At 45.0% G+C, this 288,358-nt stretch overlaps 4 protein-coding genes and 1 long non-coding RNA gene across 14 annotated transcripts in view; all 5 read left to right on the forward strand.

Moving 5' to 3' along the window:
* The first annotated feature begins 8,338 nt into the window (after positions 1-8,338).
* On the forward strand, positions 8,339-121,721 carry PRKCH (protein kinase C eta). Of its 4 annotated transcripts, XR_013978031.1 has the most exons (16): positions 8,339-9,796; positions 37,851-37,914; positions 57,046-57,196; positions 65,320-65,354; positions 66,323-66,411; positions 67,439-67,568; positions 68,334-68,461; positions 71,169-71,312; positions 71,799-71,972; positions 81,944-82,098; positions 108,078-108,216; positions 110,529-110,717; positions 116,607-116,750; positions 120,179-120,873; positions 121,047-121,076; positions 121,113-121,721. XR_013978031.1 is itself a non-coding variant. In XM_080974713.1 (14 exons), the coding sequence occupies exons 1-14, from the start codon at positions 9,449-9,451 to the stop codon at positions 120,359-120,361; spliced, it is 2,073 nt and encodes a 690-aa protein (XP_080830839.1). In that variant the 5' UTR covers positions 8,339-9,448; the 3' UTR covers positions 120,362-121,721. The 4 variants fall into 4 exon arrangements, 1 of the variants encoding a protein (XP_080830839.1); XR_013978029.1 differs by having other exon boundaries at positions 120,179-121,076; XR_013978030.1 differs by having other exon boundaries at positions 121,047-121,721.
* A 51,935-nt stretch (positions 121,722-173,656) lies between these two features.
* HIF1A (hypoxia inducible factor 1 subunit alpha) lies at positions 173,657-213,547 on the forward strand. 2 transcript variants are annotated; one of them, XM_081021319.1, is made up of 15 exons: positions 173,657-173,995; positions 197,125-197,315; positions 199,059-199,204; positions 199,361-199,445; positions 200,786-200,898; positions 201,535-201,737; positions 203,452-203,558; positions 203,744-203,891; positions 205,621-205,841; positions 206,031-206,311; positions 207,077-207,202; positions 207,548-207,921; positions 208,971-209,082; positions 210,110-210,236; positions 211,694-213,547. In XM_081021319.1, the coding sequence occupies exons 1-15, from the start codon at positions 173,952-173,954 to the stop codon at positions 211,843-211,845; spliced, it is 2,430 nt and encodes an 809-aa protein (XP_080877445.1). In that variant the 5' UTR covers positions 173,657-173,951; the 3' UTR covers positions 211,846-213,547. The 2 variants fall into 2 exon arrangements, with proteins under 2 accessions (XP_080877445.1, XP_080877444.1); XM_081021318.1 differs by having other exon boundaries at positions 173,658-173,995; positions 208,968-209,082.
* Positions 213,548-219,955: 6,408 nt separating this feature from the next.
* Positions 219,956-236,502, forward strand: SNAPC1 (small nuclear RNA activating complex polypeptide 1). The gene is made up of 10 exons (XM_080991934.1): positions 219,956-220,131; positions 223,505-223,664; positions 223,767-223,907; positions 226,094-226,201; positions 228,690-228,848; positions 230,754-230,822; positions 231,613-231,675; positions 232,686-232,827; positions 234,999-235,100; positions 235,811-236,502. The coding sequence occupies exons 1-10, from the start codon at positions 220,001-220,003 to the stop codon at positions 235,843-235,845; spliced, it is 1,110 nt and encodes a 369-aa protein (XP_080848060.1). The 5' UTR covers positions 219,956-220,000; the 3' UTR covers positions 235,846-236,502.
* LOC308470659 lies at positions 231,683-232,654 on the forward strand. The gene is made up of 2 exons (XR_013982512.1): positions 231,683-232,383; positions 232,568-232,654. It is a non-coding gene; the product is annotated as an uncharacterized lncRNA (long non-coding RNA).
* A 3,069-nt stretch (positions 236,503-239,571) lies between the features above and the next one.
* SYT16 (synaptotagmin 16) overlaps positions 239,572-288,358 on the forward strand; it is a 103,763-nt gene continuing 54,976 nt past the window's right edge. Inside the window, exons 1-2 of one of the 6 annotated variants that reach the window (XM_080978243.1) lie at positions 239,572-239,790; positions 280,071-280,097. In XM_080978243.1, coding sequence (XP_080834369.1) covers positions 239,628-239,790; positions 280,071-280,097 — 190 coding nt within the window. In that variant the 5' untranslated portion in view covers positions 239,572-239,627. Of the gene's footprint in view, positions 239,791-271,520; positions 271,970-274,050; positions 274,413-278,839; positions 278,961-280,070; positions 280,098-288,358 lie in introns of those variants that run through there. The other 5 variants (XM_080978246.1, XM_080978247.1, XM_080978244.1 and 2 more) reach the window with 5 other exon arrangements.

Consider the following 288,358-nt stretch of genomic DNA (forward strand, 5'->3'; position numbering starts at 1 on the left):
CATTCTTAGCAAAGAATTTGTATTTCTCAGGCAGAGATTTTCCTTAAATGAAAATCACTCTATAATCCTTATTGAACTCATGCTTGGTATTTCAGATTTTGCTGCTTCAGCATGCTGCCTGAAGAAGGTGCTGCAGTATAATACCAAATTGCAGATTTTTTAAAATAAAAAAATATCAGAATGAACAAAGCTTCACACAAAAAGAGAAGGATGAGCTTCCCTGACCTTTGCTTGGAATTGGCCAGTGCCTCAGTTTTGCTTCATATCATGTCTGGCATCTCCATCTAGTGGTATGTATCTAAACCACAGGCTAGAACCACGCGGTGTTGGGAAACCCTTGCAGGGAATAATGGCCCGACTCCAAATGCCACCTTCACAGCAACACACCTACACTGGCACCTTCAGATCCACGTGTACAATCACCGCAGTCCAGATTTTCCTGTTCTTATTTAGGGCAGAGTATTATTATTCTTATTCTTTTCGGCTACATAATTAGTCTGGAATGACTGGTTTCAAAGTGGCTCATAAAAGCTGAGAGTGGGCGGGAGTTGAAAGATTTCATGCCAACGCATCAACCTCCGTTCAGCATCATGTTTTACAGAGCTGCTCAACAATGTTTTACTTTGTCAAATGCAGGAATGGGCAGATTGGTGGATTTTGGTCTATCTCAGCTTCCCATGATTCCAAATTTAAGTTCAGTTCTCTGCATTTACACATCAGCTTTCAGATTTCTTTTTTTTTTAAAAAAAAATGTCCTCGTGAAAATTCACCAGCGTTTTAGTGTGATTTTCTCCTACTTAACACACATTAGTGTGCAATTTTGCCTAACGTTTGCATTTTGGAAAGCCGATTTCCCCAATAGAATGCACCTTTGCATGTTATTTGCAGCAATATATGCAAATTTAAAATGTGCACATTACCCTAGATTATGCATTTTTATGCATGGCTGGAAGACTGCATTGAAAAATTCAGAGAATTTCAAAATTTGAAGAATTTCGAGACCCCTGTTCTCCCAGATCCACAGTTCACTCTGAGAATCAATTGCTTTTCACAGGGAACTCTGGGAATTGTAGCTCTGGGAGGAGAAAATGACTGCTGTCCTTCTCAGAGTAGATCTATTGAAATCAGTGAACCTGAGGGAGCCCATGGGTTGACTCTGAATTTAGGCAATGTTGGATACAACCCATAATTTCTAAATTTGCATGTAAATTAGCATATGTAAATATTATGCCAGCAAACCTTTTGATCTCTTTTTGGTGCTATGTTTTCTCCTTTTCGGTGATGTGTCTGTGGCCGCACCATGCTGAGTACCTTTTAACAGTGCACTCATGCATCCAGCAAAGAGGTTCAAATGAGGTCAGCACATCTCATATCCTGTGCTGCCGTGTGATATCAGTCACATTTCTGGAACACACAGGAGTCTAAATGAGATTGAGAAATAAGCAAGAGAAAAAGGTCCTTTCAGACCAGCAAGGTAGATAGTACTAGATTTGTTTCTTGAGAAAGCTTTAATAAATTCAGCCAGCTCCACTGATATCAGCATTTAATGACCGCCATGTTTATTAATGGCTGTGAACAAACGAGAGCCCTTGCAATGTAATTTACTCTCCCGTTAGCTGCATTAATCATTAGCCAGTAAGAGGGCGGTATTGCTTATTTTAATAAACAATGGCCTGTGATTTATAAAACCACATGATATCTATGTTATAAATACAGTCATACCTTGGGTTACATACGCTTCAGGTTGCGTGTTTTTGGGTTGCACACCGCGCTGAACCCAGAAGTACCGAAACGGGCTACTTCCGCGTTTCGGCGCTCGCGCATGCACAAAAGCACTAAATCGCGCTTTGCGCATGCGCAGAAGCACTGAATCGCAACCTGTGTGTGCGCAGATGCGGCGCTGTGGGTTGCAAATACTGCAGGTTGCGAACGTGCCTCCCGCACGGATCACGTTCGCAACCCGAGCATCCACTGTAGTTTGTGATTTATAAAACCACTTCAGAATCTGAAGTGGCACAACCAGATTTGCAGATGACACTCAACCTTGAAAGATTTCATCAACAGTGTTGCTGCGGGACGTGTCCTGAAAGAACGTAACATGACGCAAACGTAACATGACGTATGACAGTATTATTATTTTGTGCTCCCTCGGCTTGGTGCCCAGTGGGGGGCAACCGCCCGTACTGCCTTAAATCCGGCGCTGAAGGGAAGAGTTTAGAGATGATTGAGGGGCTCATCCAGATTTCCTTTTGTACCACATTTCTAGGCACAGGTCTGTGTTTAAAAGCGCTTTGTCTGCTTGCTTTGCCCTGCCGTGTCCCCTCCAAAATCCCGCTTTTCAATGCTGAGTTGGCACCCATTGCAATTCAGGTTTTCAGGAAGTCCCTGTTCTGTTCACAGAGCAATAATTTCAGAGTAGTTCAACCGCCGATCCCTCTTCCTGGAGAAGTCTGGGAATTGTAGTTCTGTGAGGGGAACAGGGGTCTCCTGACAAGTCTCAGCTCCCTTAACAAACTTGCATGATTCTTTGGGGAGACTGCTGCTTAAAGTGCTTTAAATGTTTAGTGCAGACAGGGTCTCGGTGAGGTAGCTTGATGTACAGAGCTACCGCGTTAGAAAAAAATACTGCTTCTTACAAACGAAATACTTCTTACGAGTAACACCTCCCCCCTCTCCCCTGCAAGCCGCAGTTCTGCAAAGAAGGAACTATTCTTTACCAAGTTTCACTATGTGGGCCTATTTATATCTCTCCTCCTACACATGTGTCTATAATGGTTCTTAAGAACTCCCCGTTTCCTGGGACCACTGCACTTTTTGGATTTTTGATTATTTACACCATAAAATCTGCCAGGGGGAAAGTTGGCAACCTTACATTGCCAACCTTGTCACCAACGTTTTAGAAAACTGGACTTACTCCTGTGCCTTTAACAGGAGTCTGATGTCTTAGCCTTATCTTTTAGCAGTGTTTCCTAAGTCCACCCTCCCCCTTTTTTCCCCTCCGGTGTTGTATCAGAGCAAACAGCAATCCATGGGAAACCCAAATTGCTGCTTGTTCCTGTTATGTACTGAGTTGAATAGAATCCAAAATGCAGTAGTCTGATTGGTCCTAGAACAATAGGCTCCAGAATGCAGCAGTCTGATTGGTCCACAGGAGCCACCAATCCAGCTCCAGGTGGAAGTGAATCCGCGACCTGATTGGCTACAGGAGAATCCCGGAATTAGCCAATCACGTGGGGCCCATTGTGTAAATAATGTATATAAAGCAGGCATTCTGGGGGAACTTCCATTCCTCACAACTATGAGCTGAACAACGAGCATGAAATCCACACTCGACTCCAAGTATATTTCAGTTCCAATTCAGTTTTAAAGAGCTGGTGCAATCACAGACCACACATTCTTTTTGTTCTTGGTAGTTTTGTCTTGTTGTACTTTCTCCCTTCATTCCTCTCATTTAATATTTTCTCATAATGTTAAGACTATTTAAACTCTGCCCCCCCCTCAATTCATTGGAGAATCCTGATTTGGTCGAGGAATAGGAGAGATTAAGGGAAATGTTTATACCTGATTGCTTTCCCCCCTGTTTTTCACCCAAAAGATACTTAGAGGAGCTTACAGGATTTTAAAGACATGAACGCAATACAGTATCTATGTTTTTGGTAAGCTGTCTACTTGTCTTTTCTCTATGCATTCAGACACCTCTTAAAGTATTGCAACCCAATTTGACACAATGGTTCCTGAGACTGAGAAGCGGGTTTTCATCCAAGTTTGGATACTATTGGACATGATTCTGAATCAAGACGGCATGATGAACGGTTGAAAACTGCACACATCTCAACAACACCCTGTTCTCACAATGGCCAACCAGATGTTGACAGACCACACCTGGAATACTGTGTCCAGTTCTGGTCATCACAATTTATGAAGGATATTGACAAGTTGGAACAAGGAAAGGAGGGCAACCAAGTTGATACAGGATCGGGAAACCAAGCCTTATGAGGAACGGTTGAGGGAACTGGCTATGTTTAGCCTAGTAAGGTAAAGGGTAAAGGGACCCCTGACCATTAGGTCCAGTCGTGGCTGACTCTGGGGTTGTGGTGCTCATCTCACTTTATTGGCTGAGGGAGCCAGCGTACAGCTTCTGGGTCATGTGGCCAGCATGACTAAGCCGCTTCTGGCAAACCAGAGCAGCACACGGAAACGCTGTTTACCTTCCCGCCGGAGTGGTACCTATTTATCTACCGTATTTTTCGCTCTATAACACGCACCCGACCATAACACGCACCTAGCTTTTAGAGGAGGAAAATCCGTAGGCATGCCACCCGTAGGCATTCCCTCCATAACACGCACAGACATTTCCCCTTACTTTCTAGGAGGGAAAAAGTGAGTGTTATGGTGCAAAAAATACGGTACTTGCACTCTGACGTGCTTTCGAACTGCTAGATGGGCAGGAGCAGGGACCGAGCAACGGGAGCTCACACCGTCACAGGGATTCGAACCGCCGACCTTCTGATCGGCAAGCCCTAGGCTCTGTGGTTTAACCCACAGCACCACCCACATCCCTTTTAGCCTAGTAAAGAGGAGACTAAAAGGAGATATGAAAGCCATCTTCAGATATCTAACAGACTCTCCCATGGCAGATGTAGCAAGCTTGTTTTCTCCTTCTCCAGAGGGTAAGACTCGAACCATGGATTCAAGTTACAAGAAAGGAGATTCTGACTAAACATCAGGAAGAACTTTCTGACCGTAAGGGCTGTTCAGCAGTGGAATGGTCTCCCTCGGGAGGTGGTGGACTCTCCTTCCTTGGAGGTTTTTAAGCAGAGCTTGGGTGGCCATCTGCCATGGATGTTTTAGCTGAGATTCCTGCATCGCAGAGGGTTGGACTAGATGACCCTCAGGTCCCTTCCAACTCTGAGCCCACGTGCAGGACCTGAGCACAAGAGCACTCCCCACTTGAGATATTGTGTCTGGCAGTGGAGATACAACCTAGACATCTGTTGCGGTGTGTTCTGGCCAGCAATACCTCTCCAGGGAGTTTTCCCAGTCTCAGTGCTCACAGCCATTCAATGGGAGGTTTCTGGGGTTGATTAATCCTGGGGCTCACCTGCTCAGCGCCTGAGAGCCCCAATCCTGCCACTCACCACCTGGCCCAGAGCGGGGCCTGATGGGCTCTATAAAGGACTGCTGCCTCCGCTGGGCAGAGAGGGCTCCATTTTGTTTTGTTTTCATTTTTTGTTTAAATTGCTGTTATTTTTTACCTATGTCATTTTAAAGTGTGATATTAATGCTGTATTCTTAGTTTCAGATTTTGATTTATGTGGAAATTGTTTCCCATTTGGTTGTGTATTTTTTTTTTTTTTTTTTTTTTTTGGATGTGGTTTATTTATTGTTTAGGGACACGGGTGGCGCTGTGAGTTAAACCACAGAGCCTAGGACTTGCCGATCAGAAGGTTGGCAGTTCGAATCCCCGCAACGGGGTGAGCTCCCGTTGCTCAGTCCCTGCTCCTGCCAACCTAGCAGTTCGAAAGCACGTCAAAGTGCAAGTAGATAAATGGGTACCGCTCCGGCGGGAAGGTAAACGGCGTTTTCGTGCGCTGCTCTGGTTCACCAGAAGCGGCTTAGTCATGCTGGCCACATGACCCGGAAGCTGTATGCCGGCTCCCTTGGTCAGTAAAGCGAGATGAGCGCCGCAACCCCAGAGTCGGTCACGACTGGACCTAGTGGTCAGGGGTCCCTTTACCTTTACCTTTATTTATTGTTTATGACTTTTGTAATTATGTCAATCTTGTTATGCTGTAAGCCGCCTTGAGCATTGTTTTTTTTAACTGTGGAAAGGCGGCATACAAATAAAAAATGATGATGATGAATGCAAAATGTCGTGACACCTTTCTGACCCCTTGTTTATCAATCTGCTGTTAAAACTCTGAACAGCTGGCAAACAAAACCCTGTCCCATTCTTACGAAATACACTAAACACAGCCCAAACGATCTGCCAGCCGAACCAAGTCTTATGACATGACATGATGGGTGTGTGACTACAATCATAGACCACACGTCCTTTTAAAACTTGGTATGTTTTGCTGTTGACTCAGTAGACCGCATAGCTGTATCCTGTGGGCGATTGTGTGACAACTTATTGTTATCTTTAAGATGATCTTTATTTTATTTCTACCCCCTTCCCCCTTACCTGTCTGCTATTAAAACTTAAAATAAAATTATTGGGAGGGGGGAATGGTGGACATTGCTATTGTTCATTACATTTCTTACCCAACTTTCTTTTTTTAAAATAATAATAATAATAATTTGATTTTTCAGATCAGAATTTTACAATCACATATCCAACATACAACATAAAAATAAGATTCCCAGGAATCTCTTGGCCTCCCCTCCTCCCCTTTGTGGGTCCTATTAGTAATCATTTCCTCCTGCATCTTTTATGATGATCTAGATCTTTTACATCTCCATTGTGTCCAAAAGTCACCATTAAACTACAAGTCATATTCCAATGCTACTAAAGATTTTAGCTGTTTACGATGGTTTTGAAGATAAATTATAAATTTCCCCCATTCCTTATTAAAATTTTGGTCTTCCTGATTTCCGATTCTTCCGGTCATTTTTGCCATTTCGGCATAATCCATCAACTTAATCTGCCATTATTTTCTGGTAGGGACTTTATCTTCTTTCCAAATCACCCAACCTTCACCATGAAGTCCCAGGAATCCTAGAATCATATAACTGTAGAGTTGGAAGGGATTCCAAGCACTATCTAGTTCAACCCTCTGCAATGCCAGAAGGGTTGCAAAAAGCATTACAATTTAAGCCAGGCTAACTTCCTGTTGAAGCGATAGCCTGGGTGATGGGCCATTAAGGAGAACAAAGGAAAGGGGCTCTGTGTGAGGCTTTCAACTCTATAAAGTGGCAGTGATGTGGCCTAGAATCATAATAGCAAGCAGAGTTGGGGCCAGGCATGCTAGATCTCTGCTTGAACCTAAGGCTGCAGCTCTGGGAGAAACAAGACCCTCATGGGTGAACCTCTCCATCGCCGGCTCAGGTTGTATATCTATATAAATAAACCATATATCACAAAGACACCACAGCCTCCACTATGCCTCATTCCCAAAAGAATACTCGAACCTTGGGTAAGCGCCTCAAACCGCTGGAATTTTGCGCCGTTTGGAGATTAGGCTGGTGTGCAGCAATCTAATATGAAGATGCATTTATTTATTAAATTTTATTTATTAAATTTAAATACTGTCCTTCATCCAATGATCACCTGAATTTGGAATATAAACACACACACACACACACACACACACACAAATCATACCATAGTAACAAGCAGTAGCAATGACCTGAAGGAGCGTCTCCACCCCCATTGTTCAGCCCGGACACTGAGGTCCAGCGCCAAGGGCCTTCTGGCAGTTCCCTTGCTGTGAGAAGCAAAGTTACAGGGAAGCAGGCAGAGGGCCTTCTCTGTAGTGGCGCCCGTCCTGTGGAACGCCCTCCCATCAGATGTCAAGGAAATAAACAACTCTCTGACTTTTAGAAGACATCTAAAGGCAGCCCTGTTTAGGGAAGCTTTTAATGTTTGGTGTTTTATTGTGTTTTTAATATTTTGTTGGGAGCCACCCATAGTGGCTGGGGAAACCCAGCCAGATGGACAGGCTATAAAAAATAAATTGTTGTTGTTGTTGTTGTTGTTGTAGTAGTAACCCTGCCCCCAGTTAACACAGTTAAAACAAATGAATTTTGCAAACGGAATCTAAAAAGGAAGAGGGGGCAAAGCAAAGAGAAACTAGATATTTATTTACCATTTGGTGACCCTTTATTTCATCTGTTAATGACAACCACGGGACAGACCAGTTATCATCCATTCGACAACAGATATGGCTATCATAACATCGACATACAAACATCAAATTAGCATCGCTGCGACAGGTTGATGGTGTGTTCCACTACGATGGACAAACCAAACTCCACCCTCCTGATAACTCCAAGCTGCATAATGAAACAAAATTTAATTTTTAACTGACTTGAATAGGAATGAATATGGGATGTTTCTTATTTGTTATGATGCCTTACTTATTGTTTTCATGTTCAGCTTTGTAAATTTATAAAACCCAATAAAAATATGCTTTTAAAAAGGTGGGGAGGGGAATAAAGAAAGCAATTTTATTTTATTTTTTAAAAATGCAAAGCAAGATGCGCCTCCATGTGGGTTGAGATGCAAAGAAGTTGAGAGGAGGCGAAATTTCACCCTTCTTTTCTGGCTGCTCCTGTCCTCTGAGACAAGATGTTAATTTTGCTGGGGGATGTGAAGAAGAAGAAGAAGAAGAAGTGGATATTCCAGCTGTGGCTCCTCCTCCGAGAAAGAGGGAGAGAGCGAAGTTGCCGACAGAGATTCAAATAAGTGCTTTGGAGACACGCCTTCCTGGAGGAATCTGAAGGTGCAGGAATTGGCCAAAGACCTTTCCCAGCAAAAGAGCCAGGAGGGGGCGAGAAAGAGAGCTCTTTGCACTACGGGGTTTGGAGAGTGTGTGCTTGTGATAAAATGACAGCTGTAGTTCTGAAGAACAGGTTAGAGCTACACACAGCAGCCGCCACCGCCGGGACAAGTCCTTGCAAGGCTAGCTGGAAGCCCCACCCCTTGGCCTTCCCTTCTCGTGGGCTAGTCACATCTCTCAGGTGTTTCCCTTGCTCAACAACCACTTGTGTTGGGTTGTTCTCTCTCTGTGTCTCTCTGGAGAAGGAGGAGGAGGAGACGCTCTTCTCAAACCACCCGGGCAGGAGAAGGAAGGAAGCAAATCCTGAGCAGAGAGAGAGGAAGATTCTGCCGAACTGAAAGCCTGCTCTTTCTTATCTGTGGATTTGTGGCTTGTGGTTTGGGTGAGCGGCTCAGGAAAAGGGGGGAAAGAGAGGTCCCCCCCCCTTCTCACTCTGCTGCAGTTTCTTCCTGAACTAAAGGGAGGGGGGAGAAACTGAAGCGGTTTGTCTGTGAGAACCAAGAACAGCTAAGGGTGTTCGGTGGCTGATGTGCACGCAGCCGGGAGCGCCGGGGTGTTTGACACCAGACAGCAGAGCTCTGGAAAGCTGCTTTGCTTCTCTCTCTCTCTCTCTCTCTCTCTCTCTCTCTCTCTCTGTGTGTGTTTCCATGCTCTGTTATCTCCCAAAGGAGGTGAAGGAATTAGCTCCTCTCCGCTGTGAAGAAGAGAAGTGATTCAGCAACTTGGTTCGTCTCCTTCCTTCCTGGAAAGGGAAGGCAGGGGGGCAAAGGGCTGGGTTTTGGTCGGTGCCCTCGACAGCATGGTCCAGAGACCAGGAGCTGCCACCACAGGCTGCCCTGTCCCCTGAGGACTGCCAAGCTACTCTCCTGGCTACCACAGACTCAGTAGGACAGCACCTTACTTCTCCGAAGAGGACGCATCCCTCTGTTTCTCCCCCATCCGGAGCCATGAAGTTCAACGGCTACATGAAGGTGCGCATCGGGGAGGCCGTGGGGCTACAGCCCACCCGCTGGTCCCTCAGGCACACGCTCTTCAAGAAGGGGCAGCAGCTCCTGGACCCCTACATCACCCTGAGCGTGGACCAGGTGAGGGTGGGTCAGACCAGCACCAAGCAGAAGACCAACACGCCGACCTACAATGAGGAGTTCTGCGCCCCGGTCAACGACGGGCGGCAGCTGGAACTGGCCGTCTTCCACGGCACCCCCATTGGCTACGATGACTTTGTGGCCAATTGCACCGTGTACTTCCACGACCTCCTGCATGGCACCGGGTCCTCAGACAGCTTCGAAGGCTGGGTGAGTCACTGAGCTTCTCCTGGGGCTGTTTGGCTTCTAAGGGAGCTTGGCACCTGTGCCCATTTTTGATGTGATGTGTGATGTTGTCTACCAGGGCTGGGGCAACCTGTGGCCCTCCAGATGTGGCAGGACTACTAAATCTCCCCTTCTCCCTGGCCATTGGCCGTGCTGGCTAGGGATAATGGAAACTGGAGCTAGAAACATCTGGAGAGCCATTCGTTCCCCTATGCACATGTGTATGCTCAAGGACTCTCTTCCCTGCTTTGGGGTACTTGATAGTTTGGGGGGTGGAATCAAGGCTTTTTCAGGTGTGTATGCGCGCAAAAAAACTGGTTACCAGGGTAGTTAGAAGCCTGACACATAGGAATTTAAAAGAACAAATGAATTATCTTGCTGGGCCTGACCAAAGATCTCCCTCGGCCATCATACGATGATGGACATTGCTATTGATTATTACATTTCTTACCCAACCTTCACCATGAGGTTCCAGGAATCATAGAATTGGAAGGGACCCTGAGGGCCAGCTAGTCCAACCCTCTGCAATGCAGGAATCTCAGCTGAAGCATCCATGACAGATGGCCACCCAACTTCTCCTCGAAAACCCCCAAGGAAGGAGAGTCGCCCACCTCCCTAGGGAGTTCGTTCCACTGCTGAACAGCTCTTACAGCCATAAAGTTTTTTCTGATGTTCAGTTGGAATCTCCTTCCTTGTAACTTGAAGCCATTGGCTGAAGTCCTACCCTCCAGAGCTTGAGAAAACAAGCTTGGTATTCAGACGATGGGCATCTACCAGGGAATGTCCGTATCTCAGTGGTAGATTGTTTGTTGTGCATGCAAAAATCCCCAAGTTCAATTCCAGCATCTCCACGTCAGGCTGGGAAAGGTTCCTGCTTGAAGCCCTGGAGATTGAGATGGACTATTGGCCTGAGATGGCCTGAGGCAACTTCCTGTGTTATTCTGTCCTCCGATCATGTGGCATTTGGAGGCTCATCCTCTTTGAACATGCAAGTACCATCCATACTGACTTACAAAAGCCCATACAGTGTGAGTTTTGAACCAGTGGAGGTCCCTATGAGTCCCAATGGGCAGCAGCCCCCACTGGTTAGTGTACTGGGCTATGCCAGTGAGTTTTTCCTTTGGATTACACCATCTTTGGCTGTGGTCTGCTAAATGGCAACATGAGAGGCGGCCTTCTCAGTGGTGGCACCCCAGCTTTAGAACTCCCTACCCTCTGTGACCTAGCAGAGCAGACCCTGTGGCACCTGCTCTTTTAAGTCTTGGGCACCTGTCTTTCAGTAACATCTGATGCCAGTATCGTTGTTGTTAGATGAGCTGCTGCTGATTTTAGCACCTGCGTTGCGAATTTGAGAGTGTTTGAGTTGTAACCTGCTCTGAAATTGCTGTGCAACGAAGAGCACGTAGGAAATGTTTCAAATACACGAATCAATAGCACCTTTCGCCATCCTCACCAAAAAGAAGGCAGAACCCTGTTGCCCCAGGACTTTTGTCTGTTTTTTCCAAAGCCATCTCACCTAATGGCTATCGCTGCACCTTGTGACAAGGCGTTCCATCAGTTAATTATGTGTTTTCGGAAATCCTTCCTTTGCTCCTTAACCAATCCCAGCGTCTGGTGTTTTTCGGGTGCACCTGGTATCTGACATTTCACCCAGCCCTATTTTGGGGCTGGTGCTCAAAATACCCAAAGGTGGTGCCTACCATTCTTGTAATATATATATTTTTTTCTGGGTAAGCCAATGTTTATTTCTCCAGGAAAGAGATGCGTCTGATTGCTTCTCAACAGGATCCGCAGCCTTCTTTTTGAATAAAGGTGCATCCAAGTCTATGAGCTACATATTAATGAAAAGAAATTGGAAGAGAAATGAATCAGATGAATGGGTTTTTCAATCAGAATTCCATTTTCATTGAAATCCCTGCATTTTAATGGCTAAAACAAATGGGGCTCATTTGAGGGGGGGTGGGAAGGGAGGGAGAAGAGAAAACAGTAAGTTTGAGAGTCACCGAAAGCACAATTCAACACGGGTTTATTCAGCAATAAATCTCCTTGTTTCTATGGGATCTTGCTGCTAGGTAGGTAAGTGTGTGTGGAATCGCAGCCTTAAAACTTTTCAGAATGATTAGCTGGGTCCTGTGAGTGGCCAGGCATGATCTATTTTATCTTTTATCCTGTGCAGTTCAAAATCTTGCACATTTGCAAAAGGTGGAAGATTTGCTGCGCGAAGGCGACTTTTTTTTTTGCCAACTATCTTGCACATCTAATGAGAAGGCTAGAGAGAGTGTTTGCACCTCGCGGTCATTCAGGCATCGACAAGAAATGTGTGCCTATTGATTTCCCGCATCAGAAGACATGGGGGTATTTGGAAATTTCTCAGGAAAGATGCCAGCTATTGAAAACCTTACACTTCAAATGTATTGGCCGGGGGGGGGGGGGGACGACCTCTAAGCTGGCAATCCCCGTTGCCACATGGGGTGAAGGCACGTTGAACAAGCAGACAGCCCTTCTCCTACAGAATTATTAAAGGTACAAGTTCCTTGTACCCCCTTTCATCCGGTTGCTGTAGTGCTGAATGTGTCAGGAAAACACACACTCAAAGAAGCAGGCCTCAGCTACCTTGTCAGAGCTTCCTTGTCGGAGATTTGCTGCTGCCTTTAAATCAGACTTGCTTAGTGGTGGATAAGCCTATTAATTCCATTTCATCATTTCCCACAAATCTTATGTTCAGTTTGCATCAGCTTGTGATTTGAAAACCCTCGCAGAAATTCACTAGTGTGAATTTGTGTGCATTCCTCCTAAGGAAGACATTTTGTGTGTGCATTTTGCCTGATGTAAATATTTTTTTTGCCAGCAATTTCCCTTAACAATGCACTTTTGCATGTTGCTTTCCATGAACATATGCATTTTATTTTTTTTAAAATCTACCCTTTCCCCACATATATATGGTTTTTGAAGGCTTGGTTTTTTTGGAAAACCACATTGCAAAATTCAGAGGAAGTTTGAAATGTACCTGCGTTTCGGTTTGTCTTGGGAAGCGTTAATTCAGAACTAGGTTTGCACTGAAATGAGAGCTGGGCAGACTTGTCCCTTATCTCAAGGGGGAATCTGGGGGGACCCCCCCCCCAAATCTCATTGGACCCTCTACACCCATCAGCTCCTGCCAATGTAGCTGGCAGTCAGAGATGATGGGAGTTGTGCTCCAACAATAGCTGGAGGTCCACAGGTTCCCCATTCCATAGATAGAGTTGGAAGGGACCGCGAGGGTCATCTAGTCCAACCCTCTGCAGTGCAGGAATCTCAGCGAGAGAATTCCTTGCCCTGGTTTTCTTATAATCTCCCAAGTCTTCTGCCAGGGCTGACTCCTTCATCCTCTTCCTCCATCATTTCCACTGGCACTTAAACATCCCTTGCTTGCAGGCAGCTCCACTGCTGACGGAAGACAAACGAATACCTCATCCTTTGCGATGTTAGTTATTTTCTACATTTCATAGCTTATTTCACAGGCCTGTGGACTGTGCCCGTGCAACAGAAACTAACAAGGCTATGTGTTCCCTGCTGAATTCTTCAAATGACCACTGAGCCTACAGGGAAGGCGGCTGAGATATTCCTGAGGGGGCTGGACCACACAGCAGTCCTCCCCGCATCCAATAATATACAATACACCATAATGCCATTGACCCAATTCAGAGATAACGGATAAACTATGGCTTCACCACTGTTCCTGAGGCTTTCAGGCGGCTGCTGAGCCTCTTCACTGTGTCCAAACAGTCCTCTCCTAGCAAACAAGCAGCAACGGGAGTGAGAAGGAGTCAGCTTTGAACGTTCCTTCATTTCAGGGGGTTGGACTTAGAAGGCGATTGGGCCGGATCCGGCCCCTGGGCCTTAGTTTGCCTACCCATGGATTAGACATTCTCCTGGAAGACAGATTTACTGAAGGCTCAATTGCCTTCTAAATTGCCTTCTAAATCCGGCCTGCGGAGGGTTCGGGAATCAGCATGTTTTTACATGAGTAGAATGTGTCCTTTTATTTAAAACGCATCTCTGGGTTATTTGTGGGGCATAGGAATTCGTTCATATTTCCCCCCCAAACTATAGTCCGGCCCCCACAGGGTCTGAGGGACAGTGGACCGGCCCCCTGCTGAAAAAGTTTGCAGATCCCTGCTCTTCACCATGAAACTAAATTGGATCTTCACGTTCAAAGGTGAAGTATCAAGTACTTGTGGATGACAACAGGGTGGCTGTAACCGTCCTTCCTGCCCTGTGAGCTGCCAAAGCATTCTGGCTGTCCATCACTGGAAACAGTACACTGGGCTTAGTGGAATTTGTGTGATCTAGCCAGGCAGTGCATTGTGCTCGTACTTATAGATTCTTTCTGAGCCTTTGTCCTTAAAGGAAATGTCGCTATGGGTCCTGCACAGAAAGGAAAGAGTGAACCATTAAACAATAGATTTCGAACACAGACGGATGCCAATAACTTTCACACACAGACAGGTTGCTTTAAGAGCTGCCTTATGAAATTTAGAACAGTGTGAAATTCTGAAGGATGACTGTCCTTCAGTTCACATCTTGATTTGGGGAAGTGTGAGTTTGTTAGGTTCACCTTTAAATGCGAACTTAATCAAATTTCTCCTGTACTCAGATGAATATTGCGAGGATAGAACGCTATGCCTTGATCAAGCCTTTGAAAAGGAGGCTAATGTTCAGCGGCTTCCTCTTTTCATGGCAATCCTGCAGGCCAGGGAGATAGGAACACATTTATTGAGTTGTTTCAGGGTGGGTAGTCCTGGGGTTTTGCCTCCCGTGAATCTGCCTTAGCTGCTTCAGAGAAGGAGAGCCTGTGGTTTTTGTTAGGCCACCTGAAGTTCCACTTGTGATCTTGCTTCTTGTGGCAGGTATTAGACAAAGGTAAACAAAACTCTTGGCCTCCCTCTGAGCCTCTGTGTCCATTAGGCAATGTGGGTGGAGTTTGTTTGAACGTATTCATTTCAGCTTAACAAATGAGGTTTTGCCCACACATGACCCATAGAGAGAGCCACGCTCCATGGGGAGATGTCGATTGGCTGGTTCTGTAGCAAGAGTGGGATCTTAAGAGGAACGGCTTTCGTTCTTAATGTTGCATCACGGACCGAGTTCGGTGGTTTCATTTCTGATCTTTTTTTGTGTGGGTGGGATTCAATCACATGCAGGCAAATTCGGGTCGCCCAATTAAAGCAAATTTGGTACTGAGGCAGGACAAACCCGTTCTCTTCCCCACCCACCCGCTGAACTTTTTTGCAGTAAGGTTCATGACGGGGGAACACACTGGAAAGTGTGGGGTGGAAATTTATCTAGGCGACATTGTATATAACCTCTCTGCAACTAAATCAAGGTCAACGCACAATAATCAGGTTGCCTGGAAGCGATCCAAGCCTCACTGCTATTCTTATTCTGGCAGTGTTGCAGCACTGCAGCTTCTGGATTGGCCCTTGCATGGCGGAGCTCAGTGTGCATATGTTGGCACATGCATGACATCGCTTCACATGGCAGTTGGATATGTGCCTGGCATGGGGCATAGCAAGTGCGTGTGCGTCACTAGGGTCAGGGACAGGTTTGTTGTTGTTTAGTCATTTAGTCGTGTCCGACTCTTTGTGACCCCATGGACCAGGGCACACCAGGCACTCCTGTCTTCCACTGCCTCCCGCAGTTTGGTCAAACTCATGCTGGTAGCTTCAAGAACACTGTCCCACCATCTCATCCTCTGTCGTCCCCTTCTTCTTGTGCCCTCCATCTTTCCCAATATCAGGGTCTTTTCCAGGGAGTCTTCTCTTCTCATGAGGTGGCCAAAGTATTGGAGCCTCAGCTTCAGGATCTGTCCTTCCAGTGAGCACTCAGGGCTGATTTCCTTCAGAATGGATAGGTTTGATCTTCTTGAAGTCCATGGGACTCTCAAGAGTCTCCTCCAGCACCATAACTCAAAAGCATCAATTCTTCGGCGATCAGCCTTCTTTATGGTCCAGCTCTCACTTCCATACATCACTACTGGGAAAACCATAGCTTTTATTATACGGACCTTTGTTGGCAAGGTGATGTCTCTGCTTTTTAAGATGCTGTTTAGGTTTGTCATTGCTTTTCTCCCAAGAAGCAGGCGTCTTTGAATTTCGTGGCTGCTGTCACCATCTGCAGTGATCATGGAGCCCAAGAAAGTAAAATCTCTCCCTGCCTCCATTTCTTCCCCCTCTATTTGCCAGGAGGTGAGCTCCTCATATTCCCATTCTTGACTTCAGCTCTTCTCATTTCCCCATTTGCAAATATGCGCATGTGTATGTCCTCACGAAAATTCGCCAACATTTTAGTGTGAATTTGCCTTATCCAGGGACGCATACCCCTGCTTGTTTTGCTCGCCAATCCCTGCCTAATCCCCACCAAACCCCACTCCCCAAAGCCCCTTGGCACGGCCATAGCTCAGCAGAAGGACATGTGTTGGGGACGCAGAAGGTGCCATGTTCAGGCCCTGGCATCTTCAGGTGGGGCCTGAAATGTCTCCTGTTTGAAATCTTGCAGAGCCACTACCCATCATTGCAAACAAGGCTGAGTCAGGTAGACATTACAGTACAGTACCAATATTTCTGAGTCACTTCCCAAAACTATTTGCAATAGAATAACATATACAAAACAGTTACATATACAAAACCTTGAAAACAGCTGCTTTATCTAGCTGGCTAGTTATTTATCTGTCATCTGTCTTTCTATGTATATGGAGACTGAAGTTATAACTGGCTGGACTTTATCCATGTAATAGTAAAATCCTCTAATTTTACTATTTGGATATGTTAAAGAATCTGTACCAATAGAAGACATTAACGCAACATCTCTTAACTGCTGACATAATTATTATTTGTCAAAATTGTAGGCAGGGGGATGGGAAAATCATCCACAAGAGAATGGATGTTTTAAATCTGGGGCATAGTATGCATGGTTGAGCTTACGTATATAATAAGAACCAGAGAGGGTAGACAAGATGATGTTTTAATGGAGAGATTAACTATAATTAATTCAGAATGCGGCAGCTAGACGGGTGACTGGGAGTAGCTGCTTAGACCATATAACATTGGTCCTGAAAGACCTATATTGGCTCCCAGTACATTTCCAAGCAGAATTCAAAGTGTTGGTGCTGACCTTTAAAGCCCTAAATGGCCTCGGCCCAGTATATCTGAAGGAACATATCCACCCCCATCATTTAGCCTGGACACTGAGGTCCACCTCCGAGGGCCTTCCGGCGGTTCCCTCCCTGCGAGAAGTGAGGTTGCAGGGAACCAGGCAAAGGGCCTTCTCGGTAGTGGTGCCCACCCTGTGGAACGCCCTCCCACCAGATGTCAAGGAAATAAACAACTACAGTATCTGACTTTTAGAAGACATCTGAAGACAGCCCTGTTTAGGGAAGTTTTTAATGTTTGATGTTTTTAATATCCTTTTGGAAGCTGCCCAGAGTGGCTGGGGAGGCCTGGCCAGAGGGGCATGATATAAGTAATAAATTGTTGTTGTTGTTGTTGTTGTTGTTGTTTACCAGATTAATAAGATACAGAGTAATGTAAACCCATTTGCCTTTCTTGGAACCTTATGATATGATTTTATTGTGTTTGCTTTTGGTGTGGAAATCTGCCCTTACATGTTTAGCGCCAGATATCCCTTTCTACTTTTATTCCATTTGCCCTATGCTGCTATACTCCGTTATGTTATAAATAAATATATGCCAAAAAAAAGTTAAGAAACTGTTGCATATATAAAAACAATTGCATATATAAAAAAACAAATTTGAGAACAGTTATAAATATAAAAAGTAGTTTTAAGCATGTGCCTAAAACCAATTCAAATCCAGTATAGACTCCAGCTGAGATAATGATTTTCAAAGGCTCCTTAGAAGACGAACGCCTTTAAGCGGCACCGAAAAGAGCAGGTGCCTGGCTGATTTGCAGTGGCAGGGAGTTCCAAAGGGTGCCACATTAAAGCTCCAGTTCTGACAGCATTAGGAAGATAGCTCTGGATAAGCTGGTATGCGGATCGATGCAGCGATCGATTAGGAATGTAGGGGATGTGGTGATCTCTTAGATATCTTTGTCTCAAGCTGTCTTCATACACCAATACCAGTACTTTAAACCTAGCCTGGTAGCTAATTGACAGCCAATGGCCTGGCTGTATAAAGCAAGCTCCTTCTACTTTAGCCTTGCTCCCTTCCAGAACTGAGGCCTTGCCAGGTCCGTGACTCATGCAAAAATGCAGGGAGTGGGCTTTTCTGAGGAACAGGTAGTTCTGATGTTGCACATGCCTTTCATTTGATAGCCACCCCCCCCCCCCAAAGAAGCAGGAGGAGATGTTGCATCAAGCCTGGCTCTCCTTGGGAAGGGCTCCATCGTCTCCAGTCACCTGTCCTCTCCCAGACACAACCCACTGGAAATTCCACGAGGCACAACCACAAGGACTTAATCAGTCTCTCAAGCCTTCGACCCAGATCCTCTGCTTTCTTTCCAAAACAAAACCAAAGCAGCAGTAGGGAAGCAGACATCTGTAATAAGGGCTCCACGGCTGCTGTAATTACATCGCAACCTCTTGCCTTGGTGCCAGAGGGGCATGTCAGATGAGCACAGCTGTTTTGACATATTTTGGCAGAGGTTTTCGTGTGCGGCAGGTGCAGAGCAAAGTGCGCTTGGGCTGCGTTGCACGCTTAAAAAAATATTATTTGGTTTTTCAGATTAAAATTTGACAGTCACATATCCAACATGCAACATTAAAACAAGATTCCAAGGAATCTCTTGGCCTTCCCTCTTCCCCTTTGTGGGTCCTGTCGTTAATCATTTCCTCCTGCAACTTTTATGAAGATCCAATTTTTTTTACCTCTCCATTGTGTCCAAAATTCACCATTAAACTACAAGTGATATTCCAACCCTACTAACGATTTTAACTGTTTACAATGGTTTTTAAGATAAATTATAAATTTTCCCCATTCCTTATTGAAATTTCGGTCTTCCTGATTTCTGATTCTTCCGGTCATTTTAGCCATTTGGGCATCATCTGTCAACTCGATCAGCCATTCTTCTCTGGTAGGGACTTTATCTTCTTGCACACTTTAAATTTTGACGCGAGTTTCTGAGTTCGGGATTTGAGTAGCAGTGGTCAGAAAACTCTCTCCTTGCAGCAGATCTCCTATGCTTCACCTGGTCTTTCATGCTGGTCAGCCACCCAGGCTCAAGATGCTGCGAAACAGAAAATGGTGCCCCGCCTCTTCTTTGTCGGACGTCCTCCTGTCACACCCCACAGACACTGCCTGAAGTTACTGGAGGTGGCCTGGGTGCAATGAAGGTTGAAGAAGGAGGAGGAGGAGGAGGAGGAGGAGGTTGGACTTGATATCCCACCTTTCACTCCCCTTTAAAGGGTAAAGGGACCCCTGACCATTAGGTTCAGTCGCGGACAACTCTGGGATTGCGGCGCTCATCTTGCTTTATTGGCCGAGGGAGCCAGTGTACAGCTTCTGGGTCATGTGGCCACTTCTGGAGAACCAGAGCAGCGCACAGAAATGCCGTTTACCTTCCTGCCGGAGCGGTATCTATTTATCTATTTGCACTTTGACATGCTTTTGAACTGCTAGGTTGGCAGGAGCAGGGACCGAGCAACGGGAGCTCACCTTGTTGTGGGGATTCAAACCGCCGACCTTCTGATCGGCAAGTCCTAGGCTCTGTGGTTTAACCCACAGCGCCACCCGCGTTCCTTTTCACTCCCCTTAAGGAGTCTCAAAACGGCTAACAATCTCCTTTCCCTTCCTCCTCCACAACAAACACTCTGTGAGGTGAGTAAGGCTGAGAGACGTCAGAGAAGTGTGACTGGCCCAAGGTCACCCAGCAGCTGCATGTGGAGGAGCGGGGAATCGAACCCGGTTCACTAGATTACGAGTCCACTTCTCTTAACCACTACACAACTGCTGGCTCTGGACATGCCATCCCTTCTGCCTGTCTCCAGCCTGCCACCTGAGGCGGCCTCCTAACTAAGCCTCACGGGCCTGGCAGTCACCTGAGCTGTCCTTAGGAGCCATCGCTCTCTCTCATGCACCTAATCTTTCCCAGCAGTTGGGAGAGGGCAGAATTCGAACGATTAGCCACGTGGAACAGTCTGCACACAGACCAGAGCAGGGTCCAATGTTTGTCCAGGACAAAGCATGGGACCTTATTGGAATGCAATATTCCGTGCCTTTGGGCTCAGCGATATATTGATAATATCGTCCAAAACCGGTTCAAAGTCCATAATTTTTGACCTGGCCACATGATGCATGTGTGTCTGTGTGCTATGCAGAAATCACAATGTGGGGGAAACCGCGAAGCCAGCCGATGCCTCCACAGAGCTCCGTCCTTATTTCAGACATTGTGATATACCGGTATATCGCAATGCTTAACTGGTGATATATCACGAAGTTGAAAACCAGGTATTGCATAGCCCTGCTGTTCTAAGCAATGAGGCCAAACAGATAGCAGTTAATGACTAAATCCTCGCTTGGTCCCCAAAGGCTTCCCTCTCCTCTGGCCTCTGGCCTATCCCTCACCACTGGATCACATCCTTTATACATCTCCTGTGATAGCTCAGTCAGGAGAGCATGGGAATCTCAGTTTCAGGGTTCTGGATTCGAGTCCCACATTGGACAAAAAGATTCCTGCATTGTAGTGGGTTGGACTAGGTCATCCTCGTGGTCAACTCTACAATTCTGTCATTCTTCTGCTTCCCCTCTGCGAGTCACGATGCAGCTGCCAAGGCCTCTTCGGCCTGATTTTTCTGAGTGGGAAGAGCAACAGAGTCCTTGGAAGAGGAATTCTTTATGAATTTCGCTTGCTCTCACCTTCTCCTGCCAGTGTGGTGTAGTGGTTAAGAGCGGTGGACTCGTAATCTGGTGAACCAGGTTTGCTTCCCCGCTCTTCCACAGGCAGCTGCTGGGTGACCTTGGGCCAGTCACACTTCTCTGAAGTCTCTCAGCCCCACTCACCTCACAGAGTGTTTGTTGTGGGGGAGGAAGGGAAAGGAGAATGTTAGCCGCTTTGAGACTCCTTCGGGTAGTGATAAAGCAGGATATCAAATCCAAACTCTTCTTCTCTTCTTCTTCTTGATATGCTAGTCTTCTTCGTGCAGGGAATTCTCCCAGCCCACTGGTGCAGAGCAGCATTCAGACATGTGAGCAGCCCTCAGTCTGAGGTGTTGTAGTCCAGACACCATTTCATGTTGTTGTTGTTGTTGTTCCCCACCCATCTGACTGTAAACCAGGTGTCAAAAAATAAAAAAGGATAGTCAGGTGTCCTCCTTGACAGAGGCCACTCCTCTGTTTGAAGCACATGCCTGCAGAATGCAGGATTGAAATCTCCCCTCGTGAGTTCAATCCTGCTGGGTGCTTCTTCGCCAGTGTGCTCTCTGCCCTCACCACAGAAGGTACAGGCTGCGGGGGCAACCCAACCTATCAGGCACGTGACACCATTATTTGTTTCTTTATTTATATTTATATACCACCTTTATCTTCCAAGGAGCTCAAGGTGGTGTACATGGTTTTCTCCTCCTCCCCATTTCACCCTCACAACAACCCTGCGAGGTAGATTAGGCTAATAGACGGTGACTGACTCCAAGCTCACCCAGTGAGCTTCATGGTCGGGATTCGAACCCTGGTCTCCTGGGTCCTAGGCCAACACTCTAACCAGTTGACCACACTGTTGCTAGATGGTGTTTTCATGGTGTTTTCATGGTGTTTTGTTTTTTTAAGAAACCGGTGTTGAAAAGTGGGGCATTTAGAAGTCAGTAGATGATGAAGGAGCCATTTGGGGTTGTTTCACTGACTTTGTGCTTCTGAATCTGGCACCTCAGGGTGCTCAGCAACTGTTTTCCACAGGAACTGAGCTCCGCCCAGCAAAGCGCCCCTGTGGCCCGTTGAGAAACCCACACTGCAGACGCGTGTGGGTGTTTCTCGCGCCTCACAGGGTTCTGAGATCTTTCCATTTCTCGGCTCTTAATTTTTCCGGTCGGTCATTAGCTTCTTGCACTATTTACCACACAGCTATTTATAGCGGAGGCAGCTTTGTGCGGTGCTTCAGTCGGCTGCGCTCGAGAGCAATCTCCGGCAGAAAGAAAGTGCGTGGTGAGGGGGGAGGAAGTCACTTGGAACGGATGAGGCCTAAACCTGGACAGCGCCTTCTCCAAAGGCAGGATTCTTCCCACTCTGGCCCCTATGTGTGGAGGTGGGCATGTGTATTTATTTTTATTATGATTAAATTTATTAAATTTATATAACCGCCCTTCATCAAGAGATGAAGCAGGGTGTTTCACAGAACAAAATACAAGATAAAGCACAAGTAAATGATTGAACCAAAACAATAACCCCACCTCTGACATTGACAGACATTTGTGTGGGGGCACAAAGTTGGAGCACAGCACACAGTGGAACTGTGGAACTCCCTGCCACAGGAGTCAGTGATGGGCCCCCAACTTCGTTGTTGTTGTTTAGTCGTTTAGTCGTGTCCGACTCTTCATGACCCCATGGACCAGAGCACGCCAGGCACTCCTGTCTTCCACGGCCTCCCGCAGTTTGGTCAGACTCATGTTAGTAGCTTCAAGAACACTGTCCAACCATCTCATCCTCTGCTGTCCCCTTCTCCTTGTGCCCTCCACCTTTCCCAACATCAGGGTCTTTTCCAGGGAGTCTTCTCTTCTCATGAGGTGGCCAAAGTATTGGAGCCTCAGCTTCAGGACCTGTCCTTCCAGTGAGCACTCAGGGCTGATTTCCATCAGAATGGATAGGTTTGATCTTCCTGCAGTCCATTGGACTCTCAAGAGTCTCCTCCAGCACCATAATTCAAAAGCATCAATTCTTCAGCGATCAGCCTTCTTTATGGTCCAGCTCTCAATTCCATACATCACTACTGGGAAAACCATAGCTTTAACTATACGGACCTTTGTTGGCAAGGTGATGTCTCTGCTTTTTAAGATGCTGTCTAGGTTTGTCATTGCCCCCAACTTAGATGGCTTCAGAGGAGAATTGGGTCAAATCATGGAGGAGAATGCTATCGACAGCTGCTATTATTTATTGCATTTCTATTCCATCTACCCCTCAATGAGCTCAAAGTGGTGTACGTGGTTCTCCCCTTCCTCATTTAATCCTGACAAAAGCCCTATGAGGAAGGTTAGACTCAGTAGAAGTGACTGGCCCAGGGTACCCAGCGAGCTCCATGGAAGAGTGGAGAATTTAATCCTGATCTACTCTGCATCCATGGTCAAAGGCAAATAATGTATGTGCCTTGAGATGTCTTAATATTGTGGTGTCCGCCCAGGCCTGGCTCAAGAAATATTACCGCACGAGGCAAAGGAAATAACTCTTCTATGTATAAAAGCTCAGCTGGTCTGACAACTGGAACTTCAAGACTGGTGACAGGATGGGATATTTCCACCTCAGGTGGAAGACATCGCTCAGTATCTTTAAGGCTGCCCCTTATATAGACACCCAAGAGATCGCTCTCTGAAACCTTTGTTCACACAAGCAAGCAGATATACCTGGGCAGAAATGGTTCGGTTTCCTTGGAGTGACAACAATAGCTTTGCAAGACAGAAAGTGGTCCTCTATGTACAGTCATAACTCGGGTTACAGACACTTCAGGTTGCGCATTTTCGTGTTAAGGACACGCCAAAACCTGGAAGTACTGGAACGGGTTACTTCCGGGTTTTGGCGGTCACGCATGCACGGAAGCGCTAAATCGTGCTTTGCGCATGTGCAGAAGTGCCGAATTGCAACCCACGCATGCACAAACGCAGCGCTGCGGGCTGCGAACGTGCCTCCCCCACGGATCATGTTCGCAACGCGAGCGTCCACTGTATTGACCACCGAAATAATAAAAATAAGAATAAAAATCAGGAAAAAAGGAGTTAGACAAAATCACTATAAATTGTTGTGGTGATTCAGAGGTTTAATGTGAAATCAAGCTGGATTCGAGTTTGTTGGTGTCTCTGGTAACTTCTCTCTCTTACATCATGGGTGTTGGGCTTATATTATGGATGGATGTTCCATATTCTTTTTTTAAAATCAGTACTATGGCTTGTCATGGCCTTTGCTAGGACAATAAGTTTAAAGGGAAGAATTCAGCTACAGAGTGGCTTCATCAAGGAATTACCCTGATGAAACGTCAGCCTTTAACTGCAGCGCTAGGAGAAACCACAAGTGTCCCGGGTTGGATGCTATTTCCTTGTTTCTTTATCAGGAATGTCCTAATAATAACACAACAAGTTTACTAAGTGCTTTATATTATAATGGCTCTGTATGGTAGACCAAACATTACCTTCCCATTAAAGGTGGAACGCTCTGTGTGCTGTCTGAAGTTGTGTGATTTGGTGAGGGCTACCTTACAAGCTCCCAGCTGAACTGAAATTTAAACCAGGAATCTCTTGCACAACCATTTGCCTGTTCTAGCTGCTACACCTGCTCTGCATATTTCAAATACTTATTTTCTTTCCGTAATGCTTATACAAAGACATTTGTGCACCCCTTTCTACAATACCTTATGACGGAAGGGAAACACCCAGGATTACTTTGCCTTGTGATTGTCCATGGTTTCTGTAGGGGAACTTATATAACATACTTCCTGCATTCCACTTTTGTGTATTCACTTTAAAGGGAAGTTAGAAAGATGAACTAGCAACTGCCTGTGTCTTCCGCCGAAGGAGACCTGTGCCAAATAGAGCAGTGATTTCGGAAGAAGGGCCATCTCTGCGACAAATGGGAATATTTGGATAAGCTGGGGAATTTCCAGAGTCGACAAAATCTAGGCCAGATACAATATGAGCTGGAAACGTTTTTCTTTGGTATTGTTCTCACAATGGGTGTTGTTGACAAAGAATGCTAAAAACAGATTTTATCGCTTCTATAAATTGAAACAGCCAATTTGATGTGAAGTCCCCCCCCCCCTTTTTTTTGCATAATACACACAAAGAAATGTTTTCTAGATCCATCCTTTGGGGCGGGGGAATAGAACGCCTTGCATCTCTGCATCAAGGCCTCTCTTCCTGGCATTCCCAACTGCAAAGGATGAAACACCATCTGTGCCGCCATGGCAGAACAAGGTGGTTTGTAAATCTCCTTTTTTAAGAACCTTCCATGTGCTGAGCTTTTAGGTGGGGCTGGCCCACCCATGAGGCAAGGTGAGGTGGCCGCCTCAGGCGGCAGGATCCACAGGAAGAGCAGGCCTGGGCTCGAAGGAATGCATCGCCCACTTCTTCTTCTGCTGCTGTTGCTGCAGCTGCAGTGACAGTTGTGACACACTGCCTGTCTCCTTGACAGCCCCTGCCATGCTGCGTCTACAGTGGTCTTACGGCGAATAGGAGGTGCTGCTGGTCTCCTACCACCAGCGATTGGGCGCCTGGGGTGGTGCGCGTGCCCTGCACCCAGGGGCGGGGCAAGCCAGGGCACAACGCTCCGCGAGGACCTCCAAGTCTGCCTGCCTTCTCCCACTCAGCCGCCTTACAGCTGAGGGGGAGGTGGCGGGCAGACGGTTTGGGGCAGCGCGGAGCCTGCGGGCACCCAAGCCACCGCGTCACTCCCAGGAGAGACAAATGGCTCGAGTGTGCTGCAGGCCCTGCAGTGAGTGCTGCCTGGTATTTTGTCACCCCCCTTAGTTGTGACACTCGGGGCAGCCCGCCCCCACCGCACCCCCTTCCTCCGCCCCTACCTCCCACCCCTAGGGGCTGCTCCCTGGGGGTCTCCTGGGCTCTGCGCCCACCTGGCATGATTCTGAGCAGGCCACTTCCCCCCTTGTTACGGCCTCTGATTCCCACTTCAACTATTGTGTAAGGTTGATTGGATTCCTTCTCCTTGTTCCTGATCTTCACTCACTCCCTTGTTCTCAATGTTAACCTTTATCAGGCTGCCAATGGCAACTAACTATGATGCCTATCTTCTACGTCCACTGTGGCAGGAGTGTCACAATTGACCATTTTTGCTTGTTACAGGATCCCTAGCCTGGGTCTTTGGCATGTGTGAGTGAGAGTCTACCCCATCCCCTGCCTGTATGAATTAAGGTTTATTTCCCTCCAGTTTCCATTCCTCATTCCCAGAGTTTCTGTTTATCAGGGAAAGAAGACCCTTGCTCTCACAAGTTGCTAGCAAATAAAGTACGGCTGCCATATGTCTGCAATTTCCTGGACATCACCAGGATTCGTCCTTCAAAAGTGGCGTCTGGGAGGAATTTTCTAATATCGCTTGAAATGTCCAGGAAAACCCAGGCATATGGCAGCCCATATCCTATGTGTTGGTTGTCGGGGTTTTTTTGCCAATTTCCAGAAAAATAGCTCAAAAACTTTGGGCAAACCATCAACAACTTTTGTTTCTGGATTTTCACTTTTTGAAATATGGCAGCCCTAAAACAGCTTTGTAGCTTTGTTTCTGTTCTGGTTGTTTATCCTGGTATCCTTGCGTTCCCTTTTGGCAGAAAAACATCCTTGAGTCATGTATCTGGATCAACTTGGCGTACACAGCAGGGTTTTGTTTAAAGCTCACAATCCGGTCCCACCCTGAACGGGGCTCATAAGAGGAGGCAGGATGAATCTGAATACCAGCGGCAGGGAATTGCAGGAAGGGAAAGCACTTTTGTGCTCTAGCTCTGCTGGCGGCCGTCCTGCGGGCACTTGGTTGGCCACTATGAAAACAGCTGGACTGTTGGTAGTTCATTTGGCCTGATCCTGCTGGGCTACTCTTCTATATTCAGAGGGAGACAGCTGCCCTGGGCAGCAGATGATAAGGGGTAAGGCTGGGAGATACATCCATATATCGCCCAAATCTTTGAAGTCCATATCGTAATATCAGTTTCGTAATTTTAAATCTGGCATTGCATCGCAAATCGTGATGTGTGTGTGTGTTATGCAAACAACACAATGCGGGGGGGGGGCGTGAAGCCAGTCATTGCTCCTCTTGATTCCTGCAGCCTCTGTTAACTGAATCACAAGTACAGGTGCCGGCAAAAATCACGAGGTCCATCCTTATTTCCGACATTGTGATATATCAGTGTATCGTGATATATCACAATGTTGAAAAGACAGATATCGCCCAGGGGTGTGGAGAGATCACAGCTATATGTAACATGGAGCCTGGCCTGTCCTCCTGCCCTCAGGTGTGCTGTGCTGTTCGTTTCCTCGTTTCGAAGCGAATTTCAACTGCTTTTGTATGTGGAATTGGGGAACCTGCCATCTTGTCCTTTGCCTCGGGCAGCAAAATGCCTTGGTCCTGGCCTTGTGCAAACACCTTGTGATTGGAATAGTTCTACATCATGCAACCCTCACCCTTTGCTAAGAATCTGGCACCTGTGCAGGCAGAGTCACTTTTCGCACCCTGCAATGCACTCCATGAGTCCTGCCTGGGACATCATGATGGTGATGATGATGATGATGATGATTTATACCCCGCCCATCTGATTGGGTTTCCCCAGCCACTCTGGGCGGCTCCCAACAGACTATTAATAACACAATAAAACATCAAACATTAAAAACTTCACTAAACAGGGCTGCCTTCAGATGTCTTCTAAAAGTCAGATGGTTGTTTACTTCCTTGACATCTGGTGGGAGGGCATTCCACAGGGCGGGCGCCACCACCGAGAAGGCCCTCTGCCTGGTTCCCTGTAACCTCACATCTCGCAATGAGGGAACCATCAGAAGGCCCTCAGAGGAGGACCTCAGTGTCTGGGCTGAATGATGGGGGTGGAAACGCTCCCTCAGGTATACTGGGCCAAAGCTGTTTAGGGCTTTCAAGGTCAGCAACAACACATGAGCAGCTTGCTTGCAGAAACTGCTTGATGATGGATGAAAGATGCAACTTAATGACACCATGTCATGTGCTTCAGAAACTTGAGCTCTAAACAGGGTCAAGTTCAATGTGTTATCATTCATCTATAAAGTCCTGGGCAACTTGGGGTGGTTCTGTCTGTAATATTGCCTTAACCCAATATTGCCTTGTGTTAAACTGCTTTTACCAATAATTTTATTGCTTTAATTTTTTTTTGTAAACAGACATGAAGATTTTTCCTATGATCAGGCAGTGTATCAAATCAACACATTTAAAGCACATGGCGAGGAACAGTAGCTTACTTCCCAGCACCCTTAACAAACTACAGTTGTTCCCAGAATTCTTGGGAAACGACACGTGCTTTAAATGCATGGACAAAGTCTATAGGGGCTATGGGTAGAGTAGTAGAGCTTAGATATAGGGTTCACCCCCCTTTTTTTGCATTTCTCAGTGACCCACCCCATTCTGCATAAGATTTGCTCATTTAAAAGTTGGCCCTCTGCTGTGTCCATCCAAGTTACAGTGGTACCTCGGGTTACGTACGCCTCACGTTACAGACTCCAGAAATAGTGCTTCAGGTTAAGAACTTTGCTTCAGGATAAGAACAGAAATCGTGCTCCGGTGGCGCGGCAGCAGCATTTAGCCCCATTAGCTAAAGTGGTGCTTCAGGTTAAGTACGGACCTCTGGAATGAATTAAGTACTTAACCCGAGGTACCACTGTACACTGAATATCTGAACAAGCACAAATCTCCCCCTTTGTGAGTTGTGAGTAAGAAGTGTCAGCTAACTGGCCCGGTCAGGCAGGATGTAGCACTCGGAGACGTGGTTAACACCCATGTGATTACACAGAGATGTCGCACAGTAACATGAAATGCACCTGGTCCCAGCCAAGACTACGCAACGTCCACATTCATTGTGGTTGACTGCAAAGGAGGGAGATTTCTCTTGATGCATTGCAGAGAGAGATACATTTTCTTCTTCTTTTTCTACGCAGCTGGAGAAGTGTCATCTATGAAAGACAAAGGGGCCCAGCACTTGCAGAATTTTTGTTTTATTCATTTCTTAAAACCTTTGCACCGCTTGATTGTAAAATAAAATTTTTAAACCCCTCAAAGAGGATAAAACAATAACATCAAGGAAAAACAGCAGCTGTGCTTTAAAGCGTACCAAAGTTAAAATACGGAAACACAGATTAAAATTACGCCAACTTCCTAAGCATCTGGGTGGGCTTGTCTGAGCAGGAATGTTTTCAGCAGGTGCCACAAAGAGTACAGTGAAGGCACCTCTTGATCATGAGGCAGGGAGTTCCAAAGTCTAGGCAGTGCTGCACTCAACAACCGAGTAACTGTGGAATGGGTATTATGTGGCACCTCTCGTAGTGCCAATTCCACCGGTTGAAACAGACGAGGGGGAACGTGTCTTAAGGCTACCTCTTAGAGAAACTAGTCCCAAGTTGTAAAGACCTTTTACATTCTGGGAATCATGGAATTGTAGAGTTGGAAGGGACCCATGGTCATCTAGTCCAACCCCCTGCAATGCAGGAATCTCAGCTAAAGCATCCATGACAGATGGTCACCCAACCTCTGCTTAAAAACCTCCAAGGAAGGAGAGTCCACCACCTCCCAAGGGAGACCATTCCACTGTTGAACAGCTCTTACCGTCAGAAAGTTTTTCTTGATCTTTAGCTGGAATCTCCTTTCTCATAACTTGAAGCCATGGGTTCGAGTTCTACCCTCTGGAGCAAGAGAAAACAAGCTTGCTCTATCTTCCATGTGACAGCCCTTGAGATATTTGAAGATGGCTATCACATCTCCTCTCAGTCTCCTCTTTTCCGGGCTAAACATACTCAGCTCCTTCAACCGTTCCTCATAAGGCTTGGTTTCCAGACCCTTGATTATCTTGGTCGCCCTCCTCTGCACACCTTCCAGCTTCTCAATCCCTATATACAGAAGACACTTCCATTGTGTTCCATGCTGTTCTTTTTCTTAAAATAAAAAATAAATTAAAATCCCAGCAGCATGCTTGATATTTCATGTCACAAATTTCCACAGCACTAGTAACGTATGTGTCATTTTTACAGAATAAAGGGAATAATAGAAGCTCCGTCCTCTAAGGAACTTCCAGTCTGAGGTGTCCTGCTCACTGAGTAGCTTTATTTATTCAAGAATTTGCTCGATTTGTATGGTGGACTATCGACACATGTTCTTTGAGCAGCTCATAGAATATAAATGACCAAATGCAATATTAAAATGTGGAACGCAGAGAGGAATTCAACATCATGCTTTTCTGACTGTCCCTCTGGAATAAGCATTTTGACTTGCCTGGTGAGATTATTCCCCCTTCTCTTCCTCCTGCGTGCTGCTTTGGGGGTTCCCAGAGCCAATTTTGGGGGTGCAAAGGGATGAGGCTGCTGGTTGTGGTGGAACCCAGGAAGGCAGAATCGCCTACCACCTCAAGTGTGTGGTCACCAGTGCTGATGCCCAAATGCTGGTGACGTCCTGACTCGGGCTGTTGGTCTTCATCAGGCTGCTGAAATTTTTCCACATCACTTGGGAAGACAGGCAAAGTAATGCCAGTGTACTGGAAGAAGCAAATATCACCCATGTCGAAGCAACAATCCTTCAACGTCAACTTCGTTGGACTGGTCATGTCTTGCGGATGCCTGATTAGCGTCTTCCAAAGCAACTGCTCTATTCCCAATTTAAAAATGGAAAGCGTAATGCTGGTGGTCCACAAAAGAGGTTTAAAGACTCTCTCAAGGCAAATCTAACAAAATGTAGTATAAACACCCACAACTGGGAAACACTGGCCTGCGAGCGCTCCAGTTGGAGAACAGCCTTTGCCAAAGATGGGCTTTGAAGACGCTCAAACTCAGGACAAAGGGGAGAAACATGCTAAGAGGAAGGCACACTTGACAAACCCTCACCGTGAACAACTCCCACCTGGGAACCAATATCCCCACTGTGGAAGGACATGTGGATCCAGAATTGGCCTCCACAGTCACTTATGGACTCACTGTTAAAACTGTTTATGGAAGACAATCTTACTCGGCTACGAGTGATCGCCAAAGAAGAAGGAAAGGCCAGACTCCCTGCAAACTTGGGCAAATTGGTTGTTGACTCTCTATACAACATTTGGAAAAATAGGGAGCTTCCTTGTACCGAGTCAGACCGTTGGACCTGCTAGGCCCACATTGTCTGCAGACTGAGGTCTTCAGGCAGAGGACATTCTCAGCCCTACCTGGGAATACCTGCCACTGAGCTACAGCCTTCTGGAAGACTGCAAGTTCTCTGTCCCTGACTCACATGATCTGATACTTCGCTGTACAATTTCCCCCCTGCTCATTGAAAACCAGTACCTCAGGAAGGACTCTAGCTTCAGCACCCCCTGGCACACTAGCTTTCTATGTGTGAGGAATTTAAATTATGTATGGAAGAGCAGGTTAGTGGAGAGCTTTTGTCCCTGACAGGCTAATTTTCTACATGCAGGGATATCGCTTCGTAGGAAGGTGTATTCAGTCATGGGCTTACTCTGAGCAAATGGAGTGCAGTTTGTTTCAGTCAGAGGTGAGGAATATGGCACCTCTTTTTAGAGAGAGGAGGATTGCGAGAATCAGTTCCTCACACACAGGGCCTCTGTGTGTGTTTGAAGAGGCTCTCAGTATAATCTCTGTTTCTGGTATTATTGCTAAAGGCAAGAGCTGCTGAATGAGACCCCATAATAAAAGCCTTTGGGGGGGGGGAATCTTGCCTTCCGTTCCTTTTGAATAGGTTTCAGGGGCTGATCAAACAGGTTTGTCAGGAGACACAAGTATTTTATATGAATGCTCTAGCTGTCTTTGTAGGGCGAAACTCACCGTGGAAGCTGAGGGCAGACTTTTCTGAGTTACAACTTGAGTCAAAGCAAAATAGGGCGGAGGGGGGAAAGTTCACAGCCTCTTTTTGTCCAGGGCTGGAAGCATGTTGCAAATTCCTAATTAAACAGTTCAGGAGAAGCAGCAAAACTTAAGCAACTAGACAATCGGGTGCCTCCATTTTTCCAGACTTAAAGCTGGGGACAGGGGGGAATTGGATTTAGTTCTCACTGAAAGGCAAACCTCCTTGAGTGCAGCAGTTTTCACTGACATTGGGCCCCCAGCCCCCCAGTTTGAATCAAGATGGCGGACCGAAATCTCACTTTGGCATGACTCGAACTCGTTGCTTCTCGAGATATTGTCACCAAACTTGGCATGAGTGACCCAGAGGTGGATGTTTGGGCGCCAGGTTCCATTTCAAATCAAGATAGCTGACCAAAACATGATTTTGCTGTGACTTCGCTTGATATTTTTGGCACGGAACTCTGAAATTACACCCTCCTCTTAAAAATCACAATATATTTTGGGTTTCCAAAATTCCTCACCGTCGGCAGGCACTCCCCACTTAGTGTATTATATCAGGGGGAACTGCATTACAGAAGTTGTTTATTAGGAAGAATTGCATATAAACTTGCTTATACTGGGAGAAACCCAGCGATGAATTTTCATTAGGACTTTGAACAAATAAAATTTGCAAACTAACCTGGAACATCGATAAACTGAGGAAAGCAAAAATGGACACATTTAACCAGCCCTGCTTCTAGCTCAAAGGTCCAAAGGTCCGTATAGTTAAAGCTATGGTTTTCCCAGTAATGATGTATGGAAGTGAGAGCTGGACCATAAAGAGGGCTGATCGCCGAAGAATTGATGTTTTTGAATTATGGTGCTGGAGGAGACTCTTGAGAGTCCCATGGACTGCAAGAAGATCAAACGCATCCATTCTTAAGGAAATCAGCCCTGAGTGCTCACTGGAAGGACAGATCCTGAAGCTGAGGCTCCAATACTTTGGCCACCTCATGAGAAGAGAAGACTCCCTGGAAAAGACCCTGATGTTGGGAAAGATGGAGGGCACAAGGAGAAGGGGACGACAGAGGACGAGATGGTTGGATAGTGTTCTCAAAGCTACCAGCATGAGTTTGACCAAACTGCGGGGGGCAGTGGAAGACAGGAGTGCCTGGCGTGCTCTGGTCCAGGGGGTCACGAAGAGTCGGACACAACTAAACGACTAAACAACAACACTTCTAGCTCTGAAACCTGACAGTTTGCTGCTTTAGCAAGACTCCTTGCAGTCTAGTGCGACCTTTAGCAAGTTTCCTCTGGTGCAAGCAAGGCTCCTTGCAGTCTGGTGAGACCACTTATGCTTCGCCAAAAAAAAAAGGTAATGCATCTTTGAAAAAAACGCTTGTTCATATTTCACCTATCTTTGTATTCTAGAAAACTTTCTCACTCTCTCTCGCAAGGTCACCGCACATCTCCAAGAATCCTGGAGACAGTTGTTTGTTAAAAGGATGCTAGAAGTTGTAGCTCTGTTGGAGGGAAACTACACTTCCCAGGAGTTTTTTTTTTTTGGGTGGAGACATGCGCTTTAATTGTACGTTGTGGATGTGAGCGCAGTGCAAATGAAAGCTTAGTTTGCCGTCTTTCTCCTCCCCTTCTCATCACAGCAGTGAAGTTTCTTTTGTCAGAAAAAGAAGAAGCCAAGCTTCATTTTCTCACGTCAACCGGTCGTACCTGCTCTACCACTTCACTGAGTGCCTTGTTTGGTTGTCAGTGTGTTGCCCTGTTTTCTCAGTGTAAGAGGTGTGTGTGTGTGTGTGTGTGTGTGTGTGTGTGTGTGTGATGCTTTGAAACCCTCTACTGGTGATGACTAATCTGCAGCCAGTTTCTGTTACGTATGGGAGATGGGCCAATTTAAAAGATCCCTCTGCGTTTCGGTCTTGCAACTCGTTTCTCCTTTGGGTTTTGAAGGGGCATCCTTGGGAGATGGAGGACGCAGAATACATAAAATCATAGAATTGTCAAGTTGGAAGGGACCCTGAGGGTCATCCAGCCCAACCCCCTGCAATGCAGGACTATGCAGCTGTCCCATACAGGGTTCGAACCTGCAACCTTGGCATTATCAGTACCACGCTCTAACCAGCTGAGCTATCCAGGCATGCAGGTTCGATCCCTGGCTTTTCTGATTAAAAGGATCAGGGAGCAGGTGGTGTGAACGCAGGAAAAGGACTTGTGTCAGCCTGACAACCTCGTGACCATCCAGATACAACAACAACAACAACAACAACAACAACAGGCACCCTGGGGTGCCTTGAATGCGGCCAACACTGGCCTCTGTCCCTCTTTTCTTCTCTGATGTCCTCTTGCTTCTCTGACTCCCAAAGGCTTGCACAGCTGTTTTTTTATTAAATAAATTTTATTAGTATTTTCCACACAACAACAACATGAAAAATATCGAAAAATAACAATACACAACACACAAAAACCAACATTAGAAAAACTAAAAAAGCAACAACAACTAAAAACCCCCAAAACAAATCCATATCTTACAAGTTAATAATATAAACACTAAAACAACAACAACAACAACAAAACATTGACTTCCACCACTCCCACAGCACCTCCTTTATCTCTCATTGTGTCTTCCTGTTTTCCTGTTTTCCTTATCATCTCTATCCTAACATCTAGATATAAATCCCTCTTTCTTATCCTTTCACTTCACAAGGTTATTCCAGGCTCAGCCAGATTTCTGTCCTCGAACCTTGACTTTTGAGGTATTCCTTTAGGCACTCCCATTCTTTTTTTTACTTCACTTTTTTGTTTTTGTCTTATTATGTCTGTCAATTTGGCTAATTCTAAGTATTCTTGCACAGCCGTTTGTTGCAGCAGCCCTGGCTACAAGCTCTCCAGGTGAATGGTGCCTCTGGGGCTGGCCAGGGGGTGTTGGTTGCCAGGAGCTGAGGCGGCCGTGGAGTAAGCAAGCAAGCAAGGGAGCCCAGCCAGCCATTCTGCCAGCCCTTGCTGTTGGGAATGGACAGACAAGTCCCAGGCCCCTGTGGGGCAGTGCGAGGAGGCACCTCTCTCTGGGGCAGCTCAGAGACCAGGGGCAGCAGCAGCAGCGGCTGCCCAGAGGACTCCCAAGGAGAGGGGAGAGGAGAAGAGGCTGAGGGAACACTCCACAAGGGAGGGTGTTCGAAAAGGGGTGAGGGGCTGCCAGCTCTACAGGCAAGCGGTGGCATCACTGGGCTCCTGAGCCCCACAGGGGGGCTGCAGAAAGAGTGTACTTGGTCAAGGGACTCAGAAAGGTTGAAAACCTCTGGTTTATTCAATGCTGGACTGACCCAGAGTAGATGCATTGAAATTAATGGGCTGAAGTTAGGACAAATGAAATATACTTGGAGTCGAGAGTGGATTTCATGCTCTTTATTCAGCTCACAGTGGTGAGGAGGAATGGAAGTTCCCCCAGAATGTCTGCTTTATATACATTATTTACACAGTGGGCCCCACGTGATTGGCTAATTCCGGGATTCTCCTGTAGGCCAATCAGGTTGCGGATTCACTTCCACCTGGAGCTGGATTGGGTGGCTGCTGTGGACGAATCAGACTGCTGCATTCTGAATCCTATTGTTCTAGGACGAATCAGACTGCTGAATTCTGAATCCTATTGTTCTAGGACCAATCAGACTGCTGCATTCTGAATCCCATTGTTCTAGGACCAATCAGACTGCTGCATTCTGAATCCTATTGTTCTAGGACCAATCAGACTGCTGCATTTTGGTTCCTATTCAACTCAGTACATTACAACAAAGGAGCTTCCTCTGTGCAGCTTAGTAGTACAGAGGACATGACTTGTTGTAAGGCGTTGAACTGGGCATTCTGGCAGCAAGGGGCTGGTGTCTTGTTATTTACTACATTTGCTAAGCATGCTGAGATTCTTGCATTGAAGGGGGTTGGACTATTTGATCCTCAGGGTCCCTTCCAACTCTGTAATTCTGCGATTCTATGAGTGAGAGAGAATTCTGGCCACTTTTGCTCTCACCCTACATGCCACTAGTGTCAGCCCCTGTCCATCACTGATATGCATCCCCCAACAGATCACCCTTGTGGGAGTGTAGTCATCGTCAGAAAAAAAATATGTCCCCAACCCCTGTCTTATAAGTTTGACCTTAAACCATCTCCTGAGACAGCTGAACTTCTGTACAGGAGCTTCAGAAAAATGGCATATTTCCCTCCATGCTAAACTTCAGAGCGAATGGGCAGAGTTGTTTGGGCTGGGTGCTTTTCCTCGTTATTTTTTTTTTTTTAATTGTGGCTTGTTAAAACGAAACACTTATTTTGGGTCTGTTTGCAAGTCAGGGCATGAGGAAAGGCTGTGGGAAGAAGCTGAGTCATCCCTCCAGAGAACTTTATTTTCAGAATCTTTCAACTGTTGCGAATATTGCATGCAGCGTGAGGCTTATGTTTACATTTATCAGCTGTGATTAAAAAAACAAATTAACCGGGAGCTTTTTATAGATAGCACGCGATGGGGTGACTTGAACTCTGCAGATCTCAGCAGAATCGCACTAAAAAGAAAGCTAAAGAAAAATTTCCACAGATTATTGACCTGTATTTTGCTTAAATAACAGCTAAAAACAAATGGAGTCTCTGTAAAGACCTGTGGGAAATAAGCTAATGGTTTTATTTAAAACAGGGGTGAGCAGAAATTGGATTTACAGGATCTGTTTTTTAAAAAAACCTAGAACCTCAAGTTCCATCAACAGAATCCTGATGTAAGATTTTGGCTGGGAAACAGAACTAATTGCCTATTACTAGTGCTTGGAATGCCCATTTTAAAAAGGAACTAGGTGTAGTTCAAGTTCGTCCTGTTCAAAAATGAATTCGTTCTGGTTCCAGTTAGTTTCTAAAAGTTCAGTCTTGGCACTCTCAACCCCCTCCCAGCATTCAGATTGTTACAAACTGCTGTGCCAGTTTCAGAAAGTAAATCAGGGACCGCATACAAGTGATACAGTGTATGACAGGCATAATAGCAACAGGTGAAGCTTTCACCATAATCCTATTTCCATGCTAAAAAAGGGTTAACCTGTTTAATTTGGGCCATCCACACAAGGTGTCATTTGCTTTATTCCTGTGCTTCTTGCGGCTACTCTCTTCCTCAGGGAAGATACAGGAAATGCCTCACATTCCTGCCTTCTGTTGCTTAGCAACAGTGATTTAGTGACTAAGCATCCTTAGCAAAAGTAGCACCTCCCTAGCTGCCTAATAGGTCCTGGAAGGTTGCCTCCACGCTTTACTTTCTAACTTCCTTTATAGATGACTTATTTATTTATTTGCTTGTTTGTTTTGTTTCTTTGTTTGTTTAAAGTGAAAGCTGTGAGTCTGGGGGCCCTGCTGGGGTGCAAGTAAGGAGGAAATGATTGTGAAAAAATGACCAGAAATTGTTCAAAGGTGAACCTGATTCTCCTTTAGTTCACCCAGCCAAATTCAGAAATTTTCGAGCTTCAAAGCAGTGCCTATTGGACACCTGCTGTACAGCTATTGCCTATCATTATTCCCTCTGTTTCTAGTGTTCAGGCTGTGAGGAACTGGCTTATGTAGCAAAATAGCACCATCCATGCCCAGGCAGATGGCCATCCAACCTGTACTTATAAACCTCCAAGGAAGGAGAGTCCATCGCCTCCCGAGGGAGACCATTCCGCTGTTGAACAGCTCTTACTGTCAGAAGGTTCTCCCTGATATTTAGTTGTAATGTATGTTGTGCATGCAGCCTTAGTTACAGACTCTGTTAAGCTAGGTCACTTCCTGAAACATATACATGAACAGAAATACTGCTCTCTGGGGTTTTTAATTTTTTGCTCTTCTCTGAATTTTGTGCTGCGTCTCTCTATGCCAAAATATGTTCAAAAAGACCTGTGTCTTTGTAAAAGCGTGCAAAATTCGTTGCAAAAAAAAAGTGTACAGGATGCAAAATTGCGTAGAAAAATCTACTTGTTGGGAGAAACACAGATGATTTCCTCTGGGTCAACTGGGAAACCAGGGAAACTGAAATGGATTGATTTGTCCCACCCTCCAATTAGCACTAAATTTGGTCTGGAAAAACAAAAGCCCTGATCTTAACTGGTGGCAGGGAGCAGAAAGCGACGAGGGGGGGGGGAGCAGTCTTCAAATATTGGAAATAAACCAATAAATTGGGAGTGAGGAGAACCATATGCACCACTCCGAGTGCACCTGGGAAAAAGTAGGGTATGCAATAAATAGATATGTTTCAGCATTATAGTAGGGGACCTTTCCTGCCTTTGGGCAGCTTGCATTCAATAAATTAATTTTAAAATGATAACAACAACAACAACAACAATAATAATTTCTCCTTCTTTTACAGGTGGACCTGGAACCAGAAGGGAAAGTGTTTGTAGCAATAACTCTCTCAGGAAGTTTTACTGAAGGTAAGAGGAATGCCATTCCCCCTTTACCTGCCAGTTATATTTTTAGAGCTTACACATAACACACCATTAGCCTCTAGTTGCTGCAGTCGAGAGTCTCCTGTGGCCACTGAGCAGAACATAAGGATGTCATAATTGCCAGGGGTTCACATAGCTTAAGCATCCTTGTCGGAATAACAGCAGGAGATACCTGGATGGGAGCAAAGATCTCCTTTAACAAGCTCAAGCTACAGAGTGAGTTTGAAGGGCACATCTGATTCCTGGCGCTGTTTTTTTTTATTTTAAAGAGGAGATTCAGAAGGGGGGAACTGAAGATGGAAGGTAGATGCGCTAGGAAAGGAGAGCGTGCGCAATCCTTTCAATCCTGCCGTCTCTCGTGCCTTGGGGTGGATATGGGGCCTGGAACAAGTACTCTGCGAGGAAAATTAAGAACAGTTTGGTCTCTTTTTTTTCTTTTATCATTTTTGTCAAGTTTTTTTCCAATATTACATCATAACAAACAACACGATTCACAATTCCAAAATTTCCCCATTCCCTTCAGACTTCCCTCAACCGTCTTCTCTGGTTTATTTCAAAATGATATCATTTCCTGCATATTTCCTTTTTCGCTCCTTTTTAAAAAATATATTTTAACTTATAAATTGTATAATTTTTTGCTAATTGTAAATGATTATTCAAAACCTGCTAATGAGTCCAATTCTTTGCATTGATTCTTTACGTAGACCGAAAATGGTTCCGAGTCTTTCTTAAAGGATTTTTTTGTCCTTATTTCGAAGTCTTTCGGTTTTGCCATTTCAGCGTATTCCCTAAGTTTTTCTTGCCATTCTTCTTTGGTTGCTATTTTGTCGCATTTCCACCTTTGTGCCAGTAGCCCATTGGCAGTTTGCAGTGCCTGGCTGATGAACCCTAAGGGGGGATGCCTCTCTTGACAAAATTAAGGTTGCCTGCTCCTGCTGGAAGCATGCATATTGGCGATGGCGATGGTGTGTTTGAACTGTGCTTTGAATGCTCTGAAGTTCAAAACGTGGACGGGAGCTGAAGTTCAAAACGTCTGGGGGATGCCAAGTTGCTCTAAAGCACTGAGGTTCCTTGGTGAATTTATAGCGAAGGTGAGATTTGAATGAGGATCTTCCCAGAAGACACTCCTTTCGCTGCCATTCTAGCCTTTCTCTGTGGTTTAACAGAGCAAATAATATTATGAGTGCAGTGGAATATTGACTCAGAGTCTCATCCCCAGTTCTAAGACAAAAACAAATGGAAGCTGTAGGCAGCACAAGCAGATCAAAGGGAGTAAATTCAGAATTTACTAATGCAATTTTTATGGGGCTGGTTCCTGAATATTTCATGCTCGGCTATATTTGCAGAAGGTGTACCTACCTCTGAAGTGCAGAAGGATCTGTCTGACACGTTGCTTCCAGTCTGAGCAAGTGAGATGTGCTGGGAAATGCTGACAAAGCCCCGAGAAGGGAGATGGGTTGGTGATAAATCATATGTTTTGAGAAGGAGACAGACAATTTTCAGCTTGCCTTCGGTCCTGGAGTGTATCGTTCTTCTCTTCTGCAAATGCAGAGCATGTTTTTTCACCTGTGGCTTTGGGCTGTGGGAATTTTCGGCCACTCATTTGTTTCCGTTCGCAAAGCTTTCTGCCACTGCTAAAGATATGTAGGTCACATCCGCAGCGTACATTTAAAGCACTCGCGTCCCCCCAAAGAATCCTGGGAACTATAGTTTAACCCTCACAGAGCTACAATTCCCAGTAAAATAATCCATGACTGTTACAGTGGCATAAGAGTGCCCTAAATATGTGTTGTAAGTAATCCAGTGCCGAGGGCCTTCTGGCAGTTCCCTCACTGCGAGAAGCCAAGTTACAGGGAACCAGGCAGAGGGCCTTCTCGGTAGTGGCGCCCTCCCTGTGGAACACCCTCCCACCAGATGTCAAAGAGGAAAACAACTACCAGACTTTTAAAAGACATCTGAAGGCAGCCCTGTTTAGGGAAGCTTTTAATGTTTAATAGATTGTTGTATTTTAATATTCTGTTGGAAGCCGCCCAGAGTGGCTGGGGAAACCCAGCCAGATGGCCGGGCTATAAATATATTATTATTATTATTATTATTATTATTATTATTATCTGCTCAAAGGCAGAACATGCTTAGCAACATGGGGAAACCTGAAGCACAGAGCCAAACACTTCCTCTCCTTAATTTGGTCCAACCTCATCCTTGCAAAAGAGAGAGAGAGAGAGAGAGAGAGAGAGAGAGAGAGAGGAAAAACTGGTGTCATATGCAATGCCTTTCCCAGGGATGCTAAATGACTTCTCTGCCTCCGTAATGACATTTTTGGGTACCCTAAGATGGCAAGCTTTCACAAGCTCAGCTAAAAGTTCCTCTCAAAGAGTCGGTAACCTATATGACCCTCTTTAGTAAGCGCAGACTTTCCCCATTCATTGTCCAAGTGTTACAGCAAGTTATTTAGTTTCTTGTTTTATTTATATCCTGCCTTGCTCCCAGGACAGGACCCAAGGTGGCTCCGGACATAAATTAAAACAGGTGTAAAACACGCAATTACAGATATGGAAAATAAAACACCAGTTAAAGAAGAGAATCTATTTTTAAAAACGACACTGGAAACATTCTCTTTTAAAAAATGCAAAAGCACACTCACAAAAATCCCATTGGCTTGATCCAACAGGCTCTTCTTATATTTTCATGATATTTGAAATTTGCACCTTAGCTCAGCTTGCCATTCCAATTTGGAGTTTTCACACATGCAAACAGGGCGGCTGGATTTGCCTGCTCGTGCCGCAATAGATCTCAACTTTTTGTCGAGAGAACCTTTTGCTTAATCCTTTTCCTGGGGGAATGAGGCAGTTGTCCGGGCAAACCCAAGTGTTTTTACTCTTCTCCATGTTTTCTGATTATATGTCTCCTGCCCATGTCAGTGTAGCATTTCCAAAAAAGAGGCAGGCAGGTTGCTGTGCCGGCAGACATCTGAGGCATCATTGTGTTATGTATTCAGTGGTCGGTGTTGCCTGAGCTTGGGTCTGGACTAAGGATTCTGAGCTCCTGTGTTCTGATTTGTTCCATGATGTCCAATCACAGAACATTTCAGGATTTGGGCCTCTTCCATTGGCCCTGAAACTCTGAGTCATGATTCGCAGCTTGGAAGTTTAGACAGCCAATCACGCTGGGAGTGGGAGTGGTCCAAGCCCTCAGAAATGTATATAAGCAGTTGCTTTGTCCCTGTTGTTCAGTTTTGTACTTCAATCAAGGTTCTTGTTGTTATCACTGTGTCTTGCCTTGTGGGAACCCACCTACACTTCAGTTGTTAGAGATGTTCAGGTATCTCGTGAGAAATAAGGGACTATTACTCCAATAAGCGACTGTTACTCTGAAGGGTTGATGCTTTTGAATTGTGATGCTGGAGGAGACTCTTGGGAGACCCATGGACTGCAAGAAGATTGGGCCTAAACATTCTTAGGGAAGTCAGCCCTGAGTGCTCACTGGAAGGACAGATCGTGAAGCTGAGGCTCCAATACTTTGGCCACCTCATGAGAAGAGAAGACTCCCTGGAAAAGACCCTGATGTTGGGAAAGATGGAGGGCACAAGGAGAAGGGGACGGCAGAGGACGAGATGGTTGGGCAGTGTTCTCGAAGCTACCAACATGAGTTTGACCAAACTGCGGGAGGCAGTGGAAGACAGGAGTGCCTGGCGTGCTCTGGTCCATGGGGTCACGAAGAGTCGGACATGACTAAATGACAAAACCACAACAACACTCCGATAATCATTGGCCTGGTAGGCTTTGCCAAATGTACTTGTTCTGAATATGAAATGGACTGGGGAGGGAATATTCCTGCTTCCCTTCCTCTGTGTAGGAGTCAAGGTGGGAGAGGGAAGTGATAGAAGCACCTGAGAACCAGAGGAACCTGTGTTGCATCCTAGTTGCCCAAGGGGCGTGTGGAAATCACAGATAATCCATCTAAGGTATCCTGCTGGACCACCTTGGCCTACACCTGCTTAGGAATTTGGCTCCTTTGGGAAAACCCGGATGCTGCAGGAAGGAAGAGGAGGGCTGGTGTGAGTCAGGAGGAAACCTCAGCCATTTTCCGATGAAGCATAAAGCCTACTTTGTCGTCGCTGAGGAAAATGGTCAAGCTCTTTGGCTGAAAACCAATGGGTGTGTGTGTGTGTGTGTGTGTGTGTGTGTGCCCTTCAGTTCTGAGACACAGGGAGGCATGTAGGCAGCACTGACATGACAATTTGCTCCATTTTCACGACACGTTGCGGTTTCCACACTATATTTGAGCTTGCACACAATGTCAAAGCCTCTTCTACAACTATCGTGTAATACAGGGGTCAGAAAACTTTTTCAGCAGGGGGCCGGTCCACTGTCCCTCAGACCTTGTGGGGGGCTGGACTATATTTTGAAAAAAATAAATGAACGAATTCCTATGCCCCATAAATAACCCAGAGATGCATTTTAAATAAAAGGACACGTTCTACTCATGTAAAAACACGCTGATTCCCGGACCATCCACGGGCCAGATTTAGAAGACGATTGGGCTGGATCCAGTCCCCGGGCCTTAGTTTGCCTACCCATGGTGTAATATGATGGAACCGTTGTAGAATATAAGCACAATTTTATTACTCATTTCCATATTATATTTTTCATATTACATTTTTGGCAGTGGCTCCCTGTTTGTGGAATGCTCTCCCTGGGGAGACTCGCCTGGTGCCTTTAGATGCCAGGCGAAAATGTTCCTCTTCAGCTGATTGACATCCAATGGCCTTTTAAAATATGTTGTAGAAGGGAGCGAATATTGGTTAGCTTTTGTTCCTATATTTATTATGCATTTTGTGTTTTTCATATTACGTCATTTTACGTCGTGATCCACCCTGAGATCTATGGGCATAGGGCAGTATTTAAATAAATAAATAAATAAATAAATAAATAAATAAATAAATAAATTTCGAAACAGATTCCCCCCCCCCCCGAAGGAAATAACATGAAAATGAGCGTTAAACTTGCACCAATATTCCACTAGAATTCCAAAAGAAACTTTTACGTTTTGTGAAAGCTCAAATATAATGTGGAACTTAACAGGCAGAGATATTGGGAGTGGAATGTTGAACAATCTCAGGACTGGGCAAGGCATATGGGTCCCAAGACTTTGCGGAAGTCGGCTGTTAGCCCCAGTGGACCAAAAGCAGGGGTGCAGCTGGAACCAGGCAGGGATCAAGAACTATAGCAGCAATTCAAATTCAGCATCCTTGGCAGAGTTCTCACGTGCAAAAAGACAAGACCTAATAACACAGTTTTGTTTTGTTAAAACACACACACCTTACAATATATTTCCATGTATGTACTGTCAGTCTTCTTATTTTTTGGCAATCACACGTAGCCAAGTAAGATTGTCTTCCAAGATTGTCTCCCTGTCTTCCACAGGGAGTCCGTAAATGACCAATTCTGGATCCACACATCCTTCCACAGTGGGGACACAGGTTTCCAGGTGGGAGTTGATCACGGTGTGGATTTGCCAAGTGTGCCTTCCTCCTAGCACGTTTCTCCCTTGTGTTCTGAGTTTGAGTGTCTTCAAAGCCCATGACACCTTTGGTAAAGGCTGTTCTCCAATTGGAGTGCTCGCAGGCCAGTGTTTCCCAGTTGTGGGTGTTTATACTACATTTTTTTTAGATTTTCCTTGAGAGAGTCTTTAAACCTCTTTTGTGGACCACCAGCATTAAGCTTTCCATTTTTAAGTTGGGAATAGAGCAGTTGCTTTGGAAAATGATAATCAGGCATCCGCACAACATGACCAGTCCAACGAAGTTGAGGTTGAAGAATCATTGCTTTGATACTGGTGATCTTTGCTTCTTCCTGTACACTGGCATGAGTTAGCCTGTCTTCCCAAGTGACGTGTAAAAATTTTTGAAGACATCGTTCATGGAATCTTTTAAGGAGTTGGAGATGGCGTTTATAAATGGTCCACATTTCACAAGCATACAGTAAGGGTACTGTCAGTAATTCACCCTAGGCAACTCCTAGGTGAGATGCAGTGAGATGCAAGTAAATACTCTCATTGCACAAGCAGAGTCACACAGGTTGACCTGGAAATCCTGTATAGTTCTTCTGGGTCAGGAGAATTCAATGGCTGGCCCGAGTGGGTGGAGGTGTTACGGAGCTTTGGAACAAACAGTTGATGCTCCAACCAGTAGGACTGGTGGCTCACCACTCAGGTGAGTGGCACACAGGTGTGCAGGCTCCTGGTCCTGTGGGTTTTCAGCTATTCTAGATACATCTGCAGTTAAGATTGTGAGCGATCAGTTTGACCTTGAGCTTTCAGTTGTTTATTTGAAGGGCTGTCATGGGACAGTCCTCTGTTAAGTTCACCGTCTCTCCCACCATGGCGAGAGGCCTTATTTCTATCAGAATTGTGCCCATTGTTTCCAGATTTGCATATCAATTAGCACAAGCAAATGCTATGCAAAACTATTCTCTTTTAGCTTTCTTGGGTAATACACAAGTGTCAACTCTACTTAATCTTAGGCCTTCTGGCAGAAGGGGTAAAATCTCAAGACGAAGGCTCAGAAGCAAGGGGGTGAGGCCTGGATATATTTTGCCATTCAATCACTCCATCCATCCCATGATATTCACTGGGCTTCAGTCCTGGAGCACTAGGCATTAGCATGAACTTCCTCTGATCTGTCTCCTATCCCACCAGGCTCCACCCTATGAATTGCCAGGTACCACCTCTTAGCTCTCAAGCTCCACCTGCTGTGTCTAAAGGTGTGAGTCTTAGAAGACCTGGCAACTCTAAAGCATGTGTCTCCCTCACCTGCTTATAAGATCTTGCTCTGCCTAAGGCTACAGAGAATGAGTGTTATGGAAATGCAAGGGGAATGAAGAGGGCATCTGTAAGTGCAGCCAATTTTAATTCCAAACTTATTTCCAAATTTCCCAAATAATGAACCTTCTTCCTTTAGGGCAGCCTTTCTCAACCTGTGGGTCCCCAGATGTTGTTGAACTACAACTCCCATCACCCCTAGCTAGCAAGGCCAGAGCTCAGGGATGATGGGAGTTGTAGTCCAAATCTGGGGACCCACAGATTGAGAACCACTGCTTTAGGGGAAACGTCTCAATATGTAAATCAGGAGGTCATTAGTAGTCTAGACAAATGGAGAGAGAGAGAGATAGTAGCTTTTCCATGAACATCAATCAGAATGGACGTTACAATAAAAATAACTGTGTGGGGGTATTTTTGTTTGTTATTATGGTATATAGTTTTAGGTTGTAAAACACCCTGTGATCTTCTGATGGGTGGTAAAGATTTTACACACACACACACACAGAGAGAGAGAGAGAGAGAGAGAGCTTTTTTTCTTTAAAAAATGTTTAGGGGTACTCTCATTCTGTCTGAGACTCAAGAAACAACGTGACAGAAAATGAGGCCGCCATCGGGGGTAGCAACAGAACTGACGATTTTGAATTGTTAGTTTCTTCTCCCGTTAACTTTACAAAATGTTTAGGGATATGCGGAGCCCTGCATCCCCCCAGGAAAAGCTGTGTGTGTGTGTGTGTGTGTGTGTGTGTGTATTATACATTGAATAGTTTCCCCCTCTGGAAGAACCCACAAGTCAGGAACATGTGGACTAGCTTGTATATAAGCTTGATTTGTACCTGCCAGTTTCCATAGAATCAGAATTGTAGAGTTGGAAGGGACCCCAAGGGTCATCTAGTCCAGCCACCTGCAATGAAGGTTTTGCTTCCCCCTGCCCTCATTCTTTCTAGGCTGGAAGCCCCAGTGATTGGAAGAGGAGTGATTCCTTCTTGCACTTTGGATATGATCTAACATGGTAGTCAAATTACCATGAGCACCCTCAGGGGACAGGGACCCAGTCAGGGTTGCAGGAGGAGCACAGATCGAACAATCCAAGGTCAAGCAACTGAGAAGCAGTCTAGTTGCATATATGAAGTTGCCCATTGACAGTTAGATGCAGCTGGAAAACTGACTTAGGCACACAAGTCGCCTGCTCACAGTCTTTCTTACAATCATGTGTATTCCTGTTTAAATTATAGTCATATAAGCCAGTGTGGTGCAGTGGTTAAGAGCGGTAGATTCGTAATCTGGGGAACCGGGTTCGTGTCTCCGCTCCTCCACATGCAGCTGCTGGGTGACCTTGGGCCAGTCACACTTCTCTGAAGTCTCTCAGCCTCATTCACCTCACAGAGTGTTTGTTGTGGGGGAGGAAGGGAAAGGAGAATGTTAGCCGCTTTGAGACTCTTTAAAGGGAGTGAAAGGCGGGATATCAAATCCAAACTCTTCTTCTTCTTCTTCTTCACGGGCTGCATCTACACTGCTATAGAAAAACGCTCTGAAAAATCCGTTTTAAAGCTCACAATGGAAAATTTTGTAGAGTTCCGGTTTCAACTCTAGAGCGCCATCTGGTGTGACAGTCTTATAACGCATTTGTAACGTTTTATTTTTACTAATGTAGCTGAGTCCCTGGTATGTTGTCTAAGTCATGGAATGGATCACTGACATCCACGTGTAACAGTGGAAAATGTTGATCACTATCTTTCCACAAGGGCTGACATTGATGCCGAAATCAAGCATCGCCTGAGCTCTGCGAGTGCAGCTTTCTCCCAATTGAAGTGCAGAGTGTTTGAGGACTGGGACATTCGCAGGGAAACCAAAATACTTCTTTACAAAGCTTTTGTACTACTAACCTTACTGTATGCTTGTGAAACATGGACCACTTATAAATGCCATCTCCAGCTCCTTGAAAGATTCCATCAATGGTGCCTCCGAAAAATTTTACACATCACTTGGGAAGACAGGTGAATTAATGCCAGTGTACTGGAAGAAGCAAAGATCACCAGTGTTGAAGCAATGATTCTTCAACATCAACTTTGTGGGACTGGTCATGTTGCCTGATTATCATCTTCCAAAGCAACTACTTTATTCCGAACTTAAAAATGGAAAGCATTAATGCTGGTGGTCCACAAAAGAGGTTTAAAGACTCTCTCAAGGCAAATCTAAAATAAATGTTGTATAAACACCGACAGCTAGGAAACACTGGCCTGTGAGCACTCCAATTGGAGAACAGCCTTTACCAAAGGTGTCATGGGCTTTGAAGACGCTCAAACTCAGGACGAAAGGGAGAAACGTGCTAAGAGGAAGGCATACTTGGCAAACCCTCACCGTGATCAACTCCTGCCCAGAATCCAATGTCCCCACTGTGGAAGGACATGTGGATCCAGGATTGGCCTCCACAGTCATGTATGGACACACCATTAAGTCTGTGTTCATGAAAGACAATCTTCCTGTATGACCCAACAGCAGGAAGACTACTTCTCACACAGAGATGGAAACAACAGGACATTCCGACAATTGAAGAATGGCAACAGAAAGTATTGGAGTATGCGGAAATAGCAAGGCTAACTAGAAAAATCCGACAGCAGGACGATGAGAAATTCCAAAAAGAATAGTCCAAATCTATGGTATACTGTACATAACTGTACATAAATAAAGACACAGGACTGAAATAAAACTCATGACGTTTATTGTAAACATTTGGTTAGACCATAAGATGTAATGCTGTTATATAATAAGGATTGTATGTTTAAAGTATAATACAAAAACTTATTAAGGAATTATAGACATTTATAGAATGTATATATAGTAAACACGCTTAAGTAAGAGCAATATAGAGAAGCCAGAAGAGGGGTGGAGGGAAGTTAATTCAGATAAGATATAGATTTTAAGGAGAATAATATTGTTAAGCTGTATTGTGTTTAAGATATTGGGAGGGAGGAAAATCAATAAAAATCAAGAAAAAAGATGTTATGGAATGGATCATTGACATCAATGGACTTGAGTAATTTGATTTCAGTAGGTCTACTCTGAGTAGGACTTAGCTGGATACAACCCATGATTGCTAAATTTGCATCTATGCGTATAAATCAGCATATGCAACTGAGTCCTTTCCTTGCTTTCTTTGGCAATACATAAGTGGCCACCTTAGACAAACAGATGTCTGTCCAAATTCTTCAGTGTGCAAGAATCCCAAGCCCTTTCCTAATGTGTGATGTCCGAGTATCATTTGGAAATAGCTACCTGGCTTTTTCCTTGGCCAGTCATGGAGCAGAACGACAGGCAAGTGCGTGTAAAGGCATTTATAAGAGCCGTGTGTCAGTGTGGAAACAGGAAGTTTGCTATGTGCAGCTTTAAAAATAGCCATTCTGAAGAACTGGAAGAAATTAATAGCAGGTTTTGGAACCCATCATTCAATGCCTTAACACTCCTCTTGGTGTTTCTGAGAACACTGGGGGTTTTTTTTCTACTCATATGCAAATTTAATCAGTTAATCATCTTGAAACTCAGCTAATCTGGTGTTAGCCTTAATAAAATAATAATAATAATAATTTTTGTTTATACACCGCCCTCTCCAGCCAAGGCCGGGCTCAGGGCGGCTAACAAGCAATAATAAAAACAAGTTGAATGAATACAACTTAAAAACAAGATTAAAATACAACAATTAAAATATTGAAACATTAAAATATTAAAATGCAGCCTCATCACAGGAAAAGAAAAAAGAAAGAGGGGGAGGGAATCAAATTGTCTCCAAGCCAAAGGAACAACTCTGTCTTACAGGCCCTGCAGAAAGAAATCAGATCCCGCAGGGCCCTGGTCTCATGAGGCAGAGCGTTCCATCAGGCTGGAGCCAGTGTTGAAAAGGCCCTGGCTCTGGTTGAAGCTAATCTAACTTCCTTAGGGCCCAGGACCTCTAGGGTGTTGCTATTTATGGACCTTGGGGCTCTCCGTGGGGCATACCGGGAGAGGCAGTCTCGTAGGTACGAGGATCCTAGGCCGTGAAGGGCTTTAAAGGTCAAAAGCAGCACCTTAAATCTGACCCTGTACTCCACCGGGAGCCAGTGCAGCTGGAAAAGCACTGGGTGAATATGCTCCCATGGCAGAGACCCCGTGAGGAGCCTCGCTGCAGCATTCTGCACCCTCTGGAGTTTCTGGGACAGCTTCAAGGGCAGCCTTGCGTAGAGTGAATTACAGTAGTCAAGCCTGGAGGTGACCGCCGCATGGATCACTGTGGCCAGGTTGGGGCGGGAAAGGTAAGGGACCAACAGCTTGATGTGGCGAAGGTGGAAAAATGTCACCTTGGCTGTTGCTGTAACCTGCGCCTCCACGGAAAGGGAGGCATCAAGGATTACACCCAAACTCTTAACGGAAAGCAATGGCACTAATTGGGCCCCCGCAAAAGAAAGAAGTTGGTCCCTCATCCCCATGCCACCCCAACCCAGCCATAGGACCTCTGTCTTTGAAGGATTTAGTTTCAATTGGCTCCCACGAAACCATCCAGCCACAGCTTCCAAGCATCTGGTCAGTGTGTTTGGGGCCAAGTCGGTGTGGCCATCCATTAGCAGATAGAGCTGTGTGTCATCAGCATATTGGTGACAGCCCAGCCCAAAGCTCCGGACAATCTGGGCAAGGGGGCGCATAAAGATGTTAAAAAGCATCGGGGAGAGGATTGCGCCCTGTGGCACTCCACACACCAAGGAGTGGCGTGACGACATCTCCCTCCCTAGTGCCACCCTCTGTCCCTGACCAGAGATAAAAGACCACAGCCTTTTACGGGCTATGCCCTGTATCCCCACATCGGCGAGGCGGTGGTCCAGAAGATCATGATCGACCATGTCAAAGGCTGCTGACAAATCTAAAAGGATCAGCAGTCCTGACCCGCCTCGATCCAGTTGTCTACAGAGATCATCTGTTAGGGCAACCAGAGCTGTCTCGGTCCCGAAACCAGGACGGAACCCGGACTAAAATGGATCTAAAGCCGATGTTTCCTCATAAACATATAGTGTTATGTGCACCTCACTTCGCTAAGATTTCAGGGGTGCAGTCCTTCCAAAGGTTTGATTTCCTTTGGAAGGAGGTCACCGGAGGCTTCCTGGTGTTTGGCAATGTTTGCATGTATTTACAAATATACAGGTTGAATATAGGTGGAGGCACACAGCTTAAAGGCTGCAATACATCTTCCCCAATCCAACGTGTTGCCCAGATGTTGCTTTCTGGCCCAACTGGTGGAGGTTAATGGGAGGTGGCCTCTGCCAACAACATCTGGAAGGCCACAGTTTCTGTATAGTACGATTGTATCTTGGGGGGGGTATATTCCAGGGATGGTGCGTATACGGGAAAAGTGTATACTCGAATCTGAAACTGCCCTTGCGCGAGCATCCTTACCTTCTGGTACGATGCTCTCGCAAGCTCTTGCAGGGATGTCTGAGTTCACGCATGGTCTCCTGAGAGTATCCCAGAGCCTGCTAAGCAAGGTGGTCAACAGGGAGAGCTTAAAAGCTCTTTCCGCAACTGGCTAGGTGGTAACAGTGTCCACCTAGTGGGACTCCCTGCAATTACAGGAAAGGAAAGGAATTTTCCACTTGTAAACAGGAACACCAAACGTGGGAAAGGAATTTGACCTTCACTTTGTTATGGCTGATGGTCAAAAAGACCAGTCAACTCTGAGATCAGGGAAACCTTGGACACATAGAAGGCAATCATCTGCTGGTTTGCCCGCATCGGCAATACAATCTAAGTCTGGTGGAATGTCTGAGGAATTTTTAGCCAGTGCTCTGGCTAAGATTAATGAATCAATACAACAATTAAGTACAAAGGTGGGGGAGACGAATAGGAAGGTGGAAGAAACGAACCAGAAAGTGGACATTGCAAACAGGAAAATTGATTTAAATACAGAAACATTAGGCAATTTGGAGAAAAAAGTAAACAGCAATACGGAATCTATTCAGAGACTACTGCAAGACTCAAAGTCTATACAGGAAAAGACTGCTGCTGTAGAATTTAAATTGGGGCAATTGGAAACTGAAAAGGTACCAGACTTGCAGAAAGAGATTGCAGAACATAAGTTAACGTTGTCTATGATTGACCTTAAAGACAAACAAACGAATCTTAGAATTAGAGCTGTTCCTGAGTTGGATAAAGGTACCCTGATAGACTTTTTGAAACAAGAATTTTTGGACTTTTGGAAATCGGAATTGAAACAAGAGGATTTTAAGATTGTGAGGGCTTTTCGACTGGGGAAAGGAGGAAGAAAGATTAAAATAAGGGACTGTTTGATTACCCTCCGATCCAAAGAAGAAAGGGACAAAATTTTGGGCTTGCATTACGAAAAACCTTTGACAATCATACAATCAAAAGTGGAAATCTTCAAAGATATACCAAAACATCTTCTTGATTTAAGAAAGGACTTTGGAGATCTGGTGGACTTGTTGAGAAAAAATAAAATTCTTTTCAGGTGGGAATTTCCGCAAGGTCTATCTTTTAGCTTCAAAGGAAGAAAGACCAAGATTAGATCAGTGGAGGAAAAGAACAAGTTTCTGAGTGCATACGAAGAAGATCTACAGAAAGGATTGGGAAAAGACATTGCGATATCGGATAAGAGTCTGCAAAAAAAAGTGAAACCAACGCCACCGACAGACATAGACAATCTTCTTGGGGCTGTTGGAGGAGAAGGAGAGTAACTACAAAATGACACTACAAATTTTAAGCTGGAATACTAACGGTCTAAATTCGTCGGCAAAAAGGGGGAGAGTATTTCATACATTGAAAAAAGAACATTTGGACTTGATTTGCCTACAAGAGACTCATGTGACAAGGCTACATCGGAAAATTTTGATAAATAAAAGATTGGGAGAAGAATTTATTTCATCGGATAATGTAAAAAAAAGAGGGGTAGTACTTTATGCGAAGGAAAGCCTGTCACCAAAATTTATATTTAAAGATGATCAAGGAAGATATATAGCAATTGAAATTCAATTCCAAGGACAGAATTTTTGATAATAGGCGTATATGCACCAAATGAGGGAAAATCAGAATTCTTTAAGAAACTGCATGAAACTCTCCTGGATTATTTGGATTACAACATTATTTTGATGGGAGATATGAATGGAGTAGTGTCTACAAATATGGATAAAGCCCAAAGACAAACAGTGACAAAAGATGGAAGACTGCCAAGGACATTTTTTGAAATGACTGACAATATGGATCTTGTGGATATTTGGCGAATAAAGAACCCCTTGGAAAGAGAAGGAACCTTCTTCTCTGAAGCAAATATGACATGGACAAGAATAGACCAAATCTGGATAACTAGAGGACTGGCCCCTAAAATTTAAAAAGCGGTGATTTGCCCGAAAATTTGCTCTGATCACAATCCAGTAAAGATTGAAATGATATCAACGCCAATTGGAGCCTTTAGATGGAGGATGAATGACTCCTTATTTAGGAATGAGGAAATTATTAAAAAGGCTCAGAAGAATTTGAGAGACTATTTTGAGATAAATTTGAATACTACGACAGAAAAAAGAGTGATTTGGGATGCCAGCAAAGCGGTGATGAGAGGATTTTTGATACAACAAAATGCAATTAGGAAAAGATATCAAAATGAGAAGAGAGAAAAAATTTTGGAGAAAATTAAGGATGGAGAAAAAAGACTGAGGGTGAAACCGAACTCACAGGAGATTTTAAAAGAGATAAAGCTATACCAAGTACAATATATGAAATTGATGAACCAAGAGATAGAATGGAAGATCAAACAGATGAAACAAAAGACTTTCGAATCGGCAAATAAATGTGGGAAATTACTGGCCTGGCAAATGAAAAAAAGACAAAAGCTGAATACGATTACGAACTTGGTAGTAGAAGGGAAGAACATACAGAATCCTGGAGAGATTCGGAAGTGCTTTCAGAATTATTTTAAACAGTTATATACGCAGGAGACTCAGAAAGAATTAGACATTGACCGATTTTTGAAAAATAATGGATTACAAAAAGTATCTCAAGAGAGTAAATCAATACTAAACTCTACAATATCTGATCAAGAGGTGGAAGGAGCCATTCAGAATATGAAATTGGGCAAATCTCCAGGGCCAGATGGACTAACTGCAAAGTACTACAAGACTTTGAAAGAATGGTTATTGCAACCGTTGAAAGAACTTTGTAATGAAATACTACGGGGAGGAAAAGCACCCGAGTCGTGGAAAGAAGCATACATTACACTTATACCAAAAACCGAAGTCGAGAAGACACAGTTGAAGAACTACCGTCCCATATCCCTATTAAATGTGGATTACAAAATTTTTGCGGAAATTATGGCTAAAAGATTAAAAAATGTATTGGTAAAAGAGATTCATAAAGACCAGGCGGGCTTTCTCCCTGGGAGACATTTGTCAGATAATACTAGGAACATTTTTAATATTTTGGAAAAATTGCAAGTTAATATCAACACTAAAGCTGTTTTAATATTTGTAGATGCAGAGAAAGCGTTTGACAATATTTCTTGGAGTTTTATGAAGAAAAATTTGCAGGGGATGGGGGTAGGCCAAAGTTTTGAAAATGGTATAGGTGCAATTTATTCGGAACAAAAAGCTAAGCTTATTGTGAACAATGTAGTTACAGAAGAATTTAAGATAGAGAAAGGAACAAGACAGGGTTGCCCAATCTCCCCATTGCTTTTTATATCGGTCCTGGAGGTTTTGCTCAATATGATTAGAAAAGACCAATTGGTTAAAGGTATACAACTCGGAGCTAAACAGTACAAACTGAAAGCTTTTGCTGATGACTTAGTTTTGACATTACAGGAGCCAGAAGCTAGCACAAAAAGAGTATTACAATTAATCCAAGAATTTGGTCAAGTAGCAGGCTTTAAATTAAACAAGACGAAAACTAAGGTATTAGAGAAAAACCTTACAGAGATTGAGAAGGAGAGGTTTCAGAAAGAGACAGGATTAACAATTGTTAATAAAGTGAAATATCTAGGGGTGAATATGACTGCCAAAAATGTGAATCTGTTTAAAGATAATTATGAAAAATGTTGGTCAGAGGTGAAGAAGGATTTAGAAATATGGTCAAAATTGAAGTTATCATTGTTGGGCCGAATTGCAGCGATAAAGATGAATGTATTGCCTAGAACGTTGTTTTTGTTTCAAACATTACAAATTGTGGATAAAATGGACTGTTTCAAGAGGTGGCAAAGAGATATTTCCAAATTTATCTGGCAGGGCAAAAAGCCTAGAATAAAATTTAAGATACTAACAGACGCGAAGGAAAGAGGGGGATTTGCCCTGCCAGATCTTAAACTTTACTATGAATCAGCCGCTTTTTGTTGGCTGAAAGATTGGCTACTTCTTGAAAATGTGGACATTTTAGATTTAGAAGGTTTTGATAATGTGTTTGGGTGGCATGCATATTTATGGTATGACAAAGTCAAAGCGCATAAGGCCTTCGAGAATCATATTGTCAGGAAAGCATTATTTAATGTTTGGGTGAGATATAAGGATTTGTTGGAAAGTAAAACACCAAGGTGGCTGTCACCAATGGAGGCAAAGGCATTGAAAAAAACAAATATGGAGACAAACTGGCCAAAATATTGTGAAATTTTAGAACAAGTTGGAGATAAATTAAAATTGCAGAGCTTTGATAAATTAAAAACTAAAGTTCGAGATTGGCTTCACTACTATCAAATAAGGGAGGTTTTTAACCTAGATAAAAAGATTGGTTTCCAGGAGGAAAAATCTAAACTGGAAACGGAGTTGTTAGAACCTAAAACTAAAAATCTGTCAAGAATGTATAATCTGCTGTTGAAATGGAATACACAGGATGAAATGGTTAAATCTGCTATGATTAAATGGGCGCAAGATGTTGGGCATAATATCATGTTTGCTGACTGGGAACGGTTATGGACCACAGGTATGAAATTTACGGCTTGTAACGCCTTAAGAGAAAACATAATGAAAATGATTTATAGGTGGTACTTAACCCCAGTCAAGCTAGCAAAAATCTATCATCTGCCTGATAATAAATGTTGGAAATGTAAAGAAAATGAAGGTACTTTTTTTCACCTTTGGTGGACGTGCCCAAAGATCAAGGCCTTCTGGGAAATGATATATAATGAATTAAAAAAGGTATTGAAATATACTTTCTTGAAGAAACCAGAGGCCTTCCTCTTGGGCATGGTCGGCCAATTGGTGCGAAGGGAAGACAGGAATTTTTTTATGTATGCGACAGCAGCGGCAAGAATACTTATTGGGAAATACTGGAAGACACAAGAATTGCCTACCCGAGAAGAATGGCAGAGGAAAGTGATGGACTATATGGAACTGGCTGAGATGACCGGCAGAATTCGAGATCAGGAAGAAGGGTCGATGGAAGAAGACTGGAAAAAATTTAAAATATATCTTCAGAAACACTGTAATATAAAAGAATGTTAGAAAAGGTTGGAGAAGAATACTAGATCGTATTGGCAGACAGAGTATAATGGAATAAGTAAATATGAAGTGTAAAATAAAGATAGAGGAGAATTAAATACTTTTGAACGTTAAAATAAGTAAATGAAAAGAAGGTTAGAAGGATTTGCTGGAGATACGATTTAAATTAGAATACAAAGCAGGGAGGTGAGAGGAAGTCATGGAAACAAGTAAATGGGAAGACGGTTGTAATGGTTTAATTTGATTTTTGTTATTTTTTATTGTGATTTTTTGTCTTTTGTCTTTTTCTTTTTACTGTCTGTCTTTTGTAAGATGTATGTGATTTGTTTTTTTTTCTTTTTCTTTTTCTTTACTTTTCTTTTTTTTTTCTTTTTCTGTAATTTCAAAATTGGAATAAATATTTATTAAAAAATAAAAAATAAAATAAAAGCTCTTTCCGCTTGGGGGAAAACCTGGCTAAAAAAGAGCTTTTAGGTTCTCTGCAGTTAATTTGCACAATTTCAGCCGGCTGGCATCCAACTGCACAAAGTTGAAAGTTGGGTGTTCATACAATTTGATCACACTGCAGCAATTCAGACAGAGCTTTGAGACACAGGAAAAGGATCTGCAAGCAGAAAAGAAAGGGTAGGGACCATATGATCCCAGAAGTGGAGATCCTGGGTTTCAGAAGGCGATTTGCTGGCTGATGGAGCAGAGAGAATGATGGGGGGGAGAGGAGATAAGGAGGAGCAAGGAATGAAGGTGCTTAAAGATACAGTGGTACCTCAGGTTAAGAACTTAATTCGTTCTGGAGGTCCATTCTTAACCTGAAACTGTTCTTAATCTGAGGTACCACTTTAGCTAGTGGGGCCTCCCGCTGCCACTGCTGCACGATTTCTGTTCTCATCCTGAAGCAAAGTTCTTAAACCGAGGTACTATTTTTGGGTTAGCGGAGTCTGTAACCTGAAGCGTCTGTAACCTGAAGCGTCTGTAACTTGAAGAGTCTGTAACCTGAAGCGTCTGTAACCCGATTGAAATATACTTGGAGTCGAGAGTGGATTTCATGCTCTTTATTCAGCTCATAGTGGTGAGGAGGAATGGAAGTTCCCCCACAATATCTGCTTTATATACATTATTTACACAATGGGCTGCATGTGATTGGCTAATTCCGGGATTCTCCTGTAGGCCAATCAGGTTGTGGATTCACTTCCACCTGGAGCTGGATTGGGTGGCTCCTGCAGACCAATCATACTGCTGCATTGTTCTAGGACCAATCAGACTGCTGCATTCTGAATCCTATTGTTCTAGGACCAATCAGACTGCTGCATTTTGTTATGTACTGAAGTTCTCACCCTGGGCCAGCAGGGGGATACTGTAGATAGTTCAGGTCCACATATGCAAATAAGGGATGGAAAGTGACGTTCAGTGATTGGATAGTTACAGAAAATGGTTACTGTTGCATTCTAGTGGAGCTCTATATAAGCAGATTGGCGGAACCCTTCAGTTCAGTTCTGTTCTGGCCTGTGAATAAACAAGAGCTGTTTGAAGAATCACTGTGTCGTCTGATATGTTCACCCACAACTTAACACTATTGTTCTAGGACCAATCAGACTGCTGCATTCTGAATCCTATTGTTCTAGGACCAATCAGACTGCTGCATTTTGGATCCTATTGTTCTAGGACCAATCAGACTGCTGCATTTTGGATCCTATTCAACTCAGTACATAACACCGAGGTACCACGGTATCATGTTTTGAGATAACTTGTGGTTGAAAATTAAAGGAAAAGAGAGGCAAATAAGCAATAACTAGTACTGATAAGCATTTGCTTCCCTGTTTTGTCTCCTTTATATTTGTACACGCAGGAACTCTCCAGAGGGACAGAATATTTAAGAACTTCACCCGGAAGCGCCAACGGGCTATGCGGCGGCGAGTCCACCAAGTCAACGGGCACAAGTTTATGGCTACCTATTTGCGGCAACCCACGTACTGCTCACACTGCCGGGAGTTTATCTGGTGAGAGAGAGGCTTCGAAATGGAGAGTCTTCCCATTGTCTCCTGCTAATCCCTTCACTAGGAACAGCCCTACCTGCAATAATTTCTCTCTGCAGATCAAAGAGAAGGGACCACAACAGAGGCACAAAGTGCAGCTCTCTGACCTAAGATAGGGGTGGAAAAAATAGTCAGAGCCATCATGTCTGCTTATGAAGATTTGCAGGCAGCCGTAGAATATCCAAAGGAAAGCGGAGAAATTTGATTCGCCCTAAATTTAAAGGTGGATTGGCCTGATTTGCACTGTCCGAAACAACATCTGTGCCAAAATGCAGCCATCGTTGGAAATTTGTGCTTCTCCAAATTTGGTTCTTCAGTCAAGTAACGTGTGCAAAACTGCATATAGAAGGGTAAAGAGTTGTATCCAACTGATAGGCCCATTGAAATGAACCGACCTAACTCAGCTGTGTCCATTAATGTCCAGTGGTCCTCTATGAGTAGGATGAACTTTGGATTCAACCTGAAGCATGCATAGGAATGCATATATTATTAGTGAAAACAACATACCGAAATGTTCGAGAGAATTTTTTTTTTTTTAAAGCAATTTATTAAGTTTTACAATAAAAATAAACATAATAAACAATGTAACATTGATCTTGACATATTTTCACATTTTCTTTAGACTTCCTCACATCTCCCGCTCCCATTTTCATCGTTATAACGTTTTGTCAGCAATTTATCATCTTATTTAAAATTCTTATATCCCTTATATTTCATAATCTTATAATTCTCAAAAGGAGCTAAGTTTCACAATCTTACTTATTTTCTTAAAAACTTCTAAATTTAGTGGTGCTCAGTTATTTTGATCTAGCGTCTTGTTTAGCATTCACTCAAATTACAGTACTTTTGTAAATAGTTCTTAAATTTCTTCCAGTCCTCCTCAATCCTCTCTTCTCCCAGGTCACGGATTCTGCCGGTCATTTCAGCCAGTTCCATGTAGTCTATCAGTTGTATCTGCCATTCTTCCAGTGTGGGTAGATCTTGAGTTTTCCAATGTTTTGCGAGAAGTATCCTTGCTGCTGTTGTTGCATACATAAAAAATGTCTGGTCCTTCTTTGCCACCCCTTGGCCGACAATACCCAAAAGGAAGGCCTCTGGTTTCTTAGTGAAGGTATATTTAAATACCTTTTTCAGTTCATTATAAATCATTTCCCAGAACGCCTTCACTTTAGGGCAAGTCCACCAGAGGTGGAAGAACGTTCCCTCACACTCTTTGCATTTCCAACACTTATTATCAGACAGGTGGTAAATTTTGGCAAGTTTGACTGGGGTCATGTACCATCTATAAATCATTTTCATTACATTTTCTTTCAGAGCGTTACATGCAGTAAATTTCAATCCATTGCTCCACAACCTCTCCCAGTCCTCAAACATGATATTATGCCCAATGTCCTGTGCCCACCTTATCATAGCCGATTTAACCGTTTCATCTTGTGTATTCCATTTCAACAGCAAGTTATACATCCTTGAAAGTACCTTAATCTTTGGTTCTAACAATTCTGTTTCTAATTTCGATTTCTCCACCTGGAACCCTAGTTTTTTATCATTTTTAAAAACTTCTTTAATCTGAGCGTAATGTAACCAATCTCGCACTTTGTCTTTCATTTTCTCCAAACTCTGCAATTTCCAATTGTCTCCATCCTTTTCTAGTATTTCCCAATATTTTGGCCATTTAGCCTCCATATTGGGTCTTTTTCGGGCCTTGGCTTCCAAAGGTGAAAGCCACCTTGGTGTTTTATTTTCCAGCAAGTCTTTATATTTTGTCCAGACATTAAACAATGATTTTCTGACAATATGGTTCTTAAAGGCCTTATTTGCTTTAACCTTGTCATACCATAAATATGCATGCCATCCAAAAGCATTGTTAAACCCTTCCAAATCTAGCACATCAGTGTCCTCAAGAAGTAGCCAGTCTTTTAGCCAGCAGAACGCTGCGGCTTCATAATACAACTTTAAGTCTGGCAGGGCAAAGCCCCCTCTTTGTTTTGCATCAGTTAATATCTTAAACTTAATTCTGGGCTTTTTGCCCTGCCAGACAAACTTAGAAATGTCTCTCTGCCACTTCTGAAAGCACCCCGTTTTGTCCAAGACCTGAAGTGTTTGAAATAAAAACAACATCCTTGGCAATACATTCATCTTGATAGCAGCAATTCGGCCTAACAAAGAAAGTTTCAATTTTGACCAACTATCTAAGTCTCTCTTAATTTCTGTCCAGCATTTTTCATAATTGTCCTTAAATAGACTTAGATTTTTTGCTGTTATGTTTACCCCTAGGTATTTTACTTTTTTAACCACATTAAGTTCCGTCTCATTCTGAAACCGTTCTGACTCTGTATCAGTCAAATTTTTCCCCAAAACCTTAGTTTTCTGTTTATTTAGTTTAAATCCAGCCACCCGACCAAAGTCATTAATCAGTTGTAATACTCTTTTCGTACTGGGCTCTGGCTTCTGCAAGGTCAAAACCAGGTCATCTGCAAAAGCTTTTAATTTATATTGTTTCTGACCGACCTGAATTCCTTCCACCAACCGATCCTCTCTAATCATGTTCAATAGCACTTCCAGAACCGAAATAAATAACAAAGGGGAAATAGGGCAACCTTGTCGTGTCCCTTTTTCAATTTTAAACTCTTCTGTAACCACATTATTAACTATCAGTTTAGCTTTCTGTTCTGAGTATATCGCCCCGATCCCATTCTCAAAACCCCGTCCCACTCCCATCTCTTTTAAATTTCCCATCATAAATTTCCAGGAGATATTGTCAAAGGCCTTCTCCGCGTCTATAAAAATTAAAACTGCTTTTGTATTTATGTCTGTTTGCAAAAGTTCCAAAATGTCAATAATGTTCCTTGTATTAGCAAACAGATGTCTTCCTGGGAGAAAGCCGGCCTGGTCCTTATGAATTACTTCATTTAAAACTTTTTTAAATCTATTTGCCAAAATGTCTGCAAATATTTTGTAATCCACATTTAAAAGAGAGATGGGACGGTAGTTCTTAAGTTGTGTCTTTTCAGCTTCCGACTTTGGTATTAATGTGATAAACGCTTCCTTCCACGACTCCGGTGCCCTCCTCCCCTCCATAATTTCATTGCTGACCTCCATCAAAGGTTGTATCAAATAGTCTTTTAATGTCTTATAGTACTTGGAGGTCAGCCCATCTGGTCCTGGAGATTTGCCAAGTTGCATGTTCTGGATGGCTTGTTCGATCTCCTGTCGTGTTATTTTAGAATTCAGGATTGTCCTATTTTCTTGTGACAATTTAGATAGTCCGTTCTTTACCAAAAATTGTTTAATCTCAGCATCATCTTGCGGCCCTTGGGTGTATAATTTTTTGAAGTATCTCTGGAAACACTTTCTGATGTCCACTGGATTCTGAATGTTTTTTCCATCAACCTCTAAGTTTGTAACAGTATTTAATCTTTGTCTTCTCTTCAGCTGCCAAGCTAGCAGTTTTCCACATTTATTCGCCGACTCAAACGTTTTTTGTTTCATTAATTTAACCTTCCATTCAATTTCCTGATTTATCAATTTAGAATATTGTGTTTGATAAAGTTTAATTTCTCTCAGAGTTGGCTGTGACTTCGGATTCACTCTTAACTTTTTCTCTAATTCTTTTATTTTATCCAAGATCTTATCTTTTTTCTCATTTTGTGTTCTTTTCTTTACTGCATTCTGTTGTATCAAGAATCCCCTCATTACAGCTTTGCTTGCGTCCCAGATTATTCTTTTTTCCACCATATTATTCATATTTATCTCAAAATAGTCCTTCAAAACTTTTTGGGCCTTCTTGGTAATTTCCTGATCTCTAAACAAATTGTCATTCATCTTCCATCTAAAGGATCCAGTTGGTAATAGTGTCATATCCATCTTTACTGCATTATGGTCGGAGCAGGTCTTTGGGCAGATTTCCACTTTTCTGACCTTAGGTGCCAGGCCTCTAGAAATCCATATTTGGTCGATTCTTGTCCAGGTCAGTTGGGCTTCAGAAAAGAATGTTCCCTCTCTTCCTAGTGGGTTCTTTGTCCTCCAAATGTCAATCAAATCCATATTGTCAGTCATTTCAAAAAAGGTTTTAGGTAGTCTGCCGTCTTTTGTAACATTTTGACTTTGTGACTTGTCCATGTTAGTTGATACGACCCCATTCATATCTCCCATCATTATGATGTTGTTGTAGTCTAGATAGTCCAGCATTGTCTCCTGCAACTTCTTGTAAAATTCCGATTTCCCTTCATTAGGTGCATAGATTCCTAATATCAGCAGTTTCTCTCCTTGATATTGTATCTCAATAGCCAAAATTCTTCCATGTTCATCTTTAAATAGGAATTTAGGTGACAGGCTCTCTTTTGCATATATCACCACACCTCTCTTCTTAACTTTGTCGGACGATACAAATTCCTGGCCCAATCTTTTATTTATTAACACTTTTCTGTGGAGCCTCGTCACATGTGTTTCTTGTAAACAAATAATGTCCAATTGTTCTTTTTTTAATATATGAAATATTTTCTTCCTTTTTTCCGGAATGTTACAACCATTAATATTCCAGCTCAACAGTTGCAGAGACATCCTGAACTATCTGGTTATTTTTCAAGGGGTGGTATCTTCTCAGGATCTTCAGGTTCCACAGATGCTGATGTTGGTACTGGCGTTGCCTCAGGCCCAGAAGGTAGTTCAATTCCTTTTTGAAGATCCTCTCCGTATGTAGACAGGAATTTGTCTCTCTCTTCCGGTGTTCTTACTTTAACCTTTCTCCCTCTAAAGGTAAAAGATATTCCTTGGGGAAATTCCCACCTGAATGGGATTGCGTTGCTCCTTAGTAGTTTAACAAGTTCAGAATAGGCGGCTCTAAGATCAAGCAGTAGTCTTGGGATATCTTTATAAATTTCAATTCTTCTATCCAAAACCTCCAGTGATTTTACAAAATGTAGTCCCAAAATCTTATCCCTTTCCTCCTTTGATCTCAATGTTATCAAACAGTCTCTGGGCCTCTCCTTCTTTATGAATCTTCCAAGTCTGAAAGCTGACACGATTTTAAAGTCCTTTTCTTCCAAGTTCCAGAACTTGGAGAATTCTTTGGTCAAAAACTCAGTTAGATGTCCTTCTTCTGCCTCTTGTAGTGATCTAATCCTTAAGTTGCTCTCACGGTTTCGCAGTTCTATCATAGAGAGATAAATCTGATGTTCCCCAACTTGTTTAGTGAGTGGTCTTACCTCTTGCTCTAAATTTTCTAATTTTTGTCTGGTGTCCTCAGTCAATTTCCGATTTTCTACTGAGGCCTCCGTTAACTGTCCAATTGCTTGTGCATTCTGTGCCACTTGTGTGGTTAATTTATTTAGACATTCTGTGTTTTTGTCAATCTTTGCTGATTGCGCATCTACTTTCTTGTCCAAAGCTTCCAATTTTTCAAAAATTTTGTCTAGAACAGAAACAGATGCTCCTGAGGCCATATCTTCCAATTGTAACTGCTCTGCTTCGCCCTCTCCCTCCACTTCTGAGGGCAAAGTAGGCACAGATGATCTACGTGTCTGTGAGGCTGAGGTTAGAGTTGTTAAAGTTGTTTGTTTAGCTCTCCCTCTTTTTCTTGTGCCACTCATTCCAACGTTATCTGTCAGTCAAGGTCACACTGAGTTATTCCCATGGGAATGGAAAGGTCCAGAGCAAGCAAACAGCAAGGGAATCGAAAGTAAAAAGTGCATGTAAAGTCACTGTTTTAATCCAATCCTCTAGAGGGAGCTTAATCTGTCTTTCAGAGTCTAATTTAATGTCCAAGAACCTTCAAGTACAAATGTTTAGCAGAGTTTATAAATGATCACTTTGTTGCAGACAGTGCTTATTTATCTCCAAAAAGAATGTTTCAAATTTAAAAGGTCTCAATACCCTCAGATTGTTTCAAGTTCCAATATACAGTATCCAAATCTGCAGTGCTGACAGCTCCCTTAGTGCTCAGGCAGCTCCTGACTCTGGGTTTCACCTTCTAATTTGTAATCCTATAAAAGGAGGAAAGTCAAGTGCAAGTAAAAATCCCAAATCTTTAGCTTAAGGTCTTTACTTTAAAATGCAAGTTCAATAGATGCTTAGATCTGCAAAACTTAGAATCTCTTTCTTTCAGCCTCCACTCCTCCAGCTGATTGCTTTTTTCAAGTTCAATGGCTGCGGAAGACGGACTTCCTGCTTCCACGTCTCTCCGCTTTCAGCCAAATTCAAGCCAATTTAAATTTTCCCTTTAAAGTCTCAAATTCAAGTGACTCAGTCTTTTACTCACAAGTTAGTTGCTTTTTCGTCCGAATCCGTAATTTAGCAGGAAAAGGGATCAGCGCTCACCGACAGTAGCAGCGCGGCTTCGCTCCTCAGGCTGTGAAACAGCTCTCAGCGCCGCAACCCCCCTCCGCGCTCCGGAGCCCCTTACGGGGTTCCTTCTGCGCTTGGAGGGTCGCTCAAGGCGCCCACCGAGCCTCAAGACCCCAGGCTCTTGCCGCCTGGAGTTTTCCAAAGTGGGTCTCCGCTTCGCCGTAGCGGACGACCCGTTGCCTGCGGAGCCTCCTCTCCCGTTCAGAAGAGGACCGCCATTGCCGTTCGCGCCGCCCCCGGAAGTCCCGAAATGTTCGAGAGAATTGCCTTGCAAAAATATTACTGTTAGGCCAGATTTGTATACAAAAATGTGTGCAGCATGATAAATTCACATGGAAATGCTGATGAGTTTTCGTGAGGACTTTAGAAAATTACCGTATTTTTCGCTCTATAAGATGCACCAGACCACAAGATGCACCTAGTTTTTGGAGGAGGAAAACAAGAAAAAAATATTCTGAATCTCAGAAGCCAGAACAGCAAGAGGGGTCGCTGCCCAGTGAAAGAAGCAATCCCTCTTGCTGTTCTGGCTTCTGGGATAGCTGTGTAGCCTGCATTCGCTCCATAAGACGCACACACATTTCCCCTTACTTTTTAGGAGGGAAAAAGTGAGTCTTATAGAGCAAAAAATACGGTACTTTGCAAACTGATGTGGAAAGGTGGAGAACTGAGAGAAACCGAGATTGACATAGAGATTGACCCATCCCTAAATATTCCACACTGCAAGGCTCAACTTCCTGAGAATCACAACTTTTATTTCAAAAGGCAAGATTTTATCATCATCATCATCATCATTTATTTCAGGGCCAAATGCAGCCATTGAGATACCCCTCTCAGGCCACTGGGACAATTGCCTAGGCAATACCTGTTTTTAATATAGTGTTTTAATTTAATTTTAAAACGGAGTTTTAAACGGAGTTTATCTTGTATTTAAAAACGCAAAATAAAAACACAAAATGCATATTATTATTTTTTAAAAGCACAAACAAGTGACCCCTCTTCCCCTGCCTTTACCTCTAGGTAAAACCATTGCCCCTTTCAACTCTAAACTCAGGCTTTGTCCTTATAACTCGATAAATTGAGGGAGGGGCCCCATCGCACCCATTTGGTCAGTTTTGGGAGTCAAAATGGTTTCAGGACTGTCTTCCTGTGCTGCTCCAGACATGTGGCTTATATATTTATGTACGTGTTTGCTTGTTACATTTATGAACATTTATTATATATATGAGACCTTAATTTTTTTTATTACAAAGTTAACCTACATCTAACCCAATGCAGTGTTTATAAAAACAGATTTTTGATCTGTGATCATTCCTCTTGCTTGCCTGTATCGGAGTGAAGAAGAGCAAGACAGATGAATCCATTGGTCTTTAAATTGCTAAGAGGTGCCTCTGCCTGATGCATTGACTCCCATGGGGGAGTCAACTTTGAGCCAAGAGAGTATAAAAATAGTGAGCCTTCTTGCTATGGGTTTGGTTTTTTTACATACGTGAGAGAAGCCTATGAACCTGCTATGTCTGTCCAGGGGGCGGGGAAGCAAAAAGGATCAGCCGTGATTGCGTCAGTCTGCTCTGACTCTGCTCAAGGAGAGGTGAAAAAATCTCCAAAAGAGCTGTTTTTACATTTGCATTGTAAACTGTGTCACTGCTGCTTTCCCAGCCACTGTGTTGTTGTGTACAAACCTGACCTGATTTTGGCTCTTTTATCTGATCCTGAGTCATGCGCTTTCTCTGTTTTGTCTCCAACAGGGGAGTATTTGGGAAGCAAGGATACCAGTGCCAAGGTAGCGTGCCTCGTTTCTCTCTCGCCGAAATGCACATGCCACAAATTGGCCTTTTTCTATTGCCGCACAGACCCCGTTAAAATGCATGGGAGATATACTCAAGGCTGGTTCTCGGTGAATCAGGCCCATGCTGAAGTTCGGGTTATGCATATCTCTGGGTGTGCTGGTAGCCAACATTAGTCATACCAGCTAAGGCCATGTTAATCTGAAAGGGTCCATTTGGAGTCCATATGACGCAGAGGGATATCGCCAGATAATTTCTCTGCCTCTCTGTTGATAGTGATATTGGTTGCGATTGATGGTCAGTCTATTCTAGAGTAGTCCCGTCTGTCACTTCTTGTCACCCCTATGTGGCGGATGATGAACCTATGGAACTCCTTGCCACAAGATGTAGTTAGTGGCAACTTAGAGGGCCTTTGTGGGGGGTGGAACAGGGGAAGGATTGGACAAATTGATGGAACATAGACCTGTCATCAGCTATGAATGTTGCAATTGCCTTGATGTTTGTAGTTTGTGGTTTGCCCCTGTAGTTAACAGCAGTTTGGGGGATTTCATAGAATCTTAGAATTGGAAGTGACCAAGAGGGTCATCTAGTTCAATCTCCTGCAACACAGGAATATTTTGCCCAACTTGGGGCTCAAACCCACAACCCTGAGATCAGCAGTCTGATGCTCTACCGACTGAGCTAGGGTGCTGTTAGGGGGATCAGCACAGGGGCAAATGGTTAGGACCACCCCTTCCTCCTGTGCTTTGACTCTAGTCCAACACCTACCCACCACCTCCGCAGCTCCTTTGAGAACAAGATAAAAATGTTGGTGCTTCCATTTTCCAGGGCAACTAATAGATGTCGACCTTGATATATCTAGTACAGAGCATTACCTGTATTGGGCTTCCCAGTGATTCTTGTCGATCTCACCTTCCTGTTCTGTTTCAACCCTTTCCCCCCCACGCCTGCCTCTGTTTTCCAGTTTGCACGTGTGTCGTGCACAAGCGCTGCCACCATCTCATTGTCACGGCTTGCACCTGCCAGAACAATAGTCACAAGGTGAACACAAAGGTAAAGCCACAGTTACACAGTTGGGGTTCTGTAGCTTATTGCAATGTAGTTTATTCACCTCTCTGTCGATCCGCCTGTTTCTACAGAGCAACACACTTTGTTTAATGCATTTCCGGGCTGTGGGTTTGCATGTGTACTTGGTGCCAGGATCTGTTGGTTTTGTGTGATAACAGATGAATGGGTGTACCCTGCTGAGATGGAGTAACTTCATCCTATGTTCCTATGCCACTTCCACCTTTGTCCTGGAGCCGAACACAGTCTCCTTAGGTCCGTTCACTTCAATGGGCTTAATCCCCTGACTTATGCCATGTCCGACCTTTGGCCCATCTAGCAGAAATCTCCTTCGTACCAGCTCATGACGGATGCCGCATCTTGTTTGTCCCCCAGTTCCTTTCCCTACCTGTGAAATGGGCATAATAGTTGTCCACATCACAAGGTTGGAGTTAAGACTTTAAAGGCAGCCAATCAATAAAAAACAAAGGCTTGCTAGGCGGGTGGCGCTGTGGGTTAAACCACAGAGCCTAGGACTTGCTGATCAGAAGGCCGGCGGTTCGAATCCCCACGACGGGGTGAGCTCCCGTTGCTCGGTCCCTGCTCCTGCCAACCTAGCAGTTTGAAAGCCCGTCAAAGTGCAAGTAGATAAATAGGTACCACTCCGGCGGGAAGGCAAACGGCGTTTCCGTGCGCTGCTCTAGTTCGCCAGAAGCAGCTTAGCCATGCTGGCCACATGACCCGGAAGCTGTCTGCAGACAAACGCCGGCTCCCTCGGCCAATAAAGCAAGATGAGCGCCGCAACCCCAGAGTCAGTCATAACTGGACCTAATGGTCAGGGGTCCCTTTACCTTTTCCTTAGGCAATGAAGTTAGAAAAGTATTGCATTGTTTCTGAAAGGCAATGGAAGTTGTAGTCCTCCACTGGTATTAATGGTATTTTTTGCTGGGAGGGAGAGGAGGATATTCTTGTGTGTGTTTTTACTTGATTTCCTGCCTCCCCAACTAATCAGCCTCTATTGTTGCTACGTCCTCAGATTTCTGAGCAGAGATTTGGAATCAACATCCCCCACAAATTCCGAATCCACAATTACAAAGTGCCCACCTTCTGCGACCACTGTGGGTCTTTGCTTTGGGGCATCATGAGGCAAGGTCTACAGTGCAAAAGTAAGCCAGAATTCATATTACTTTCTCACTTGTTGTTTTATTATAGAGTTGTTTTATTATTTATAGAGCCAGTGTGGTGTAGTGGTTAAGAGCGGTGGACTCGTAATCTGGTGAACCGCCTTCGCTTCCCCGCTCCTCCACATGCAGCTGCTGGGTGACCTTGGGCCAGTCACACTTCTTTGAAGTCTCTTAGCCCCACTCACCTCATAGAGTGTTTGTTGTGGGGGAGGAAGGGAAAGGAGAATGTTAGCCACTTTGAGACTCCTTTGGGTAGTGATAAAGCGGGATATCAAATCCAAACTCTTCTACTTCTTCTTCTTTTGCAAAAGGCCAACCGCCCCTTCCTCATATGATGGTTTGGGTTTCTTATTTGCGAGGGAAAGCTGTTGAACATTCATTCAAGTTTGTACTCCCCCCCCCACAAGCAATGAAAAGTCCCTAGTCAGAGCTCCCTAGGGTTTGGTTTCTTTTGGATGAGAGAACACCAGAGACCTACGGTGTCATTGTAATAATTTTTTTATTTGCAATTATACAAGCTGAGGATAAGTGAGCAGGGCTGTGGCTCAGTAGTATAGAGCAGGTTCAATCCTGGGCATTTCCAGGTGGATTGGGAATATCTCCAGGCAGAGGTGTCCCAGGCAGATGCCATTGCCCTTCTGCCATTCTAATTCAGGTTTATGGAAATATTACCTTGTGCATTGCTCAGTGCATTGATTCTGCTCCCTCTCACTCTTTGTCCCATTTCTTTCTTTGTCCCTCTTTCAGTATGCAAAATAAATGTACATATTCGTTGCGAAGCCAACGTAGCACCGAACTGCGGCGTGAACGCTGCAGAGCTGGCCAAGACGCTGGCGTGTATGGGCTTGCAACCAGGAAACATATCTCCAAACGGGGTAAGGCTTTGTTTATCCTTTCTCTCTGGCCCTCCCCTCTTCTCCACGTCAGGAGCTCAAATCAAATCCCGCAGCACAGAGGAGCGCACAGGCCAGATGAACAGTCACTCATTGGGTTACTTTTTCTAAATAATAATAATAATAATAATAATAATATAATTATAATAATAATAATTTTTTATTTATATCCTGCCCTCCCCAGCCGAAGCTGGGCTCAGAGCGGCTAACAACAATAAAAGTAACACAGTTTACATAAAATCACAATCAATTAATTGACATGCATTCTAAAATCAATTCATTCTAAAATCAATTCAAAATCAGATTAATAGCAACCATTGGGCTAGAGTTCTGTGAGGATTACTGAAGGAGGGGGTCAGGCTGTGCCTTGGCCAAAGGCCTGGTGGAACAGCTCTGTCTTGCAGGCCCTGCGGAAAGATGTCAAGTCCTACAGGGCCCTAGTCTCTTGTGACAGAGCGTTCCACCAGATCGGGGCCATGGCCGAAAAAGCCCTGGCTCTGGTTGAGGCCAGCCTAACCTCCCTGTGGCCCTGGATCTCCAATATGTTTTTGTTTGAAGATTGTAAGGTCCTCCATGGGACATACTAGGAGAGGCGTTCCCATAGGTACGAGGGTCCTAGGCTGTATAGGGCTTTAAAGGTTAAAACCAGCACCTTGAACCTATTCCTGTACTCCACCGGGAGCCATTGCAGCTGGTATAGCACCGGATGAATGTGATCCCGCAGTGAGGACCCCGTAAGGAGTCTCGCCGCTGCATTCTGCACCCGCTGGAGTTTCTGGGTCAGTCTCAAGGGCAGCCCCACGTAGAGCAAGTTACAATAATCCAGTCTGGAGGTGACCGTCGTGTGGATCACAGTGGCTAGGTCAGGGCGAGAGAGGTAAGGAGCCAACTGCTTAGCTTGGCGGAGATGGAAAAATGCCGTCTTTGTTATAGCTGCAATCTGCGCCTCCATGGAAAGGGAGGTGTCGAAGATTACACCCAAACTCTTAACGGATGGTGCTGGCACTAATTGCGCCCCCGCAAGAGATGGGAGTTGCCCCCCCAATCCCATATCGTCCCTTCCCAGCCAAAGGACCTCTGTCTTCGAAGGATTTAACTTCAACCGGCTCCCACGTAACCAACCAGCCACAGCTTCCAAACATCTGATCAGTGTGTCTGGGGCCGAGTCAGGATGGCCATCCATCAACAGATAGAGTTGGGTGTCATCAGCATATTGATGGCAGCCCAACCCAAAACTCGGGACAAGCTGGGTGAGGGGGCGCATAAAGATATTGAAAAGCATCAGGGAGAGTATCGCACCCTGCTGCACTCCACACACCAAGGAGTGGCGCGCCGACAGTTCCCCCCCCCCCCAGCACCACCCTCTGTCCCCGACCAGAGAGAAACGAGCGCAGCCATTGAAGGGCTGTAAAGAGCTGCCCCATCCTCTAGCACAAGGTGTGGGGGACCTGTGGCTCCGAAGGTGTTCTTGGGATACAGTTCCAAATAGCCTAAGCCAGCATGTCAAGATGATGGGAGCCAGAGTGCAAAACTCCTTCAAGGCACCAGGTTAGAAGAGGCTGATGGCAACACCCAGGCGGTGTTCGAAACTGCTAGTGAAACACAATTAGAATCATTCAACACAATAATTCCCAAGGGAGCAGAAAAGACTATTTATGTATGTGACCACGGCTGCATGGATGTTATTGGCCCAGAGATGGAAAGAAAATAAAGTCCCTACCAGAGAAGAAGGGCTAAAATGTCCGGAAGAATCAGAAATCAGGAAGACCAAAATTTTAATAAGGAATGGGGACAGTTTATAACTTATCTTAAAGACCATTGTAAACAGCTAAAATTGTTAGTAGGATTGGAATAATACATATCGTTTAATGGTGAATTTTGGACACAATGGAGATATAAATCATCATAAAAGATAGATGCAGGAGGAAATGATTAATAATAGGACCCACAAAGGGGAGGAGTTAAATCCAAGAGATTCCTTGAAATCATCTTTTTATGTTGTATGATGGATACGTGACTGTAAAATTTTAATCTGAAAAACCAAATAAATATATTTATTTTTAAAAGGAATCATACAACACAACAACACTTTAAAACAATGCCACACTAAAATATATAATAGCAGGCTTGATAATCCCACCGCAGAGCCTTGTTTTTAGAAGTATTTTTTTGTGGCGGGGGGAGAGATATGGGTGCCCCCTTTGCCTGAAGTGGCAGCAAGGTTTTCTTTTGAAGGAGTTAAAGAGCAAACGAAGAGGGAAATTTTTGGCCACCTTTCGTATTAATTTCGCTCCTGGAAATTCTAAGAATGTACCTCCCCCAAATGTCACCAAATACAGTATCTTTGTGAGGGACAAGTGTTTCCACAAAAGTTGAGGGTGCGTATTCAGCCCGCCTCAACCGCAAAGCCTCAAAACAGTCCCCACAGTTGCTCATAGCTGTCATAGCTTCCCTTTTCTTGCAAGGAATCCTATTCAGAACAAGGGAATTTCCCTTAAAAAAAGGGAAACGTTGATAGCTATGCAGTTGCTATTAGCTTACTTATTCAGACGGAGCAAGTTTCTGTCCCTCATTGTTTAGGAGAAAAAAATATAAACGTCATGTGGGTGTGAATACATCAGCTATGGCGCTTCCTTGCAAATAAAATAAAATAAGCGGTGACTTGCAGCCTTCTCTCTCTTCCTCCCAGAAACTGGTCTCTAGGTCAACGCTGAGGCGACAGAAAAAAGAGAGTGGAAAGGATGGCAACGAGGTGGCTGAAGTCTCAGCGAGCAAGCTCAAAATTGAGGATTTGCTGTTCATTAGAGTTCTGGGAAAGGGCAGTTTTGGAAAGGTAAGAGTTCCTCCTCGACACCTGGAGTATGGGCAGAACTTGCTCCTCAGTTTCTTCCGCGCAACTTCCATTTCATTTCCACAGGGTTTGCGTGGGGGGTGGGGGAAGGAGAACTGGGTGCACCCAATTTCCCGGCCATTTGGTTCCGCCTTTGCGTACTTACCGTACTTATTTAAGGATATTTGCAACCCAGTTAACTTTGAATAAATATATCTAAGCAGTGTACGAAACTCAATATATAAAAAACAACAATTTAAAACCATTCTTCTTTGCATCAATACTTATTTAATTAACCTATTTCTATTTGCGCCCATAGATTTTTATTTTTTTTTAAGGTGGGAGAAAAGCAAAAGAAATCAGAAGCTCCTGCCCAGCACCAAATGAGCTCAAATTCTAGCATAAAAAGTCCCTCTACCCAGTTCCCCCACAACATCCGTAGTATCTCCTTTTCCTGCAAACTAAAAACATTTATTTCTGCCTGGTTAGGTGATGCTGGCTAAAACAAAACAGACGGGATTCCTTTATGCCATAAAAGTGCTGAAGAAGGATGTGATTCTGCAAGACGACGATGTGGAATGCACTCTGACGGAAAAGCGGATTTTGACCCTGGCCAGGAATCATCCATTCCTAACCCAGCTCTACTGCTGCTTTCAGACACCTGTAAGTATTCTTCTCAACCTCCACGGCAAAATCAGCATTAGGAACACAGAGATCTTCGCTTCCTAAATGAGCTCTAAATCTTCCTTACAAAACAGGCCTGTGGACCATAGAGTTTTCTGGGTTTGTTGGAGTTATTCTCAAATAAGTATAAAGAGGATCCTGCTGGGATAGCTCAGTTGGTGGAACATGAGTGTTATGTACTGAGTTGAACAGGATCCAAAATGCAGCAGTCTGATTGGTCCTAGAACAGTAGGATTCAGAATGCAGCAGTCTGGTTGGTCCTAGAACAATAGGATCCAGAATGCAGCAGTCTGATTGGTCTGCAGGAGCCACCCAATCCAGCTCCAGGTGGAAATGAATCCGCAACCTGATTGGCCTACAGGAGAATCCCGGAATTAGCCAATCACATGGGGCCCATTGTGTAAATAATGTATATAAAGCAGACATTCTCGGGGAACTTCCATTCCTCCTCACCACTGTGAGCTGAATAAAGAGCATGAAATCCACTCTCGACTCCCAAGTATATTTCAATGAGACTCTTAATCTCAGCGTTGTGAGTTTGAGTCCCATGTTGGGTCAAAGATGATTCCTGCCTCGCAGCTCTACAGTTCTGTGATTCTCACAATTCTGGAGATCTACTTGTCTTGACTGCAATACAGTTTCTGACTTTGCAAGGAACGGGCTGTGTTTTCCTGAGAGTGAGCACTAGGTGGCAGGCGTCGCAAATGAAAAATGCAACCAGTCACATGGCCCTTAAAAAAAAAATTCCCAGGAAAGGTTAGCTGAGGAAACGAGGCAGCAGCTGCCTCGTTGGGACCTCACAACCACAGTCCATATTCTTGCCAAAGGACAGGCTTCTGAGTCCCTCGGCATTAACTTTCCTCACAAGCATTTCAATAAAACGGGATTATTAGTTTTCCCTGGGAGCGACTCCATTTTTGAGAGGCTGATCTTCCTCTTTTCATACGTTCCCCACAATGCCTGCCAAGGAAACCGGCTGCCTCCATGCCATACCTTTAAAGCACACAGCTTCCCCCACCCCAGGGCCGGCCCACCCATGAGGCAAGGTGAGGCGACCGCCTCTGGCGGCAGGATGCACAGGGGCAGCAGATCCAAGGAATCCATCACTCGCTGTTGCTGCCACTGTTCCCGATCACACAGCCACCACCCCAAGCACTCTTAACAAACTACAGTTCCCAGGATTCTTGGGGGGGGGAGCCATGTGATTTAAATGTGTGGTGTGTACGCAGCCGCGGTTGTTGCTCACGGTGAGCAAGGCTGTTTTCAAAACTTCCAGTGTTGATTCCTGGGGGGTCTTTGGGCAAGACAACCCATCTGGGCCCCCACCCAAATGAGTCCACCTCCTTCCTGCAGCAAGTACTGGGGGATCTTATCAGTGACCCCCTCCTAAAGCATAGGCCCTCATTACATCTCCAGTTGTACCAACTCTTGATGTCAGGTCTGAAAACATCCCCCTTGCCTCTTTTTCCTTTCCTGTTTCAGGAAGCTTTTAATGTTTCCTTTCCTTTTCCCCCCTGTTTAGGGAAGTTTTTAATGTTTGATGTCTTATCATGTTTTTAATATTCTATTGTGAGCTGCCCAGAGTGACTGGGGAAACCCAGACAAATAAATTATTATTATTATTATTATTATTATTATTATTATTATTATTTCCTCTCCTCTCCATCATTTGAGTCACACAAATGCTTTCCTGCTTGACATAGAACCAGCTGCCACATCACCAGCAGCAGACTAGAAAAATAACCCAAACTGAATTGCCAGGAAAGATAGGGTCACAGAAACAGTTTCCCGACTGTCGTTGTTGATACAATAATAATATTCATTATGATTCATTATGGAACCATTCCCAGTCCCCCCCCCCCTCTCTCTCTCTCTCTCTCACACACACACACACAAACACACTTACACAGGTCTCTGCTTGCAACAATTTCTTTTTCCATTTTATCTTTTAAAAAGATTATGTGCTGTTGCAGAGCGACTAAAAGGCCCTTTGCACCAGGCTGGGGTGGGTTGGATTGGGCAGAGGGGTTTCTGCGCCAGTCTCCCGCTGGTTGGTTGCCAGTTGTGGCGAGATGCTAGAGTCACAATTCTGGCTCGGAGCTCCTCCTTCCTCCTGCCAAACGGGCAGGTGAAAGTGATGTGGGTGGCATCCTCGCCAGCGGTGGCCAATGAAAAGCCTTTTTTTTTTTTTGTGGGAGGCTCCTGGGACTGAACCCAAGAATTTGTGCATGACAGCATCAACTGAGCTACCAACCTCACCTTTGAGAATTCAGCTAGATCAATTTCTGAGTACATGAACATGAAATTTATTTACAGTCAGAGACCAGCTTGTGAAACACAAATGGAACTACAATCCCAATAGCAAAACAAACATTTAAAACAATATACAACAATGGATTTTAAGTTTAAAAATGCGATAGGCATATAAACACATAAAAACTTTAAAATAGACTACCGTAGAGAAATGAACCAGAGTCGTCCGTGGATCTGAGTTTGGGAATTTTCTTAAGAAACTAGATTGAATCAGGGGATGGTCTGTGCCTACATATCTGTGCGCAGAATCTGGGGACAATCCGGGTTGGCTTGTGGTCTTTGCGTAACAGGAGATGATCAAATTTTTGCTTTACCGGGAGGTCAGCAAGCCTCACCTTCAGGGGGTCAATGGTTTCTCCATGTGCCTCATTGTAAAAGGGACATCTAAAAAATATGTGTTCAGGGCTTCCTATACCCCCCAATGGACAGGCGCAAATTCTGTGGTCATATGGGACTTTTTTAAAGGACCCTTCCAAGACCGGCGAGGTCAGAGCCGAGCTTCTGGCAAGCGTTAAAGCCCTTCTTGCATTTTTGGATACAAGAAAAAAGAGATATGCTGCTGGTTAATTTCTGAGTACATAGGATCCTCCTAAATGTTTCTCCTTTTTTATTGCAAGCCCTTCGCTCATTTACAGTAATTTTTTTTCTCTGCAGCTTTTTTGTTCGGCTTGATTCCAGCCTAGAGCATTGTGCAATGGGGTCTCTCTCTCTCTCTCTCCCTCCCTCCCTCCCTCCCTCTCTCTCTCTCCCTCTCTTTCTCCTGGTCCCCATGCCCAATTGCAGGGCCTTTTGATGCCACACGGCTTCCTGCCGACGCCAGCTTTTCTCCGCCACTTCTTAGTACTGCCAGCTTCTGCCCCGGATAATACTGTTACAAAAGTTGGGCGCCGACCCCTCACTCTCTGCTGAGTGGTAGCAAGATCCCAGGGGGTTCCAGGCACTCACCCAGGGTCTGTGTTCCTCTGGAGAACTGAGACGTGGCGGAGACTGTCGTTCCTTTAAGAAATGTGGTTTATTCACCTATTTCCACCTTCAGTCTGCATGGAGAGAGTCCAGGGATTCAGCTGCACAGCCTCAATTATAACGTTATAAGTGCGTTATAAAAATGTGACAACAGATGGCACTGTAGAGCTCAATGACAAATTGCGCATATATATGAAGTTTTTTTTCAGAGCGTTTTTTTGTATCTGTGTAGATCCAGCCCAGATCTTACAGCATGGTCATATCAAGAGGGGCTTTCCACCCATAGTAGTGCAGCCCTGAAGCCAACACATTTCTCCCAGCCTCCCTTCAGCCAGCCTGGGAGAGACTCCTGGGGTGGATCTAAACACGGGGGAGGGGGTGGAAATATGTAAGAAATTAGATCATTTTAACAAAAGAAAAAAATCTCTATGAAAAATCGAGTTTTAAAATTTTCTGCCCTCTGGCGCCATCTGGGTTGCATGTTTATAGCTCATTCAAACTGCCATTTCTTTACTAATGTAGCTGAGTCCCTGCCTGAAACCTGGAGAGTCACTGCCAGTCAGTGTAGACAATACTAAGGAAGATGGACCATGTTCCTCTGTTCTTCCTGTCCCTCCTGCAAAATACTGGCAGCCTGGAGGGAACCTTAGAGTGTCGTGTGAACATCCATTCATTTGTGACTTTCTCCCTCATTGTTTTTTTAATGGAAATTTTTCATAAATTCTAAATTGTTCCAGAGACTGGGGTGGGGATAAGGTTTCTTGGGCTGTGCACACACCATGCATTTAAAGTACAAGACGCTTGGGAACTGTAGTTTGTTAAGGATGCTGGAAATGGTAGCTCTGGGAAGGGTAAACTACAGCTTGGTTTAAGTGTATGGTTGTATACACAGCCTTGGTTACATCACAGGAGCTAGCCAATCCATGCTGTGCACAGCCACTGCTTTGTGCAAATGTGCAGAAGCTCCACTTTGGAAAAGAAAGGTGTGGTTGGGTTGAATGGGGTGAAAGTGCTTCCACAGCTGCTCCCACCTTCCTACAAATGTTGCATCCTTCTTCATGCACAAGTTTAAAACGATTGCACAAGTTGCAGTGTAGCTGTGACCTTCTTAGGAAGCCCATTGTGGGTAGAAAGGACTGTAATCGGACAGCTGCTATGTGCACATACTTGAGATAAAACTTAGCCACGTGGTGATTTCAAATATCTGCGGTGAATTTTTAGGTGGCTGTGTTGGCTTTTTGCAGTATGGTAGCGCTGCAGAGAGCTTGCTGGGGAGACCATGCATTAAAAAGGGACTCAAAAATAACTTAAGCAAGGTTTTAATAAGAAAAACAAAAACTCCTTTTACACTAAATACATTAACAAACAAACATGACCCAATCACCAACCCATCCCCCAGGGTAATGGGAGAGCTAGGTGCTGCTCCTTATATACTACACCCAATTGCCAACACAGCTTAATCAGTACAACTCGGCAGCACCTGCTATGTTTCACAGCTGTAAAGCTGGGTCTCGTTATCTTGCTCTGGCCCTTGCTCTGGCCCCTTAAAGACATACACATCGGGTGGAACAGTGATGAACCTTTACATTTAAAGAAACCATTCAACATTTCCCCTGAGGTTCATCATTGTGGAACAAAAACATAAAGCATACTTTGTACATGTTTTTCATGTATACCTTTTGGAAGTGCTTTAGTAAAAATGTCTGCAATTTGATTGTCACCTGGAACATATTTAAATACAACCATTTCATCAGCAATTAGTTTCTTTACAAACTGTAAACGTAATCTTAAGACTTTAGTGCGCTGCGTATTGGTTTCTGAACATAGGATAGCGAGTCCACTCTGGGAATCAAGGTAAACTTTTACTGGTAGTGTTACTTGCATCTGTAGGTCTGCGAATACTTGCAGATACCATTCTACATCACGAGTGGCCTGAACGCATGCACATAATTCACTCTCTGTTGTGGAGAGACAAATAATGTTTTGTGTCTGGGACTTCCATTCAAATGGACAACCGTTATAACAAAACACCATACCAGACACACCCCTGCAATTATTTTGTTCCACTGCATGAGATGCATCACAGAAAATTTCAAAACCTTTGTCAATACATGTTGTAAACTGCAACCTATAATGTTTGGTATGTTTAAGGTACATTACCACTCTCTTAAGAGCAGAGAAACATTGTGTAGTGGGCTTTTCCACAAATTTTGCCAGAAAGTGAAAGGCATAAGTTATATCTGGTCTTGAGATTCTTTGAATGAAATTTAGCTTGCCTATAGCAGAACGATACAAAGTTTTGTTAGGAAATGGCTTATCTTCACCTGTAAAAGTGAAACCACACACCATAGGCGTTTGCTTCCCATTTGCATTTTCTAAACATAGCATTTCAACAAGATCATCAATTTTTGCAGTTTGAGGAACCAGAAAAGATCCATTTTTGCCTTTCTCAATTTGCATGGATAAGTAATTTTTAGCTATGCCTAATTCCACCACATCAAATTTCTTCTGTAACTGTGTTACTACCTGTTCATATTCCTGTTTAGTTTTTGTAGAAATTAACACGTCATCTACATACACACATATTTTTGCTACAGAGTTTGCCCTTTCCTTTATAAACACACAATTGTCTGCCTTTCCCTGTGAAAAACCAATATCCAGCAATTCTTTTGCTAAAGTTTGGTGCCAGTTCCTTCCACTTTGGTGCAGACCATAAGGGGATTTATTTAATTTGCATACCAAACCTTCAGCGGCGTCTATGCCTTCAGGGACACGCATAAAAATTTGTTCTTTTAAATCTGCAAACAAATATGCAGTTTTTATATCTAGGTGATAAACAGAATGTCCACGTTGTGATGCATCTTTTAACAAAAGCTTAACTGTTTCATATTTTACACTTGGTGAATAACACAAATCATAATCTTCGCCTGGAATTTGTTGAAAACCCTTAGCAACTAATCTAGCCTTGTACCTTACAACTTCATTTTTGTCATTCATTTTAACTCTATAAACCCATTTTGAATCAATAAGTCTCATATCTGGGGTTTGTGGTACAAGAGACCAAGTGTTATGCTCTTTTAAAGAAGCTATTTCAGAGTTCATAGCTTTATACCAATTTACAGCTTGGTGCTTAGGTAAATTCTGAACATCATTGTAGCTTTTTGGCTCAAAAACTGCCTTATTGGCATACACAGTATTAAAATGTTCATCTGCAAAACGTTGTGGCTTCTGTCTCTTTCTATCTGAACGTCTTAGTCCGGAAGGAGAGTCAGACTCCTCAGACTTAATGGGACTATGTAAACTACTAGTTTCAGGTTGTAAATCATCATTGTCAGACTGAAGAGATGCCTGTTGGCTAAGCTCACGGTCAGAAAACTCAAGAGAATCTAACCTCCCCTCGGGTGCCTGTGACTTTAAATCATCAAACAAATTATCAGATTCAACAGGCTTTTCGTCTTTTCCCATTAATTCAGAAGCACCATTTCCTGCTGCTGCTTCTTCTTCTTCTACCTCTTCTTCCTCAGTATTATCTATACCGTTAGTATCTTGGAAAATAGCAACTCCATTCCAATTTACAGTTTGTATCATGCTTCTGGTAATATGAAATTTGCCAGTTGCTGGTATGTAAATTCTGTACGCCCCCTACTGGTAGCCCATTAATTTTCCCTGAACACTACGTTCACCCAATTTCTGCTTAGCGGGATAATGCATTATTACATCTGAACCCCAAATGCGTAGGTATTTCAGATTAGGGTGTTTTTTAAACAGCTTCTCATAGGGGGTGACATCTAAACCAGAATGATAACTGCGATTTCTAACATAGCAAAAGGCATTGAGCGCTTCAGCCCAAAAGTCTTTGGGCAGATTAGCATCATGCAGATAAGTTTTAACCCCTGCCTGCAGGTCACACTGCACAACTTCAACAAGCCCATTTTGCCAGGGACTTCGGGGGCAAGATAACTCATGAGTAGTCCCCTGCGCTTCCAGGAATTTCTCAAAATCCTCAGAAACAAATTCCCCGCCCCGGTCAGAAAACAGGCTCTTAATAGGTTTGTTAAAGTGCATTTTTACCCAGTTGCAAAAAACTTTGTACTTCTCAAATGCTTGGGACTTCTCAGCTATTGCATAAGTCCAACAATATCTACTATACTGGTCTATCAGGGTAAGCCAGTACTTAGAACCTCCTAAGGATGGTGGGAGTGGCCCAACTAAATCACAATGTACACGCTCAAATGGCTCAGTTACTTTCCTATCTGAGCACCTACCCTTGCGTGCAACCTTAATCTTATTCTTGCAACAGAATAGGCATTGCATAAAGAATTTACATGGTTTTAAGTTGAGGCCATTAACAATATTCTTGGTCTTAATTACATCAGCAAAATTCAGATGTCCCAGAATTCTGTGCACCTCATGGACACACCCAGAATGTGGCCTTACATTCCTCAACCCCTGGCTTGACTGTGCTGCTCTGCAATTTATAGGCGATTGGGAGTAGGTGCGAAAATACAGTCTATATAAACCATCAGATTCCCGGGCATACAATAGACGTTTGTTCCCCTCGAAAAACTCACACATTGACTTTAAGAAACGCACAGTTATGCCTTGACGAGCAAAACACCTTACTGACAATAAATAGTCCACTGATGGGCAGTAAATGCAGTTCGCTATAGTAATGTTTAAAGAGTCAAGTTTAACAGTACCCCTGCCAAGCGACTGCAAGACTTGTGAATTGGCTAAATGTACATTACCAATTTCCTCTTCGAAAGAAATAAACAAGCTTCGATCGTTGCAAACGTGCTGAGATGCTCCTGAGTCCATAATAAAAGAATTCCACTTGGCACCTTTAATTCTTTTACGATCTCTTGTGCTAGCGTGAAAAGCTCGCGGCTCGTTTCTGTCTTTACGGTACGATGCCGGCTGCTGAGCTGACGACCGTGACTGACTAACAGAAACAGACTTGGGAGTACTTTGCTTTCTTTTGGATCTGCAGTCCTTTGCAAAATGTCCTTGCTTATTGCAGAACCAACAACGCTTTGCAGCTTTAAATGCAGTTGTATCACCACAAGTTTGCATATGGCGTTCCTCATTCTTTCTGGAAATAGGAGTGCTTATGGCACAAGCCTCCCTTCTGTCCAACTCGCCCATTAATCTTGCCGTTACCCCTTCCACAGTTAATTGTGCTGGTGGAATGGCAGATATCTGGCTAGCTATACCATCAAAGTCCTCATTAAGGGAACAAAGGATGATGAAAACATACTGAATATCAGGTATCTCCATGTCCCTTCGAATTAATTCGCCGCGTATTGCCTCCAGACGTCTCAAGTGTGCTGCCAAATCACCACCAGGCTGCAACTTCGTCTGGTACAACTGCTTGAAAAACGTCAATGCAGACGCTGACTCTTTTCTAACATGCACTGCTGCAAGACTGTCCCACATTTCTTTGGCAGTTTTCTTATTTCTTATATAGACTACTTGCTGGTCGCTGACTGCCAAATTAATTATCGCCCTGGCTTTCGCATCTCCTTTCGACCAAGCATTAGTCACAGGGTCAGGAGGGTCATCAGTTACATAGGTCCATACTTCTCTAGAGGTCAAAAGCGCCTCCACCCGAAAAGACCATAAACTATAGTTCTCATCTGTCAGCTGTGGGAAGACCAGAGCCTTCTCAGCTTCAGGAACCCGGTCAACCATTCTGGAACTCTTCCAGACCCACAGAACTACGCTAACAGGAGAAGGAGTTTTCAAACCTTTCTCAGAGTCCAAAAATATGCAGTCATCCACTCAGCAGCTGGGCCCATAACCAAAGATGTTGGCTTTTTAATGCATGGTCTCCCCAGCAAGCTCTCTGCAGCGCTACCATACTGCAAAAAGCCAACAGGCTGGTCTTGAGGCCTAACTTTGGCTCTTTGTGTTTGAACTAGCAAAGGACATCACTCTCAGGGTGTGGGAACGCTCATCACATTTGAATTCCCTTCTGGTGCGCTCAGGCGCCTGCCATGAGATAAAAGATCCTTGCCTGGCTGGCTTTCGTTTTCCTCTGCAAGATAATAAACAAGAGTAGCTCTTTCTAGACTGAGGCAGTGCCGGATTTACGTATAAGCTAAACAAGCTATAGCTTAGGGCCCCATTCTCTTGGGGGCCCCTAAAAACAATTAATGGAAAAAACCACTGGATGTTCATTTCTAAAATATAAGATAAAAAACAAATAAATTAAAACCTACATACAGCAACAGTGTTTTGTGTTGTGTAGGCTCCAATGAGGTAAGTAATGGGCCCCGCCTGCTAGCCTGCTCCCTAAAATATCACTGGTTTTAGATACCTATTAGGTTCATAAATTACCATATAGCATATATTCAACAACAAAAAAACTGCGACAATTTGTTGTTGACAAAGGACAGCTGGACATATCAAGGGCCCCATTACCTTCATTAGCTTAGGGCCTCATCAAACCTAAATCTGGCCCTGGACTGGGGGAGCGTCTGAAAGCAGCCCATAGGGGCTTTGCCGATGCTCCTCAAGCATTCGGCACTTCCAACACTTAATGATTATTTAAAATGAATTTAATCAAAGCAGCATGTGAAATTTCAGGCTGCGTGTGACATGGTGCCTCAGTGCATTGCCAGAGTTACCAAATGGGCTCCCATTGAGCATGGTGTCTCGCTGTCTTCTGTTAGGACCGCCTCTTCTTCGTCATGGAATTTGTGAATGGAGGGGACCTGATGTTTCACATCCAGAAATCCCGTCGCTTTGATGAAGCCCGAGCCCGGTTTTACGCCGCAGAAATAATTTCAGCCCTCATGTTCCTCCACGAAGGAGGCATCATTTACAGGTGAGCAAGAACACCATGCAATAATTTGTTGTTGTTGTTGTTGTTGTTGTTGTTGTTGTTGTTGTTGTTGTTGCTGCTGCTAATTAAATTAAATGAATAAATTCCATTTATACCCTGCCCTTCAACCAATGATCACAGGTCTGTTCACAGCATTAAAAAACCCCCCCCAAAAGAATAGACCTGGGATAGCACAATCAGTAAAGCACGAGACTCTTAATCTCAGGGCCGTGGGTCTGAGCCCCACACTGGGCAAAAGATTCCTGCATTGCAGGGGTTTGGACAAGATGACCCTCGAGGCCCCTTCCAAATCTATGATTCTATGCCTCCTTCTCTTTTTAGAACAATAAAATCAATAAAAGCAGCCTCACAGGGAAATGTCAGTAGGTGCCACTTTTTCAGCCATATAGCAGTATGTGGGGAAAACAAACACCCTCCCCAATTCACCTTTTTACTGGCTCACGGCCCAACACCTGCTGCCAGCTTTTTTCTTGAAGCTATCGTCCTACCAACCTTACTGTACTCTTGTGAAACATGGACCACTTATAAACACCATCTCCAACTCCTCAAAAGATTCAATCAACGGTGAGATGGGAGAATCGGTGGCAGAGAGAAGTCCAAAATCAGAGGCAGAAGCAGGAGAGGAGGGAGGCCAAGAGGCAGAGACGAGTCCTGCTGGTGTCATGGTGTCTTGCCTTCCTGCTGCAACAAGGTCCACTCCCCCCGGTCTTGCAGAATCAAAAGAGGCATGAAAAGGACGGAGGAGAGGTTGGCTTCCTGCAGGCACGGTCTCCACTTGTTTGGGGCAAACCCTGGAGAGGAAGAGACTTTGACAGCTTTTTAAGGCTGGCATATTCCTCGGCCTGCATGGGCATCATAAACATTGTCAGAATTCAAGGGCACAGCGAGTTTGCAAAAATAAACAGGGTCAAGCAGGGTCTCAAATCGGATGGGAGACCAGAGGTTTGATTCCTGCATTGCAGGGGGTCGGACTAGATCAGGGGTCGGCAACCTAAGGCCCATGGGCCACAAGCAGCCCACAGGGGTCATTTTACCGGCCCACGAGCCACCTCCGAACTGAGCCACCTGCTCAGCGAGTCCCTGCGCGCTGTGCTAAACCGACGCAGCACGGCGCGGGGACTCACTTTGGCGGCGCCAAAAATTGCATCTGTGCAGAAGCCGAAAATTGCGTCTGCGCAGACACAGACACCAGAAATTGTGGGCGCGCGCTTACGCATGCCCACAATCTGGCCCACAGAGGGGGCTCCACGGCAGTGAACTGGCCCAGGCAAGGTAAGCCTTGCCAACCCCTGGACTAGATGATTCTGTGATCCTAGACAGGCACAAATATTCAGTGAGGGTGTGAATCAGGGGTGGTAAGAGGCGTGACTCAGAAGGCTGTGTGGCCTGCGGAAAGTCCCCAGGGTCAGGCAGAGAGGTCTGGAGGGTCATATTTAGTCCCTGGACCAAAGGTTGCCCATCTTTGTTCAAGGACAGTGATGTTTTTAGAATTTATTATTATTATTATTATTATTATTATTATTATTATTATTATTTATACCCTGTCCTCCCCAGCCAAGACCGGCCTCAGGGCGGCTAACAACAGATATAAAAACAAATTGATTGAAATACAACTTAAAAAACAAGATTAAAATACATTAAAACATTAAAATGCAGCCTCATTTCAATGGAAACTCAAATCAAAAACTTTTGGGGGGATGAAAACATCAAGTCTACCAAGGCTAAATATCCAGACTGGTCCTACGTGGGCCAGAAAAAAGCCAGGGAAGTCCCCAAATAGGAGTTCCAACACAGAAGGAGAAAGGAAAAAAAGAAAGAGGGGGAGGGGATCAAGTTGATTCCAAGCCAAAGGCCAGGCGGAACAATTCTGTCTTACAGGCCCTGCGGAAAGAAATCAGATCCTGCAGGGCCCTGGTCTCATGAGACAGAGCGTCCCACCAGGCCGGAGCCAGTGTTGAGAAGGCCCTGGCTCTAGTTGAGACTAGTATATTTGAGTGAAAAAACATGAGAGATGTTTGCAGACTGGATGAATGCAACACAGAGAGCCTTAGAGAAAAGACCACGAGGAGCCGCAAGGGGCAAGAGATCAGGTGCGAGAGTCGGGGCCTTTCAGGAATGCAAGCATGTCCACATTTTCACTGGAAAAGTGTTGTTGGCCATACAAATCTTCCTCCCTTCTGCGTCTCAGGCAGGCGCCGCAACACTCTCATAGCAGCCAAACTCTGAGACTGTTTTTACCAGGGAAATTGCATAAATAACTCTCCCACTCCAGCATAACATTTTGCCTGTAAATATGGAAGCAAAAGCTGATTGCTGCGGGCACAGGCCCCCTCTGGCAAGGCGAAAGGAAGGAAGAAATGTCCTGTTAATACAGCACTCGCCTCTCGTTCTCACTTCCCCTCTCGCGCTTGATGCCAAAGCCCGAAGGAGAGGAGACGCCAAATGGTTACGCAACCGAGACCCTGTTTTAAACAGCGACGAGCGACAGCCATTGACATTCAATCAGTCCTCCGAAGAGATCTGTTTACACCGATCGGAGCACCCCCAGGCTTCTGCCTGCTCGTGAATGTATTCTCCCAGAGACTGTGGAATAAATTATCTTATGTCTAGGAGCCCTTCAGCGCATGCAGACAACAAACACACACACTGGCGCCAAGTGTCACAATAAATATTCGAAGGGAAACTGATGGCAGCAGGCTGATCTTGCGGAGAAACGGGCCCTCATATTACAGTTTAATGCACACCCAGAAACAAACACACATCCAGATATTAAGCCATTCTGAAGGCAGGAGAGATAGGTAGCTGGTTGTCTTGGTTTGGAAAACAGCTGTGGAATTGCCTGAGAGTGAATGAGGCAGGTGGGGAGGTTGTAGGGTCAGGTGTCAGGGGTAGGACCCCTCCAGACTTCCTTTTCTTGTGCATCCATGATTTGCACTCATGGTGGTCTTGGCCTGCTTTGGGGCAGACTTCGTGCTTCTAGAATCATAGAATTGTAGAGTTGGAAGGGACCCTGAGGGTCATCTAGTCCAACCACCTGCAATGCAGGAATCGTTTCCAATCCCAAATGTCCGAAATCCTGTAACTTTTTGTAGTAGTAGCAGTAGTAAGAAGAAGAAGAAGAAGAAGAAGAAGAAGAAGAAGAAGAAGAAGAAGAAGAAGAAGAAGAAGGTGCTGACCTTTAAAGCCCTAAACGGCCTCGGCCCAGTATACCTGAAGGAGCATCTCCACCCACATCGTTCTGCCTGGACACTGAGGTCCAGCGCCGAGGACCTTCTGGCGGTTCCCTCACTGTGAGAAGCGAAGCTACAGGGAACCAGGCAGAGGGCCTTCTCGGTAGTGGCACCCGCCCCATGGAACGCCCTCTCACCAGATGTCAAAGAGAAAAACAACTACAGTCATACCTCGGGATAAATGTGCTTCAAGTTAAGTATTTTTGGGTTGCGCTCCGCGGTGACCCGGAAGTAACGGAGCGTTTCGCCGCTTGCGCATGCACCGACGGTCAAAATGACGTCGAGCGCATGCGCGGAAGCGGCAAAATGCAACCCGCCCCCGCACAGATGCGCGGACGCGGGTTGCGTTCGCTTCAGAATGCGAATGGGGCTCCAGAATGGATCCCGTTCACATCCCAAGGTACCACTGTACCAGACTTTTAGAAGACATCTGAAGACAGCCCTGTTTAGGGAAGCTTTTAATGTTTAGTAGACTATTGTATTTTAATATTCTGTTGGAAGCCACCCAGAGTGGCTGGGGAAACCCAGCAAGAAGGGCAGGGTATAAATAAATTAATAATAATAATAATAATAATAATAATAATAATAATAATAATAATATTACCTTGCCAAGGAGTGTGGTGGAGTCTCCTTCTTTGGAGGTCTTTAAGCAGAGGCTTGACAACCATATGTCAGAAGTGCTCTGATGGTATTTCCTGCTTGTCAGGGGGTTGGACTCGATGGCCCTTGTGGTCTCTTCCAACTCTATGATTCTATGATTCTATCTGGCTGGGTTGATTTAGTGAAGCAAGCTTGTTTTCTGCTGCTGAAGAAGGATAAGACCGAAGCCAATGGCTTCAAATGTCAAAGAAAGAGATTCTGACTACTGTAAATGTTAGGAAGAACTTTCTGATGGCAAGAGCTGTTTGACAGTGGAACGGTCTCCCTCGAGAGGTGGAGGACTCTCCTCCCTTGGAAGTTTTAAAGCAGAGGTTGGATGGCCTGTTGGCTATTTGCAGTTTAGTAACGCTGCAGAGAGCTTGCTGGGGAGACCATGCATTAAAAAGGGACTCAAAAAGTACTTAAAGAAGGTTTTAATAAGAAAAACAAAAACTCCATTTACACTAAATACATCAACAAACCAGATCCAACCACCAACCCATCCCCCAGGGTAAGGGGAGAGCTAGGTGCTGCTCCTTATATACTACACCCAATTACCAACACAGCTTAATCAATACAACTCAGCAGCACCTGCTATGTTTCACAGCTGTAAAGCTGGGTCTCATTATCTTGCTCTGGCCCCTTAAAGACATATACATTGGGTGGAACAGTGATGAACCTTTACATTTAAAGAAACCATTCAACATGGCCATCTGTCCTGGATGATCTAGTTGAGATTCCACCATTGCAGGGGGTTAGACTAGATGGCTTTCGGGGTCCCTTCCAACTCTACAATACTAGATTCTAAAATGGGCTCCCACCCACTCAACTTTTAGCAGATTAATCTACCAGCGAAATGGTGGTTATAGTTATGACCTTGATTTGCACGCTTTAAAAAAGATTCAAAAAGTTTCCTCATGTTTTGTTCCTGCATTTTGTGAGTTGGCAGGGCTCACATCTCGCCTTAACCTCTTGCCTTGAATGGTTATCTCCTCCCGACTGAGGTTTACAAGCTAGCTTGCCTTCCTCGCAAAGTTTATTATACGACCTGGCATGATCCCGCTCATTGATCTCAGGGCTTCGGGGTTTATTCTCTTCTCCTTCTTCTTTTATAGCTTTTTTTAATACAGGACATTATACAGGACTTTTTATCAACAAGTTCATAAACTTGATGGCTAAGCTGCAGCTGCTGACATTTAGAAGGTGCCTTATATAATAATCCTGGCGGTTGTTGTTGTGTGTGGGTTCTTTTTTAAGGCAGAAGATTTGTAATAAAGGGCAGATAGGACACAGTTGTGGGTTTCTTTCTGCTCGGGGAAAGGCAGTTCGTAAGAAAAAGATATTAAATGAGAGGCAGGAAGTGTGTTTGCGAAATCTTTTCCCTGAATTTATTCAGTCATTTTTTCTGTTTAAAATGACAACAGTAATCTTGCTTCCAATCCCCTTTGGTTGCAAATGAGGGAGCTGACTTAGCAGTCCGATCTGATACATGTTTACTCAGAAGTAAATAACCCTGATTTCAAGAAATTCCATACCAGGCCCTATCACTATCTTTAGCATACGTGCCACCAGGGTACAAAGATCCGCCCAGAACCCCCAAATTTAGTTTAGCCCCCAAATTAACTTTTATTATGCTTACGCCTTATCTCTTGTTTACGAAAGAAGGGATGGAAACTAAACAAACTTTTTTATTTGCTCATTTATTTACAATACACTTATACTTAAGTGTACAACACCACTTAAACTTATAAGTATTATTTAGGCACCTAAGTAGGAGATACATCAGTCATGTCAAAGGTGCCGCTGACCCTGCTGCCACATAGCAGCTCAATACAATACGAGACATATTATTTTGATGGAAGAGTTAATTTCGCGTGCACTGCACCGTTGTGAATGACAAGCGCCGCCATTCTGAGTGACAAGTGCTGCCGCTGGCGTGGCACGTGTTTGGTAAATGAGCGCACAAAGTCAAAAGTCCTGTAGTGAAACAGTAGGTATACATTTCGGTAATACCTAGGTATACAGTGGTACCTTGGGTTAAGAGCTTAATTTGTTCTGGAGGTCCGTTCTTAACCTGAAACTGTTCTTAACCTGAGGTACCACTTTAGCTAATGGGGCCTCCCGCTGCGCCACCGCTGCACGATTTCTGTTCTCATCCTGAAGCAAAGTTCTTAACCCGAGGTAATATTTCTGGGTTAGCGGAGTCTGTAACCTGAAGCGTCTGTAACCTGAGGTACCACTGTATATGTATTTTGTTTTTCTAGCTTGATCAAAATTATTTATTATTTCATAACAGGTAAATAGTTAAGAGCTTAGGCGGCTTCACCAGCTGGCGCCTGGCACCCCCCAGAATTCAGCGCCCGGGTGCCCCACACCCCTTGCACCCCTGGGTAAAGATGGCCCTGCCAGGCCCGGAGATACGGATCTGCTACGGATCGTAGGCTGTCTCAGCCCAGGAGGGGAAATATTGCTTGGGCTAAACCAAACCAAATTACACTAGTTTGAAGAGGGTGTGATTTTGGCAGGGAGGAGATGGGTTGGATGAGGAAGCCTGGATACCCCAAGAAGCTGTCTCCCCCATGAATTTGTCCAATCCTCTTTTATAGCCAGCTGAGTTGGCGGCCATCACTGTGAGTTCCAGAGTTTAACTATGTACTGTGTAAAAAAAATACTTTATTTTATCTGTTCTGAGTGACTCCACTCAGGACCTAGGGTGGAGAGCACCCCACCCCAGTTTGTCCTGTGGAACAAACTGGTGAGAGTGGAATGTAATATATAATTTGAACAGTGAAAAAACCAGAGAGGTACATTTTGGCCTCCTAACATTTTTTTATTCTTATTCATACTTACCAAAAGATATACATACCCAGTACAAAGTATCTTTTTATAATACACCAGAATAAAAGAAATGTTTAAAAAATCTAATCAAAAAAGAAACAGGAGCAAAGATAAAGGAGAAAGGGAAAAGAAAAGAAAAGAAAAGAAAAGAAAAGAAAAGAAAAGAAAAGAAAAGACAAGAAAAGACAAGACAAGACAAGACGAGGGGGGAAAGAGAGAGAAAAGAGAAAAAGATGAAAAGACTTCTGGTTTTCTATCTATAGCAACTTGCTCAAAGTATTCACTCAAACTGATATCCAACTATTCTATTTTCCACAAGCCAGTATTTTTTCAATCTTCAAATCCAGATATTATATTTTCTCTTTCATGCAAATAGTCCACAAGAAGCTTCCAGTCCTTAATAAATGTCAATAATGACTACAGAGGGACATTTTGGGTCGTTTGAAGAGTGATGAGTTTTTTCCCCTTCGTGTCTCAAGATTCCTACGACGTTTCCAGCCCTTGTTAGTCCGGAGGCTGATAGCTGCAAATGTTTCCAGGTTATAGTTTTCCACACAGGCTTCAACATGTGTGAATCGGTGGCTGAGTTGAAAGCTGGCATGTAATACAGTGGCTTTGGGGAGGAGGAGGAGGAGGAGGAGGCGTGAGGTTGGCACCGCACTCATTCTGGCTCCCATGAGCACCTCTTCTTTTGCCGCTTTAGAAAAACCAGCACCAAAGAGGCTCTTTGGGCTTGTCTTGCAATCTGAATTTGTCTCCTTCTATTGCTCTGAAAAATGTTTACGCCACTCCTAATATTCTTCTGCCCGCCTGGCCGCCTTCCTCTGCTCCAGCTCAGCCCTCTCACCTGCCCTGGCAGGCTCCTCTTAAGCACTTGGCACCACCTGAGCCTTCCCTTATTCCGCTTAGTCTTTTAATGCTCACCCTCCCTTGTTTGGGCATGTTCTGTTTTAATAGCCCTTCTGGGTCATAAGCGCCTTGGACGTGGCTGGCAGAGCACAGCAAGTCTCGCAGAGCTTACTGTGGAAGAGGAAGCTTAGGAGAAGCAGGGTTCACACCCTTGGTGGGTCGTGCTGGCTCAGAGGCTGAAGGCTCTTACCTGGTCAGCTGCTGGTTGCCTTTTCCTAAGCACAGGAAGGGTCCCCAGCCAGCTCAGCTCTTGGGCATATGCATCCATCTGTCTTGGGAGACAATGGAGGTGTTGGAAGGTTGCAGTGCCTGCAGTGGCTGTAGAGACCGATATGGGAGAGACATGTTCTGTTGCAGCTGAGGCAGATGAAGGCGTCCGGTTGTGCTGCTGCAGATGCACCATGGCATTTCTTAGAATCATAGAATCATAGAGTTGGAAGAGACCACAAGGGCCATCGAGTCCAACCCCCTGCCAAGCAGGAAACACCATCAGAGCACTCCTGACATATGGTTGTCAAGCCTCTGCTTAAAGACCTCCAAAGAAGGAGACTCCACCACACTCCTTGGCAGCAAATTCCATTGTGGTTCGAGGACCCGACCCCCGCGATGTGAAATAAATACACAAGGACAAGAAGAATGAGGCCGAGGAGAGGCTGGCACCGCCGCAAAAGGCTGCTGAACACGCCCCCTCGAAGGCACCTGGTTGGATGCCTGCCAAGGGGGCGTGGGCGCCAGCCAGGTGAGAGGAGGAGGCAGGGGGCTAATGCCCCCTGCTAGGGGCGGTGCTTGGGCTCCCGCCCACAACCACTCCCCTCTCTTCAAGGGAGGAGAGTCTCTGTCGAACAGCTCTTACTGTCAGGAAGTTCTCCCTAATGTTTAGGTGGAATCTTCTTTCTTGTAGTTTGGATCCATTGCTCCGTGTCCGCTTCTCTGGAGCAGCAGAAAACAACCTTTCTCCCTCCTCTATGTGACATCCTTTTATATATTTGAACATGGCTATCATATCACCCGTTAACCTCCTCTTCTCCAGGCTAAACATGCCCAGCTCCCTTAGCCCAGCTCCCTCATAAGGCATCGTTTCCAGGCCTTTGACCATTTTGGTTGCCCTCCTCTGGACGCGTTCCAGTTTGTCAGTGTCCTTCTTGAACTGTGGTGCCCAGAACTGGACACAGTACTCCAGGTGAGGTCTGACCAGAGCAGAATACAGTGGCACTATTACTTCCCTTGATCTAGATGCTATACTCCTATTGATGCAGCCCAGAATTGCATTGGCTTTTTTAGCTGCCGCGTCACACTGTTGGCTCATGTCAAGTTTGTGGTCAACCAAGACTCCTAGATCCTTTTCACATGTACTGCTCTCAAGCCAGGTGTCACCCATCTTGTATTTGTGCCTCTCATTTTTTTTGCCCAAGTGCAATACTTTACATTTCTCCCTGTTAAAATTCATCTTGTTTGTTTTGGCCCAGTTCTCTAATCTGTCAAGGTCGTTTTGAAGTGTGATCCTGTCCTCTGGGGTGTTAGCCACCCCTCCCAGTTTGGTGTCATCTGCAAATTTGATCAGGATGCCCTTGAGTCCATCATCCAAGTCGTTGATAAAGATGTTGAATAAGACCGGGCCCAAGACAGAACCCTGTGGCACCCCGCTAGTCACTCTTCTCCAGGATGAAGAGGAACCATTGATGAGCACCCTTTGGGTTCGGTCAGTCAGCCAGTTACAAATCCACTGAGTGGTAGCATAGTCAAGACCGCATTTTACCAGCTTCTTTACAAGAATATCATGGGGCACCTTGTCAAATGCCTTGCTGAAATCAAGGTAGGCTGCATCCACTGTGTTCCCTTCATCTACCAGGCTTGTAATTCTGTCAAAAAATGAGATCAGGTTAGTCTGACATGACTTATTTTTCAGAAATCCATGCTGACTATTGGTGATCACAGCATTCCTTTCTAGGTGCTCACAGACTGTTTGCTTAATGATCTGCTCCAGAATCTTCCCTGGTATTGATGTCAGACTGACTGGGCGGTAATTATTTGGGTCCTCTCTTTTCCCCTTTTTGAAAATAGGGACAACATTTGCCCTCCTCCAGTCTGCCGGGACTTCGCCTGTTCTCCAGGAATTCTCAAAGATGGCTGCCAGTGGTTCTGAGATCACATCTGCCAGTTCTTTTAATACTCTTGGATGCAGTTCATCTGGCCCTGGAGACTTGAATACATCTAAACTAGCCAAGTAGTCTTGTACTATCTCCTTAGTTATTCTGGGCTGTGTTTCCTTTGCTGAATCATTTGCTTTAAATTCTTCAGGTCGGGCATTGTTTTCTTTATCGGAGAAGACTGAGGCAAAGAAGGCATTGAGGAGTTCAGCCCTTTCTGTGTCCCCTGTTTGCATTTCACCATCTTCTCCTCTGAGTGACCCCACTGTTTCTTTGTTCTTCCTTTTGCTACGAACATACCCATAAAAGCCTTTTTGGTTGCTTTTAACCTCTCTAGCAAGCCTGAGTTCATTCTGTGCTTTAGCTTTTCTGACTTTGTGTCTACACGTGCTGGCTAGTTGTTTGAATTCCTCTTTGGTGGTTTCCCCCTTTTCCATTTTTTGTACACATCCTTTTTTAATCTTAACTCAGTTAAAAGTTCTTTAGATAGCCACCCTGGCTTCTTTAGGCACCTTCCATGTTTCCGTCTCATTGGTATTGCCTGACGTTGTGCTTTTACTATCTCCCTCTTAACAAACTCCCAGCCATCATGAACTTTTAGTATTACTGTCCATGGGATTTCACCCAGCACTTCCCTAAGTTTTATGAAGTCGGCTTTCTTAAAGTCAAGAAATTGAGTCCTAGTATGCTTGGCTGCTCCTTTCCGCTGTATAGTAAACTTCAGAAGAGCATGATCACTCGTGCCTAATGATCCTTCCACTTCTACCCCACTAACCAGGTCATCAACATTGGTTAGGACCAGATCTAAAATGGCTGTTCCTCTTGTTGCTTCTCCCACTTTCTGGACAATGAAGTTGTCTGCAAGGCCAGTGAGGAATCTGTTTGACCTTATGCTCTTGGCTGAGTTTGACATCCAAAAAATATCCGGGTAATTGAGTTTGAGTTTGACATCCAACAAATATCCGGGTAATTCTTCTCTCTGCGCTCCTCCCCAAGGTCACTGCGGTGGATGCAGAACCTGACCATCTGTCTCCAGGCACTGCGGTCATCTGCAAGGGATTCCCCACACGGCAGGGTTGATGTTGTCAGCCTTCATGTCATGTTTGCCGACATCTTTGTAACACAGTTGGTTTGCCAACAGGCCTGGTGCCTGGAGCCAGCTCCCCGTAGAGCACGTCCTTGAGGCTCCTGCCATCTTCCATTCTGTGGACGTGACCAAAATGTTAGAATTCCTGCCATATTCACAACTTTAGCAGAGAGTTGTAGCCCCAAAACATCTGCCTGATCTAGAGGGTGAGCGTGAGAAAAACACGTCATGGGTGAGGAGCTGGAAGGGGAAGACAAACTGTGAGAGAAAATGGGCTGGAAGGAGAGATGAAGAGGCCCTGAAGGGTGGAAGGCTGAGGTTCATATAATAGTTTGGAAGAACCGTCTTGTCAGGAGTGTGTGCAGGAGCCAGGCCCTGTGACCAGTAGGGCTTCGCAGGACTGGGGCCTTCCTAAGTTTGTTCTGGAGAGGCAAGACGTGGCCTCACAGGTGAGGCTGCTTGGTAACTCACTGCACCTGGTGGCAAGAGCTGGGAAGGGATATAAGGTCAGCATTTCCCTTCAGCTCTTTACCACAGCAACACGTTTGCTGCCTTGCTGCGTTTGACTCATTGATACTTGATCCTTGGACCCCTGACTTCATGACTCCTTCCTTCTTGATCCTTCTTGATCCTCGGACCCCTGACTTTGTGACTCCTTCCTTCTTGATCCTTGGACCCCTGACTTCATGACTCCTTGCTTCTCGACCCTCAGACCCTTGACTTCGTGACTCCCTGCTTCCTGACCCTCAGACCCCTGGCTTCTGGACTCTCATTCCTGCTCCCACCCCGCCATCTTGCCCCCGGTCCCGACATCCTCTGCCAGGACTTTGATCACCCGTAGACTGGACCTTGACTAAGCCTTTCACCACATACCTGTAATTCTCCCAGATCTCAAGTGGTAGATTGGAATAAGAACATTCAAGTGGCTGGAGTAGGTGATACTGAACTTGCTGGAGCAAATGGTTCGACCTGGTTTGTGGCAGCTCCTTATAGCCTCGTGCACATATAAGCCAGCCACTGTTTTGTTTTGCTTAGCCACCCACTGTTTTGTTTAAGCCAAGGTGCCTTGGCTTAAAAATTAGGGCTATTTAAATCATTGAAGATTCTTGGGTTTTCCCCGACCACGTATGAGGCCGCTGAGTGGGGCATAATGAGCCACCCAGCTGCATTTCAGTTTTTTGTTAAGGCAGGAGATGCAATCCCAAATCTCAAAGCATGCCATATAGTTTGGTTCTTAATATTCAGAGAACAGCCATCTAGGGTTGCTTCCAGCGGCCATGTTTACGGAGCATCCGTCCTGGTTTGTCTGCAGGGAGATTAGGCAAGCTGGCTGTTTTTAATGAGGCTTCTTCGCTCCAATTTGTGCGCAGAGAGACTAGACGAGGTTGCTTCAAAGCAAGAATTGCCCCACACTTTCCCAGTGCATCCCCCCCATTGCTTTCCCTCTTGGGGGGAAAAAAAGTCTGGTCTTTTGGGGAAGTGGGTTTGTTGCTCAAGAGCTCTCAGTCTGCTTTAATCCACAGACTTGATTTGCCGGTATGTGACCGAATCCCACTCAAAAATTGCGACAGTCCACAAGTGCCCTGGATGGTGTCAGAAGCAGAGCTAGCTGTTCCAGCACCTGGAGCGTGCACCCGGGGGTGGGGCCACGGGGGCAGGGCCAGCACCCCCAGGGGTGCCGCGGAGAGCGTCCCAGGGGCTGAGACGCCCATGGGCAAGGAGCGAGCCGCCCATGGCAGGCTGCTTCCTGGGCGGGTTAGGGTTGGAGCCACACCGCTTTGCCAGCAGCCTTCCTCCCTTCCCTCTTCCATTTGACAGCTCGGAGGAGGCTCCCCCCCCCAGGAAACAGCCCAGGAGTGGGGGGCCATGGCGCACTGCCGGCCTGCAACTCCCAAGCCTCCCCCGAGCTGTCAAAATGAAGGGGGAAGGGGGGAAGGCTGCCGGCAAGCCTTCCCCCCGACGGCTTGGGAGTCGTGGGCAGGCAGTGCACTGAACCCCCCTCAGTGATGACACCCGGGGTGGGCTGCCCCCACTGCACCCCCCTTCCTCCGCCCCTGGATGATGTTGATTTTAGCATTTCAGCTGGAAGAGCATCACTAAGAGCAGATCCACTGCATGCATTTAAAGCGCATCCAACACACATTTGAAGCATGTGATTCCCCCTGAAGAATCCTGGGAACTGTAGTTTCCCTCCTTTCAGAGCTACAAGCCCCAGCACCCTTTGGAAAACTACACTTCCCAGAATTCCTTGGGGAAGTCGCGTGCTTCAAATGTGTGTCGGGCGTCCTGGTGGAAACCTTTCGGTGTGCCCACTGATGAGTGCTTTGGAAACCATGATTGTGGGGGAAGAAGCTGGTAAAGAGAAGTGGAGGATTTGAAGCCTCCTTTGGCATTGCAAGAATAGTTGTATCACAGAGCCGGTGTCTGAGTCACAAGTGGAAAGGGTTCCTGGTCCATCTCCCTTCCCCCCGGACCTTGTGATCTGCTGACGATCCACAGTTACTGTAAATACAGCTGAGTAATCTGTTTCCTGGGAAATGTGCGTGTGCGTCTGTGAACATCTTGGAAAGGTGGCTTTTCCAATGCCGCTGACCTTTCCCCTGCCAGCTGGCAAACTGCAGAACGCTTGGCTTGGGGCAGGGTTAAAAAGAGGCCAAAGCTCAGCCTGACTGAGAGAACAGGCTTTGCCCATGCGAGGTCCTGGGTTCAATTGTCAATTTCCCATCAGAGGTTCTGCAGCATCTGTACCTTAGGTAGCTCCTGCTAGTCAGCCGAGAACCAGGATTGGTCAATGTGGTGTGTTCCCTCCCCAGATATTCTACAGCTCCCATCATTCTTGACCGTTGGTCATGCTGACTAGGGATGCTGGGAGTTGTAGTCTGCCAGTGTGGAGGTCATCACATTGGCTGCCCCCGGGGCAGACAGCGCTGGCTGGCTGAACCAATGGGCTGACATCATAAGGCAGTTTTGTGTGCTCCTAGGTACCTATCAGGTATGCAGGTGACACAACCTTGATGGCAGAAAGTGAGGAGGAATTAAAGCACCTTTTAATGAGGGTGAAAGAGGAGAGCGCAAAATATGGTCTGAAGCTCAACATCAAAAAAACGAAGTTCATGGCCACTGGTCCCATCATCTCCTGGCAAATAGAAGGTGAAGAAATGGAGGCAGTGAGAGATTCTACTTTCTTGAGCTCCATGATCACTGCAGATGGTGACAGAAGTCACGAAATTAAAAGACGCCTGCTTCTTCAGAGAAAAGCGATGACAAACCTAGACAGCATCTTAAAAAGCAGAGACATCACCTTGCCAACAAAGGTCTGTATAGTTAAAGCTATGGTTTTCCCAGTAGTGATGTATGAAAGTGAGAGCTGGACCATAAAGAAGAAAGAATGGATGCTTTTGAATTATGGCGCTGGAGGAGACTCTTGAGAGTCCCATGGACTGCAAGAAGAGGGAGGAGCAGAGACAGGCAGGTTGGCATGGTCTCAGATTGCTTGAAAGGTCAACACAGCTGCAGTGTCATCCAGAAATTGTTGGACTCCAACTCCCATCATCTCTAGCCAGCTTGTCCGGAGAGCCGGGGTGATGGTAGTCAGAGTTCTACACTCTCTGGAGCCCCATTGAAGCCCATAGGGATTACTTCTGAGTAGGCCTGCCTAGGATCGCACTGTAACTCCCTGGCATGATTCTCTCTTCTGAGCTGCCTCTCGCAACTCAGTAATAGGAGTGAGTCACTTTTTTGGCACCTCTGAAGGGTGGCATCTCACAGCGCACATTTCCAAAAGCGTTTCCACATCAAGGAGCGATGGTTTGACATGCGGAGGAGGCAAGAAGCAACAAGCAGCAAAGAACAGTCTGGCACAATCTGACATATGGCGCTCTATGCTCAGATCTCCACACTTGCCATTGTTACACACTTCAGACTTGCCTGATGGCTCAGAGACAGGGCATCTGCAATGCAGGCAGGAGGTGCCGGGTTCAAGTCCTGGCATCTCCAGGGAGGGCTGTGATGGGAGCTGCCCAGAGTGGCTCTGGCAACCCAGTCAGGGGGACGATATATAAATGTTGTTGCTGTTGTTGTTGCTGTTGCTGTTGTTGTTACTTAATGCAAGGCAGATGCGCCTCCACTGAGCTATGACCCATTCCCATATATATTTTAATCTGACCAAAAAAAGAGAGAGAAAATGCAGGGGTGAGATGGCTGTTTTAGTCCAATGCAGAGTTCAGCAAACCCTAATTCTGCATGAGACAGAGGTGATGGTTTGTTTCCATTGGGGTGTAAATTCCTGACTCCATTGAGTCAGCGCTTGTGAACTGAAATTAAAGAGGCATAAAAATGTAGACATCTGAAAGCAGCCCTGTTCAGGGAAGTTTTTAATGTGTGACATTTTAATGTATTTTTAATCTTCATTGGAAGCCGCCCAGAGTGGCTGGGGAAGCCCAGCCAGATTGGCGGGGTACAAATAATAAATTATTATTATTATTATTATTATTATTATTATTAATTATTAGAGCTGGAAGGTACCCCAGGGATCATCTAGTCCAACCCCCTGCAATGCAGGGAACATAGCTAAAGTGATGAGCTGCCCTCTTACTCAGAGTGTCGTTGGCAGGGGTGACCATTGTTCTTGGATTCCCAGCTCCTGTCATCCCAGGCAGGAAGCATGGCCAATAGTCAGTGAAGAAGGGATATGGAGGCCCATGTCATTCTTGTCCCCCTGCCACACCGGGAAACATACATGGGATTATTCCATCCCTGACTAGGAGGATTCCTGCCCATGTTCCTGGAGTCATGAGATTCTTAATCTCAGTGGTTGTGGGTTCAAGTCCCACGCTGGGCAACAGATTCCTGCACTGCAGGGGGGTTGAGCTAGATCAGGCATCCCCAGCCTTCGGCCCTCCAGATGTTTGGGACTACAATTCCCATCATCCCTGACCACTGGTCCTGTTAGCTAGGGATCATGGGAGTTGTAGGCCAAAACATCTGGAGGGCCGCAGGTTGGGGATGCCTGAGCTAGATGATCCTCATGGTCCCTTCCAACTCTAGAATTCTACGATTCTATGAGCCATTTGCATGCCTTTTCGAGTTGTATGTGAATGAAGAGCTGCCGCGTGGAATTTTAGCTCAGGAAACGTGCCCAAAAGCCTTTATCTGGGATACACCAGATCTGCTTTGTTCGTCCTGTCATCAATGTCCTTTCCATGGAGGGCTCCAGGTTGCAGATTTGCTTGCCCCCCCCCATTCCCCCCCCCCGGCTTGGCATGCATAAAATAGGAGCACTGTTAAGAGCAAACTGGCTCCGTCGTCAGATAGGCTGGAAAAAATTCCAGCAGCTCCGTCCAGTGAGATGAAAGAATCTGCTACATTTCTAGGTTGCTGGTTATTTGTTCAGAAGGAGGTTTGCCCAGTCCGCCTGCCACAGACTTCCAGGAAGGATTTTCCCCGTCCCGGTTTGTGTCTGTCATACATTCAGTGAAATCGCATCCCCCACCCCCTGGCATTTCTGAGAAATGACTGCGTGTCTCAGTCTGTATGAAAGAGCAATGATTTTACGTATATTTAAACAGCAACCTTTAGCAGAATGCGGGATGTGAGTTGCCCCTGGGTTGTTTAAGAAGCCATGGGATGGTTCAAGGCAGGGGTCAGCAAGGTTTACTTTGCCTGGGCCGGTTCACTCCAGCGGATAGCCCTCTGTGGGCCGGATCACACGCGCGCAGCCGCAATTTCTGGCGTCTGTGCAGGCACGATTTCCGGTGTCTGAGCATGTGCAGACATGATTTCTGGCACCGTGGAAGCGAGTCCCCGCGCCGCGCTGCACCAGTTTAGCACAGTGCGTGGGGACTCACTGGGTGGGTGGCTTGCTTTGGGGGTGGCTCATGGACCAGTTAAACAACCCCTGTGGGCTGCTTGGGGCTCATGGGCCTTAGGTTGCCTACCCCTGGTTCAAGGCATCAGAATTCAAAATGGCCTCACTGCGAAGATCTGTCGCTGGCAGACAAGCGTGCTTTTGAGGAGACTGGGCTAGACCGACAAATGGTTTGTGTAGATGTGATGCAGCTTTGTATATTCATAAGTGGAGAGGTGGGTGTTGTTTGTTTGTTTGTTTGTTTGTTATTCAAAATTAAAACAAAACATATTATCCAGAAACGTATCATCCTTATTCCCCCCCATTTTTCCTCCCTCCCCCCACCCACCCACACAAAACCGACCCACCCCCACCCCCGACTTCCCTCAGTTCCATTCTTTGATTTCTCTGATTTCTGCATGTTACAAAGTTGCATAGATCCTCATACTATTTAGCTAATTATTATCAATAAAAGGTTTGTGAATGTTTATTCAAAGCCAGCCAAGGAGTCCAGTTCGCTTTGTTGCGTCTTCAAATACTTTGTAAAGGGTTCCCATTCGTCTTTAAAGTCATAGTTATCCTTGTCCCATAGCTTATACGTCAATTTTGCCAGTTCTGCATAGTCCATCAATTTTTCTTGCCATGATTCTTTAGTTGGGGTTTTAGGTGGGTGTTTTTTTAAGAGTCCTTTGAGTGGGACTCTGAGAAGCATATCGCCAGAGATTGTTCAAAGCTAATTTTACTGCTCCCACAAGCCATTGGACAGAGGGCTTAATGGCCGCATTTATTTCATCACAGGTAGGCACCATCCCTAACTAGCAGGACCAGTGGTCAGGGATGATGGGAGTTGTAGTCCAACAAAGCTGGAGACCTCAGTTCGAGAAACACTAAAGATGGACTTGTCTTCCTATTTCCTCCTTATTTTCCCTAAACTTTGAAGTGTTTTCTCTCTCCCCGCCCCCCCCAGCCCCAATCTTTTGGTGTAGTTTCAGAATACTTGGAAGAGACGATATGTTGTCTGATAAAAATAGCTTGATGGGTCTGGGTTTGATTACGTTTTCCAGGTTGTATGGCTGAACTAAAAACAAGTTGTTCCGCTGCCAGCTGTCTGAGAACAAACTGGCAAGCTTCTGTCATACCCATGCAAACGTTTGTGACTTTCCTTTGCTTTCTAGAACAGTAGCTGTAATGGCCATAGCTTTCAACCATCCCTTATTTGGTGGGAAACTCCCTTATCCCAGCGCCATGTCCCGCTGCTGTCCCTTATTGATGATGTCCCTTAAATTTCCCGGGTTTCAAAGGAAGCAGCTCCTCTCCCTCCCTCCCTGCCAGCCAGGGAGGAGGGAGGCTCCAACTGTGTTGCTTGGCTGCGTTGCTCACCCAATAAGGAGTCTAAGAACAACTGGGGGTGGAGCTTGCATGCCTTGTGCCGATCAAATTGGCCGCGTTGCCTGGGGACTTGCCTTTGCTCAGCACTTCCCAGAAGAGAGGTGACGGTGGTTTTCCTTGCTGCATCCCCTTTGCCGGGTTTCTGTGCTGTGGGAACCACCGTTTGAGGCTTCGTTTGGCTGCTGGGTGGGCTTTGTGCCTTTGGCTCAGAGGGGCTCAGAAGTTGAAGATACCTGTGCCCGAAAAATCCCTTATTTTGGCTGCTGATTCCTTATTTTCGAGGCTGCTGGTCCCTTATTTTCAAATCTGTAAGTTGACAGCCACAGAGGGCCTTTATTCCAGATTTGTTAAACATTTATGCTTCTGGATCCACCCACGATCAGTTCTGGCCCTCCCCTCTGTCAGAATGTGAATCCCCTGACAGACTACCCTCAAGGGATCTCATCCCCTGGCAGAAATAAGGTTCCCCCCATCCATCCTCCCATGTAACATCTTGTTAGAACAGGTTGTACACTGTAATCACTTTTTTTTTTTGCAATATTTTTGACAGTAGTCCTTGCGTTTGTTTTGCACACTTGCCGATTCTCCCCCAAACTATCTAACCACATCAACGAAACAAATGGATTCTGCTGCAGTTTCATGCTCCCGTGTTTCGTTCTGGATGCTGTAGTTTGAGCAGTTTGTAATAAATGCGTCGGAAGAAGGGCAAGAACCCTTGCAATTGCTTCAGCGTGTAGGAATGTTCATTGCATTCCCTCCCCGGCAGCTGCCTTTTCTATGGAGCTCTGTTAAATGGAAAAGGTTTGGGCAGTTGCAACGCTAATATTCCACTTGCTAATGCTAAACAGATATTCCTTTCTTCTCCTCCGTCAGAGGACTCGGGCTGGGCAGTCTTCTCATGACAGCTTAGCAATTTCCTCCTGCGGTGTGGAACTTACCACGTTTGCCTTCTCCAAAGTTAGCAACCCAATTATCCAGCGAGCGAGGTTCTTCCAACTGATGAGAATAGAACACAAAAGCCAGCAGGGGCGGTCCTGCTTAATGTGGCTCCCTGGATTCACAGCTTCAGGGTCTGTGGTTTGCAAAGGAACATGTGACACCAATCTCTCCCTTCTTCCCATAGTCCCTCCTTCCTACCATCACTGCTAAAGAATGCCCAAAGCATGCATGCTCCAAACTGCAGAGAGAAATTAAGCCTTGCAGAGCAGATGGCTCCAGCCCACTACCCGCTGGAACCCAGGACCCTGGACAGCATACTGACCATTAGAACATAAGAAGGGGCATTCAAACATTAGGGAAGGGGGAAGGGCTGTGGCTCAGACTCAGGTGGAATCTACACATATATAAAAAATGCTGTGAAAATGCTTTTTTTATTATTAACAAAAAGTTTTAAAAAAATATATTGAATCTGTCATTAGCTCACCATCGCCATCTTGTGTCACATTCGTATAATGCACAGCGGGTGGCACTGTAGCCTAAACCACAGAGCCCAGGGTTTGCCGATCAGAAGGTCGGTGGTTTGAATCCCCACAATGGGGTGAGCTCCTGTTGCTCGGTCCCTGCTCCTGCCCACCTAGCAGTTTGAAAGCATGTCAAAGTGCAAGTAGATAAATAGGTACTGCTCTGGCGGGGAGGTAAACAGCGTTTCTGTGCGCTGCTCTAGTTCGCCAGAAGCGGCTTACTCATGCTGGCCACATGACCCGGAAGCTGTACGCCGGCTCCCTCGGCCAGTAAAGCGAGATGAGCGCCGCAACCCCAGAGTCAGTCACGACTGGACCTAATGGTCAGGGGTCCCTTTACCTTTACTAGCTGAGTGCTCAGTGTGACCTTCCAGTTTGAGTGGGTCTCGCAATTAGGAGGCAGCTGTGCTGCTACTTAATATATATGTGTATTTATTTATTTGCAAAATCTATACACTGATTGGTTTAGTAAAAACAAACAAACAAACAAACCTCAAAGCGGTTTACAAAGAGAACAGAACAATAGAATTATATGCAAAAAAACCATAACAGTTAATCTTTTGATCATTCAAAACATAAAATCAACAATAAACTAACAACAGGATCAAAACATACACCCACATTCTACACGTGGATAATAGTAATAGTAATAATAATAATAATAATAATAATAATAATAATAATAATAAATTTTATTTATACCCCGCCCTTCCCAGCCAAGACTGGGCTCAGGGCGGCTAACACCTGATATAAAAGCAAATTGATTGATAGGCTTGTCTAAACAAAAATGTTTTTAGCAAGTGCCAAAAAGAGTACAGTGAAGGCCCCTGTTTGACTTCAATAGGCAGGGAGTTCCAGAGGAACTAAAATATTGGTTTCTTGAATTGAATGGGTGTTACATGGCACCTTTAACAGTGCCAGTTCTGTGATCAAAGAGATCAAGTGGGCATATATGGGGTATGGCGAACTTGCAGGCAAACTGAACCCATTTTTTTTTAATAGGGTTGAGGGTGATTCCATCTCACTGCTGAAGCAATATAGGAGTTTTATATCCATGGAGCTTTATGCTATCCTAGGGTTGCCATATTTTGAAGAGCAAAAGAAGAAGACACGTTTGCCCTCCTCTGCTTTTAACTACAGATCGTTATGACAACTATCATTTAAAATACCCCTACTATATGTAGGCTATAGAACAGGGGTCAACAAACTTTTTCAGTAGGGGACTGGTCCACTGTCCCTCAGACCTTGTGGGGGGCCGGACTATATTTTGAAAAATAAAATAAAATGAAAAAATTCCTATGCCCCACAAATAACCCAGAGATGCATTTTAAATAAAAGCACACATTTTACTCATATAAAAACACACTGATTCCCGGACCGTCCGCGGGCTGGATTTAGAAGGCGATTGGGCCAGATCCGGCCCCCCGGGCCTTAGTTTGCCTACCCATGCTATAGAAGCTGTGATATATTGCTAGTAGGAATGTCCTTAACTTTCAGCATAAAAATAATAATAATTTCTCCCTCACTTGCCACATGAAAGCGTGGGCTCATGTTCACATCTTTTGTGAATGTAAGTGTGCACAGAACAATTTATTAAACCGTTTTACATGTACATATGGACTCTCCTTAAGGGTAGGAGGATGTTAACTCTTGCCATCCCAGACTCCTTCTCCAAAATCTTGGAGCCAGCATCCTTTTAGTTCAGGCTCAAGAGAAGGGATTTATACAGTATGCTGCTTGTTTAAGATGCTGATTCTCTGCTGCAGACAAGTTTAGCCGGGTGCCTTAGATCGAAGTCTAATGCAGTAGAAAAAGTTTCTTGGGTTACTGCAAACAAAAAAACCAAGCTAAAAAATCCAGTTTTTGCCAAATTTTGTGCCAAATTTGCACCCAGACCTGGAAAAGAGGATGTGTCCTGGAAAAGGAGGACATATTTCTGCCCAGCACTGAGCCTCTCTGCAGAACAAGAGCACAGAGGCCATTTCATACAGCAAAGAAATAAGAAAGAGCAGTCCAGGAAAAGGAACGAATTCTAGTTCCTCCAGAAGCACAGGGGAGGTAGCTGAAGATGAATGGGAGCCAGTGTTTCCGTTGTCATGGCGACAGGCAAGAAGCACAGACCGGCCTTAGGCTGCTTGTGCTTTGCCCTTTCCAAGAGAAGGCGAGTGATGCCAAGCTGGACTAGAGGTCTCAGGTGCATCACCTAAGCCAGCCTGAAGTCTCCCAGAGGCTGATGTGTCAGGAAGGAGATGGTGAAAGTTAAGAGAATGACAAAGCCAAGTGGATAGGTACCCAAAAGAGCTGGAGGGGATAGGGGAGAGAAAACAAAGCAATCAAAAGAGGAAGGAAATTTTGGGAGCTTAGTTTGTTGAGGAGGAATAATAGTTAGGAGACCCTGTATTCTCCCTCACGGAGCTCCTGGGGAAGAGGGACTGATTGTTAAACCACTCTGGAAGTTATAGCTCTGTGAGCGGGGCTTGGGGTCTCTTAACATCCAACGACACTTCCCAGAATCTTATCGACGCCTCCAGCCTTCACCCGACCACATCCAAGATCCACGCTATCCAGCAGGCCTTCATCCCATCCTCGTCACCAGTGTTAAGCTGTGGGTTGACATAGCAGATGACACAGTGATTTCTCCAAAGCAGCTCTTTATTTTGTAAGCTGGAACAGAACTAAGCTGAGGAGCTCAGTCAGCCTGCTTATATAGAGCTCCAGAACAATGTAACTGTTGCCATTTTCCAAAACTATCCAATCACTGAACGTCACTTTTCGATCCTTCATTTGCATACAAAACTATCCAATCACTGAACGTCACTTTTCGATCCTTCTTTTGCATAACTATCTACAGTATCCCCCTGCTGGCCTAGGGTGAGAACTTCAGTACATAACACCATGCTTGTTTAAAGTTACATGAGTAACTTTAACATGAGGAAGCTTAACGTGAGTCCACAGTGTGATGCAGCAGCAAAAAAGCTAACGCTATTTTAGGCTGCATCAGCCAAAGTATAGTGTCCAGATTATGGGAAATAATAGTACAACTCTATTCTGCCTTGGTCAAACCAGAGTTCCCAGGATAATTTAAGGTAAGCCATTTACTGTTTAAAGTGGTATGATATTGCTTTAAACAGTATACAGTAAAAAGGTAAAGGACCCCTGGACAGTTAAGTTCAGTCAAAGGTGACTATGGGGTTGCGGCGCTCATCTTGCTTTCAGGCCGAGGGAGCTGGCGTTTGTCCACAGACAGCTTTCCGGCTCATGTGGCCAGCATGACTAAACCACTTCTGGTGCAACAGAAGACCGTGATGGAAACCAGAGCGCATGGAAATATCGTTTACCTTCCCGCCGCAGTGGTACCTATTTATCTATTTGCACTGGTTATCCAGTGATGGCCAAACTTGGCCCTCCAGCTGTTTTGGGCCTACAACTCCCATCATCCCTAGCTAACAGAACCAGTGGTCAGGGATGATGGGAATTGTAGTCCCAAAACAGCTGGAGGGCCAAGTTTGGTTATGCTTTCGAACTGCTAGGGTTGCCATATTTCAACAAGTAAAAATCCGAACACAAAAGCTGTCGAGTTTTTTTTTTTGGGGGGGGGGGGGACACTGCTTCTGACTGCGGTATTCTGTATATGTCCAGACGTATGGCATATGCAAATTCCAGACGTATGGCAGGTTGGTAGAATAGAAGCTGGAACAGAGCAACGGGAGCTTACTACCATTGAGTGGATTCGAACTGCCAACCTTCCGATCAAGAATGTGGCCCTCAAGTAAAGAATTCTTCTCCTCACCCTATGACTATGTGGAGCAGGGAGCAAGCGAGATCACTCCAGTCAGGAATGGGTGATGATTAACCCCTTGAAATTTCAGGTGCAGAGAAGCTATTTTCCTGTTCCCAGTTCTATAGGGTTGTAGTCGTAGTTTTAAAATTTGCCTCTCGGAACACGCTGTCACAACAAATAAGCTAAAAAAGGAACAACAAACTAAAAATGACTGCAGTGCAGCTTTAGAAAAAAAGCCTCCCCAAACGTTTTGCTATTGGAAACTTTATCTGTGAGCAAGGCTTGAACCGGATGACTTACTGGGGAAAATTTCTTTCCCCCTTCCCTCCCCAGACGTAATGTATTGACTGGGGTGCTAATGTTGGTCTTCTTTTGCTTGTCATTAAGATCTGTTTCTCTTTTTCCTTGTTCCTTGTTCCTTCTCTTTTGAATTATTGGCTCTGCTTGGCTCTTCTCCCCTTTTACATCTTCTGCTAGTAGTTATTTGTCTCCTGCCTGGGCCCGTTTTCCAACCTCACTGCCTGAAGTCGGATCCCGTTGCTCTTTTCCTCTTCCTGAGGTTGCAGCGGAGGTCGCATTCACACATAGCACAAGGAGGCCACCTTAAACAACCACGGCTATAGTTTACCTCCACAGTGCTACAATTCCCAACAGAGGAGCCATTAATGGATGATGGGTTTTTGCTGACGTTTTTATGTAACGTATAAAGTGCTTCCCATCACATTTGCTTTTGGCAGATGACACAACCTTGATGGCAGAAAGTGAGGAGGAATTAAAGAACCTTTTAATGAGGCTGAAAAGGGAGAGCGCAAAATATGATCTGAAGCTCAACATCAAAAAAACGAAGATGATGGTCACTGGGCCCATCACCTCCTGGCAAATAGAAGGGGAAGAAATGGAGGCAGTGAGAGGTTTTACTTTCTTGGGCTCCATGATCACTGCAGATGGTGACAGCAGCCACGAAATTAAAAGAACGCCTGCTTCTTGGGAGAAAAGCGATGACAAACCTAGACAGCATCTTAAAAAGCAGAGACATCACCTTGATGACAAAGGTCCATATAGTTAAAGCTATGGTTTTCTCAGTAATGATGTATGGAAGTGAGAGCTGGACCATAAAGAAGGCTGATTGCCGAAGAATTGATGCTTTTGAATTATGGTGCTGGAGGAGACTCTTGAGAGTCCCATGGACTGCAAGAAGATCAAACCTCTCCATTCTTAAGGAAATCAGCCCTGAGTGCTCACTGGAAGGACAGATCCTGAAGCTGAGGCTCCAATACTTTGGCCACCTCATGAGAAGAGAAGACTCCCTGGAAAAGAACCTGATGTTGGGGAAGATTGAGGCCACAAGAAGAAGGGGATGACAGAGGACGAGATGGTTGGACAGTGTTCTTGAAGCTACCAGCATGAGTTTGACCAAACTGCGGGAGGCAGTGGAAGACAGGAGTGCCTGGCGTGCTCTGGTCCATGGGGTCACGAAGAGTCGGACACGGCTAAACAACAACATCATAGGGATCGATGGTTCTTCCCAAATGACAGTGACTCAAAGAACACAATAGGTGCTATTCAACTGAAGTTTACTTACTGAAATGCATGGCCCTAACTTACTCACCTCTGTTGATTTCAGAGGGTCTACTCTGAGTAAGATTGAGTACCACCTGCATGATATTCATGTGACTCATGACAGGATCAGTGGTTCCCATTGTGGGCAGTGTCCCCCTCTGTGGGGGGGGGATTACCTGGGGAGGGTATTAACAGGCAAGGGGGCACCAGGGGGAGCTGTAAATAACTATGACTCTGAAAAGTGAATATTGCTGGATCAAGTCCATCATTTTTGTTGAATTAAACTACCGGTAAATAGTTTTAACTGAATTTTGAATAAATGTGTAATCAGTGGTCACTGTTTTGAATTTTATTGTGTTTTTTATCTTCCTTGGTGGGTCATGCAAACTGCTATTTTGAATGGTGCTTTTTAGGGGGGGGGTAGGCGGCACTGGGCAGATCTGAAAAGATTTGGGAACCACTGATGATTCAAGCATCACTTGGGGAGGCAGGGGGAACCACTGAAAGCAGAATTTGTGGTAGCATCTATGCTGGGGGGGTGTGTGTGTGTGTGTGTGTGTAATTAAATTTTTGGTTTTACAATTTAAAATACTCATTTAAACATCCTTAAAATATCAATGATTTCCCTCCTTCTCTTTCCATGGTTCATTTTACATATGATAAAAATGCCTGCATATTTTACAAAAACTAAACCATGCAGTATTCCATTATTACATCCATCAAAACTTATTTGCCCTGTTGAATTTATCTTAATGCTGCCCGCGTTTTCAAGTGTACACAATTTCCCCCATGTATTCAATAAACGTTTCCCAGTCTTCTCTAAACGTATGATCTTCTTGTTCTCTTATTCTGTATGTTAAATCTGCAAGCTGCGCATATTTCGTCAGCTTAAGTTGCCATTCTTCTTTGGTTGGGACCTCGCTCGTTTTCCATTTTGGGGCTAACAAAACATGGGCTGAAGTAGCGGCATACATAAATAACCTTTTTTTGTTGGTGTTGATCTTCAACTTGTTGTCACACTTCCTTTTTGTCTCAATTTACCACCTGCAAACTGACGTGTGTCTCCACTGTTGCAGGGATCTGAAGCTGGATAACGTGCTTCTTGATCACGAGGGCCATTGCAAGCTGGCTGACTTTGGGATGTGTAAAGAAGGAATCCGTGATGGGGTCACCACAGCAACCTTCTGTGGAACACCTGACTACATCGCCCCAGAGGTACAGGAAAGATGTTGCCAGGGCAAGAGCTTTGCTTTCTCAAACCCTGCACTTCCCCACCAGGCTCGGCTCGGCAGTGCAGAAACCGAGCTAGGCCAGGTTATGTGGCAGAATAAATGATTCCAAATTAGAAATATTTGCACAGTATTTGCGAGGCGTTTGGATATATGCTTGCACAGGGTTTGCATATGTAGTTGCCTCAAAGCCATGAGACTCTTCTGCAGGCAGCATGGATGTTGTTCTGCCAACAGGACAACGGTTCTGTGCATGCACCCAGAAGCCTACTGCGTGCAGATAAAGCAGTGTGCAAGAATAATGAACATCTGCAAATGGGAGTGCATGAGCTGATGTGGGGAAAAAACCCTGCACAAAGGTTGTGCCTTAGCGAGGGCCAATACAGTGGTACCTCAGTTACATACGCTTCAGGTTACATACGCTTCAGACTCTGCTAACCCAGGAATACGCTTCAGACTCCGCTAACCCAGAAATAGTGCTTCAGGTTAAGAACTTTGCTTCAGGAAGAGAACAGAAATCGTGCTCCGGTGGCGTAGCAGCAGCAGGAGGCCCCATTAGCTAAAGTGGTCTTCAGGTTAAGAACAGTTTCAGGTTAAGTACGGACCTCTGGAATGAATTAAGTACTTAACCTGAGGTACCACTGTATGTTCCCCATCAGTACAGTTGTACCTTGGATCTCAAATGCCTTGGCTCCCGAACAAATCAGCTCCTGAACGATGGAAACCCAGAAGTGAGTGTTCTGGTTTTCGAACAATTTTCAGAAGCCAAACGTCTGGCACGGCTTCCGATTGGCTGCAAGATGCTCCTGCAGCCAATCAGAAGCTGCGCCTTGGTTTTTGAATGGTTTTGGGAGTCGAACGGACTCCTGGAACGGATTCTGTTTGAGAACCAGGGTACGACTGTATCTGTGTGAATTTGTATCAAATGCATCCTGTGTCCCATTTTGCGCAGGTACCTCTGGATCAACTCTAGGGTATTCTCATTGAACATTTCAGGGTTTTCTTTATGTCCCATCCATGGGCCAGTTCACATGTTAAACTTGCTCTTTCATAGTACACACATGCATCTGTAGGGCTCCTCTTGGTTTCTGAGCACTTGGTGATTCGCAGCCAATTGTGAGGCGTGATAGGAAAGTTCTTTCTGTGAGATTAGCCCTGCAATGGCTCACTCACAGGTCCAAGTAGTTTCTGAACAGCTTTATTTCTGAACAGGTAACTTCACTGTGAAGAACCCACACTCTGAAGAAGTGTGCATGCACAACAAAGCTCATACAAATAACAAACTTAGTTGGTCTCTAAGGAGCTACTGGAAGGAATTTTTTGTTGTTGTTGTTTCACAGTATACAAAACTGACTTATGTCCAACAACCAAATTTTACAGCTTTCAGCTTTTCAGCTAGCATTCCTTGAATGTGTTTAGAATTCTTACATGTGTCTATTGACTAACTCCCAACAATACCATACCAGACGTTTTCCTTAAATTCAAGGAACCATACTTCAGTCAATCAAAATTACTCTATGGCACGTTGGGGGAACCAAACTAGGCAAGTCCTTCAGGGAGCCTAGTTTACTTCCATCACTTCTTGTCATAAGTCGTTGCTTGATGCTGCAATCATCCCATGGTGACCAGGCAAATGTGAACTAGGACTTGATTGCTTGACATTTGTGTGGGTTGGAGAATGCTGTACTTGAATTTCCATCACACTGCAAAGGATTTTGATCATGTGACATGTGTTAATTAGCTGGCCTGTATACCTGAAGGAGCGTCTCCACCCCCATCGTTCAGCTAGGACACTGAGATCCAACTCTGAGGGCCTTCTGGCAGTTCCCTCACTGCGAGAAGTGAGGTTACAGGGAACCAGACAGAGGGCCTTCTTGGTAGTGGCGCCCGCCCTGTGGAACGCCCTCCCATCAGATGTCAAGGAAATAAGCAGCTGTCTTATTTTTAAAAGACATCTGAAGGCAGCCCTGTTTAGGGAAGTTTTTAATATAATGCTGTAATGTTTTTAACACTCGATTGGGAGCCACCCAGAGTGGTTGGGGAAACTCAACCAGATGGGCGGGGTATAAATAAATTATTATTATTATTATTATTATTATTATTATTATTATTATTATTTGATGCAAGAGCCTAACACGGCTGCTCTTCTGGAAACAATTACGAAATCTCACTGGGCTTTGATCTGTGATCATCTTTCACATATGCATTCCATCACTCGGCGTTGCAGTCCTCAACAGGCAGGGAATAAGAATGACTGGGTAGCCTTGTTGATTTTGACTCTTGCTCATCTCACGGCAGATTTTACAAGAGATGCTCTATGGTCCCGACGTCGACTGGTGGGCAATGGGAGTGCTGCTCTACGAGATGCTCTGTGGCCACGCTCCCTTCGAAGCTGAAAACGAAGATGACCTCTTTGAGGCCATCCTTAAGGATGAAATCTCCTACCCATCTTGGCTCCCAGAAGATGCTGTTTCAATTCTGAAGGCCGTATGTATACACTTGTCTTGTTTGCACAACTTCCCTCTGACTTACATCTTTTGCTAAACAGTAAGAGTCGGTAGGAATTTTAAAATATCCCCGTTCACCCAGGCATTTGCAGAGGAGGGCAGCCAAGACGATAAAGGGGCTGGAAACCAAGCCTGATGAGGAACGGTTGAGGGAGCTGGGGAGGTTTCGCTTGAAGAGAAGACTGAGAGGTGATGGAACAGCCGTCTTCAAATATCTTAAAGGCTGTCACATGGAAGATGGAGCAAGCTGGTTTTCTGCTGCTCCAGAGGGTAGGATCCGAACCAATGGGTTCAAATGACAGGAAATCAGATTCCAACTAAACATTAGGGAGAACTTTCCAATGGTAAGAGCTGTTCAGCAGCAGAACAGACTCCCTCAGAAGGTGGTGGGCTCTTCTTCCTTGGAGGTTTTTAAGCAGAGGTTGGATGGGCATCTGCCAGAGATGCTTTAGCTGAGATTCCTGTCTTGCAGGGGGTTGGACCAGATGACTCTCAGGGTCCCTTCCATCCCTACAATTTTCTATGATTCTGTGATTCTGTTAAAGATACTGTTCCTGGCAACCTTGGAAATATCAGCTGTGGTGATATATGGCTGTTTTATAATGTTCTCAGGTGTTGTCATTGTTTTGATTCTTTAAAATTGCATTGTTTTGCTCCTTTGGTAGTTCATCTGGGGGAATGGGCCATGGTTCCACCAGTCTCAGTCTGTCCCCAGCCAACCCCACCTTCCTTGTTTACAACTGGTCAGGATGTGGCTCTCTGCCTGTCACTACCTGTGTCTCCACCTAATGCAAATCTTCCCTGCCTTTTGCCCTATCAGTCCCAGTGGGAACAACCCACTACTGGGCAATAACTGTTTTCATGAAATGTTGAGTTCACAAGTATTGTCTCTCATAGCTACCCAAAAGGGGAGTGGGGCCAGGGAGGCAGGAGCAAAAGCATAGAATTGGAAGGGACCAAGAGGATCACCTAGTCTAAGGTTAACAGATATTTTTTTTCAAAGAATCCGGGGACATTTATTAATTTTTTTTAAAAGAGAAAAAAATTGGAATTTTTTTTTTTAAAAAAAAATTAAGAAGTAATATCTTCTCTTCTGTGGTCTCCTCTGTCACACGGCCCTCCTCTGGGCCCTGGCCTGCTCTCTTGGAATGCTACCCTGCCATGGAGTAGGCTCAGGTCGGGCCTGGGCTCGGCCACATGTCCTTGCCCTCCCGGTGCTCTCCTACCTCTCTTCCTCAGCAGTGGTGATGGCAACAGCGTGGCAAGGTTGGAGCTCGCCTTTTTTTTCTCCTTCCTCTTTCTCTCTCTTCCTTCTCCTCTCCTCCTTCTCCCTGCGTTGGCTCCAGGGTTTTTACTGGCCCCGGAGCGCTGCTGGCCAGTTGGCCAGGTGGCCGGGCGCTCTCACTCCCGGCTCAATTTGGGTCATGGGGGGTCAGCAGTTCCCCCAGTTGATGTAACGGTGTCCCCGGTTCCCCCTTGGCAGCGGCAGTGGGAGTCTCAGCAGCCCGGAGCCAGCCTGGTAGCGCAGTTCGCTCTGGCTGGCTTCAGGAGCTGCTCGCTGCTGTGGCGCCCGCCATTTTGCCTCGCTGGAAGTCCCCATATGATGCGTCTTGTGCCGTTGAACCAATCACGCAACATTCATTCCCTACTAATAAATCTACAATACTTAAAATATAAATCCAGGGGCATTAAATGAAATCTGGGGACATTACGGGGACGGATTTTGTCCAGGGACAGATTTGTAAATCCAGGGACTGTCCCCGGGAAACAGGGACGTCTGGTAACCATAACCTAGTCCAACCCCCAGGAATGCAGGAATCTTTTGCCCAACATGGGACTCGCAACCCTGAGATTAAGAGTCTTATGCTCCACCGACTGAGATATTCCAAAAGACAAGTCTGCAGTTCCAAGTTTGCTGTTCCTTGGAAGGCAACCTCCTTCCCTTGGGCAGCAGAGCTGTTTCCTCTTAGGAACCATCTGACTTTCTCCAGATTCCTCTTTGTGTCTTACAAGGTCACTTCTCTTCCTGGAATGTTCCTGAGAACATTCTTTAGCAAGAAAGCGGCAGTGACCTATAATGCACAAGAGGTAAAACTGAGCAAGGTTCCCTCCCTCCCTCGCTCCAGCTTCAGTTATTTGTTTCTGACGAACAATTTATTGTCGGCTTTCCAAGGCAAATAACATTTCCAAACAATAAAATAATCACTGGCCACTGTAAAAACAGGATGCTGGACTAGAATGGTGATAGGCCTGAGCCAACAGGTTTCTTCTTATGTTCTTATAAAAGAATCTGAACACCGATAGCCTACAAATCAATATGGCTAACTTGGGGTTGCCATATTTCAAAATGTAAAAACCAGGACACCCTGAAAGTTCTTAAGCTTTTTTTAATGAAGGCCCCAAAATTGTTTTGGAGCTTTTTAAGGCATTTTTGGCACAATTTAACCCCCACTGCCAATTTTCTGGAACATTTGCCCGATTTCCGAAACATAATCCAGGACACCATGTTTGGAGGCAAATTCCAGTACATGTCCTCTAAAATCTGGGCATATGGCAGCTCTAGGCTAACTTAACCCAACAATACTCTTCCTCCCATCACACACAAATAAATCTTACTAAAGACAACCAACCATGATCCGGGCTCCCCAACCTCTCTCATTACCAAGGAAATGAGATATACAAGCAAATAGAAAGAGAACCCACCTGACATAACCCTCCCAGGTAAAAGGTAAAGGTACCCCTGCCCGTACAGGCCAGTCTTGACAGACTCTAGGGTTGTGCGTTCATCTCACTCTATAGGCCGGGAGCCAGCGCTGTCCGCAGACACTTCCGGGTCACGTGGCCAGCGTGACGAAGCTGCTCTGGCGAGCCAGTACCAGCGCAGCACACGGAACGCTGTTTACCTTCCCGCTGGTAAGCGGTCCCTATTTATCTACTTGCACCCGGGGGTGCTTTCGAACTGCTAGGTTGGCAGGCGCTGGGACCGAACGACGGGAGCGCACCCCGCCGCGGGGATTCGAACTGCCGACCATGCGATCGGCAAATCCTAGGCGCTGAGGTTTTACCCACAGCGCCACCCGTGTCCCAACCCTCCCAACACACACACTAAGTAAAGAATGTAAGCTTTACCACTCCACCCCCTACCATGAGAGCCAGAGTGGTGTAGTGGTTAAGAGCGGTAGTCTCGTAATCTGGTGAACCGGGTTCGCTTCCCTGCTCCTCCACATGCAGCTGCTGGGTGACCTTGGGTCAGTCACACTTCTTTGAAGTCTCTCAGCCCCACTCACCTCACAGAGTGTTTGTTGTGGGGGAGGAAGGGAAAGGAGAATGTTAGCCGCTTTGAGACTCCTGAAGGGGAGTGAAAGGCGGGATATCAAATCCAAACTCTTCTTCTTCTACCCCTTCTCTCCCCTTTTTCCTCCTTCTTCCCCAACGATATTCTGTTCACAACACTAATGTTTCATATAAAATGTAACTGATCTGTAGAAAGGACTCTACAACCTGAAAAAGAGGCAATGCATGTATGGTGGTACCTCGGGATGCGAATAGGATCCGTTCCAGACGGAACGTAAGATGCGATGGCACGTCTGTGCGTGCGCAGGTCGCGTTTTGCCGCTTCCGCGCATGCATGTGACGTCATTTTGAGCATCTGCGCATGTACGAGCAGCGAAACCCAGAAGTAATGCGCCCCGTTACTTCTGGGTTGCTGCGGAGCGCAACCCGAAAGCGCTCAACCTGAAGCACATTCAACCCAAGGTATGACTGTACAGTACTCTTGTAAACAAAGAAAAGCTTTAATATATTTTTTCTTTTTAAAAGAATCTGAAGCAGCATATGTCCAAATTTTAAATGTCTTTATTTTTTAAAACAGAGGCACTGGAGGATACTTTCAGGCAAATCCAAAGGATCTTTCCTGATTAATCAATTAACTGATTAAACTTCGGAATTGGTTCCCATGAAGCATCACTATAGTTTTTAAAAAATGCAAAGCTGTGCTTAAAAAGCTGCATGTATGAAAGCCAATTGTAATGCAGCCAGATGGGCGGTGGCGGGGTCCCTTTACCTTTACTTAAGTCGAGTGGTAAAACAGCAACCTTTCAAAACTAGTAAGGGATTGGCAGAACAGAGTTCTCCATGCAGAGCAGATTTCACTAAGGGGAGTGTGATTAGGTATTTCTCAACAGGAAAAGCTACCAGGAAGGAGATCAAAACAGTCTGTGGTTTACAGTGACAAAAAGAGTTCTCACTGACTCACAAGGGGCAAAGTTTACGCTCTGGGCTGCAGATGGGAATTTCTGGTGTGAGCTGTTGCTGCTGCAAAGTTCACGTCCTGAATTTTGGGGAGCTCCTTTGGATTTTAGAGAGCAAGGTGGTCTAGGCTGAGAGATGGCAACTTGTCTTCGGGCACCTGGTACATTTCCCAGCAGAAATGGAACCCCAGGTCTGACTCCAGTCTGCTCCAGTTTATCTGTCTTATTTTCCAACCACAAGCAAAGCACATAATGAGCAGCAATTTTCCCTGCTTCTCCCCACCCACTTTCCTTACATAATAATCAGATGAAATTGCTTACAGGACTTTCAGCCTCCAGTCCTGGGGCAACATGGAAGGAAGTCTTAATTAGAGTAATTGCTCTGTTTAAATAACTATTCTCTCTTTGTTTAAAGGCCAATGGATGTTGGAGTGAACCTCTCTCCCCGTCTCCTGCCTTTCTCTTCCCTTCTGATCTAATTCATCCCTCATTCTTTCCGGCCATTCATTTAATGACTCTCTCTCCCAGATATTTCTCCTTCTTCTTTATTTTACAAGGGCAATTAGATGGCAGATTCTGGCTCATCTCTCCTTCTTTCTCCTTCTCCTGCTTTTGTAACAAGGAATTTACAGCGCTTTGCTGAGGGCAGCAAGGGAAGCTAGCTTCCCACAAACATACTTTTGCGAATTTTTTATAAGGCACCATGAAACTTTTCACCAACGTCATTAAACCAGCATCAGACCCAACATGCAAACCTACAATATCCAGAATTTTTATGGCAGTTTTGCAGAAGCTCAGGCTCAGCGGCGAAATGTGGCCCTCCACACCTCCCTATCTGGCCCTCGGAATCCTTCTCAGGCCACACCCCCTTCTCCCCAGGCCATACCACCTCAGCAGCCCTGGTTTGCATCCTCCTTCGCTGTTTTTGCCTGGCTGGAATGTGTCCTTGAACTCTGGTCAGGTCTCTTGTTTGCCTGGGTGGAGGGCAGAGAGGAGCCTGTGTGGAAACTAGCTTTCCATACAAGGGCAAAATTAACATTCATTGCTCTGCCAACTTTTCCATCTTGCCCTGCCCACAACTTGCATGGGAGTGGCCATTGAGCCTACAAGGAAAAGCAGGTCTCCAGCTGAAAAAGGCTCCCCACCCACTGGCTTAAAGTGATTACGAGCAGAGGGTTGGACTAGATGACCCTTGGTGTCCCTTCCCACTCTACACTCCTATGATTCTAATAACAGAAGTATTTAATTTGGTTCAGAAATGGTATCTATTGGTCATCAAATGTCTTGGCAATGGTTTTTAATTCCTCCTGAACTCTAAATGTGAGGGGGGAGAGCAGGTGCACTTCATCAGGCAGGGCATTCCACAAACGGGGAGCCACCACCAAGAAGGCCCTGCCACTCGTTGATGTCAATAGGGCTTCCCCCAGCATCTCCAGATAAGCAAGGGAAAGACCCCTGTCAGAATTTCTGGAGGCTCACTGCCAGTCAGAGCAGACAGTTCTGAGTTACATGGGCCAAGGATACGGCAGCTTCCCATGTCTCTAATTAACAGGACCTGATAGCGGATGGCTAAGAGCATCACTTTCTTCCCAGCTAAACCTTTCTTCTTCTTTTTGCAGTTCATGACCAAGAACCCCAAAATGCGCCTTGGCAGCATTGCCTTGGGTGGAGAGAATGCTATCCTACTGCACCCATATTTTAAGGAATTGGATTGGGATCTGCTGAACCAGCGTCAGATAGAGCCGCCTTACCGTCCTCGAATTGTGAGTGTTTAGAATTTTCTCAAGTGTGCATGTACTCAGAAGTAGATACCATGCATTACATGAAAAAATTCCCCGGATTCAACCCCTGGCAGCTATGAATTGAACCTGGTAGCTTCTGCATGCAAAGCGTAACCGCATTTACATCAATGACCTGGTTTGCTCATAACACCAAACCACAGTTTACTATAATAATAACTATAATAATAATAATAATAATAATAATAATAATAATAATAATAATATCATAATACATTTTTATTTATACCCCACCCTTCCCGGTTCAAAAACTGGGCTCAGGGCGGCTAACAACAAATTCAAAACACTTAATTGTAAAAGCAGCATAAAGTACAGTATAAAAACATGAATAACAATAAAATTCAAAATTCAGAAATCAATTCAGGGGAAATAAGCATTAGGTAATCCCCAGGGCTAGCTGGCTGAATTGGTCCTACTTGGGCCAGCGAGGAGGCCAGGGGAGAATTAGCTGTGGGGTCTCAGAGCGGGTGATCTTCATAAAAGGGGAGGGGGAGGGAAGGGAAGGGAAGGGAAATAAAAGATCAGGCTGAATTCAAATTAAAGGCCAGGCGGAATAGTTCTGTCTTACAGGCCCGATGGAAGGAGGTTAAATCCTGAGGGGCCCTAGTCTCATGGGACAGAGTATTCCACCAGGTCGGAGCCATCACTGAAAAGGCCCTGGCCCTGGTGGAGGATAGTCTGACTTCCTTAGGGCCCAGGACCTATAAACTATGGTTATTCATGGACCTTAAGGTCCTCTGCGGGGCATACCAGGAGAGGCGGTCCCATAAATACGAGGGCCCTAAGTTTAATAACTGTGGGTTATTAAACGGTGGCTCAAAGTTATTGGTGAACCCTGCTCGGTAATTTAACAATGCTTTATTTGCTGCCAGCAAACTACAATCTGAAACTAGCGTTTGTTTTTTTTTTTTTTTTTTTAAATAATGTTTATTAAAATTTTCAAAAATACAGAAAGTAAAAAGTTAAAATACATTCAGAACCTTATTTTCATATATCCACTTTCTGGGACTCCCCCCTTCCCCCACCCCTATCATATTCCTGTTTCATATTGTTGGCTCCACAAGCTCTCAATTCTGATTAAAAACTTAATTTGTTTAGACCATTGTTCGAATTTAAAATTTCTACACTCCTCAACAATACCCTTAATAAAAAGCCAAAAATTTCTTTCCCAGGGCCCACCCCATTTTTATTCCACAATTTCCCTTTTTTTTTAATAATAAAGACACCCCACATAATAGAAATATCAGAAATAAGAAATAAAAGATATAATAGATGAAACAAAAGCAGTTCAAAAAAAAGAAATTGACAAGCCTTTGGATTTTAGTTCTCCCCCTCTGTCCCCGGTTTAATTTCCCCCTGACCACCAAACCATGTTATCCGCCTGGAATTCTTACAATCCATAAATCGCCTATTTTCCCCCAACTCCTTGCTGGTTTTTTTTTTTTTTGTTTTTTTCCTTTCATAATTATTTTTTTAAAACACTTAGCTTCAGATCTTTAATAAAGCTCCCCCCATTGTTCTTTCCAAATTGTAATCCAGTTTCCTCTTGTTCCGCTGCTGAAACGTTCTAATTCAGAAGCTTAGTAAGTCTGCAGGGATTATTGTTATTCAGGAACAAAAACTTGCGTTCAGTCCCTTCCTTTCTTCAATAGAAAATTCTATTGTCTCCTTTAGCTGTACACCCTGTAGACAAAATATTATTTCCGTTTTGCAGCTTTCCCAGAAGATAACCAGTTCTATAAAATTCCAATGGTATTTTTCCACTTACGACCATCTTTGTAATGTCCCGAAACTCCTCTAGGGGGATTGTTGTAACTTTGTTTTCTCTAGTCCAAAAGTCCGATTGTTTTCCATGTTTTCGCCATTTTGTATCCAAGTTTTAAAAAGTTATAGCAAATTGTAACAAATTTAGCCAGCAAAGTTCTCACAATAAAATCCTCTCTGCTTTCCGACTTTGACAGCTACTTTGACAGCTGTCAAAATCTCCGACTCTTTTCACCAGGCTCTCTCTTCAATCACCCCGGTTCCCAGGGGGGGGGGTTACGTTTCTTCTCCCTCAATTCGTCCTCCAGCACAGTTCTTATAATTTCCCATCGTGGAATTCTTAGTTTTTATCAGCAATACAAATCTTTTTGGACCTTGGTTTCCCCGTCCTTGTCTTAGAAGGTTTACAATAGGGGGGGGGACTGACTTCCTTTTTGGATCCCCCCCCGCTCGTGTCCAAATCGAAAGGAAATTCTTTTTTTTTTCCTCCTTTTAAACCCAGTTTCCAAATTACTCACGGGTTGTTGTTAAAAAGTCCGAATTTTCAATGGAAGAAGTCAGCGCTCTCCGCCGGATGGCATGCGGCTGCGCTCGGCAGGGATAGCAGAGGACTCAAAGCACCACGCTTCTCCCCGGCACCCGATCCGTAGCCTTTAAAAAGGCTCCTTCACGAGTCGGGAGGGCGCTGACGGTGCCAGCCGAGTCTCCATGTCCACGGCCCTCGTGGCCGTGGTTTTTAAGGGTCCCCGCATCGCCGGTGCGGTAGGACCCAGCCCCTGCCGAGCAGGCTCCCTCCGGAGCTCGGAGGGAGTCCGCCATTCGGCGATGGCGCCAACCCGGAAGTCCTACAATCTGAAACTAGCGTTTGTTTACAAAACTTGGGTGTTACGTGTGAATCCAGCACTCTCAGTTAACCATGGTTTGCTTGGTCATCCCATCCCATCACCAAGGGACAAAACAAACATTGGAGAAACAAGAATTGTTTGATAGTCTGTGGGACAACTTGTTACGAAAACTATGGTTCAGCATTATGTGCAAACCAGGCTAGTATGTTGTTTTCCTGGGATAAGCCTTTAATGTAATATTTTGGACTAGATGGTTGTTGGTATTTTGGGTTGGGTACACACTATACATTTAAAACATACGCCAAAAATTTAGGAACTGTTGTTTACCTATCATAGAGCTAGTATTCTCAACACTTTAAAAAAACTACAGTTCCCATGATCCTTTGGGAGAGATGTGTTTCAAATGTGCTTTATATGTCTGGTGTGTATGCAGCCATTTCTGTAATCCACTTTTGGGGTGCTTTTAACAGAAAAGCTGAGTACAGCTAATTTCTGATATATAAGCCTAACAGATTGGACCCAAGCTTAAATTACTCACGCTTAGGTCCTATAGAAATCACTGTGTTAACTACCTTTTCACACTGATTTCTGTGTGGTGCAAGTACTTAGTGTGATGTAACAAACTTAGTTAGGATCCTGCCCAATTTTTAGAAAATGACAATGCCAATTTTTCAAAATCCTCAAAATACTGAGAAACCAATGTGAACGTCACCCTTGTTAATAGGTGGGGGGGAGGGAGAGAACGAAAACCTAATATATTTGTTTTATATTTGCATATGACAGAAATCGAAAGAAGATGTGAGCAACTTCGATCCCGAATTTTTAAAAGAGGAGCCAATATTAACTCCCATTGAAGAAGGAATTCTTTCTATGATTAACCAAGACGAATTTAAAAACTTTTCTTACACAGACCCAGAACTAGAGTCTTCACCACATTTGCGGGCATCTACTAGCCTCTCCCCCTGACAATGAGGAACAGTGGCAATTTAGGCTTTCCTGAAAATTTGTCCAGCTGGGAGATCGAAACCCGACAGCCTAATATTCATGCCTCGCAGACAAGAGAAGCACTGTTAGTTTAATATCGGAGCAGAGGTTCTGTCCTGGAATTTTTGAAGCAGCAAGAACAAATATTTATAGCAGGGCAACGAATCCCCTTCGGTAAATGGATGGTGTGGATGTGGGAAGAAGAAATAATTTGACCTTGTTGACTCGGGACAGCTGGCTGGGAAATTCGACTTTGCAGTGTGTCTGGGGAGTCACCAGAAGGGTGAAATGAACTCTGAGGCAGGCCAAGTTTTTATACCCCACTGATGTCCTGCAATTGCACCTTCCACAAAACAGGGGTAACAAAAAGAGGGGAGCCAATGACTGGGTCAAACTGCATCAAGAAAAATGTTATGCATGGCATTACCTTGGTTAAAGAATTTATATAGTATACTGTTCTTCCTCCGAGGAAGAACGTTGTAGATCCCTCCTGGGCAAAAATGGGTCTCTGAAATGTTTCAGACTTCCAACTGAAGAGATATTTCATTGCACAGATTGTCAAAAACATTTTTTTAAAAAATATCCTCAAGGCAAGGAAGTCTTCCATGGTATATAGGGCCAGATCCAGGCCCGGTTCTGATTTGTTGTATGCTAGTGGTAGCTCCAGATGGGATTGTACTGTCCTCATTTCCATCACGTACGCGTCCTGTCAACTGAAAGGAGGATAAAACAGGTTTTCATATCTGCTCTGAGGAAAAGAGAGAGGAGGAGGAGGTGAAGAATGAATCTTCCTTGCTGAGTTGGGGTGAAAGTTTGTGACTGTTGTTAACAGAGTGAGACCACCTGCTACCTCTTTGTGTTAGAGACTTCCAGTTGTGCCACAATTTGTAGGTGCAGGTCCATGCTTTTTTGCCATGTGTCAAGAGCAGGGGTTTTTTCCTCCCACTGCTTTCCTCGGGAAACCTGGCTGTTTACTGCTGCGTCTGAGAAAACGCCAATCCACAGCAAACCCAGTTGACTTTTATGGTGATTCACAATGGGACAAAAACAAAACAAAACCCTGCTTGGACCCATGCCTACAAAGTCTGGATGAGTCCTTCCTAACCGTAAGATGAGAGGGAATTTATTTCCTGTCTTTGTCAAATAACCGAGATGACCTGGGGCTTCCTAAGCATTTTCTTCTCCCATCCTCAGTGCTTCCTCTCCTGTTTAAAACAGACTGTGTAAAGTACTCTCTGCCTTTTACCTCAAAGAGGATTTTTACCCTGATTCCTGTGAAAAAAATATGGATATTTTCTTCAGGGCTCATTAAAAACAGAAGAAGAAAAAACTGAAACCAAAATGGTGGTCCCTCAAATTATTTCGCCACTGGTGGCATGACTTTTCTGCCAGGCACTCAGCTTACAACTTAGGACCTCATTTTGGGACAAAGCAGGGAAATTTCACACAAGCGGAAGATGAGGTTCTTATGCCACAACTGCTTGGTTCTCAATGCGCTTCTGCATACCCAGTGGCGGGGAATCAGAAGTGGGGTGTGGTTTCAGGGGCCTCTTGCAGGCTTCCAGTGGGCACCTGGTTGGCTAGTTTGAAAACAGGACGCTGGACTACAGGTAGATGGGCCATTGGCTTGCAGGGTTCCTCTTGGTTTCTTACGTTCTTAAGTTGATTAAAAGTATATTTATTTGAATGAGTAACATTAGTTTATATGAGTTAAGTGGGGTACTGATTTCGGCTAGCAGACTGTGTTCAGTACAGGTGTCTTCCCCAAAACTTACGCGGGGGCCCCAACATGCAGAAGTGAAATTGTGTATAGTGGGGAGCACCCCACTTTAATAGGGAGGGGGCGCGGGGAGGAGAGAGAGCGGGAGGTAAGAGAGGCAACTTGGAAATTGTCCATGGCCCGCTTCCCCTATCCCGAGCCTGCCTGCCTGAGGGGAGCCGGAGCGCATGGTGGTGGCAGCTGGACACAGAGCGCGAGGGCCAAGAAGGGCACCCAGCAGAATGGGTGTCAGGAGGGGGCGCAGATGCGTGGCACAGCCAGGGAGAAGGTGCCTCCTGCCCCGTGCCGCTGGTCGATCGACAGCCACCTTCCCTGGTTTGGGCAGCAGCCCTGAGCAAGGGAAGTCCTATTTATTTATTTGCGCATCATGACTTTAGCCAGCTTGTGCCATAAAAATCATGCTCCTTGCCATCAGACTCCCAGCATTTGGCTTCTGCTGCATCACTGCGAACCACCCTGGGTGTGGCATTTACCAAGAGGTAACCCATCGCGAGGGACGCGGGTGGCGCTGTGGATTAAACCACAGAGCCTAGGACTTGCCGATCAGAAGGTCGGCGGTTCGAATCCCCGCGACGGGGTGAGCTCCCGTTGCTCGGTCCCTGCTCCTGCCAACCTAGCAGTTCGAAAGCATGTCAAGTGCAAGTAGATAAATAGTTACCTCTCCGGCGGGAAGGTAAACGGCGTTTCCTTGCACTGCTCTGGTTCGCCAGAAGTGGCTTAGTCATGCTGGCCACATGACCCAGAAGCTGTACGCCAGCTCCCTTGGCCAGTAAAGCGAGATGAGCGCCACAACCCCAGAGTCGGCCATGTCTGGACCTAGTGGTCAGGGGTCCCCTTTACCCTTTACCTAACCCATCGCGATAGGCCTGGTTTCCTTGATCCATCTTCAGGTTGGTTCACCTTACATGAGCCCAGCAAGTGATGAGAAGAATGATACCTACTAGCCTTCATTCCCGGAATTCTGGTTCAGCGAGGGTAGCCAACATGGCACCATCTGGATGTCATGGACTACAACTCCCATCATCCCTCGCTATTGGCCATGCTGTCTGAGGCTGATGGGAGCTGAAGTCCAACAACATCTAGAGGGCAAGAGGTTCACTATTCCTGTCCTGTATACAGAACCTCCAAGTGTCCCTATTTTCCAGGGATGTCCCCGATTCAGAGAAGCCGTCCCGGTTTCTGATTTGATCCCAGAATGTCCCACTTTTCTGTTCCTATTTTCACTGGAGAAATGTTGGAGGGTATGGAGTTATGTGACCCCGCCCCCAAGCCATCTGAAGGCAATCCTGTAGGGATGGTAAAAAAAGTAAAATAAAATAAAATAGCTGCCCTGAGTGGCTGGGGCAACCCAGTAAGATGTGTGGGGTATTAATCGTAAAATTATCATTATGGAATGGGTGTCAGCATCGCCCTTGAGCCAGTGCCACCAACTGGATTCATCCACTTCAGCCCCGACTGGGCTAGGTGAGCTGGGTAGCACTTCCAGAGACCACCTTCTACACAGGAACAGGTCAAAGTGCTGTGGACTCACAGCTTAGATTTGTGAGCACCGGATTCACTCCAACAAGAAGACAGTCGTCGTACAGCAGAGTACAGCAGAGTCTAGCAGAGTATATAAACAACCCGGAGAGCAGCTCTGTAGAATATCTTCTTTATTCTATCTACAACTATACAAAGTATATACAGAGCTTAATAGGTCTAAGCATAAATGAATGCTGCACTGCACTGAGTGTCTGCAGCTGCTCTTAGCAGCAACCTTATCGCTACACACGATCTCTAACACTCAGTGTCTCTCTCTCTCTCTCTCCGACACTGACTGACTGACTGACTCGGTGCTGGAGCAGAATAAGTAGAGAGCAGAACACGCCTCCTCCTCTCTGGAGAATCAGCAGACTCCTCAGGAGATTCTTGGATATGGGAGGGGTGAAATCTCCTCAATGGGATGTCTCTATTTTCATCAGAGGAATGTTGGAGGGGATGCGTATGCATGCACCTATGGTAAGTGAATGGCTCAGCCGGTGGAAATCTGTATTCAAGCAACAATGCTGCTGAATTATTTCACCACTGGCACTAAATGCTGCTGAATGTGGGTTTGTGAGGTGGCAGCGTCATGTTCTTGCGTTTTTTAAGAGAGCACTGACTTCTCTCCCCCTGCTGCCCTGCTGCCACTGCGCAAACTTAAGCATGTGCCATCCTACCGCAAAAACATGTTCTCGTGTGCCACACTAGGTACTTTCAGGTGTCCAAGGAGCCTAGTTAGAACCAACCGCTTCCTTGCAAACGTCCAGCGCTAGGGCAAGCCGAAAACTGCCCTTTCTCCATCTTTGCAGGCCCAGAAAAGTCTCATCTGGAAATTTCCTTTGTGAGTTTGCAACCAAGCCAGAAAGTGTGGGGTGGGGAAGGGGGAGGAGGAACTGGAACAAGCAGCAACATTGCCCTTACTGGATTTTGCCATAAACGTTGCGACATAACTTCTCGCCAGAGGATTCACTTGCTGTCGCACACACCCTGCAGTTTGCGGGAAGGAACGAGCTGTAAAAGTTGAGTAAGCATTGCAGCTAAACCTGACTCAGCGTTTTATCGCCACTAATAGGCTGGCGGCTTATCTGCTGCTGTCTGAATTTGATCTTTCAGTCTCTCCTCTTAAGCCTGCTGGAGGTTTTTCCTTTCTTTCTTCCTGTTCCGCTTCCACTTAATCTCAAGATTCTTTGTCCCTGCCCTGTTCTTTACCCCAGACAAGTTTGCACAAATCACAATCCTGTCTCTCACTGTGCCGAAAAGGTCACCAGGTACCATGTGAAGCAAGGGGTTCCTCTCAGGCCCCTGATCCATCCAGCCCATCAGGAAGTAGCCAATGCGGTGTCCTTCGGAAATTGTCGGACTACAACTCCCATCATCCTTGGGCCTTTGGCCCTGCTAGCTGAGGCTGATGGGGGCTGGAGTCTGACAGCAACTTGCAGGTATTGTGTTGGCTACCCCTGGTCTATATGGGCAGACAGGAGCCCTCCAGAACCTCAGGCACACTTCTCTCATAGAATCATAAGACTTGGGAGGTACTGCAAGGGTCATCTAGTCCAACCCCCTGCCCAATGCGGGATTCGAACTCACAAGCCTGAGATTAAGAGTCTCATGCTTTAACAGCTGAGCTAGCTGACTGATGGTATGGGACCCACTACATTGTTTTTTAGCTAACATGAGATGCCCTGGGGCCACACAGGAATAGGTCACAATGCAACTCCTATCCATTCCAGTGCTTCCCCTCCCAGGGACAGTGTTGTCATGGAGAACAGCCACAGAACAGGGTCCTTTGCCCAGAGACTCGGGGCAATTCATTTTATCTGGGAATAAACTCCATTGCTATGTGGTCACTTATGCACCAGCACAGATTTGCATGAAAATTGCACGTGCTACTTTGTTGTTGTTGTTGTTGTTTAGTTGTGTCCGGCTCTTCGTGACCCCATGGACCAGAGCACGCCAGGCACTTCTGTCTTCCACTGCCTCCCGCAGTTTAGTCAAACTCATGCTGGTAGCTTCGAGAACACTGTCCAACCATCTCGTCCTCTGTCATCCCCTTCTCCTTGTGCCCTCCATCTTTCCCAACATCAGGTTCTTTTCCAGGAAGTCTTCTCTTCTCATGAGGTGGCCAAAGTATTGGAGCCTCAGCTTCAGGATCTGTCCTTCCAGTGAGCACTCAGGGCTGATTTCCTTCAGAATGGATAGGTTGGATCTTCTTGCAGTTCATGGGACTCTCAAGAGTCTCCTCCAGCACCATAATTCAAAAGCATCAATTCTTTGGCGATCAGCCTTCTTTATGGTCCAGCTCTCACTTCCATACATCACTACTGGGAAAACCATAGCTTTAACTATGTGCTACTTTACATGTATGCAAATTCAGAGGTAATTGCTGTCATTTAAATAGACATACATAGGGGGGAAGAAGACTTTGGCCAAGTGATCAGTGTGCCTGTTGAGTCTGCAGTGTTGCCGCTGACTTTTGATGGCTAACTCCCTTCTTACAGTTCTTTCTCTTTAAAGCAGACTTAGACGGGAGAGCCCTTAAGAAGATCCTTTTTTCACATAGAGGTCTTTAAAGTAGGTCACATGCTGCCAATGGCATGGGAGGAAGAGGGTTCGCTGAGCCCCCATCTCCCACCCTGAGGGCAGATGTGACCAAGACTTGCCAGGACCCAGCATGCATGTGTGTGAGGCCTTTCTGGTGACCGTGCACAGCTCAAAGCTGTTCCCACCCATTATGCACTGGGAGAAAAGGGATCCAGTTGATTCCAGAGCCAGCTGCCCTGCCTCTCCAAAGGGACTCATGGATGAGTTGTACTTGAGCCTTTGTCCTGATAAATGTACAATTTAGAGTTGCTCTAAGTTTCCTATCAGAAAGTACACGGAACTCCAATTGCTCATTGCCCTGAGACTTCAGAGCTGAAGGGAAAAACACTCTGGCCTCTGACATCTGCCAGGGGACTCTGGGAGGCTGCTCCGTCAGGAGACAACATCAAGGCAAGGGGAGAGATCACCCTAGCCCTATTGCTTTACCCCTCTCTCCCTGTTGAAAGAAAAAAACACACAATAATTTAAAGAACTTTGTCATGGAAAGATCGCCCACATTCCTGCTGGTCCCACTGCTTTCTCCTGGGGAAACCAGTTGTATCCCACTGAATCAAATCAAACGTCAATTGCGTATTCTGCAGATGGACATTTGTTTCAATTCAAAGGTAAACAGCAGGTTTTCCCAGGGAAAGTACTAGGGCAAACGAAAAACCTATTAGATGAGCCTTAAGACCTAGTATCTGAATCTTCATTTTTCCTCCTCCCTCCCAATTGCTTTTTCCTTTTGTGTTGTGGCTATAGACTGCAAGTCCAGGGGCAGATACTGCCTTATTACTGATCATGGTAAATTGCCCTGGTAGCTTTGTTTTTTAGCCAAAAAGAAGGGTAAGGATACTTTAAATAAATAAAGAAATGTGTATGCCCCAGTCAGGAGGCTCTTGATGCTGCAGGGACAACCTGTTCCTTGCTGCCTCCACCCATTTCACACACCCTCCCCTTGGACATAATGAACAAATTGTGTGTGCAGAGTATCTACCTTGCATACCAGACAGAAATAATGACTGATTGATGTGCATGAAGGGAACAGAATGATATTGATGTGTGCTAATTTGATGGAGCACATGAGGACTTGGAGTGGCTGTTGTTGATACTAATACAGAAGTGTGGCCTTGAACTTCTCCAGACCCATGTTTAAACCCAGTTAGGGTCCTGCCCTCCAGAGCAGGAGAAAACAAGCTTGTTCCATCTTACATGTGACAGCCCTCTAGATATCTGTCTCCTCTTTTCCAGGCTAAACATACCCAGCTCCTTCAACCATTCCTCATAAGGCTTGGTTTCCAGACCGTTGATCATCTTGGTCACCCTCCTCTGCACACCTTCCAGCTTGTCAACATCCTTCCTAAATCGTGGTTCCCTGAATTGGACACGGTATTCTAGGTGTGGTCTGACCAAGGCAGAATAGAGTGGTACTATTACTTCCCTTGATCTGGACACTAGACTTCTGTTGATGCAGCTTAGAATAGCATTAGCCTTTTTTGCTGCTGCATCACACCAGTGACTCCCACTAAGACCCCCAGATCCTTTCCCCATGTGCTATTAACAAGTCAGGTGTGCCCCATCTTAGATTTGTGCTGCTGGTTCTTTCCTGCTAAGTGCAGGACCTAACTTTTGTCCCTACTGAAATTCAGTTGGGCTTGGGCCCAGTTCTCCAACCAGTTGAATCCTGATTCTGCCTTCTGTGACGCTAACTACCCCTCCCGGTTTGGTGTCACCTGCAGATTTGATGACAGTCCCCTCAATTCTTTACAAAGACAAGAAAACAATGCCAGGCACATCCGCTCACTTTTGCAGCCTCTATTAGATAAGTATAATGAGATCGAAAGTTAATCCCCTCTCTTTCAAATCCAACAATTAGCAAGAGCGTTAGAGGGCTATGTATCGTAGATACAGTTCAGCGCTCGCATTAGAGGGATATTTAAACCGTCACGTTCTGACCTCAGTGATTATTGTGTTAAGTGATGCTTCTGGAGGTCATACTATAAATGGGGCCAAAATAAGCAGCTCACTCCATAGCTTTGCATCTTAACCATTAATCCATTTCATCTTTGGGATCACTTCTAGCCCAGTGACAAAGCCAGATAGGCAGAAGATTTCGAGCAAGAGGCGCAGTTGCCTTGAATCCCTCCAGAGAGCCACCAGGGTAACATGAGGCCACGACAGTGAATGTTTTGCACCTGGTGTTTGACCTGCGATGCCTCATTCACTCCCCTGCAAATCTCCACTCAAGTCACGGGCCTTGCATGTGCAAAAAGATTTTTTATTTTTATTTTTAATGGAGATTTCACACCCATTCAAAATTGGGTGTGAAATCTGGATGTGATGTTCTCAAAGAGGTCTAACACTTTCAGGTTTCGCTTTTGGCGTTTGAATCTCTGGGAGCCTTTGAAAAATTCACGATGCTCATAACGCCAAAGATTTCTGCATACATTGGGGAGATATGTTTGAGGAACACCCAACTCAGCAGTGGCTTCTGAGAGCAGTTCCTGATATTGATGTTGTATGCCTCATGTCTGCTGTTCAGGGAGGAAGAGCTTAAATACTTTGCTCAGCCCAGAGACACTTGAGAGGTGAAGTGTAAGGCTGCAGTCCACAAACCACAGGAAGCCTCTGGGGTAGTCCTGTAGACATCAGTGGGGTTTCAGAAAGGCAGGTTTCGAATCAGTGGTTGGTTGGATGGAGCCAGGGAGGTGAGGCATCATTGCTTGGCTCTGTCTTGGTAATGTTTTTTGTTTTTTGCAAATGTTTTTTCCCTCCTGCACTGTGTGCCTAATGGAGACTGACTCATAGCAGAGTACATGGTGCAGCCACAGTGTTCGCAAATGGGAGTGCAGAAACACTCCAGGATGCAAAATCAAAGGAAATTTGTGATTCAGTGGGGTGGGAGATAGTGACTCAGAAAATCTTAGAAAGAAGTGATTGAAGACGACCTCAGCCATCATGCTCAGTGAAGGGCCGAATCCTGGTTTGAGGACTTACCTGGCTGTGGAGGCAGAACTACCACTGCAAGAAATCTAGCCACCTTCGTTGGTTTCTCACAATGCCCCTAAAATGGACTGATCTTTCAATATTGGTTCCTGTCAAAGTTTCTCGTTTTAAAAAGTACTGTGTTAAATGGGAACATGCAATTAAACAATCACCATCCTGCTTAAATATATATTGTGGGAGAAGTGATTAAACCTTGAAGCCAAATGCTTCGCTGAAGATCGAAGTGTCAGATCCCGTCCGTGTATGAACCAAAGAAGCTTTAAATTTTTTAATTTTTTTACAGCTGACAGTAAAACGGGAAATGAAAACCTGCATCTTCCACACACAAAAAGAAAAGAATGAGGAAGGCAGGATGAAAAGAAGGCATTTGAAAACTGGAAGCAGATTAAGCCTGCCTGTCTGATTTGTGCTCTTTCCCCTCCTCTGCTAAGGGCCATAAACAGAAATTACACCCAAGTGACCTCAGAGCCTCTCTCGGCCGGACATCCTCAGGTGTTTTTCTCCTTACATCCCCTCTGTTGTGTTATAGATGAGAGACTTACACTCTCACGCTGGGATATTGACACTCAAGATGGATCTGGGTGGCGTCCAACACATTTAAAAACATAATAAAACATTTAATTTTGTTTTTTTAAATCTTCCCTGTACAGGGCTGCCTTCAGATATCTTCTAAAGGTTGTATAGTTACTTATCTCCTTGGCTCGGGGGTTGCATAACTCCATACCCTCCAGCATTTCTCCCATGGAAATAGGGACCTCCTACCATACCCTCCAACACTTCTCCAATGAAAATAGGGACGTCCTAAGGAAAAGCGGGACATTCCAGGATCAAATCAGAAACCGTGGTGGCTTGCGTAAATCCAGAACTGTCCTTGGAAAATAGGGGTCTGCCCTTGTGGTCCCTCGCAACTCTACGATTCTATGATTCTACACTAGTCATGCGTCATCCCCAAGATCGTTTGCTCAGCTGGAATGTATCCCTAAATTCTGATAATTAAGTGAAAGCTCAGAAGCAATAACAAAGGTGCTCAGACACGGAACGTTAAAGTGCGGACTGTTATGTACTGAAGTTCTCACCCTGGGCCAGCAGGGGGATACTGTAGATAGTTTTCACTCAGGTCCACATATGCAAATAAGGGATTGAAAGTGACATTCAGTGATTGGATAGTTATAGAAAATGGTTACTGTTGCGTTGTAGTGGAGCTCTATATAAGCAGGCTGGCTGAACCCTTCAGTTCAGTTCTGTTCTGGGTCTGTGAATAAACAAGAGCTGTTTGAAGAATCGCTGTGTTGTCTGATATGTTCACCCACAACTTAACACGGACCATGCCTGGAATGCATGGATAAACCCCCTGCCCACTCCTTTCGTCACAGGTTCATCCAATTTGGTAGATTCCATCCCCAATTTCTTGGGGTTTTTAAAGCCTTTGAACTTTGACAATTTGGACTTCCTGCTTACTCAGAGATGAATATGTATATGTGAGTGCTTCTTGTATCTGCTCTCTTCTTCCCCCACCCGCAGACACTGACCTCAGTTTGGCCACTCCTGCCAAAGCAATTTCTGCCTTGCGTCATTTTCACAGGCCACAGTCTGTCACAAAGTTCTGCAATGCAATACACGCTGGTGAAATTAATTTGAACTGCACAGGAGCTTCCACCTGCAGTTGCCGAATTACAGAAACACAGTGGCTCTCCAGCGTTTAAGGCAGAGAGAAGCTGGGGATGGAACCTGTGACCTTCTGCAGCAAAGCAGGTGCTCTGCTACATATGGGACACCTGCATGTTCATGCATTCCTGTATTATTATTATTATTATTATTATTATTATTATTATTATTATCACCTTCTGGCAAATAGAAGGGGAAGAAATGGAGACAGTGAGAGATTTTACTTTCTTGGGCTCCATGATCCTTGCAGATGGTGACAGCAGTCACGAAATTAAAAGACGCCTGCTTCTTGGGAGAAAAGCAATGATAAACCTAGACAGCATCTTTAAAAAGCAGAGATATCACCTTGCTAACAAAGGTCCGTATAGTTAAAGCCATGTTTTCCCAGTAGTGATATATGGAAGTGAGAGATGGACCATAAAGAAGGCTGATTGCCGAAGAATTGATGCTTTTGAATTCTGGTGCTGGAGGAGACTCTGGAGAGTCCCATGGACTACAAGAAGATCAAACCTATCCGTTCTTGGGGAAGTCGGCCCTGAGTGCTCACTGGAAGGACAGATCCTGAAGCTGAGGCTCCAATACTTTGGCCACCTCATGAGAAGAGAAGACTCCCCGGAAAAGGCCCTGATGCTGGGAAAGATGGGGGGCACAAGGAAAAGGGGACGACAGAGGACGAGATGGTTGGACAGTGTTCTTGAAGCTACCAGCATGAGTTTGACCAAACTGCGGGAGGCAGTGGAAGACAGGAGTGCCTGGCGTGCTCTGGTCCATGGGGTCACGAAGAGTCAGACACGACTAAACAACAACAACAAAATACCTGGAAGTCTCAGGGCAGTTCACAGAACAAAATCAAAATATAAAACCACAAAATATATAATCAAAATAAAAACAACCCACTAACCCCCAGGGGATTGGACTAGAGGACTCTCAGAATTCCTTCCAACTCTACAATTCTATGGTTCTATACTGAGCTACGACCACACTATGCATAATTTTATACACTATGTATAATTCCATTCCCCTCTATCATGTCCCACTCCTTGTCTTTTTTGCTAAAGTGACCCCCCCACACACACACCTTTTAACCTTTCCTCTTAAGTCAACCTGGTAAAAGAACTCATTGAATAACTGGTGCTGCCTCAGGAGCCGCCATTTTCTACCAGGAACCACCTAAGGGACGTCTAGCAAAAAAACAAAATAGATCCTGTACGCCTGAAGTGTCTAGCTGTGGCTGGTGTAGAAACTGGAAATATATGCTGCTTGCTGGTGAAGGGAGAAGAATAAGAAGGTGTGTATGTTTGTGGATGTTTTATTACGTTGCTAATGACACCTGGATCATTATCTTAAAACAAACATCACTTTGAGGCCCTCATGAACCAATCACGCAGGGAGCTGCAGTTGCTTTTCTGGGGCTGTTGGGTATCCATAGGGCTTGTTGAGCAACCGGCATGTTGAAAACCTTACAAACCACAACATGTTGAGAAAGATTTGGGAAATGCCTTGTGGTCTGCATCCATAACACGAGAAAGCAACAACGCATTATTGAGGCTTGACACGAACATGCGCTGCTGTTGTGGCTACAGCTCTCCTCTGACAGCAAAGAGGAGAATAGTAGGATAACAGAGTCCAGAACTAGCCTCAAGTCAAGAAATCCAGCAGTAGGGCAGCCTTTTCTCAAAGACGGAAGGAGAGTCCCCTCTTCCAGGTCATTGTTAAATTGCTTGGATCATCATGAAGCATCCTCTCACATGCAACCCAAATCTACATCTTGTAGCTTAAAGCACACGTTAGATCTAGTTTTACATAATGGTGGTCACATTTAAAGCATATTTCATATGACTTTAACGCTCCCCCCCCCCCATAATTACAAGAAACCACTAAAATCGAAACAGCCATGATTGTCAGCAAAAATGCAATACGCAAAGGGCCACAGGCTAGGTAAAATTATTGTTACGAAGGTTTGCGCGCCACCCGCAATCTCTGCCGAGCAGCAACAAGATTCCAGGGGTTCGAGGAGCTCACCCAGGGTTTACGTTGGGGAAACTGAGGCACAGCAGAAGCTGGTATCTTGAAGAAATCTGGTTTATTTTGCACCTATTTACACCTGAGGTTTTCAATGGAGGGGATGCAGATGGTGTAATGCCTGTATCCTTTTGTGGTCCTGTCTTTTTTAAGATGTGGCAGCCATTTTGTATTATGCCACACACGCCACCGCAGCCATTTTGTGTTATGCCATGCTCCCGTGGCAGCCATTTTGTGACTGGCACCCATGGCACTTACTCCACATTGCAAACGGGCGTAATGTGCAAAAAATGGTTGGTGACCCCTGTTGAAAGGTAAGGTATTTCCTGCCTGCAGGTTCACAGTCTAACAGATGTGATCTAAAAGGAAAAGGGAATGAGGAGGGAAGAATAAAGCAAGCATTGGAGGAGCTGCTTCTTTACTGCCCAATGGATGTGGCCAGTTGGTCTCCCCCAGGCCATAATATTCTTTCAGGAGGGAAGCAGGTACAGCTTCCCATTGTGCCTGGTTCAGCTGGCTGATAGCAGAAGCCAGAGTGAGCCTCCGTTCAGCTCTCCTGTCTGAGGGAGAGAGATGTATAAATGACCTTTTCAGCAACAGAAGACAAATCCGTCCATTTCAGTTTCACTCAAGTTTCTATTCCCCCTGCCCCCAATCCTGAGTTCGGCTCACTGTATATTTCTGTATCACCTTGCAATTATTTTAGCTCATTTTTAAAGAAAAGCTGGAAATTTCTGCATTACTTCCTACATGCAGTTTTGCGAGCAGTGTTTCCCGGTGTAGCGCATCTTTGTACGTTATTTTTAGTCATTTGCATTTTAATGCATGCTTCCACCTAATATATTCATTCCTGCATGCGTTTTTGGGTTGCATCACAACTGCATCACAAAACTGCTTCACAAAATCCAGCGAAGCGTGGCTTTTGAAGGACACCCGCAATCCATTGCACGTGTTGCTCCAGGAACCGCGAATTAGGTAGCTTGGCATTGATAGCCAAACCAAATCCCACCCCCATCCCTAATGAGTAGCGAAGGTGTCCTGAACTGACATTTGCTCCACATTTCGGCGGACTGGGTGACGTGGAAGTCACATGCTTCCTTAGATATCGATTCTTTCTCTCACCCGTCCATTTCGAGAGAAAGATGTGCAAATGTCCAATTGTGGCATCCCCCTAGTAATGCTACGAGAGCACCCTCACAATCCCAGCGCCCCACAAATGGACAAAGCCGTCTTTATCTATAAACCGACCCCTTTTCTGCTGGTTCGCCTGCATTTAACTGCACTCTTGCATCGTTACATGAATGAGTGTGTTTAATTAATCCCTGCCAGAGGGAGGGCAGCGACTTAGGCAGCCCAAGAGCAAACAAGGTCAGCTTTCCCATTGGCAGCCACTGAAGAGCTGCGCATCAGCGGTGTTTGGGGCGTGGGGGGCGGGGGATAATATCATATGCTCTTTATTTTGAGCGCGGTTTTCGCTGCTTGCCTGCAAGCGATGACCTCTCCATGAGGACAATGCAAAGCTGAGCGGCAGAGGAGTGCAGCTTCTCTGCACACAAGATAGGTCAGTGGGACCAAGGATGCCATAGGCAGCAGACCCTGGGTATTGCTGGAGGAATAATGGCCGCAGCAGAGCTAAGTTGTTGACTTTGCAAATGTATATGCCAAGCTTCAGTCTTTGTGACATGCCCTTTGGCTCAGAAGCAAGCTTCCAAGAAGCAAGCTTCTTACAGGGTTTCCAGTGTCGTCGGTTTGCGCCAACGGTTGCTTCGAAAGCATTTCAGATGCAGATGAAAAAACAGAAGTAAAATGGAAAGCCCAAAGGCAAAACACAATCTAGAATGGGGCACATGGAGATTAGGCTTCAGAACTGATATGATTTGCGGGTGGGGGTTCCATCACGTAACAGAAAACTGTGCAGTTGAGTAGGTGCACAGAACGTAATTGCTTCCCTTCAAAATCAGATAAGGAAAATACAGCAGCAGCAGTAACAAATAAGAACAAATGAAGCAGGCCCTAAAGAATACCCCAGGCTCTGAGCCAGATCAGGGATTCTATGCCACTTCTGCCCTCTCCCTGGCTGTAGTTTGCCTCTGAAGGTGCTATCTGCAGTAAATAGCAGTTTTCGGGCCAAACAGCTTTGTGGTGGGGGGATGACTTTCAGCGGTAAACTGGCAAGGGACTACAATCCAAAACATGAGCCAGTGCTGGTCCTGCTATTAAGCAGAGAGTAGAATAAAGTTATTTAACTTATATGCAGAATTCATCATGCGAAAGGCTGGGCTGGATGAATCCCAAACGGGAATTAAGATTGCTGGAAGAAATATCAACAACCTCAGATATGCAGATGACACAACCTTGATGGCAGAAAGTGAGGAGGAATTAAAGAACCCTTTAATGAGGGTGAAAGAGGAGAGTGCAAAATATGGTCTGAAGCTCAACATCAAAAAAACCAAGATCATGGCCACTGGTCCCATCACCTCCTGGCAAATAGAAGGGGAAGAAATGGAGGCAGTGAGAGATTTTACTTTCCTGAGCTCCATGATCACTGCAGATGGTGACAGAAGTCACGAAATTAAAAGACGCCTGCTTCTTGGGAGAAAAGCAATGACAAATCCTAGACAGCATCTTAAAAAGCACAGACATCATCTTGCCAACAAAGGTCCGTATAGTTAAAGCTATGATTTTCCCAGTAGTGGAAGTGAGAGCTGGACCATAAAGAAGGCTGATTGCCAAAGAATTGATGCTTTTGAGTTATGGTGCTAGAGGAGACTCTTGAGAGTCCCATGGACTTTAAGAAGATCAAACCTATCCATTCTTAAGGAAATCAGCCCTGAGTGCTCACTGGAAGGACAGATCCTGAAGCTGAGGCTCCAATACTTTGGCCACCTCATGAGAAGAGAAGACTCCCTGGAAAAGACCCTGATGTTGGGAAAGATTGAGGGCACAAGGAGAAGGGGACGACAGAGGACGAGATGGTTGGACAGTGTTCTCGAAGCTACCAGCATGAGTTTGACCAAACTGCGGGAGGCAGTGGAAGACAGGAGAGCCTGGCGTGCTCTGGTCCATGGGGTCACGAAGAGTCGGACATGACTAAACGACTAAACAACAACAACAACAACAATATGTACATGTGAATGCTGAGAAAGCTGTAAATCCGGGTACTGTCCCCAGAAAACAGGGACATCTGGTAACCTTAGAGTAGCAACCGCTTCAGACGGAAGATGCCAGAGGTGAAATGATGGCATTGTTTCTAAGCTAATCTGTTGCCCTCAGGTGTAGTGAAGAACACTGTCAGACCCTCCCAAAACATCTGGAGGGCCGAGTTTGCCTATGCCTGAGTTAACAGCTTCCTTGTACAGAGCTACCTTCAGATGTCTTCTAAAGGTTGCATAGTTACTTATCTCCTTGGCTCTGGGGTCGCAAAACTCCCATTTTCCAGGAACAGTCCTAGATTTACAGAAGCCATCCCAGTTTCTGATTTGATCCTGGAATGTCCCACTTTTCCTTAGGATCTCCCTATTTTCATCAGAGAAATGTTGGAGGGTATGGAGTTTTGCGGCCCCCCCTCCCCCGGAGCCAAGGAGACTCCAGATGTTTTGGGACTACAACTCCCATCATCCCTAGCTAACAGGACCAGTGATCAGGGATGATGGGAAGTATAGTCTCAAAACATCTGGAGGGCCAAATTTACCTATGCCTGTGTTAATTGTTTAATGCTTTATTGTGGTTGTTATATATGTCAGAAGCTGCCCAGAGTGACTGGAGCAACCCGGTCAAATGGGTGGGATATAAATGAAAAAACCACCAGCATTATTATTGTGGAATAGGACATCCCTATTTTCATTGGAGAAATGTTGAAGAGTATGGAGTTTTGCGACCCCCAGAGCCAAGGAGATAAGTAACTATGCAACCTTTAGAAGATAGCTGAAGGCAGCACTGTATAAGGAAGTTGTTAACTGTTTCATGTTTTATTGTGGTTTTTATATATGTCAGAAGCTGCCCAGAGTGACTGGAACAACCCAGTCAAAGTGGTGGGATATAAATGATAAAAGCACCATCGTTATTATTATGGAATAGGACATCCCTATTTTCATTGGAGAAATGTTGGAGGGTATACACAGTCCTGACACCAGGAAGATTCAACTGCTGGTCTGGTTGTACTCTGTGTACATAGAATGGGTAGAGCACCATATTGACCTCGGGCAGCAAAATGCCTTGGGCCCAGGTGTGGCGCCAGCAGTTGGCCCAGGGTCCCAGGGCTTTGAAGGATCTGTCACCTGCCAAACTGTGCCAAGAGCCACACACACCCCCCGGCTAGGTGTATATTCCACATCAGGGCCCCACAATTACTTTTCTCTTCAGAATAAAATTACCCAGCTTAAGTGTGGATAGCATACTGTGTCATTCGGCCCTTAAGTGACTACTCCTCTACCGCAGAAAAAGTCCAGTTAAGGGACGCTTACAAAAACTGCTAAGAAAAATAATAAATCTGCACACTCCCAAAGCAGAGGTTCCCACTTTTTTCCAGAAAACATTTCCCAAAAGCAGATGAGCGCTTGCTTCATTCTGTTGCCGCTGGGCCAGTTCATGTGAGAAGTAAATGCATCGATGTTGCCTGAGCAGAAACCGCAATTTCTCACAACCTCCGGTTATCGTAATGTGTTTGCTTTGCCGCCAACATTAATGTCAGAAGCACTTGGAGCCTGTGAGATTTAGCAGGAGCAGAATGATTGGCCTTCTTTTAACAAGTATAAACGGTTGTCGGTAGAATTTTAAATATCGTATATACTAATAAGGAAACTCCAAGTGCTGGCCATTAAACAGGCAAAATGGCATCATCTAGGTGAAAGAGGATAGTGCTGGCTGACTTGGGAGAAGACCAAGTTTTGCAGAAGTACAAGAAAATATTTGCAATTTAAGTATCTTCTTCTTTTTAATGGGCCCAAAGATCATGTACTGAATAGTTGTGGGAGAGAAAAAAATCTGAAAGCCACGAAGGGTGTGTGTGTGTGTGGAGAATATTTGAACAGAAGCACTACACATTGTATATATCAAATTCTACTTGTGTATGCTGAATGGGGTGTGTGTGTGTGTGTGTGTGGTTGTTTGGTAGTGTTCCTGCCCGCTTTGCTTGCCAACCCCACCTAACCCCATGTCCCCACCAGCCCCTTCTGCAAAGCCAGCCACCCTCTCCAACTGACATATCAATATCTAAGGAGACAGGACTAGTCCTATCACTACTCTGTACTATGGAACTTGCTCCATAGCAGTGATGGCCACCAACCTAGATGGCTTTAAAAGAGGACCAGACAAATTAATGGAGCTCTATGGATGTTGATGTCTCCTAGCCATGATGGCTATACTCTTGCCTCCTTAGCTGGAGGCAGCAATATGAAATGGGAAAAGAATTAGAACACCATTTCTGAACAAACGCATATACCAAGGAAGGGCGACGAAGAGCATCAAGGGTCTGGAAACCAAGCCTGATGAGGAACAGTTGAGGGAGTTGGGTATTATTTAGCCTGGAGAAGAGGACTAAGAGGAGATATGATGTTGTTGTTGTTTAGTCGTGTCCGACTCTTCGTGACCCCATGGACCAGAGCAAGCCAGGCACTCCTGTTTTCCACTGCCTCCTGCAGTTTCGTCAAATTCATGTTGGTAGTTTTGAGAACACTGTCCAACCATCTCGTCCTCTGTCGTCCCCTTCTCCTTGTGCCCTCCATCTTTCCCAACCCATCTTCAGATATCTCAAGGGCTGCCACATGGAAGATGCTTGTTTTCCCCTGCTCTGGAGGGTAGGGTTGAATGGATTGAAGTTACAAGATAGGAGATTCCAACTAAACATCTGGAAGGGCTTTCTGAGAGTAAGAGCTGTTCGAGTGTGGACAGACTCCCTTGGGAGGTGGTGGACTCTCCTTCCTTGGAGGTTTTTAAGCAGAGGTTGCATGGCCATCTGTCATGGATGATCTAGTAGAGATTCCTGCATTGCAGAGTGTTGGACTAGATGTCCCTCAGGGTCCCTTCCAATTCTACAGTTCTGTAGTTCTATGCATATTCCCTGGATATTGGCCACGTTGGTTGGGACTGTGTTATGTACTGAGTTGAATAGGATCCAAAATGCAGCAGTCTGATTGGTCCTAGAACAATAGGATCCAAAATGCAGCAGTCTGATTGGTCCTGGAACAATGCAGCAGTATGATTGGTCCGCAGGAGCCACCCAATCCAGCTCCAGGTAGAAGCGAATCCACAACCTGATTGGCCTACAGGAGAATCCCGGTATTAGCCAATCATGTGCGGCCCATTGTGTAAATAATGTATATAAAGCAGATGTTGTGGGGGAACTTCCATTCCTCCTCACAACTATGAGCTGAATAAAGAGCGTGAAATCCACTCTCGACTCCGAGTATATTTCAGGCTGATAGAAGTTGGAGACCAAATTCATCCCCACCTTGGATTGTTTATAATTACTGTATCCAGGTTTTGCAGTTCCTGGTTACAATGGGGATTCAGTGCTTAACAATGAGAGGGCTGGTTGGCTGATGCCATGCTTCTTATAACTCTGCAAATAGTAAATAAAATTGGAACTGAAGATAGGGGGAAAGAATTCTCATGGGCTAGAAACTTGGGTTTTAAAATGAGATTCTCAAGATGCTGGATATCAGATTTAGTCAGTGCTTTTTTTTTCTAAAAAAATGTTTGGGGGTACTCTCATTTTTTGACTCAGTAAAATCACCATTTTATAGTTCAAATCAGGAAAAAATAAATACAGCAAATCGACAAAAGTACAAAGATTCACAAAATGTTTTGGCATACCCCTGCATACCCCCAGAAAAAAGCACAGGATTCAATGTTTGCATGGCACCTACCTCACAGGGTTGGTGTGAGGTTAAACTGGGGAGTGAGGAAGAACCATGTATCCCACTTTGAGCTTCTTGGAAGAAAGGAGGGATAGAAATGTAATACAAAAACAAACAAAAAGTGGCAAAAACAGAAAGGCTCTTATCCCAATTATGGAATGCTTTCCTCACAATGGAGCTGCCTTTCTGGTGTACAACCTGAAAAGTAACAGACATCTTTTTATTTTTTTATTCACTCACACATTTTACTGGTTTGGGTTGAATAAACAAAAATGTCCTATTTTGGTGCCTTTCTGATGTTTGCTTTTTATTCTGCTTTGTTTTTTTCAAAGCTGTCTTGAGAATTTTGATTTAAAAGCTTATTGAAGCAAAGAAGCAAACTAACAAACAGTGCCATTTATGCCCAGTTTTGGTTTTTTGTAAGTCAGAGGCTTTTAGAAAGCGTTTTGGGTCGTAACCGGTGGAAGCAGCATTTTTTTCTGTGAATAAACCTATAATTTTTTTTTCCTTTGCTGGAAGCAGAAAATGACTAGGCTGTCTTGACAAGACAAACTGGTGAGGGTGGGAACAAAGAAAATATCTGGAGCCGTTTTCGGTGCTTGTTGCTCTGTTTTGTCTTGAGAAAGAAAAAGGAAACCTCAGTCTTAAAAGAAAGAGGATAAACTGAGGAGTCATTTTGTGGCTCGATTCTGGATGGTGCAAATGCTAAATTGCTAACAGCAAGCAAGGGATGGAGGAGAGGACAGAAGCAGGTTTGTTCACTTCGTTTTGGATGATGGCCTAAACAATCCTTTGGGCCAGTGGGCACACTTGAAATTTTTGGAAGGTGATGTAGGTTCCAGTCACAAAATGGCTGCTGGGTGTGTGTGTGGCAAAACACAAAACGGCTGCTACACCTGAAAGAGCAGAAAACACAAAATGGCGGTGATCTGCCCTTCCCATCAATGGAAAAATGGCACCCACATCAGCTGCTGCCGCACTTGCTCACAGAGAAAAAAGCTCTTTGCACCTCTCCTCTGTTCAGAATGAGTGTCCAACCCTGAGATGGGGCATGTTTAAATGCACATGTTCAATTTATTTATTATATTTATATAATGTAGGGTCTATGAAACGCAGGGCTGCCGTATTTCAAAAAGTGAAAATCCAGACAGGTAAAGGGTTGTTTTTTTTAGTTTTGCCCAAAGCTGTTGAGCTTTTATTTATTTTTTGCAAAATCAATTATTATTATTATTATTATTATTATTATTAATTATTATTATTATTATTTTATACTCCACCCATCTGGCTGGGTTTCCCCAGCCGCTCTGGGTAGCTTCCAACAAAATATTAAAATACAATAACAAAATATTAAAATACAATAACAAAATATTAAAATACAATACAAAAAAGAAATGAAGTTCAGCTATTTTTAAGGAAATTCGCCAAAACCTACACTTCCAACATGGGTTGGCATACGTCTGTATTTTCCTGGACATTTCAGCGATTTCCACCCGGACACTGTTTCCAATGGCCAAATCCTGGCTATGTCTGGGAAATTCTGGACGTATATGGCAACCCTATAGACTGCTACCTTTTCCTCCAAAGAATTCCAGGCGGCGTCCGTGGTCTTCCCCTCCCATTTTTATCCTCACAACAACGCTGAGGCATGGGCATAACCGGGGGGGGGGGGGGCAGGAAGGGGCAGCTGCCCCCCCAATCAATAAAAATCAACACAAATGCTCCCCACTAACAAAAATCCTGGCTATGCCCATGCTGAGTGGTGTGCAATGCTTAGCCAGTGCAAAGAGCAACTGAGCAGGAAGAACAAACGTTTTCTCATGCCTTGTGGATTTCTGACATGATATCTACTGAAGATTTTTGCAGGGTGTCCTGCTGGCAATGCCCGGTTTAGAATCTAGAGATCTTTCGCAGGCAGAAACACAACAGACCTGGCATTTCCCAGCATGGAGATGTGACAGAAATTTCTTTCATGCCCGCACATTGTGCAAAGGCATCAGTACTGTCTGAGATCAGTGCTGTTGTGGAGTCGGGAGACGGCTATTGAACGCCAGCCCTTATATCTTTTATACTTCGCTTGGTCAAGAGCAATTTAAAAGTGGTGTGCAAGCTTTTTGGTTAGACAGGCCTCAACAGCAGGCTAAATGTGTATCCAGAGGACGGATCTGCAACATGCGCTTACAGGTCGACTTTGGCCAGATTCTTACAGCCAAATCTATAGACAAAAGGCAGGAGGCATTGAAACCTTAATCAGATTTTTCTCATGGCCAGCATTAGCTGGCTTTTCCTGGCGCTCAGTGTACAGAATTGAGACGTGTCCAAGCGAAACAATGAGCTTCATTAATCTTCCAGCGCTTCCTCGTCTTCAGGTCGACTTGCCCCAAGCTCACTTGCACAGCCAACACCTAACGCCATGTGACACATAGGCTCAGCTGGCATGCTAGTCGCTGGCAAGTCCCCAGTTGAAACCTCAAAGCAAACTGGCAACCAATCTGTGCGGTCCTGTTAAGCCATAGTTTTGGCTTATTTTGTCATATAAACCAGGCAGCAGAGATGCAGAAAGCTGCATCCGTTGGATTACAGCCTGCTGGCTTACCACCTGTTCCGTATGCAGTTCCTTTTCAAGTTAATAAAGAACACAACTTGTTTCTCTCTTTTATATGTTTGTTTGCCTAGCCCACAGACTGCAATAAGGAAAGTGACAAAAGGTCGTTTTCTTACCATCTCACACAATGCCTTCCTTATCCCGAACCTCTTCAGGTGGCAAGCGTAATAACCTGCCATGCAATTACAGTGGTGCCCCGCAAGACGAATGCCTCGCAAGACGAAAAACTCGCTAGACGAAAGGGTTTTTCGGTTTTGCGTTGCTTCGCTAGATGAATTTCCCTATGGGCTTGCTTCGCAAGACGAAAACGTCTTGCGCTTTTTTTTTAAAGCCGCTTGAAGAGGCGCAGTTGCGACGGACCGTGCTTCGCAAGACGAAAAACATCGCAAGACGAAAAGACTCGCGGAATGAATTATTTTCGTCTTGCGAGGCACCACTGTATGAAAACAAACAGGAATCCTGTTTTGGGGGACCAATAACACCGAATGTTTTTAGTCTTCCCTAGAAAAAAGCAATTGGGGCTTTTACAGTGGTACTATCAGGGTAGGACTTGCAGAACCAGATTGCCACATTTTGCAGTAAAACAGAGCCCCTGCTCCTTGCTGGAAGATCATAAAGTCTCGATTCTAAAATTATCTAAATGCACCAGCGGGCCTTTTAGTTTCTGAACAAACCACAAGGAGAGAGGGGGAAAGACTGTGGTTTCTCCACAGTTTGGAGAAGCAGGTAGAGCTAGAGATGTTTTTTCTCCTTCCTGTGATAGTAGTACTCAGCCCATCACAGATAGTACTTATTTGGGATAAAGAGAAACAAATGCACATACTTTTCCAGATCTTAAAGTCCCTGGGAAACCTGCAAGCAGGATCTCAGTGAAACATCACATTTCCCCACTTGTATTTCACAGTTACTGGCATTTTGAAACATACTGCTTCTGACAGAGAAGGTTGAACATATTCAGTGTGGCTAGCATCCATTGACAGCCCTTATCCTCCATGAATTTGTCTCACCCTCTTTCTAAAACCATCCAAGTTGGTGCTTATCACTAACTTCACTAGATAATTCCCTGCCACAGGATATGCTGACGGTAACCAAATTAGATGGTTCTAAAGGGAGATTGGAGAAATTCATGGGAAAGAGCCTTGAGGTGTTTAGCAGAACGAGTGTGGGACTTGGGCTGTGAGGTTCCAATCCTGGCTCAGCTTAGTTGGTGGAGCTAGTTGGCAAGCTATGCTCGGCCTGACCAACCTCACAGGGTTGTTGGGAGGTGAAAATTGATAAACTCTTGTGTGCTATTTTTGATCTCCTTTAGACCAGCCTTGGGCCATCCTGATGTTTTGGACTTCAGTTCCCATCATGCAATGGTCAGGGGTGATGGGAGTTTTAGTCCAGTAATATCTGGAATGTACCAGGTTGAGGAAGGTTGGCACAGACTAAAGGGCAGAGTAGATATGCAATGATAAAAGGGCAGGGCAAACAGATAACAAGGGGGGGGCATTTAGTTGCCTTCCCCATCCCTTCCCAAGGCCAAGTGCAGTTAACCACGAGAGTGATGTCATCAGTTTACAGAAGTTGAGAAAATTTGCAATAGAGCTTTGGTTGCATCTATAAGTGTTTTTCTTTTTTCTTTCAAGGCTGGCAAGGTAGTGCAAAGGTTTATTTTTGTGCTTTTGGTTTATTAATCGATGCAGCCTTCCTGGAACAGCCTGCCTGGAGGGTTGAGACCAAAGTCTACATCTATCAATCAATAATAATAAAAAATTAAGAACAAGAACTAAGATTTGGGGGCCTGAGAGAGGTGGTCCCTTTGGTTTTAGTTGCATAGAGTGCTCTGGAGCCTTTCAGCTGCTCCACTGAAAGGTTAAGTGTCTTATGAGAATAGCAACAGGATTTCCATGCATGTCCTTGAACACCCTTCTATGGAACCAGCTCCCTGGCAAATGTGGAAACAGCAGTTCAAGTTGCTCACATTAGTGCTTAAAGCCCGAAACGACTTAGGCCACAAATACCTGAAAGACACCTCTCTCCTTCCCTGCAGACTCTCCAGGGTTTTAGGAAAGTGGTGAGGGGGGGTGCTCTTGGTAGTTCCCTCAGAAGTTTGGGGTGATAGTGGCAGTCCAGGAAAGGGCATTTTCTGAGGCAGCCCCTATGTTGCGGAATTCCCTCTCCACAGAGGTGTGTCTGGAAACCAAGCCTTATTAGGAACGGTTGAAGGAGCTGGGAATGTTTAGCCTGGAAAAGAGACTGAAAAGAGACAGGATAGCCCTCTTCAAATATCTCAAGGGCTGTCATATGAAAGAGAGAACAAACTAGGACTTGAACTCATGGCTTCAAGTTACAAGAAAGGAGATTCTGACTAAACATCAGGAAGAACTTTCTGACGGTGAGAGCTGTTTGATGGTGGAACAGTCCCGCTCAGGAGGTGGTGGATTCTCCTTCCTTGGAGGTTTGTAAGCAGATGTTGGATGGTCATCTGTCAGGGATGGGTTAGCTGAGATTCCTGCATTGCAGGGGGTTGGACTAGATGACCCTCGGGGTCCCTTCCAACTCTACAATTCTATGATTCTGTGACTACACAACTTTTGGTGAATGCTGAAGATGCACCTCTTTATCCTGGCGTTTGACACCTAGGACGTGCGTTTTCAGGGCACGACGTGTGTTTTCAGGGCACGGCCTATTCCTGCGGATGTACTCTTGTTTTAACTTACTTTTAATGTTGTATTTTAAAATTGTAGCCCACCCTGGGGCCTGCTGGTGAAGTGCGAGTCTAACAGCAGCAACTACAACTGTTTGTCATCTTCTTCCTCCAATACCTGCCATACCTGGTTTGAATCAGAGTAGTCTCTGGAAATCATGGCAGGTTTAAGTGGGTTCCTTTGCCTGTTTTCAGGGCCCACCCTATTATTGCGAATGTAATATTTTAAATGCTTTGGGTTTTGAATTTTAACATGGCTGCAACTCTCTCCAGGGCATGCTGTTGAGGGGCGGGTGACAACAACAACAACAACAACAACAACAACAACAACAACAACAACAGAACAAGGCAGCATTCCCCGAATTCAACAAACTAGATAAAAACATGCCAATTCCACTTGGCACATGCTTAAAAGCGATGTTTGTCACACACACACACACCCTTCGAAAACCAATTCAGCCTCTGCCTCGCTTATGTAACGATGGCTCAGGAGGCATTAAAAGCAGGCGCGATGTGTTAGTGGAAAGAGTTAAAAGCCCCAGCAAAGGGCTTGTCCTCAAATCCCCCCAAGAGGACTGTAATGAAAATTCCCATTCGTACTGTAGCTGGGCAGAGAGGGAGTGGCCAGGGCTTCCACCGGAAATGAAGTTGGTTCAATACTGATTAGGATCCCAGCTGGGCTCACCTCAGATGACCCACCATAGCAGGCAGGGGCTCTGATTGGGCAAGCGAGCTGCTGTGCTGACCCTGCTTGAACTCCCCTCAGCTGGCCTTTAACAGCAGCGCAGGAAACGGCCAAACCAATGGGAAATAATATTTTGCTCGTGAATGACGTTGTCAGATTGGCTGTGCATTGAGGATAAGGTGGGCATGTGCCCGTTCTTTACAGAGGGCAGTCTTCTGCTTCGAGGTGCCCTCTGTTTGAAGGACTGCCTGGTCCAGTTTAAAGACAAAGGAAATTAAGAAGTGAGAGGAGGGCCACATTCTCACCCGACGTTTAAAGAAGCATGATACCAGTTGTAATAATAATATTATAATAATTTATTACTTATACCCTGCCCATCTGACTGGGTCGCCCCAGCCACTCTGGGCAGCTTCCAGCAGAATGTAAAAAACACAGCGAAACATTGGATGTTAAAAACTTCCTGATACAGGGCTGCCTTAAGATGTCCATGGAAGGTTGTATAATTTTTTATCTCCTTGACATTGGATAGGAGGGCATTTCAAAGGGCAGGCGCCACTACCGAAAAGGCCTTCTGCTTGTTTCCCTGTAGATTCATTTCTTTCTTTTTCCCCAAATTTTTTAATTCATTTTATAACACAAATAAAAAACACAAACAGAAAAGACAAACAATATGAACAAATTCTTGTCATATCCTTCCCCAAGTCCCACCTATCTGATTTTCATTTTACTTCCTCTTTAGCAGTTTACATATATCATAATTTCTAACCATCTTTTTTTAAAATCACACTTAAAATAACTTCACATTTTACCACTTACAAATAATACTATTTTAAAATACCCTATCTTCTACTTCTAACCCTACGGCGTATATCCACTTCCAAAGCTGTTCTAAGGTCCCTATTTTACTGACAGAGCTACAATTCCTAAACAGTGGTACCTCGGGTTACATACGCTTCAGGTTACATACGCTTCAGGTTACAGACTCCGCTAACCCAGAAATAGTACCTTGGGTTAAGAACTTTGCTTCAGGATGAGAACAGAAAAAGCACAGCGGCGGCAGGAGTCCCCATTAGCTAAAGTGGTCTTCAAGTTAAGAACAGTTTCAGGTTAAGAACAGACCTCGGGAACGAATTAAGTACTTAACCTGAGGTACCACTGTAGTTCCCTGGGAACAGAAAGTAACTGCTGAACCACTGTGGGAATGGAGGGCAGACTAGCATGATCAACCAAAACCCCACATATTTCTTATTATGTTTCTTGCTAATATTATATTTCTTCTTCAGTACAGTGGTACCTCGGGTACCTGTAATTCGTTCTGGAGGTCCGTTCTTAACCTGAAACTGTTCTTAACCTGAGGTACCACTTTAGCTAATGGGGCCTCCTGCTGCCACCGTGCCGCCACCATGCAATTTCTGTTCTCATCCTGAAGCAAAGTTCTTAACCCAAGGTACTATTTCTGGGTTAGCAGAGTCTGTAACCTGAAGCGTCTGTAACCCGAGGTACCACTGTATTCAGACGCCTGTATTCAGTCTGTAACCTGAAGTGTGTGTAACCTGAACCGTCTCTAACCCGAGGTACCACTGTATAAGGTCTCAGGGTGGGTTATTACAATGTAAAAATACAATATCAATATCAGTTAAAACAATTTATGTCAGAAGAATAGGGCAGATCCTATGAACACGCATTTAAAATGTTTCTCAAAAAATCACTATATCAGTAGTTTTGAAACTGTGTTCTGGGAAACTCCGCTGGTGGAGTATAAACTTACTAGGGACTTTCCACTGAGGTCAGCAATGAGCGTATAAGCTTTCCTGAACATGTCACAAAATAAGCAAAATGCATAGAAAATACGCTGGTTATCTGCAGAAGTCCAAATGTGATAAGTGCTTTGTGGGATGAGACCAAAGAGGCATTTGCATCCAGAAATTCGCTTCTTACAGCGTGGCTGTTCACATGCCTCCCCCTGGAAGCTTGGAAGGGGGGCATGGAGGCAAGCAAGAGCTTGCCTCTGTTAACAGCAACTGGTATCTGGTGGAATGATGCCAATCAGCACTGAGGTTGTCTTTATCTCATAAGAGCGAATAATATCTTGATTAATCATCTACAGAAGAAACGCTTCATTTACAGTCATACCTTGTGTTACATTTGCTTCACATTGCAGCTTTTCTTTTTTTCTTCCCCAAATTTTTTTATTGGTTTTCACAACATTCTAAACAAACAAACAGATAAGACAAACAAACATAAATCGTAGCCTTATTAAAAATTACACTTATTAACATTGTTAAGTGACTTCCTCGCATCCCCTTGGTTGAATTTCATTGCATATCCTTTTAACGTTGCAGCTTTCCAGGTTACGAATGTGGCAAACCCAGAAGTGTTTACTTCTGGGTTCGCCGCGCACGCACGCACAGAAGCAATCTGCGTGCTTTGCGCATGCACAGAAGCACTCTATCATGCTTTGCGCACGCGTGGTAGCGGCACTCTACTTACGGACATTTCGGGGTGCAAATGGCACCCTGAAACGGATCATGTTCGTAAGTAGAGGTACCACTGTACTTTACAACCCTCAGGGGTGGGCCATGGACAGCAGTCTAGAGTGAGCAAGCCAGGAGCTGGGAGTCAGGACCCAAGGGCAAACTAAAGAAGTGTCAAGGTGGGAGTCACAACTGAAGAGCTGCCAGAACCAAAGAATAAGCTAGGAATCGGGTACAAGACCAGCAATGTCTAAGTCAGCAAAGCTCAGGAAGACTTGCTTAAGTAAGGCTCACTTGGAAAAGGATGCTCTTATGTACTTCCTCCGGTCCAGGAGGAGCCAATGGCCAGTCAGTGGGTGGAGCCAGGCCCAATCAGGAAAGAATCTTCTCCAAGAAGCTGCAGTAATGATCCTCCACCACATGGGGCAGTGGTCAGCAGATTGTGACAATGGCAAGCCTTTATTGGTGGTAAGTTGCTTTGAACCTCTTTGAGAAAAGAAAGGTAAAATCGAATCCAAATCAACCAATCATGGGACTGGAACATGGCATCTGAAACAAGCTTTTTAAAAGGAGTAATAACATTATGGTTGGACAGTGTTCTCGAAGCTACAAACATGAGTCTGACCAAACTGCGGGAGGCAGTGGAAGACAGGAGTGCCTGGCGTGCTCTGGTCCATGGGGTCACGAAGAGTCGGACATGACTAAACAACTAAACAACAACAATAACATTATAGCCTAGAGGTGGCAGTGCCAGGGTCTCTCCTATGCAAAGCCCATAAGGAGGAGAAGGAAAAGCTGTTTGCATTTGCTGAGATCTTGGCCTTCCAGTTCACTACAGTGGTACCTCGGGTTAAGTACTTAATTCGTTCCAGAGGTCTGTTCTTAACCTGAAACTGTTCTTAACCTGAAGCACCACTTTAGCTAATGGGGCCTCCTGCTGCCGCGCCGCTGGAGCACGATTTCTGTTCTCATCCTGAAGCAAAGTTCTTAACCTGAAGCACTATTTCTGGGTTAGGTCTGTAACCTGAAGCATATGTAACCTGAAGCGTATGTAACCTGAGGTACCACTTTAATTATATTGCTTAGACATAAGAGGCAAGCAGGAACATTGATATTTCTGTGGTTTTTCAGGCTCTTGGCATCACCTGCAGAACCCCATTTAGGAATCTGAGGAATGTAGCCAATTTCCCCAGTTAATGCAACATTTCATCAAGTGTTGCTAATCGAGAAATCTTTCATATGCTGGAAGGCACAGAGCTACTACGAAGAGACGCAACAGGTGCGTTTTCAGCCACGCCAGCAGCTGAACCTTGGGTGGGGCACAGTAAGTGTCGCAGGACTGGGAAGTGTTGGGACCTATCCATGGGCCCCTCCAGGCTGGGGTGTTTTTGTGGTTGCACTCTGCAACATGACCTTGACACAATAAAAGTGCGTGGATTTTCTTCTGCTAAAGTCTGCCCTGCTATGTTGCCTCAATGCTGCCACATTATTGCTGTCCAGAGAGGCTATAGTGCAAACCCTGCCCCCCCCCCCCAAAAGGGACAAAATTTACAGGATTTCACCAGGACGTTACTGGACACTGGACACTGATGGGAAATGAAGCAGTGTGATTGCCGCAATTGTTTGGCAGGAGCAAATAGCATTGAGAGTGAGATTGCCTCAATTGCATCATGGACACAGATCATCATGAATGTGAAATAAAAACGATGTCTGGAGGAGCACCGTAACAGACCCTCAAGCATGAAGAGTGTTTACCTAGGAAGAAATGAGCATTTGTAACTAAATTATTTGGTGGTTCATACATAGCCTATAATAGCCATTTGGGAGTATGGTGGTGGAGGAGAAAACAACATTCTCTTCTATTATTATTATTATTATTATTATTATTATTATTATTACCACCACTATGCCTTGCCTGGAAGACATTCTTCTTGCCCCAAGTAACCAAGCAATGTGGCTATTTCTAAGCGATCTTCAGCTCTGTGCAAGTGGAGCCAGGTGGGGTGGGTAAATGATCTACTCCAAATCCAGTTATTGGCTCTTTGTCTTCAGGAAATATTTGCACACAAAGCAGAAAGGATGGGACCCGCTTGATCAAAGGAAAGCGCTACAATGGGTGCTAAGTGGGTTGAAACTGCATTTCAAGCTAGCTGTCAGGGCTTCTTAGGCTAACACAGGCTGAGCAAACAATATAGACACCCTTGGCAGCCAGAGATGGCCCGCTGGGTTAATGCGTTGAAAGGAAGTCAAGAACATTTTACAAACATTTCCATATCTAATGCAAACATACGTCTGTCTCTCCATCCCAACAAGCTTAAATGCACCAATACGATGAGGAGCCTTTCTTGGATCAGGTCCAAAGGTCCACCTAGGCATCAGCTTTCCTTCCCACAGTGCCCAGCCAGATGTGTCCAGGAAGCTCAGACGCTGGTCTGTTGAAGGCAAGAGACCTATTCTATTTGCTCCAACGCTACTGGTACTCAGAGGCAAAAGTAGGGCATGTCGACGTGCCATCTTCCTGCGGTCCAGCCCACATCATTGGGACTGGGATAGGTGTGTCCAGGAATCTATCATCACAGAGTAGCCCTGTGTTGAGGGTAGAAAGTCAGCCACACAGATGGAGAGCTCATGATGTCATCAGTGCCCTTCACTCTGGGGGACCATCATCGCTGTGTAGTCAGGTTGCGGGGACTGGCGGCACACCTGGCTCGGGTCCCCAGAGAACAAAATAATCTGTTTCTTTCTGCAACTATTATGAGAAAAAAACTGCTCCTTTTCCCTTATGGGGTACCCAAGAGCCCATATATAGTGGTACCTCTGGATGCGAACGGGATCCGTTCCAGAGCCCCGATCGCATCCTGAAGTGAATGCAACCCACGTCTGCGGGTTGCGATCGTCGCTTCCACGCATGCGCGTGACATCATTTTGAGTGTCTGCGCATGCGCGAGCGGCGAAACCCAGAAGTAACACGTTTCGTTACTTCCGGGTCGCCTCAGAGGGCAACCCGAAAATGCTCAACCCGAAGTATGACTGTAGATACAGATAGGTAGCCGTGTTGGTCTGCCATAGTCAAAATAAAAAAATCCTTCCAGTAGGTAAGGATTTTTTTATTTTGACTATGACTGTAGAGTCCTTTTGTAGGTTCTCTATCGGTAGGAGAAAATAACAGAGACCAACCAGAGAATATTGAGAAGCAAAGCAGCTAGTAAGCCTGATCTTTATTAAAGCTGTTGTAACAGGGTGCTCCCTCACACACACAGGAAGGGGGGGGGAGGGACCCAGAACAAAGGTGTGCCTGTCCTTATATAGACTTTTTTAATTGCCTACCCTCAAACTCCAGACCACCCCCAGAAACATCATACATACATCACAGAAGGGGTGTATCTCAGGACCACCTCCCCCAATGCATCATACGTAAATCACAGGAGGGGTGGACTACAACAGAAATCTGAGTGTGTTGTTTTTTCTCCTGTCTGCTAGGTTGCTTGATTGGATGACCTGGGCATCCTGGCCACTCTTTTGTTATTCAGTTCCTGAATCCAGGTCACAGGCTCACACCCTATTCATATCTTAAATGTGCCCTTAAGACAGGATTTGTGAAAGAGACAATGGGGAGATTTCCCATTTCCTTTGACCTTGCAGAGAAATATTTGAGGTCATTTTGGGAGAGAGAAAATGGTTTCAGGACTTTTCTGTGGGTTTCAGACATGTGGGTTTACATATTTGTATGTGTTTGCTTGGTACATTTATGAACATCTATTTTATATATATATAAGACCTTGAAATTCTTATAACACAACCAAGGCAGCTGGAATGGTATTTGCGCCGAAATGCAGGGAGGGTTCAGTACCTGCGAAGGAGAAACAGCAAATGAAACTGAAGGAATATAGAATAAGAGACCAGGAACAAAGAGTATTTAAAGAAGAGTGGGAAATGTTTGCAGAATATTTAAAGAATCATTGTACACAAATTAAAACATTAGCAGGACATGAAAAAGAATTAATATGGAGTAATTAGAATATGCAGCAGCAGAGGATAATTAGAAGGAAACCTAGAAGGGGCAGGGAAGGGAAGCCGGTGAATAAATGTATTGTTTTTTGTTGGCAAATGTGAATGTGGAAACTTGTAAAAGTGGGGGGGGGGGGGTTTAAAAAAGATGGCACACCTGGCTCAGAAGGAGGCTATTCAAAGGGCATCTCCCATACAGAAGCTACATGCAAAACTGCTTCCATCATGGCTAGTCCCTGGACAAATGGGAAGTGTGCTGGGCCCTACAATTGGCAGAAGAGGCGCTGTTGCCAACACCACCTCCAGCTGCTGCCAGATTTGCACTGGCAGGGTCTTCTCAGTGGTGGCTCCCCCTCTGTGGAATGCCCTCCCTGGGGAGGAGTGTCTGTCTCCCTCACCGCTGAATTTCAGGAGAAATTTGGAGACATTTCTCTCTACCCAGGTATTTGATGACTGTCAGGATATGTGATTCGTTTTGTAAAAAGGAATGTTTCAAGATGGCTTTAAACTGTCCTCAAATGTTTTCTGATGGTTTGTCAATGTTCCATTTGGTTTAAATTCTTTTAAATATGTTTCGCTTTGTTTTAGGTTGCAAGGTGGTGGGTGGTGGGTGGGGGAATTACTAAACATCAGTTGCTATTATGAAACTTGTCAATTAAGCCTTGCTGTCTATTTGATTTCTGAACATGAGGATATGTGATGGATCCGATTAGAAAAGAAAGAGCTGGATGGCACTCCCATGATTGGGTTTTTTCCTTTTTAAAAATGTATGTTTCATTCTTTGCAATGGATAGAGATTTTGTTTTGATGCTTCCTGCTCTGGGCTCCTTCGGGAGCAGGGGTGGGATCCAAGTATAATAACTAACAAATAAGTTTGTATCACCAATGGAAAGGAACCTTGAATCTTCTTAACTACTGCAAGCAAAGAACTGTCCTGTACAAATGGATGCATATGAATGATGCTCTTGGCCAGGCTTCCTCAACCTCAGCTCTCCAGATGTTTTGAGACTACAATTCCCATCATCCCTGACCACTGGTCCTGTTAGCTAGGGATCATGGGAGTTGTAGGCCAAAAACAGCTGGAGGGCCGAGGGTGAGGAAGCCTGCTCTTGGCAGACCCTCCAAGTGTCCCTATTTTTCAGGAACAATCCCAGGTTTACAGAAGCCACCCCAGTTTCTGATTTAATCCTGGAATGTCCCACTTTTCCATAGGACATCCCTATTTTCATCAGATAAATATTGGAGGGTATGGTAGGATGCCCCTATTTTCATCGGAGAAATGTAGGAGAGTATGGAGTTATGCAACCCTCAAGTCAAGGAGTTAAGTACAGTGGTACCTCAGGTTAAGTACTTAATTCGTTCCGGAGGTCCATACTTAACCTGAAACTGTTCTTAACCTGAAGCACCACTTTAGCTAATGGGGCCTCCTGCTGCCGCCGCGCCGCCGGAGCCCAATTTCTGTTCTTATCCTGAAGCAAAGTTCTTAACCTAAAGCACTATTTCTGGCTTAGTGGAGTGTGTAACCTGAAGCGTATGTAACCTGAAGCGTATGTAACCCGAGGTACCACTGTAGCTATATAACCTTTGGAAGACACCTGACAGCAACCCTGTATAGTTTTCTGTGTTTCTGTATGTTGGAAGTCTCCGAGAGTGGCTGGGTCAACCCAGTCAGATGGGTGGGCTATAAATAATAAAATTATTAATACGGAATAGGATGTCCCTATTTTCATCGGAGAAATGTTGGAGGGTATGGAGTTGTCTATTAATCTACCTAATACAATGTTAACTTTCCTGATCTTGGGCAGGCTGTCTTCCTTGGAAACAACACAATGTTCTGTATAGGCAAGTCACATTGCAGAGGTGAAGAATCCCGCCAGCTCCCTTTATTTCCCTTGCATAAGAGCCCAACACAGTATCTGGCTTAATTCAATCACAAGAGTCCTCAAGGAGCTTTGTGGAAACCCATTTACAAACAAACAAACCGACTCACCGTCCTCATCTGACCTGCCATCATCTTGGCCCTAATCGAGGTGTTCCCTCTTGCATCCCAAAAATAACAGCCCTTCTTGAATTGTGCTCTGCCAACTGCTGGGCAAAAATTGGGCCCTTGCCAAATCGGTGTTTCACAGGATTAGCCTGCTTAGATCAACTAACCCAGTTGTGCAATGCTTAGGAATACAGAGTCAAGTCAATTACATCACTCATGGGAGAAGAAAGCTATTCTAAAGCAAGCAGGATTTTTGAGTCCCTGCCAAAAATGTAACATGGGTGTATTCGCGTGCATTCAAAAGGGAATCATGCTACACAAACAGAAAAAAGATTGATTCTGCCACTTTCCCACCTCCACTTTTTTCTTTTTCTTTTAAGGCAACAAGGGCAGATAGATATCTTGAGTATTTTAAAGGAAATTAAAGTCCCAAGATGCAGCTGCTTTTCCCCAAACCATTATATAAGCTTCAGCTTGCTTTCCCTGTAGCTCTTGGCAATATGTGGAACATAGGAGGCTGCCTTGTGCCAAGTGAGAACCCTTGGTCCATTTAGCTCAGTTGGTTTAGAGAGTAGTGATGACAACACAAAGGTCACAGGCTCCATCCCCGGACGGGATAACTGCATATTCCTGCATTTCAGGGGGTGGGACTAGATGATCCTCAGGGTCCCTTCCAACTCTACATTTCTATTAATCTATTTCTAGGACTGGCTCTCCAGGGTTTCAGGCAGACACCTTTCCCATCTCTGACTGGAGATTGAATATGGGACCATGCAAGCCAGATGTCTTACTACTGTGCCACAGCTTTTCCCATCTGTCTGTTCTCTCCCATAGTATTTTGTGTGTTTGTGTTGAGGAGGAATCATTGATGCCTACTTCTTCTTTGGCGATCACTCGTAGCCGACTAAGATTGTCTTCCATAAACACGGTTTTAACAATGAGTCCGTAAGTGACTGTGGAGGCCAATTCTGAAACCACACGTCCTTTCACAATGGGGACATTGATTTCCGGGCAGGAGTTGATCATGGTGTGGTCTTTTACAACTGCTAGGTGGTGACCCCACTGGGCGCGGTAATCCAGTCAGGGGAAAAGGGAGCCAGACTATGTTAAGGGCACCTTTTCTAGCCCCTCCCCCTTTTGGGGGTGAGCAGAGTGGATCCTAAAAAGGGCTGCTCAGTCATGGATACAGCTGCCAAGCTGCTCAACTGCCTTGTTCCTTGAGTCAGAAGGACTGAATCTGTATCCACCGCCCATGCGCCGGTTCATGACTAGGGGCTACCAGATTTCACGATCCTGTCCCCGTTACCATTTGCCGATCGCCATGGGACTTTTGGGGTTTGGGTTTGGGATGGGTTTTTGGAAGATGCCTGTGTGTGAATTTGTTTTATGTGTGTAGATCAGTGCACGCTGACCAACACACAGTCTTTGCAGTAGGGCTCTGTTCTGATGCCATAAGTAGTCATGATGAACCAGTAGATTACTATCTGCTGCAGCCTTCATCCGCCTTCACAGCCGTTGTAACATACCACTTGTTATCATCCGCCTGTTCTGCCGTTGAGGACTTCTTGGATCATTCTTTGTCTAGCTCCTTCCCTTTGACCTTACCGCCTTGAGTGACCCTGCTGGGAGTACGAGATTCCCGACGGCTTTGCTCACTAGGGTCATAGGAACGTGCAAGCCCACTCACCACGACAAGGTGATGATCCCTCCTCTGCTGGGGAAGAACGGTGGGAAAGAGCGATCGTCTCTTGCACTGTTTGTGAGCATCCCAGAGGCATCCGTTTGGTCACTGCAGGCCTTTGATCTGACTCAGCAAGGCTCTCCTTATGTTCTTACCGTAGCTCAGTGCTGGAGCAGGTGCGCTGCAAGAAGACTGCCCCAGGTTTTAATGCCATGCGTCTCCTCTTAAAAAGGGATCAGGCAGCAGCTGATGTTGTGGCAGGTCAGAGTTGGCAAAGCATTGCTGCAGGTTCCTGAGCTCAGTGCAGGGTGCATGCAGTGGCACAAGCACTGGATTGGCAGTTCCACTGTGCTGAGCACCCCATGCCAAGCTCCTCCCCAAGTCCTCCAAACTTAAGGTTTGGAAGGGTGGAGAGCAACACCACCCCACCTCCACTGCCCCGCTGACTGCTACTGGCATCTGTTGGCAGCCTGGCAAAGGAGCCAGCAAAATTCACTTTGACAAAAATGAACGGGGGAGGTGGAGATAACTGAGCAGATACCTACTAGATTAATTGACTGAAAAGCTCATGAAACTAGAGAAGGTTGCTGTTGATTAAGTTCATTTGTTTCTGTTGGGGTAGAAGGGAAGGATCCAACTGGCTAACTTGGGAAATGTCACAAAAAGCTGACAAACGTACAAACTGTGGATGAAGAGATTAGTTCTGTGCTGCTGAAAGTCAGTACAGCTGCCTTGAGGGAAGAGAGAAGGTCAGTTTGGCTGGGGGAAAGAAAACTTTGGTAGGGCTTTTGGGAGTGGATATGACTATTGGGGTACGGGGCATGGAAAGGTAGGGCAAGCTTTGCATTTTGATTCCAAATATCGTGCCGAATAATAAAGTAATTTATTCATGTTGATGTGGTGCCATGCAGGGAGAAATGTGAGGCGCACCCGCTTACAGGCCTGGAGTCTGTTTTGGTTCCACACCACAAATGAGCTGATAAATGATTGCAGCCTGTTTAGATTGTAATATGAATTGACATACATATATAAAAATTGCTCAGAGCCCATCTGCTGAGGTTACATAACGCTGAGATCGCAAGCAGTTTTAGGAGCTGGATTTACTGCACAAACAGAAACATTTTTGGTAAGACGATTAAGGGGGAGGGGAAAGGGGGGGAAGTGAGGCTGCCATCACTGTACACACAAGTGTGTAATGTTCCAAAAGGCGCAAGAAGTCAAATATGCAAGTCAATCTGTGTTTGCTTTTGAACAGATTCTTGCATAAATATGATGAAAAACTTGTATAAATAGCTTTTTGTTTTTTGCAGGGAGGTAGGTATCTTAATTTTGATGGGCGCAGTATAACACCTGATAATATTTCCATATCACACTTTTGGCACGTCAATTGTTCCTTCAAAAATGAGAGGTACTATTAATACTGTGCCTTTGGAATTGAAACCCACTCTGCGTCTCCATCCCCATCCTCCAATTCTCTTTCCATTCAGCGTTACATAACTGCCAGCATTCAGGAAATCCAGGCCGTGAGTATCCTAAAATAACCTCTCCTACTGAGCGCTCATTAAAATGACTATAAATAAAGAGTAGCCACAACTGGGTTTGTTTTTTAATGAGATCATGTGGCTGCCTTGTAGTAAATTGAATTGTGTGTTACTAAGGGAACTGTTAGTCCATTGCAGTGCTGTGTCTAAAAAACCTCTAGTGAATACACCTGTAGGGTTTTAAATGCTTCTTTTTATAGACATCTTGGGGTTCTTTTGTTGTGTTTGTTCTATAAAAGAAAAATCATTTACTTTGAGCAGGTTACATAAGGGCACCGTGAATGCTCAGGGTTAGGTTTTAAATATCAGCACCCCAAGGGATGAAAATTGCCCATTACACTGTTTATTCTCAGGGGTAGCAGAGTTCTGACACTCACACTGGATACCTACAGGTGTTTCTTCCCACTAAGGCTGCCTGCTTGTTTACCTGCCCCAGCTGCTATACATTTAGCAGAGTCTGGGGCATCTGCCCAAATTGGCAGGTGGTGACATTTCATCCCCAAGCCTGGAGAAGCTGGTCCCAAATCACTTGATGCCAGTCAACCTGCAGTTCAATAACGGCACAGCAGCAGAGGCAAGTTGAGAAGCTGGCAACCCTAGAAGACTGTGCCTCTGCCAAGCAGGGTTTGTGCAGGGAGGTCATTTGAGTACATTATCATTATATTTATTTATCTCCCTCCTTTTCCCTGGACCAGGACTCAAGGCAGCTTACACAAATTAAAACAGCACAAATTTTTAAAAAGCTTTGTTGTTTAGTCATTTAGTCGTGTCTGACTCTTCGTACATGATCATTAAAGGTAAAGGGACCCCTGACCGTTAGGTGCAGTCGCAGATGACTCTGGGGTTGCGGCGCTCATCTCACTTTACTGGCCGAGGGAGCCGGTGTACAGCTTCAGGGTCATGTGGCCAGCATGACTAAGCCACTTCTGGCGAACCAGAGCAGTGCATGGAAACGCCGTTTACCTTCCTGCCGGAGCGGTACCTATTTATCTACTTGCACTGGTGTGCTTTCGAACTGCTAGGTGGGCAGGAGCAGGGACCAAGCAATGGGAGCTCACCCCGTCGCGGGGATTCAAACCACCGACCTTCTGATCGGCAAGCCCTAGGCTCTGGGGTTTAGACCACAGCGCCACCAGCATCCCTAAATGATCATTAGAAAGTAATTAAAATCGAATAGAATTAAAACAATATAATAGCCATCTTCAAATATCTCAAGGGCTGTCATGTGGAAGATAGAGCAAGCTTGTTTTCTCCTGCTCTGGACCAATGGATCAAAGTTACAAGAAAGGAGATGCCAACTAAACATCTGGAAGGACTTTCTAACAGTAAGAGCTGTTCGGCAGTGGAATGGACTCCCTTGGAAGGTTGTGGACTCTCTTTCCTTGGAGGTTTTAAAGCAGAGATTGGATGGCCATCTGTCATGGATGCTTTAGCTTAGATTCCTGCATGCAGGGGGTTGGACTGGATGAACCTTTGGGTCTATGAAATATATTAAAAGGCAGACGATGGAAACGGCACAACACTATTACAGCCCTTTCCTTAAAAAACAATTAGTTCCCAGTTGGAATAAAACAGGACAGCAAGGAGGGAGCCAGTCTGGCTTCTCTAGGAAGGGAGTTCCAAAGTCTGGGAGCAGCCACCACAGAGAAGGCCCTCTCCCACATAACCACCAAGCGTGCCTTTGGGGGTGGCGGGGACCGAGAGGCCACCGCTTTGTGCCAGAGGGTGCTGCTTGAATGATAAAATATTTAGTTGTTGCTTCTGTGGATCATATGTGAGAGCTGGGCTAGAAGCAGGAAATGCCAGAGAGTGAGTGCCATGACTGAATTCTGCTTGAATCCAAGGCTGTGACTATGGGATAATAATAATAATAATAATAATAATAATAATAATAATAAATTATTTATATCCCGCCCTTCCCAGCCAAAGCCGGGCTCAGAACGGCTAACAACAGTAATAGCAATACCTTTTGGAGTGTTAATGCTGTGAGCCCCTCCATCGTAGGCTCAGGCTGTATAAATGTGTAAATAAACCATACATTATAAAGACACTGCAGTCTCCGCTGTGCCTCATTCCAAGGAAACTGAACTCTGGGTATGTTTCTGGAACCCCTGGAATCTTGCACTGCTCAGAGATTGCGGTGGCTTGCAACAGTACTGAGCTCAGTGGACCACTGGCCTGGCACCTATGATGGCAGTTGCAATCCAACAACATGCGAGGTCCTCACATTCTCCATACCCAAGTAACAAAGTTAGAACTACAGACTTCTGGTTCACAGGAAATTTCACTGGTTTGCTAAGAGCTATTGTGAAATGGGCCCCTCTGTCTGTCTCACTTAGCTTGCAAGATGGCATTTAGATGGAGGCCGTGATACAAAAGGGAAGTGAGTTGTCTTAGACTGAGTGGTTTGATGCCAAAGCAGAACAATAGGGCACAACCAGAGAAAATATATGAATCATGAATGGGGGGAAACTTGTGTCAATGAAGCTAACTGCATCTCTCTTAAGATTCAAACTGCAGCCTGATAGCCCGAATGGACCTGTTTCACGAGTCACACTTTTGCCTAGATTAACCATTATGCTAATCGTGCTAGAGATGATGCCCACGCCCACAATGCAATTACTAGCTGCATGTAGATTCCTTCTGGGAGTACATTAAACCGATGATCTAGCACCCATAGTTTGCAAGCACACAGTCTGGACATGCAGCACACTCTTCTCTACAGGATTTTGCATTGCTTTAATAGCTGGAGGGCTCTTATTGGCTAGTGGCTACTACAAGCTTGTAATATCATATATTACACCTGCCTGGGTGGGGGCTGAAGGAAGCAGCTCCCCCACCTCACCCTGTTTTGCGTCTGGCTAGGCTACTAAATGAGAGTTTGCATTTATGGAGGTTAGCAGCTGCAGGTTTGTTTGTATGGAAATATGATGCTCTAAAGTTTAACACACAGAAACACACACCTCAGATTCAAGATATATTGATCGACATGCTATAAGAGGAAGAAGAAGAAGAGTTTGGATTTGATATCCCGCCTTTCACTCCCTTTAAGGAGTCTCAAAGCGGCTAACATTCTCCTTTCCCTTCCTCCCCCACAACAAACACTCTGTGAAGTGAGTGGGGCTGAGAGACTTCAGAGAAGTGTGACTGGCCCAAGGTCACCCAGCAGCTGCATGTGGAGGAGCGGAGACACGAACCCGGTTCCCCAGATTACGAGACTACCGCTCTTAACCACTACACCACACTGGCTCAATGTTGAGAACACAAGAAAAGCCTACTTGATCAAGCCGGCTGCTTATCTAACTGGCATCCTGTTCTCACAATGATGCTTGGGAAACCCACGAGCATAAGAACACACTCACTTCTCGCAGTTCCCAGGACCATTTCTCTCCAAAATAGGCTTTGAAGTGGTTCACAAGTATGAAAACCAGTGGTACAAGCACTGAAATATGAACATCCACCATTAAAATGCACCGTGAGCAATCCCATTAAACCATTAACACCTGTAATTAAAACGCCCGTAAGGATGCACACTCATACAATGTTCTATTGGGAAGGATATAGGATAGAAGTCAAAGCCTGGTCCGGACTCTGGTGCTGACAAAGCAACTATTGTGAAACTTTGCATTTCCTCCAGCCGGTCATCCAGTTGGAGGAAACTCTTATTTGCTTACTTTATTGCCGCCTCGAGTCCTGATAAACACCAGATTACGTCAGGAGTTTGTTCCTGCTGGCTTGCAGTCTATCATACAGTTCAGCTTTCTGATCACAGTGTTGGTTAAGCTGCAGGCCTTGTTTACTTAGTTCTGCTGACTTTAATTTATTGCATTTTGCTGCTACCTGGGTTTCATCACAAGTAAGTTGTAGGCAGGCAATGCTCATGAGGACACCAAAGGAGATGCAATGCAGCAGAGGTTGCTTAATGTTTTGGACCGTGGTGGAGCAGGTGAGGCAGCCAAAGGGGTCCTTGGAGGTTGGGACAACTAGTTTTGGTTTTCTCCACCATCCTCCTCCCTTGCAAAGATACCCTGCAGACACTTAAGCAATTGATCTGTAAGGATGTTAACAGGGCTCTGCCTCACCTTGCCCTAAATGACGAGCCTCCCAGGCCCATGAGCGCATTTGCAAACAAAATAAACATGCATTGCTTTCTATTCTGTTGGCTGCTAGGCATTGGAAGGCAACAGCTTCTCAGCAGATGGTATTCAGAGGTAAAACTGTTCCAATCACCACCTCCAGACTGGAGTTCAGGAATGGAGCCAATATTGAATTCAAGCCGGTCTTGATAAACAAACACTTTACCTGATTATTTTTTTTAAAAAACCAAGTTGAATTTATTCGGACATGTTACAGGACTACGGGAAATCAAGATTCAAGGAATCTGAGGGCTCTGATTCTGAAGCCTCCTTCCACCGCCATGTATTCAAGGACCCTCAGGCCCAGCCAGTTAGGGAAGGAGATATCGTGGTCATCATCCAGGAGACCTTGATCTCAGAAGTAATGAATGTGAAGGAAAGGTGAACTCTGCCGCCTTGCTCGAAAGAGAACTTGGAGATGCTCTCCTCCTCTTCCCCCCACAGCCCATTTTCCTTGGAGCTGCACACAATGATGTTCCGACACTTCTGGGGGTCAAAGTGCAGGTTGAAGTGAAGAACGAGGTTCTCAGGGTCTTGGCCCAGTTTCACAACAAATTCTTTGGCATCTGGCAGGATCCTCCCTTTTGACTGGACCATGTCTCCATGCAGGACTTGAAACTCAGTGGCAACTACTCCAATCTTTGTCCTGGAAATAAGGTGAGCCCAGGGGCCACCGAGCAGACTTGGTGGTTGGGGCTGCATGGGAATCTCTTCCAAGGGTCCAGCAAGTAATCAAAACTTTATTCCTTCCAACCTCTCACGCTTTACCTGATGTTAAGAGCCCATGTGGAGTAATGGTTTGATTGCTGGGAGATCAGAGTGCGAATCCCCATCCAGCCATGAAGCTCATTGGGTGAACTTGGGCCAGTCACCATCTCTTAGCCTGACCTACCTCACAAAGTTGTTGTGAGGATCAAATGGGGAGGAGAACCATGTACCCCACCCTAAGCCTCTTGGAGGAGAAAGGTGGCATATAAGTACAATAAATCATAAAATAAATGGTTGACAGCGGGTGATTGATGGGTGAGTAGACCTGCTCACCTGCCAAAGTGCCCCATATAGGGTGGGGGACATCTGATCCAGCCCCCAGCCCAGCCTAAAGCCTTCCTTTGCATTTGGCCACACATGTTCGCGAGGGCAAGACTTTTTCCAATCTCTTCCTCCTGTTGCTTCAGTTCAATTCAACACAGAGAAGCAAGAACCCCCATTACTGCTTACCTTGGGCAGGGCGAGTCAGTAGCAAGCTCATTCCTGCAACGTGCTCTATGCAGGGTTTCCTTCGCGCTTGACCTGGAAGCTGTAGTTAGTTCAAAATGCTGCAGCGCGATTGCTGGCAGGAGTGGGGCCTTGTCGGCATACGACACCTGCGCTCAGAGATCTGCACTGATTGCTGATTTGCTACTGGACCAGGTTCAATAGAGCTTCCTGGTTCTGTTTGCAAAACCCAGACGTATTGCTGATTTTTTGAAATTTCCCCCAATGGTAATTTCGCCATTGGAATTGGAAATACGGCAACCCTAGGTTCAAGGTGCTACGATTAGTTTATAAAGCCCTTAGCAACTTGTAACCAGTGTACCTACGAGATCGCCTTACCTCACATGTGCCCAAATGACCTATTCGATCAGCAGACCTGGCCCTACTACAGGTGCCCCATAATACCTGCATTTTTAAGAACCCCATCATTTAGTGTAGCAGCGCCTGCACTTTAGAACCCCCTGCCTCTTGCGATCAAGCAGGCACCTTCACTGTAATCTTTTTGGTGTCTGTAAGAACCTTTTTGTTCCGACAAGTCTACCCAGATGCTTAGGAAGTCAAGGTACCGTATTTTTTGCTCTATAAGACTCACTTTTCCCCTCCTAAAAAGTAAGGGGAAATGTGTGTGCGTCTTATGGAGCGAATGCAGGCTGCACAGCTATCCCAGAAGCCAGAACAGCAAGAGGGATTGCTGCTTTCACTGCGCAGCGATCCCTCTTGCTGTTCTGGCTTCTGAGATTCAGAATATTTTTTTTCTTGTTTTCCTCCTCCAAAAACTAGGTGCATCTTGTGGTCTGGTGCGTCTTATAGAGCGAAAAATACGTGTAATTTGAATCTGTTTCAGTATTTTAACTTTTGTGTGTTTTTATGCAGGGTTGTAATTTTTCTTCTTCTTGGTTTTATTGTTTTATCCCTTTGCAAACCACTTTGAGGTTTTATACAACCAAGCAATACCGGTATATAAATTTTATGAAACAAAGAAAATAAGGGTGGGGGCGGATGCACACACAAATGTGTGTGTTTGTGCTTTTTGTGGACTTTGCAGGGGAGAGGTTGAACTTCCATTCCAAGGGGCAGAAGGATCAGATTTTAAAGGCCTGTGAGAATAATTAAAAAAGAGTTGTTGCCTAGTACTGAAATGACGTTTTAAAAGTTCCAAGTCAAACAAAGTCACACGCAGCTGGGACAATAATAAACAGCTCAACGTTTAGAAATGCAGAACTTGGCCAGCTGTATCAGAAAGCTCTTCATTTCACAAGGCACCACTCGTTTCTAAAAGTTGTCGGATGTGGCTATGGCCACGGGGCAGGCACCTTTAAATGAGGATTAAGACAAATTAGTGAATGACAGGTCTATCTGGGGTACAGTGGTACCACGGGTTAAATACTTAATTTGTTCCGGAGGTCCGTTCTTAACCTGAAACTGTTCTTAACCTGAAGCACCACTTTAGTTAATGGGGCGTCCCGCTGCCGCTGCGCCACCGGTGCATGATTTATGCTCTTATCCTGAAGCAAAGTTCTTAACCCGAGGTACTATTTCTAGGTTAGCGGAGTCTGTAACCTGAAGCTTATGTAACCTGAAGCATATGTAACCCGAGGTACCACTGTATTTATTTCACTTCACTTTCATATATAGTCATACCTTGGTTTTTGAACGGAATTCATTCCAGAAGTCCGTTTGACTTCCAAAAATGTTTAAAAACCAAGGGGCGGCTTCTGATTGGCTGCAGGAGCTTCCTGCACTCAATCGGAAGCTGCGGAAGCCGCATCAGACATTCAACTTCCCAAAAAAGTTTGCAAACTGGAACATTCACTTCCGGGTTTGCGGCATTCGGGAGCCAAAACATTTGAGTCACAAGGTGTTCGAGAACCAAGGTACACTGTATTAGATTTAATAGTTGCTTGTCGCTCAAAGGTCTCCAAGCAACTTACAGCAAAAAGAAAAAAGAAAAGAGAAATACAATATATAAATATTTGTCCCTATTGAACCCCAAACTAACCAAAAGAGTTTCAGTGGGGACAAATGTAAGGTTCTGCACTTAGATAGGAAGAACCAGATGCACAAATATAAGATGGGGCACACCAGGTTTTTTGTTGGGGACGCGACAGTCTGTTAATGAATTCCAAGAATGTTATACTAGGAGATTCCAGCAAGTATTCAAGACAGGCTGGCATTTAGGAACATACCAAGCCAGGTCACGGATCCTCAAGCTCAATAATGACAGAGAGGAGTTCTCCAGAGTTTTAGACAGGTATCTTTCTACCTGAAGATGCTGGGGGAATGAACCTGCGAGACCTTCTGTGTGAGGAGCAGATGTTCTGTCTCTGAACTACGAACTCTCCCCTTGGAACAACAGCCAGTTGTGTTGTTGTGTTGCTTGTGCACAGTGCCCTTCCTTTAAAAATTAACTGCAGCGAGGCAAAGGTTAGGTTGCATGCCGTGACTTGTCAGCTGTCTCCGTTAAGTGATGTGAGTGCTTCTGGTGACCTATTGCCAGCATCATGTGAGCAGATTGCATAAACTGCTTTCAACTTGTTGTTTCCTGTGTCTGGGGGGCTTTGAACAGTGTGTGATAGTCAACAGCAGGACTCTCCTTTTTTGCATGCTTGTTCCATCCCTGCCACTGTTTTTTCCTGTTAGTGACCGCCTGTCACTATGAAATGAGTAAATTAGCGTTTCTGAAGTTGGGGTACATTTTTCTCGTGCTAAGCTGGCAGAATTTGTAGCCTGTGTGGACAGTTGCTGTCCATCTAGAGGCGTTGTTTAGATTTGGGGGCAAGAGAGGAGCGGGGAAAATTCCCAGCCAGGTTTTAATTGGATATATTTAATATTCATATTTACTATACCATTTATATGCAACATACCTTAGGTTCAACACCCAGAGTCTCCAGGTAGGACTGGGAAGGACTCTCTGTCTGAAGGTGTGGATAGCCTGATGGATTGTTGATCTGACTCTGGCCACCATAGGAGCTGTGATACCACTTTAAACACTCAAGGCTCCCCCCACAAAGGATTCTGGGAGCTGTAGTTTGCTAAGGGGGTGGAGAGTTCTTAAAGGTAAAGGGACCCCTGACCATTAGGTCCAGTCGTGACCGGCTCTGGGGTTGCGGCGCTCATCTCGCTTTACTGGCCGATGGAGCCGGCGTACAGGTTCCGGGTCATGTGGCCAGCATGACTAAGCCGCTTCTGGTGAATCAGAGCAGTGCACAGAAACGCCGTTTACCTTCCCGCCGGAGCGGTACCTATTTATCCACTTGCACTTTGATGTGCTTTTGAACTGCTAGGTCGGCAGGAGCAGGGACCGAGCAACGGGAGCTCACCCCGTCGCGGGGATTCGAACCACCAACCTTCTGACCGGCAAGTCCTAGGCTCTGTGGTTTTAACCCACAGCGCCACCTGCGTCCCTTGGAGAGTTCTTAGGAAACCTGTATTTCCCTCTGAATGACCTGAATGAACCTCACACATATTCATTTGCACGGTTCTCAGTTATGAAAAAGTCTATCTGAGTTCCACTTATATACACAGAGCTAAGGCCCATGGCCAGTGGCAGAGCATCTGCGTTGCAAAAAGAACGTCCCAAATTCAATCTCCAGGTAGGTCTAAGAGAGACTTGAAACCCTGGAGAGCTGCTACCAGCCGCTGTAGCTGATACTAAGCTGGTCGGACCAGTGGTCTTGACATGCTGTAAGGGACTATAGAGAAAGGAAGCGATTGACAGCCTGAAGCAGCGGTTGTTGGGGAGAAATATCGAGCCGTAAGAGCCAAGCCCAGTTGTCTTCCATTTGAGGCTGATTTGGATAGGTGCATGAATGCAGTCACTTTGGGCTTCAAGTTGACTGTGAAATTTGAATGCCTGGGCAAAATTCGCACCAGGCACTTTCCCCTTAACTTCTGCCCCGCCCCCACTGACTGCATTTCCTGCCCGGGGTTCTCCTGACCTTTTGCCCTCCCCGGATGAGTAATTATCTTGCATAAGCAATGCCTTTTCGTCAAGAAGTTCTACTAACCTGAAAGATGAATTAAAGAAGTGTGAACTTTGCACACAGATAAGAGCCAGGAAAAGTGAGTGAGTCACTGACTGCCATTAGCCTGCATTGTCAACCCCACTTCCAGACATCCCCTTAAAAAGGGCAGGGCCTGCGAAACAAGCCAGCAACCTACGATTTGGAGTTTTCTAAGGTAAACAGGAGAGGTAGCCTAAAGAACTTTCAGAATGGACCCCGGGAGGGTCTGGCACTTTCATTGCATTGGAGAGTGCTATTGTTCCCCACCTCTCCTCCCCCTGCACACCCCCTAAACCTGTTCCGGGTTTGCGCCAACTTCTTTGGAGCAGATTTGGCAAGGTGGGTGCATGAAAGGGCGAGGAGGGATCCTGCTGTGCTATCAGTAACCCTTGGGCTAACACGACTATTTATCAGTAACATTTACACACCGCAGGAGTGTGAAAAAACCTCCTCAAAGCGGTTTACAAAAAAGATAAAGCAATAAAATTGTCAATATAAAATGAACCGCAATAATTTAAAACTTTCAAAGAGTCAAACAACTGGAGAATCGCAGCACCTGTTGTGGCTGCAGAGACCAGTAATGCTTTCTGCAATCCTTTCCTTGCATTAGCAGCAATGAAGTGACCTCTCTGGGATGCAAGCCTGGGCAGTGTGTTTGGAGGTCCTGGGCTGCCCAAACGACAAGACCCCTCTCTCGGCCTCACTGATGTGGGCCAAAGGACAGCAGAGCGATATGTTTGGCCACAGCTTGGCTGCAGGAGTTGCCAAAAGGAGGCGTACAAGGCGCCACCCAACCGCCTTAGGGACTCTACTCCAAATTTGTGTAGGGTTTACTCCTTAGCCTTTTCTTTCCTGAAGATGTCCTGCAAGGCAGTGGGTGTGAATTCTTCCTCAGCATTTACTCCCGAAGTATATGAGTATAAGCACAAGGCAGGTTTAGGATCAGAGTTTTCCTTCTCCTAGATGGGCTCCTTTCCCAGTTGGACGAGCCCCATCAGACCCTCACTTCCCTCTATGGCATTTGCGGAAACCGCCCTCTTGACTTTTGCACCCAGTATTGGTCTTGTCCGCTCAATCCGCTGGAGCCTGTTTTCACATGTAGGGGAAGCCCTTAATTCACTCAGGGGTTGAGATCTATCAGCCACTCTCACCTCTGGTTTAGCCGGCCAGTCGAATCCATTCCCAGGATGTGGCCACTTTCACGTGGTGACAGCTTCTAGAAGCCATAGGTGAGAGCTGAGGGCAGGGTAGGAACCAAAGATGGATACACTACCCCAGAAGGAGCATGATGTGTCCCTCACCAGAGGTACCAACCCCCCCATATATACACGCACATTTCATATACTGTCGTACCTCTGGATGTGAACGGGATCTGTTCCGGAGCCCCGTTCGCATCCTGAAGCGAACGCAACCAGCGTCTGCGTGTGTGCGGGTCGTGATCGCCGCTTCTGCGCATGCGCGTGACGTCATTTTGAGCGCATGTGTGAGCAGCAAAACCCAGAAGTAACGCATTCCGTTACTTCCGGGTCGCCATGGAGCGCAACCCGAAAATGCTCAACCCAAAGCTACTTCAACCCGAGGTATGACTGTAAATAAATTCTGCTTCAAAAGATGTGTAGGTCTTTATGTCACTGCTACAGATGTCTAAGGAGAATGAAGCTTAGACTAACTCCATTTTTAAAGAGAGGTTGCTTTTCATTCTTAATGCCAGTGGCTTTGATGATGGATATGTGGTGCTTGCTGTGATTATGTTTTCTTGGACCTTAGGGCTGTGATACCGTGAGCTGAACACAGTATCTGTTGTCCAAAGTTTCTGGTGCATATGAGGTTTTGTTGTTATGGCTGCAACAGCTGATGAATAAATCCGCATCTAACCCGAAGCCACAATGCCACTGGCTGTGATTCAGCCAAATCATATGAATTCAAAGAAAAATGGGCTCTGCTAGTAGCTGGACTTTGGATTAGAAGCCTCAAATGTGCTCCAAATAAGACAGGAGCAGGTCGTATATTGTTGTTGTTGTTGTTTAGTCGTTTAGTCATGTCCGACTCTTCGTGACCCCATGGACCAGAGCACGCCAGGCACTCCTGTCTTCCACTGCCTCCCGCAGTTTGGTCAGACTCATGTTTATGGCTTCGAGAACACTGTCCAACCATCTCGTCCTCTGTCATCCCCTTCTCCTTGTGCCCTCAATCTTTCCCAACATCAGGGTCTTTTCCAGGGAGTCTTCTCTTCTCATGAGGTGGCCAAAGTATTGGAGCCTCAGCTTCAGGATCTGTCCTTCCAGTGAGCACTCAGGGCTGATTTCCTTAAGAATGGATGCGTTTGATCTTCTTGCAGTCCATGGGACTCTCAAGAGTCTCCTCCAGCACCATAATTCAAAAGCATCAATTCTTCGGCGATCAGCCTTCTTTATGGTCCAGTTCTCACTTCCATACATCACTACTGGGAAAACCATAGCTTTAACTATACGGACCTTTGTTGGCAAGGTGATGTCTCTGCTTTTTAAAGGTCGTATATTACCAACAAGCTTTTAGAATGCAGTGATTGAGAGGCTTTTAAATACTTCCTGGGCTGACAGTCAGTTAGTCCAGCCTATGCTGATTTACTTGGCAGCAAGCCCCTTTGAAATTGGTGGGACTTACTTTTGAGTGGACATGTCTAGGAATGCACGGTAAAGTCTGAGCTACAGTTCCTGCCATGAGCACACTAGGTAACTTTAGGCAAGCTGCAGTCTCCTTGCTTCAGCTTCCCTCTTCCTATATAGGGATAATTACTGACTTAGCTTGCAAGGCTGTTGTAAGGTTTACTGCGAGAGAATGTCCGTAAAGTCCTTTAGATGTGGGCATTTTACAAATAAGGATGATCTTATTGCAAAAGGTAAGTGGTAATAGCCATTCCAACGAGAGCAACTGTGTGTTCATGAAACTGTTGTTTCTCTAAACACACTCCCGTTTTGTAGCATGAACTAAAGTTGTTTCCATTTTCTTCCCATTGATTGGCTCTGCTGGGCTAAAAGTGTGCACAAGTAAATGGTTTTGTCTGTGGAAGGCAGTGATTCCCCAAATTAGAAGCATCTGCCCTGTGGGTGCTCTTGGAGGCCCCATGCACTATGATGGCTCTATGCTCTGCTTCCACATTTGGATGCAGCAATGCTTCTGACTACCAGCTGCTGGAAACCACAGGAGGCGAAAGGGATCTTGTGCCTGATTCCCAATTTGCTGGTATCCCACAGGCCACTGTGAGAATAGGATGCTGGACTAGATGAGTCACTGGCAAGATCCAGCAGGCTCTTTTTATGTTTCTATATCCCTCTCCATATATGGGCATTGATGTCATCTCAAGGGAGGATCCTGGATCCCAGAAGCATCAATATTGGCCAGAAAGCACAGTATATTTATATCTATAATCATTAATTTAAACTCCACCTTTTTCCCTGACAGGGGAAAGAGAAGGGAGGGGGAGAATCTGAGCACACAAGTGAAGCCTACCCCACCCCCACCCCCGTTTTAATCCAGGAAAAAACAACTTTGTGTGTCTTTTGAGTTTCCAAAGTTTGGAAAACACTGGTGTAAGGTGTCCCATTAGCAGTACAAGAAGAGCACTTTGGGTAAAAAAAAGAAAAGAAAAAAGAAGAAGAGCACTTTGTGTTATGGTAAATGAAAGATTAAGATCTGAACAAAGAAGCATTTCGGATTCATGGTGTGAAATAGGGAACGGCTGTGCTTTCCAGTAAAGTTCAAAGGGTGGGGGCTTCCTTCTATTTAGGCCAGGGGTAGGCAGCCTAAGGCCCGGGGGCCGGATGTGGCTCAATTGCCTTCTCAATCCGGCCCGCAGACAGTCTGGGAATCGGTGTGTTTTTCCATGAGTAGAATGTGTGCTTTTATTTAAAATGCACCTCTGCGTTATTTGTGGGGCATAGGAATTTGTTCCTATTTTTTTCCAAAATATAGTCCAGCCCACCACATGGTCTGATGGACGGTGGACCGGTCCACAGCTGAAAAAGATTGCTGACCCCTGATTTAGGCCCTGTTCATCTCTTTATACCCTTTTTGTGACATGCTGAGGCTTTCCAAGCCTGTGGCAAGCAAGTTCATCTGCACATGAATAGCTAAGGATTTGAATTTGGTTGCCTTTGAGCAGCTGTGTTCATGCTAGCTCAGATGGCAGAGATTTGAGCCACATTTTCTCCTTCCCCCAACTGAGAAAATGCAGCATAGCTAAGTTCCCTTTGGCATCACTCCCCAACACTGAAGCCACATTATGCTACCCACCCATCCTGCCTTTCAAGAATCCAAAGAACTGTAATTTACCCATCCCAAGGCTAAAATTCAGGTCCTGTATACCTGAAGGAGCGCCTCCACCCCCATCGTTCAGCCTGGACACTGAGGTCCAGCGCCAAGGGCCTTCTGGCGGTTCCCTCATTGTGAGAAGTGAGGTTACAGGGAACCAGACAGAGGGCCTTCTCGGTAGTGGCGCCCTCCCTTCAGATGTGAAGGAAATAAGCAGCTATCTTATCTTTAAAAGACATCTGAAGGCAGCCCTGTTTAGGGAAGTTTTTAATATTTAATGCTGTATTGTTTTTAACACTTGATTGGAAGCCGCCCAGAGTGGCTGGGGAAACACAGCCAGATGGGCGGGGTATAAATAATTATTAAAAATCCCAGCACCCTTCCCTGAATTCTTTGGGCAAAATAATGTGTTTTTGAGGTGTGCACGCAGCAATATTTCAGGAAGGGTTACAATACGATACAATAATCTTTACTGTCATTGTCCCATACAGAACAAGGAAAATGAAAATCTACATCAGACATTCAGAAAGTAACCAAGAGGTTGTGGGTCTTTTGATCTCCTTCAAGTCTCTGTAAGGGAGCTGTAGTTTATGCTCGGAGGGGATGGAGATTTGAGAGATGGAGGATATTTATGGGTGTTTGATCGCAGCAGGGCAAGGGAAAGAGGACAATCGTGTAAGGTCAGGTTTTATTGAGTAGGTAGCTTTTTCTGCATTGAGAAGGAGGTTCTGGGGAGCCAACCCTGTTGGTGCTGAGAGGAAGAAGGGGTGTGTATCTTGCTTGTCAGTGCTTGGAAAGTTTTTTCAGTGGGTGGAGTGCTCTTTGCCCTCTGTGTCCACAAACGAAGCGCCTCTCAAGTGTAGACATGCTTTCAAGTTCTGTTCCAGAAAACCGCAGGCTGCTTTGGCATCTTATCAGCGTTTCCTCAGTGAAATGTAAAGCAGACAAGCTTCCTTCAAAGACAGCTTGCCCACAAACAGTCAACTTTCCTCTGTAATGTGCTGATGCAGAAAGAGTATTTAGCATGTCCCCAGGCGGACTCTTATGTTCATGTAGGGGAATTGTGAGGCCCTTGAGGTCTGTCCAGTGCCTCACACAGACTGAATGTGCAATACCTAACACATGTTCCAGCATCCTCTGAGCAGGGACACTGTGGCAGGTGGGCAGAGACTATTTATTTCCACATCTTGGGGTGAGAATGATTGCTTAGCTAAACTGGGGTTAAGCAAAACTGGAAGACAAAGCTTCCCAACTTTTTGCAGAGAACTTCTTATTTCCCAGCTTCTTTGGAGAAGAGGTAAGTATGTGTGAGCCCAGGGAAGCTAGTCTCACCCGTTACAACAAACCAATCTTCTCCAACCTGCTCTCTGGATCTTGATCAGAGCTGTACTCAAAAACATCTGAAGGGCAACAAGATGGGGGAAATTACCTGAAAAATGGTGCCTGGTTTTTTTCTCTCAGGATGTTTTGGACATGTTGGTTCTATGCACATTTTGCCCTGTTACAGTGGCAAAAGAAATTCTTACACTACACTTTGTGTGTAACTCAGTGCTTGCTTTCTCCAGCAGAGAGGTTATTTGCAAGTAGGCAGCATGGGCATAGGCTGGATTTACGTGGCGGGGGGGCAGGACAGTGGGGTTGCCAGTTGTGTTGCTAGAATGTGCCACAAGTGACTTCATTGAGCATTTCAATTTAAATATTCTGATTATTTCTACTATTAGTTAAGTATTTTTTATATATTGCCCTCCCCTGGCTACACTCATGGTAAACAGTATAACATGATCATGTGTACAGCAGACTAATGGGTTGAGAACGACCATCAATCAGTGGAAAAGCCTATGCTTTGAATTTAAAGGCTTTCCCCACATTGCCCACGACCTTCCAAACTAGGATTTCCCAAAGCTGGGTCTCCAGCTGTTTTGGGACTACAACACCTATCATCCCTGGTCCTGCTAGCTAGGGAGGATGGGAGTTGTAGTCCAACAGCAGCTGGAGATCCAAGTTTGGGAAACCCTGTATGAACTTAATATACCTCTTCCTCCCTGAACTTAAAAGCCCAAACGCTACACAGGACAGCTGCCAACACTGCCCTGCGCTTTCTGAGTCGGCAAGGCGACCCTGTGAGGCAGCCTCTCTCCCTCTCTCTCTCTCTCTCTCTCTCTCAAATTTGGTTCCCCAGATCCTGGTGGACTACAACTCCCATCATCCCTAGCAACTAAGACCAGCGGCCGGGGGTGACGGGAGTCGTAGTCCAGCAACGACACTTGAGGGTGCCCCCAGTTTGAAGCCGTGAGGGGGGGGGGAAGGAAAGCGCGCGCAGGAGACAGCGGCGTCGGCCTTCCGTCCCGCCCCTCACACAGCGCTACACGTGAAGCGCGGCGGCTCGGCCCACCCACTCGAGCGCGGCGGTTGGCTGGGCCGCGCTAGGCCGCGAGGAGGGGGCCGGGCCGCCTAGGCCTCTCCTGACTGGCGCAGGCGGCGCTCGTGACGGGAAGGCGGAGGCCCGGACCCGCCTCGTCCCCGCCCGCCTCGCCCGCCTTCCCTGCGACTCCTCTTTCGCGTCTGTGCCGACGCCGCTGACTAACCTTCGCCGGCCTCCCCTCAGCCGGGTCGCCTCCTCTGTGTTGCTGCCGCGGCGCGTGAGGCTTCCGCCCGAGCCCGCTTTCGGAGGAGAGAGAGGCCTGCCTTCTCCCCCCCGGGAAGAGCCCCCCGGCCTGCGGAAGAAGCTCCGTCCGGGCAGGCAAGCTGGCTTCCGACGACGACGACGACGGCGCCGCTGCTGCCGCCATGCAGCCCTGCGCCACGACGGGCGGCTCCAGCGACAAGAAAAGGTGCGGGTCTGGGCGGCACCGCTCGCCTCCTTCCCACGCCCCCCGCTCCTGGCTTCGGGAAGAGGGCCGGCCCGCCTTTGCTTGCTTGCTTACCCCGATATCTTTAGTATTATTCGTATTGTTTTGTGCCCCCGGAAGCTGAGCGCGCCCGCGGAGTGGATGGTGGAAGGACAAAAATCCCCTTCCCTCTCTTTCTCTCTTGCTTTCCCGCCAGCCTTTCTCCTCCTGTTCTCCCTCCAAGCCAGGCCATTGGAGAAATAATAATAATAGTAATAATATGCTTTCTTCCCACGTCCAAATTCTCTTTTCTTCTCTCCCGGCCCCGCCGCCGTCTAAATCTGGTTTCTCCTGTTCAAGGTTTCGGATCCCTCTTTATTATCGTTATCTCTTCTTTTTTCTACCTAGCTGGGCTTCAGAGAAGATGCTTTGCCATTTTGCAAAAGCGAGGAGGGGGCGTTTTGGGACGCTCCTTCCATCAGGGTGTTTTTTTTCTTCTTTTTGGCATCCTTCCTCCAGGGCCCTCTCATCATTTACCTTTTCCATCTATTATTATTATTATTATTATTATTATTATTATTATTATTATTATTATATAACGTAGCAAATCTAGCAGAGAAAAAGTGTGTGAGAGAGAGAATAGAGTTACTCCCTACTCCTTTATGTCCTTTCTGTGTGTGTGTTCTTGGCAGCGCCCCTTCTTTTCTCCCCCCCCCCTTTGTTCTTATCTTAATCCACCCCCCTGCCTCTTTTCTCATTCCTCCTGCTTCCCCATCCTTTCTTCTCCCTGGAGGGTGTTTCACTCTTTCTCCTCTTCTTCTTTCTCTCTTTCCCTTCTCTCTCCCTCCCCCCCTCTTCCAAAGTGTCCACGTCGCCATTTTGTTGGAGGGGTGGGGGGTGAGAGGGTTTTTGGGGGGAATAAAACGAGAATCCAGGATATAGAAAAGTGGAGGGTGCCCTTGACTTGTTAATCAGCTCAACTTTTCTTACAAGATGAATTTTATCTTCGCTGCCTCCCCAGGGTAGACCCCCAATATTTTGAAATTGTTGCTTTAGGCTGAATGAAAAACCTGGCTAGTTTGAAATGAGGAGACTGCAAGCATTGTGGTTGAGATGAGCAGTGTGAGTCCAGTCTCTGATTTCGTAGGCACACACAGACAGGCGAGTTATGTTAATGCGTCTTTGAGTGTTTGTAGATGGATATTAGATGGAGATGAGTCTGCCAGGGCCTGGCTGTGATTTAGAAAAAGAATGGTGCTTTGCTGTGGAGCTTTCCAAGTTCTCTGTAACCAAACCATATGGGGAAAAGTCAGTTTGAGGAAGATCTAAAATCACTGTTGGTAAGTGGATGGAAATTCCGTGCCTTTATGTGTCTGGAAAGTGAGAGGAAAGTAATGTTTTAAAAGGCGGCTCCGTGTCCTGAGACAGAACAGAAAAGTAATGTTTCTTAAGTTCATTATGTTTTCAGAAGAACAGAAATGTCTCCAGTGAAAGAGACAAACTGTTCTTTTGTATGCTGCAAAAATAATGACAATGTGCAGAGACTAAAGCATACAATTCAAATGTTCAAAAATTGTTGGAATTGTGTTTCCATTGTCTTTCAAGGACAAATGCTATGACTTTTTTCTTTTTGGTCATTTAGGGAGCATCCTGTAACAAGATCCACTGGGATGAGTGGGTTAGGATCCAGTGGACCTCTGGCTATGCTGAGAGGTTCCTGGTGTAGCCAGCTATGTTGGCTTAACTCCCTCACCCTCTGGTCAGCTGGAGGTATGTCCTTATCTCCCCCATCAAGCCTGGTGGATCTTAAGCTGGTGTAAGCTCAGAAAGAGGAGTATTCTGGGGATGTGATTGGGCCAGAACCAACGGGGTGGGGGGGACATAGACTGGATCCTAAACCCATTCAGCCTGGTCAGATGACAGACATAAATTAAGCTAGCAAAAAGGGTGGGTTAACTCAAACACTACTTTAAAAGTCTGCTTTTCTTCTGCCAGGCTCAGTCACAGTAGTCGCCCCACCACTGAATGCAGTTTGGAGTATCTTTATGCCAGCTTATTGTATATAGGATTGCTCCCTTAGTCTGTTGCAGGTATAACTTAGTTTTAATTCTAAATGTTGTATTACTTGCCTAACCCTTGAGATGGAACTCGCTGAAAAGTTTAAATAACATTTACAAAATTCTCAGGGTATCCTGGAAATCGCTCTTGTTTTCTGTAAATGTTAATAAAAGAGGATACAAGCACCCTTATATCAAGGGTATCATCAGATTAACTTTTTTGACCTGTGATCAAATATTTTATACCAATAATTAGTTTCTGAATCAGGGATGGGCAAACCGGCCCCAGCCAGCGTGGTGAATGGTCAGGGATGGTGGGAGTTGTCAGAAAGTGCACGTTGGCTACCCCTGTTCTAGATGGTACTTCCAAAGTCTTTCTCCTGTGTTCTGTAACTCCTGGTGTTGTAGTTGCTCTCTATTTGCATCAGGTTCTCTCATCTATTGCTTCAGACTACAAGAGGCAGACTTGTTCTTCTCTGTAGTGGGGATGAGTCACTGAGAATGGAGGACGCTGAGAAAGAGAAACTGCAGCTCTTTCTTTTGGCAAGGGTAGCAGAGGTTATTCTAAACACCAGAATTACCCATATATTTCCCTTAATTGCTGGTTCCCGTGGCATGTTCAGAACGAGTTGGATCTTCCTTTGGTAATTACCTTGGATTTCCAAGTGATAAGATCCTGTAGTAATTTGCAGACGTGTAGTAAGGTTTGCCATTAGATATTTGTGGAGATTGGGTGGTCATTTTTTAATTATTTTTAAATTCGACACCAATCCTTTTTCTGGTGGATTAAGTTTCTTAATCTCCCATTGGCAGAAGGCAGTGTTTGTTTACATTGATAGCAATGCCATTTTTGCAATTTGAGACGGATAAATGAGTTCAAGCTGTAACATTTCTCGCTGTTTAAATGGTGTTACTGGGACTGGATGAAACACTCACTACACCGTAATACCTTCAGATCTTGGAGAAGCGTAATCTCCCTAAAATTGACCAGTGGCTAAGAAGAGGGTGGGATGTCATGGTTGTGAACAGAATTATATGCCAGAAAGGATGTGGGAAGAGAACTAACAATTCAGACTTCTCAACAAAATTGGTGGCTTTTATTATGGTTTGGAATAAAAACATTGATTATACGACAACAATAGATATTCTTGGCATGATATAACTGGACTATATTTGTTTTAAAACAGAATGTTTGATACGATATACAACCAGATGAAAATATGCCTTTTTAAACTTTAACTATGAGTTTGACCAAACTGTGGGAGGCAGTGGAAGACAGGAATGCCTGGTGTGCTCTGGTCCATGGGGTCATGAAGAGTCGGACACGACTAAACGACAACAAACTTTAACTGTAAATATTTATGGATACATGTGCACATTTAGTTTGTATACTAGATAAGAGTGTAAATTGTATAGGTATAACTATTAGGAAGCAAAGTTTGTTTGTGTTCACGAGGATATACAGCTAATGTGCTGATCCTGTGCAAAGATTGAATTGCTTGTCTCTGATGTGTTCAAAAATACATTGTTTTAATGTCTTCATGGGATGGTCTGATATGAAATTGCCTTGCTGACTGTGGCCAGAAAGGTGATTGTGGGAAGACCACAATTTTAATGCCTGAAGGAGATCTCCTGGTGTCCACAAAGTTCCCTGGTTTAGAGGAAACAGTAGACGCATTGCAGCTCCTATCTTTAGAGAGCAGCCTTGTGTGTTGAAATCTGGTGCTACACATTCCTCTCCTGGGTCTTGGTGTGAACATTCAGTTTGTAATTAAAGAGGGTAGGTGAGCACTGTTTGCTCTTCTGTAAAGGGCTGTAGTTATTTATGCTGGTGTGGAGAGTTCTACAAACAAACAACCCACCACATACAAAGGAAGGTAACTACAGATTATCTGAGAGGAAACTCTGGATTGTTTTGTAAGGTTCACAGGCATCAGTTATGTTCTCTGGAAATGCCTTTCCCCAACAATAAACTTATTTACACAAATGTAGTATGAAACCTGCAGCCCCTCTGGATCTTGCTTGGAAGCCACATAAATGATTTCTTCATGTAAATTTCGTTGGTGTTTAAAAGGTTTCCTCATGCCCGACACACTTCTAAATGCTGTATGTTCTATAGGTGAAGGTAAAGGGACCCCTGACCGTTAAGTCCAGACATGGATGACTCTGGGGTTGCGGTGCTCATCTCGCTTTATTGGCCGAGGGAGCCAGCGTACAGTTTCCGGGTCATGTGGCCAGCATGACTAAGCTGCTTCTGGCAAACCAGAGCAGCGAACAGAAACGCCGTTTACCTTCCTGCCGGAGCGGTACCTACCGTATTTTTCGCTCGATAACACGCACCTGACCATAACACGCACATAGTTTTTAGAGGAGGAAAACAAGAAAAAAAAATTCTGAATGAAACAGTGGATGTATCATTTTTGTCCTTCATGCTGTGGCCACAGACGTGATTTGACGGTGAGTTTGGGGTAGCCCAATGCAAAGATCCTGAGGATCCATGTGGATCTGTGCTTTGTAACCACGTTTTTGCACCATTGCAGCCCCAGGCAACAGTGAATGCGTGATTTTTTTGGTGCAGGCTGTAGCCATGGATATGCTATGTGATCTGATGTTGAATTTGGGGTGACCCTATGCAAAGATCCCGAGGATCCATGTGGATCCGTGCTTTGTAACCACGTTTTTGCACCATTGCAGCCCTGTTTTTGCATCAGATCATTGCTATGTGATCTGATGGTGAATTTGGGGTGACCCAATGCAAAGATCCTGAGGATCCATGTGGATCCGGGCTTTGTAACCACGTTTTTGCAGCATTGCAGCCCTGTTTTTGCATCAGATCATTGCTATGTGATCTGATGGTGAATTTGGGGTGACCCAATGCAAAGATCCTGAGGATCCATGTGGATCCATGCTTTGTAACCACGTTTTAAGTGGGGAGGGAAGGAAAAACATAGAAAGGACAAGGAGCACCGAGAGGGCTGTGCGGAGAAGCAGCTGGCTAAGAATGCAGGAGAGGGGTTTTACCTGAGGGAGGAAAGGAAGGCAAAAGTTCCCCCCACACACCGACCCAAGCTAGCCAGCTCTCTCTCTTTCTCTCTCTCTCTCCCCCCCCCACCTGCATGTTGCAGCACCAGAGCATGGAGAGGAATTAGAAGGAAGGACGCTCTGCTTTCCCCTCTGCTTGCCTGGAGGGGAGGGGTTTTCTCTGCTCTTTGTTCCGTTTGAACAAACACAGTAACAAACAGAAGCGGGTGGGCAGTAAGACCCTGAGGCAGAATGCAGGAAAGCAGCAGCTTCCTCTTTTCAAGGCTTCCCTTCTCTGGACGATTGATATTTGCCTGATTTTTGCTTTCACTCGCGCCTGTCGGCTCCAGGGACCACACATTCACTCAATAACACGCACAGACATTTCCCCTTACTTTTTAGGAGAAAAAATCCGCGTGTTATAGAGGGAAAAATACGGTATTTATCTACTTGCACTTTGATGTGCTTTCAAACTGCTAGGTTGGCAGGAGCAGGGACCGAGCAACGGGAGCTCACCCCGTTGCGGGGATTCGAACTGCTGACCTTCTGATCGGCAAGCCTTAGGCTCTGTGGTTTAACCTACAGCACCGCCCGCGTCCCTTCTATAGAGCTGGGCAAATAGCTGTTACTTTATTCTGATACTCCTTTTTTTAGCACACATCAGGACTTTCGACTCCAGGTTATTAGTGCTGGAGTGGGATGAAAGTATATGATACAGGAGATTCAGATGTCCTTACGAATAGCTATGGGCTCCCCAGAATGGAACTCCTGTGCAAGAGGGTTTTATCCCCTTTCTCCAGTCTCTTAACCCAGGGGGTGGGGGGAAGCAGTTTGAGGGGACATATGGACAAAGTGATTTGATCAAGGAAACAACATAGGAGGAAGGGTTCTACTCCCTCCCACTAGTGCCCCAATCTCCCCCCCCCCCCCAGCTGCTTCTTATTTCAAAAAGGAAAGCTGCTCGGAACTGGTCATAGGTTTCCCATGTTCTGCCCCATAGGCATCTCTTTGACTAGGATTGTTTGGCAAAGATATGAACACAATAGCATTTGTATTGAAGCCTAGGTGCAACTGTACTTGCTTCAGGGGTCTGATTACCTTTGCCACATCAATGCAGCTTTGAACCAGCTTTTTGCTTTCTTTGCTATCGTCTTTTGGGGGCTAGCGAATATGAGAAGTCTAAAGGGGGAAGCTGCAAACGGGAGTGTCTGACAACATTGGTTAAGCAGGGAATGATGATACTGTTGCGTTCAAAACATTTGCGGGCTTGCTGCCAAAGGCTCGTCCTTGTTTGCAGTAGCCTCCTGCCCTCTGTGGCTTCCTTCCTCAGAATTCAGGAAGCATCCAGTGGGCGAGAAGGAAAAGGCACTGGTTTCCTTGCAACCCCAGAGATGGAACTAGCTTCTGGCTTGATACTTAGCTGGGCACATGTTCTTCCTGAGGCGTTCTCCTGTTCTTGTCCTAAGAACATTAGAACTGCCTTGCTGGATTAGACCAATGTTCTGTTTCCAGTGACCAGCCCAGGGGTAGGCAACCTAAGGCCTGGGGGCTGGATGCAGCCCAATCGCCTTCTCAACCCGGCGTGCGGACAGTCCGGGAATCAGCGTGTTTTTACATGAGTAGAATGTGTCCTTTTATTAAAAACGCATCTCTGGGTTATTTGTGGGGCATAAGAATTCATTCAATTTTTTATTTTATTTTTTCAAAATATAGTCCGGCCCACCACATGGTCTGAGGGATGGTGGACCGGCCCACGGCTGAAAAAGTTTGCTGACCCCTGGACCAGCCAGATAAGAGGGCTACACCTTGCTTTGAAAATCTACTTGTGTTAAGAGGCTAACTCTGAAAAGAATTAGTACTTCTTGGATTCAGAATCAGCTGAAAATGAAGTCTGTTTTGTGCACAGATTTAAGGGGTTGGCCTTAATCCTGAATAAAGGCTAGGGGGCGAGGCTTTCCGCAGGGAAGGGTTGTGGGAGAGGAGTGTGTAATCGTAAGGGTTGCTTCAGATTTGTAACTTGCTGTTATTGAAAAGTTAGTATCACTTCTGTACTGGAAATAATTGATTTGCATTAAAAGAAAACGGAGGTTAAGAGTGTGCAGCTCTCCTGCTCAGAATGGTCAAGGGGTTTTCCAGCTTGAAGATGAGCTTTAATGATAAGGTTGTTAAATAGCCCTGTCTTTTAGAATGGACATGGGATATGAAGAGTTGTTGTGGAATTTATCTTTTGGGCATCTGGGTAGCTAACTCTGATAGAAAGAGGCTTTTGTGGCATCATTGATGCCTGCTCTACATTAAGTATTTAAAATCCATTAGAATTGCAGGTTTTAATTACCAGTATGACTTTTGTAAATTATAAATCAACAAAGACAGTACTGTTCTCAATACCCGATATGAGACTAGATATTTACTGTACATAAAGTGGAGTGGCTTCTTTGAAACACACTGTCCCCATCTGTTCTCCAGTATCTTAGAACAGTGTATACTCTAATCACCTATCAGATTTCCAGTTTCATATTCTGGAGCACAAGAGCTGAATTTTTTTTGGGGGGGGGGTGGTGGTTCTTTTTGCTTATTGGCAAACACTTTTTGCTGATGTTTAATTTTACTGTTTGCTATTATATTCTAATGGATTATTGAATATTGCTTTATTTGATATAAGTTATTCATTTTAGAGTTATTGTGATTTTTTAATATTGGATTGTTACTATTAATTTTTGATGTTTTATTATGCTTTTATATGTTTTGGAAGCCACCCAGAGTGGCTGGGGGGGTAGTAATAATAATAATAATGACAATAATAATAATAATAATAATAATTTGGAAGCCACCCAGAGTGGCTGGGGGGGGGGGGGAATAAATAAATAAATAAATAAATAAATAAATAAATAAATAAAATGGATAGCATAAACATTCAATAATAAATAATGGATAGCATTCTTTTCATCCCTGCTTTAGTTTGAAAAATAAGCTGCTTGATGCCAGTTGTGGATTTGTGCCAAGTATGCCAGCGATCCAAAGAACTACTTTAGGCCTGCCCAAGGGTGTGGGCATATGTTTTTGAATTTGAACAATGGACAACACCATATAACAAACTATCTTGAAAAGCCCTCACAATTTCAGATGCATTTTTCTGTGTTTGTGGATGGACAAGCAGGCAGCCTGGCTGCTGTTTGAAAGGATGGATCCTTCAGTGCATGGAATTAATTTTGTGGTTGTTTGGAACTTGTAATGTGCACACACACACACAATGGTGAGATATGGTGAGGAGAAGGTGTCATTATGAAATCATAATTTTCTGTGCTTGAGAAACAGTAACATATGACAACTTACTTAAGAATAAACTGGCTAATAATCAAACTGATGGAGCATAGTTCCTAAATGCTAGTCCAGCCTTTCAGATTAGTCTACAAATGTTACTTGGCCTCCCTACCCAAGTTAGCCGTGGCAACTAGTTTCTTGATAATTTGTGTTCTGATGTTTGTGTACATTGAAGGTACCAGTTTTGATTACCACATGGTTACTGTTTTTAAAATTTAAATGGACCTCTTGAAGGTAGATAGCAATTTGAACAACTACAGTACTGTTCAAATAATGTTGCAGACGTGAGGCTAGAGCTGTGAAAGAGATCTATTGTAGAAAGGCTTTGGTTCTGGAAGAAGAGCATACAGTGGTACCTTGGGATGTGAACGGGATCCGTTCCGGAGCCCCGTTCACTTCCCAAAGCGAACGTAACCCGTGTCTGCGCATGCGCAGGTCACGTTTCGGCACTTCTGCGCATGCGCGTGGCGTCATTTTGACGGTCTGCACATGTGTGCCCGGCGAAACCTGGAAGTAACGCGCTCCGTTACTTCTGGGTCGCCGCTGAGCGCAACCCGAATTTGCCTAACCCAAAGCGTATTCAACCTGAGGTATGACTGTATTCGCGACATGTGGCTTTGGCGTCACTATAGTCCCAGCCTTTGATAAATGAAGTACGCAGTTAGTTTAGATGTGGAGAAGATTCTGGCTTAACTTTAATGTTTGCATTGCGAATTTGTGTGAGTTTTTTCTTTCATGATAATAGTTTTATGCAGTTAAATGTGACGCATTTGTTGGCTGCTGAAGGGAATGTTGATATCTAGTAGATCTGCCTTGATAATTTAGGAGAGAAGTTTTGGTGATTTATTTTTTTCTTCCCAAGGAAGTTTCAAATTAGGTTATGGTAGAGTTGCAGAAAGCCGCTTAGAAATTGTGAGATTCTATTCCATTCTAAACAGTTTTGTTCTGTGTTCTGAACCAAACCATTAGAAAACGCAGTGCAGCCTAAGTAATTTAGGCTAGGGAGCAGGATTCACAATGGGTTGTTGGACTGGATAAACCTTTGTTCTGAACCAGTAGGGCACTGGAGTTTGAAAAAGCTGAAGTTTGAAAAACACTGGTTGACTGAAGTAGGTGTTGGGAATCTGCTTGGCTCTGAGAACTTCCATAGGATTCCCAGAAACGAATTCATAAATCAATCACTGGACAGTAAATAGAGAGCTTCCTTTCAGGCATGCTGAATGGAGTATGGGATCAGTGCTTGTGTTTCCTTTCTGGCACACGGTCTAGGGCCAGCAAGGATTGGGAACCTTTTCCTGTATAAAGGCTGTATTTCCTCTTGGCCGGCCCTTGGGACACACGGATGTCAGCAGCCAAAAAAATCTGAATGTGGCCAGAGTGGGCTGGGCCCATCTCTTGTGCACACAGACACATCCCTTCACTTTTCTGCAATTCACATCAACAGAAACCAAGAACATTCATTCCCTTTATTCCTCTCCTCCTGCTCAAGTCACAGCCCATACACAGGTGAAATCTCTCCTTCGGTATTCAGTTTGTCTTGTCCCTCACATTTTCTGCCCCAAGGGTCACTTGTTGAGGTTCTTGCTTGTGTTGAATAGCCTTGTGGGGTTTTTTATGGTATAAGGGGTGAATAGCCTTGTGGGGTTTTTTATGGTATAACACTTTTCAATGTATTTGTATTGATTTACTGGATACCTTGTTATTATTATTATTATTAATTTTTTTACTTAAAGCTTTTTCAGCAATACACAATAAAGTGAAAAAAGAGAAACACACACACAAATGTGCGTCCACACATATATATGCATATGTATATATGCTAATACATATATGATTATTAATGATGAGCCTCTTGGGCTTGCTGATCGGAAGGTCAGCGGTTTGAATCCACGTGACGGGGTGGTCTCCCGTTGCTCTGTCTCAGCTTCTGCCAACCTAGCAGTTCAAAAGCCTACCAGTGCATGTAGATAAATAGGTACTGCTGTGTCAGGAAGGTAAACGGCGTTTCCATGCGCTCTGGTTTCCGTCACGGTGTTCCACTGAGCCAGAAGCGGTTTAGTCATGCTGGCCACATGAACCGGAAAGCTGTCTGTGGACAAACACCAGCTCCCTCGGAGGAGATAGTCGCCTTTGACTGGACTTAACTGTCCAGGGTTCTTTTAATAACCTACTATATTCTGTATGAACTTGCTCCAAATATCAATATATTTATCCAAGCAAAGTCTGTGTCTATGAGAAATCCATTCATATGTTGCAAGTGCTGTCATGTATTCAATCCATTGATTAAAGGAGAGCATATTTTTGTTTTTCCAACTCATGAATAACACAGCTTAAAAGTTTGGCTGTGACTGAGTGGGAAGAAGGAAAATTCTCATTAGCAGAGTGCTTCAGAAATTGCTATTTTTAAGCCCCATCCAGCCCTCATCCCATATCTATGTAGACCAGCCGCGCAGAGTCTGGATTACTTACTGTATATGTAACTAAGCAGGAACTTCTTCTTACAAAGCTGTAACGTGAGTGGGGCATTTCAGGCAGCCGTGATCTCACAGCACTTCCAGAATTATTTGCAGCACTCAAAACTGATAATACAACTGAGCACTTCTGGAACTGCACAAAGAGTTAACAGCTGTTAATGCTGGTGAAAACATGATCCCACTTGTTAGTAGTTCCCCATCCTTGGTCTAGGTCATGGGTTGATAACCTGTGGTATACAGCATTCCTGGGCAGGATGCAGGATTACGTAATCCAAGTTCACTCCTTGCATTCAGAATCAACTACATAAACACTCTAGTTTCTAGGGGATTTCATTTTAAACAGACATTCTGCATTTTACTCAATTGTCTAGACTTGATTGTTAAAAAATGAAAGTGTTCATTTGTTGGGACATTTGAACAACTTGCCATATGTATGTCTGCATACAACTTTTTAAATCCCTGCAAGATTAAACATGTTGCAAAGTTAAAATATGGAATGCAGGAGCTATCGGTTAGATGGCTGTTTCGTTTTTTAATGAGTAGGCAGTCATAGTTATTTAATTGTGAAGGTAGAAGCTTTTAAAGGGATGGTTGTCAGTACAGTGATACTTTGATTTAAGAACAGTCCTGTTTATGAACAATTTGGTTTACGAACTCCGCAAAACCGGAAGTAGTGTCCCGCTTTGAGAACTTTACCTCCGTCTACGAACAGAATGCTGATAGGGAAGGATAAACATCTGATCTGCTCCACCCCCCAATACACAGCTAAACTTGTCAGTGGTCCTCCAAGGAGGGGATGGAAGGAACAGCTTCTGCTTGAATCAGAGAATGAAGTGTGGAGCACTAATGGAGCTTCACTGACTCTCTGGTTCTGTGATGGTACTTCCCAGTAGGAATAGCGGTATCATGGTCCTGCTGATTATTGGTATCACTCTGTAAATAAACAAACGGTGATTATAATTATAATTATAATAATTGAACTCATTTCTGACCTCTGAATTTAGGTTCATCAGCCCCTTCTTCCTTTTTATTAGTGGGATTTTTTGTTTGTTTCCACTGTAACAAGCAGACTGACAAAGCCATCTTCACCCCTGGAAGATGGGACCCAAAGTGCTGGGCTATACTGCATCTTTCAAGGGAACTTCTCGTCAGTCTGCTTCTGTCTGTGAAGTCTGCTGAGAGGCCCTGGTACACACAGTCTCATAACATTAGCTATATATTTATAGTTTCCTCTTTGCAACCATATGAGATAGGAAGTTGACAGATAAATAACAAAGTCTTTGGAAGCTGTGTGTGTGTGTTTGAGGAATACATTCACAACCTCACCAAGGTTGCCTGTGTCATCTTTTTGAGGCTCTCTGGAATCCTAACCCGAGGAACATTTGATATCTAGTTGTCCCCTGATGGTCTCATTTTGTATTTAAGTACAAAATACATATATCCTTAAAAGCCAGAAAGAATGAAATACTGGATAAAATGCTAAGGAAAAATCAAGACAGGTAGCTGGGGGGAAAAAACAGTTATAAGCCAGATAAATTGATATTTTTTGGATCAATTTTTGTTGGTGAAAATGTATGTAATCAGTTTAGTTAAAAGTAATTATTGTTGGGATATAACATGCAATAAATAAAATAACAAGCACAACAACCTTTCCATTCTACCTGACAGTTACCTGAACTCTAAAGCTTGCAAACTCTTTCAGTAAACTGGTCCAGAAAAATATTACATTACCTATTTTGTGTATTTCATTCTCTGGAGTTTCAAAGGAACTCTAGTTTTTGCCACTGTACTATAATTTCTGGCGACTTACCACTTCCTCTAGGTCACAGCCTAGCCCAATACAGTAACACCTAATTTACAGGCAACTGGCGAGAAAAGAATATACAATACCAGTGAATTGTGTGGTGGTTTTCCTGAAACCAAATAACCTACAGAAGACAAATTAGTGCTGCCTCTTATTTTGTAGGCACTGAAACTTGGTTTTCTGATTATTTTGTTGAAAGCTGCTTTGAGCTTGTGTAAAGGTTGCCAGTAAATGTGTTATTTTTTAAAAATTGTCTTGTTTACAGGGCATACTTTTTCGAGAGTTGTCTTGTTTACAGGACACATTTTTTTGGAGAATAACTTAAGTTTTGAGGTGTTAGGATAAAAGCGCAAGAGCAGCTCCTTTAAAGGGACTGCCGGGGGGGGGGGGGAATAGCAGAAGGAATGTTTTCCTCTGTTTATCCAGGTGGACTATTTTGTTTGGGCATCTGAGTTGCTTGTTTTGAGGTATTCTCCAGCACTAATGTAAATACTTGCTTAATGGTGGTAAAGTAAAGGTAAAGGTACCCCTGCCCGTACGGGCCAGTCTTGCCAGACTCTAGGGTTGTGCGCTCATCTCACTCTATAGGCCAGGAGCCAGCGCTGTCCGTAGACACTTCCGGGTCACGTGGCCAGCATGACAAGCTGCATCTGGCGAGCCAGCGCAGCACACGGAACGCCGTTTACCTTCCCGCTGGTAAGCGGTCCCTATTTATCTACTTGCACCTGGAGGTGATTTTGAACTGCTAGGTTGGCAGGCGCTGGGACCGAACGACGGGAGCGCACCCCGCTGCGGGGATTCGAACCGCCGACCATGCGATCGGCAAGTCCTAGGCGCTGAGGTTTTACCCACAGCGCCACCCGCGTCCCATGGTGGTGTACCACCCGCGTTAATGGTGGTACATTTGTCTAATTTACAATAGTCATATAATATGATTGTATACCTCTCAAATCACCAGGAGACTTAATCCCCATGGTTGACTTCAGTGAGACTACTTTGGAGTAATTAATTTTGTGGATTGCAATCTTTTATCATTGGTTTGTGACTTGATCACTAAGCATAAATCACGAGCTGCCTTTTCATTAACCCTTCATTGCACCTGCACATTTATCTTTTTGGAATAAAACACTTAGAAGCAAAACAGTTCAGTAGTCAGGCTTGAGTATCTGATGCATTTAAAATTTAGAGTCCAGATCTTACAGCTTTGTTGTTGTTTCTTAACCTTCCCAACTGCTTCACTTACAGTGTTAGGTTTTGCGGTCCCTGGAAGCAGCTATATGATGTTGCAGGCTGGAATTATTTAGCTATACAGTATATATCAAACCTAACAATGGGAGAAGTTTTGGGACACAGTAGTACATGTGAGTTTGGTAATGTTGGTAAGTCAAGCAAATGGGGCAAGCTGTAGTTCCCAACGCTACCGCATAAGGAGTGTCAGATGTAGTATTTACTGTATTTTTTGCTCTATAAGACTCACTTTTCCCCTCCTAAAAAGTAAGGGGAAATGTGTGTGCGTCTTATGGAGCGAATGCAGGCTGCGCAGCTATCACAGAAGCCAGGACAGCAAGAGGGATTGCTGCTTTTACTGCTCAGCGATCCCTCTTGCTGTTCTGGCTTCTGAGATTCAGAATATTTTTTTTTCTTGTTTTCCTCCTCCAAAAACTAGGTGCGTCTTGTGGTCTGATGCGTCTTATGGAGCGAAAAATACGGTACTCAGCAGGAAGAAATGGTATGGGCTGTGCAAGTTCTATCCTCCATTGTTCTGTGCTCAGGCTTTCAGTTTTTGGAAAACTGATTTCTCACTATAGAACCCTGCCCACCCCCATCCGCTTCCCTTAGAAGTATATGCAGCGTCAGGTTACTGCTATTCTAGCAAACATCCTGTAAATTAAAAAAGGTAGTTCTCAAGAAATTTGGTTCCATCATTTACAGTTTCTACTAAGGGACTCAGCAGCCGCATAAGACCTGTGGAATTTAAGCATGGTTTACCATAAAAGCAAAAATAAATTTTGTCATTTGACTGCAACCATAAATATTAGATAAGGACACTGATAACTTCTTTCTGTTGGCTTTTTTTCTGAGTTGGATTCCTGTAAGAGATTAAAACCAGTGTTAGAAATGCAGATATATAATCTAATCAACAAATACAGCAGAGTTTCTGTGAGACGTATGTGCACACTGATTACAGCTGATTGGTTGGACAGGACTTCAGGAATATGAGTTGTCATCTTTCAACTTACCAAGCTGCTTTTGTACCTTTGATCTTTTATTTGTTGGGGGCTGCTATAGTTGCCATTTTATAAACTTGAAAAAACAGACCTTTTATATGAAAGCAGATATACATGTAACTCTTGTCAGGACTGTTTTTTGGATTTTTAAAATGTTTATTTATCCTGGGAATTGTACTTGGGCTAAGCCTGAAAAACAGCTTAAATTATATTTAGTTAAAATAAAAAATTTAAAAATAGTTGAGTAGCACCTTAAAGGTAAAGGGACCCCTGACCTTTAGTCGAGTCGCAGACGACTCTGTAGTTGCGGCGCTCATCTTGCTTTACTGGCCGACGGAGCCGGCATACAACTTTCAGATACCATGCACACGAAAGCAGATACCTATAACAAACTTAGTTGCTCTATAAGGTGCTACTGGACTATTTTTTAATTTTTTATTTCGACTCCATCAGACCAGCACGGCTACCTACCTGATTTTATATTTAGTTAGTTTATGGCGGGTGGCGCTGTGGTCTAAACCACAGAGCCTAGGGCTTGCCAATCCGAAGGTCGGCAGTTCGAATCCCCGCAACAGGGTGAGCTCCCATTGCTCGGTCCCTGCTCCTGCCAACCTAGCTGTTAGAAAGCACATCAGAGAGCAAGTAGATAAATAGGTACTGCTCCCGTGGGAAGGTAAATGGCGTTTCCGTGCGCTGCTCTGGTTTCACCAGAAGCGGCTTAGTCATGCTGGCCACATGACCCAGAAAAACTGTCTGTGGACAAACGTTGGCTCCCTCGGGCGGTAAAACAAGATGAGCACCGCAACTGGACCTAATGGTCCAGGGTCCCTTTACCTTTGCCTAGTTTGTGTATACACCCCAGGCACTCTCAGGCCCCACTGAGACAGAACGGCCCAGAGATTCATCTCTACACACCCTCAAGGCTGTGCTATTCCTAGATATTTGAGCCCTTTTCAGTTTCTTAATCACCCTACACTCTTTCTCCAAGCTTTCTGCATTTACCCTTATTTTGGTGCTTCATCTAGCTTTCACAGGCCCTGCCCCAGACCAAACAAGCATCCTGTTCCTGAAGAGAGGCTGCGGCCAACCCTCCTTGCTTTTCCTTTTCACAAATGGCCAGATTGCACTTAATTAACCATCTGTTTTATTGGCTAATTTTACATGTTGGGGAAAGGGGAACACAGAGCTTCAGAAATGAAGCTCAAAACCGTGTGATACTGGAGACTGCATGTGAAGACTTGGAACAGGAGTATTTTTTTTCCTGGTTTTTATACACGATTGCTGTAAAATGGAGTTGGGAAAAGTTTTCACAGGATAAAAATGAGACTACTGGAAAGGCCAAATCTATGTGTGTTTAAAAATGTAATATTTTGTGTTTTATTTTTATAAGTGGTCATATATGAATTTCACTTGCAAAAAATATGGAAAGGGTGATGACAGCTTAATTATTTTGAATAACATTTAGAACAGAGGATAAACTAACATAAATTAATCTGCAATAAAGGAAACACATTTAAGGCCTTGTATAATGAAGTAGGTGGTGTTAATATATAATATTGGTGGAGATAGTTCCTTTCAGCAGTGTTTAGGTAATCATCATAGCATTTCTTGCTAATCATACTAAATGTATAGTAGCAGTTGTTTCAGAATCCAAAAGTATTGGCAGGGCATAAGTGCTGTTTACATGTATTTTATAAATAGAGGACTTAATTACTATTGTTGCTGTTCCAGTGAAGGGCATTAAGTCCTCAATCAGGAAGACCACCCATGGAATCAGAAAGTTACCACTCTGGGAGTGTATACACAAACAACAGTGAAAAAAGGTCACCACCAGTATCAATTCTTTTTTATTTAGCCATTATATAGGGACAAGCAGCCAAGCTGAAATATGTTTGCAGAAGTCAGTTGTTGTTAAACCATAATTCCTCCCTCAAGCTTAAGATGTGGTCTTCTTCACTGCCTGGTAAGGGCATTAAGACCTGCAAATGGAACCTGGTTAGTTAGATTTGTCATGGCCTGATGAATGTCAGCTTGTAGTAACATGGAGGTGGGCTTTTTCTCTGGTGCCACCCGTACTGTTGAATGCTCTGCCTGTTGAAATATGGGAGGCCCCATCGGTATTGGCAGTCTGGTCACCCTTGAAGATGCGCCTCTTCAGACCAGCATTTCCTTCTGTTAGATATTTAATTTTGGATGTTTTAATGTAGTTGTTTTACTCTGTGTGTTACCTGTAGTTTTATAATTGGCTTTATTCTTACTATTTTGCTGTTGGATTTTGTCTCTCATCTGCCTTGGTAGCCCTTCTTGAAATAAAATGCAATATATTGATAATTCCTTTTACTACTAACACTACTATTAATAGTACAGCAGCAACATTGGGCTAAATCAGAGATAGCAAATATGATGACTTCCAGATGTAGTTGGACTACAACTCCTTAAATCTTTGACCATTGGCACTGCTGGCTGGGGCTGCTGGGAGTTAAGAGTCAAATATCATCTGGGGGGCTCCAAGTTGGCTACCACTGTGCCAAACAGTATACCTGCTGGTTGATGAGAATGGTCTCAAGTATAACGTTTGCATTATTGTCTGAAAAAGACCTGAGCAAAGTAGAGGTAACCTAGAGCTGAGAGCGAATAGAAAAACAAGACAGATGAAACCACAGGTGGAACATTGACAAATTTTGAGTGCTACCCTGTACTCATCATAACTTATCATTATTGGCAGATCACTGTGTGCATGCCACAATTCTGCAGAAGTGCAGAGAAAACACCAAATGTGGAAGTGGCCACAGAGCTCTTGCTTCCTGAGAAACTCTGCTCTTGCCTTTTAGTGGTGGTGGTGGTGGTGGCTGTTAGAGAGGAGTCTTCAAGCCTTAGGACTGTGAACGTTTCCTTGAACACTTGTATGCAATGTTTTCTCCTTATGGAAGCCTTAAATGTGGTTGAATAAGATACTGGCAGTTTGGGGGGGGGGCAAGGCCCTGGATGGCTGTTTGCAAGGAGAAACAGCATGATGTATGCACAGCTCTGGCTATCATTAAAAAGTTAGCAACAGTCTATTCCAGGGCTGGGGAGCCTGGGGCCCCACAAATCTTACTGAAGTCCAACTTTCAGTATGGCCAGTGGACAGGAATGATGGGAGTTGTAGTTTTACCCTATCTGGAGGGCCACAGGCTCCACAGCCCCGGGCATGGTTTCAGTCCATTCTCCATGCTCCCATGATTTCAGTGAAAAAAGGACCCCCAAGGTAGCTTACAAATAGAACAAAGCATAAAACTATACTATATCTCCTGCATCATGAATCCCTCTTCAGTTTGTGCTGTGGATAAACAACATTCCTCTGGTAAATATGCTTCAAGTCCTGAGTTACCTTGACAGGACTCCAAGGCAGTAGGAAGTTGTACAAATCCTGCTGACCTAGTTCTTTGTGTAACTTGGGGAGCTGCCATCCGCATTGTGTTTGTGACACAGGAGTGCTTCTGCCTGTCAATAGTTATGTCTAAAAACACGATGTGGAAAGAGGAATGTAAGCTGTGTTCAGGAAGGGTACATTGACTGATGGGTGTTGCCAAAGGCAGAAGAAGCAGATGTTGCCAAGAGAGATGGGAGCGGCTTGGCAGCATCCACAGGGTGTGGGCCAACCCTTTCCAACAGACACAGCAGCGAGTTCTGAGGAATCCAAAACGAATCAGGGCTGCAAGTATTTGCCTATTTAAAACAACCCGATGAACTTCAACTTTCCACCCAGAAGATACTGTTCCTTCTCTCTGCCAGTTCATTTCCTTCCCCACTGCCATTTTTCTCCCATTTCTTTGAACCGCTAAGCCTTTTAAAAAAGCCCTTTCCTACCTTCCTACTCTTCTCTCTTTTGACATGCTGTGTTCCCAAACCCCAGCTGCGCCTCATCTTACAGCTTTGCTTTTTATTTCTCCCCTCCAAACCCAGATTGGAGCACCTCTGCGAATCACAGTTGACGATCCTTACTGTTAGAGCAGTTTAGTCACTGGTAGAAGGACTTTTCTGTGAGCCCCACACCTCTGCAACATTGCCACAGCTTATTCAGTTGCTGCAAGAGGTGCCAATGGCATATAATATTTGAAGCAACTTTCAGACCCTTATCGGAGGACGGGATATGACTCTAGCCATATTGTTATCAGGAAACATCAAGTAACATTTCTGGTGCTTTTTATATGGGCTTCCTTGCCAGTATTTGAAACTCTGGTATAAGCTAGATGCCAAACAGCACCTTAAACCTAGGTTGCGCTTGCCACAGTGGAATGTCTTGTTTGTCCGGGGGTTGGAATAAATCACCCTCAGGGTCCCTTCCAGCTCTACAGTTCTACGATTCTATGATCTCAGCTACATTGTTTGAATGCAGCTTTCTCTTACAACAATTCTCTTGTCCCAGTATTCAAGAAGAAGAAACAAACAAAGTGGAAATGGCAATGAACCATGAACTAAGGCAGAAGTTTTTAAATGCTGATTGCTGGGTTCCATTTGGGTGGCTTGTGGAAAGCAGTCGTGTGTGTGTGCGCACGCGCTTGCGCTTCTGAAATACCACTTGTTGGAAGCTGCAAGAGAAATTGCCTCCTCTTAAATGTTGTAATAGCTTTATGAATAGGCTTATTAGTAGCCTTTTGAAGTTACCATAAATATTTCATTTGACTGAATTGTGTATGTGTGTGTGTTTCATCACAATCTGATAGAAGTGGTGGTTAATCACATCTAAATTAATTTAAGTGCTTGCTGCACTAGATCATTTTAGTGGGTCTGGCTTCATCGTTGAAACAGATGGGTTGTGCAGCCGAGATGCTTGATGGATCCATCCTTGGTACACTGAATCAATTGATTGCTGGCAACCTTGCTCATAATTCAGGTAGCAATATGTGATATTTTAGGAATAGTTTTATTAATAACCACGTAGCTCTTTTTGTAATACTGCTTGAGTGTTCAGAGTGTTGAATCATATTTACAGCCTTGCAAGGCAGATGTGGGGGAACATTTGACCCTCCTCATGTTTGCTGAACTGCAGCTCCCATCAGCCCCAGCAAGCATGGCCAATGGGTATTGTAGTTAAGCAATATCTGGAGAGCCGAAGAGCCCCCACACTTGTTGTAAGATAAGATCTATATTAACATAAGCTGTGCAGGATCAGACAAAAGACCCATCTCATCTGACAGGTTTACCACACTGGTAATGTTGTCACCCAGAGAACCTAGATTTGTAGGGCTATTAATTAATTAATAAATGCCTCCTGGAAAACCTCCAGAGCTGGCTATTAATTTTATGTATTTATTTCAATAATTCATATCTTCCGAGAGAGTCTCGGCAGCTTACATCCTTCATCAAACACAAAACAATACCTTAGCTGCAAGCTTCATTTGAAAACTGCCTTTCAACTCCCCATTAGTCACTTTTATGCTGGCTGTTCTGTTTTCTTCACTATCTTCCATCTTGCCTTTCACTCTGCTAGTTCGAATGCCACAGGAGCTCCCTTCCAATTCTCCTCCCACAAAACCCAGCACACTGAGCCCTTAAAATCACCCTCCACCTTCCAAATAGTTCACTTTATAGCGAACTATAACTATATACTCTCCTACACATTTCTCAACAATTCACTGCCTCTTGCTGCCAAATCATTCCTCACGGCACTCCTGTGCCAATCCTCCCTAAAGTCCCACAAACCTCCCTTTCATCTCGCCCAACCTTTCAGTGCTGTAGTCAAAACTCCTTCTGAAGTCAACAGCCCCTGCTCCTTATCAGTAGCATATTGAACCATCACATTGTGGTTGGTGCGGGCAGACCTGTTTTCCTTGAATTTCTCCAATCGCCTTTTATTACGTCTGTACATTGCCTTTCCAGCATAAGCTACCCAAGGTAGCTAAGATTAAAATGAACTCTTTAAAGGTTATATATTAAACAATATTGATATAATGGTTAGTATCAGACTAGGATCTGGGAGCCCAGGGTTTGAATTCCCACTCAGCCATGAAGCTCACGGGGGACTTTGCGCCTCTCACCGTGAACTCCTGCCAGGAGAAGTGGGATATAAATGTAGTATTAATAATTGTGTGTATGAAAACGAGGGGTGGGGGTTGGAAATCACAGTTTGTTGTGAAATGGTGGCCACTCGGTCACATTTTGGATTAGCCCTAGGTGTGCACAGCAGTTCTAAGTTAACAAAATTGCCTCTCAATTTGAGGAGACATACTACCCTTCAGAAAAACAAAGCAAAGCAAAAACGAACATTTGCAGTATATTTGATTTTTAGAACAATTCTTGGCTCAGCTGGTGAATTTCCTTGTAATTGCCACAACACAGAGAATTTTTAGGGTAGAAATTCTGCAGAGAAGGGTGCACGTGACGAAGTGGTAACAGAAGTGAAACTACCGAAAATAATGATTTTGCATAGACTTTTCTCTGTCTTCTTTAAACAAAGGGGGGGGGGATTGGAAGGTGAGCTCATATTACAGAAGCGATGCTGCAGATCCAGGGTATCTTGTACAGTGGTAAAGGCAAAGGGGACCCCTGACCATTAGGTCCAGTCGTGGCCGACTTTGGGGTTGCAGCGCTCATCTCGCTTTATTGGCCGAGGGAGCTGGCGTACAGCTTCCGGATCATGTGGCCAGCATGACTAAGCCTTTCTTGTGAACCAGAGCGGTGCACAGAAACGCCGTTTACCTTCTCGCCTGAGCGGTACCTATTTATCTACTTGCACTTTGACGTGCTTTTGAACTGCTAGGTTGGCAGGAGCAGGGACCGAGCAGCAGGAGCTCACCCCATCGCTGGGATTCGAACCGCTGACCTTCTGATCGGCAAGTCCTAGGCTCTGTGGTTTAACCCACAGCGCCACCTGCGACCCCTGTACAGTGGTACCTCGGGTTAAGTACTTAATTCGTTCTGGAGGTCCGTTCTTAACCTGAAACTGTTCTTAACCTGAAGCACCACTTTAGCTAATGGGGCCTCCCACTGCCGCCGTGCGATTTCTGTTCTCATCCTGAAGCAAAGTTCTTAACCCAAGGTACTATTTCTGGGTTAGCGGAGTCTGTAACCTGAAGCGTATGTGACCCGAGGTACCACTGTACGACCCTTTCCCTCCCCAAGAGAGATCTCTGAATAGGACCTCAGAGGAAGCATGCCAAGCGGCTTATAAGGCATTCCTGTTCAAAAGGCATAGCTGCTCAGTTTCTCCATGAGTAAGTCATCTGGATAGCTTAAAGGAATTGCCTTACATGGAAGATCTGAGCTGCTGTGAAATGCAAGCTATATTGGGTAGAAAGAGTAACTCGGAAAAAAATAGCTCAACCTTTCAAAAACTTGTTATGAGGATGGTGCCTACCCTCCTGCTCATCTTTCCTACACTGCTACTTCTTTCAGGCTTTGCATATCTCTGCAGCCGCTGCTCTGGCTTGCTGGTTATCCTCCCCACCACTTTGGTGGAGCTATTCCAGTGGGACCAGTGCCACACATAGAGCCAGTACCACAGGTAGAGCCATGTGCTTGACCATGGCAATGCTTTGCTTTTGAGTTTCTAGTACTGTGGCCTTCAGAGGCACGTCTGGTGTTGGCAAAGGACAAGAGTGTCTACTAGTGGTGGACCCTCACAGTGGGATTCCTTCCCAAGGAAGTCCCAGTCACCCATACCTTGCAGGCTTTTGCAAAGATAGCCGAAAGCTTATTTCGGGCTGACTAAACAATTTTAATTATTTTAACAGGGATTATTGTTTTGTTGTTTTGGCATTTGTTTTTGATTAAGCGCTTGAAATAGTTCTGAAACTTCATTATTTCGTACTGAACACAGTAACTCTGTATTGGAATTGCTAGCAGTTGTTAACTGCTTGCAAACCACTGCTTTTCAACCTTTGGACAGCTCCTGCCACCCCCAGCCACCTTGGCCAATGGACAAAGAGGATGGGAGTTATAGTGCAACATCATCTGGGGGCTCAAGGCTGAAGAACACTGTTGTAAACCACCTATGGAGCCTTTTCTAGCATTGAATGTCAGATTAAAGGGGTCCCCACCCCTTTTAAAGTGCAGTTATGAAGGCTACGTGGTTGAGGTTCTTTCTCCCTTCTAGACTAAAAACCTGTGGCGTTTTTCAGGTGGCTAGGTGAGTGGTATGGTGGCTCTATCTTCAGGTAGTGGCTTGGAGGCAATAATTCCTCAGTGAAAACACAAGGCAAATACACATGGTCTTAAATACTCATGCTTAACTTTATTTCCACAGGATAAGTTCAGAACGCAGAAAGGAGAAGTCCAGAGATGCAGCCAGGTGCAGGAGGAGTAAGGAATCGGAGGTGTTCTATGAACTGGCTCACCAGTTGCCTCTTCCCCACCATGTGAGCGCACATCTCGACAAAGCCTCAATTATGAGGCTAACAATCAGCTACCTGCGCATGAGAAAACTGCTTGATGCAGGTGAGATTTTACAGGTGAAGTAGGATGGAGTGAAAAGTAGGGTTTGGAACAATTCGGTGAATCAGAAGTTTTAACTCTTGTCTTTGTGTTGCAATGATCTGAAATTGCATCATTTCCCAGCAGCTTAATTTCACTCCCCACCCCCTGCAGGTCAGGAAGGTCATTTCGTGAAATAATTGGAGGGGAAAACCCAAGAACTATCTTTTTTTCAGTGGTTGGAGCTCAAAGTGTGCCATCCTCTCACCCTCAACCCCTGTGACGTTGCTTTTGCTAGAGAATGTTACCTCCACAAAATGATGAGCTCTGGAAGAGATAACAGACTTGCTACATTTTGTTAAAGAATGCCAGCAACACAAGCTTTTTCGAGGTTTATTTGCATATATACCCTGCTCGGTTAAATTGCCACTGTTTTCACAATATTTTCTCAGCTGCCTCTGCCATCTCTTAAAAGCCCATTTTATGTACCTTTTACATAACCTTTAATACCTGGTTTATGCGGAGACAGACAGTAAAAGAACCAGGGCATGGTTTGAAGGCACACGGTGCTCTAAACTTACTGAAACTAGTTTGCTCTGTGCTTGGATGGCACATACTGTAAGTTCCTGATTTACCTGAGAGAGCCAAACATGTGTGATCTCATCCACTTATGTACTTAAGTACTTAATGGGGTGAGGACTTTTCCCTGAGAAATTTGTGATGTTAAGTTATGCGAGTAGCATAGGTCATAAGTACGTATTAAAATTGGAATAGACACCATAGTAGTAATATCATTATCCGTCCATGTCTTGTTCTAACATACAAAATCAAGTATTCTTCATTTTTTCATTAAATTGGTTCTCCTGTTTTACTTCACAGACTTTTATTAGTTTTGCTATAGTGATGAATATCTCAGATACTGGAGTGTTGAGGCAATAATCTAATAATAATAATAATAATAATAATAATAATAATAATAATAAATTATTATTATAAACAACTGCCTTTCCTTTCAAGAAGAAATATAGAGGTGATTCACAAACAAACAAATTTATTATTTATACCCTACCCTTCTCAGGTATAAAAGCCAAGAAGCAAAATAATAATAGTTTAAACCAATTACAAAAAATAGAGCTACCTGTAATTAAAATACATAGTAAAACAAGTGAATTAAAGCACCCATAATTAAATATACAATGAACAAGCTATTTAAAACAACAAAACAGTTAAAGCAGTTAAACAACAATCAGAGTAAGAGATTCAAATCGAGGGATCTGGAAAATTGAATGCACTGGCTTCATTTCCCAAATCTTTGACCAGGCATTATCCTCAGATTGGTAACCAGTATCCTTCTCCCAACATTCCTTTAGACCCTGTAGGTTTCCCATATTGAATTTAATTAGCTGATCATGTACTCTTGCAGTCACATCCTTAGTATCAATATTGTATGTTCAAAGTCAGTCAAGGTTTTAGTATCCTCTGAAATCTAAAATTTTGACTTTATAATGTATAATGTCCCTTATGAGCCTTCAGGCTACAAGAAGCCTTCATAAAGAAAATCTTGAGCTTTTATGTAGGTTCTTCAACTTTCATCTTTGATTAGCACCAACTTTCCACCTTGAAAGTGTTATTATGACTGGTGTATTTTAGCGATGATATGAATGAGTGCTGGTGGAATCAAACAGGAAATATGAACATTGGTGACCGACCAAATTTGTCTAATGCCTAGGTGTCTGAAATCTAATGTATAGATGTCTGAATGTCTAGGTGACCTGGAGGCAGAAGCTGAAATGGAGACACAGCTGAATTGCTTTTACTTAAAAGCTCTTGATGGATTTGTCATGGTTCTCTCTGAGGATGGAGACATGATCTACATGTCTGAAAATGTGAACAAGTGCATGGGGCTCACACAGGTAGGAAACCAGCATCTCCTCCCATTGCTTTAGCTAAAATAAAATATTTTCCTATAATACAGCCACAATCCCATTAACTTAAAAGTACTGAACCTGGGCTGTGTCCAGTGTTTTGTCTGGAAAACACACTACTAGACTGAATTTTTTCTTTTGCAGTTCGAGTTGACCGGACACAGTGTGTTTGATTTCACTCATCCGTGTGATCAGGAAGAGCTGAGAGAAATGCTCACCCACCGGAATGGTAAAACAGAGACTTTCAAACTTTTAACTTCAGGTCACATGCCTCATCTGATTGCTTGCTACTAATTATGCTTGATTGATTGAATACCTAAATTAAGTCTGAAACACCCAAGGCTGCTTTTCAAAAGTTATGAAAAGTTTTTGCATTGCATAGTTTGTTATGTTGTACTTTTCTGACTGTTGTAAGCTTCCTTGCAAGGGTTTGAACCCTAAAAGGTGGGAGTTACGCAAATAAAACACAGACTTTAATATATTGATGCAATGTGTGGCTTGAGCAACCCTCACATAGATCTAGACATGCCTGGGCTGTACTTGTGCAAAATCCTCCCTTTTGAGGGCCTGGGGAGCCAGCCACTTGTAAAATGAGTAGTGCTGTACACTCATAGACCCAACCCTTCCCATGCCACTGATGGATTGAGGAGTTTATATGAATCAAATCTATGTGCCTGTGGCCCCACACACATATATGATCTTCAGGCAGGAGAGAATTTGAACCAGTACTGAGGATGCAAAATACTTAGCAACACTTGGTCTTGAGTGCCACTGTTTCATCAAGTGAAAAGTTTTGGATGTGGAGCAACCATGGTTACATCAGCACAACAAGGGATAAATTGTGCCTTTTGACATAAAGTGCCATAGCTTACTACAGGGAATTTTTACATGGAACGGTGGGATTACAACTTAAGCAGGATCAGTGTGCTGCATTTGCCTCACACCGGATATTGTTGCTGCAGTTACTTTCACAAACTAATTTGTGTGCCTCATCGCAAGTCTGCTTATCTGTCGCTTCATGCCATGGGAAGCTCTGAGCAAATATCAGTACCCTGTACTGGTTTTCTCACCTGCAAAACAGTTCATCTATCTTAATGATAGGATCTGTTTTCTGCATGTGCTTGAGAAGTACATTTAAGTACCTCTTGAAGATAAACTAAATCTGGTTTGACCTGCCTCAGGATTTGTTTGTTTGTCTTTAATTAAAAGAGGGGAGAGGCATTCTAAAACAACCTTGATACTATTCTGTTAATCCACCCACTTCTGAGTTGTTGTCCTCTAGGCCTTTTAAATTTTCGTCTACACTGAGCACCTGTCTCCCACAATATTGACTACTTCTGTATTAATTGCCGCATTTCCTGAGACTGACATAGTAGGCATTTTCTCAACTCCAGCAGTTTCTCCAGCATTAGACACCCTCCGAAACCCTCCAAAGTGCTTTAAACTCTGCTGGAAAAGAAACCGTAAAAGTATTTTTGCTGCATTAAGTCTGTATTTCAGTTGTTGCCTTCTGGATTCAATATTGCATGAAGTAGTGTATGATACTGATATTTAACACTCTTGCATTAGGTCCTGTGAAAAAAGGGAAGGAACATAACACGGAGCGCAGCTTTTTCCTCAGAATGAAGTGTACATTGACCAGCCGAGGAAGAACTGTCAATATAAAGTCTGCCACATGGAAGGTAATCATACATGTGCTCGCAAAGCAACAGACTTTGACGTTGGAATGGCTGGTGTGGTGTCAAGATTTACAGTAGACCCCGCAGCTTACACACATGTGTACATGTTTAGCTGTACGCACTTGGTAAACAATTAAAAAAAAAAAATAGAGGAGGAAGGCACCTGGGGGGGGAAAGAATTTAGCAATCCCACCAGCCATTGAACCCAATGTTTTTTGCAGTCGGTGAGCCTTTGAGAAGCATCAAACTAATGCTCGAATTAGCAATGGCTTTTGCTGCAAATTAGATACATAAGCTTGCTGCCTTTTGATGTTCCTCAGGTAATTAGAGTTGGTAGCTAAAGTTCAGTTGCCGAATGGTGAGGCTCCTTGTCATACAATCCCCCTTTCAACTTGTGTTGTTTGATTCCCTCCGTTACTTTGTCCTATATGGTGACCAATAAACACACAAGATGTAACCGGTTGTACTTTTGAATAAATAAGGTATACTATTCATTGTATCAAATTACAGTATACCTTATTTATTCAAAAGTACAGCCAGTTACATCTTGTGTGTTTATTGAGTATGTTTCACGTAATCATAGGTTTGTTGTTGTTTTGCTATACGGTAACCAAGCTCCCTTTTCACCCCAACACCCAGGTACTTCATTGCACAGGGCACATTCGCGTCTATGACAATTCCAACAACCAGACAGTGTGTGGATATAAAAAGCCCCCCATGACATGTTTGGTGTTAATCTGTGAACCCATCCCCCATCCATCAAATATTGAAGTCCCCTTGGACAGCAAGACGTTCCTCAGCCGCCACTGCCTTGACATGAAATTTTCATACTGTGATGAAAGGTAAAAGCTCTGAGTGAAAGTAAGGGGTGCCTGGCTTTTCGTGTGAATGGTGGTAGGTGGACCTGCGTGTTGTTACTAGCCTTGTCTGTTTCCTTGACACTTTATTTGGCAAGAGTTAAACAGTTAGGTCCTTGGGTGCACGCTTAAGTTTTGCAACTCCAGAATCTGAAAGCTGATGATGCAAAATGCTTTCCAGATAAATTACGTGATGAATGTTCCATTTTAAGTTATGCTTACCCTTTTCATAAGCTTGTAACCAAAATCAAGGTGGTTTTTAAAAAAAACTTATTGAGGCAAGAATGCACTACATTGCCACCCAGTGGCCAAAAGAATGGAATACTTTATGCTAGCCAGTAACTAAAACATGGCACTTCTAAACATTCAACTTGGAGCAGAAGTGATTCTCACCCTGAACACGAAGGGCATTTTATGTAGTTTCTGTTACACCTTTATGTAAAACATTTTCATCCCATGATTTTATGCCCTGGATGCATCTTATCTAAAACTCAAAGGAACAAAACACTCACTAAGAGTCAGAATATGATGCATGGCGATGGCAGTTATTCTTGGAACTTGTGGCAGGCTGAAATTGGTGGCATGAATTGGACTTAAAAGTTGTACTTGAATTCACAGACCTGAAGCAGCTGCCTTCTGTGTTAAATTACTGCTAGTTGTGATAAGGAGGCATATATCTGCTACAGTGGTGCCTCGCAAGACGAAATTAATCCATTCCAAGAGTCTCTTCGTCTTGCGGTTTTTTCGTCTTGCAAAGCACGGCTATTAGCGGCTTAGCGGCTTTAAGAAAAAGGAAACAAACTCGCAAGAACTCGCAAGACGTTTCGTCTTGCGAAGCAAGCCCATAGGGAAATTCGTCTTGCGGAACGACTCAAAAAACGGAAAACTCTTTCGTCTTGCGCGTTTTTTGTCTTGCGAGGCATTCGTCTTGCGAGGTACCACTGTATGATAAAAAGCAAAATGTAGGAGGGAGACATACCTATGTATTGGCTGTATCATTGCATTTGCGGAATGACATCAGTGGAACCTCCCTTCTCCATGTGTCACTTGCCCCAAAATTTGCTCTGGAAGGTTGAAGGGACACCCCTGAAGCATATTTTTTGGGTAGGGGGAGCAGAGGGCGGGGAAGTTCTGTTGCACTTGCAGAAGTCATTTTGCACAAGCAACAATTTAGTTGGGCATGGTGAGAATCTTGGAGGGCCTTGGTTATCAGTGTCTTGATTAGATTAGGGAAACTACTTCCCCATTTTTTGAAAAATGAGTTGTTTACAGGGAACACACAGGCTGGATCTAGACACATCAAAGAAGCGTTTCAGTTTAAAGCATTGTAAATTTAAAGAGGGAAAACAGGTAGAGAAAAACAGGACCCCAAGTCACCATCTGGTGGCACAAAATTATATCACACATGCAACACATATAAATCACTTTTTCTTTACCAGTCTAGCTGAGTCCTCATTTAATATGGGAAGTGACATTAATTCATCCGGCTGTTCCGAAAAGCCACAAGCCACTTATTTGCTAATGTAGCTAACCAAGTGGTTTGTGTTTGTTTCAGTAGCTCGCAGACTGGCTGTGGTTTTCCTTGAAGTCACCTGCCCTTATTAAAAAACAAAATACCTGACCTTAAATAGAGTTTTATCTGCCCTGCAATATGTAGAAATATTACTGAATTAACACCCTTTCCCCCTTTTGTTTCAAGGATTACGGAACTGATGGGATACAACCCCGATGAGCTCCTGGGTCGCTCCATATATGAATATTATCATGCCCTGGACTCTGATCATCTGACCAAAACACATCATGACAGTAAGTGAGCGGGGTGTGGCTTTAGAAATGAGATAGTTGCAGGCTGTAGTACACACTCTGTTGCTTACGTCTAGCTATCATGCGCCATAGTGCCAGCAACATTCTAAAGGCTATGGATTGTTTCACTGTTAACCATCTTAGACATTGCCTAACAATGTAAATAATGTGTGTCTTTCTGCTTCCAGTGTTCGCTAAAGGACAGGTGACCACCGGGCAGTACAGAATGCTTGCCAAACATGGGGGCTATGTTTGGGTCGAGACTCAAGCAACCGTCATATACAACAATAAGAATTCTCAGCCACAGTGTATAGTGTGTGTGAATTATGTCTTGAGGTGAGCTTTCTGTGTTACCTGTGGGTATTTAGGGGTGGGTGTTTTTCGATGCCAAAGATCAGTCTAGTGACATCAGTATGCCCAAACAGCCTGGCTATCTCTCTCTCTCTCTCTCTCTCTCTCATAAAATACTGTTGCCTTTGCTAGCAAAACATATCTCCTTCCATTTTAAGGGAAGCTGTGAAAACCTGTCGTGTGAATGCATAATTCATATAACCCAGTTTGTATGTGTGTTTGCCCATTTTCATATTATGCTGTCAGAGATGCCCAAGGAAATTGCTAACAAGGCTAACTAGAAAATGGTAACATCTTGAGTTGTACCATAGCTCCTTTATTCCTATGGATTGCCTCATTTTGTATTGGGGGCAGTTAAAGTGTGTGTGTGTGTGTACACACACACACACACACACACACACACACGTAATATTCACCCAATGTACATACATTTTTATAGCTTGGGTTGTGCCTGAATTGTGCTGCATATATATTAAAAATGAAAAACACCAGTAGACACATGTATCTGTAAATGCATCCTAGTCTGCTTGTGTGCAGTCCAGTCCGTCATGCAGACTCCCACAGGGCATATTAACCCCATTAATACAAATAGCAGAACTGCCATTGCAGGGAACATGCCTGGGTTAAATGTCTGCACATGCCACCTGCACGATCTGTCTGCCTTGCAATTTAATCATTCTCTGGAACTCAAGTACCGTGCAGCATTCAGAAATGGAACGCTGAATGGACCCACCAGTACCTTCTAATGCCTTACACCATTGTGTATGTTAACACCCATGTGCATATGTATTGCGTGCATGTGGGGGGGGCAGGGAAGGGTAAATGAGGCTTAATTGAGCCATGGAGGGCAATGTTCTGTAAACAACCACTGCGCCTGTGGTGAGACCTCATAGTGCGTGCTCTTAGTATATAGTGCACTAAAAGAACAATCTATAGAAGGATGCATCTATATTCATTAACAGAAACAGATATCTGTCATACCATATTTGCCTCTTCATTAGGGCTTTTCCAAACAAGTAGAAAGTTGTTTTTGTTTTTAAAAAAGGTTCTATAGAACTCTATGTTCTACCTTAAAGGTTGTAAACTACAAATATCTTCCTATCTTATAATGCTTAAATATATAAAACAAAATATATAGGGAGAAACAGCTTATCAACTGTGTAGATGGCTACAGTGTTACGGCTTTCATCAAGAGAACATACCTTGGATAAATTAATGTGGCCTGAGATGTTACCCTTTGCATACTAATCTCTATTTTATCTGCATCCTTCAGATTTGTTCTCATATTGCACTAATCCGGAAAGCCTCTTGCCAGGCTACTAATGAACATGCCCAACCCAGTCTTAGGAGTTTGCTAACCACTGAGTTCAGGCTAATTCCCAAGTAAGTGTTGCAGTGGTTTTAGAGTATTGTTCTGGGTTCCTCAATGAGAAGATGATTAGCAGGAGACCAGTTTCCTGGAAAATCAGCTTGCCTGCTACTAGCAATCTTTCCCTGCAATGTGCAACCATAGGGGGAAGTGTTTGATGTGTTCTGTAGGTAGGTGTGGTCAGTTCACCATATGGACTGAGTTAACACCATAAAATTCTCTGCAACGAGCAGGGGTCCTGCGGCAGGAAAGCGATAGAAAGTGTTGGAAGCCACTAATGTGATAAACTTAGGGAATCAAAGGCTACAAGGTGCTCTCTGACATTCCTCCTCTTCTCTTCTGCAGTGGCATTGTTCAGGGCGATTTGATTTTTTCACTCCAGCAAACCGAGTGCATGTTGAAACCAGTGGATTCCCCTGAGATGGGGATGATCAAAATACTGGACAAGACTGAACTGGAAGACAGCAACAGCCTCTATGAGAAGCTTAAGAAGGAGCCAGATGCGTTAACCTACCTTGCTCCTGCAGCTGGAGACACCATAATAGCGTTGGATTTCAGCAATGATGGTGGGTGGGTGTTTAATTCAGGCAGCCTTCTGACGGGCAGAGTTGCCTATGAAGTACATTAAAAGCAAGCGGCATGTTTTGCTGGATGCCCTCAGGGTGTCGCAAGTGTAATATGTGCTGGATTTTTAATGAAGCCCTTTAAGGTGCGACGCAACACTTAGGGTGATGACTTTTGTTTAATTTTTGTAGAGTCTGATGAGCAGCAGTTTGATGACGTTCCCTTGTATAACGATGTAATGCTCCCCTCATCCAGTGAGAAATTGCAGAGTATAAATTTGGCTATTTCCCCTCTGCCTGCTTCCGAAGCTACAAAACCACTCCGTAGCAATGCGGACCCAGCACTCAATAGAGAGGTGGTGTCCAAGCTGGAGCCCAGCGCAGAGCCCTTGGATCTTGCTTTCTCCATCCGCCGGATGCAAGAAAAACCAGATACTCCTTCTGATGGAAGCCCCAGCCAAAGCCCACCTGAGGTTAGTCATCTGATAATCTGCTGCAGATCTGTAATTTTTAACTGAATCTCTGTTGCCCGACCTGTAAATAAAATATCTCTTTTCAATGTCAAATTTGTCAGCTTTGTATCCCGCCCTTCTTCCAAGAAGCTTGGGGGCAGCATATATTTCACCATCAGCTTAAAACAATCCAGTCAGCATAACATGATCCAACACGAAATAACGCAACAGGAGAGCTAGACAAATCAAGCTCCTTTAGGATCATAGAAAGCTGATTTATGTTGGTCCATCTAGCTCAGTATTGTCTACTCTTGACTGGTAGCTGCATTCCCAGGATTTCAGACAGGTCTCTTACTCAGCCCTACCTTGAAATGCTGAGGATTGAACCTTGCAGAACAGCTCCTCCTGCTTCATTTGACTCATAACAGATGACGGCTTAAGCCAAGCATTTTGAGCTGTACAGAATTCTGCCATCTGACAACTTGCAACCCTTCTTTACAGATGAGCAAAGGAAAGGATTACTAGATTGAGGAGAAGATTTTAGAAAGGTGATTTTTAGTGAGGGCGAGGGGGGGGTGTCCCTTGAATTCGGGGATATATTTATGACATTAAATATGTGTGAGCTGCAACAGCCACGGGCTGCGTGGTCCTGGAATCTTGCAGCATCCTGATTACGGAAGCTCTAAAGCTTTGCATTGTGGGGAAATCTTTGAACATAGACCACTTTTAAAATTGGGTGAGGGAAATGCACAGTTTGTTGAATAGAGGTGTGGATTGTCTTTACAGCCCAGTAGTCCTCCTAATGACTATTGCTTCAATGTGGACAGCGAGATCGACAGCGAGTTCAAGTTGGAGCTGGTGGAAAAGCTATTTGCAATAGACCCAGAGTCTAAAAACCCATATTCTATGCAGGTAAGCACGTTGGAGGAAACACTCACTTTTTAGGCCTCCGTTGTGGCCGCATTTAGTTTTTTAAATGTTTACTAATACTGTGCAGTGTTAACCGGCAATGTTTTTGATAGAACTTGTGTGACCCTGGAAGCTGGGATGAGGGATAAAACACAAGAATTGTGTACATAGCTGTGTTGCTCACTGTGTCCGTTCATTTAAATGGGGCTCCCACATTTGGAAATGGCAGGAGGTTTGGAAAGCAGCAATTTTTGGTAGATGGGAACCCTAAAGCTGGATTGACCATCACTGCAGTCTTGACTTCCCTGTCAAAAGACGCAATTACACTTTCTTGTGCTGACATTTCAGGAAACTGATTTAGACCTGGAAATGTTGGCGCCCTACATACCCATGGACGATGACTTCCAGCTGCGTTCCTTTGACCAGCTTTCTCCGCTGGAGAGCAATTCGGCGAGCCCTCCTTCCAAAGTGGGCACCGTCACGGGATTTCAGCCTGCCGCAGACAAGATACTACCTGCGACGGTCAAACATGAGGATGAATCGACGACACTGATAGCTCCTGTTCACATTGTCATAGAAGCCAACAGTGCCCCAGCATCACCCTATGCCGAGAATCTCAGTCGAACGGCGTCTCCAGTCAGAGAAGGAAAAGGCACGACAGAGCAGAAAGAGAAGCCGAGTCCAGGAGTGCCAAACTTGTTAACAGTCACGTTGGGTAAAAGGTAGTTTGTTTGTTTGTTTGTTTGTTTGTTTGTTTGTTTGTTTGTTTAAAAAATATGTTGCCCACTTGATCTTAAAACCAGTCACATAGCTCAGTCGGTAGAGCAGGACACTCTTAATCTCTGGTTCGTGGGTTGGAGTCCCACATTGGGCAAAAAATGTTCCTGCAGGGGGTTGTGTACTTTTATCATCGTTGACTTGATACCTATTGATTCTTCTACCAAGAAGATTTAGGTTTCAGCCAAATACTGTCCTATAACACAATTCCAGGTTTAGGCTTCAGGTTATCAGTCTCTGCCTGGATAGTTTTGATCGTGACTAAAACTTTCGCTTCTATGGTTTGCTTGAAAAAGACTGTGTGCTCCTCTTCCTGGCAGCACTTATTGCTGCTGGTAATGCTACCCTGGACAAAGTTTCAATGACTCTTCCATAGGTGCCAAACTTCTACACAGGAACCCTGATACGGGTTGCAAGTTAGAGCCGAAACAGAAAAGCAGGAACTTTTTATGATGTCTTCATTGCCAGACCATTTCTCCCCTCCACCCCCAATGTGCTGATTGTTTCATATGCATTGGGAATATTCTACATGGGGGAACGTTCAAACTTTTGATTGCACCACTTTCTTGGCATCAGTCTGTCTCAGAAGTTGCTTCAGTCTTACTGAGGTGTAGTTGATCTCGCACCCCATCCTGTTGTTGACTGACCACTGCTGGTCATGCACACATACCCTGCCCCAAACCTTTGAGCATATCCTAAAGGCTGTTCTTCCTAAAGGCTGAAATATGGTCTTCAGGTCTCTCTGAACACTGTATTTTCTCTCCATGTGATCCCAACTATATGTAGCTATTCAGTACTCTTCTTTGTGTTGTACCACACACATCAGTGTTCTGTGAACCCAACCCCCTTGGAACTTACATTTTTACAAGCAAGAGAGCATTGTGGAACTTACTTTTTTTCTTTTAAAGCCATGACACACATGCAGTTGGTTTTAACACAGGACATTTGTCTGGAGGGGTGGGAATTAACCTTCTAAACTTGTTATTTTCAGTAGATCAACTGCTGCAGCAAATGAAGAAATTAATCCAAAGTTAATAGCTCTGCATAATATTCAGAGGAAACGGAAAATGGAACAAGATGGCTTGCTTTTCCAAGCAGTGGGCATTGTAAGTTTTTAAATATACAGATCCTCCCTATTAAAAAAAAATGAGGTTGTTGCTTTTTTTAAAAAAAAAGCTTAAATTTTCTGTGGTGGTAACTTAAATCAGGTTGTAGCCATGTGGTCATGGTTCTGTCCTTCATATCAGGTGATGGCACAGTTGTTTGAACATTTAAAATTAATCCTATTCAACACCACTGAACCATTGGCATTCCTTTTTAACATGAGTTCTCTTGCCTCAAGACCCTGGAACATATCTGGCAGAACAAGGTTTGGTGGGCTTGCACTATCTCCTCTCCGTTCCCCATTGGTCCATTACCTGGAGCTGATGTTTGTAGCCTGGTACACTTGCTTGCTGTGCCACTTGAACCATACACTTAGGGTGACCAGAATTTATAAAGACAAACCCACACCTTAGTTACTACAGTTCAGAAATTCTAGCATCAAACCCTTACGATTTACCAGCAAGTCTGCACAAATCCTTGGCCCAAGGAGTCCATTTAATCTCATTTTTAAGGTGGGGAAGACTGGTGGGTGCAAGTGAATAGCCGACGGCAAACATTTTACAACATGGCAGAGAATTATCATTTTTGCACTTTTTGTTCACATCATTAGCCCAAAAGTCTTGTTTGGGATACGCTGCCCGCCTGATGCTATGCATTTCACATGGGAGAGAATCCTAAGTCAATGTGCATAGGATTGTAGCCATGAGCCTCAGAGATAAACAACGGTCAAAGACCAGGCTGAAATTTTATAGGTGGTGTATCTGGCAGCAACTATTCCAAGGTTGTGTGTATATATGGCGGCCTTCACCTGTCCCCACCGAAGCCTCATCAAAATAAACAGGATGTCCCTTTGCACAATTTATTGTTCCTAAACTTTTATATTTAGATTTTTTCCTGCAAAATACTGGTTTTTTAAAAAGACCATTTTTATACAGCAGCTGGTTAACTCAGTAGTATGTCTGTATGGTATCTCTGTGGTTATATTAACTGGACTTTTCTCTGTGTTTTTGTGTGTTCGTTTTTTTTAAGGGCACATTACTGACGCAGTCAAGTAGTCCTGGGGGAAATGTGTCCCTGGCTTGGAAACGCGTAAAAGGATGTAAATCTAATGGGCATAATGAGGTGTCGGAGAAGACGGTCATTTTATTACCATCAGGTCAGTGGCTGTTCATGGAGCAAGACCAAGTCAGGTGCTCTCTCTTTTCCTCTGCCATTGTTAGCCCAGAGATGTGTGACACCAATAATAATAATAATAATAATAATAATTATTATTATTATTATTAATAACTGAAATTAATGGGGAAGCCAAAAAAGGAGTTTCCATTAACCTTAGTATCCAGAGCCTTGTCTGGGTGGGACAGAATTTATCTGCTCCTTAAAGGAAAGAACCGTGGCTTCTGTATCTTCCCCCTACGCATTTGGACAAAACCAGAAGCAACAGAAAGAACGTATGTCAGTGGCCGAGCATCCACATTGCATGCAGAAGGTTTCTGGTTCAATCCCTGGCATCTCCAGGTGGGGCTGGGAGAGGCTCTGCTGGTCTGTGTAGACCAGGGGTTGGCAAGGTTTACCGGCCATGGGCTTGATCACTCCCACAGAGATTGTCCATGGGCCGGACTGGCGCAGCGCGATGCCAGAAATCGTGTCCACAGCGCTGGAAATCGCTTCTGTCCATGCCCAGATGCCAAAAATTGCACCGGCACAGAAGTGATTTCCAGCATTTGGACATGCACAGATGCAATTTCTGGTATCTGTGCATGCGCAGACGCCATTTCCGGCACCACTTGGCGAGTTGTCGCACTGCGCTGGTTTAGTGCAGCGCGCGGGGGACTTGCCGAGCAGGCGGCTCAGTTTGGGGGCAGCTCGTGGGCCAGTAAAACGGTCTTCGTGGGCCACATCCGGCCCACGGGCCGCACGTTGCCAACCCTTGGTGTAGACAATCCTGAGCAATGGACTGATGGCCTGACTCCGTACAATACAGCTTCCTGTGTTCCTAACATAAAAGGAGCAGGGTGAGAGAACAAGCCCTTATTGGCATAACGGTTACATGAGGGCCTTAGTTTTGTGTCTACCTGGAGACGGAGGGCGGTGAGGAGAGGGAGGATGGGCTGAACATGGGTATTTGGAGTCAGATGGAAGAAATAGTTTGTGGAGGAGAGAGGAGGACTAAGCAGCCACTCCCTACAGGTATGTTTTGCCTAAAAATAATGAAGTCTTGCAGCCAGATTCTGGGCCTAGAATAGCTGGGTTCTGCAATCTATGTAAAATGTGCATCTTTTTAGGATAGGGGCAGACCCTATGACCCTGACTACTTGAGGTCTTACTCAGTCTTTCCTCTGGCTTGCAATTTCAGGAGGTGTTGCCCACACCCTTTTTCTGGGATATATTTTCATAGCCATAATGGCTAGAAACTTGTTTTCTTTGTGTGTTTTGTAATAGGAGTCCTGGTCCCACATTTAATGCTCCCCCCCATCAGAAAACTGCAGCATGCACACAGGGCAGTCTAGCAGACCTCACACAACTTATATTCTTTCGGATTTGCCAAACCAGTGTTAACCCTGAATAATGTATGTGTTTTGTGCAAGTTAACACATGCTTCCTTTTCCCTTGCAGATATAGCAAGTAAACTTCTAGGGCAGTCCATTGACGAAAAGGGACTCCCACAACTTACCAGCTATGACTGTGAAGTAAACGCACCCATACAAGGCAACCGCAACTTGCTACAGGGTGAAGAGTTGCTCAAAGCCCTGGATCAAGTCAACTGAGCTTTCCCCACACGCAACTGTTCTGTTTTCTTGGACACTGGTGACCCACCACCTAAAAGCAGTCTATTTATATTTTCTATATCTGATTTTAGAAGCCTGGCTACAAATACTGCACTAATTCAGTTAGTTTGGTTCTGATCCCCTTTCTACTTTGGACAGTCTTTTAAAAACAACAATGTTCTTTTATGTAACAACAGTAACTTGGCTAATGGTGCATTTTTTTGGTACATAAACAATCAAAAGTCCAGTATGTTTAGAACACACTTGCAATGGCAGCTTTGAAGTAGGCACCTTTTTAAAAAGTATTTATTTTTTATTTTGGATCAAGCGTTTTTGTCACTGAAAATATTTCTATCAAGTGAATCACCACTGCGGTGAAACTGTCTAAGCCTTCTCTCACGTGGTTGAAGGCATTGTGTGCTCTGATGTTCAGATAAATTTTTACTTTACTTTTTTTAAAGAAGAGAAACATTTCTTTGCAGCGGTGCATTTGTAGCCACAATCGCACAATCTATTTTCTTAAGAAAATAAAAATGAAATGCCAGCAGTTCCTCATGCAATATATACTGCATTTATAAAGCTAGTTTTTAAAGAAAACATTTTTTTTATTTCTTTTCTCTTCCACTTGTTTATGTTTACTGCCTGTGAAATCATGTAGAAATTTTGGAGTAATTCTATTTTTTTGTCATGTTGTACTCGAAAAAGAGGGTTCTTAAATGCTGTGTTTTAATGTCCGTGTATGGTTCGGGGGGAAAGAGAGTTCGATCTGGAGGGGCTAGCAACATTTGGGGCATTTTTAAGTTGCATAAGAGATGACCAGGGAGAGGGTTATAAAATTATGATTAGTCATGGAGCAAGCAGATAGGGGATTCCCCGCTCCTTTTTGCAATATTTAAACTCTGGCTTTCCCAGTGAAGATTGTTTCAGGACAGAAGGCATTAATTCACTACGACAATGTGGTGGCGGCCATTGGCTTATATGGCTTTTTAAAAGATTACCCATGGAAGATAGGCCTATTGGTGGCTGCCTGCCACAATAGCTAAGTGGAATCTGTGTTTGGGGGGGCCGTGGACCTCTGAATGCCAGTTTGCAGGGGAGAGCGGCTGTTGTTTTCATGCCCTATTTCTGAGCTTCCTCGATGCATCTGGCCGGACCTTTGGTCTACTGCAGTAGGGATCTTCTAACGTTACGTATGTGGATGAATTATCTTTTAATTAAAAAACAATGTTTTCAAAGTAGTCGCTTTGCCACCTCTGCAGGGAGAACAGTTCCCCCCCCCCCTGCCTATAGCTCTGAAAGTTCATGCTAATATTGTGTACCTAATAATTGAATTTTAATGTTCCAATGACCCTGTTTGGTAGAGGTGATCTTTCAAGCAAATCGTAAAGCATCCCTGCTTTGTTAGCAGAGTTGCCTAGTTTCATCATTCAGTTGCTTGGTAATAATTGATGTTTTGGTTTTTAATGCACCTTGTTGCTATTAACATCCATTTGTTTTATTTTTGTTAACCATGGATTTCAGTAATGCTGAATATATTTTAGGAACCTTTTTATTTAGGTAATATGTCACAAAACATCTTCGTTTCCTTCTTTGTGCTGTATAATAATTATCCCTCCTCCGTTTCTTCCCCCCCCCCTTACGTGGTTGGATCTAACACTAACTGTATTGTTTTATTACATCAATAAACTATATGTGGACCAGGCCTGCAACTGAAGTGTATATATCTGCAGATGACAGTTAATTTCTAGTGTCTAATTCTTTTCATTGGAAGTGGTCTTGCAAGTGCCTTTAGTTCACATGTCAAATTTACTTTGCCACCGTAAAGTTGCTGAAAGTATAGAGCAGTGATATAGGATTGGATGCCTTTAAGCTTCCGCAATTCATGAAGCTGGGGTCTGGCAGAAGGATACATATCTGCACATGTATATGTCTATTCAGAAGCAAGCGCCATTGTTTTCAGTAAGTTTGCTATGGGGTTGCAGCTTTGATCAGACAGGACAATTTCTGGACATCAAGAGCTGAAGAGGTTCTAGTATTGGAACAGAACTGAAACAACCTCCCACACTTGTTTAACCCAAACGTCACTCATAGTTAACTGCAAAGTTCTCCGTTTACCCCAGTTAAAATGATGGGGGTGAGGAGGAAATATTGTTGCTATTTGGGAATCAGAAATCTTTGCCAGGCTACTGAAAATCACATAGATCTACCAGTGGTTCCTAATTTACCTGCTGCCCAACGCTGCTGTAGACTGCACTGAAACCACGAAGACACAAGACACATTGGGTAGAATTCAATACCACGCTCTCCCAGACATTCATTTGCACAAACATTCCTGCTTCCCAAGGGGAACGCTTCTTTCCTTGCCATCCCATTTCTTTTGCAGTGCCTGCTTCATGGCATATGTTGAGATATTTGCTTAGGATGCTCTCCTATACTCACATAATTTTTTTTCTAAAAAAAAAACCCAATATTTTTCATCCAACCTGGGTCCTGGGATTCTATACCAAGAGCACCCAAATACCACACCAAGTAGGATTCAGCTAGCAAGCAATAATGCAAGTGAAGCTTTTATGTGCAGTGCGTCTTCTATCATCTGAACACATTTGTGTTTCAGCCCATTCTACTGTGAAACCACTGGAACAAACTGGAAGTGTGCCAAAAGCTATGGAATTCTAGAATCACAAGTCACCTGGAACGTACATACCTCATTGGAGGACTGAGAAATCATGGAAGAAAACAGCATATTCCAAAATAGCGGGAGGAGATTGCTGGGTTTGTGCATGCTCCATGCTGCTGAGGCAGTATTACAGTTGCCAAACAAAAGTCTTCAACTTTGTAGCTGTTCCACACAATGACTAACATGAGGGATGTTGGCTCTAGTAGTAGCCAGTATTTTAATACTGAACATGCACATGCTTAGTCTGCACATAAGCAAATTCTGCAGCCCCTAAACTTTGCACAATATACAGTGGTACCTCGGATTAAGTACTTAATTCGTTCCGGAGGTCCGTTCTTAACCTGAAGCACCACTTTAGCTAATGGGGCCGCCTGCTGCCGCTGCACCGCCAGAGCACGATTTCTGTTCTGATCCTGAAGCAAAGTTCTTAACCTGAAGCACTATTTCTCGGTTAGCGGAGTCTGTAACCTGAAGCGTCTGTAACCTGAAGTGTGTGTAACCCGAGGTACCACTGTATTTTGATTTTGCTAGTTGGAAGAAGAGGCAAGGAGCTATCCTGGTCACTTGGTGATTATTATCTTTTTAAGAAAAGAAGAAAGCCACATTTTGTGCTATTGAATTTCAGTGTATGCATAATATAAGGGAATGCTATGCTCCAAGCAAACTAGTTCAGTGGTCTGTTGGTTTCTCCACCATGCCTGGCAATGTAGCCAGTTTTGGACATCTTCACACAAATCTCCCACACGTCAAACATAGGCTAGGAGTACAGGAAGTGTCCCTTAGAATTGGGGATACCTTTGCACATCAGAGCCCTGATTCAGTTTCAAGAAACAAGTGTCACATGCTTGTGTGCAACTCTGAATTTAACTATGCTATCTTAGCTTAAGTCTGCTTATACATAACTGACATTTTAAAGTGAATTCCTACACACAACCAAATATAATGTATGCTATATTGTATGATGTCTTTCTGATGTTAGGCTAATTCTTTGCATCTGGAATAGCTACCTTAATTAGTTTCAAGTAACTGGCAACTTAAAAGAAAATGTATGTACAGATTGCTGTGCTGACCAGGTCTCATCTCACCCCTTTACAATTTTTATAAAGCACAACACACTATCTCATATTTAATACATTGTAAAATGTAACGTATTGTTCTTTAAGAAACCGCAATCTGCCTGCTGACAATGTTATTTTGTATGTTTTAATCAGTTTCTTCTGTTCTTTCATTACTTCCCTTCCCAAATATACTATTGTCAGTCCATTAGAGAAGTTCAGTAGCAGAAATGAGAGCAAAGTTGCACTCTCTTCAGATTGACTAAGGCTGCAAGTTAACTTAACTCTACAAGCCAGCTATTTATGGCAGTTCCAAATAGTTTTACATTCTTGGCAATGATAAGGCAGCCCTCCATCTGTGTGGATTGGGTGGTCTGTCGCCAAACCATTTCCTTAAACAGGTGCAAAGGAGAATGGGGCTTACTATACTCTGCTTTTAATAGCTTGAAAGCGCATATGAAGGCAACACCCTGCTTTGATGATTCTGGAAAACCAGTATTCAGAGGTACACTATCACCAGCTGTGGAGGTTCTACATGGCTGTTAACCACTGATAGACAAGTTCTCAGAGAACAGGTCTAGCCTCCTTTAAAGCAATATTCTGAGCCACAATGTTTACCTGCCCAAATTCCTTCATCTATTCTATGCAACTATTAAAAGTACATGTAGAGTTGCCATATTTTGAAGAGCAGAAAAGAGGACACTATGACGGCCATTCAAAGCAAATAAACGTGTCTCAAGCGCATGGCAACCCGACCTAAGTGCACTCTACTACACCTCTAAAACCGATCTCTGATAACCCACTATTATACTTACCCGGGATGGCGAGAGAGAGAACCGGTTCTCTTAAGAGCGCTTTTTAAAAAATCCCCTCGCCTCCTACGCACCAGGTCGACCATACAAAACAATCCCTTAAGAAGGAGGCGTACGAGGAGGGAGACGCTCCCCAGATAGCTGCTCCCCATCCTTGCTGGCTGCCGTGGTGTGTGCCCTGCTGCGCCGGCTCCAGCTCAGAGCTGAGAGAGGATGCAGGAGGCGGATGCAAATGAGTCAAACGTCCCGGCCTCTCCCAGCCAATCGGGTCAGCCGGGCCACGCCCCCTATACGTGCGGTCCAGCACCCGAGACAGAGCCGCGGGCGTCTCCCGCCGCTCCCCTCCCTGCATCAGCGAAGAGGGTTCCTTGCTTGACTGCCCTCCTACGTGTGTTTTGGCATGTTGGACTCCGCCTGCATGCGATGGGATGGCAGAGAGGGGGGTGCGGAGTCACCGCTTGATGACCCTCCGTCAGGGCGCTCAGTCAGGATGCGTCCCCATCACTGAACGCAGCCCTGGGCATAGCGAGGGGGGCAGCTGCCCCTCCTAAATCAAGTAAATGAATAAAAATACTTAACTAAAAGTAGAAATAATCAGAATAGTTGGAACTTATTTTTAGGTTTTTTTAAAAAAAAAAGATGAAAAAAGGCGTGTTCTTTGTAATTTTGCAAAATATACTTGCTAACCACATTAAAGGTACTCCCTGACGTCAATTTTTTTATTTAGCTTCCTAGTTTCCAAACACTGAGGATTTTTCTGAGCACTTGGGGAGCAAAAGAAAGTCATTTAAAACAACTGTTGTTGAGACATTTCGTTCCGAATCTGCTAGACAGAGCCAGACAGAGGATGATGACGGGGGGGGTGTCATCTCCCCCCCCCCCGGCACACTTTACATGGGAGCAAGCAAAGAGAGATTATGTAAAATGCAGGAAGAGGCGAGTGAAATCAAGTGGCTGTTATTGTTGGGCCACTGTCCCTTTTGCCCCTAGGGACCAGCTCCCGTTCCTGTTTATGGAGGGAAAAATGTGTTAGCTAGTTTATTACAGAATCGACCCAAATAATTATTACACATGGATGATGGAGGGGAGGGGCAGAAAGGGCTGTGTCAATTCTCACGAACTGGAAACTCTGTGTCTAACTAATGTAGCCTTAATGAGTAATAGTATTTTTTTAATTTTTTGCAGACACATAATCCTGCTGATTCATTGTGATTAATAAAGATGGATGGGTCCCAGATTCAAACCCCCCCTTTATGAAACACTAGGGAGCTGCTGCCAGTCAGTGCCAGAAAATCTTGAGTAGATAGACCAGAGCAGATTATACTGAGCAGACTGACACTGTCTAAGGCAGCTTCCTATGTTCACTGTTGAATTCAATAGGAGTCACTTCTCTTTTTAATGTATTTTTTTATTAAATTTTCTGTTTTACAATTTCAAATAAACATTTTACATACTTTAAGATATCCAGTGACTTTCCTTCTTCTTTTTCCATGGTTCATTTTGCATATCTTACATCCCTGCATATTTTACAATAACTATTCCAATCGGTTTTCCACTATTACATCCATTAAAAATTATTTGCTCTGTTGAATTTATCTTAATGCTGCCAGCATTTTCAGCTGTACAGTTATTTTCCATATACTCAATAAACATTTTCCAATCTTCTTTAAACGTATGTTCTTCTTACTCTCTTATTCTTTATGTTAAATCTGCAAGTTGTGCATATTCTGTCAATTTAAGTTGCCAATCTTTAGTTGGGACCTCACTGACTTTCCATTTTTGGACTAACAAAATGCAGACTGCAGTTATTGCAGACATAAATAACCTTTTCTGACACCCGGGAATTTCAGTCTGGGTTATCCAGACTGGGGGTGCTGGTGGGGGGGAATAATTTAAAACATTTTGTTCAGTTCATTATAAATCATTTCCCAATACTTTTTTTTTCTTTTTACATGTCTACTACATGTGAAAGAATGTTCCCTCTACATCTTTACACTTCCAGCACTTATCTGATTATGTCTTGTGAATCTTAGCAAGCCTACTCGGAGTTAAATACCATCTATGAATCATTTTCAAATAGTTCTCTTTCAAAGAATAACATGCTGTAAATTTCAAGTCGCTTTTCCAAGGTTTCTCCCAGAGGCTGAAATCTATGTTGTGTCCTATATCTACTGCCCAGTGCATCATTGAGGCTTTAACTAGCTCGTCTTTTGTTTCCCATTCTAATAACAGGTTATACATTTTAGACAAAAGTTTGTGTTTGTTTTGCAGGAGTTCTTTTTTGAATTGTGAGCTTTGGTCATTCAAGGATTTAGCAGGATTTACTTTAGACACAGGATTGCACTATCAAATAACTAAGTGTAGAGCAAGTGTAGAGCAATCCTACATGTCTTGCCCTGCTCCCCACCCCCATGAGTGTGTGATCAATGGATTTTACTTCCTAGTGTTCAGGACTGCTGGCTAATGGCACTATCCTATGTCTCAGAAGAGCCCTGTAAGAAGTAAGCTCTGCACGACTGCCATTCTATGCAAACATGTCTGTATCCCATTCAACACAGTGAGGCTTACTTGCAAGTAAACCAGCACAGGATTATAGGGTCATCAAATCACATTTCCCATGGTAGTCCTTTACACAGAAAAGCAGCTTTTTTACTCGGTGTGCTCGACAGACATCTATTGATTTCGTTTTAGCAGAGGATTAAGTGTGGGTTTAACATGTTTGCATGCAGATCCAATGTTCAATTCGGTAGCTTTTTCGTGGGAGAGAAAAATACACTCAGACTGCAATCCTAACCATGTTAACTCACAAGTAAGTCCAGTTGAATTCAGTGGGGTAGTGAATTTAAAGGTAAGTGAGGTTAGGACTGCAGCCTAAATAAAGGAGATGGTTTACAAAGCGGTTTACAAAAAGCAAAAAACCAAGGAAATGAAGAAGAATTTACAACTGTACTTTACAACGCAGACGTTTACAAAGTTTGCGTGAGTTGTTAATTTGTTTTAAGTCTATTCTATTGTGGGTTTTAAAAAAAGTTTTCTGTATATTTAAATTATGGTTGTACGTTTTTCAGTGCTGACGTCATCCTTCATATATATATTTTTTGTAAAACCGCGTTGAGGTTTTCTCTGCAGTCAAGCGGCATGCAAATTTTGTGAAACAAAGAAATAAAAACACACAGGTTGATAAAACACCAAAAGCTCATTCGGCTAGTTATAGAGGCGGCTCTTTTATAAAAAAAGACAAGCAACCTTATTTGCAACTGCTACTGCCCGGCTCCCAACACCCTTTTAAACCATCGCCCAGAGGCGGGGCTAAGGAGCCTCAGACTCAACCAAAGAGCCGAAGTAGAAAGAGGCGGGAGTTCAGTGAAGGGGCGGAGCGAGCAGCTAAAACGTGGCTCTGATTGGCTGTAGTCGCCCACCTCCGCTTCCTCGAGCTCGACTCTTAAAAGGGCAACACGGACATAGCTAGCGCGTCTTCCTGGAGTTATTTCGAGAGCGGCGGCGGCAAGGTTAACCTTTCCGGTTCTCTCCCCGCGCCACAACAAGCGTGCAGCGCGCACGCGCAGTGGGGACGCCAGTGCTGAGAGGAGGCGGCGGCGGCGAGGGTGACCATGGCCGCCGGCTGGCCGGGCCTGAAGACGGACTGCGAGGCTCTGCTCAGCAGCTTCCAGCAGGCCGAGAGCGTCCGCTTCGAGGACTTCGCCTCGCTGTGGAGGGAGCTGCGCTTCCACACCATCTTCTAGTGAGCGGGGCCTCTGGGCATGGGCAGAGTGCCTGCACCCCTTGCCGCCCCTTCCAAGAAGTGGCTGGGCTGAAGCAATTGAGCTGAAAGTCCTGCAGTGCAGGCTGGGTGGGTGGGAAGAAGGGAAGGAAGGTCAGGTTTGGTCAGCTGCGAACGCTGCATTGCAAGGGTGGGGTGCCACAGGGTTCTGTCTTGGGCCCGGTCTTATTCAACATCTTTATCAACGACTTGGATGATGGACTCAAGGGCATCCTGATCAAATTTGCAGATGACACCAAACTGGGAGGGGTGGCTAACACCCCAGAGGACAGGATCACACTTCAAAACGACCTTGACAGATTAGAGAACTGGGCCAAAACAAACAAGATGAATTTTAACAGGGAGAAATGTAAAGTATTGCACTTGGGCAAAAAAAATGAGAGGCACAAATACAAGATGGGGGACACCTGGCTTGAGAGCAGTACATGTGAAAAGGATCTAGGAGTCTTGGTTGACCACAAACTTGACATGAGCCAACAGTGTGACGCGGCAGCTAAAAAAGCCAATGCAATTCTGGGCTGCATCAATAGGAGTATAGCATCTAGATCAAGGGAAGTAATAGTGCCACTGTATTCTGCTCTGGTCAGACCTCACCTGGAGTACTGTGTCCAGTTCTGGGCACCACAGTTCAAGAAGGACACTGACAAACTGGAACGTGTCCAGAGGAGGGCAACCAAAATGGTCAAAGGCCTGGAAACGATGCCTTATGAGGGAGTTGGGCTAAGGGAGCTGGGCATGTTTAGCCTGGAGAAGAGGAGGTTAAGGGGTGATATGATAGCCATGTTCAATTATATAAAAGGATGGCACATAGAGGAGGGAGAAAGGTTGTTTTCTGCTGCTCCAGAGAAGCGGACACGGAGCAATGGATCCAAACTACAAGAAAGAAGATTCCACCTAAACATTAGGAAGAACTTCCTGACAGTAAGAGCTGTTCGACAGTGGAATTTGCTGCCAAGGAGTGTGGTGGAGTCTCCTTCTTTGGAGGTCTTTAAGCAGAGGCTTGACAACCATATGTCGGGAGTGCTCTGATGGTGTTTCCTGCTTGGCAGGGGGTTGGACTCGATGGCCCTTGTGGTCTCTTCCAACTCTATGATTCTATGATTCTAAGGAGGGGTTGGGCTGGATGACCCTTGGGGGTCCCCTTCCAATCCTACATTCGGGCGGTATCCACAGGGGCAGCGGATCCCAGTGCAGATCTTTCGCCCCCGTCCTTGCCCTTAATGTAGATCAGGGTTCCCCAAACTTTTTTTTTTAAATAACTTTTTTATTCAAAATTAAAACGAAACATATTATCCAGAAACATATCATCCTTATTTCCCCTTCCTCTCCCTCCCTCCGCAGAACCCGCCCACCCCCACCTGCCGACTTCCCTCAGTTCCAGTCTTTGATTTCTCTAAAAATGCTGTTTTCTGCATGTTACACAGTTGTAGAGAGCATCAAACTATTTAGCTGATTATTATCAATAAAAAGTTTGTGAATGTTTATTCAAAACCAGGCAAGGAGTCCAGTTTGCTTTGTTGCGTCTTCAAATACTTTGCAAAGGGTTCCCATTCATCTTTAAAGTCACAGTTATCCTTGTCCCGTAGTTTGTATGTCAGTTTTGCCAGTTCTGCGTAGTCCATCAATTTTTCTTGCCATGATTCTTTAGTTGCAGTTCACTTTGGTCACTAACTGTGTTTTGTTTTTTACTACAGTTCCCATCATCCTTGACTACTGGTCCGGCAAGCTAGGGATGATGGGAGTTGTAGTCCAAAAAAACAGCTGGCGACTCAAGTTTGGAAGTACAGTGGTACCTCGGGTTACATGCGCTTTAGGTTACAGACTCCGCTAACCCAGAAATAGTACCTCGGGTTAAGAACTTTGCTTCAGGATGAGAACAGAAATTGTGCGGCTGCAGCGGGAGGCCCCATTAGCTAAAGTGGTGCCTCAGGTTAAGAACAGTTTCGGGTTAAGAACAGACCTCCAGAACGAATTAAGTTCTTAACCTGAGGTACCACTGTACTGGTGTAGATCTTCACTCCCCCCTCCACACTGGTTAGTCTCAGGTGCCAAAATACTTTGGGCCAGCCTTTCCTGTGGTTCTCACTGTCCCTGACCAGGAGCCAGCCAGTGGTGTGCTGCTCAGACGCTGATGCTGATGTTGTTGTTGTTATTATATCTATTTATACCCCGTTTACAAAAAAGAGTAAAACAATGCATTCTGAAAAAATTAACAAACCTACTTTGAAAACATACATTTTTAAAAACAAAACAAAACCCTAAAACGTTAACATTGTATTGCAGGATGTTGGACTAGATCAGGCATAGGCAAACTCAGCCCTCCAGATGTTTTGAGACTACAATTCCCATCATCCCTGACCACTGGTCCCGTTAGCTAGGGATGATGGGAGTTGTAGTCCCAAAACATCTGGAGGGCCAAGTTTGCCTATGCCTGGACTAGATGATGCTTGGGGGTCCCTTCCAACTCTACAGTTATGTGATTCTCAAGTTTAGTGGTAAGAACAGCCTTTCTCAACGTTGGACTACAACTCCCATCTTCCCAGACTACCGGTCCTGATAGCTAGGGATGATGGGAGTTGTAGGCCAAAAACATCTGGTGACCCAAGGTTGGGAAAGGCTGGGTTAGGAATGTCTGACTGGGACCTGGGAAACCACATTCAAATCCCCACTGGGCCATGAAGTTCACCGGGGGTGACTGTTCCCCAGGCAAGCCAACCTCACAGGGCTGTTGTGGGGATTAAAGGAGGAGGGCAGGGAAGGGGAATCATGTATTCTACCTTGAACTCCTTAGAAAAACGGGTAGGATGTAAAAGTATTATTAATATTATTATTGTTATTTACATTTTTATACCACCCTTCATCCATAGATCCCAGGGTGGCTCACAACATTGAAATACAAGGTAAAAACACAAAATACATTATAAAAACAGGAAAAAGAACAAAACAAACCACTAACCACCCCCCAAGCAATGCTATGTTTTATTTCATTTATATCATTTTATTTTAGTTTTATTTGTTAGTTTTATTTATTTATTTCAACGCTTAACGATATAAAACCTCAAAGTGGTTTACAGTTAAATAGAGAAAAATTCACCAGCCTACTTTAAAACGTACAAAATTTAAAAATACTAGAACGGATTAAAATGGTCTCAACTTTCTAAGCATCTGATTTTGGTCTAGGGCTTTTAGAACAAGGCTGGGCAACCTGGGGCAACCTGCTTAAACCCTTGAGCACTGACCCTCCTCTTCTGTCATCATTGATGTAGTATTTTCTTGACGTATAACTGGTGGGATTGACAAATGCCATGCTGTATCTTTTCTTTTTTCATCCTAGTGGTAAAATAAGGACTCCGGAGCAGATAAAGTTCACCAAGGAAGCTTTGGCGTTGGTTTGGCCGTACTTCTTTCCTCCCTACACCTTCCAGATCCGAGTTGGTGCCCTTTATCTTCTGTATGGATTGTACAATACACAGTTGTGCCAACCAAAGCAAAAGGTATAAATCCTGCTTGCATTTGCTTACAGGCTTTTAATAGGTGCTTTTAGGTTGTGTTTTTCTGACTTGAATTTGAAGACGTGCATGTGTTGGTTTCTTCAGATCAGGGTCGCGCTCAAAGACTGGGCTGAAGTCATGAAATTCCAACAGGAACTGTTAGATGCTCAGCATTACGACGCTGCCTATGTCTTCCGGAAGCTTCGGATGGACAGAGCATTCCATTTCACAGCAATGCCTAAATTTGTGAGTTAGTGGAATGATATTAGCAAAATCGTTCAGGCATCATCCCCATGTACGTGGGTGTCACCTTCCGAGCCCCTCCCCCCCGCATGCATAAGCAAAAATCGCGTAAGTGGGGAGCGCCCTCTAAAAAGCCTCTAAGCCAGCCTTTCTCAACCTGTGGGTCCCCAGAGGTTGTTGAACTACAACTCCCATCACCCCTAGCTAGCAAGGCCAGAGCTCAGGGATGATGGGAGTTGTAGTCCAACAACATCTGGGGACCCACAGGTTGAGAACCGCTGCTCTAAGCCATGGATAGGCAAACTAAGGCCCGGCGGCCGGATCCGGCTCATTCGCTTTCCAAATCCAGCGTGTGGACAGTCCGGGAATCAGCGTGTTTTTACATGAGTAGAATGTGTCCTTTTATTTAAAATGCACCTCTGGGTTATTTGTGGGGCATAGGAATTCGTTCATTCCCCCCCCCCCCCAATATAGTCCAGCCCCCCACAAGGTCTGAGGGACAGTGGACCAGCTCCCTGCTGACAAAGTTTGCAGACCCTTGCTGAAAGCGCCCATTTCCCCCCTGCTCTTCTGTTCTCCCTCCCTACAACTCTCTATCCAACTAGAGTCAAAGCTCTGGAACTGGATTTAGGATGCAGCAGCGCTTGCTTATGGGTAGGCAAACTAAGGTCCGGGGGCCGGATCTGGCCCAATCGCCTTCTAAATCTGGTTCGCAGGCGGTCTGGGAATCAGCGTATTTTTACATGAGTAGAATGTGTACTTTTATCTCTGTGTTATTTGTGGGGCATAGGAATTCGTTCTCACCCCCCCCCAAAAAAATATAGTCCGGCCTCCCACAAAGACTGAGGGACAGTGGACCGGCTCCCTGCTGAAAAAGTTTGCTGACCCTTGTGCTAGCTGCTAGGCAGGGAGGCTGAGCAGTCTACAAAGCCCCCCTGCCCTTCTGGGTTTCTTCAGGGCTTCCTCTACAGTTTCTACAGTTATATCAAAAATTACTGGTTTGGTTATACTATTAGAAATACATAGACAGATATTTATGAAATTATTGTGAGGTTTAATAAGTTAAAAAAGCCAATGCAATTCTGGGCTGCATCAATAGGAGTATAGCATCTAGATCAAGAGAAGTAATAGTGCCACTGTATTCTGCTCTGGTCAGACCTCACCTGGAGTACTGTGTCCAGTTCTGGGCACCACAGTTCAAGAAGGACACTGACAAACTGGAACGCGTCCAGAGGAGGGCAACCAAAATGGTCAAAGGCCTGGAAACGATGCCTTATGAGGAACGGCTAAGGGAGCTGGGCATGTTTAGCCTGGAGAAGAGGAGGTTAAGGGGTGATATGATAGCCATGTTCAAATATATAAAAGGATGTCAGATAGAGGAGGGAGAAAGGTTGTTTTCTGCTGCTCCAGAGAAGCGGACACGGAGCAATGGATCCAAACTACAAGAAAGAAGATTCCACCTAAACATTAGGAAGAACTTCCTGACAGTAAGAGCTGTTTGACAGTGGAATTTGCTGCCAAGGAGTGTGGTGGAGTCTCCTTCTTTGGAGGTCTTTAAGCAGAGGCTTGACAACCATATGTCAGGAGTGCTCTGATGGTGTTTCCTGCTTGGCAGGGGGTTGGACTCGATGGCCCTTGTGGTCTCTTCCAGCTCTATGATTCTATGAACTGTTTATATTTGGTCAACTTTTCTGCTGTACTGTATTGGAAGGAGAAAAACAATAATTTTCTTCATAACAATTTAAACAATTTATTTAACTAAAACAATAACATTATAGCATATGTATCAATAACTGATGTGGTCAAACTTTTTTTTAAAAAAAACCTTAGACTGAGTTTTAGCACACATGAAAAACTTAAAACCGATCCTTATTTCCTGATGAATAGCCTTTGGACTATAATGTAACTTAAATAGAAAACTATAGAAAGATTTTTCCTCCAAAAGCATTTTGTTTTAAAAATCCAATTTAAATCAAAAAAATCCGATTTAAATTTTAAAAAATCCATTTTTTTTACTTTTTATTTTAAAAATATTTGATTTTTATCCACCCTGGGGTCAGGGATTCCACTGACAGGGCGGTTACATGCCTAGGTTTCTTACCTTCTTGAAATCTCAGTGGCATTTCACTTTCGTTTGCTCATCCAGTTTCCCCTTCCGCTTTTATCCTGACACAACCACCTCTTTCTAGCTTTCCTTTAGGACTAAGAAGAACATGCAGGAGAAGACGGAGACCAGGAGCGAGTTCAGGGATCCGGACGACCGAGTTGCAATGCTTAAGCCGGATGACTTCTTAGAGGTGGAGTACGCATCATGCTCTTAATATTTCTGATGTTTCTGCTGCAGCATCTTTCAGGTGGCCTAGCCTGCCCATTTAGCAATGTCGCCCTGTTCCAGGGGCCATTCTGTCCCTTCATGTACAGACAGTGATGCCACAACCACATGGAAGGTGTAACAAATTTAAATACCACCCGCAAACCCTCCTATGTGTTGGAGTTGCAAAGAATGACTTTTATTTGAATTGCATTTCTGATTAATACATACGCATGCTCAGGAACAGGAAGCGCAACTCTTAGTTTTCCTGTTGAATCTCTCAGTCCTAGGAAAAGCCCAATCTAGCATTTTTGTGTGTGTGTGTTCTGTGAATGTGGTACAGACACAACCTTCTCAATTTCATATTCATACTTAGGCGCTTAGGGATATACAAAGGGCCGACTTGCCCCTCTCTCCTCATTTGAATGTCCTTCCTTTCATTTCATATTTTACTTCAATATTATTGTAGCATCATAACTGTGCTTCAGCTAACCATGGTTGTCCTTGTAACTGAAGCCAACTGGGGTTTGAAGAACCCACTCGGATATACTGGAATGGATTGGAGATCATTGTTACATCTGCTCCAGGCTGCTGGTAATGGAGAATGCTGAGAAAAGCGCCATTCATTACAACTAATACAGTCGTACCTATTTCTCCCCTGCTCTCCCTCCCTACAACTCTCTCTCCAACTAGAGTCGGAGCTCTGGAAGTGGTTTTAGGATGCATTGCAAAGCAGTAGCTACTGCTGCTTCAATACCACATGCGCTAGTTCATGGGTAGGCAGACTAAGGCCTGCGGGCCAGATCTGGTCCAATCGCCTTCTAAATCCGGCCTGCAGGCGGTCTGGGAATCAAGAGTATTTTTATATGAGTAGAATGCGTCCTTTTATTTAAAATGCATCTCTGGGTTATTTGTGGGGCATAGGAACCCATTCTTTTCAAAATATAGTCTGGCCCCCACAAGGTCTGAGGGACAGTGGACCGGCCGCCTGCTGAAAAAGTTTGCTGACCCCTGCGCTAGCTGCTAGACGGGGAGGCTGAGCAGTCTAAACAAAGCCCCCCTGCCCTACTGGGTTTCTTCAGGGCTTCCTCTGCCCTCAGTCCTTTTCAGGCTCCAGGGAGGGTCTCCTGGCGAGCCACAAGGACTCTCCAGCTCTCTCCTGCCTTTTCCTGGTTTGCAGCTACCTCGGAAGTCGAACAGAATCCGTCCCAGAAGTCCGTTCAACTTCTGAAAATGTTCCAACAACCAAGGCGCGGCTTCCGATTGGCTGCAGCCGCTTCCTGCAGCCAATCAGAACCCGTGGAACCCGCATCGGATGTTCGGCTTCCAAAGAACATTCGCAAACTGGAACACTCACTTCCGGGTTTGCGGCATTCGGGAGCCAAAGCGTTCGAGTCGCAAGGCGTTCGGGATCCAAGGCACGCCTGTACTATTATTAGGAGGCAGTTTTTGCAAATTCCACCTTTCTCTCACGGCCCTCAATGCCACCTTCCCTACTCCCACTAAATGCTGTCCCAATGGTTTCCCCAACCCTTGGATCAGATTTGGGGATGGGGGTAGGGGCTGCAGAAGGAAGAGGGAATGATAGAAAATTGCCTCCCAGCACCCCTTCCTGGAAGTCTCCACTGGATCAAAGAGCTTCTATGAATGGTTACAATTGGGGAAAAAACTAATGGCTAAATTGCTTTGATCTGAAAGCCAGTTAAATTTATCTTTTAATCTACTTCATGACGATACCTAATGGGTGCTTATTTTTAAATGTTTATTACAAATATTGTGTGTTTTAAATTTTATTTTCCCCCTCTGATTTTTTTTTGGGGGGGGGTTATTGGGTTGTTCTTGTTTTTATTTTGATTATGTATTTTGTGTTTTTTGTATTGGGATTTTTATCTTGTGAACTGCCCTGAGACCTGTGGGTATATAAATTTAATCAAGAATAGTAATAGTAATAATAATAATATTACTCATTTCATTTCCATACTGCTTTATATTTCAAAGAGAAGTCTAAGAGAGATCTAAGAAATCTAAGAGAAAATCTCAATGTGTTTTAAAACACAGTAAAATATCAAATAAAACAATCCAGAATAAAACATGAGTGAAGAAAGTCTTATGATGATGATGATTTATTAAATTTATATACCACCCTATACCTGGAGGTTCCAGGGCAGTTCACAAAACAAAATAAAAATATAAAACCACAATATATATAATCAAAATAAAAAACAACACCCCAATAACACCCCCAACCCCCACATTTAAAAAGTGCATAGAATGTGAATCAGATCAACCAAAGGCCTGGTTAAAAAGGAACGTTTGCCTGGAGCCTAAGGTGTATAATGAAGGTGCTAGGCTAATTTCCCGGGGGGGGGGGGGAGAGAGCATTCTGTTGCAATCTTTCAAAGTCTTCAGTGGTTAAGTTTCACTTTGGCTTCCAAAGCTTTCCTGCCGGTCAATATATTTATTTACATTTTAAGGAAGCGAAGAACATTCACGACCACTACCAAAAGATGAAGTGCCTGATCTCTGAGGACCAGTCCCAGCCGGACAAGGCTCTTAATCTGATAAAAGACGACTTCATAGACAATTTCAAGAACATCATTTTGGAGCATCAAGAGTGGCAGAAAAACAAAGCGGTAGTTGGCTTCGTTTTTTGTTTGCTAGTGTGCTGTTGAAGCTTGTGTGGGTGATTGGAAAGCCATTTCTCACGTTGCAGCTCGTGCTGCGCTTTTTAAAGTGTCCAGCCTATCCTAACCCAAAGCCTTAAGTAGTTTAGGGTCAAACGCAGGTCTGTGCAGAACAGAGAGCTGAACTGAGGAGATTTGCCTTTTAGTTGTTGGCTTTTGCACATTATTTCCCTCTGTTTCTGTGGAATCCTGACGCATTGATGATGCAAGAGCAACACAGATTGGAGGGATCTCGCTGTGGAGTGCCAAACAGTATAAATTTCTGTTGTGTTTGGGTGGCATCTAATAATAATAATAATGATGATAAATTTTTATTTATACCCCGCCCTTCCCGGTTCAGAAAACCGGGCTCAGGGCAGCTAACAACAAATTTAAAACACTTAATTGATGCAACAGAAAACAGCATAAAATACAGTATAAAACGTGAATAACAATAAATTCATAATTCAAAAATCAATTTGGGGGGAAAACCCATCCAATAAACATTAGATCTAGAAGCTAATGGGGACAATATAGGGGTGTGTGAATTGCACACGCAAAGGCAATCTTTGTGCTGTGTCTTGTTGTGGGGAGCAAAGAATGGGTAGATCTAGAGAGCTCCACTTGGGCCTACAGCTGCCATTGTTGCATGATGCTTGTGTAAACAGGACAAGAGAACAGCCTGTTTTACAAGCAGATGAGAGAGCCAGTTCATTGGTCATATGTGAATAGCCAAGACACCTATGCAGAACAGATGAGGGGGCACGTTCTGTCTGTATTAAATTTGATGCACAGTGCTCATTGCACGTCACGCTTCCTTGGATCTCTAGAGTACCTTGCTTTAGCCCTTTGCTTCCCAAAGTGGGCAGTATTACCCCCTGGGGAGCAGTGGGTTTACCTAGGGGGGCACTAAGCAGTGTGTGTGTGGGGGGAACTTGTTGGAAATGTAAATGACTATCAGACTTTGAAAAGCTTGTATAGTGGTACCTCGGGTTACATACGCTTCAGGTTACAGACTCCGCTAACCCAGAAATATTACCTTGGGTTAAGAACTTTGCTTCAGGATGAGAACAGAAATTGTGCTCTGGTGGCGCAGCAGCAGCAGGAGGCCCCATTAGCTAAAGTGGTGCTTCAGGTTAAGAACAGTTTTAGGTTAAGAACAGACCTCCAGAACGAAGTACTTAACCCGAGGTACCACTGTATCACTGTATACAGTGCCGTTGAATTCATTAAACTAGTTCTAAAAAGGAATGAATGAATAAACTTATACCCCGCCCATCTGGCTGGGTTTCCCCAGCCACTCTGAGCGGCTCCCAACAGAATATTAAAAACATGGTAAAACATTAAAAACTTCCTTAAACAGGGTTGTCTTCAGATGTCTTCTCAAAGTCAGATAGTTGTTTATTTTTTGACATCTGATGGGAGAGCGTTCCACAGGACGGGTGTGAGAAGGCCCTCTACCTGGTTCCCTGTAACCTCACTTCTCGCAGCGAGGGAACCACCAGAAGGCCCTTGGCGCTGGATATCAGTGTCCGGGCAGAACGATGGGGGTGCAGACGCTCCTTCAGGTATACTGGATTTTAATTGGGTTTTAATAAGTGTGCAATTAATTGTTACAGATTTGAATTTTATTGTGCTATTCGTAGAATTGTAGAGTTGAAAGGGACTTCTGGTCCAACCCTCCGCAATGCAAGGATTATTATCCGCAGTGGGTCGTGCAAACCGTTGTTCTGAATAACGCCTTTCATAGGGTAGGGTAGGGAAGGGAGGGGAGCACTTGGTTCATGGAACCAAGGGGCCAGTGGGAGCCGCTGTTCTAGACCAAGGCCTCCATATTTCAGTCTTCATCCCTGTGGAATGTCTTGCCCTTTCCAGGAGCCGGCCTTGGCCACTGTGGGCGAAGAAGGGACGAATGAAAAGGAGGGTCCTTCGCAAGGGACAGAGGTAAGGAAATACCGTATTTTTCCATGTCTAAGACGCCCCCCGTGTATAAGACGACCCTTATTTTTTTGAACCCAAAATTAAGAAAATGAAACCCTAAAATAGAAGTGAAAATCTGGATGATTGGCAGCAGCAAGTTGTTAATCTTTTTTGGGGGGTGATCGCCCTCAAAGTTTCCATCATGAGATGCATGCAGTTTGCCGTGGTGCAGAAGCAAAGGCAGCGACTGGGGGGGGGGGGCACCACACGCTTCCCCTTGGTTGCAGCTGCTGCTGCGGGCAAGCAGGCGCCCAAGCAGGATGCCAAGGAAGAGCCGGGGGAAGGCAGCGACCACTCTGCATCAGGCCATGCCGTCGAGCAAACTGAGCTGAGGAAGGTGGTGAGCGGGCTGGAGGCAGGGTGGGAGTTTGGGAAGGGAAGAGGGAAAGAAGGGCAAGGAGAGGTAGCTGAGGCAGCTGTCAGCAGTGGCGGCGGCATCTGTTCTCAATCCGGTGGTTGAGCCAGTCGCCAGCCAGCAGCCCGGGGGTGGGGCGGGGAGAAAGGGGGGACAGCAGCAGGAGGGACCGCCTCAGCCCGCCCAAGCCAAAATCCTGAACATATGCTTAAATCTTTTTAAAATTCCCCCAGATGCCCATGTTCAGTGTTCAAGACGACCCCCAATTTTCGTCTTATACACGGAAAAATACGGTCCTTATTGTGCTTCCTGGAATCTCAGGGCAAAAGAGTCAGGTGTAGGAACTGTGCCATTGTCTAGGCCTGGGCGAGGCAATGCTAAAAGTCTTTTCTTTTCCAGGGATTTGAAAGAGCCAGAGCGTTAGCCGACATCAAATCCAAATCTTACTCTGCAGTTGTTCAAGTAAGTGTGAAGGGAATATCAGGAAATTCTCCTCCATCGCAATAATGGGTTCTAAGTTAAAATATATGACTCTCCTTAGTACCTTCTTTACTTTTCTGTATGATGCAAAGTTATATATCTCTTAATACTCCTTGTTGTTCTGATTTATTTTATTGATGCATGTATTGAGGATATGTTAATGCAGTATAAATTATAATATATATTAGTTGCCTATGACACGGAACAGACTGTGTTATTGAGTTAAAGATGAGATGAAAAAATGATCCAAGTTCTGGAATTTGAAAAGCTCACAGTCTTTCACAGGTTAGTCCTAAGAAGTACCAATTGTAGCTAGTTGGGTCCAACAGTTTTGCACAATATCGTGCACTGATATTGAAATATGAGTGCACTGTTATATTAAAAAGTGATTTTTATTTTTTTAAAAAATCACCTATGTAAGTTAAGTGCATTGATCAGTGGCCAACTAGCAAACTTGCAGCACTGGAAGATCAGAATTTAAAATGCAACAGGGAGAACTCAGTGACTGAGGGCAAGCTAGACTAGATATCTGCAATTGGATTTCTGACATCTTTTTCTGAAGCTTAAAAACAGCCATGGGGAGAAGGGGCAAATTAGATTAGGGTTGTGATGAGGGATTTAACAATTTTAACACTGCTCCCTTGAAGCACCAATAAGAGATCCATGATTTCATGCGACAGTGAAATTGCTGTTGTATAATACTAGTGGGTAATAGAATCCGGATTCCCCCCCCCCCTTTGTGTGTTATGAGTCCATGCCTACCCTGTGCCAAGGGGTTGAATTCCTAACTTTCCTTCATGATCATTCTGTTAATGAATATGGCATATGACAACATTACAGGGGGCAGAATTAAGCAGTGGCAAGATCCAAGCAGTTCATTTGATTGTCTCTCCCCCCTTCCCCATGCACACTACTAAAATTTTGTTTTCCTTCTTGCTTAATTTACTTCTCTGGCTTATTTCTTTTTTTAAAAAAAACCCCAAATGTTTTAGGCTTCCAAATCAAGACGGCACCGCCAAGTTAAGCTGGAGTCTTCCGAATCAACAGATCGTGGGAAATCCAAATCGCCAAGGGCTAAGAAAGCCAGCAAAAGTTTGCAGCCGAGGAGGAAGAAAGAAACTCTGAAAAGCAGAGGTAGGGAAACACTTTTCCAAAACAGAAGTGTGTTTGTGTGTGTCGGGCAGGGGAGAGGGGGTTGTAATTCTCTGCTCTCACATAACACATGTTCACTCCTGAAATTGGTGCAGTTGCTATACAGGCCTCCATGAACAGCTCCTGGGAAGGGTCATCCTTTGATAAGAGCATCTTTTGACTGGTTGCCATAGGGGAGGGGATGTGAGTCTCTTGTGTGTGCGCCTGCCGCTGTCTCCTTCAGCCCATTGTGCTTCTGATGATCTTGTGGATATTATGGGGTGGCCCACTGGCAGTCACCTTGAACAGGCTTTATCTAATTTTCAGGGAATTTTTTACTTAATTTTGTTGCCTTTTTATTATCTTTTATGCAAACCACTTACTTTTACTATGCTAAGCGTTATAACGCCTCCCCCACCCTCTCAAACTTTGCAAATGCTTATAAAAGGCCATGGCTCTGGGGTACAGCATATTTTGCATGCAAAAAGTCTCGGGTTTAGTCTCTAGCTAGGGCTGGGAATGTCCCATCTGAAATCCCAGCGAACCACTGTGTAGTCAATACTGCGCTAGATGGGGCCCAGTGGCCTGAATCTATATGAGACAGCTTCCTACGTTCGTAAATATACAAATGGTTGGTCCAAGATACTTGCAGGGGGAAGAAAGAACCGTGTTCATCTTCCTCTTTAACAGAAGATCGGAAGAGAATTCAATCGGCTGCAGCCATGCAAGCAATTAGCAGAATATAGTGAGAGTATCCTGTATTTTTTTTTAAAAGCTGTTTTTAATTTTTAGAATTACAGTTTGATATTCCCGTATTATTGTAACTCAACCTCGTTCCACGCCCTCTTCATTAGCACACGACCTACGAAATACATTGCCCAACAACCGTTCTCGTTACGATTCCAGATCAGTTTGTATTTGTTCATACGAGTCCTCAAAGGAAGCCACCTTTCTCTACAGTCGTTTTTCCTATTGCTTTCCCCTTCCTGCCTTCCTTTGTTCCGCAAGTTTCTCTGTTAAGTGCTGAAGTCCGCACTTTCCTCCTCCATTAGTGAATATGGAGATGTCTTGGATCTGTCCATTTTGGTGCTGGCAGTGGCATCACTGAGACAAAAGGTTATTAGGCGCTGACCATCTTTTTGTTCCCCACAAAATACCATCAGTACAGAGATGCTCTGCAGAGTCTTTTGCATTATTAGGCTCCTTTTGTTAAAAACCCGCGTCCTGAAAGAGTTTAACCGCATCTGCAAAACTGACCGGCAAGGACATACTGTACTTTTCCGTGCATTGTTGTTGTTTAGTCGTTTAGTCGTGTCCGACTCTTCGCGACCCCATGGACCAGAGCAGGCCAGGCACTTCTGTCTTCCACTGCCTCCTGCAGTTTGGTCAAACTCATGCTGGTAGCTTTGAGAACACTGTCCAATCATCTCGTCCTCTGTCGTCCCCTTCTCCTTGTGCCCTCCATCTTTCCCAACATCAGGGTCTCTTCCAGGGAGTCTTCTGTTCTCATGAGGTGGCCACAGTCTTGGAGCCTCAGCTTCAGGATCTGTCCTTCCAGTGAGCACTCAGGGCTGATTTCCTTCAGAATGGAGAGGTTTGATCTTCTTGCAGTCCATGGGACTCTCAAGAGTCTCCTCCAGCACCATAACTCAAAAGCATCAATTCTTCGGCGTTTAGCCTTCTTTATGGTTCAGCTCTCACTTCCATACATCACTACTGGGAAAACCATAGCTTTAACTATATGGACCTTTGTCGGCAAGGTGATGTCTCTGCCATGGTAAAAAGTGGGGGTTGTGCATAGGGTGGACGTTTGACTTGTTGCTGCTGTGGCTGTCAGCAGCTATGTGCGTGCGTGTTATTGGTTGCTGCGTCAATGGGTGGTGTTGATTGGCTGACACTCTGGCAGTTGGGCGGGCGATTGGCAGCTTCTGCTGGCGATGGGACAGACGGGAGGCGGAATTTTGGCAATCCCCCCCCCCCAAAACAAAGCTCAACAACCCTGGGAAATCCTCCTCAAAAAAAAAAAGCTCAACATCCCCCCATTTTCTTAAATTTGAGTCCTGAAAAATAAGCAACGTCTTATACATGGGGGTGTCTTATAGACAGAAAAGTACGGTAGCTATGGCTCTGAAATGGAAACCAGTTCCTTTTCAAGATTGGTGTTGCCTTTGCAGGGACGTTGCAGTTGACAGAGGAGCAGAATGCTGGGACCCTGAGTATGCCTGTGATTGCAGAGGATGAAGAAGAAGAAGATACTGACCATCCTAGTGACGAAGGTACATTGGAGGGTGTCCTTGTTGTGCAAGCAAACTTCCCTCTTCTCTTTTTTTTAAATAGTTTTTTATTCATACTTTTCAAATTTATACATTTCATTAATTTTACAATCCATTTAACATTTCAAAATTTGTCTTCCTTCCCCCTCTTTCTGCGGTTCCTTAAATTTATTTTTCATATCTTCTGCATATCCGAATTCATTTAATTTACTCATTTAATTATCTACCATAAATATCTACTCTTCCAAAACTGCAGGTTATTACAATAATCCTGCCAATGTTTTTTCTGTTTACAATTTATCTGTAAATGTTCAATAAACCATTTCCATTCTTTTATAAAGTGTTTGTTATCTTGATTTCTTCTTCTGTCAAGTTTCGCCATTTCTGCTTATTTCATAAGTTTTTGTATCCATTCTTCCTTTACTGGGACTTCCACTTCTTTCCATTTTGGGGCAAGTAACATTCTTGTTGCTGTAGTAGCATGCATAAATAAATTTCTATACAATTTAGGTAGTTCTGTCCCTATAATTCCCAAATTATTCCCCAACAATTCCTTGTTGCGGGAAGTCATACAAACTAACCTTCCTCTTCTCACCATTTCTTCCTAAAAACGTTACTGAGAAATGTTTCTTGTTCAGGCTTGGCTTTCTTAAATCCTTTTCCTTTTGCGATTTCTTGGACGATGGCCACTTTTCCCTTCTCTTGTTTGCCAGACTTCATGCCCAGCAAGAGGAAGCGAGCTCGTTGAGAGGAGAATCCAAACGGTGTGAATTGGCTTTGCCTGAAGGGAACGTGCCTCCGGCTAGCGGACGAGGCTGTCCAGGTGGCCTGAAGACACGCTGCAAACTGCACACGCCCCTGTTCTCATTTCAAGAAGGCAGGAAGACCCTCTATGGAAAGCTCAAAGTGAAGAAAACTTGTTCTGTGTCGTGCAATAGTTTGATGTGCTGAACAGGGAATTTCATGCCCCTGGGACTTACGAATGCTGAGAAACGGTTCTCAGGTTTAGCATTGTATATAAAATTATATTGTATTACTCATATCTTAAAATAAAGTTTTGGTTTTAAAAAACTCCCCACATTCATTAAATGAAAGAGTATAGATTATACTCGTTCTGGTGGAACGCTCTGTCACAAGAGACTAGGGCCCTGTGGGACTTGATATCTTTCCACAGGGCCTGCAAGACAGAGTTGTTCCACCAGGCCTTTGGCCAAGGCACAGTCTGACCCCCTCCTTTGGTAATCCTCACAGAACTCTAGCCCAATGGTTGCCATTAATTTGATTCTGAATTGATTTTAGAATGAATTGATTTTAGAATGTTTTATTGTTTTACTGTTGTTAGCCGCTCTGAGCCTGGCTTCGGCTGGGGAGGGCGGGATATAAATAAAATTTAGTATTATTATTATTATTATTATTATTATTATTATTATTACTTATACCCTGGCCATCTGACTGGGTTGCCCCCAGATTTCAGCATAATAAAAACACAACGAAACATCAAACATAAAAAACGTCCTGATAACAGGCTGCCTTCAGATGTCTTCGGGGAGTTGTGTGGTTGTTTTACATCTGATGGGAGGGCGTTCCACAGGGCGGGCACCACTATTGCATTCTGCCTTATGCTTCACAATTTTTTTCCATTTCATTTGCATCCCACCTTTTCCAAGGAGCTGCAGTTGGCATACATGGTTCTCCTCTCTCGTCATATAATCCCCACAACAAGCCTGTGAGGTAGGCCAGGACTGCTGCCTTAGATACTTCAGATACGCCGAATTAAACATAAATTACCAAATACGGAGTTTGGCCTGTTCGTAAAGACAGTTTTCCAGTCCACCTTCATCTAGAAAGAACTCGCTGTTCTTTTATTTTTCTCCTACTATGCAGCTTTCGATGCCTCGGCTGTTTTGTACTATTTTTCTAGGCAGCAACATCTTGACTGCTTAATAGCACATTGCACAGTGAAGCCCTTTCGATACTTGCCTGCAAAATAATGAGGAGCAGCGGTGTGTAAGGAATCTTTAAAATTATGTTCTTCCTCTTTTTGGACCCCTTCCAGATGACCTGTTTATTGAACACATGCCCCAATTTTCTTGCTTATGCAGAGATTAGATTATTTGCTGAGCATTGCCTCTGACATGTTTTGCAGGGCAGTTTGCACAGCAAGGAGCATTTATCCTCATCTGCTTCCAAGGTGTTTACATCTCTTTCCACTAGTCATTTGTTCATCCCACGCTTCTCAAAACATTTCTCAGTCACTTTCCAAACAGCAAAAAGTCAGTTCTTTAAAAAAGTGAATTTGTTGTACTGGTGTGACAGAGCCCTTTAATTGCAAAAAAACCCCTAAAGTTCTGTATGCATTTGAATACCTCCTGCAAAGACATTGACAGTCTGCAAGCCACCCTTTTATTGTCCGTTTGAACACCTGTGTTTCAGTCATTTTGACGAAGCAAGTTAAGCAAACTGAATTGTTAATATGGACTAGATACAAGCCCAAGTGCTTCTGAAACTAATGTTAAAAATTTGATCAGAAACCTGCTTCCTTTGTACTGCTGTGTTTTTCTTTCTTCCTGGATGGCATGAGTGATTTTTGCTTTGGGTTGGTTTGATTTAATATTTGTATTCTGCTTTCCCAGCTCAAAGTGCCTTGCAGTAATAATGATAACATTAAAAATGAGCAAACAACAACAACAACTTCTTATTTCTTATACTCCGTCCATCTAACTGGGTTGTCCTCTGGGTGGCTTCCAACAAAAGTACAGGAAAAACAACATTAAACATTAAAAACTTCCTAAAACAGGGTTGCCTTCAGATTTCTATGAAAAATTATGGAGTTTATTTCCTTGATATCTGATGGGAGGGCATTCCAGAGAATGGGTGCCACTGCTGAGAAGGCCCTCTGCCAGTTCCGTGTAGCCTCACTTTTCTGCAGTGAGGGAACCGCCAGTAAACCCTTGGACTTTGGTGTCTGGGCTGAACAATGGAGGTGGAGATGCTCCTTTGGGTATACAGGGCCAAGGCCATTTAGGACTTTAAAGGTCAGCACCAACACTTTGAATTGTGCTTGGAAACGTACCAGGAGTGAGTGTAGGTTTTTTAAACACAACAGTGTAGAAATAAGGCACAAGGCAAACAAATTCCTCCAACAATTAATGCAATTCAGAACAAGCTCAGTGATTCAAATAGCTGCTGAGCACCAGTCCTTGTGCCAGTTGGCAGTCTGGGAAGGGGCTTCTTCACTCACCACACTCCCAGGCCACAAGATCTTCCCTACTTTTTAGTCTTGACTTCTTTTTTTCACCCTCAGAGGAAACAGGTCAATCACTTCTCTCGCTTGTTTTCTGAGAGTTGGGCCAACAGGTTGCAAAGAGGCAGGTGGTCTAGATCCCAAAAGTGTTTGGGCCCCTGCCTCCTTGGTTTCATAAGCTCCTCTTCTGAGCCCCCCACCTCATACAAAGCATTGCTCACGGTAGTGGCTTACACAATCCACTAAGGAAGGTGGCAACACAATGAAATCCAAAGCTAACAATATAGGCTGGAATAGTTCCTTCGGTAGAGCATGAGACACTCCATCTCAAAGGTTCAAGCTCCATGCATGGAGGTAGCCAGGGGGTGCAGCTGCTCCCCTCACTAAATGAAGCAAATGAAAATTGACCAATTGCATCACAGATAACTGTTCTGCCCCTCCCAATCCTGTGGGAGGGCAGGCTTCATTTCGGGAAGGGGGGGCAGAACCTCTGTTAAGTATTTTTATCGATTTACTTGATGGGGGGCAGCTGCCCCCTTGGCTACACCCAGGGCCCCATGTTGGGCAGAATATTTCTGCATTGTAGGGCGTTGGACTAGAATTCAGTGGTTCCTAAACTTGGGTCTCCAGCCGTTTTTGAACTACAGTTCCCATCATCCCTGACTACTGGTCCTGCTAGCTAGGGATGGTGGGGGTTGTAGTCTGAAAACAGCTGGAGACCCAAGTTTGGGAAACAGCGCACTAGATTATCCTTCCATCTCTGCAGTTCTATGAATTAATTGCACGTTTAATTCAAAATCCTATTCAAACTAGACCGGCTCCATGTCCTTGCCTGATTTCAGAAATAAGAACATGAGAATAACCTTCTGGGTCACAGTGGCCAAGCAGGTGCAACAAGAAACCAGGAATACAGACCATGAGCCCAAGAGCCACACGCCTGGTTTCCAACAACTGGTACCCAAAATCATCACTGCCTCCAGCTGCAGAGACGCAGCACCATAGCCATAATGACAAGTAGTAGCCCCAAGCCGTCCAAGTTGGCGGCCATCCCTGCCCAAGGCGTGCGTCTTTGTGCCTTAGCGGCGGCGCACTCTGCACGCCCTCAGAGGCGCTCTCGCGTAGGGAGACTCATGGGTCTGAGGCAGCAGCCCTCGTTCCCCCGAAGCCTCTGGCCGTCCGCAGCGAGGCGCACGTGCCGGAGGCGCCCCCACCCCGGGGCTGCGCGGCGCGGCGCGTGCGTAAAAGCGCCCGTGCGCCCTTCCTTCCTCGCCTGGGACGCGCGCTGCATGCAGGCACCGGCCGAAGGAAGCGGCTGCCTCTCCGCCCTCCGGCCCGACGGACAGCCAGGCAGCCGCTGCAAGGTGGAAGACCGCGAGGCCCAGGAGGGGCCGCCGCCCGCTTGCCAAAGCGAGCATCTCTTGCTGGCAGCTGCGAGGATGGCGACCGACAGTAAGTGCGCTCCTGGGGGGGTCCCTGCAAAACGGGGGGGGGGGGCGGCGGCTCTTGTTTTTGCAGGCTTGGACGCGGGATCCCTGCTCCCTTGCTAGACGCGCGGGTCTCTCTGTGATCTCCCCCTCCTCCAGTTTCCTTGCGAGATGCACGAGCCTCGCGCGCTTCCGCGGAACCTTCCTCCTCCTTCTCCATCCTCTCCTGCTGGCTTCGCTGCGAGGCCCACCTGAGCCATCGCTCTCGCCTCCTGCCCTCTTCCCCGTTGCCTGCGCCTCTCTGCAGTGAGCCGAGCGGGGCTGCTGCCGTTGCTGCATCGGGAGCCTTCCTCTAGGAGCTCTCGGCCCGGGCTGGGGGCTGCAGCTGAATCCAGAGGCTTTAGGCAAGGTCCCCCCACATTCCAAATCCTTATCCCCTATGTTGCTGTGTGGGGCTCTGGCATAATATGTGCCGTGCCGAGGTCTATGGGGCCATGGGCTGGGGGTGTGACTGCAAGAAGCTGGGGCGAGGCGGTGTCGTCGTTCCCCCGAGGGTTTTGTGCATCTTGTATTGGTTGTTTATATACTTAAAGGACGCACACAAAGTACCGGTACTTTATGTATTGGAGCCTTGCGTAGCTAAGAGGTCACCAGTTATGACCAAGAGGGAGGCATTGATCTGATCAGGGGGTCCCTGAGATTTGGAGAGTTGCAGCACATCTTTAAGGGGGGCAGAAAGAGAACATAATAGAGAAGCCCTCTACAAAACCCCAGTGGGTACAGAGTATGTTGGTTGGTTGTTGGGGGGAGAAAAAGGAAAACTGGAAGAGGGGAATGGAATCTCCTGGAATTGGGACATCATGGCTGGCTGGCTGGCCAGCATGGACCCTGAACAGGAGCTGGCCACAGTGCAACAGCTTTGCTTAAAATCCCAACTTCTTGTCGTCCAAAATAGCTGCACAGCTGGCTGTGTGTGGCCACAGCCACTAAGATGGGATAGAAGTCCCTTTGTTAGCATTGGATATGTGTGCATATGTGTGTCCTTTTTTGTGGTGGTGGAAGAATTGCATTTGTTACCCTGTAACTACTTTGTTTGTGTCGGTCAATTTCGTGTTTGTATAGGGATGTAATAGTACCGCCCTATTATGCCTTGGTCAAACCACACCTGTAATATTGTGTCCAGTTCTGGGCTCCACAGTTTAAGAAGGATGTTGACAAGCTGGAAGGTGTGCAGAAGAGGGTGGCCAAGATGATCAGGGGTCTGGAAACCAAGCCTTATGAAGAATGGTTGAAGGAGCTGGGTATGTTTAGCCTGGAAAAGAGGAGACTGAGAGGAGATAGGCTAGCCATCTTCAAATATCTGAAGGGCTGTCACATAGAAGATGAAGCAAGTTTGTAGGACCTGAACCAATAGCTTCAAGTTGCAAGAAATACGATTGCAACTAAACATTAGGAAGAACTTTCTGAGAGGAAGTGCTGTTTGACAGTGGAAGCTGCATCAGAAGGTGGACTCGCCTTCACTGGAGGTTTTTTTTGAAACAGAGGTTGGGTGATCATCTGTCTATCTGTCACCATAGATAGCTCAGTCGGTAGAGCACGAGACTCTTAATCTCACGGTTGTGGGTTCAAGCCCCATGTTGGGCAAAAGATTCTTGCATTGCACAGCGTTAGACTAGATGACCCTCATGGCCTCTTCCAAATCTACAAATCTGTGAGTCTATTATTTCCTACATTGTAGCTGGTTGAACTAGATGATCCTTGGAATCCCTCCCAAATCTACAGTTTTGTGCTTCTGTTTATCTAATGAAGTTGGGTCACCCAAGACAAGTTGACTTTGTTTATGGCATTTATAAGACATTTATAGACCATTTACAGGGAACCAGGCAGAGGGCCTTCTCGGAAGTGGCGCCTGCCCTGTGAAACGCCCTCCCAGCAGATGTCACGGCAATAAACAACTATTTTACTTTTAAAAGACAACTGTTTAGGGATGTTTTTAATGTCTGATGCTGTATTGTTTTTAATATTCAGTTGGAAGCTGCCCAGAGTGGCTGGGGAAACCCAGCCAGATGGGCGGGGTATAAATAAATTATTATTATTATTATTATTATTATTATTATTATTATTATTATTCCACCACACATAGGCTTCTCATGCAGGCACTGAACAGACCCTGATCTGATTTGCTTCGTTAGATATGAAAATTTGCCGCCGACTCTTAATCCATTTTTTGTTTCTATGAAAGCAGAAGTGGCGGCAGTCAGATCCTAGTTAACATGACCGCATTCATTTCATTTCATTCCACTTTTAACTTGTATACCTCCAGGGAGATGTTCTCTAGGGTTTCAGGCAGGGTGCTCCCCAGCCACACCCAGAGATGGGCGAGAATTGAACCTGGGACCCTCAGCATGCAAGGCAAATGCTCCACCACTGTCAGGAGCGAGCCAGCCATAAATCACATGGAGTTAGTGAAGTTACCGTATTTTTTGCTCTATAAGACTCACTTTTTCCCTCCTAAAAAGTAAGGGGAAATGTGTGTGCGTCTTATGGAGCGAATGCAGGCTGCGCAGCTATCCCAGAAGCCAGAACAGCAAGAGGGATTGCTGCTTTCACTGCGCAGCGATCCCTCTTGCTGTTCTGGCTTCTGAGATTCAGAATATTTTTTTTCTTGTTTTCCTCCTCCAAAAACTAGGTGCGTCTTGTGGTCTGGTGCGTCTTATAGAGCAAAAAATACGGTAACTCTTTATTAGAAGAAACAAGATCAGCTCAGGAGTGCCAGGCCTAATGAGCACAACAGCGCTTCTTTGGTAGGTCTTGCCCCTGTGAGGCAGCTGCATAGCTGTCAACTTTTCCCTTTTCTTACGAGGAATCCTATTCGGAATATGGGAATTTCCCTTTAAAAAAAAGGGAAATGTTGACTGCTCTGGGCAGCTGCCTAAGGCTCCTCCTCTTGGGGGTCCTTCCCAAGCAATCTGAGACTGCCTTTGCTCCTTCATCATGTCTCTCTTGGTCCTGGGAGACCAGGGAGGAGAGGAGCTTGCTGTAGCAGGAGCAGGAGGCAACCTGCCTTCTTCAGCAGCCTGACTCATCTCTGCCTCTTGGCCTCCCTCCTCTCCTGCTTCAGCTTCTGCCTCCAATTCTGGACTGCTCTCTGCCTCAGCCTCTTCCTGCTCACTAAGCCCTGTTGCCTCTCCAGCTTCCGACACCTCCTCCTCTCAGTCTTCCCCCTCTTCTTCCTCTGACCACTCACCTTCATCCCACCACCAACCCCCGGGTTCTGAGCCTTCTTCCCCTGGGGGTTCCCCAGCTGGTGCCTCCCCCCCCCTCTGCATCCAGCCAGCCCAAGACAACCACTGAGCTGTGGCTTATGAGCAGGAGAATTGCCCTCCTTTGGCCGGGTCAATGCACACATCTGAACCTTTGCTGCAGCTCGTGAAGAGTTTTTACTATCCTTTAGATATGGGGCAAGGCCCCTGTTGCCACTGGAGGGGTGTGTGTGTTGTGGAAGTGGGTGGGGCAGAGAGTTTTGCAAAGGCCGTGGCAAAATTCTCTTGGCAGAATGAGCCATTTCACTGTTTTTTGAGCCCTTGCATCTTGGTAGCCAGGCAGGCCAAGGGGGCAGAATTAAGCCAGAATTGGGAGTTCAGATGTAATTACATACGGCAGTTATTGCAAGCCAAGATTCACTTGTGATTTCAGATTATGGTCTGCCGGCTGCAAACTGACCATCGTTTTAGGGAGCTCGGTTGGGTTTGTATATGCAAACAAGCCAGAGTTAAGCTAAACAGGATGTGGTTTTGTATTACTCCTAATCCAGCCTCTGTCTGAATATTTTGGAAATTTTAAATTCACAATCATTGCCTCCCATGCTGAGTGTATTTATGTGCAGTAGGGGGTCCTGAGGGACACACGTGGCGCTGTGGTCTAAACCACAGAGCCTAGGGCTTGCCGATCAGAAGGTCGGTGGTTCGAATCCCCGCGACGGGGTGAGCTCCCGTTGCTCGGTCCCTGCTCCTGCCCACCTAGCAGTTCGAAAGCACGTCAAAGTGCAAGTAGGTAAATAGGTACCTCTCCGGCGGGAAGGTAAACAGCATTTCCATGCGCTGCTCTGGTTTGCCAGAAGCGGCTTAGTCATGCTGGCCACAGGACCTGGAAGCTGTACGCCGGCTCCCTCGGCCCATAAAACGAGATGAGTGCCGCAACCCCAGAGTTGTCCGCGACTGGACTTAATGGTCAGGGGTCCCTTTAACTTTACCTTTAGGGGGTCCTGACCTTATTGTTTTTGGTGCTACAGCTAGCTGCAGCTAATAATTTTGCTGCAGCTAATAATTTTTGGATCAGCTTTTTATGTTCTAATATCGTTTTCATTCCTGATGTCAAGGCCATCCCATGGGTTGCAATTTAAATTATGCTGTGTGCTTTCTGTAATAGCAGTCTGTCTCGTTTCTAAACTGACTTAGATGCGACTTAGATGTGAGGACCCGTCCATCAAAAAACGGAAATGTCTGCCTGCCTCTGAATACAATTTCTAACACAAATCGTTTCCAGAATGTTATGGCCTAGTCTGGAAAACCATTCCAGGATCCACAAGCATCCCTCCCCTCCTGACAAATGCTGGGTTCAGCGCGAAGCCGTAGGCTTGTGTAAAGTCACAAGAACATAGGAAGATCTTGTGCTGGATCAGGCAAGGGGCATCTGGTCCAGCATCCTGTTCTCACAGCGGCTGACCAGATGTCTCCATGGGGAGCACACAAGCTGGACCCGAGCGCAAGAACATTCTGCCCCCTGCGATTCCCAGCAACTGCCACTAGGGGGCATGTGACCTCTGGCAGTGGAGATGGAACAGCAGGGGGCCAGTCCGCTGTCCCTTAGACCTTGTGGGGGGCCGGACTATATTTTTTTTTTGGGGGGGGAAATAATGAATTTCCTATGCCCCACAAATAACCCAGAGATGCATTTTAAATAAAAGGACACATTCTACTCATGTAAAAACGCACTGATTCCCAGACCGTCCGCGGGCCGGATTTAGAAGGCGATTGGTCCGGATCCGGCCCCCGGGCCTTAGTTTGCCTACCCACAAGATAGAACATGGCTATCCCTGGTTGGACTGAATTTATCCAATCCTGTTTGAGAGCCATCCGCACTGGGAATTCTGGCTTTGATGTTGGTTAATGTAAGTTCGGCTTGTAAAGCCTGGAATGATAATCTGAACTGGCCTGCTAAATGTGCGTGTTTGCATTAAATGCTGAAGGCAGCCTTGTTTAGGGAAGTTTTTAACGTTTGATGTTTTATCATGTTTTAATGTTCTGTTGGAAGCCGCCCAGTGTGGTTGGGGAAACCCAGCCAGATGGGCGGGGTATAAATAAATAAATAAATATTATTATTACAGTGGTACCTCTGGATGCGAACGGGATCTGTTCCAGAGCCCTGTTTGCATCCTGAAGCTAACGCAACCTGCGTCCGTGCGTCTGCGCTTGTGCGGGTCGCGATTCGCCGCTTCTGCACATGCGCACGACGTCATTTTGAGCGTCTGCGCATGCAGCGAAACCCAGAAATAACACGTGCCGTTACTTCTGGGTCGCCACGGAGTGCAACCCAAAAAGGCTTAACCTGAAGTGACTTCAACCCGAGGTATGACTGTATTATTATTATTATTAACTAATTAATTACATTTTTATACCTCCCTATACCCGCAGGTCTCAGGGTGGTTCACGGGATAAAATTACAATATAAAATCACAAAATACATTATCAAAGTCAAAACAAAAACAACCCAGTAACACCTCCCAACACATTTTAAAAGAGCATTGGATGTCAATCAGCCAAAGGCTTGGTTAAAGAGGAATGTTTTTGCCTAGTGCCGAAAAGTGTATAATGAAGGTGCCAGGCGAGCCTCCCTGGGGAGAGCATTCCTCAAATGGGGAGCCACTGCAGAAAAGGCCCTGTTCTCATGTTGCCACCCTCTAGATCTCTCGTGGAGGAGGCTCACGAAGAAGGGCCTCACAAGATGATCTCAGGGTAGGTTCATATAGAAAGAGGCGGTCCTTGAGGTGTTGCGGCCCTGAACTGTTTAAATTACTAGAAAGTAGATTCTGACTGAACATCAGGTATAACTTTCTGGTTGTAAAAGCAGTTCAACAGTGAAACAGACTCCCTTGGGAGGCTGGATGGCCATCGGAATCCCTTTCAACTCTGCAATTCTCTAATATATATAATTGCATGTTTGGCAACTTTAAAAAAAAATAATTTATATTGATTTTCTTTTCTCAAAACAAATATCCAGTAATATTGCTAAACATACATTTCCCAATCCACTCCCCCCACCCCCCATTGACTTCCCTCAACTACCATTTCTGGTTTATTACATCAGATGATACATTCTGCTGCTTATATACATTACTATGTTATCACGTATACCTAGTTAAAGCTATGGTTTTCCCAGTAGTGATGTATGGAAGCGAGAGCTGAACCATAAAGAAGGCTGATCGCCGAAGAATTGATGCTTTTGAATTATGGTGCTGGAGGAGACTCTTGAGAGTCCCATGGACTGCAAGAAGATCAAACCTCTCCATTCTGAAGGAAATCAGCCCTGAGGGCTCACTGGAAGGACAGATCCTGAAGCTAAGGCTCCAATATTTTGGCCACCTCATGAGAAGAGAAGACTCCCTGGAAAAGACCCTGATGTTGGGAAAGATGGAGGGCACAAGGAGAAGGGGATGACAGAGGACGAGATGATTGGACAGTGTTCTCGAAGCTACCAGTATGAGTTTGACCAAACTGCGGGAGGCAGTGGAAGACAGGAGTGTCTGGCGTGCTCTGGTCCATGGGGTCACGAAGAGTCGGACACGACTAAACGACTAAACAACAACAGTGTTATCACATTGTTGTACTTCCTGTTCTCTGTAAATAAAATTGTAAATGTTTATTTAAATCCAGCCAGCGAGACCATTTATTTCTGTTGTTTTTGCAAATGTATTGTAAAGGGTTCCCATTCTTTTTCAAAGTCACTATTGCCCTTTTCACGCGGTTTGTCCATTAACTTTGCTAACTCTGCCTAGTTCATCAACTTTTCTTGCCATCATGTTTGGCAACTTTTAATGGGCGCAAGTCTGCTGAATGGTGACTTTAAAGCAACCTTCGCTCTGTACTATTGATCCGTATTTTGTGGATTAAGTCTGTCTCTCTGTTTTGCAGTATCCGTAAAATAGTAGATGTGATTTAGAGCAGCCTTTCTCAGCCTGCTAGTCCAAGATACCTGGAGGGCACAACTCCTATTAGCCCCAGTCAACGCACAGGCCGTAAAACTTTATTCTCGGAAGTGTCAATTGCTGTCAGCCTATTCGCGTGGCTGGGATAGTAGAAAACATCCAGAAAACACAAGGCTGGAGGAAACTGATTCTCCCACCGCTGAGGACGATGCTGTGAGAAGCAGTGCCTCTCAAAATTCTCCTTGCTTAAGGGCTCGCTTGTTACAGGTCTGAAGATTGTGAGTTTACTTCCTGTTTGTACCTGAAAAGAAGGGCTGTGTTGTCAACAAAGATCTGACCCAGGTGGGAGCGTAGAGAAGTTAAAAAATTTTGGGCAATGATATACAATGATCTGAAAAAAATGTTTAAAATGACATTTGTGAAAAAAACCTCAGAAGCATTTCTGTTAGGGATTCTATGACAAGACCTGCCACGAAAAATAAAGAACTTATTTATGTATGCTACAACGGCGGCAAGAGTCTTCATAGCACAAGGATGGAAGAATGAGGAAATCCCAACGAAAGAACAGTGGCAAGAAAAATTGATGACTTATGCAGAACTGGCTAAATTGACATACAAACTGCGAGACGAGGACAACTGTGACTTTAAGGAAAAATGGGAGCTTTTTACAAATTATCTAAAAAGACAACAAAATGAACAAAATGAACTGGACTCCTTGGCAGGGTTTGAATAAACATACACAAATTTATTGGTTGATAACATGATAGATAGATATGTACAAGTTTATAACATGCAGAGAATAACATGTGCTGAGAAATCAGAGAGAGGAGCTGAGGGAAGTCTTGGGGGGGAGGGGGGTTGGATGGGGGGAAGGGGGAAAAAAGGGGGGAATGATGAATATGATATGTTGTGAAATGTTGTTTTGTTGGAATGGCTAATAAAAAATATTTAAAAAACCAAAAACAAAGGTCTGACCCAGCAGGAGAAGTCATGAGGCATAGAGGAGACAACATTTTGCTCTCCCATTAAAGGTAAATGTAAAGGGACCCCTGAGCATTAGGTCCAGTCGTGACAGACTCTGGGGTTGCAGTGCTCATCTTGCTTTATTGGCCGAGGGAGTCGGCGTACAGCTTCCGGATCATGTGGCCAGCATGACTAAGCCGCTTCTGGCGAACCAGAGTAGCGCACGGAAACACTGTTTACCTTCCCGCCGGAGAGGTACCTATTTATCTACTTGCACTTTGACATGCTTTCAAATGGCTAGGTTGGCAGGCGCTGGGACCGAGCAACAGGCCCCCCCCCCATCACGGGGATTCGAACCGCCGACCTTCTGATCTGCAAGTCCTAGGCTCTGTGGTTTAACCCACAGCGCCACCCGCGTCCCGCTCTCCACAAAAGCCAGAAAATCACATTCAGTGTAAAGAGCAAGTCGACCCTCTGCTTCTCTTTGGAGCCCAGTCCAGGGCAGGATTGTCCACAGGTGTAATGAAGAGCCGCAGCTCAGTAGGAGAGCATTTGCTCAGCATATAAATAGCCCTTGGTTCCATCCCCAGCATCTCCAGATAAAAGGCTGGGATGTCCTCTGTCTGAACTCTGGAGAGCTGCTGCCAGTTAGTGCAGACAGAATTGAGCTTACAGGGTCTGTCAGCTTTCTGCATTGCTATTTATACTCCCTAGACAAACCTAGACAGCATCCTGAAAAGCAGAGACATCACCTTGCCAACAAAGGTCCATATAGTTAAAGCTATGGTTTCCCCAGTAGTGATGTATGGAAGTGAGAGCTGGACCATAAAGAAGGCTGATCGCCGAAGCATTGATGCTTTTGAATTCTGGTGCTGGAGGAGACTCTTGAGAGTCCCATGGACTGCAAGAAGATCAAACCTCTCCATTCTTAAGGAAATCAGCCCTGAGTGCTCACTGGAAGGACAGATCCTGAAGCTGAGGCTCCAATACTTTGGCCACCTCATGAGAAGAGAAGACTCCCTGGAAAAGACCCTGGGAAAGATGGAGGGCACAAGGAGAAGGGGACGACAGAGGACAAGATGGGTGGACAGTGTTCTCGAAGCTACCAGCATGAGTTTGACCAAACTGCGGGAGGCAGTAGAAGACAGGAGTGCCTGGCGTGCTCTGGTCTGGGGGTCACGAAGAGTCAGACACGACTAAACAACAACAACAACAACAATTTATTCTCCCAATCCAGCTGGGAAGTGGAGATGGAGAGGCCTGTCCCCTTTAGCCAACGTCTGGAAAGTTCTTTGGCTAGTTGTTTTCTGGGGCAACCAGTCAACACCGTATTCTTCCGGCGTAAATTTAGCTAGAGGCGTAACTTAACAAAGAGTCTGCTTTGAGCTCTTTATCAGGGTTTTCTGTATAATCCCATTTTGCAGATAAAAGCACGAGCTTTGGGGAGATTCTGCTTATAATATCCAGACTCACTGCCCACCCACCCTGGTTGGTATCTGTCAATCTCAGGAGACAATGGAAGAATGTGTCTTCGGGGATGAAGTCAAATCGATGGAGAGTTATAGCACCTGCTGTGACTATAGAGATCCTATAACACTATTGCTCCATCTTAGAAATGATGAATTGAGGTGGAGGGACATGGGCGGGAAGTGACTTGCCTAAAAGCCACCTACTTAATTGTATCTTTCAGCAGAGATTTGAATGGAAATCTCTTGATATGTGCTTAAAATCCAGCATTACTGGTTGTTGGTTTGCACTGGGTTTCACGTGCTACAAATGGGTTTGGGGGCTTGGGTGTTGTCGGACTACAACTCCCATCTTCCTGAGTCAGCTTAGCCAGTCGTCGGGGATGATGGGTGTTGTAGTCTGACAAATCTCCGGAGACCCAAGATTAAAGAGCGCTGATCGTAAGGCTGAGCTGTGATGGGATGTGGGGAAGCCACTCTTAGGATAAAATGCCCCCACAAGGTGGAACCTCAGAGAGTTGTTTTGTGAGGCTATCCAGTGAAATAGTGAGGGATATTTACTTCTGCTGAAATTAAAATATTGAAATGGCTTTGTTCCTCTATTTTGGCTCAGCCTGTGGTTGCTTAGTTACAGGAATTGTTCTGCTTTCAGGGCCTTGGATGAATATATATGCAAATATGCAAGAGACAACTTCTGTTGCCAATTTAGGTCCTTCTGGTGTACCATCCAAATGTTGCATGAATGAGAAACATTCTGCTTATGAAGATGGCAGGCTGTGCAATTATGTCTTGTTTTCATCTTCTGCAGCCCTCTGCATGCTGTGACACACTGTAGCTGCCACAGGTTTTTTGAGTACAATATTTCAGGTGGCATGATCTGAATTTGCGACGTCTCAGAGACGGGCCTAGGAGACAGGACTGGAAGAGAGTCTGGCATGTGGATCTTGGGGGGGGGGGCTCTCACGTTTGACCCGCAACATCCGTCCGCCACATTCAGATGTGATCCTTTAGAGCAGTGTTTCTCAAACTCAGGTCCCCAGACGTTGTTGGACAACAACTCCCATCATCCCTAGCTGGCAGAACCGGTGGATGGGGACGATGGGTGTTGTAGTCTAACATCAGCCAGGGACCCAGATTTGAGAAACGCTGCTTTAGAAACTCGTTCAGAGGTGTGCATGCAGTTGGGAGGAGGCAAAATGAGTAAATTGTGAGTTTTGGGAAAAGGTTGCATGGACCCTGCAAATGCTGGGGATTTCATATAAGCAGAAGGTTTTTTGTTTTTTTAAGGATTGAACAGATAGTGCTGGCTTTATAATAAAGGTGGCACATTATTTCTTTAGAATGCTCCAGCGGTGTCCTGCTGACATTGGCTATGTTTGCATGTCACCGTAAGCCAGATTTTGCCCACTGAGTGCCCTCCATATGTTTTGCACTACAACTCCTATGTCGTCGAAAACATCTGGAAGGCACTGGGTGGGCAAATGTAAACCATGGTGTCAGGGAACTGCCATCGGCTCAGAGGCGAGAAATAGAAGGGCAGTTGTGTTACAGGGAGCCTCCGAACATCTTGCGAAGCAGTTCCTCTTCCGGGGAGGAGGAAAGCCCCACCTCCAGTAGGGAAGAGGTGCAAGGACCAGAGGGTGCTAGTGGGAACCTTAACACCGCTCCTGAGCAAGCCGGAGGGGAGGGAAGCACGCCCTTGTCAGCGGCCATCCTGCGCAGTAGTCTGAGGCACAGAGAGGGGCGGAGACGGTTGGGAGTAACGAAACTTTTATGCTGGGGGAGGTACAAAAAAAGACCACTCCCGGATTCTGCTAGCGATTGAGCCAGACATGAACTTATGATGCTCTGCACTGTAAATAGTAAAGGTAAAGGGAGCCCTGACCATTAGGTCCAGTCGTGACCGACTCTGGGGTTGCGGCGCTCATCTCGCTTTATTGGCCGAGGGAGCCGGCGTACAGCTTCCGGGTCATGTGGCCAGCATGACTAAGCCGCTTCTGGCGAACCAGAGCAGCGCATGGAAACGCCGTTTACCTTCCCGCTGGAGCAGTACCTATTTATCTACTTGCACTTTGACGTGCTTTCGAACTGCTAGGTTGGCAGGAGCAGGGACCAAGCAATGGGAGCTCACGCCGTTGCAGGGATTCGAACCACTGACCTTCTGATCGGCAAGTCCTAGGCTCAGTGGTTTAACCCACAGCGCCACCTGCGTCCCCTGTACTGTAAATAGTTTGCACCAATATAAAGCCTGTAAAAGACAGGTTGGAGTCCTGCCTGGTTACTCTCGAGCAACTGCAACAGCCATCTGACACATGGTTTACTGTGTGTGGGTAGCATGCTGTCGAAGGGTCCCTGTTTCACTTCTCCGTTCCTCAAGCTGGTGGCAACAAACCCTGGCTTTTCATCCCGGGCGAACCAGCGTTCATGGTTTGTTTGTGCCGAACAAACCGGGACATGAAGCCAAGGTTTTTTTCTTGGCTGACGGGTCATTTTGAACAAATGAGGGCTACATTCTATCTACCCCCACTATTGGAGGCAGAAAATGCCTGGTTCCCGGTTGCGGGATTTTCAGTGTGGCTGCCACTGTGAGAAAGCGTGTTCTCCCTCATGGAGAGTGCGTGTTACCGTGGGGTCCACCAGGCCACCCCTCTGTTGCCAGGCAGGATTACTAAGGGAGCATGTGGCAACGATTGGATGGCTGGGTTGCTGGGTGTTATGTACTGAGTTGAATAGGATCCAAAAGGCAGCAGTCTGATTGGTCCTAGAACAATAGGATCCAAAATGCAGCAGTCTGATTGGTCCTAGAACAATGCAGCAGTATGATTGGTCCGCAGGAGCCACCCAGTCCAGCTCCAGGTGGAAGTGAATCCACAACCTGATTGGCCTACAGGAGAATCCTGGAATTAGCCAATCACGTGCGGCCCATTGTGTAAATAATGTATATAAAGCAGATGTTGTGGGGGAACTTCCATTCCTCCTCACCTCTATGAGCTGAATAAAGAGCATGAAATCCACACTCGACTCTGAGTATATTTCACTGGGGTAAATCCTATGTTGCAAGTTCAGATGTTTTAAATCTTGTGAACGCAGCTTGGAGCTTTCTCTTTCCGTTCTGTGCAACAGATCACCCGCCCACCCACCCTAATTTTATGGGTTTTGCGTTGACCTTGCTATGCCTGTCATGGGGTCATCTACCGTTGGGGCAGGGGCCTGGTAGGAATTTTGTCCATCTGGCTGATTGGCTGGTGCCATTTGGTTTTTGCTTACTGCGTAGCAAATCGTCACAACTTGTAAGGTTGCGGTTAGGCATTGGTTATAAATTGGTTGGAGGAGGGGTTAGGATTGGCTGGGCCTTCCCCTCCAAGGTTGCTGCGGAAAGGGAATTCCGTTAAAGGAATCCAGGGGCTTGCCATCTTTTTGTCCAAATCCCTGGAATGGGCCTAGGGCCGGCAAGCCCTGGGGAGCATGCGGGGAGAAGTGAGGGTCTGTGCCTCAGCTCCATTTCTCCCCAATATTGTTTTCCCTTACCGGCTTTCGGTGGTGCCCGGAAGTCAGTTCGGTCCCCAGGCGGGGGGACAGATAGCCTTAACCAATGCCTAAACAACCACTCGCATTTATGTATTTCAATAAAGTTGTGGCCAAAATTATGCCAAAAACCTTAAACAAAATTTATGTGTGTGTTGTGAGTTATTTGAGGGGTGGCTTGGGGACCTCGACACGCAAGAGGATGCTGTACAAGAGCAGGCTGTTCTGATGTCATTTTTGTTGCCTCACAGATAAAAAGAACTTGGCATCAAAAATGTTGATGTGGCTAGAAATTAGGGGGGCACAGGAAGTATAATCCATCTTGGGTTAGGAAAGAGAATGCCAAGTGTCTTTGTACCTGTGGAGTGTTTCTGCTTTCTCATCCTTTGCTCTGTGGCGCTTTGAAAACCTCTTTGGCCTTTTTATTTATTTTAATTTTTTCGCTTCAGACTGGCTAGAGCCAAGGAAAGATGAATGCACATATGGCAAAACCCCAAAAGGCACCGGATATGCGCAGCTTTTATCAGAGCTGTGGGCAAATTAGGCCAGGACTTGAATTATTGAACGTTCTCACCATTCTCGAAGCTGCCTAATGGAGGCAATATCTCAAGTGTAGCCAGAGAGCTGCATGAATCAAGCTTCAGATTGTTTTACGACCCAGCCCGTGCCATGCTGATCTGTAAGTAAGTTCTGTTCTGTTGCAACAGGAGGGACTTTCCAGCATGCATAATTAGGATTTCAGCCCTGCAGCCCTGTTCTCACCATATTTCTGTTGGCATCTGTCTGCCTTGTGAGACAAATGGAGCGTGCTTCTGGAGGTGAAGTCAAACCACAGGCCTGGGCATCACCTCCCTCATGTGGTCCAAAGAAAAGCAGAGCTAGATGTTTGGCACCAGTTTGGCTACAGGAGTTGCTGGAAGGAGGTGTACAAGGCGTCAGCCGACTGCCTTTGTGCTGGTCCCGGGGGGAGTTACCGTGCGGCGTGGTCTAAGTCCGGTCCTAGGTCAAGGGTACTGAGGCTGTCCGTCAGGGGCGAAGCGAGGTCCAAAGCGAGGTGTCGGGCGTGGTCAGGAACTCAGGAGAGCAGGTCAGGATGCCGGCAGGAACAGGTTTCCAGCGATGTTGCTCCCGCAACCTGGGACTGGGCTGACTGGCCTTTATCTCCTCTGGGGCCTAGGGCGGTCCCGGCCCACAGGTGACTCATCTCTCCTGGCCTTAAGGCGAGCACTCCTCCTGATAGAACTTAGTTCCCTCCGCTTCTCTGCCCTGAGCCTCTGCAGCTCAGGAGAGGCTGGAGGGTTACTGGACCCAGGGGCAGCTTCACCCTCCCCTGACAGGGCTGGGAGAGGCGCACCTGCAGGCAATAGGTCTTCAATCACCTCCGGAGCCAGAGTGGATACATCTGGTGTCTGCTCCAGCACAGGTGCAGACCCTTCAGATTCAAGCCCCTGCCCCGGCTCAGCCGGCCCTGGAGGCGGAGACTCCTGTGCAGGCTGGGATTCCTCAGGTTCAGCCTCTGAATCAGATTCCCAGGCCATCACAAAAGCAGAGCAAGATGTTTGGTACCAGTTTGGCTGCAGGAGTTGTCGGAAGGAGGCGTACAAGGCGTCAGCCGACCACCTTAGAGACTCCACTCTGGATTTGTGTAGGGCAGGCTTCCTTAACCTCGACCCTCCAGATGTTTTTGGCCTACAACTCCCACGATCCCTAGCTAGCAGGACCAGTGGTCAGGGATGATGGGAATTGTAGTCTCAAAACATCTGGAGGGCCGAGGTTGAGGAAGCCTGGTGTAGGGCATGGGTAGGCAAACTAAGGCCCGGGGGCCGGATGCGGCCCAATTGCCTTCTAAATCCGGCCCGCAGATGGTCCGGGAATCAGCTTGTTTTTCCATGAGTAGAATGTGTGCTTTTATTTAAAATGCATCTCTGGGTTATTTGTGGGGCATAGGAATTCATTTACAGTGGTACCTCTAGATACGAACGGGATCCGTTCCGGAGCCCCGTTCGCATCCTGAAGCGAACGCAACCTGCATCCACGCATCTGCACGTGCGCGGGTTGCGATTCGCTGCTTCTGCGCATGCACATGACGTCATTTTGACCGTCTGCGCATGCGCGAACAGCGAAACGAAACCCGGAAGTAATGCGTTCCATTGCTTCCGGGTCTCCGCGGAGTGCAACCCGAAAGCGCTCAACCTGAAGCAACTTCAACCCGAGGTATGACTGTATTTATTTTTTCAAAATATAGTCCCACCCCCCCACAAGGTCTGAGGGACAGTGGGCCAGCTCCCTGCTGAAAAGCTTTGCTGACCCCTCCTGTAGGGTTGACTCCTGAGGCTTTTCTTCTTCTGTCCCACATGGCAGCTGAGGTTTAGGATCAGTTTTCTCCTAGATGAACTACCTTCCCAGGTGGATGAGCCCCACCTGCCCCTCACTTCCCTCTACAGCCCATGCAGAAAACATCTTCTTGACCATTGGGCCCAACATTGGCCTCATTTGCTCAATTCAGCGGCATGCAGGGAAAGTCCCTACTCACTGCGGGTTTGAGACCCATCAGCTGACTGAGACCATAGCTGTCAACTTTACCCTTTTCTTGTGAGGAATCCTATTCAGAATATGGGAATGTCCCTTAAAAAAGGGAAAAGTTGACAGCTATGATTGAGACCCCTCACCTGACTTAGTCGACCAGTCAAAGCCGTTTCCCAGGGAAATGTCGCATGCTGACAGCTTCCAGGAGCCACAGGTGAGAGCTGAGTGCAGGATGGACGAATTACCTCAGAAGGAGCACGATGTGTCCCCCACCAAAGGCACTGACCCTCCCCTGACACCCCATTAATTGAGTGATTTATTAATTAATGATTCAGGTAGGTAGCCGTGTTGGTCTGACGCAGTCGAAATAAACAAATAAAAATATTAAATATCAAAAAGGGTATCAAGAAGTGTGCATGCACACGAAAGCTTATACCCAGAACAAACTTAGTTGGTCTCTAAGATGCTACTGGACAATTCTTTAATTTTTTAAATTAATATTTACATCCCACCTTTCCTTCCAAAGAGGAACCCAGGGAAGCAAACACTTCTGTAACGCAACTGAAAATAGCAACAAAAGCACAATTTGAAAATTTCAAAAACGATCTGAAACCGTGAAACAGCTTTACAAATTTAAGAACAGATGTAACCAAATCCTGTGCCTGGATAGGCCCTCTGGACCAGAGAAGTCTTCAGTGTGCATCATTCTAAAAGATGCACTTGTAGCAGTAGCACTTGTGGCTTGTGCAGCAGAACCACGCGGTGGATTGTGCCCCAAGTTCACCTGGGTCAGCACTGCAATGCTAGTGAACTCTCTGGATATCCTTCCAGAGCTGGGTTAAATGCACTGTTTTCTAACAAGGAATCTCTCTTTCTTTTTCTGTCTCTCCCTCCATCTTTGCTGATAATGATAAAAAGCTGAAAAGCACTGCCGATTGAATTTTGTATGTGAGTTGTATGTGGAATACTTAACAATTGATTAAAACCCCTGAGCTACATTGTGTCTTAATTATTGGGTTGCCTCAGCAGGGGGGTTAGCATTTTTGACAGCAAGGAGTCAAATGTTTTAATAAGGTTTGGGTTTTCCTTTTGTCTTTCCGGTTGGAGTCTGCTCCTCTCTAATTGCAGTTTTTGCATTGTATAGTAATCAAATTTTTGAGCAAGGGGAGGACAGCTTGTTCTCTGGAATTGTTTTCTGCTGTAGCGATTTGGGGGATGTGCCTTCAAAATGAATTGACTTAGGAAATAGTTGGCAAAATTACAAATTTGTGACTTTAGTAGCTGTAATTATTTCACATTTGTCCGCTCCAGCAGCTTCTGATATTTATAGCCTTTATTTTTTTCATAGTGTGGTATGCAAATGAGCGGTGCAATCCGAACCATGTTTACTTAGAAGCAAAGCAAGCTATGATGTTTCACTAGTGCTATGAGTTCCATCAGCTGGATCAGAGAGCCAGTGTGGTGTAGTGGTTAAGAGCGGTAGTCTCGTAATCTGGGGAACCGGGTTCGCGTCTCCGCTCCTCCACGTGCAACTGTTGGGTGACCTTGGGCCAGTCACACTTCTTTGAAGTCTCTCAGCCCCACTCACCTCACAGAGTGTTTGTTGTGGGGGAGGAAGGGAAAGGAGAATGTTAGCCGCTTTGAGACTCCTTAAAGGGAGTGAAAGGCGGGATATCAAATCCAAACTCTTCTTCTTCTCCTCTTGGTAGAGGTGAGGCCCTTAATTTGCCCCAGTTGTGGTTGAGGGCTGTGAGTGACCTGATGCAACCAGAGACTGAACTCAGTTTGCAAAAGCAGGTTTCAAATATGTTAGCAGGAAAACCAGCGGACACATTTTAGTTTAGGAAAAAAAGTAAGCATCATCCTTGAAGATTTCAAAGGATGGTTGTGGTAAGGTTTGCACATCATTTCAAAAAGTCTGCATTTGACAGATGCAAATGGAATTGGCGACAACAGCTGCAAGGATGTTATTAGTCCAGGGCTGGATCTACACAGATATAAAAAAACGCTATTTAAAAACCCTATAGGAGTCCCTACCAGAGAGGAATGGCAAATCAAGCTGTTGGAGTACACCAAAATGGCAAAACTGACCGGAAAGCTCAGGAACGAAAATGACAAAAGCTTTTAATAAAGAATGGGAAAAATTTATAATTTATCTAGGAGACCGCTGTAAGCAGATGAAAACATTAGCAGGGTTCCAATCACACTAGTAATGTAGCAGATACTATGGACAACATGGAGAGATATAAAATATGGATTATGAAATAATATGCAGTAGGAAAGGCTGGCAATAGGACCCATGGAGGGGAAGTCGGGAGATTAGGAGAAATCTCTAACTATGGATATGTATTTTGAATGGTTATCATACTACACTTGTAAAATCAAATAAAAATAATTTCAAATAAAATAAAATAAATGCAAATGGAATCAAATTGCAACCCCTAGCTATCTGTGAGTATTCAACACCCTCTGCACGGGGCTTTTCAGATCCCAACACCGCCCTTCTGTGTGCAAAGAGAACAGATTTTGAAACCCCACACCCATCTGTCTCTGTTGAGTAGAAATTATTTTTGTCCTTCATCCTTAATCCATTCAATTCTAGCGCGAGCCAGTTTTTTTGGAATAAAAAGAACCTCGCAAGTATCAGCTTGTTTGCTCTCCTGTCGGGCGGGTTGCAAGATTGCAATTGCGAGCATGTGATGGAAGGCAGGTTCTTAATCTCCAGGGCACCTGCAGCTTCTGAGAGGTCAGGCAGCCTGGAATGTGTGCCCAGATGATGCAGCCCAGATGATGGAGAGACTTGAAAGCCGAAATGTATAAGGAATGGTTGTGGGAGCTGAGTATGTTTCGCCCAGAGAAGAGCCCAGCAGCGTCTGGGCATGGAAGTAGTCAGGATTTATGTAATGGTGTTGGGGAGCAGGGCAACCACCTTTCATCCTCTGTCTGGCTCTGTCTAGCAGATTTGGAACAAAGTGTCTCCGCAACAGTTAGCGCTCAGAAAAATAATCCGTCAAAATCCTCAGCCATCTGAAAACTTTGTTGTTCTTGTTTAGTCGTTTAGTCGTGTCCGACTCTTCGTGACCCCATGGACCAGAGCACGCCAGGCACTCCTGTCTTCCACTGCCTCCCGCAGTTTGGCCAAACTCATGCTGGTAGCTTCGAGAACACTGTCCCACCATCTCGTCCTCTGTCGTCTCCTTCTCCTTGTGCCCTCCATCTTTCCCAACATCAGGGTCTTTTCCAGGGAGTCTTCTCTTCTCATGAGGTGGCCAAAGTATTGGAGCCTCAGCTTCAGGATCTGTCCTTCCAGTGAGCACTCAGGGCTGATTTCCTTCAGAATGGAGAGGTTTGATCTTCTTGCAGTCCATGGGACTCTCAAGAGTCTCCTCCAGCACCATAATTCAAAAGCATCAATTCTTTGGCGATCAGCCATCTTTATGGTCCAGCTCTCACTTCCATACATCATTACTGGGAAAACCATAGCTTTAACTATATGGAACTTATTTGAAAACTAGGAAGCTCAATAAAACATGAACACCAGGGAGTGCCTTTCATGCGGTTATCGAGTATATTTTGCAAAATTACAAAGAACACGCCTTTTTCCATCTTGTTTTTTTTATTATAAAAAAAATCTAAACTAAAGCAAGTTTCCTTGGATTTGCTGAAAGCTTTTTGCAACATCGTCCGAGTGACCTCAGCGAGCGTTTCAGTTTCAAATATTCTGATTTGTTCTACTTTTAGTTAAGTATTTTTATTTATTGGCTTGATGGGGGGGGGGCAGCTGCCCCCCGACTACACATGTGCGTCTGGAAAGCCAAAAATTAACCAGCTAGTTTCTGTGTTCAATTCAAAGTGCTCAGCTCAAAGTTTTCTGTGGCTCAGCACCCCCAAAGACTGTCTCTCCCCACAGAAACTGACCCAAATCACTGTATTCACCATCCGAGGCCCTAAATTGCATGCCGTCTATAAGTGGGGTGCAGACACGAGAAGAGGCCTTATCAGTGGTGGCTCCCAGTTTTTGAAACACTCTTAACAAGGAAACACACCTGGAATCTCTTGTTTTTAGGCTCATCTTTACTTCCCCCCAGGCTTTCAGTTTTTAACTGAGAAGAGCAGCTTGAATAGCTCGGTCGGTAGAGCATGAGACCCTTAATCCCAGGGTTTAACTAGCAGGGGGTTGGACTAGATGACCCTCGCGGTCCCTTCCAACTCTACAAATTCTATGATTTTATGATATGTAGTTATGACAGTGGCCTTTGGAGCTCATCCTTTAAGCAGGGTGGGTAGGGCTTGCTCCTTTAAATTATGTTTTCGATTCTGTTACTTGTTGCTGCTACATCTGAAAATAGGACCTTTCTTAGTTCTGTTTTTTTATGTTGTAAGTTGCTCTGAGATTTATCTAAGTGCAAAAATGCAGATAATAATAATAATAATAATAATAATATGTTTCCCTCCCCTTATGGTTTTGATACTTTTAAAATGAGGCTGTATTTTAAATTGCATTTTAACCTGTATTTTAAACTGGGTTTTCCCCCCTATCATGTTTTTACTGTAATTTTTACTGTTGTTAGCTGCCCTGAGCCCAGCTCTGGCCGGGGAGGGTGGGGTATAAATAAAATTAATTTCATTTTATTTAATAGTAATGAATAATCCCTGAATGGCAGAATTTAGATTTTTTTAAACTCTGGCAAGTTACACAATCGTGCCACTAGAGGGGGATGCAGTCCTTCTTTCCCGAGCCTTCTGAAACCAGAACGGTGGGTGATTTTGATATTAGACTCTCTACACGGTACTGTTTTGTATTGAACAGATTTGGAAGGCAGTCAGCAGGAATCGAGGCACTTTACTCCTGGCCCTCTAGGGATCCTAGACCTTCTCCCTTGATGCATTTGGAGGTTACGCCGTAGCAGCCTGTCTGGTCAAGGCCGCCTGGCCCTTCCCGTAAATTGCAAGGATATTGAAGAATAAATGAATAATCCCACGATGCAGGCAATTGCGGGCGAGTTCCTTGCTGAGAGCAATTGTCTCCCTCTGCAGCAGCAAAAGGCTTTAGGTTCCCAGCATAAGCATCTTTGCATTGATTGGAAGCGGCAAAACAACCACTTTGCGTTGTTGGAAAGGAAAACCGTCTGACTGCAGCTCTGGAAAGCCCCAAGCACAACATTAAATGGACTCAACAGCCTAATGCTCGCTGAAGGTTTAAGAGAAAGGGTGGGGAGCTCTTTGCCCCAGAGCTACAGGAAGTGGGGGGGGGGGGAGCTCAAGGTCTTTTTAAAAATTGCAGCTGTAACAGCTCCTTTTGCACCCTCTCTTGCATTTTATCGCATCGCAATTTGAAATCTGTGGCAGAATCGTTCAGTGCGCGTGGCTGTCAACCAGAAGGCCGGTGGTTCAAGTCAACTCTACAGTTCTACGATTCCGTGAATTGAAATGGCAATACAGTAAAACACAATGCGTATAAAAAATAAAAATAAAAGATTATTAATAATATAATAATAATAAATTTTATTTATACCCTGCCCTCCCCAGCCCAGACCGGGCTCAGGGAGGCTAACACTAGGTATAAAAACAATTGATTAAAATACAACTTAAAAACAAGATTAAAGTACGACATTAAAATGCAGCCTCATTTCAGTAGAAACTCAAATCAAAAACTTTGGGGGGATGAGAACGTCAAATCTTCACCAAGGCCAGCTATCCAGACTGGTCCTATGTGGGCCAGAAAAAGCCAGGGAAGTCCCTAAATAGGAGTTCCATCTCAGAAGGAAAGAGGAAAGGGGGAGGGGGATCAAGTTGATTCCAAGCCAAAGGCCAGGCGGAACAACTCTGTCTCACAGAAATCAGATCCCGCAGGGCCCTGGTCTCATGAGGCAGAGCGTTCCACCAGGCCGGGGCCAGCGTTGAAAAGGCCCTGGCTCTCATTGAGGCTAATCTGACCTCCTTAGGGCCCGGGACCTCTAGGGTGTTGCTATTTATGGACCTTAGGGTCCTCCGCGGGGCAGACCGGGAGAGGCGGTCCCGTAGGTACAAGGGTCCTAGGAATAAAAAGAAGGAATAAAAGTGCAGCTGAAAACGGTTCAGCATCCAGCACAGTTGCTGCAGCAGGCAGAGAAATCACACAGTGCTCCGCCAAGGACCACCAGCAGTTTTCAAGTGGTTTTGTGGGAGTCAAAAAAGTTTGGAGACCGTTGTGGTTTGGCAGTCCTTGAAAGTGACAAGCATTTCCTCTGCCCTTGATCATTTCAGAAGTGTTTGGGGAGAGTAAGAAACCCAGATAGCTCAGCTGGTTAGAGCATGGTGCTAATAACACCAAGGTTGCAGGTTCAAACCCCGTATGGGACAGCTGCATATTTCTGCATTGCATAGGGTAGGACTACATCATGGGTAGGCCAACTAAGGCCCGGGGGCCAGATCCGGCCCAATCGCCTTCTAAATCCGGCCCGCGGACGGTCCGGGAATCAGGGAGTTTTTACATGAGTAGAATGTGTCCTTTTATTTAAAATGCATCTCTGGGTTATTTGTGGAGCATAGGAATTTGTTCATTGCCCCCCCCCCAAATATAGTCTGCCCCCCCCCCAGGTTTGAGGGACAGTGGACCAGCCCCCTGCTGAAAAAGTTTGCTGACCCCTGGACTAAATGATCCTGCTGTTCGACAGTGGAATTTGCTGCCAAGGAGTGTGGTGGAGTCTCCTTCTTTGGAGGTCTTTAAGCATAGGCTTGATAACCATATGTCAGGAGTGCTCTGATGGTGTTTCCTGCTTGGCAGGGGGTTGGACTCGATGGCCCTTGTGGTCTCTTCCAACTCTATGATTCTATGATCCCTTCCAACTCTGCAATTCTATGGTGAACTGACAAAAGCTTGCCCTTCATCTCATCTGTTTCATAGGAAGCCGCCTTCTGCTGAATGGAGTTATCTAGCTCAGCATTATCTACATCAGGGGTTGTCAATCTGGTCCCTACCTCCCACTAGTGGGTGTTTCAGGATTCTAGGTGGGCGGTAGGGGGTTCTACACCACAAGCTGAATCCTCCTTCCATCGAGCACTGGTGGGCGGTAAGGAAATTTTACCATCAAGAAAGACGCATTAGTGGGCGGTAGGTATAAAAAGGTTGGCTACCCCTGGTCTACATGGAGGGGCAGGGGGTCTCAGGTAGGGGGTGTGCAGCTGGTGATGGAACCCGGGACCTTCTGCATGCAAGGTAGATAGATGCTCTTCCACCCAGTCCCAGCCCTTCACTGCAAGGCTGTCAGTGTGATGCGTAAGTAACCAAACAAACCCCTGTGTTGCAAAGAGAATGTCAGCAATATCTAGGCAACACGTTGACCATATTCATATGTAATAGACAATCTTTATAGAATTCCTTCAAACCATAACAAGTACAAAATGAAATCTGTAGTCTCAAAGTCTCTGAAAATCTTTAAATGAAGCGAGGTACCAAACTTCGTACGATGAAAGATAAGCTGTGAAGCTTTGTGTATTCAGCAAATATGATGTCCAACGCTGAACAGTGATTCCAGATATTGACTACTGTTTTGTAGAATTCTACCTCGCTTCATTTAAAGATTTTCGGAGTCTACAGATTTCATTTTGTACTTGTTATGCTTTGAAGGAATTCTATAAAGATTGTCTATTACGTATGTATATCGTCATCGTGTTGCCTAGATATCAGTGTGAGGCAGCAGCAAAAAAGGCTAATGCCGTTCTAGGCTGCATACTAGAAGTCTAGTAACCAGATCAAAGGAAGTCATAGTCTATTGCTCTATTCTGCTTTGGTCAGACCCCACCTGGAATCCTGTGTCCAGTTCTGGGCGCCACAATTTAAAGTAGCTGGAGGTAAAGGGTAAGGTAAAGCTGGAGGTAAAGGTAAAGGGACCCCTGACCATTAGGTCCAGTCGTGACCAACTCTGGAGTTGCGGCACTCATCTCGCTTTATTGGCCGAGGGAGCCGGCGTACAGCTTCTGGGTCATGTGGCCAGCATGACTAAGCCGCTTCTGGCAAACCAGAGCAGCGCACGGAAACGCTGTTTACCTTCCCGCCAGAGCTGTACCTATTTATCTACTTGCACTTTGACGTGCCTTTGAACTGCTAGGTTGGCAGGAGCAGGGACCAAGCAACGGGAGCTCACCCCATCGCGGGGATTTGAACCGCTGACCTTCTGATCAGCAAGTCCTAGGCTCTGTGGTTTAACCCACAGTGCCACCCGTGTCCCAGCTGGAGGAATACATAGTGGCATTTAAAGCAAGGAGAGACAGCCCTTATGTGAATGGTGGTGATTAGCTGGAAGCAGGGGGAAGATTCTCCTGCACTCATTAAAGCACATACTTGAGCATTAAAAATGAATGCGCGATTTAGGGCTTAATAGGCTTGGCGTGACTCACCCGCAATTTCCATTGATCGCTTATGAAAGTATCAGCTGATCTGAGTTGTGGATGAGAGCAGGGGGAGGTCTGAAGCTCTTCTTTGCCTTGGAATCTCATTTTCCTTTCATCATTTTTATTTAGGCAGCTGCTCGCTTGCTACCCGCATTGCAGGGGGCTGGACTGGATGACCTTTGGAGTCCCTTCCAATTCTACGGTTCTATGATGCTATCTGCTCATGCTGTCTATTTTGCCCCATCAGGGCATTTATTAAACCAGCAGAAGCATCTTCTAAGAAAAACAACTCTTTAAAATGGCCCTTGGACTACCCATTGGACTGCACGTTCCTATATCCCCCAAAGTATGTGGGCAATGCCTCATGAAGTCTCATTCAGCAACGGAGGGTTCATATAGGCAAATGCCTCTTTGCCTTAACACGTTTTGCTTCAGACCCCAAAGTACAGCTTCCATCATCCCTGAACCTTGGCCACAGCAGGTGAGACAGATGGGAGCTGGAGTCTAGACACATCTGGGGGTGGGGTGGGCGTAGGTCCCCAGCTACCGTATTTTTTGCACCATAACACTCACTTTTTTCCTCCTAGAAAGTAAGGGGAAATGTCTGTGCGTGTTATGGAGGAAATGCCTACGGGCGGCATGCTTACAGATTTTCCTCCTCTAAAAACTACGTGCGTGTTATGGTTGGGTGCGTGTTATAGAGCGAAAAATACGGTAATTGTAAACACACCATGAATGAGTTGATGTCATTGCATTTTCATAGAATCATAGAATTGTAGGGTTGGAAGGGTCCTCAGGGGTCATCTAGTCCAACCCCGACAATGCAGGAATCTCAACTAAAGCACCCAAGACAGATGGGCCATCCAACCTCTGCTTAAAAACCTCCAAGGAAGGAGAGTCCACCACCTTCTGAGGGAGACAGCTCCACTACTGAACATCTCTTAGGGTCAGAAAGTTCTTCCTGATGTTTAGTTGGAATCTCCTTTCTTGTAACTTGAAGCCATGGGTTCGAGTCCTACCCTCCAGAGCAGGAGAAACAACCTTGCACCATGCTCCATAGAGCTACTCTTGAGATATTTGAAGATGGCTATCATATCTCCTCTCAGTCTCCTTTTTTCCAGGCTAAACGTGCCCAGCTCCTTCAACCATTCCTCATATGGCTTGGTTTTGAGACCCTTGATCATCTTGGTTGCCCTCCTCTGCACACATTCCAACTTGCCAACATCCTCCTTAAATTGTGGCACCCAGAACTGGATCCAGAATTCCAGGTGTGGTCTGACCAAGGCGGAATAGATTGGGACTATGACTTCCCTTGACCTGGACACTATACTTCCATTGCTGCAGCCTAGAATAGCATTAACCTTTTTTTTTGCTGCTGTTGCATCACCCTCCACTGAAGGAGAGCTCACAATCCGTTCCACTGTCAAACGGCTCTTACCACCAGAAAGTTATTTCTGACATTTAGTTGGGATCTCCTTTCTTGCGATTTGAATCCACTGGTTCAGGTCCAAAGCCGCATCTTGTTGCATCTTCCGTGTGACAGCTTCAGATACCTCTCAGCTTTCTCTTATCCAGGCCCGAAAATACCAAACTCCCTCACCTGCTCCTCAGCTTGGCTGCACAGCGATGTCACAAACCATTCCAGGGTTGAGGCCAGAGTACATGCTCTCAGTGAAATACCGGGAGACTTGTTGCGAATATCACTACCCCGCTATTCCTAGCTCTCTTAAAAGGTGGGGGGGGGCGCATTTTGTTGAGCAATATAAAATGTTTACGAAAGTCGCGCCATTTCACCTCGGCACAGGTGACAATCCCTTAAAAAAAGATTCCTGGCAAACTTAACAAAGAAGGGGAAAAAACCAGAAAGAGGAGAAAATGCGAAGGAGAGAAAAACAAAAGAAAGCCCCCAAACGACACCAGCTCACCTTAAGGATACAATAACCATTAGTACATCCATTGTAAATTTAAAATGCAAGTCAACCTAAGCCGTCCAGATAGGTATCTATGTGAGATTAATGTTTGTATGAAACATGATAGAATGCAGCAGGGGCTCTGAGGTCTTCAGGCCATTGCATAATAGATGGGGGGGGGGGGAAGTGTTTACCCTTCCAGGCTTAGTGGCCACAAGTGCTCACAAAATCCAATTTCTACTAATCTTTTCCATTGATACAGTACAGTGTGTTCAGCATAAGGGTAACATGGAAAAAAACGCAGACACCCTTCTTTGGAAATTAAGCTAATATCCAGACTTTTAACATTCCAAACTTTACTTGCAGAAACTTATAGATGTATTGAAACATACTATTTAAAGTCACATGCTTCTCCAAGCATGGGCTTACAGTCTCTTCTTCTAACTTCCAAACAACTATATTTTCCTCCCTTCCCAGAGCTCAGCACTTTCAGTCTTCTGTATTATTGTTAAGGTTATGCCTTGCAGCTCCTATGGGAGATTCCCGCTTTCATCTTCTTCTGCAGTTTAGCTCTCTTTCTTCCAAGCAGAGAAGAAGCACTCCCACACTCGATTCAACTTAGCAGTGTTCACAATGGATTCTAACACACAGTCATCTTGCTGCACATAAAATGGAGTCTCTCTTTCACGAGATACCTCCCGACATTAGCCAATCACATAAGAACTCTCTAGAATTCAGTTACCAGCCATCAAATGTAAACACACAGCAACGCATACAAGCATCTACAAGCCCTTATATAGACTTTTGAAATTGCCACCTGTAGCTCAAGACCACCCCCCAAAACATCATACATACATCACAGAAGGGGCGGTCTACAGCAGAATCCTGTCTGGCAGGAAACCTTTTCATGGGTTTACCTAGACAGCCTGGCCATTCTTTTGTGATGGTAAATACTTAATTCCTGAGTCCAGGTCACAGGCTCACCCTATTCCTACACAAATGTGCCCTTAAGGCAGGATTTGTGAGCACAGAGACAAGGGGAGGCTTTTAGGGAAGCTTTTAATGTTTGATGCATTACTGTATTTTAATATTTTGTTGGAAGCCGCCCAGAGTGGCTGGGGAAGCCCAGCCAGATGGGCGGGGTATCAATAAATTATTATTATTATTATTATTATTATTATTATTATTAATTTTCCCATTTCCATCCAAACTGCAGAGGAATATTTGAGGTCACTGAAAGAGTCAAAATGGCTTTAGGACTGTTTTCCTGTACAGTGGTACCTCGGGTTACATACGCTTCAGGTTACAGACTCTGCTAACCCAGAAATAGTATCTTGGGTTAAGAACTTTGCTTCAGGGTGAGAACAGAAATTGTGTGGCGGCAGCGCAGTGGCAGCAGGAGGCCCCATTAGCTAAAGTGGTGCTTCAGGTTAAGAACAGTTTCAGGTTAAGAACGGACCTCCGGAATGAATTAAGTTCTTAACCCGAGGTACCACTGTACTGTCTCAGACATGTGGTTTATATATTTATGTATGTGTTTGCCTGGTACATTTATGTACATTTATTTTATATCTTATACCTTATAATTCTCATAACAGGGAGAAAAATAGCTAGGGAGAAACAGTCGACTTCCACTAATGTGACTTCCAGATAAGCAGGCTTGAGGACTCTTGGAAGTCTTCATCTAGCAGGTTAGGAACAGCAAAACGCTTGCACAGGGCTGTGCTTATACATTTTGATTTCCACTTCCGCTACGGTGCTTCTAGCAGGGCTAGGTGACACCTCGTATATTTGTGGCTTCTTTACTCAACTCTGACTTGTCAACCATTAACTAAACCACAAAAAGTAAAAAAATACAATAAAAAAATCAGCTTCTATTCTTTGCTCCTGTGAAATGTCAAGCTGCTAATTCCTCTTCAGAACTCCCTCCCTGTGGCAACGATCCTCTCAGAAACCTTTGCGCCGTTTCTGTCATTAAAAAATAAAATAAAACCCAACCAAACATCTTTTCACCGGAGAATCGCAGAGGGGGCGGTTACCCTGGCAACGGCGTTTCCTTGCTTCCCTTTCAACGGAGTGGTTATAGTTCCACGGGTTCACGGCATGTGCCGGCGATTCACGCAGGAAGGGCAAACACGCCCTCCCTGAAGAGCCCTATAAAAAGGTCCGTTGCCAAGGTGTCCCTGCGAGATTAAATGGACATCTAGTGGATTGATTTCCTGTTCCTTCTTCTGAAAGGTATCGAAGGCTCAGCCTGGCCTCCCTCCAGCAAAAGCAGGTGTGCCGTGTAAACCGCTGCGTTTCTATCTTTCCTCGCTTTTAGAAATTTGAAAACCAGCCAGACCTCTCGGTGAACATGCAAGGTTTAAAAAACCCACCCAACCTGCAAGCAAGTGATATACTGTGGTACCTCAGGTTAAGAACTTAATTCGTTCCGGAGGTCCGTTCTTAACCTGAAACTACTGTATTTTTCGCTCTATAAGACGCACCAGACCACAAGACGCACCTAGTTTTTGGAGGAGGAAAACAAGAAAAAAAAATATTCTGAATCTCAGAAGCCAGAACAACAAGAGGGATCACCGCGCAGCGAAAGCAGCATCCCTCTTGCTGTTCTGGCTTCTGGGATAGCTGCGCAGCCTGCATTCGCTCCGTAAGACGCACACACATTTCCCCTTACTTTTTAGGAGGGAAAAAGTGAGTCTTATAGAGCAAAAAATATGGTATACTATTTTAGCTAATGGGGCCTCCCGCTGCCACCATACCACCGCTGTTCTCATCCTGAGGCAAAGTTCTTAACTCGAGGTACTACTTCCAGGTTAGCGGAGTCTGTAACCCGAAGTGTTTGTCACCCGAAGTGTTTGTAACCCGAGGTACCACTGTATAGAATCATAGAATTTGTCATAGCCCTGTCCGAGTCCAAGGCTGTTGAGGGCTTCAAAGGTCAGCACAAACCCTTTGAATTGTGCTGGCAACGTACTGGGAGCCAGTGAAGATTCATTTGGGCCCAGTGTTATATGGCCCCGGCAGCCACTCCCAGCCACCAGTCTAGCTGCCACATTCTCAACAACAGCAACAATAACTCTGGGCTGCTTTCAACAAAATATTAAAATACAGTAATGCATCAAGCTTCCCTAAACAGGGCTGCCTTCAGATGTCTTCTAAAAGTCTGGTAGTTGTTGTTCTCTTTGACATCTGGTGGGAGGGTGTTCCACAGGGTGGGTGCCACTACCGAGAAGGCCCTCTGCCTGGTTCTCTGTAGCTTGGCTTCTCGCAGTGAGGGAACCGCCAGAAGGCCCTTAGCACTGGACCTCAGTGTCTGGGCAGAATGGTGGGGGTGGAGACGCTCCTTCAGGTATACTGGGCCTTTGAGGCTGTTTAGGGCTTTAGAGGTCAGCACCAACACTTTGAATTGTGCTCGGAAACGTACTGGGAGCCAATGTAGCTCTTTCAAGACTGGTGTTATGTGATCTCGGCAGCCGCCCCCAGTCACCAGTCTAGCTGCCGCATTCTGGATTAGTTGTAGTTTCTGGCTCACCTTCAAAGGTAGCCCCACATAGAGCGCATTGCAGTAGTCCAAGCGAGAGCTAACCAGAGCATGCACCACTCTGGCAAGACAGTCTGTGGGCAGGTAGGGTCTCAGCCTGCATACCAGATGGAGCTGATAAACAGCTGCCCTGGACACAGAATTGACCTGCGCCTCCATGGACAGCTGTGAGTTCAAAATGACTCCTAGACTGGATTAGTTGCAGTTTCCAAATCACCCAGATACGAGGCCTTAATGAGAGCATATTCACACTTTGCAGAGCCAAAATGTTTGAATAAAAACAAAAACCAGAGTGTGCAGGGAAGCTGTGGCCTCCATATGTTGTTGTACTACATCATGAACACGAGAGGAGCCTGAATCACGCCAGTGGCCCACCTTCTCCACCATCCTGTTCTCACCTGAGCCAACCAGATGCCTGCAGGAAACCTGTGAGCAGGATCTGAGCACAAGAGCAACACTCTCACCTCCTGTGGTTTCCAGAAACTGGGATTCAAAAGCATTGCTGTGGAAGGAGAACATAGCCATCAGGTCTAGTAGCCATTGATAGCTCTCTGCTCCATGAATTGGCCAAATCCCTTTTTTGAAGCCATCTAGGCTGGTGGCCATCGCTGCCTCCTGTGGGAGCAATTGTGTCGTGTAGGGCCGCCATCTTTGTTCTGGCAAAACAACAGGATAGAGCAGGGCGGGGCAGCTGAGGGGCAGTTTTTCTTTTTCATCTGGTTTGTGGTCCAGCAAGAGGTGCTCATTGGAAGGACAGATCCTGAAGTTGAGGCTCAAATACTTTGGCCTCCTCATGAGAAAAGAAGACTCTCTGGAAAAAAAACCCTCTGATGTTGGGTGAGATTGAGGGCACAAGGAGAAGGGGACGGCAGAGGACAAGATGGTTGGACAGTGTTATAGAAGTGACCAACATGAAGTTGACGAAACTCTGGGAGACAGTGGAAGACAGGAGTGCCTGGTGTGCTCTGGTCCATGGGGTCACGAAGAGTCGGACATGACTAATCAACTAAACAAGAGGTGAATACTGTGGCCTGAAATGTAAGAAAACTCTCAGAAGTTCCCTAAAAGTAAATGTGCCAGGGGCCTTCTGTGTGCGTGCTTTTGAAGGGGCTTGTGGGAGCAGAAGAAATCCAGCCTGTTAAAAATCTAACTGTTAAAAATCTAACTGCATGCAGCAATGAATAAATCTCATGCTGTGAGGCCGAGAGCCACATGGCTCTGCCCTCAAAGAGCCAGGCACTTTTTGATTTACTTTGGAACGTTTTGTCCATGGTGTACAGTAACGCCACTGAAAACGCAACTTGCAGGATGCCTCGGGCGCACAGATGCACTCGGGGAAGTACTGAGCAGATAAGGCCCAGTGAATTATGCACCTATGCTCCAATCTGCCTGCCAGAGTTCCACAGGAGATGTGTTATGTCTTTTGCCAATGGTTGTGATGGAGGGGCTATGTCTTTGGCCTCCCAGCCAACGTGGCCAGTGGCATGGGGTGTTGGGAGTTGTCATCCAACGGCATCTGTAGGGCCATAGCTTCCCCACCTCCCTCTCTCATGATTCAGTATCTGTGATGAGTTCTTTGAGCAAGGAATGGAGGGGGGATCTGTTTTAAATGGATTTAGACAAGGGATTTGATGGTTCCAGACCAGTCAAGCTTTGCCCATCTCCCAACAGCTTCTTGTGTCAAGGAAGGCCACTTTATGACTTGAGCTGTTCGTGCACTGCTTTTCTTAAAGTCAAACTAATTATTATACTTTATGTGTATAATACACACAGGTAACTCACAACTTACTCACATTTTACTTGGGAACATTCAGCTTTGTATACTTGGCAAAAAAATATCAAATCACATCAAAGGGGACGGGGGGGGGGTCAGGATTTTTGTTGTTGTCGTTGCAATCCCACCCACCGTTGAACCCAATATGATTTGACTATTCACAATTTTGGCTTTAGGCACTGTCTCTGGAACATAATTGAGGCCATTTTAATCTCTTTTAGCATTTAAAATTTGGTGTGTTTTAAAGTAGGGTTGTAAATCTTCCTTGATTTTACCATTGCATTTGATGTAAACCACTTTGAGGTTGTTGTGGTTGTTTACAAAAAAAGTGGTGTATAAATTTTAGGAGGTAAATAAATAAATGCTGAAGTTTAGGTCTTGAGATCATATTGAACCTTATTCAGCACACTTGGTACCAATTTTGGTCCTGGCTTGTACACCAACAGCTGGGTGCCCCAAACCAGTATCCTTTTGTAAGGTACCAAGGATGGAGGCAGGTGTAAGCAGCCTAACTGCATCGCAGCGGAAACAAGTTAGGCCGGTTTCTCAGCAATCTCTTTGGCTAACATTCCTTGGGTGATACTCATATATTTACAGACCCGTAAACTTCCTCCTTTCCCTGGGACAATACAGCACATTAGAGAGAAGTCGCCACTCCCTACCTTCTAAACCACGAGGGCATAGAACTTTTCCTTCTCGCATCCAGCCAACTCTAATCACCAACAGCTCCAATAATAGGAAATAAAAATCTACGTTGAGTAATCTGTCCTGCAAGGGAGAAATTTGGAATCTCTTTGAGAGTTGCAGCATTCTCAGAACCCACCACCTGCAAATGATAAAAAAGAAACACCTGGGATTACTTTGTGGGTGCAAGTAATGGGTGACCTCTGAATTACTACTCAGCAGAAGCGCAAACTATGTAAGTAGTTTTGCTCTAAACGTTTCTTTCATAATAATGGCATGAACAGAAGGGAACTTTTCCATGCATTCTGCCTCTCTCTCTTTCTCTCTGAGTTCCATTGCCAACAAATCTTGTGTTTCAAATGTGTTTCTGTAGTTTTCCATGTTAGAATATTATACCAAGGTTTGCTGAGATGTCTGCTGCTGCTATTTGTGTGAGGACAGGGTTGGATTTACTATGAAACTAAAGAAGCTTCAGCTTCAGTCTACATTGCTTAAAAATAACAGGTTTAGTAAACCCAATTTGAGTCACATGACTAAAAAACTATAAGGCATAGGAATTTTCTATTCACACCGGTGCTTTTGACATGTTAGATAAGCCAGTAGAGCAATTTTAATCAATGTCATGGAACAACCTCACTGAAGAAGATAACAGTGGTTACCCAGACCTTGTTGCTGGTTGTGAAGGGGCCCCCTTAACAGCTCAAGCTTCAGGGACCCCAAAATTTAGGTCTGCCAGTTCCCCATGGTGTCTCGCAGTCTGTCACTCCTGCATTCCACTCTCCAGTCTTCTCGTGTAGAGTTAGGAGATACCCCAGGGGTCATCTAGTCCAACCCCCTTGCAATGCAGGAACCTCAACTTCAGCATCCATGGCAGATGGCTGTCCAACCTCTGCTTAAAAACTCCAAGGAAGGAGAGTCCACGACCTCCCAAGAGATACCGTTCCACTGTCAAACAGCTTTTTCTGTCAGAAATTTCTTCCTGAAGTTGAGTCAGAATCTCCTTTCTTGTAACTTGAAGCCATTGGTCTGTGTCCTACCCTCTGGAGCAGCAGAACACAAGCTTGTTCCCTCTTTCACATGACCCCCCTTTAGATATTTGAAGACGGCTGTTACACCACCTCTCAGTCTTCTCTTTTCTAGGCTGTTGTTGTTGTTTAGTCGTTTAGTCGTGTCCGACTCTTCGTGACCCCATGGACCAGAGCACGCCAGGCACTCCTGTCTTCCACTGCCTCCCACAGTTTGGTCAAACTCATGTTGGTAGCTTTGAGAACACTGTCCAACCATCTCGTCCTCTGTCATCCCCTTCTCCTTGTGCCCTCAATCTTTCCCAACATCAGGGTCTTTTCCAGGGAGTCTTCTCTTCTCATGAGGTGGCCAAAGTATTGGAGCCTCAGCTTCAGGATCTGTCCTTCCAGTGAGCACTCAGGGCTGATTTCTTGCAGAATGGAGAGGTTTGATCTTCTTGCAGTCCATGGGACTCTCAAGAGTCTCCTCCAGCACCATAATTCAAAAGCATCAATTCTTCGGCGATCAGCCTTCTTTATGGTCCAGCTCTCACTGCCATCCATCACTACTGGGAAAACCATAGCTTTAACTATACGGACCTTTGTTGGCAAGGTGATGTCTCTGCTTTTTAAGATGCTGTCTAGGTTTGTCATTGCTTTTCTCCCAAGAAGCGGGTGTCTTTTAATTTTGTGACTGCTGTCACCTTTTCTAGGCTAAACGCACCCAATTCCCTCATCAGGCTTGGTTTCCAGACCCTTGATCATCCTCCTCTGTACACCTTCCAACTTTTCAATGTCCTTCTTAAACTGTGGTGCCCAGACTGCACACAGGACTCCAGGTCTGCAATAAAGTAGTACTATTAGTTTGCTCTTACTTTCTTCCCTTAGAACATGGCAGAAACTCTAAAGTTAGCCCAACTGTTGCAGAGTTGGATTTTGGGGGCACAAAGCTAGAGAGGTGTGCCCAGCACGAAGCTGCAGAGAGCTTCAAAATTAAGGAGAAGCCTCTTGATCTGCTGATCAGGCGCTGTTCTGAGAGTGCATGTTAGTCTCGTAATTTTTTTCCTCTGCCTGCGGATCCTGAAATAGCTATTAGCTACCCCTGCCAAAACACGCAGTCACACACACAGAGGACAGGAAGAGTGTCTTCAGGGCAAGCGTTAAGTACATCTTGGCCTACTTATTCATTTTACGTAACCGTTTATTTATTTTATTTTAAAAGCGTGTGCCCCGAACGGAGGCAGATAAATAGCCGCAGGCCAGACCTGCGAGAGGCCCCAGTTTTGTCAGGGCAACCTGCTCTGCGGACGGGAAGTCCTGTTACTGTTAAAAGGACAGGGGTTGATTAAATGGAAAGCTCTTTGGCAGAGCATCTTTGCTCCCCGGAGTAATGGAGGTCAGGCCGGTTGCCAAGGAAACGCATTCAACCTTCAGAGGAAGGGCTTAGAGCTACATCACCTGGAGTCAGTTTGATGGGGGGGGGGAGCTTTTGGACCAGGGCTTGGAAAAGGGGGCAGTGGGCCAAATTCTGGATATAGTAAATTGCCACGCAGGGGATCTAAAATGGAAGGGCTAAACTGAGCGGAGTTGCAGGAGAGGACGGGGGAGGCAAGAACGGAGAGCGGGAAACCTTTCTCTTATGGGTTGTGCGGAAGCTGAAGGGCCTATTTTGCGGTAGGAGACGATGTCCTCGTTTTCCTACTTAATAATACTGCAGTTCTGCATTGCCAATAAGCAGGGCTGTCACCTGCTTAAATAAATCTTTATTGATTGAATCATATGAGTTTTAGGCAATAGAATTGTACAACTGTATAGTTGGAAGAGACCACAAAATAATAATGATAATAATAATAATGATGATGATAATGATAATAATAATAATAATAATAATAATAATAATAATAAATTTATACCTCGTCCATCTAGCTGCATTTCCCCAGCCACTCTGGGCAGCTCCCAACAGAATATTAAAAACACGATAAAACATCAAACATTTAATAATAATAATAATAATAATAATAATAATTTATTTATACCCCGCCCATCTGGCTGAGTTTCCCCAGCCACTCTGGGCGGCTCCCAATCAGTGTTAAAAACAGTACAGCGTTACATATTAAAAACTTCCCTAAACAGGGCTGCCTTCAGGTGTCTTCTAAAAGTCAGAGAGCTGTTTATTTCCTTGACATCGGATGGGAGGGCGTTCCACAGGGCGGGTGACACTACCGAGAAGGCCCTCTGCCTGGTTCCCTGTAGCTTTGCTTCTCGCAGTGAGGGAACCTCCAGAAGGCCCTCGGCGCTGGACCTCAGTGTCCAGGCTGAACGATGGGGGTGGAGACGCTTCTTCAGGTACACCACTGCCATTTGCAGTGTTGTTTTGCCACTTCCATGGGGCTCTTGCATATATTGTCCCTATTTCCAGAAGAGCTCAACTGGAGAACTTGGATGTGTGTGTGTGTGTGTGTGTGTGTGTGTGTGTGTGGTGGAATGCATGGATACAAATTCACTCCAGGGTGGAATCTAGTCACATATAAAAACCACTTTGAAAATGCTTTTAAAAAAAAGCATTTGAAAAGGTACCTTGAATTTTCCATAACACTCACCTTCACCATCTAGTGTCACATTGTACATTGCACTTAAAGCACACGTAAAACTTTTTATTTGCAGCTGTATAGCTGAATCCCAGGTTTCATTTAAAATCCTGTATTATTATTATTTCTTCAATTAAAAATTCAGGGGAGCAAGAAATTCAAGCTACATACGGTTCTGGCTCCTCTTACACTCAGTCCATAGCTGGAATTGTCCTTCTTGGGAGTGAACTCAGGGTGTATCTGTTCCTCTGACTTCTGATTTAAGGGCCTGCTGGATTTTGTAGACATCTCAGGGGAGGAGTAAGAACTTGCTTTCTTTAGAAGATGACTGCAGATTGCGAGGTATTCTAGCAGTGATGTAAACCATCTTCATTGACTCAAAATATTGCATCCGGGTGTTGCCATAGTAACAAAGATGTTCACATATCTCTTATGGGGGGAGGGGTAAGAAGATTTCCAGAATGATGTGGTTCATGAGACTGCAGTCAGCTGTTTGCCAGGCTACAACTTCCAATCTAAATTTTGGGGAAAGGACAGAATGACAGGAGTGGGTGGAGGGATGGCTACAGAGGTTGTCTGAGGCTGATGCTTGGATCAGTGCAGCAAAAACAGCTAAGGCCCCTACCTGTATTTTAAGATATGCGATTCAGGTGCATATCTTAAATTTACATTTCTGCAGTTTAAGTCCTCTTTAGAGTAGGGTTGCCACATGTCTGGAATTTCCCGGACCAAGCTTGTATTCGGCCCTCGTAAACAGCACCTGGACAGAAATCGCTTAAATTTCCAGGAAAATCCAGATGTACAGCAACCCTTGTCGGAAGTGTAGATGTTGGGGAATTTCACAAAAAACAGCTCCGAAACCGAACAACTTTGGCCAACTTCTTTTGTGTCCAGATTGGCGCTGTGGGCTAAACCACAGAGCCTAGGACTTGCTGATCAGAAGGTCGGCGGTTCGAATCCCCGCAATGGGGTGAGCTCCCGTTGCTCGGTCCCTGCTCCTGCCAACCTAGCAGTTCGAAAGCACATCAAAGTGCAAGTAGATAAATAGGTACCGCTCCGGTGGGAAGGTAAACGGTGTTTCCGTGCGCTGCTCTGGTTCGCCAGAAGCGGCTTAGTCATGCTGGCCACATGACTCGGAAGCTGTACGCCGGCTCCCTCGGCCAATAAAGCAAGATGAGCGCCGCAACCCCAGAGTCGGTCACGACCGGACCTAATGGTCAGGGGTCCCTTTACCTTTACCTTTAACCCTAACTTAAAAATGCTCCTTCAACAAATCCACTTAGAAAAGCACCAAATGTCGCTTTTTTTGTGGTCGGGGTCCATAAAAATGGCAATAGTAGTTTCTTTCCCAAATAGGTTTTATCTTAAACAATTGCAAACACAGTAAATAAAGAGTCCACTTGTGATATTCCAGTAGTTCAGTGTTTGGACATCGTTCCGGTAATCAGACGTTTCGTCGCTAAAGAGCTTAGTCATCGAGCTGTCAAAATCAACTGTATCAGGATTGCACTGAATTTCCTCCCCTTTATTTGAATTTATTTTACGACACACGTGCACGCATTAAACATAAAAATAATAATATATAATCAACACTAAAACAAAAACAAAAAACAGAGAAATACAACTAAAACATTGTTACTTACAAAAATTTATACAAACAAATGAACATCAATATATATACCATACTTTCTTTCTTCTTTTCTTCCAGTTGACTTCTTTCATCTTCAACACGGTTCTCTTTTCGTTTTTGGTAAACTGTTACCTTCTTAATTCCTTATTACCTTTTCTTCTTTCTATTTTTGACTTACATACCTTAATTTATTTTGCAGAAGTTAATCATTTTTAATGTTTAATGCTGTATTGTCTTTTGAATATTCGGTTGGAAGCCGCCCAGAGTGGCTGGGGAAACCCAGCCAGATGGGCAGGGTATAAATAAATAATAATAATTATTATTAAGTAGCCCCCGTAAAAAAGCGTCTGTTTTCTTAATAAAATTTTGTTTGAATATTTTCTTTAGCTCCTCATACACCATATCCCAGAAGCTCTTGATTTTATCACATGTTCACCACACATGTATGAGTGTCCCCTCTACTTGATTACAGCTCCAACACAGATTTGATTTTGTTTTATACATTTTGCATATTTTGGTTGGCGTTAAATACCATCTATAAAACATCTCTATCAGGTTTTCCCTTATCGCTTCACAAGCCGTAAATTTCCAACTTTCTTTCCATAATTTTTCCCATGATGATAGTTTGATAGTTTTACCTATATCTTAAGCCCATCTAATCATTACCTCTTTTACTTGTTTGTCCTTAACTTCCCAGTCCAACAGTGTTTCATATACTTTAGAAATTACTTTTGTCTTATTTTGTAATAACTCTTTGTCTAGTAATGAGATTTCATTTGTAAAGCCTCTTTTCTTTCACTGAATTAACAAGTGCAATAAGGAGAATTAAAATTAAAACTACGTTGAGAAAGACCTTTGTAGTAAATAATATGCTAGAGAAGAAAGTATGTCTTTAGCAATGAAGAGTCGGGTTGCTGTAGTTTAAGATAAAACCTATTTGGGAAAGAAGCTACTTTTGCTAGTCAGTGTAGACAAGACTTAGCTAGAGGCACCAAGTGCCTGACTCAGTATAAGACATCTTCCTATGTAACTACTGGATCCTCAACAGGTGCTGATAAATTTGATAACTATATAGGTAGAGGTAAAGGTACCCCTGACCGTTAGGTCCAGTCGCGGACGACTCTGGGGTTGCGGCGCTCATCTCGCTCTATAGGCCGAGGAAGCCAGCGTTTGTCCGCAGACAGTTTCTGGGTCATGTGGCCAGCATGACTAAGCCTCTTCTGCTGAACCAGAGCAGCGCACGGAAACGCCGTTTACCTTCCCGCCGGAGCGGTACCTATTTATCTACTTGCACTTTGACATGCTTTTGAACTGCTAGGTGGGCAGGAGCCGGGACCGAGCAACGGGAGCTCACCCCATCGCGGGGATTCGAACCGCTGAGTTTCTGATCAGCAAGCCCTAGGCTCTGGTTTAGACCACAGTGCTACCCTCATCCCTTATAACTATATATGCGTATATAAATTGACACAAAAATCTGCTTTCAGGTATAGGGTCTGTGGCAGGAGCCCACCACTATCCTGATGTTCCCCAGATCCCCCGCCCTCGAACTCGTGACTTTTCACCCAGTGCTGACAGCACACTTTCAAGCTTATCTCTGCAGCGCGTCAGGGTAGAAGAAACGGGCTTCTGTGCAAACTGGGAGAAGCTCAAGCGAAGGCTTATTAAAGCAAACTGAACAGCACGCAGCTGTTTTAACAAAATGTGGGTCACGTCAGAGCTGCCGGAGCGTCGCTTTTACAAAGCGGCCTGCTGTTGCAGCGAGCGACTGATATGGCGCATCGTGAGCTGCAGTTATCGGCCTCAAACAGGTGGCGCTTTTATTCATGTGTGAGGCGCACACAATGTGCAAACACTCCAGAAATAAAACGTGTGTGTTTTCGCAGGACAGAAGCTCTCTCGGCTGATTATCTATTTCAAACAAGCCGGAGACGGAATTGTTGCAATCGCCTCTTGCCTGCTGCAGGGGACGGGACTGTTGTGTGACTCCCTCTGCCGTCCCCAAAGGTGACCCTGATAATCGCAATCGCACAAACACACAAATTGGCAGGGAGGAGAAGAATGAGCTGCGAGGCTTGGATGCAGAGCAGGCTGTAATTTTCACTCAAGGAAAAAAGCTCGACTGAGCATAGACTGAGCATTGACCGTGCTATTGCATGCCATGCATAAAAGAGAAACCGTGCCATTGTGCACACCTTCGAATGCAAAGCAAAGGGCAGTCCAGTGTTAGTCATTCCCATTGAGGTCAGTGGGAACTTTAGTTTAAGCCATAGGTAGGCAATGGGTAGGCTGGATGTGGCCCAATCGCCTTCTAAATCCGGCCCACAGAAGGTCCGGGAATCAGCGTGTTTTTACATGAGTAGAATGTGTCCTTTTATTTAAAAAGCATCTCTGGGTTATTTGTGGGGCTTGCCTGGTGTTTTTACATGACTAGGATGTGTGCTTTTATTTAAAATGCATCTCTGGGTTATTTGTGGGGCATAGGAATTCGTTCATTTTATTTATTTTCCCAAAATGTAGTCTGGCCCCCCACAAGGTCTGAGGGACAGTGGACCGGCCCCCTGCTGAAAAAGTTTGCTGACTGCTGGTTTAAGCGCTAACCTGCAGGTTTCCCTGGGGGATAAAACCAGGGCCAATGCAAGTGTGGATGGACTCTATTGGTGCAGAGTTTAAGCCGTAAATATTGTATGTGTGAAACATTCAGGAAAGTCCTGACATTAAGAGCTGTTCGGCAGCAGAACAGACTCCCACGAGAGGCGGTGGACTCTCCTTCCTTGGATGTTTTCAAGCAGAGGTTGGGTGGCCATCTGTCATGGATGCTCCAGCTGAGATTCCTGCATTGCAGGGGGTTGGACTAGATGACCCTCAGGGTCTCTTCCAACTCTATGATTTTATGAAATCCCATCTTTTTCTGTCTGGATATGTCTGACAGGGCCCCAGAGTTTAATCAATAAATTGGTTTGAGGAATCAATCAATCAGCTAAAAGTGCCTACATTTAATCAGGCAGCATAACATTATTATTTTTTTTTTAAAGAAATATTTTTAATACACGACTTTTAAAAACGGCAGATGGCAAGTACCATTGTAAAAGTGTCCCCCGTTTCTCTTTGACACAGGAAGGAAAGCCTTTTCTACAAACGCTGGTAAGTCGCATGTGTGCATCCTCTTAACACTGCATGTTTCTTGCTTCAGAATGATTGCTTTGACTCATGTACCTGCACAATTTTGCAGGTACTAATCTATTCCAGCTTGATCACCCCCCGCTTTTTAGTAGATGAATACAGGATCAACCAAATAAGCTTTTCCAATTGGGTGGATTTTTTTGTTTTGTTTATTGTTTTAAAGTGTATATTAGAATTAGGTTTTAAAACCTATTTTAATTGTTGTATTTTTTTTAAACGTAAGTTAGTTTTTATTGCAGGATTATAAATCTCCTTGAGACGTGCAAAAGGCAATTCACAGATAAACAAAATATTTTTTTTAAGTATATCATTTACCAGGTGGCAGACAGCACAGTTTCATTTGAAAGCAGACTGTTCATTTTTTAGGGCACTGATGGCCAACAGGTCGATCACGATCTACCTGTTCCCTAAAAACTTTGGCTCCCTAAGAAAAGCTCAACAACTTTGGTAGATCACTGCCTGTTTTCTTATGCTGGGAGTAAATTGCGGTCTCTTGAAACATGCCTGTTTTAGGGAATTCAACCGTAAGTGCAAACACACAGGTTTCAAAAAAAGTTGGATTTTCAGAGTCATTTCATATTTTAATTATGATGCAAGCATCACTCACCACTCATTTAAAGGTGCAGAGGCCACTTTTCAAGGAGAAGGTTTGTGTGCTCTTTCTTCTTGACCTTGAAAAATAAAATGATTTAAGTGCCTGCTTCAAGGATGAAGGGAAAAGTGGGCTAATTGTACATCATTTCCCCGTATGCAGCACTATTTAGTTATTTAGAGAACTTTGCACAAGCCAGCGTAGAACAAATGGACCAACAGATAAGAAAAATTCATAAAACACCACAATCCTTAAAAACACATCACAAATCAGCAAAGCACAGTTACTTATAGCGCCAGCCTTCAGGTCCCTCTTCCTCCAAACAGTTGCTGAAAAAGGTGTGTCTTAACTAGACACCTAAAGCTATAGAGAGATGGGGCTAGATGCACCTCAGAAGGAGTGAGCCACCACTAAAAAGGCCCTTTCCTGGACTCCACACCACCTACCTCATACAGAGGAGGGACCACCAGGAGGGCTTCACCTGTTGATTTGAGAGAACGGGCTGGCTGATATTGCACAAGGTGCATCGTGTTCTTTATTTGAGCATTAACTAACTAAGCAGTGGTGTTTCTCAGCTTAATTCCAGCGTTGACTTTGGCACAGAGTGCCGGGCTGGGCTCCGGTTTGCTCTCTGCTAAAGCATTAGCCACCTTGCCGTTGCTCAGGTGTGATCCACAGAACCTGACAACGCGTCACTTGGTCGCGCCTTGTTTTTCAGAAAGCTAATTGCTGTTTTCGGGACACACTCTCCCACAGCTGTGAAGGCGCGGTTTTTCTTTTCAGGAAGTGAAAAAAACATACATTCACTGCAGACCTATACCATAGAATCACAACATTGTAGAGTTAGAAGGGATATCAAAGAGTCGTCTTGTCCAACTCTCTGCAATGCAGGAATCTCGGCTAAAGCATCCATGACAGGTAGACATCCAACCTCTGCTTAAAAACCTCCAAGGAAGGAGAGTCCACAACCTCCTGAGGGAGACCGTTCCACTGTCAAACAGTTCTTCCTAAAGTTCTTCCTAAAGTTTAGTTAGAATCTCCTTTCTTGTAACTTGAAGCCACTGCTTTGAGTCCTACCCACCAGAGCAGGAGAAAACAAGCTTGCTCCATCTTCCATGGGACAGCCCTTCAGATATTTGAAGATGGCTATCCTATCTCCTCTCAGTCTCCTCTTTTCCAGGCTAAACATACCCAGCTCCTTCAACCGTTCCTCATAAGGAACGCTTGGTTCCCAGTCCCTTCATCATCTTGGTCGCCCTCCTCTGCACACGTTCCAGCTTGTCAACCTCCTCCTTAAATTGTGGCGCCCAGAATTGGATACAGGACTCCAGGTGTGGTTTGACTAAAACAGAATAGAGTGGTACTATGACTTCCCTAGATCTGGACGCTATACGTCTGTTGATGCAGCCTAGAATAGCATTTGCCTTTTTTGCTGCTGCATCACGCCATTGACTCGTGTTAAGCTTGTGGTCCACCAAGACCCCTAGATCCTTTTCACATGTACTACTGGTAAGCCAAAGCACTTGGGGCCACCGTTCAAATCATAGAATTATAGAGTTGGAAAGGACCTTGAGGAACATGTAGTTTATCCCTCTGCAGTGCAGGAATATGCAGCTGTCCCGCACAGCGATCGAACCTGCAACCTTAGCTAACCATCTGTCCTGAACTATCCTGAATGCACTTGTCTTAGAGCTGTGGATTAGGGTTAGAGCATCAGTTGCCGGCATGATGGATGAGACTTTGCAAGACAACTTCCTCTACAGTGGTACTTCGGGTTAAGAACTTAATTTGTTCCAGAGGTCCGTTCTTAACCTGAAACTGTTCTTAACCTGAGGTAGCACTTTAGCTAATGGGCCTCCTGCTGCTGCCGTGCGATTTCTGTTCTCATCCTGAAGCAAAGTTCATAACCTGAGGTACTGTTTCTGGGTTAGCGGAGTCTGTAACCTGAAGGGTATGTAACCTGAAGCGTCTGTAACCTGAGGTACCACTGTATTGCTAAGACTCAGAGAGGGCCATATATGCTGTATATGCTGTCGCCATGAGTTTGTTTCAATGCCTGCATCCAAAATCCTGTGCCCGTTTCACCATAACTGCCTTGACTTGTTCTTCTTTTGTTTCCCATTCCAAAAGGTAATCGTAGATTCGTGAAATATTTTTTCCTTTGATAAAAATTAATTCTCTTTCAAATTTGGATGTTTCTTTCGCAATCCCTTGTTTTAAATCCATGGCCAATCTTTGCTGTAACTGAAAATATTGTAACCAATCCGTTAGGTAAAGGTAAAGGGACCCCTGACTGTTAGGTCCAGTCGCGGCCGACTCTGGGGTTGTGGCGCTCATCTCGCTTTATTGGCCAAGGGAGCCGGCGCACAGCTTCCGGGTCATGTGGCCAGCATGACTAAGCCACTTCTGGCGAACCAGAGCAGCACACGGAAACGCTGTTTACCTTCCCGCTGGAGTGGTACCTATTTATCTACTTGCACTTTGACGGGCTTTCGAACTGCTAGGTTGGCAGCAGCAGGGACCGAGCAACGGGAGCTCACCCCGTCGTGGGGATTCGAACCACCAACCTTCTGATCGGCAAGCCCTAGGCTCAGTGGTTTAACCCACAGCGCCACCCATGTCCCTATTTTCCCCCTAATCTGGTTCAAATACCAGAAGTGAGTTTGATTGGGAGGAAACTGGGAGGGGCTGGATTGGAGGATGCAAAGCAGGGAAGATTCCGCTCCCCTAAACTGCACGCCCTTTCGTTACCAAAGTCGCCCCCACTTCCCTTTCAATATGTGAAAGCAGTAGAGGCGGATGAACAAATGGGAGCGCCCCATCGCATCCTAAATGTGGTCCCCAGACTTGATATGTGGTTTCAGAAGAGGTGTCAAATTTCCTTCAAGATAGAGCATGCACGAGCACAAAGGCTGTTTGGGTCAAATTCCTCTTCCCCTTGGTACATCCATTACAACCCCCATCCCAAGACAGAGCTTTCGAACTGCTAGGTTGGCAGCAGCAGGGACCGAGCAATGGGAGCTCACCCTGTCGCGGGGATTTCATAGAATCATAGAATCATAGAGTTGGAATAGACCACAAGGGCCATTGAGTCCAACCCCCTGCCAAGCAGGAAACACCATCAGAGCACTCCTGACATATGGTTGTCAAGCCTCTGCTTAAAGACCTCCAAAGAAGGAGACTCCACCACACTCCTTGGCAGCAAATTCCACTGTCGAACAGCTCTTACTGTCAGGAAGTTCTTCCTAATGTTTAGGTGGAATCTTCTTTCTTGTAGTTTGGATCCATTGCTCCGTGTCCGCTTCTCTGGAGCAGCAGAAAACAACCTTTCTCCCTCCTCTATGTGACATCCTTTTATATATTTGAACATGGCTATCATATCACCCCTTAACCTCCTCTTCTCCAGGCTAAACATGCCCAGCTCCCTTAGCCATTCCTCATAAGGCATCGTTTCCAGGCCTTTGACCATTTTGGTTGCCCTCCTCTGGACACGTTCCAGTTTGTCAGTGTCCTTCTTGAACTGTGGTGCCCAGAACTGGACACAGTACTCCAGGTGAGGTCTGACCAGAGCAGAATACAGTGGCACTATTACTTCCCTTGATCTAGATGCTATACTCCTATTGATGCAGCCCAGAATTGCATTGGCTTTTTTAGCTGCCGCGTCACACTGTTGGCTCATGTCAAGTTTGTGGTCAACCAAGACTCCTAGATCCTTTTCACATGTGCTGCTCTCAAGCCAGGTGTCACCCATCTTGAACCGCCGACCTTCTGATCAGCAAGTCATAGGTTCTGTGGTTTAACCCACAGCGCCACCCGCGTCCCAATCTGTTAGGTGACTTTTAATTCCCTCGTATTTTTTCAGTGTAGGCTTGTCTTTACCTATTTCTAGGACTAATCGGTACGTAGGCCAATCTGCTTTCATATTTCTTTTTTTTTACTGTGGGCATCACCAACAGAAACCATGGCAGAGCCTGTGGCACATTCAGCTGTTTGTGTGCTGAACTCTGTCCCCATGCAGCCAATCGCCCTGGATAAATATTTCCAGAGGAGTAGCCTTCTGCAGCAAACACAGCAGAGTCCTGCCGCACCTCAAAGACTAACATCATATAACTTGCTTATATAAGTACATTTCCCAGCACAATTCAAAGTGTTGGTGCTGACCTTTAAAGCCCTAAACGGCCTCGGTCCAGTATATCTGAAGGAGCATCTCCACCCCCATCGTTCTGCCCAGACACTGAGGTCCAGCGCCGAGGGCCTTCTGGCGGTTCCCTCCCTGTGAGAAGCCAAGTTACAGGGAACCAGGCAGAGGGCCTTCTCGGTGGTGGCGCCCTCCCTGTGGAACACCCTCCCACCAGATGTCAAAGAGAACAACAACTACCAGACTTTTAGAAGACATCTGAAGGCAGCCCTGTTAAGGGAAGCTTTTAATGTTTGATGCATTACTGTATTTTAATGTTTTGTTGGAAGCTGCCCAGAGTGGCTGGGGAAGCCCAGCCAGATGGGCGGGGTATAGCTAATAAATTATTATTATTATTATTAGTCTAGATTCAGGTAGGTAGCCGTGTTGGTCTGGCGCAGTCGAAATAAAATAATAATAATAATAATGAATTGTTCAGTAGCACCTTATAGACCAACTAAGTTTGTTCTGGTATAAGCTTTTGTGTGCATGCAAGACTCTCTTGCTGGTTTTTCCTGGAGATGCTCAGGATCGAACCAGCTGAGGGGGTGTGTGCATCTGCTTTGCGTACATAAAGTCTGAAGTTGAATCCTTGGCATCTCCTGTTAAGGCCTAAAACCCCATAGCTGTCAACCGTCCCTTATTTGGCGGGAAAGTCCTTTATCCCAGCGCCGTGTCCCGCTGCTGTCCCTTATTGCTGATGTCCCTTAAATTTCCCGGATTTCAAAGGAAGCAGCTCCTCTCCCTCCCCCCCTGCCAGCCAGGGAGGAGGGAGGCTCCAACTGTGTTGCTTGGCTGCGTTGCTCACCCAATAAGGACTCTAAGAACAACTGGGGGGTGGAGCTTGCATGCCTTGTGCCGATCAAATCGGCCGCGTTGCCTGGGGACTTGCCTTTTGCTCAGCGCTTCCCAGCAGAGAGGTGACGGTGGTTTTCCTTGCTGCATCCCCTTTGCCGGGTTGCTGCGCTGTGGGAACCACCACTTGAGGCTTCGTTTGGCTGCTGGCTGGGGTTTCTGCCTTTGGCTTAGAGGGGCTCAGAAGTTGAACATACCTGTGTTCGGAAAATCCCTTATTTTGGCTGCTGATCCCTTATTTTCGAGGCTGCTGGTCCCTTATTTTCAAATCTGTAAGTTGACAGCTATGAAAACCCTGGAAAATGGCTGCCAGTCAGTGTAGACAGTACCAAGCTAATTGGACCCATGGGCTGACTATTTTATAAAACAACTTCCTGTGTTCCTGGGAGTGGAACAGCAGGTGGTTAGCAAGGATTTCTCCCAGTCCTTCCTGGAGATCCCAGGGATCGAACCTTCGGCTTTCTGTGTGCACGGCATCTGAGGTACAGCCCATCCCGGTGCCACCTGTGCACAGTTTATGCTGCTGGCAGAGGCGTTGTGCATTAAACCCAGTGCAAGATTGCCCAAGTCTGCTCCATGCAGCCTTTCCTCAGAGCTACGGCCCACACAAGTTCTCTTGGTGTTCAGTCTTGTGTGTGTGTGTGCGTGCAAATACACACGCTATATAATTAGCCCCTCGTTATGAAGGGTGCTATAGGAACCAGCAGGGAAATAATGTGTTGCTCCAAATGTATAATGAAATTCAATTAGCGCAAATGGCATAAGAACAGTTTATGGGCCGCTGATTGGGTGGTGGTGGGTTTCTAATTGGAAAAGTACCAGTAACGCGAGCTTCCCTATTATCTCTGCTCCACCTCCTACCCCAAAAGTCGGGAATGAAACTGGCATTAAAAGGAGCCTTGGCTGACAATGCTCCTGCCCCCCCAAGTTAAATGTGCACGGATTGAATCTCCCTCTGATGCAGTTGAGGAATTGCTTTGTGTGCACTTAAAAAGTCCCCCCCCTTTTTTTTCTTTTAAATGAAAGCTGTGGTGGTAGCAATAGGCTGCCACTGATGATTGTGCTTTGCATGCTTCCAAGACCATCTCCTTTGCTGAATGAGCGAGTGCTGCAAAACACAGGGGTTTCTCTGCAAAAAAACAAAAACCCTGCAAATCTTTTTGCACAGGTTTGGAGAAGATCCTAAATCTTGGGGTGCATAGTCAATTTTCCTAGAGTGAGCAATTTTTGGGCATGGTGGCTAGCAGCTTTCTCCCACTCCTGCACCAGGAAAGGCTGGTTTCTGCAACCTGTAAAAATTACGGAATTCTAGAACGGTTGTGTAATTTCTCGCTTTGTATAATTCATTCTGCGGAGTTTTTAGCTTTCTTTCTTTCTTGTTCGCATGATATATTTAACTGCTTGCCTGTCCTGGAGCAGGACAAGAAACTCATTGGGGTAGGGCAGCGATATATCCCATTCCTGTACTTCTGGCTTCTGTGATCTTTGCTGGGCATTACATTTAAGCATATCCCAGAAACTGCTTCAACTGGCCGGCTAAACCAGGTGAGGGTAGCCGACAGGTCTCAAACCCTCGATGAGTTAGGGATTTCCCTTCATGCAAAGACCGGCTCTAGCAGACAAAGCAATCGTGGGTCCAGCGGTCAAGAAGGCGGTTTCTGAATGTGCTGTAGAGGGAAGTGAGGGGCAGGTGGGGCTCGTCAACCTGGGAAGGGAGCCCATCTAGGAGAAGGAAAACTCTGATCCTGAATCTCTGCTGCCTTCCAGGAAATCTTCGGCAGTAGAAAAGGCTCAGAAGTAAAGCCTACACAAATCCTTAAAATGGCTGGATGGCGCCTTGAAGGCCTCCTTCCATCAGATCCTGTAGCCAAGCTGGTGCTCAATGTCTTGCTCTGCTTTCCTTTGGACCACATGAGCCAGGCTGGGAGGGGTGGGTCTCGTCATCTGGGCAGCCCAGGACCTCCATAAATACCACCCAGGCTTGCCTTCTGCAGTGGGGGGGGGGCGTGCCATATAATAATAATGATGATAATAAAATTTATTTATACCCCGCCCTCCCCAGCCAAGACTGGACTCAGGGCGGCTAACACCAGGTATTAAAACAATCGATTGAAATACAACTTAATAACAAGATTAAAATACAACATTAAAATGCAGCCTCATTTCAGTAGAAACTCAAATCAAAAACTTTTTGGGGATGAAAACATCAAGGCAAACTATCCAGACTGGCAACTACGTGGGCCAGAAAAAAGCCAGGGAAGTCCCCAAATAGGAGTTCCATCACAGAAGGAAAAAGGAAAGAGGGGGAGGGGATCAAGTTGATTCCAAGCCAAAGGCCAGGTGGAACAACTCTGTCTTACAGGCCCTGCAGAAAGAAATCAGACCCTGCAGGGCCCTGGTCTCATGAGAGAGAGCGTTCCACCAGGCCGGAGCCAGTGTTGAGAAGGCCCTGGCCCTGGTTGAGGTTAATCTGACCGCCTTAGGGCCCGGGACCTTTAGGGTGTTGCTATTTATGGACCTTAAGGTGCTTTAGTGCTACTAATGCAGCAGTTTGACTTCATGTCCGGAGGCGCACTCCATGGTCTGTTGAGACAGACG

Source organism: Podarcis pityusensis, assembly GCF_964106645.2.
Source record: "Podarcis pityusensis genome assembly, chromosome: 1".
In the NCBI taxonomy this organism is placed as follows: Eukaryota; Metazoa; Chordata; class Lepidosauria; order Squamata; family Lacertidae; genus Podarcis; species Podarcis pityusensis.

Excerpts from the sequence above, each read along its gene's own strand:
- PRKCH (XM_080974713.1), top strand. The coding sequence starts at position 9,449 with ATGAAGTTCAACGGCTACATGAAGGTGCGCATCGGGGAGGCCGTGGGG. Across the intron at positions 9,797-37,850 it reads CAGACAGCTTCGAAGGCTGG|GTGGACCTGGAACCAGAAGG; the intron begins GTGAGTCACTGA and ends CTTCTTTTACAG. Across the intron at positions 65,355-66,322 it reads GCAAGGATACCAGTGCCAAG|TTTGCACGTGTGTCGTGCAC; the intron begins GTAGCGTGCCTC and ends TCTGTTTTCCAG.
- HIF1A (XM_081021318.1), top strand. The coding sequence starts at position 173,952 with ATGCAGCCCTGCGCCACGACGGGCGGCTCCAGCGACAAGAAAAG. Across the intron at positions 203,892-205,620 it reads TGTGTGAATTATGTCTTGAG|TGGCATTGTTCAGGGCGATT; the intron begins GTGAGCTTTCTG and ends TCTCTTCTGCAG. Across the intron at positions 210,237-211,693 it reads GGTCATTTTATTACCATCAG|ATATAGCAAGTAAACTTCTA; the intron begins GTCAGTGGCTGT and ends TTTCCCTTGCAG.
- SNAPC1 (XM_080991934.1), top strand. The coding sequence starts at position 220,001 with ATGGCCGCCGGCTGGCCGGGCCTGAAGACGGACTGCGAGGCTCTGCTC. Across the intron at positions 223,908-226,093 it reads TCACAGCAATGCCTAAATTT|CTTTCCTTTAGGACTAAGAA; the intron begins GTGAGTTAGTGG and ends ACCTCTTTCTAG. Across the intron at positions 226,202-228,689 it reads AGCCGGATGACTTCTTAGAG|GAAGCGAAGAACATTCACGA; the intron begins GTGGAGTACGCA and ends TTACATTTTAAG.